This window comes from Tamandua tetradactyla, chromosome 2, assembly GCF_023851605.1.
Source record: "Tamandua tetradactyla isolate mTamTet1 chromosome 2, mTamTet1.pri, whole genome shotgun sequence".
Lineage (NCBI taxonomy): Eukaryota > Metazoa > Chordata > Mammalia > Pilosa > Myrmecophagidae > Tamandua > Tamandua tetradactyla.
In genome coordinates, this window is record NC_135328.1 from 187,306,466 (window position 1) to 187,548,683 (window position 242,218).

General features: G+C 42.5%; 8 protein-coding genes, 4 long non-coding RNA genes and 1 pseudogene across 26 annotated transcripts; 6 read left to right on the top strand and 7 right to left on the bottom strand.

Moving 5' to 3' along the window:
• Positions 1-8,990: 8,990 nt before the first annotated feature.
• Positions 8,991-34,659, bottom strand: UTP11 (UTP11 small subunit processome component). 4 transcript variants are annotated; one of them, XM_077150222.1, is made up of 12 exons: positions 33,975-34,086; positions 32,657-32,806; positions 27,870-27,940; positions 21,381-21,563; positions 20,322-20,458; positions 16,000-16,061; positions 14,698-14,800; positions 14,181-14,294; positions 13,612-13,705; positions 13,377-13,507; positions 10,310-10,420; positions 8,991-9,568 (listed from the first exon to the last, which is right to left on the bottom strand). In XM_077150222.1, the coding sequence occupies exons 5-12, from the start codon at positions 20,382-20,384 to the stop codon at positions 9,485-9,487; spliced, it is 762 nt and encodes a 253-aa protein (XP_077006337.1). In that variant the 5' UTR covers positions 20,385-20,458; positions 21,381-21,563; positions 27,870-27,940; positions 32,657-32,806; positions 33,975-34,086; the 3' UTR covers positions 8,991-9,484. The 4 variants fall into 4 exon arrangements, with proteins under 4 accessions (XP_077006337.1, XP_077006336.1, XP_077006340.1 ...); XM_077150221.1 differs by having other exon boundaries at positions 32,636-32,806; XM_077150225.1 differs by lacking the exons at positions 27,870-27,940; positions 32,657-32,806; positions 33,975-34,086 and adding an exon at positions 34,548-34,659.
• FHL3 (four and a half LIM domains 3) lies at positions 25,465-33,430 on the top strand. Of its 6 annotated transcripts, none has more exons than XM_077150218.1 (6): positions 25,465-25,580; positions 30,668-30,845; positions 30,932-31,106; positions 32,073-32,242; positions 32,366-32,552; positions 32,674-33,430. In XM_077150218.1, the coding sequence occupies exons 2-6, from the start codon at positions 30,690-30,692 to the stop codon at positions 32,826-32,828; spliced, it is 843 nt and encodes a 280-aa protein (XP_077006333.1). In that variant the 5' UTR covers positions 25,465-25,580; positions 30,668-30,689; the 3' UTR covers positions 32,829-33,430. The 6 variants fall into 6 exon arrangements, with proteins under 6 accessions (XP_077006333.1, XP_077006330.1, XP_077006331.1 ...); XM_077150215.1 differs by lacking the exon at positions 25,465-25,580 and adding an exon at positions 26,004-26,161; XM_077150216.1 differs by lacking the exon at positions 25,465-25,580 and adding an exon at positions 26,004-26,090.
• Positions 34,660-36,270: 1,611 nt separating the features above from the next.
• On the bottom strand, positions 36,271-40,140 carry LOC143674473 (uncharacterized). The gene is made up of 4 exons (XR_013171071.1): positions 39,885-40,140; positions 39,492-39,658; positions 38,214-38,347; positions 36,271-36,451 (listed from the first exon to the last, which is right to left on the bottom strand). It is a non-coding gene; the product is annotated as an uncharacterized LOC143674473 (long non-coding RNA).
• Positions 40,077-60,509, top strand: SF3A3 (splicing factor 3a subunit 3). The gene is made up of 17 exons (XM_077150226.1): positions 40,077-40,251; positions 40,532-40,579; positions 41,826-41,878; positions 41,984-42,089; positions 44,419-44,491; positions 45,124-45,215; positions 46,046-46,128; positions 46,768-46,906; positions 47,419-47,487; positions 48,137-48,204; positions 48,365-48,472; positions 49,209-49,278; positions 51,711-51,875; positions 52,000-52,110; positions 53,344-53,434; positions 59,415-59,470; positions 60,102-60,509. The coding sequence occupies exons 1-17, from the start codon at positions 40,156-40,158 to the stop codon at positions 60,177-60,179; spliced, it is 1,506 nt and encodes a 501-aa protein (XP_077006341.1). The 5' UTR covers positions 40,077-40,155; the 3' UTR covers positions 60,180-60,509.
• A 5,622-nt stretch (positions 60,510-66,131) lies between these two features.
• LOC143663617 (uncharacterized) lies at positions 66,132-68,903 on the top strand. 2 transcript variants are annotated; one of them, XR_013166077.1, is made up of 6 exons: positions 66,132-66,207; positions 66,620-66,687; positions 66,773-66,872; positions 67,845-67,930; positions 68,093-68,172; positions 68,560-68,903. It is a non-coding gene; the product is annotated as an uncharacterized LOC143663617 (long non-coding RNA). The 2 variants fall into 2 exon arrangements; XR_013166081.1 differs by lacking the exon at positions 67,845-67,930.
• Positions 68,904-70,616: 1,713 nt separating this feature from the next.
• Positions 70,617-123,706, top strand: INPP5B (inositol polyphosphate-5-phosphatase B). Its single transcript, XM_077150227.1, is given in 27 exon segments — positions 70,617-70,632; positions 70,903-71,094; positions 71,318-71,404; positions 71,784-71,878; positions 72,761-72,858; positions 73,027-73,056; positions 74,350-74,460; positions 78,547-78,719; positions 78,722-78,799; positions 78,801-78,948; positions 100,889-100,985; positions 103,306-103,473; positions 104,384-104,485; positions 105,286-105,400; positions 105,738-105,854; positions 107,034-107,221; positions 108,661-108,772; positions 110,628-110,737; positions 113,036-113,171; positions 115,169-115,279; positions 116,209-116,371; positions 117,239-117,474; positions 119,114-119,227; positions 121,007-121,091; positions 121,451-121,578; positions 122,634-122,745; positions 122,877-123,706. Coding segments are annotated over 25 exon segments (3,000 nt in total). The 5' UTR covers positions 70,617-70,632; positions 70,903-71,094; positions 71,318-71,347; the 3' UTR covers positions 122,993-123,706.
• LOC143674480 (uncharacterized) lies at positions 72,580-78,294 on the bottom strand. Its single transcript, XR_013171073.1, has 3 exons — positions 77,696-78,294; positions 77,498-77,609; positions 72,580-73,104 (listed from the first exon to the last, which is right to left on the bottom strand). It is a non-coding gene; the product is annotated as an uncharacterized LOC143674480 (long non-coding RNA).
• Positions 107,493-124,740, bottom strand: LOC143674479 (uncharacterized). Its single transcript, XR_013171072.1, has 3 exons — positions 124,602-124,740; positions 117,389-117,454; positions 107,493-109,697 (listed from the first exon to the last, which is right to left on the bottom strand). It is a non-coding gene; the product is annotated as an uncharacterized LOC143674479 (long non-coding RNA).
• Positions 124,721-174,412, top strand: MTF1 (metal regulatory transcription factor 1). 3 transcript variants are annotated; one of them, XM_077150230.1, is made up of 10 exons: positions 124,721-124,838; positions 126,419-126,877; positions 142,180-142,418; positions 143,199-143,330; positions 152,783-152,856; positions 153,326-153,462; positions 163,772-163,874; positions 164,543-165,135; positions 167,787-167,847; positions 168,805-174,412. In XM_077150230.1, the coding sequence occupies exons 2-10, from the start codon at positions 126,470-126,472 to the stop codon at positions 169,233-169,235; spliced, it is 2,178 nt and encodes a 725-aa protein (XP_077006345.1). In that variant the 5' UTR covers positions 124,721-124,838; positions 126,419-126,469; the 3' UTR covers positions 169,236-174,412. The 3 variants fall into 3 exon arrangements, with proteins under 3 accessions (XP_077006345.1, XP_077006343.1, XP_077006344.1); XM_077150228.1 differs by having other exon boundaries at positions 167,784-167,847; positions 168,805-174,411; XM_077150229.1 differs by lacking the exon at positions 124,721-124,838 and adding an exon at positions 124,916-125,305 and having other exon boundaries at positions 167,784-167,847.
• Positions 174,413-174,501: 89 nt separating this feature from the next.
• Positions 174,502-176,755, bottom strand: C2H1orf122 (chromosome 2 C1orf122 homolog). 2 transcript variants are annotated; one of them, XM_077150236.1, is made up of 3 exons: positions 176,487-176,755; positions 175,221-175,422; positions 174,502-174,972 (listed from the first exon to the last, which is right to left on the bottom strand). In XM_077150236.1, exons 1-3 carry the CDS (start codon positions 176,549-176,551, stop codon positions 174,877-174,879), a joined length of 363 nt encoding a protein of 120 aa, XP_077006351.1. In that variant the 5' UTR covers positions 176,552-176,755; the 3' UTR covers positions 174,502-174,876. The 2 variants fall into 2 exon arrangements, with proteins under 2 accessions (XP_077006351.1, XP_077006352.1); XM_077150237.1 differs by lacking the exon at positions 176,487-176,755 and adding an exon at positions 175,518-175,635.
• Positions 175,745-179,588, top strand: YRDC (yrdC N6-threonylcarbamoyltransferase domain containing). The gene is made up of 5 exons (XM_077150235.1): positions 175,745-176,169; positions 176,711-176,825; positions 176,948-177,067; positions 178,818-178,960; positions 179,278-179,588. Exons 1-5 carry the CDS (start codon positions 175,778-175,780, stop codon positions 179,348-179,350), a joined length of 843 nt encoding a protein of 280 aa, XP_077006350.1. The 5' UTR covers positions 175,745-175,777; the 3' UTR covers positions 179,351-179,588.
• A 572-nt stretch (positions 179,589-180,160) lies between these two features.
• Positions 180,161-186,951, bottom strand: MANEAL (mannosidase endo-alpha like). Of its 3 annotated transcripts, none has more exons than XM_077150231.1 (4): positions 186,347-186,951; positions 185,084-185,193; positions 184,103-184,179; positions 180,161-183,027 (listed from the first exon to the last, which is right to left on the bottom strand). In XM_077150231.1, exons 1-4 carry the CDS (start codon positions 186,894-186,896, stop codon positions 182,391-182,393), a joined length of 1,374 nt encoding a protein of 457 aa, XP_077006346.1. In that variant the 5' UTR covers positions 186,897-186,951; the 3' UTR covers positions 180,161-182,390. The 3 variants fall into 3 exon arrangements, with proteins under 3 accessions (XP_077006346.1, XP_077006349.1, XP_077006348.1); XM_077150234.1 differs by having other exon boundaries at positions 182,891-183,064; XM_077150233.1 differs by having other exon boundaries at positions 182,891-183,118.
• A 10,345-nt stretch (positions 186,952-197,296) lies between these two features.
• LOC143663627 (queuine tRNA-ribosyltransferase accessory subunit 2 pseudogene) lies at positions 197,297-198,555 on the bottom strand (annotated as a pseudogene).
• Between the last annotated feature and the right edge of the window lie 43,663 nt (positions 198,556-242,218).

Below are 242,218 nucleotides of genomic sequence, written 5' to 3' on the forward strand. Positions count from 1 at the left end.
CCTGACACAAACAACCCTCAGTCGCCTCCCTTCCTGCCCCCCAGAATCTGGGCACAGCTGGGGCCTGCTGTGCCCTTGCCACCCCATGAATCACCCCTCTATGGGCCCCGGGGGAGTGGTCCAGGGAGCATCCTACGCCCCACGTGGGGTGAGGGACAGAATTGTGGCCTCAAGCAGGCAGTGTCCACAGGGACAATGAAGGCCTGTGGCTGACAGCCGGAATGCAGCCATTGTCCCACCCTGGCCCCCAACCCCAAGGCCTCAGGTCCCCAGTCTGGGTAGGCTGGCGTGGGTCGGTGCGTCAGGCACTCGTGTGCCAGGGATGCATGGCCTGCCGCTTCCCCTCTCTGGGAAAGCAAGCGGGTGGGCTGATGGGCCAAGCCCCACCTCCACACCCAGCCTCACAAAGGAACCCATGCACAGGGAGAGGGAAAACAAGACCCAAGACTGGGCCCAAAGCAGCCCCAACCCTCCCGTCCCTGGGGTACTTGGAGCAGCCTCTCAGAGAAGGGGCCTAGCAGCTCTGAGGCCCAAGCCATACATCACAGTGGGGAGGGGGACCACATTAGAATAATGCAGGATTAGAGTGGGGTTGCTATAGCGACGTATTAGGGCAATACATCTAGGAGCCCTGGCCCCTTGGTGATATATGACTCTGCTCAGCTGTGGGGAGCAGGGGGAGGGGACCCGACCCGCCCCTACAAGAGGAGAGCAGACACCAAATATTCTCTTCTTTGGAGGAGAACATCTGCCTTAGACTCCAAAAATAGGCTTCTCAGAATCCTGCCAAGATGGAAGGAGATGCCCGGCCAACCCAACCTCAACAGCCCTGCTTTAGCCCACAGTCACCTCACTTTCAGCATTCGCTCCATAGCGCCAACCTCAGCCCCAGGCCCAGCCTGCTCACCACCGCCAACCCAAGCGCCGGGCCCCATCCCAGCCTCTCCAATCCCGTCCTTTCTGCTTCAGTGCTAAGGACCATTCCTGCCCTATCTCCTCAGTAGCCACCAGGTTAATAGGATTATATTTCAAGGGATTGAGGAGGAAGAGCTAGGATGATCCAGAAACACTCCCCAGGCCAACCACTGAAAGCTGTTAGTCTGAGACCAGCCCAGACAGTAAACGTGAGGGCAGATGTGCCACCCCTTCTCACCCGGAGGCCCTCCCCAGGCCGGTATCTGGGCACCTCAGCCCGACTAATCCCAGGTCCAGAAACCAGCTTCCCTTCACATGCTCCCAGGGCCTCCGGGAGAGTGGACAGGTGGACAGGCCCAAGCAGATGAGGCCCCCAGCAAGGCGGGACCCATTTAAAACTCTTCACACGATTTTCATAATGGCAGGCAGCAGAGTCGGCCCGGGGTCCCTCTCAACCTGCCGGGTCAAGTGCTTTGCACCGGCTACCCCATCCCAGAGGCCCTGGCCCTCAAGTCCCTGGGCACGTTAGGGCAGATCCTCTTGAGATTAAGCCCAATTGCTCCATGCCCCTGAGTATCCGGCTGAGAGAGGAGGAAGAGGGACAGAGAAGGCTAAACCCCTTCAAGAATCCCAGGCATACCTATGAGTATCTCAATATTCTTCTCTGGCTTCACCGTCCCTCTGTGGACCTCATCTGGGTTTAACTCTCAACACTCGTGCGCATGGGAATGCATGCATGTGCATGTCTGGCTTCCTCACTGAATGGTAGTTTTTAGTTAATTCAATTAGCTACAATAGTTACACATACACACACACACACAAATCTTCCTTTTCCTTTTGGAAGTGACTTTCTGACTCCATGCCAGAGAGAGGCATTACCTGTGCACATGCATACATGTCCACACCTGTCCTTGCACACACATGCATAGGCATATTTGCACACATACTGTACACATGCACACATGCCCACGCATGTCCTTCCACACACATGCATAGGTGTAAATGCATTCATACTTTGGCCCCATCCCTGATTTTGTCCTCACAATGGAAGAAACTAGATCCTTATCCCTGATTGGGAAGACACCCTAAAGGTGGTTACTTCTCTCACCGTGTCTCTCCTTCTCACAGGCGCACAGACACGTATACTCACACATGTGCACACTCAATAAACACATGCTCTCACACAAGGAGAAGCAAAGAGAAGGGAAGAAAAAGACTAAAAGAAGAAGGTAGGTGGAAAACAGAGTATGTGTGCCCAGCGGGCAGTTCCTTGGGTGGGGGTGGCAGAGTGCCCAGGGCTTTGAGTGGGCAAGAAAGCTTCATGGCTTCCTCTCTTCCCTAGCCAGCGACCAAAGGTCAGCCCAGGCTGCCCAGCCACGTGCGGTCCACCCACCCCCCAGGCAGGTCATGTGAGACCAGGACCAAAGCCCCATGAACACACCATTGTCTTCCAGAGCCCAGCCTTGTGCTGAACCAAACAAGCACCCTCCAGCCCAGGGCTAGTCCGTGCCCTTCCAGAACCTTTGGTCCCTTCGGGGTCTCTAAAAACAAGCTGGTGTGGGTGATGCTCAGCCGGGTCCTTATCCTCTTTAGGACTTAACATCCACTTCTGAGAAATGGGGAGGAGTTGGCCTTCCGTTTGTACTGAGAGTGCCTGGGTGGGGATTGGAGAGCAGAGGGAGGAAGAGCCTTTTTGCTCATGGTCCCACTGAGGGGGCACATATACCATCCCATGCCACCCCCTCTCTAGCCATTCCCCAAATGCTCTGAAGGGAAGGAGGGGGGACAGAGCAATGCGGAGAGGGCCCAAGAGTTGCCCTGAAGGTCACCTTGCACGTCAGCACTGGGATGGGCACCAGAGCCCCTTGTGCCCTGGCTCCCAGCCTGGAGCACAACACAGACTCCATTGACTCCTGGGCACCCTTTTTCCCAGGATGCACGCAAAGCTGTGGGCTCATGGTTCCGGCCCACGGGCCCCTGAGCCCCACAGGGTTCCAAGAGGGCCTGGTTCCACTGGACTAGCCAGGAAAGGAGCCCAGAGCTGGCTGGCCGGATAGCCAGAGTTGGGTCCTTCTGGGCTGCAGGACCTCATAACTAACCCCTAGGCCCTGTCCTACACTTTCTGGAATGGAGTCTCAGGTTGGGGACCCAGTTAACACAGAGTCTGTATCAGTGCTACCTCTACCACACCAATCCCTACCTACGCCACGCAAAAATGGACACACATACACACAGTCCACACACACCCTGAAACTAAACCAGGGTCAGAGGTACCCTGGGCCACCCTCTGTCTCCTACAAGAAAAGTCAGGTGGGGAAAAGTGGTTGTGTCTGGGGGAGGAGGATTGGAGAAAAGCCGGGCTGGGGAGCTCCAGCCCTTCTGGGGGCTTCAGAAAGGGAGGGCTGCCCCAGCAGGATGACAGAGAGATGATTAAACCCACAGAGAAGATTGATAAGGGAGCTAAACAGCTGCAGCTCTGCAAGGTGGGCTGGGGACAAATCTCATCTTGTCCTGGCGGTGCTCAAAGCACTGGGGGGCTGGGCCAGCCCGGTTGAGCTCATGACCTACAGAAACTCCGAGCAGAGATGGGGGTGGAGCAGAGGACTGCTCCTATCTTCTTCCCTCAAGGCCTATGGGGGGTGGATTTGGAGCCCAGCCCCCATTCCTACCTCCCCGGAACACCCTCCCCACTCGACACCCATCCACACCTGGGCAGCTGTGCCTTCCCACGGGTGCCCCTTCACCCACAGCATCTCTGCTACAGCTCTCACTCTCGTTATTATTAGATGTGATTTACAGCGGAAACGCTGAGTCAGACAAACCAAGGCTCCCCATACAGAAGCAGTGGGAGAGGAGAGAAGAGTCTAGGGGAGATACCCCTCTCTGGGTAGGCTCCTGGGAAGAGAGCAAAGCAATTGGGATGGGGACAAGAGCTTCTGGCTCCATTGACTCCATTGACCCTTTTTCCCAGGATGCACCAAAGCTGTGGGCTCATGCTTCCAGCCCACGGGCCCCTGAGCCCCACAAAGGTTCCAGGAAGACCTGGTCCCACCGGACCCAGCCAGGAAAGGAGCCCAGAACTGGCTGGCTGGCTGGCCAGGAATGAATGCAGTTCCTGAGGGGTTGAATCTGGGCTGAAGGACCTCATGCCCAACCTCTAGGCCCTGTCTACACTTCCTGGAATAGAGTCACAAGATCTCGGGGACCCAGCTAACACAGAGTCTCTCTCAGTGCTACCTCTGCGTAAGAGGTTTGTCTTTCTTGCTTCTCCTGCCTACCCCATGTCCAGGACCCTCACTCAGGACTCCTGAATATTCGGGCCCTTACCTGACTCCTACCCACCCCCTTAGCCTGGGTCTTGTCAACCTCTAACTCTTTCTTGGCAAGTTTGAAGATGGCGCAAGAATCCTGAAGCCTTAAACTGATGTGGCTCTGCTGAGTCTCATGTTTCCTCACCCAAGGACTCATGGTTGTGAAGACAGTCCCTGAGTCTCAGAGAGGCAGAAAATGTGCACTGCCGGGGTCCCAGGCCCCCAACCCGCGAGCAGCAAACACGGGCGCCATGTGTTCCTATGGGTGTCCAAAGGCACAACAGTGCTCGGAGAGTACACATTTTGCTTCCGCCTTGAGCAGAAGAGCACGGTGGGCAGGTCCTTCTCTGCTGCCCAGGTCTCTGACTCCCCGGCAGGGAGGAACTGGGCATTGTTGCCAAAAATAAACATTCCCTCTCCCGCTGCCTGGCTCCCGGCTCCCGCTCATTAGGATGCGTGGCGTTTGGCTGCGGTCCCACACCTTGCAGCTCATTATAAATATGCAGTCGCTGCTGGCGCTACCCCAATCATCTCTGCAATCAGAGCTTTTAATTAGGTTAATTAAATTGTATCAAATCTCGCAGGGACGCAGTTCACTGATGCTGATGAGGCAGCCAAAACAGACCCCAGCTCCTCCACTAATGAAGGCCGCTGCCTGCCTGAGCAGTGAGGGAGCAGGAGCGCATAATAAACGGGCGCTTCCTCTGGGAGGAGCCGCTGCCCAGGCCGTGAGCGCTGACAGGGGTCTGCGTGAAGCCGCCCGGGCTCCAGCCGCAGCGGAGTCTCCCACCCCAGGGGCAATCCCCTCCATTCAAGAACTAACCCCGGCAGCTCCAGGAGCCCGAGCAGGTGGGCGGTGTCGGGGCCCTGAGCACCTGTCACCCTTACACCACAAACTAGACTGGGCCTTCAGGATACACTGATGCTATCTGGGGTCTCCCCTGCTCCAGAAATACCCAACAAGGCTAGGACATCCTTTCCTACAAAACCACCATCCCCCCGACCCCCCTGGCCCCCCCTACACACACACAGTCTCTCTCTCTCTCTCTCTCTCAGCCTTGTCACTACCACTCTGGTTGTCTTATTAGCCAGGGAGGCCAGGCTGAGACAGGAAAGCCCATCCAGCCTTTGCTGGCCTAGACTCCATCTGCCATGAAGGCCATCTGCCCCTGCTGGGGGTGGACGGGGCACTTATAATGCTACCAGCCCATAACGGAAGGGGGTGGCACCCCCCAGTCTCCAGGTACCAGATGGAGCCTGTATCCTACCGCTACTGCACCAAAAGAGCCCTTGCTTAAGGATGAAACTCTGCCCCTAGACCTCGTGGGATTAAATCAGCTACGGGATGCCACATGGGAGAAGGGCAGAGGATGTCCCCTTTCCCTGGTCCCTCCCCATTCTGAGCTGGCAGCCTCAGACCCTGGCTACTAGAAGCCACAGGTTCCAAAGCTAGAGGGACTTTAAGCAGGACGGCAGGTGTTGCCACCTTCAAAGGGGCTGTCCCCAACACTCTCTCAGCCTGGCTCTAATCCCCTCCTCTTAACTCCCACATCATTGGCCTCAGTGTCACAGAGGAGAGAAGATGGGGAAATTTTCAGCACTCTTAAAATTCTTTCTGCTGTCAGAGCTGGGGTTTTTTTTTGTTGTTGTTTGGAAAGGTTTTTTGTTTTTTTTCCACTGGGTACTGTGAAAACATGAAACCTGAAACCACCACCACCACCACCCCAACATTTGTCACCTCTGAGAGAAGTCTTTGGGGTAACTGGGAGAAAGCTGTAAATGAGTCAGGTTGATTCAGGGCAGAAGGGGCTGCCAGCTGCCTTCCGGGGTACCACAGTTTCATTAACACTTGTGATCTGAACATGGTCATCAGGTGACAGGGGAGATGAAAGGGTTTCCTTCCCACCTCTTCTTACCCCCAATCACAGCAGTCCCCAGGATAACTTTCTTTTGCCTAGAAATAACTAAGTTCTTGACTCTGTTCTAGACCAGCCTCCTCCTTCACCCTTGCAGAAGCAGAGGGCTCAAAATCATATGACTGAAATCCATCAAGCAGTTTGCTCCCATTATATGAAAGAGGCCATTGCCGTTACTAGGGCCATCAAGTAAAACGCACAGGGAGAACTAAGTATAAACTTCAGTTATGAGAGACGCAGATTGCACAAGACTTCCCAAGTAGTGTAGCAAGAATAAATCGTGGAATGGGGAACAGGAACATTCCTCATAGGGTGTCTGGAAAAGCCGATGAGATTTTTTTTCCCCTCTGACCAGGGCAGTTCAGGAAAGGAGAAGAAGCAGGAACATGAATTGGTCAGCCTTTTCTAGCATCCTGACTCCAAGGAAGCTCTGCCTATCGTTTCATGGCTTCTCTCTGATGTTTCCCTGCACTTTCTGCTGAGACAGATCTGTAGAACTGGGAGGAAGCACTGCCAGGAGGGAAGGCCTGTGACATGGCAGACTAGAAATGGCACAGCCTCTGACCTCAGTAGGCAACTGTACATGCTTTAGAAACTGCAGGCTCAGCCCCCCCCAGATGGTGTAATTTTCAGGTCTGCCCCCAATTCCTGTCACCTGGAGCTTTGTGCCAGGACTCCCATCCAAGCTTCAGCCCATCCTCCCCCAATACCTTGTGCATGAGGCTCCTAAAAATGGCACACTGGGAGAGTTTGAGGAGGGAGGCCAGCACCACACACCTACTTGCCTCACTGTTTCAAGTCCCAACAGGCCCTAGCTTCAGCAGCCTCCACAGGTAGGCAGAGCAAGTCTGCGTTGCTGGCTGCCTGCCCTGCTGGAGGACTTGCAGCTCTAATTGCTCAGTGTCCCACAGCCAGCAGCATGAGGAGACAGCTAGGTTTAAACATACACTCAAAATTGTGTGGGGAGACCCCTACCCCTTGGGAGGGTAGGGATCTTGGTGGAACCTTTGACGACAGAGCCCTGGGAAAGACTCCAATGCTTCCTACAAGTGACCCTGTGGGGAAAGCCCTTTCTTTCCTGCCTCATCCTCTTCTTGGGGCCAAATTAATTTCAAGCTCAGGAGAAAATCTCTCTTCATGGGAACTCTACCCTATGGCACTAAATCCAATAGACAAATATATACAAACCTCCCACGGAGTACAAGAATGCTTCTGACAGAAGCAAAGTGTGCTAGTGGGTGGACACCAGCACCCTGTGATCTAATCCTAGCAAAGGGGCAGCAGCTCCACCTGCTGGGCCCTTTCCCACCCTGTCACCAGGAATCAGTTTCCTCTAAATATAGAAAAAGGAAGAGTCAGAAAAAAGGTTTTATTAAAGAACAAAACTAGGGCTTGCCCCTCTCCCACTTCGGTCAAAGGGCCCTTAAGCATGGCAAGTGACTGACCCTGAGCCAGGCTCATTGATTCTCTGCTGGACAGACCTAAGGGTGTCCACGGTGTCCACATAGCTGCTTTCTTGGAGACTTGGTTTGCACAGGAGACCTGAACCAGACAGTGCTCTTCACCCTCTACCCAAGGCTGCCCACAATCCCCTTGACACAAGTCAGGATGCCACCAACAGCCCAAGCCACCCCCTGGGCCTGAACAGTGTATCCTCAGGGAGCAATGCTCTCTCCCTTTCCCAAGCAATGAGCCAGGAATCTCTGAGCATCAAAGCATCAAAACCTTGGCCTATTCTCAGAACCCATGAGGCTGAAGCCTCTGTCTTGAGTTACTCCAAGGGGCAGCCAGTCTCTTCCATTAGATTCCTTAGGCCTCAGAAACAGCCTTCAGTGTTATAGCAAAAAGGACCCTTATCTTCTTAAAAGTTCTCTAATTACCTCTGGCGTGGAACTTACGGTACTGCCAGAGGAGACTCCCTTGCTGTGTGGCCTCCACACGTAACTCATCAGGCGTACTTCTGTACAGGTATGTGTGAACCCTACGTGTGTGAAACTTTGGTGGTGTGTCTACCATGTACCAGAGGTTGCATAGCTATGCATGCACCTGTTGGTGAGGGTTGGATTGTGCCTTGTCTATTAATGTGGAAACCTAATGAAATATGTGTACCTTTAGGTGGGCGTATGCTTCACAAGGCATTTAGGTATACTCCCTACCCTCCCTCTTCACCACCCCCTTATTACCCAGCAGGGACAGAAGAGAAAGTCAGAGTAGCCATTTTGTCCCAGGAAGATTGCTGCTTGGTCTGCTCACTGCTCTAGCCCACACCACAAAAGCCCCTTTCCTGGGGTCACAACTGTTTCCCTTCCAGGGCACTGGTGAGGTGCGAGCAAGCCTCCCAGAACCCTGCTCCACACCCCTCCTCAATTCAGTCTAGTATGCTCAGTCCTGTGCCGACAGGCCTTGGTCTACAATCCCTACAGGGGCAGGGCAGGGAAAGATGAGAGTCTGGAAAGAGAAGGAAGCTACCATGCACATCCTGGGGTTTGTAGCCCCAGAGTGAAGGGGTCTACCAAGCCTTTTAACACCCTGGAACCAGAAGTTGACCAGGAGAACAGAGGGCAAGAACAGACAGCCTGGTCTATTGCAATTTGAGCTTCATGAATAAAGAGGGGCTTTTGTGGGGTCCTAGTTCCATGGGTTTCTATCTGCATTTGGAAGCACGAGAAAAAAATTCCTCCTTGGATAACTTGTGATTGTGATAACCTCAATATCCAGTAAAATAGCAATGAATGAAGGTAAAATCAGAGTATCCACTGGATAAAACATTATGCAATCACTAAAAATAATAGTTATTTAATTTTTATGACCATATATTACTTCTTAAAAATTCAGTGATGTAACAAAATGGATAAAAAATAATGATTTAATGTTAAGTAAAAATTTAGGACATAAAATTACTATCTTACAACTACAAAACACAAAAACATAAAAGATTGTACAAACTTTATAAATGGAGGAAATAAACCAGAATGCTCATAGTAGTTCACCTCTGTAACACCCAGCACAGTAGCTATGCAATAAACATTTGTTCCTCTTGAATAAGTATTAGGATTAGGGATGAATTCATCTATTTTCCAAATTTGCTGAGTTATATCACCTTCATAATGAAAACAAATTTAAGTTTATTCAAGTAAGAGTGATTTCACACCCCAAAACAAAAAACACAGGGGAAGGGACTTTAATTTAGTTTACAGAAAGACATCAAAAATCAAATCAACAACAAATTATTGTTACAAACAGAAAAATCATGCCATATGAACTAAAGGAATTTGAAGTAACTAAGAAAAAAAACAGAATTCTTGTACACATGGAATGACAACAAGGCTCCTCCGTAATACTTCAACGTTTTCGACGACTCTGAAATTTGTAAATAGCCGGGGAGTTTACTGTTTCTTTCTTGACCTTCACCTTCCGAGTTTTTTCCTACAAAAAAGTAAAAAGGTTACCAGTAAACAGTAAGAGAGGGTTTTGAAAAAAGGGAGAGTAATAATCACCTATTAAAAAAGTCTCTAAATTATCCCTTCTCAAAGTTTAGGAAAGACAAAAATCCTAATGTTCTAAGGCACCCCACAATATGCAACGAATTAACTTCTTTTTATATATCTATAATGGTACTAGCTGTGTTCAGTTCTTAGAAAAGTTGAGAAAAATAGTACCCAAATGATTTTGGGGGGGAGGGATAGGGCTTAATTCTCACAGAACCCCAGTTGAGAAAGGCTGACTTAAATAATCTACAAAGCTAAAGAATGTGACATTTACAAGAATAATAAGATGATGAAAAGGGCATCTTATATTTTTTAGCTCTGCTATTTAACTACACAATGTTACTTATTTTTAAACACCAATGAGTGACATGCACTGCTTTGTTAACCTGTTTAAATGTTATAGATAGCTACTCATAAGCTATAAAGTTCATATGCTACCTGATCCTACCCTCTGTTGTTCCAAAACACTGACTAATAACCTCCTTATTACTTTCTTAATCAAGGAACATTGCAACACTGTCAGAGTAATAGACACTGGCTCAAACCACTGCCCCTGAGGAGCAGACATTTTCACTGGGGTTGATTTACACACAGCTGAAATCTAGTCGCAGTTAAGACCTTTACAAGAAAAAAAGAGAGAGAGCGATAAAGAAAGAAGGCGGCTTAAGGTTTCTCTCACCAGAAGATCTTTGCGTGTTTGAATTTTCTGTGCAATAACAAACAATTCCTTCTCTCGTTCAATCCGCTGTATCAAGCAGTTATACTGCTTTTGCCTTTCTTTAGCGATCCGCTGCAGAAGATGCACGCATATTTTCAATAAAACAATTAAAAGAATAAACATGTTAAGAAACTCTTAATCCACTTAAGTCCAAATGCATAAACGGTTTCATCAACTCCCTTCTTATTCCAGAATCAACAGTGTTGATTGTTTTAGAGTTAGTTGTCTGCTTTAGAAACATCACATTTTAGATCTGAAAGGAAATTCGGAAACCATCTCATCAAAACCTGCCAAAACTTCTGGAGGACCTTTATTGTTCCTCAGATGTGGTCTTAGTCTCCCTAAGCCCAACTCTGCAAGTGAAATCATTGCCCTCCCCACTATGTGGGATATGACATCCAGGGGTAAAAGTCTGCCTGGCGACATGGGAGATGACTCCCAGGGATGACTCCAGACCTGGCACCGTGGGATCAACAATTCTATCCTGACCAAAAGGGGGAAAAGAAGTGCAATTAATATGGTATCAGTGGCACAGAGAGTTCAAATAGAGTCGAGAGGTTACTCTGGAGGTTGCTCTTATGCAAGCTTCAGGTAGACCTTGCTACCTATCATAACCTGCCAACCCCCAACCAGGACCATTTCAGCCAATCCTAAAGAACACCTAAGGCAATATATAAGATTCCACAAGGGTTCCAGGAACTAGAGTAACTTTCCAGAAACCTACAACCTCCAGATGGGTCCCTGGTCCACATAAGACCTGAAACCTAGCCCAGCCTCTCCAGAACATCAGATAGTTCCATCTCCCTACCCCATATTAGTGACAGACCCTTCCAGTATCAAAGATTTAGAATTGCCATAGCCCAAACAACCCCAAAGAGAGGTATGGAAAGATCAAAGGTGATGGTGGAATTATACACAGAAGGTAGGACTTAACAAATGAATATGAATGCTGAATCATTAAATTGATAACTCTTTTAGTTTCCAGTATTTTAGAGCAGCTAGAAGTAAAAACCTAAAATTGTGAAATTGTAACCCATGTCAAAGTCTGAAATATGTTCTATAACTAATAGTGGTGCTGTGCTTGGAAATTTATGGCTTTTTTGTACATATGTTATTGTTCACAAAAAAAGTCAATTGTGATGATAAAAAAGTATTTAAGCCCTCTAGCCTTCTATATTCTGGAACAGCTAGAAGGAAAAATGTAAGAGGATCATACGGTAGCCCATGACAAACTCTGGATCTATCCTGCAACCACTTGTTGAAGAGTGCTTTGACAACTATTGCTTTTTTATTTCTTTGCATTGCATATATATTATACTGTACAATAAAAAAAAAGTTAAAAAAACAAAAACAAAAAAACTGCCATTTTACAAATGTAGCAATTGAGGTCCAAAGAAAAATAATTTGCCCAAGGATATACAGTTCACCTGGAGAGTCAGGAGTGAGTCTCAGGAATCCCAAGAATCTTTCCACTACTATATTAAACTGCCTCAACCTTTGTGTCTGAGCTCTCTGGTTATCTGAGGTGATGGCAGGGGATGAACCAACCCTGGAAACCCTAAACTATGTGAATGAAGAAGAGAAGAAGGGCCACCAGGCAGAGTGCTGGAAATTGAGAATCCTCAGAACTGAGTCAGCAAAAGGACTTTCTCAAGGGAAGCTGACCTGAGAATTCTCACTGGTAATGATGCCTCAAAGACCAGTGGTCCTTAAATTATGGGGAATCATAAACCTATGAAAAATTGATGAAAGTTTTGGATCCTTTCTTGGGACAAAAGTACATATGTATTAGTAAAGTATGCAAACATATATACCCAATTGCAAAAATTTCAGTATGTGTAGGGGAGGGCAAGGGGGTGTTCATAGACCTCCTGCAGCCCATTCCTGGACTGCCCACCACCTCAAGTTACAACTAAATCCACCCATCACCAGCCCTGTAAAAATAATTTTGCTTGAAACAAAACAATCAAAAGAAACAACACCTCTATACAAAAATGACAAGATCTACACCTTCCCAACTTCTCAAGAGTATTTTGGTGAACTAATCTACACAGGAGTTTGGGATATTAATCTTTTACCAGGACTACCACAATATCTGAGAAGTACCAGTCACACAACTAATTGAAAATACAACTAATTGACAAACAGGATTATCACAAGAACACTAGCCAGCCAGCTCCTCAGCTGGAAGTGTTATCTACATAGAAGGGAATATTACTGGGCGTCAGACTTCAACAATTCACCCATTCTAGCACAGTCTCACAGCAGTGGTTTCAGACAGCTTTTGTTTCCACTTTATTACACACACTGTCAAATTTATGGGATTACTGAATATAGTCAAACTAATTAGGGGTATTTATATTACTAAAGCAAGTTTAGCTGCCTCTGAGCTAGAGAAAACTGCTGTGAAATTAAACATTGGAAGCAAAGCTGATGCGGTGTAAATGATTCAAATCAAAACAGAACAGCTGTCTGCTTGAAACACACTGACAGCATTTTTTTTTTTTAATGAATCAGTCAGAAGTGAGAGTTCAACTCCAGAAGGCTCTAAGAAAAAGCATGACTTCTGCACAAATCCAGTTACTGGAATGGAAAGCACCATAAACGAAAAGTCAAAAACAAAATTTGGTTACAATCATTAGAATGTTATGAAAAGGTTTTTTGATATGTGTATGCACTACTAAAGGTAAAATATCAAGGTATACCAAAACACTAAATCTTCAGTGTTTCCTCCTTTCTCTACATTTTAAAAACTTCTGGCATCTGTTACAAGCATCAAAGCACAAAGCACAGGATTGGAGCTAGGATTCAAGCTCCTGACCACTATGCTACATACCCATCCTGCAACCTCAGAAACCAACGAACCCTCCTCCACTTTCATTCCTATCATCCTATCATCACATTATGTCCTCCCCCCTTTTCTAAGGGAACTTAGTGAGTTTTCCACAAATAACTATATAAATGCAGAGGCGAAAAAGGAACTTAGATTCCTATAAACGCAAATCTGAAGAACTACAGAGAAAATTACCTTCAATTTACTGTGACGGGTAATTCCTTTCACTTTTTCTTTCCGCAAGGTCTCTACTGTGGGTCTATTGAAGACTCTGTCAACTAGTTCCGGGGCTGTTCGCAGGTGAGTTGCAATATCAAACTGCTCAACTGAAAGTTAAGACAATCCTTAAAGCACTACCCAAAGTCTGTCTCTAACACCAAACAACAAAGACTATGCTAGAATGCCCCAAAAACTATTATGCATTTCATACCTTCTTTTTTGGTATCAAAAAAGAACACATGCTTGTTCTGTTGTTTTCCCTGGAAATCCAGCAGATGGAGCTCTGATTTTAGTCTTTCAATTTTCTAGAATACAAAATATGGATGGTCTCACTTTATACTGGTTTCTTTTGGGGTATCAGAAATGAATTCCAAAATTTCAGACCATTCACATCATTATCACCAGTTATCAAAGAATGTGTTTGCACCTAAATTTATCAAGCATTAACTACGTATTAGGAACAGAGCTAGGCATTATACAAAACTGCCTATGAGATAAAAAAAAAAAGGGGGGGGGGAACAGCTTCAGGGAGGCTAGTTTATCCATAATTATGGGGCTAGTAAATTCAATCCAGAATTGAAACCTAAGTCTGTCTCATTCCCAAACTTGAACTCTTTCCTCTCCACTATGCTAATCCTATTTCTAATTTATTATCACAGTTAAGCATACTTTAAGAATTTAAATACCAAAAGAAATAACTTTAAGACTTGAGATGGATGGATTTATGTTTCCTTTCTTAACCAACAAAAATATATCAGGTCAAGGAATTTCAACTGTTACCTTAGCTTCTGCAACCCGTTTCATTTCTATATATTTGACATCCTGAGTTTTCATCAGTTTCAGCTGTTCTGGAGTTACTTCTTCCTTAGTCTCTTTAGTAACATGAACTCCATCCTAAAATCCAAATTTAAAAGACACAGTCACTATTATATTAAAATCATCATTGAATTGTTGATACAGTTCCTGGTTGGAACAAAGGCAACTGTATGCTGATGGCAATTCAATGCATTAGGCACCCAAGGTACACATTCAGCTTAACAGCTCTACTCATCCACCCTTAGAATGGCTCCAGGAGAAAGACGATACAGATTCAGAAACAGAAATGCAGGCAGCCTATGTAGATCAGTTTGCCTTGGATTCTGACTGACCAAGTGCACATGATCAATCAGAGAAGGGTTAAATTAAGACCAAGCATCCTTCCTCTCCATCTCCATCTCTTCCCCCATCTCTGTTTTCCAAAAGTGGAAACACCAACTGACCAGAAAACACCAACTGACCACCAGATTGAAGCACCCACCTGGAGCTGAACCCGAGTCATTTTATAGTAGAATTCATCTGGATTTTTTTCAAGGGCTTTCTTCCGGAGAGCTCTGAGGTATTCTTGCTTTTTTCGATAGTCACTAAAAAGTAGGTTAAACAAGGTTCACAGAAAAAAAGAACACAATGAGCAAACTTTACAGAGATCTAAGGCTTCATACAAAATGAAACTCAAAAATGCCAAAACAATGACTGGTTCTGATCCATGGTCCACTATCACTTATGCCAGCTCTTGTCTCTGGAGGGTTCAAGTCTAACAGTCCTCCCCTACCCAAATCCTATCTGAAAGTAATTGTCCCCACTCCACAGAGAGACACCAAACAAAGCATGAATAAAAACTCCTCAGATATGGTTCTGGCGCAAGCTTAGGCATCAAGGAACCAAATATGATTCAGAACGACACGGTGCAATATAGCATAGTGACTAGAATTGTGGACTCTGGAGCCCAGTTGGGGTAGCGGAAGCAACATTTAGGTTCAAATCTTGACTTGACATTACCACTTCTGACTAACACTGGGTAAATTAATCAACCATTCTGTACCCTAATTTTATCTGTAAAATGGGGATGAAAATAATAGTAACCTAACCCTAGAAGGTTGTTGGGATAAATGAATGAGTATAATATTGTACATCTCTTAGAGCACTACCTGCCCAGTGTTAGTACTCAATTGTTATCATGAGATTTAAACACTCTGGGACCAAAGCAATCCACTTAATCCACTGCCATCTGTATCAGGAGCATAAGAAGGACCTCAACTGATATGCATGGTTAACAAATAACTATGAAGTATTTTGCAAATAAAGCTCTTAAAAAGAAGAATGGGGATAATTGTTTTATAAAATGCTTTCAGAGTTCATTATCACCCACGCTCAGTCTCATGAATCCATCTTTCACATTTCTTCATACCATACCACACACATGGTGATGTAAGAGACCCAACAAAAGGAATTTTAGATTATATCTTGCACTTTAAGAAAAGGGAGAGAAAAAAAGATGCAGCTTTTGGCTCAAACACCAAGGCAGAGGCAAATCAAAGTCACTATAAGAGAATGAACTGGAGCAACATAATTTTAAAAATTCACAATGCAACCACAGTTAAATACATACCACTCTGCCTAAACAAAGAAAGAAGTTTGGGGTCAAAAAAAAAACTATCTGAGAATCTGCCAGAACCTTGGTCATTTTATCAATGGCAGGAAATTATTCCCTGTTGGACACTCAGGCAATTCAGCTGCAGAGGAGCCTTCTTGGCAGCACCTCTACCAGAGAGACTGAACTTACTCTGCCCGAAGTTTGTAATCTTTCTTCTTCTCCAGCAGGCCCAGATGTTTTCGAAAGCCAGGCTAGAAGACAAAAGGAAAAAAAAAACTGCTTACTTTCCTTAGCAAACACATATTCAAATCAACATGACAACTGATAGGAACAAGGGTCTCTAGAGTCCTCAATAAATGCCCATCCTTGAAGCCAAACCCCTGACTCTATTCCCTCCCTCCCCTCCCCCATTTGGGCGCTGCTCAAGGATGAGAGGGACCAGGCAGGCGCCAAAAGGTCACATAGTAGTTTTCTTGGCCTATTAAGGACAGAGAGAGAAAACAATGACTCGGCATTAAGCAAGCAGTTGCCAGTTGTACTAAAATTACTACTAACTTAATCCAAGGATTTATAAACTACTATGAAGGCAAAATATAGTAACAGGGAGGCAACAGTGGTAAGAAAGTTAAATTTAGAATCTGGAGGCTTGGGTTCAAATCCAAGCTTCACTTCTTAACAATCTGTGACCTTGGGCAAATCACTGAACTTCTCTGAGCTGCAGTTTCCTAACTGTAAAATGAGAATAACAGTACCTACTTCACAGGATCATCATGAGGGTTAAAAGAACCTTTGTGAGTGGAAACTGCTGCAACTTAGCAAATAGCAAGTGCCTGACAAATGTTTGCTGTTACTGTTATTGTTATTAGCCTAAGCAACAGAATCAAAGAAAATCAAGCATGTCAAGAAACACTTTCTCTGACCCAAAACCTGGATAGTATGGAAGATATAAAGATTAAATCTTGGTATTATCAAACTACCATTTGTAGAGCACTTGTTACAAGTTAGGATCCGTGCTAGGTGCTTTGACCACAATATCATATTAGACCATATTTATTAAGTACTTATTCTATTACAAGGCAGTGTACTAAACTCGTATACAATCTCATTTAATCTCCACAACAACCAAGGAAAGTAGGGAAAGCAAGCACTAACTATTGCTATCCCAGTTTTCCAGAAATGGAATGAGGTATAGAGAACAATGTGTCCAAAAATAAAGAACTAATTAGTGGCAAAGCTAAAAATAGAACCCTTTCTATCCAGTGCCACAGTGTGTGCTGTCTACCACCCCACTAGACTGGGTCCCCTTCTGCTTTGAAGAATTTCAACTTCTGCAGAAGCACACTTCTCTACTGTTTAAATCTGTATAACAATTCAGCTGGAGGGCGGGCCACAGAGGCTCAGCAGGCAGGGTTCTCGCCTGCCATGCCAGAGACCGGGGTTTGATTCCCGGTGCCTGCCCATGCAGACAAACAAACAAACAAACAAAAAACAATTTGGCTGGAATTTTTAACAATCTCCTTTCTCATCTTTTATCCTTCAAGTGATATAATAAATAACTCAATATTTAAAATAAATATTTTAAACCCAAAACTGCCCCTGACAATTTTTAATTTAATTACCACAGATAACAGGAGCTTGAAAGAGGGTGGAGAAAGAAAACTCAAGGGTCAAAAGAGCAACATGAGGCAGAAACCTTAGAAAATGTCATATGAGTTCCCTTGGATGTACATCTGCATTACAAAAAGCATTGCACCAGAAACATTCTTTACATTTTAACACACACACACACACACACACACACACACAGACGCGCGCGCCCCAAACAAAGCATCTTCGATACTTCTACTGCCTCAGTGAAGGATCTACGGGATAAAGTACAAACTTCATCCAATAGGGAATGTCTTCATCAATGTGTTTACTCGCTTTTTCAGCACGGCCTTCTCATCATCTCTCCCACAAAGACCCTCCATCCCTGAGCAAAGAGGATGACCCACGCTATGGTAAGGTCAACCTGGAAAGCCCCTCTTCCTCCCCTGCTAATCCAAATTAACTGTGACTTTGGACACGCTATTCAATCTCTCTCAGCATCAGATTCCTCATTTGTAAAATGAAGATAAAAGTAACTGCTTCATGGGAATGCTGTAGGATTATATGAGATAATCCTTGAATCCCTGAAAAGCAGTGGGACTGTGTCTAGCACGTACCTGGATGCTCAAAAATAATAACTATTACCACTGCCTTCCAAGTCCAACAAGTCCAGGATGCTTTCTCATACCATCTCTACTCTTACCACTCAAATTCCTCATTTGGCATTATTTTTTAACTTTTTTTATTGTATGGTATAACATATATACAAAGCAAAGAAATAAAAAAGCAATAGTTTTCAAAGCACTCTTCAACAAGTGGTTGCAGGACAGATTCCAGAGTTTGTCATGGGCTACCATAGGATCCTCGCACATTTTCCTTCTAGCTGCTCCAGAATATAGGAGGCTAGAGGGCTTCAATACTTTTTTATCATCACAATTAACTTTTTTTCCTTCTTTGCTTGTGAACAATAACATATATACAAAAAAGCCATAAATTTCCAAGCACAGCACCACTATTAGTTGTAGAACATATTTCAGACTTTGACATGGGTTACAATTTCACAATTTTAGGTTTTTACTTCTAGCTGCTCTAAAATACTGGAAACTAAAAGAGTTATCAATTTAATGATTCAGCATTCATATTCATTTGTTAAGTCCTACCTTCTGTGTATAATTCCACCATCACCTTTGATCTTTCCATACCTCTCTTTGGGGTTGTTTGGGCTATGGCAATTCTAAATCTTTGATACTGGAAGGGTCTGCCACTAATATGGGGTAGGGAGATGGAACTATCTGATGTTCTGGAGAGGCTGGGCTAGGTTTCAGGTCTTATGTGGACCAGGAACCCATCTGGAGGTTGTAGGTTTCTGGAAAGTTACTCTAGTTCCTGGAACCCTTGTGGAATCTTATATGTTGCCTTAGGTGTTCTTTAGGATTGGCTGGAATGGTCCTGGTTGGGGGTTGGCAGGTTATGATAGGTAGTAAAGTCTACCTGAAGCTTGCATAAGAGCAACCTCCAGTGTAGCCTCCTGAATCTATCTGAACTCTCTCTGCCACTGACACTTCATTAATTATACTTCTTTTCCCCCTTTTGGTCAGGATAGAATTGTTGATCCCACAGTGCCAGGTCTGGATTCATCTCCCACGTCACCAGGGAGACTTTCACCCCTGGATGTCATGTCCCACATAGGGGGGAGGGCAATGATTTCACTTGTAGATTTGGGCTTAGAGAGACTGAGGCTCATCTGGCATTTTTTATGTGCCACCTTTCATGTGTAAAGTTGCCTCTTTATACAACTTTTAGTAGGCTCTGGAGTCATAACTCCTGTTTCCTGGCTTTGCCACTTCCCAGCTATAGCTGCACATCTTTGGGCAAATTAACCTATATGAGCCTTAGTTTTTTCTCCTGCAAATATGAGAAAATAATAATACCTACTTTCACACGGTTGTTCAGAGAGTAAAATGAGATAATGAAGGTAAGCATTTAGTACTTTGTCTGGCTCTAGCACACATGAGCACTTACAGCTATTAGTGCTTTTAGATCCATCCACACCTAAGTCTTCCAAAGAAGGTGGCAAATTACCCTATTGCTCCCAGCACACAACTAAACACATGGCAAATGTGCAATAAATGTCTGATAAATGCTATTAAACAGGAAGACTGAAGTGTGATCAAGAGGTCTTAGATTCATCTCTTCCCCTCTCTCCCCCATCTCTGTAAGATGAAGTTAGACCAGTTATCTCCAAGGGCCTTTCTAAATCAGCTAGCATGTGATTCCAGAGAGCAGTGGCACGATAAACTGATTCTGCATCTAGAAAGTGAATATCTAACCTCCCCACAAAGAAACACCCTCCATAGTAATTCTACAACTCTTTATTCTGCCTGAACTTGGGGTTCTGTGACTGGGCAAGTCACCTTCGCTCTCTGGACCTCAGTTTCCTCGCTCGTATAATAGGGATGAAAAATACCAATACTACAGAGCGAAACATATATGGCAGATCCTCATGAACCACAAAGCTCACGAGCGATGATCACTTTTTCAGAACAACAATCCCTTTGTTCACAGCCCCTATATGCAGCAAGCAGAACCGAGCTTTAGATAGATGTACGTTCTGATCTCAGCCGGGCCACTTACTAGCTGTGTCAGCTTTAACGTGAATTTCCTCAGGGAAAGTCAAGCACTTGCAAGGTAGGTTTGATTAACCCCAAGGACTAGGAAGCAGTCAGCATGGGAAGCTTCCAAGGGTGCAACCCCACTCCCTCCCACCGCGAAGCTCCGCCCGGATCCTGCCATATGCTAACGTAGTATCGTTTGCATATATTTACATACAGCATCTCGTTACAGCCCCCGTCAGAATGGCGGGGCTGGGGCGACAGCAGCGCAATGGGCCACCGGCCAGCGCTCGTGGAAGCTGGCGGTCCTACCTGACTTCGCTCCCGGTGTTCCCGCTGCCGGGACTTAGCCGCCTTCCGAAAAGCCGCCGCCATGTCTGCTCACGCCTGAGAAAACTCAACAGACAACGCCAGACTCCGGACTGCCTCCGCCACCGCGTCCACTGACACTACAGGAAACAGGCCAAGCCACTAAAATTAGAACCGCCCACTTCCTCTTCTCAGCCAATCCAGCGCCTGCTTTTCCGGAAATACGTCTTTTAGCAAGAATGCCGCCGCAGATGTCTTCTGGGAAGCGTAGTTCCATAGGTCTAGTCTCGTGTCTCTACAAGTGCTAGTTCTTATTTGCCTGAGCCTGTCCACGTGTACAGAAATATCGCCTCAGCGCTCCGCTCCGCGTTGGCACCTGGGAACACGTGGTTGATACTGCCCGGGGGCTGAGCTGATCTGGGCAACTGCGCGTGCGCGATCACCTACGCCTATGTTCCGGGCGGGGCATTTACGCGCTACATTTAAAGCTAGGAGTGGGGTGGTTTTTACAGTGGGCTGGGAAGAGCACTTTATAGAGACAAGAGACTTTAAAGCTACATCTGGCTCTGCCCCTTACTGGCTATGTGGCTTTTTGGCAAGTCGCTTGACTTTATTTAATGGACATCATTTTTGTCTATGAAACGAGGATAATGGTAACATGCAATTCTTAACTCAATGGCTTGTCAAGGGGTTCACAGTTTGAGGAGTCATAACTGAACAACATAGAAAAGAATCATCTAATAGGAGTGGTAATGAAGCTTTGATTCCCTCACACTCCCCTGTGTGACAGAATTGGCGTCAGAGGCAATATGATGTAATGGTTAGGACCATGGACCATGGAAGTGTATTCCAAACCTAACTCTGCTACCAAACAAGGCAGAGTTCACTTTGGTGAGCCTCAGTCTTCCCATCTGTAAAATGGAAGCAATAATAATACTATAGACCCACGGATTGTTGTGAGGATTAAATGAAATAATGTGTGTAAAGTGCTTAATGCAGTGTTCTCCCCTTAGCAAGTTCATAATGAATTGGAGCTATTATTTTTATAATCACCAAACCTACCTTTAAGGCTGGAGAGAAGTTTGAGGACAGCAGAGCATTCCAGAGGCATTTGGTTTCTTTACCATAACATGAAGCTGACCTTGGGTTGGTTGGTGACAGGAATCACCCTTGCAGCTGAGTTCTGGAGAAATCCTCCCCTTGGTCCCTGGAGATGCCAGTCCAGTAGACCAGTGGGCATGAAAGCTGAAAGTAACTGAGATCAGTCATGTAAAAAGCCTTTTCTTGCCTCTGAGCCTAAGTGTTCCCCCAACTAGGGCCATGTGCATTAACAAAATTCCATCTCACTTGTCATTTACCATTGGAAGATAAGGGCCCTTCCTGATCTGGCCTGTGCCCACCCTTCCAGCTTCATCTCACTCATTTCCCCCAGCTTCACTACCCTTCTTCCGGCTTATGAACAAAAAAACGGTCATTGGTCACCTCCAGTGCTCTGAGATTGTTTTTCTTTTCTGCCTAGAACCTGAGGCTTAAGTGATGGTTTTTTCCTTGTTCCATGTATTTCAATTTAAGTGTCCTCCCTATGGGGAGTTTCCTTGCCACTGAATTTGATGTAACAGCACTTTCTATCACATCATTACATTTTATTTTCTTCAAAACACAGTCTGATATATTTGTCTTTTTATTTTTGACCCCCCTCTTCTATTCCATACACGTTCACCAGAATGTAATCTGCATGAGATCAAGGATCATGTCTGTCTTATTTGCTGCTTGCATCTTCAATCTCTGGAGCAAGTACCTAGTAGACACTCAGTAATATCAGTAAATCAATAAATCACCACCTATTCCCAACCCCCAAAACAACTCAGGCCATATTTGTATTATTATCACCCCTTAGGCAGCACAGAGGTCCAATTGAATTCTCTGCATTGACGGAAATGTTCTATATCTGCGCTTTCCATTATGGTAACCATTAGCCACTTATTGAACATTTGAAATGTGGCCAGGTGCAGATAAGGAGCTGAATTTTTAATTTTATTTCATTTTAATTGTTTTTGTTGGACAGCACACTTTTTGAGGTTATCTAAGGAAATCCACACAGCTAATTTGTGGGAGAGCTGGAACTAGAACCTTTGTACATCCAGGCCCCAGCACACTGTCCAGTACATAGAGGGGTGCTGTGGGTATTTGTCACATGATAGAATGGACCTAGGCCTGCTCTGCCAAGTCCTGAGGGATTTCCATGGCTATCACAGGACTTCTTATGCCCAGCCCTCACTTAAAAGTTGAGGAAGGAAAGGGAGTGTGGACACTGGCTGGACCCTTATATCACCAGCAAATAACCAAGATCCCATAATAAACCAGATTAAGAAAGCCAGTCATAAAGCAGAGTGACCAGGTGGCGGCTCCAATCACTCCCGCCACTTCCCCAGAAGAAAGCATTAAGTGACAGGCACACTGAGGAAAAGGCAGCTCCCTACACATGAGGAGACCCTGGGGTCAGCCCCAGGTTTGAATTTCATGTCCACCATGGAGCTGCATTCTCAAACTTTCAGTGCTTTATTTCCTAATCTGTAAAAATAACCACCTCATATGGTTTCTGTGAGGGAAAAAGAGGCAATGAATTGTCCTTAGCATGGCATCCTGCATGCAGCATGCATGTAGCCACATGTTAGTTCTCCCTCGGCCCTATCCTCCCCCACCCCACCCACCCCCACCCCAGCCAGTGCTCTGTGGAAGTCACCCATTTCACTTTCTCCACCCACAGACTCACTGTCAGGCTTGGGGTCATGAGGAAGGAGCTTCTGAGCAATTTGAAAGATGGTGTCTGCTAAGCTATGAGGCCTGCAAGGACTCCAGACAGCCTACCCTGTAGCAGAGAGCAATGCACCCAAAGAAGGAAGGAAGTTTTCTCACTGGGGGAAGGAGGGCTTGTGATTACAAGCATCAGGGAGTGACTCAGCACTCAGAGGAAACCATGAGATGCTTGTCAGTCTTCACCCAGGGCCTCCTTTTGAAAACACCTTCAAGGTGGGAGAACAGCTCGGGGAACGGCAAGCCCCCTTCCACAATGAGACAAGGAAGGCTGTGTGGGAACCTCCTGAATGAATGAAGGGACAGCCAGATCCCACTCACCCCAGTCATCCAGCACATGGGCTCTGCTTCCAGCCCCAGCTCAATCACACCTGTTGCCTGGAGAGGGGAGGGAGGAGGGATAGGGAACAGGAACAGGGAGTCCATGTGGCTGATCCCCCTGGCCCCCCTGGAGTATGTCCTCAGGCCCAGTGGAAATAGAGTGGGCAGGGAAATGTGAGCCCATTAGGGAGCTGGAAATGGGGAGGGAAAAGGACACAGCCCCCCTTCCCAAAGCCAATCTCCCTTCCCAGGCCAGGCCAAGCTAGAGGTCTCCTAACTTTCTCTGGCCTCTTGACTTGAAGCCTGAGCAGAAGAACCTTAGCACTTGACCAAGAAAGGGTGTGAGAGGGATAAAGGTTGAGAGAGGGGTGTAAGGTGGGAGTAACTACCACATATTGAAGACCTACTGTGTGCTCTCTTTCAATCCTCACAACAGTGCTGTGGGATAGGTACTCAACAACTCTTAACAGATGAGGAGTCTGAGGCTTAAGAGGTCAAGTGATTATAAAGGCTATGGAGCCGAATAGTGAGCTCCTTTTGGCATAAGAGGTATTGGCATTTGATTGTCCAGATTTGAATCCTAGCGTTGCCATTATTAGCTGTATTATTCAGGGCAAATTACTTTATCTCTCTGTGCTTCCATCTCCTCTTCTTTAAAATGGAAATAAAAATACATATTTCATAAAGTCGTTGGACGATCAAGTGAATTAACATTTATAAAGTGCTTAGACAGGGACTTGTGCAAAGTAAGAACTCTGGAAATATTATTATGTTATTTAGCAGAAATTGCAACCAGGCGTAAAGAGTAGAAACTCCAATACACTGCCTCAGATCCAGCATCTTTCTTACTCATAACTCCTCCCTTTCTGAAGCCTCCTTGTCTTTACTCACAGCTGTCACCTCTCACCCTGAACAGACCCCCTCTTGCCATCTCCTCCAACTTGGCAGAGTCATCTCTGTATTACCCAGTGCTAGGAGTCCCCTACTAGTCCCCTACTCCTAGAAGACAAATCCTCAGACTCTGCTGACCTCAGTCCCAGAAAAGGGGCCCACCCACGGGCTGGCTGCTCACCCCTGAATAGCAGGTGCCTGTGGTCCAAACTAGGAGGCAGGGGTCCAGATTGAAGCAGTGTCTTTAATTTGTTCATTCATTAGAAATTTCTTATGAACCAGACACTAGAGCAGGTACTGGAACACAGTGGTAAACAAGATAGGCCCAGCACCCACCCTCATGAAACTTACAGTTTAGGCAGTAACGATAATAATAAACAAGCCATTATTATATATGAAAGGAAATTTGGCCTCGGGGGCAAACTTAGGACTTAGGAATCCAGCGATGTGATTCAGAGTTGGGAGGAGAGGGTCTTTGGGAGCCCCAGTCAGGGAGGGAGTCTCTGCTCTAAGAATCTGCTGGATGTAGCCGGTGTTTGTGTGTGTCCGTCCTCTGTGAGCACCTGAATCTGAATCTCTAATCTAGATACTAGAGGTTATTTCCAGGACTGCTTTGTTGTCTCTTGTTTTGCACAGCACAGCCTCCTCCCTCCCTCCTCCACCCCTCTAGATCTAGGCTATTTATTCCTAGTGACAAGCCTGAGGATCCCAGGGGGGGTGGCCTTAAGGACCCGGAGGGGCCCTGTGTTCCTGGCAGGCATGCAGCCCTCTCTCTTGGGCACAGGGAGGAAGCAAGCCAGAGGATCAAAAACTGGCAGGGGGGTGGGGGTTGGCAGGGTGGTGTTTGTTCTCTCACACAGGCACGCACCACCCCTCCTTCAGGGCCCCATCCACTCACCCCCCCCCCCCCCAAGAAGCTCAAAGACCGTGGGGCCAAGGATTAGGGTCTCCCCTGGGCCTCAAAGGTCAAAACTATTCCTGGGCACTGTGGAAGCAGAGGCAGGGCTTCTCCGTGCCAAACTGCAGCCTGAGGTGGGAAGGTGATTAGCTCTGATTTTGCTACTCAGAGTTGTGGGATGAAGCCCTTTAAAGGTCAGGGCCCCATAGGCGGGCCCTCTCTTCACCCCATGTTTCCAGAGAACACCTCAGTCTTGGAGTCAAAGCAGAGTCAAGACCACCCCTCCTCCAGGACAGACTCAGGCCTCCTTCACACACTTGGGCTGCAACCTCCTGGGGGTAAACTAGGGTGGGGGGGACACAAGGACTGAATGAAGACACTTTCGTCCCCAAATGGACCCTGAACTGCTGGGTCCTGTACCCCTTTTCCTGGGATTGAATACAGCAGGTCCCCGCTTGCAGTTGGGGGAATGGGATGTGGGGGGGGGGGGCGGGTAAGGAGAGAGACTAGCAAGGCTGAAAGCAGGGGGCACGGCCGGGTATTGGCTACGGTAGAAGGACTGGGAGAGTCAGGTTGGGGTGGGGGCGGGCTCAAATCTAAAGGAGCGGTGGGGGCGGGGTCTGGCCCCCGCAGCCGGGATGGGGGGCCAGGGGCGGGGTCCGCACCCCGCCAGCGGGAATGGGGGTGGGGGGAGGGCAGGGGCCGGGGGCGGGGTCCGGGCGGGGCGGGCTCCCGCGCTCACTTCCTCGGGGAGGGGTTGGGGCCGCGCTCCTACTCGCCCACAGTCCGGCTCACAGCCCACAGCCTCGCCGGCAGCTCGCTCGGTCCCTGCTCGACCCCGCGGGCAGGTAGGAGCCGCCGAGGGACGCGGCCCCGGGTTCCCGGCCCCACCCGCGCAAGCGCTGCCCCGGGCTAGGAGGTGAGCTCCGCGCCGAGCCGGCTCGGAATCCTGGCCCCTGCAGAGGGCTAAGGGCAGCTGCGGGTCCCAGCCCCCGCCCCCCGCCCAGGTCTACCGCCGTGGGCGCGTGACGAGGCGTACGCCTGGAGTGGGGGGCGCCGGGGTCTCCCAGCACCGGACCGGACAGCCTCGGACCCTCGGGCGGGGCGGGGGCTGCGGCAGGATTTGGGCGGGGGAGGGGACGAAGTTTGGAATACAAAAGCTAGGCTATAGAGAGAGACAGGGACTCTGGCCTGGGGAGACCGGGGGGGTGGGGTACGAGAAACTGAGGCTGACCGAAACCTCAGTGGAGCGAGACGCTGAGACAGAGACAGGGACACGAGCGACAGACTTAAGCTCCTGGCTGCAGACAGGGGGCTACACAGATATTCGGAATAGGAGCAGAGTCTTGGATACACAGTCAGGGAGACAGATGCGAAGCACAGGGGCAAATCTGGGTTTTGTGGAGCACTTTCACAAAAAGCACCGATATGACTCCATGAATACATTGCTAGGGCTCCTCCCAGGGCCTCGGAGGGGCCTGGGTAAGTGAGGGGTCCTGAAGCTTCAACTTCATTAGCTTATGGAAAATCGGCCTCTGCAAGGCCTACGGAGACATAGAGTAGCGATGCTAAGGGACAGAGATAGTGACTTGGATGCACAGAGACAGAAATCAGAGAAACAAGACGCTCAGCAGGATAGAGACACTGTGAGACTAAGACTTTGGTGTATAGAGATAGAAATTCAGAGCAGTAGCAGCCCCCACTCGGAGATAGCCATTTGGACATACAGTGACACCCCCCCCCCAAAACATAAAGACAATTGCTGGGAACAGAGCTAGAAAGAAAAAGGGTGAGATTTAATGGAGGCAGAAGGACGGGGGCATGCTGACAGCTTCCAAGACAGACCCTGAGATGCCAGGCCTGAAAAGATTGGAGAATCAGGATGTGGGGAAACAGAAACTGTGAGCCTACTGAACCTTCAGGAGACAGAGGACCTGACGTGGTAAGACTGAGACCAAGAAGGAGCCCGATGGACACACGCAGCCATCAAGACAGTGTGAATTATTTTTAAACTCAAATCTTGGACACGCTGCTTTAGCCCTGGGGGACCCGGGGTGAATGCACTGTTCCTCTCCTATCCCCAGGGCAGCTGCTGGATCCTGCTCCCCTCCCCTCCCCCATCCCATCCCCAAACTGCTCTGACTTCTAGGCCCCATAGGGGGAGGGGAGGGACTGGGGTGAGTTTGGGGTTGGTGCCTGGTAGCTGGGGTGGGGGGAGGAAGGGAGTTGGTTTCTCCCCTAAGTCTCCTGTCAGCTCCTGGGGGCTGGGGGAGGGCTGTGTTCTGATCCTGACTCACAGCTGTGGGGCCTGGCCAGGGCCCTCCTGGACAGTGGGGGCGAGAAGGGGGAACAGAAGGGCTGAGCAGTTGGCATGGGTAGTTGGAAAGGCCTCTGGGTGTCTTCCAGTTGCAGAGCTGGCAGCTGGGGGTTCAATGGGGAAAAGAGCCAAACTGCAGTTCTAGTGACATAGCCAGGCATCTCCTGTCCCCCTGCCCTTAAATTCTGACTACCCCGTCCACCGTCACCACAGTCCTCTCCCAAAGGGTTGGAAGGCAGGAGTGCTAGACTCTGACTACCCGAGTGACCTTGGCATGCTCCTGCCCTGGCCGTGGCCTCCTCATGCTTACCTGTAAAATGAGCTGGAGAATCTACCCGCCTGCCCTTGGGGAGATCTGATGAGATGGTGGGTGTGATGCATCTGTGGGAAGCAGAGGAGCATGCAGGTATGTTGACATGTGTCCCTGTATGAGGACTCTCACTGCAGTTAGAATGACTGGGATGGAGCCACCTCTGGCCCCACTGGTCTCTTCAGCAAACCTATGGGCCTGAGGCCTCTTCTGTTCTCCCAGAAGAACTGGGGGTTCTGTCTACATTCTCTCCCCGGGCTTACTCTGAGAATGTCAGATTTAAAAAACGAAGAACAAAAAGACGCTCAGGGAGCTTAAGTGACTTGTCCAAGGTCACCCAGTTTGTAAGTGAGGGAGCCAGGATTCAAACCCAGGTTTATGATTTCACAGCTCAAACATCTCCACACCACAAACCACAGCCCAGTATCCAGCCAGTCTGAGCTCCTGGAGTGTTACTGGGAGGTGCCAGGTGTGTGTGTCTAGGTCAGGATGTGTGTGTGTATCAGTGGGGGCAGGGGCTGACAGCCATCTGCCAGACGGAGCATTTCCCCTCAACCCCCAGCCAGGAAGGAGTACAAGGCTGACTCCCTCCACAGTCCCTGCCAGGGAAAGGGGCCAGGGGTGGGGGTGGGGGCAAGGGAGGAAGGGGGATGGGCAGAGACAGGTGGGCCTTGATAGTGCCCTTCACTCTGTCCTCACCAGAGCCCAGCTGGATTGACTAGGGGATTCTGGGAAGGAACCAAGCCACACCCATACCCTATTTGGGGTGCCCTGTCTCACAGTGGTGACTGCCTACCACAGGGCGGACCCAGGGCTAGCCTGGGCCTGGGAAGATGGCTGCTGCTGCCGGCTAGCAAGAAAGGAAGGAAAGGGCCCAGGGCACTGTCTGACAGACCACTCCATGGGTGACCCCTGCTGCCCAGTGGCAGATAGCCCAGACCAGGCTCAGATGTTGGGCTGCCAAAGGAAAATCTGGCCTAAGTGGGGAGGAGGAGTTGAGAGGGAGGAGCTCCTCCACCTAGCATAGCCCCCACCCCAGGAGTCCCATTCTAAAGACAGCCCCTTGAGTCGTCTCTTGTGCTGGTCTGTAGTGCAAACCAGGTATTCTCCCATTGTATAGAACAGAAGCTGAGATCTCACAGCCACCCCCTTCAGAAGAGCCAGGCCCTCCAGGCGTCTGCTGGCGCCTGGAGTCTGAGCTTCAAGCCAGAGCAACGCTTGCTGGCGAGAATTTCCCGCGGGGGGTGGCTAAAAAAAGGAGGGCTTTTCCTTCAACTTGAGCCAGGGCAGGCTCTGGGGACAGCCAGTCACTGGGGTCTGATGGGGGGGGAGCTGCAGTTGAGGGGTTCCTTTTTATGTCCCTTTGACTTCTAACTTCCCCAGGCTCGTCTGCAGCTGAGGACATCCCGTCTTGGGGCTTCAGCCCCTTCCTGTGGGTCCGAGTAGCTCCTCTCCACCCCTTCCAGGTTCCAGTCCTTGGAGAGCTGGCTTCATGGTGGAGGAGGCCAGGGCTGGGAGCTGTCTTTGGGGCTAGAGACTGAAATCAGGGGCAGCAGAAGGGACTGGGAACCCCACTTCCCTACCTCCCCACTCCCCACGCTCCTGTTGCAGAGGCAGCTGTGTGGATGACCTCATCCCACAAACATGCTTTGTTCCTGAGAAAATGGAAAGTGTCTGAGGTTTGGTGGGGGGCAGGGTGTCTGTAGCAGCAGTTCCAAGGGCTCCCCCTTGCCTCACTCTCCACCAGAAAGGGGGCCTGAATGGGGGAGAAAGTGTCTTCAGTGGTTCTCCTTCCCTCGCCCTTCACTCCCCCTGCTCCAAACCCTTAGAAATCAGAAAACCTAGGGAGAGGCTGTCTCCCAGAGGAAGGGGAAGGGAAACAGTGACCCCGGAATAGAAAGATCCTGGGGTGATGCCTGGCAAGGAGTGATGGGGATACGCTGCACACTCTCTCGGTGTGTCTCCAGTTTCCTTCTCCCTCTCCAAGCAACTCGTCTTTCTTTTATCTCCCAGTTGCTGGCAAAACCTGACATCTGGCCATCTGTGCTGCCACAGCTGCTGCAGATGTTGCAAGCCAAGGCTGTCCAGGCTGGTGTGACCAGAGACACAGCGGGGTGGAAGGGGATGAGGGCAGAGGGTCCAGTTGAGGAAGTCTAGCTGTGTCAAGCTTGCAGGATTTCCTTCCTGCTTAAACCTAAGCAGGTTCCTAGGTACTTGTGCTTGACTGATTCTCCTAGGAGGGGAGGCCTGACTTCCCATACTGGCCTCCTCCACCATTAATCCGTCCAGTATCCATCTAGCCTTCCACCCTTTCCTGGACCAGGAAGGGGACAGAGACAGCACGTTCCCATTCCTAAGCCCCCACTCCAGAGCTCAGGATAGAATTTCCACATTCCTAAGTCCCCTTCCTGGGGTTTGAGAGAGGGTGGGCAGGATGGCTCCTTGCCTCTGCTCCTGCCACCCTGAGGACAGCAGGGACAGTAGAGACTAAACTCAGGCTGGGACAGGAAATGAGTCACTGACCCAGGAAAAGCCCCCTCCCCCCGATCTGCTAGAGCCCAGATAAGAAAACAACTTCTGTTTCCTGATTCTTTCCTAACCCCCTTAGCCTCCCCCTTAAATACAGAAATAGACATACAGGGCTCCTGGGTTCTAAGAAGCACCTATATCCCCACCTGTTCTGAACTGACATTTCCTAGGTCTGGTCCCTTGCTCTTTCTTGAATGCAAAGGGCTCTTGCAAGGGGCCTAAGCCACAGTCCCCTGGGTAAACTTTGCCCCACCTTGTGCTCCTAACAGGCCCTCCACCACGCTGCCCACCATGAGCGAGGCCTTTGACTGTGCAAAATGTGGCGAATCTCTGTATGGCCGTAAGTACATCCAGACGGACGGCGGCCCCCACTGCGTGCCCTGCTATGACAACACTTTTGCCAACACCTGCGCTGAGTGCCAACAGCTAATCGGGCATGACTCGAGGGTGAGGATCTGACCAGACAGGGAAGCGGGTAGGTGGGGGCTGGTGGGAATTGCCTAGGTGCCAGTGCCCTGCTGTGCTCCCCACAGGAACTGTTCTATGAAGACCGCCACTTCCACGAGGGCTGCTTCCGCTGCTGCCGTTGCCAGCGCTCCCTGGCTGATGAACCCTTCACCTGCCAGGACAACGAGCTGCTCTGCAATGACTGCTACTGCAGTGCCTTCTCCTCACAATGCTCTGCCTGTGGGGAGACTGTCATGCCTGGTACATCTCCTGGGGCTCATCGTGTGTGGGGACTGACATGCCTGGCATCTACCTGAGGGCTTAGCATGTGCAGGGACCAGCACACCTGGCATCTGTGTGTAGAGTCTTTGCAGGTGCAAGGAACTGGCACACCTATCTGATGCACTCATAGAGGTTGGGTATGTCTAAACACCAGCACGTGCAGTGTGGCCCTGAAAATTTAGTGCATACAGGATCTGGCATGCCTGTATGCTCTTGGGAGCTTAGTGTGCACAGGCTCTGGCACACTCAGGTACATACATGAAAGCTTAGCATGTGCAGGAATTAACAAAATTCATTCATTCCTGAGGACTTAGTGTATACTGGACTAGCAGGCCTGGTATATACCTAGGGGCTTAACATTTGTGAAGACCAGCATGCGTAGTACATGTAGGAGCTAAACTCATGCTTGGTGCACCAGGACTTAATGTGTGCAAAGACAAATAACTGAGGATTTAACATGTAGAGACCTGCATGCCTAGTAGATAAGGGAAGACTTAGTATATATGGGAGGGACATGGGCTTAGCATGTACTGAATCTGTTGTGCCCAGGGCATTAGAACTTTGTATGGGCTTGCCTGGTACACGTGTGTCTTGGTGTGTACTTAAACCATCGTGTCTGGTGTGTATGGAATTTGTACATACTGAGATACCATGCCTACTTCATGGAGACTTGAGGTGTGCTGAAATGGTCTCCCAGTAGATATGGGGCTTAATGTATGCCCAAAATTTGATGTTTGGTTTATGGGGGCCTAATGTGTGCTGATCCATCATTTCCAGAGTTTAGTGGGGGAGGTAGAAGGGAGGTGAGCATGTATGCCTGGTGGGGGTGTTGATGCATGTGGATGCCATCCTGCCCAGGCTTTGAGAATCTCTTGTCGGGGGAGCAGAGGGTGGTCCTCAGGAGCTTGGAACACAGCCTCTGAGTGGGCTCCCCATTCCTCATAGGGTCCCGGAAGCTGGAGTATGGAGGCCAGACGTGGCATGAGCACTGCTTCCTGTGCAGCGGCTGCGAGCAGCCCCTGGGCTCCTGTTCCTTTGTGCCTGACAAGGGTGCTCACTACTGTGTGCCCTGCTATGAGAACAAGTTTGCGCCCCGCTGCGCCCGCTGCAGCAAGGTGGGGGCTGGGCCAGCGGGTAGACGTGCCAACCTCCACTGCACTTGTGGGTGGGGGTGAGTAAGGCTCTTCAATGGGGTGGGAATCCCCACTCCTCCTTGCTGATGGGTGCTGCCCCCACAGACGCTGACACAGGGTGGTGTGACGTACCGTGACCAGCCCTGGCATCGGGAATGCCTGGTCTGCACCGGGTGCCAGACACCCCTGGCAGGGCAGCAGTTCACCTCCCGGGATGACGACCCCTATTGCGTGACCTGTTTTGGGGAACTCTTTGCACCCAAGTGCAGCAGTTGCAAGCGCCCCATCACAGGTGGGATAAGAGTGGGTAGGGTGGGTAGGGTGCAGGCAAGAGGATGGGATCTGGTATTGGGTGAGGTGGAGGGGCAGGACTACCTCCAGATCTGTAGAGCTAACCTCCGACCTTCCTCCAGGACTTGGTGGGGGCAAGTATGTGTCCTTTGAAGACCGCCACTGGCACCATAGCTGCTTCTCCTGCGCCCGCTGCTCCACCTCCCTGGTGGGCCAAGGCTTCGTGCCGGATGGAGACCAAGTGCTGTGCCAGACCTGCAGCCAGGCAGGGCCCTGAAGCAGGGCATCTGGGCCCAGGCCCTCCTGAACCGGGGCTCCAGGACTTGCAGCTCCCTTTCTAATCCACCTCTGAGACCCAGCTCCTCCACCTGGGCTCCAGGATTCAGTCTTCCCATCCCAACATCCCCAAACTGGTACTCTCTGACTGAGGGTCCCCAAACCTGGGCTAATATGAACCCTCTAGGATTCAAGCCCCTCACACCACCACCAAACCCTGGACTCTAGAACTCAGCTCCCTCATCTATCCAAATCAGGGGTCTAGAACCCAGCCCTCCTTACCTGGACTCTGGAACCCAGGCCCCTTTAAATCTAGACTTCTCTCTAGAGATTTTATGTCTCCTATGGGTGCCTGAGAAGTCCTCAAAACTGGACTGTACTCTGGCCTGGCACCCCCTCCACTCCCACCCCAATCACTGGGGCTGTCCGGGCAGCGGAGCAGTGGGGTTGCTGGTTAGAGGGTCCTAGGATGCAGGGTGCTGCCTAGCTGGTGTCCATCAAGTGTGTTCTCATTTCATTTCAGCTCCATTTTGCCCAGAGGCAGCAGAGGGGTGGACATGGCTCACCCCCCTTCCAGGTTCTGCAATAAAGCAGTATGAGGAAGTCCAGGCCTCTGTGTGTTTGTCTGGAGGGAAAAGGGGCAGGAAGCTTCCTTCTCAAACCCGGAGACAGAGGCTCTTCCCAGACCTCGGTGCAGGGGAGGGGGGAGGGGAGACTGGCGCACACGGGCTGGGAGATCCTTCCTGAGGAAGGGATCCCTGCCCCAGCTACCATCCCTCTCCAGTTTACCCTGCGTCCCTCCTGCTGTGCAGGGTTTTCTCCTTGTGGGGAAGGGAGGGGTTTTGGGGCGATGTTCTGGACGATGACCCTGAGTGGGGGTGGGGTTCCCTCTGTCTGATACAGTAACCTCCTCCCCTAACACCCCTTCCCAAATCTCAGGGCACCCCGTCCCGATCCCCCGTCTAGACGCAAACCCTAACCCCCCTCCCCCCTCTTCCCAGGGATTAGCGGGGGCGGCCCAGGATCCGTTCGCGGCCGCACGTTTTTTTGCCAAAAAAGGCAAGGATGCAGCTGCACGCGCCCCGGGAACATCTGGATCCGATTCCCGGCATGAATGGGTCATGGCCCCGCCCCCGCCCCCCCTCACCGTGATTCATGAGCGGGGGCGGGAATAAACCAAGGGGGGGCTACCCCCCAAAGTGGGGAGATGGGGCGGAGCTCTGCTCCTGTCACCCCGGCGTCCGACGCGCTCTTCCCCCCACCCCCTTTATGACCTACGGTCTGGGACGCCGCCCTCTGACTGCCAGAGGCAATTTCGTGCGCGCGCGGAGTCCGCGTGGGTTAGGGCGCCCAGACAGTCCCGCCGGCAGCCTCTCCGGGGGAGTGGGGGGAGGGGGTTCCCAGCCTCCGCGCAGGCCGACCCTCGGCGCTTTGGGAGCGAACGCAGGGGCCCTCTCCAGGTTTGGCGGAAACCCTGTGATCAGATGTATCTCAAATTAAATCCTCCCAAAAATCCTATGGGACGGGCATTATTACTTACATTTCAGTCAGCGGACCCAAATCGCATAGGTAATCGAGGGGTCCAGGATCTAATCCGCTTTCCACTGCCTCGCGGGCCCAATTTGAACACTGAACTTTTTGGGAAGGTGATTAACATTTTCAACAAACCTAAAGAATGCCCACCATGTGCGCTTACCAAGATTAATAATTATGTGTTCACCTTGCTTTTGTTTGTTTCTCCCACCAGAGACCCTTGAGGATTGAGCTCGTGCCTCTCTCATCACAGCTCCATTCTAGGGACCTTGCACTTACTACATGTTCAATGAATACTTCTTAAGGAAGAGCAGGCCAAGCATAGAAAACAGCTGGTGTAAAGGCTCAGAGACCTGAAAACATATGGTGATTTGGAGGGTGCAGCAAGAAGTTTACTTTGGAGTTGGTGCCAGGATACTAAAAGAGGCAGGCAGAGCCCAGGTCACGGAAAGCCCAAAGCCAAATTAAACAGACCTCACCCTGCGGGTAGTGCAGTCAATGGAGATATTTAAGCAGGAGTGTGAGATGAGTGTTGGAAAGACGCTCTAGCTGCAACATGAATAATGAATTAGAGGAATGAGAAGATCAGGACTGATAGGAGGCTAGTGCAGTGGGCCAGATGACAGTTCATGAGGCAGGAGGCAGCTTGAGTAGAAAAGACAGAACTGTGTGACTGATTGGATGGTGTGGGATGGAGAAGGGTTTAGGGGAAGAGAGGCATCAGGTTTGAGGCCAAGTGACAGGATGAATAGTGGCTCTTAGGTGGTCCATCTACCTAAGAGAAGAGATATGGTGCTCCAATACCATGTTTCATTGATTTCAATCAATGAATGAGAGTTAACATCTCAAAAACCTGGGATGCATCTTATAATCAAAGAGGTATCCCAGTTACATGACAATGTTTTCTTTCTCATTCTGAGTCACAAAATAAGACGTTTTACATTTGATGGCATATCATATTGGCTGAAATACAGTAAATCGCAAACCTTTTCCCCAAAATACAAACACTCTGAGTCTCTCCATTCCACAATTTCCTAGTGGCCCAGGAAAGTCTCAGGTGGGGAGCTGTGTCTGAGGTCTTCTCTCTAAGGTTGGGGGTTTTGTTTACATTTTCAGATACAAATATGATCCTCACAAAACTCCATGAATAGGCAAGACAAGAATCATTATCCCCATTTTATTTTGTACTCTTTTAAGAACCAAAAGATTTTTTTTTCTGATTACAAAAAACAATGCATGCTCATGGTTTAAAAAAAAAATGGAGAATTCCAAAAAGTAAGAGAACAAAAGGCAGATTACTAATAACTCCTTGTGTATTATAGCCTCCTAGTCTCTTTTAAAGCATGCATATGCATATATATACATATTTTTTAATTGAAAAATTGATAAATCTTTATATTAAAACTTTTCATGCTATATTTTGGATATATATGAAAAGAAAAATTTCCTTCTCATTCTAGATCTCTCAGGTTATCTCCTCAAAAACAACCACTGTTTACTGTAACTTGGATATCCTTAATCTCTTTGTGCATCTAGTTTTTTTTGACCATCTTTCCATAAGAGTTCATACAGATTTTTAACAACTCTATTAAGGTACAATTTATATACCAAAAAAGTTACCTATTTTAAGTGTACAATGTAATTACTTTTCGTAAATTGACTTGCAGAACTCTCACCAAAAACCAATTTTAAAATATTTCCATCTCCCCAAAAGAGATTCCTTGAACCCATAGTGGTCACTTCCCATCTCACCTCCATCCCCAGGTAGCCACTCATCTACTTTCTGTCTCCATAGTATTACCTTTCTGGAATTTCATCTAAATAAAACCATACATCATGTTGTTTTTTGTCTACCTTCTTTTCACTTAGCATGATGTTTTCAAGATTCAGCCATATTGTAGCATGTATCAGTACTTCATTATTTTTTATTGCTGAATGATAGTCCGTTGTATGGCTATATCACATTTTGCTTATCCATTCACCGGCTAATAGACTTTTGGGCTTGGTCCATTTTTTGTCCATTATGAATAATGCTGCTATGAATGTTTATGAGGGAAGTCTTAGTATGGACCTATGTTTCCGGTTCACGACCTAAAAGTGAACATATAGATTTACTTCATTTTTTTATGACTGTAGCATCCTACTGCTTGTATATGCCTTATTTTATTTAACCATTCCCCTGTGGATAGACAGTTAGGTTGTTTCCACATGTACATTTCTTTCTTTATTTTTCTTAATATTTTTATTGAGAAATCTTCTCACACATACAAGTCCAGACATAGTATAAAATGCACAATATCATCACATAGTTTTGTATTCATCACCATAATCATTTTCAGAACGTTTGCATCACTCCAGTAAAAGAAATAAGAAGAAAAAAAACTCACACATTCCATATCCTGTACCCCTCGCTTTCACTGATCACTAGTATTTCAATTTACCCAGTTTAACCTCTCATCCCCTTTTATTTATTTATTTTTCCTTATTCTTTTCCTCATCTGTCTATGCCCTGGATAAAGGAGCACCAGTCACTCGGTTTTCACAATCACACAGTCACATTGTAAAAGCTATATAGTTATACAATCATCTTCTAGAATCAAGACTACTGGAACACAGTTCAACAGTTTCAGGTACTCCTCTAGCCACTCCTCTGCATCATAAACCAAAAAAGGGATATCTATATAATGCGTAAAAATAACCTCCAGGATAATCTCTGGATTCTGTTTGAAATCTCTCAGACACTGAAACTTTATCTCATTTCTCCCTTCTCCCTTTTGGTGAAGAAGGCTTTCTCAGTGCCATGATGCTGGGTCCTGACACATGCCAGGAGTTCTATCCCACATTACCAAGGAGATTTATATCCCTAGGAGTCATGTTCCAGCTAGTGGGGAGAGCAGTGAGTTAACTTGCTGAATTGGCTTAGAGAGAAAGGCTACCTCTGAGCAACAAAAGAGGTTCTGGGGGCGGGGGGTGACTCTTAAGCATAATTATAAGTAGGCTTAGCTTCTCCTTTGCAGGAATAAGTTTTAAAGGGGCAAACCCTGAGATTGAGGGCTCAGCCTATTGAATTGGTTGTCCTCACTGCTTGCAGAAATATCAGGAATTCCCCAGAAGGGGAAGTTGAATATTTCCTCCTTTCTCCCTAGTCCCCCAAGGGGATTTTGCAATTACTTTTTTATTCTCTGCCCAAATTACTCTGGGCTCTATTGGAGCAGCACACTAATCTGTACAAACCAACAAGATCTCACGCCCTATTCAAGATTCCATGTACTTATGGTGCTCAACTAAACTGACCATACAAGTTAAATTAGATAATGAACTACTCAAAATATAAATTTTGCACCAAATAAACATCTCTCCCTTTGGTCTCATACAGAAGTTGAAGTTTTAAAATATGAACAATATCACCATTTACCCTGTATTCTGATTTACTTTAGTCCTATCCGGATCAGCTTCGTTCACATCTCTAGTCAAAGTCTGATCACTTTCTCAAATTTTTAAACAGTTGCTACGTAGGGTGCTGCTGACCTTCATAGCTTCAGAGCTCTAACTCTGAGTCTCAGGTGTCATAAATACCTGAAGTTTCAGGGAGCGACCAGGTTATACCCAAATAGCTCAGTATCTCATAATTTAGAAATAACAGTTACAAATTCCTGAATATATGTGACTGCTGTAAGCATTTATAGTCTAGGACCCTTTATAATAGGCCCCTATCTGGTAACTCATGCTGTCAACTTCAGTTCTCTGAGTTTGTATATTATAGTTACCCATGAGTGAGGCAATATAATATTTGTCTTTTTTATTCTGACATTTCATTCAACATACTGTCCATAAGTTTCATTCATCTAGTTACCTGCTTCACAACTTCATTCCTTCTTAGAGCTGCTTAGTAGTCTGTTGTGTGTATATGCCACAGTTTCCTCTTCCATTCCTCAGTCCTTGTACTCTTAGGCCATCTCCATCCATTGCGAATTACAGACACTACCACTGTAAATACCAGAGTGCAAATGCCCATTCATGACCCTACTCTCAGTTCCTCCAGTTACTCTCAGTTGCAGGATCCTATGGCAACCCCAGCCCTAGCTTCCTGTGGAACGCCACACTGCCCTCCAGAGGGGCTGTGCCTCTCAGTTTCCCTGCCGACAGTGAATAGGTACATCTCTTTCTCCACATTTTCTCAAGCACTTGTTTCTCTCTGTTCATTTTTAAAGAGTTGTATTCGCACATCATACAATCCAACCTAAGTAAATAGCTATGTCTTAGCCACCATAATCTTTATGAAGACATTTCCTTTTCTTCTGCAAAAAATCCATACCCCTTCCCTATATCCCCCCCACCCTTGTTGACATTTAGTTTTAGCATAATGCCTTTGTTACATTCAGTGAAAGCATATTACAATGTTACTGTTGACCTTAGACCCTAGTTTGCATCCATTGTATTTTTCCCTGTATGCCATCCCATTTTCAACACCTTGCAACGTTAACATTCATTCGTTCTCCCCCATGCAAAAACATTTTTATATTTGTACATTTAATCACCATAATTGGCCACTCCAGGCATTCCTAAATTATACCGTTTCAGGCTTTATCCTCTATCTTTGGTTCTGGTGTCATATGTGTCCCCACCCCTTCTTCCTCAACCATACTCATATTCATTCAGTGCACTTATATTTTTATTGTGCTTCCTTCAGATAGTACTGTGCTATCCATTTTTGAACTTTCACAATCAGTTGTGTTGCACATTCTATATTCCTTCAGTACCAAATGCCCAATCTCTATGCTTTTTCCATCTTCTAACAGCCTGTGTTCTTGACTTTAACTCTCAAAGTTCACTCATTAATATTAGTTCAAACTGGTGAGCCCATACAGTTTTTGTCCTTTTGTTTCTGGCTAATTTCACTTAGCATAATATCCTCAAGGTTCATCCACAGCTACATGCTTCATGATTTTATTCTGTTTTACAGCTGTGTAATACTCTATAGTATGATTACACCACACCTTGTTTAGCCACTCGACTGTTGACCGACATTTGGGCTGCTTTCATCCGTTGGCAATCGTAAATAATACTGCTATAAACATCAATGTACAAATGTCCATTTGTGTCATTGCCTTCAGTTCCTCTGAATAGATACCTAGCAATGGGATTGCTGGATCATATGGCCATCTCATACTTAGCTTCCTGAGGAACTGCCAAACTGCCTTACAGAGCGGTTGTACCATTTTACACTCCCACCAACAGTGGATAAGTTTGCCTCTTTCTCCACATCCTCTCCAGCACTTGTCATTTTCTGTTTCCTTCCTAAGAAAAAAAAGAAAAAAGCTATCGTCCCCGTTTTGTTGACATGACGCTGAGGTCCAGAGAGGGTAAAACGTTATGAAAGGTCACACTGAAAACTAGAGACCCAGCTTCCGGATTCCCAACCCCCATCCCGTGCCCTTCAACTATTCTTCAGAACAGTCTCCTTCCTTGCAGGTGTCCTAGGCCACGCCAACCCGGGGAAGCCCCAGGAAGTCCACGGTTTAACCTCAGGTTCCTGGATTTCCGAACGCCCCCTAAAGGCGTCTGCAAACCTCCCACTTCGCTCCACCACACTCATGACCAGCAGGGGTCACTGCAGTCATCGCAACAGCACAGCCTGGCTCTACTCCTGGTGCTCACTTCCCCGAGACACTTCCGGCACGTGCGGAACTTTGGTGCAGCCGGATGAGCAGCGTGGGGATGCAAGCGCGCGCGGCGGCAGTAGTTGCTTCCGGCCGCGTCGGTGGACTGAATTGAGATCTATCGCGGAGGGGAAGATGGAGACGATACTGGAGCAGCAGCGGCGATACCATGAGGAGAAGGAACGGCTCATGGACGTCATGGCTAAAGAGATGCTTACTAAGAAGTCCACGGTGAGTGGGGCCAGAGCAGGGGCTACATCTGAGGTTAAGCTCCTAGCCCAGTGTTTAGCCTCCGAGAGCTTTCTTTGACCCCCAGACCCTCTCGCGCCCCTCCCCCTGCCCCGGCGCGGGGCTCCCTCTCCAAGCTCCGGCTTTGGTAACCGCCTGCATGGGCCTAGCGTCTTAGAGGCCTCTGTAGTTCTGCAACTCAGACCTGGGCGGGTAAATTTAGCCCTGGGGCGGCTTTTCCGATTCCAGGACGGAAACTAACGGCGTCTGTGTTTAATTTCAGCTCCGGGACCAGATTAATTCTGACCACCGCACACGAGCCATGCAGGATGTGAGTGCTCCGCTGTCCGGTTTTCTTTGAGTCGGGAGGGCACCGGGAATGGTGGGAAGAGAGGATGCGGGGTGCGGGATCTCACTTTGAGCCCTGGCCAGAGGTAGCCGGATTGACTGGTTGAGGGTTGCTTGGTTGGAGTAGATGTCCACTCAACTCCCTAACCCGAAGATACTGAACTGTCTTTATTTTCTTCTCTGAGAAGGAAACCTAGTCATTTTTTCATTATTAAGAAAGACACTACTTATAGCGTCCTGTGTCTCTTGAATGTGCAAATAGTAGCTATGGGGAGTCAGCGATTCTAGCAAAGAGGATATTATCCAATCCCTCCAAAAGAGAAAGCTCAGTATGTTTTCCTCTCAGACTATTGTGTTCTAAATTTGCTACCAAACTGCATTTGCCCAGTAATTATTGAAGCTGGCTGATGAGTAAATAGAAGTTTATAATGCTGTGCTATTTTGTGTATCTTTGAAATCTGTCTAGAAAGGAATAAAAGGCAATCAGAGCTTCTCATTTGTAGGAGGTGATCAGTGTTTCAGGCCCCCAGGCCTTAATCCAAATTCTCAAATCTAGTTTTGGGTGTATGTGTGTAAATCGTTTAACAGCAAAACCTGACCTAAACAAGATGAGAGACTTGTTATAGCCTTTATTTATCCCACTTAATAAATGTGCAGAAATTTCATCACAGAGCTATTAATGTGCCTATTAATATCTGTTAACATTCCAGGTTGCTTTGGGATGTTACATAATTTGTAGTCTCTTCCTGAACTCTTTAAAAAAATCCGAATTCTGAAACAGATTTGATCCCCCAAATTTTGGAGACGTTATTGTGACTCTATACCATACCTAGTTAATATGTTTTGGATCTAGAAAAAAAGCTGTATTGTTTAGTTAACCTGTGTGCTCATTCAAGCTTGTTGAAATACTGAAAATCTTTGAGGGCCTCAGGTGGAAACTTTTGCTTAGCCAAAGGGGATAAATCTTTTATAGGAAAAGTTAGGCATCTGTAAGATGTAGAGAGGGAGCTGCTACCCCTCAAATCCTATCGTTTAAGTAATCTTCAGATCAGCCTGTTTTAAAAACTAACCAAAACCTGGGCTACTGATAGGTACTAGAAAATACCAGAACGTTTAACATTATACCTCCTGAGGTTTCCCTGGGCTGTAACTAGAGAACCCTTGTTGATTGCTTAACTCTACAGTTGTACAAGTTACTTCGTTTTAATGGGTTTGTATTTGCCTTTCAGAGGTATATGGAGGTCAGCGGGAACCTGAGGGATTTGTATGACGATAAGGATGGGTAAGTGATAGTCATAGCCAATCCAGGAGTTAGTACTTCTGAGGAACTGAGGTTAAAAGACTGACTTTGTGCTCTATGCCCTTTCGATTTTTCCTGAAATTGCAGGTTACGAAAGGAGGAGCTCAATGCCATTTCAGGACCCAATGAATTTGCTGAATTCTACAACAGACTTAAGCAAATAAAGGAATTCCACCGAAAGCACCCAAATGAGGTATAATAGCCAAAATAGGGTATTTTCTCCAGACCTCACCATAAAGCATACTAAAGGAAAGGTTAAAGAAAATGGAGGCGTGATACTCAGATGTCCCTTAAGAAAAAACTTGCCATTTAGCTGCAAGGAACGTAGCTAGTGGACAGCCTGCAACTATAGTGCTTTCAAGATCCTTATCAGCTTTTAAGTCATGCTCTTTCTGGGAGCTCCCAGCCAGCGATTGAATACAGCTGGGAATCTAGGTCCTGGCCATTTCTTCCCAACGTGGGAGTAATCTTTACTCCAGAGTTCCCTACTTGGTTAGTCAAGATTGTGTCTGATCTGTCATGGTATAGACTTACCCTGCCCAATCTTACTTTATACTCCTTTTTATCTTTCATGGGCATTACCCTCAATAAACGCCTATGTTCCTAATTCTGTCTCAAGATCCCCCTCTTAGAGGACCCAGCTAACACAAAGATGATTTATTCCCAATGTCCATTACACCTTTAGGATCCAGCCCAGAGGCCAACTTTCATGAAATACCTTTTCCACTCTATGTCTCCCAAATTAGTGTTCCTTTTCCTTATGATCCTATTGTATTCTGTTTTCTGTCCATAGTGATTACCACTTTCTGGTTTGTAACAATGTCCACCCACTATATTGAAAAATCATAGGGAGCAGGGATTGTGCTGTCATTAGAACCTGCTAAGCACCTTGCACACTCCCCAAAGGAATATCTGGAGTGTGTGTGGGGGGGTGAGGTGTGGCACAGCTACAGAAAAGATAGGGATGAATCAGAAATTATTCTGAGCTTTCATGACTGTATAACTGGGAAGATGGTTGTTTCTTTGGTAGAGATAAGGAAGAAGGGGTAATCTATTTTCAGTAGAAAATGAATTTCTGTATATAGAGATTTGCATGTGATTTTATACCTAAGTAGATGTAATATGAACAGTTGTCCGGGACTCAGACAAAAAGTAGAGGTTAATGATTTAGATTTGGAAATCATACACATGGATGATAGTTAATCAATGAATCATGGTGTTCTGAGGGAAAAAGAGAGAGAGAGAGAAGGGGAATTGTTGGAGACCTTAGTTAGGTGCCTTAGGCACTCTCATTCTAAGGTACTAAGAGGAAAAAGAGCCTGGGAAGACTTCCATAAGAGAGATCAATTGATAAATCTAAATAGTGTCCTCATACTGAAGTTAAGCAAAATAGAGTTCTAAGAGAAAGTCATTGGTATTAGCTGTAATAGATTGGTAATTGCCAGGATTTCTGTTTCAGTTGAAGTGGAATGGGCATCTGGTTGTGGGGGTAGAGATGGTAATGGGGAAGTAGAAATATGGAGTGTGGAACATATACTTGAAAGACTGGCAGAAAAAGGAAGAAGAGAAGCAGGAGAGGAGTAAGCAAGATGAAGAAGATATAAATATCTAAAGGAGCAGACAGAAAACATAAAAGACTAAAAATATCAGCAATGGGAGGCTATTTATTGAAATAGTGCGGAAATAGATGAAGGATCGCACACGCACATATTCCCACCTCCCTTGGAAGGTAGAGTATGAGTTTTGCTAACGAAGAGAGAATATGTGAGTACCATTCTGGTGCATTAACCTTATACCTTATTCTAGCCTTGGTAGAAAGATGATGAGGATTAAATGGCTCAATAAATGATTGGAAGGACACTCAAGATAGACAATGTGAAAAAAAGCAAGTCCATTTATGTAGGAAAAAAAAAATCTTTTGCATGCATGCAAAAGTGTGTTTATACAAAAGATTTAATATATAGGTTGTTGGTTTCCGGATTTTGCTGCGTATTTGAATCACCTGAGGGTGTTCTAAAAGTATGACTCCTTTTGATTTAATTGGAATGAGGTGGGATGAAGGCATCAGAATTTTTAAAAGCTCCTTCAGATGCGAAAAAGTTTTATCACTGGCGAATAAAAAGGTCTGGAAGTATATATCAAGAATGTTAACAGTAGTTACCTTTTAAAGGAAAATTATTAACGTTTCATTTTTCATCTTTTTATGGGTTTTTGTGAGCATGTATTACTTGAGCAGTTTTTAGTCAAACAATGAAAGTGGGGTGCTAGGTAATTAAAGAAGAGTAGTGACCCCCTAGTGAAAAAATAGGATCAAATAGAGCCTCGGAAACCCAACTTTCTATATATCCCATTCATGTGGCATTAAAACTTTTTTTTTTTTTTATATGGGCAGGCACTGGGAATCGAACTCTGGTAGGCAAGTATTGCAGGCAAGCATTCTCACCTGCTGAGCCACCGTGGCAGGCCCAGCGTTGAAACTTTTATAAAGGATCCCCCCTGAGCTTTTCTTTTTTCTGCCTCAGATCTGTGTGCCCATGTCAGTAGAATTTGAAGAGCTCCTGAAGGCTCGAGAGAATCCAAGTGAAGAGGCACAAAGTGAGTAGGATTTAACATTTCTTTCCAGCACTAACAAAAATGCAGGGTAATGACAGAGCTCAGTCTTGCTCTTTGAGTCCTGGAAAACAAGACCCCAGAGAAATTTATATTTGTTACCTCTTTTATTTTAAATTGTGGTTATGTATATATATATATTTATATTTTCCATTTTAATCATTTTTAAGTGCACAGTTCAATGGCTTTAATTACTTTTACAATGTTGGGCTATCACCACATTAGTAAAATTTTTTTCATTGCCCGAAACACAAACTCTTTACCTTTAGCTCTTTACCCATTAAGTAATAACTCCCCTGTCTCCCTCCACTCCTATCCCCTGGTAACCCCTAATCTGATTTCTGTCTCTTTGAATATGTATAGGTAGATTCTTTTGCTAGTTTTTTTTTGGCTGGTTTCTGGGTTAGATTGACATTCAAAATTGACCTTGAACAAATTTGTTCTAGCCTACAGCAGCTCACTGGCCTGAAAGCTGAGGTCAGTTTACTTTGGTAGCGTAGGGAGAGCAGTTTCATTAAGGAAATACCTCACAAAACAAGGAATTAACAGTCATTTGAAGAGGCTAGTCCAAGAGAGTAGTCTTTAGTGTCTGAATCATTGATATCTGATTCTTTCAGACTTGGTCGAGTTCACTGATGAAGAGGGATATGGTCGGTACCTGGATCTCCATGACTGTTATCTCAAGTACATTAACCTGAAGGCGTCTGAGGTAAGGGGTGGAGATGGGAGGTGGTTCTGATTCTAGGAATGAGTGGGCTGGGGCTGCTAGAACATTTTTGGAGGGTCTTCCTTGTGTTCTGTATCTGTTTTATATAAGAGGTGATACGCTTTTGGGAATGAAAGATATTCAGAATTTAAGTCAGGTTTCTACAACGAATGCAACAAGCACATTATTATTTTTGTAAAATCAAAATTTTCCTTAAGATCAGAAATATCTGTGATCCTTATGCACACACTGCGAGGTATGTGGAAGGTACAAAAACATAATCTCTGACAGCAAGGGGCTATTTAAATGCATAACTGACATTAAAAAATAACTTATTGTAAGAGATGAGGTTTAATATTACAATCTTAGAAAGGTACAAGGAAATATAAGTTCTTTAGAGAGTTGTGAGAAAACATCACAAAACTACAGTGGCTGAACTTTAAGTTCCGTGAGGGCAGATCCCTTGTCTGTTTTCTCTGCTCAGTAGGTGGGCATGCAAGTGAATAAATGGCACTCTTTTAGGGCATAATGGATGCCAAAGTCCTTAACCAAGTGCCTGACATAGAATAAGTCTTCATTAAGTTTTTCTTTTAGTTTGCTATTCATTAACTTGACGTTTATTTTGCAGAGTTAATTATGGGTCGGATATTCTTCTACCCAGTTCAGTGGAATTAATACTCCAGTTAATGTAGGGATTAAAGGATGGGGAAAAAAAAAGATTAAAATGATCCAGGCTTTGTTACTTTGAGAGCACTCAATTTTAATCTCATTTATTAGAGATTATATTGTAACTTGGAGTAAACACAAAACTGAATCTTATGTCCTCTTTTCAGAAGCTGGATTATATCACATACCTGTCCATTTTTGACCAGTTGTTTGACATTCCTAAAGAAAGGAAGAATGCAGAGTATAAAAGGTAAACATTAATAGCTTCTGGGCCTCGGCTGGGTTTGATTAGATTATTTAATGCGGGGGTTTGAGGGCAAAATTTTGAAGTCTGTTGCCTGAAAAGCATACATGATTTCCAAGTTTATTGGAGGATGGAGGTTTTGAATGATGGGGTTATGAACATTTGTAATACTTTGGCTCTGGAAGAATCTATTTGTGGGCACAGCTGCAGTCTTAATGGCCATAGTCTTCTTTATTTTGTCTTTGGCTATAGACGAAGGTCTCTCATCCAGGGACCTTGTTGTGTTTGGAGTTTAATGGGAGAAAATCACACTTTCTCAGATTATGATTGAAGTGAGGTACTTGAGTCTGGTGTGTAAGTGGGAAGGTATATTTGTGTTATTGTATCTGTGGTTAGTGATCTGCCCCCCTAGATTCCTTTCTCATTTTCTTTTTACCTGAAACCTTTTGTGTGTGGAAATTGTGTCATGAGGATGCAAGGAGGTAGGGAAAGTTAGAATCAAAATGAGATGTTGGGAGAAAAATAAATTGTAAACTCATTTTTATAACTAGTATTACTAGTAATAAAATATGTATTCTGCAGACCATAACAGTATCAAAAATAGAAACTCTCTTTGCTTTCTTTGCATTGCATGTTCTTCTGTAGATACCTAGAGATGTTGCTTGAGTACCTTCAGGATTACACAGATAGGGTGAAGCCCCTCCAAGATCAGAATGAACTTTTTGGAAAGATACAGACTGAGTTTGAGAAGAAGTGGGATAACGGTACCTTTCCTGGATGGCCGGTGAGCTTCAGTGGAGGTCTGGATAAAGGACATGCCAGGGAATGGAATTAAATTATTTTACTTGAATCTTATACCTCTGCTTCCCCATCTGCAGCGTTAGATGCTAATTCCCTTGTTACCAGTTGTTGCCAAAAGATGTTCCCTGCTGCCTGTGCTGGGTTTTCTCTGTTTACTTTGGAAGAGATTTGTCAGAGCCCTTGCTGTTGACTGGGACCTGTATTTTCACCAACCACCTTATTATCGCTGTGTGGTTTCTCCTGACCAAAAATTGATTAAAATGTGTGCTGGATGTTTCTACTGTATGTTTTGTCTCCTGGAGAAGAACTGGACTTTTTCCTAAATTCTCAGGGAAAGAGTAGGATGTATATCCATATTTTTTTTTTTGCTCTGCTCCTATAGAAATTCATAGATGTGTATAAAAAGGGGGTCAGCCAATACTTGATGATTTAGATGGCTCAATTACCTTCATCCTAAACTACATCTTAATAAAGTCATGCTTTTCTTCCTACCAGAAAGAGACAAGCAGTGCCCTGACCCATGCCGGAGCCCATCTTGACCTCTCTGCCTTTTCTTCCTGGGAGGTATGTTTTCTACAGCTACTGTGTTGGGCTTGCCAATTCACCTTCAGAGTGACCACTTGCTGTCCTGTTTTGTTTTGTTTTGTATGCTGTATAGTACGGTCACATTTCATTATTTTTCCATATGAGTATCCCGTTATTGCAGCACTATTTTGTTGAATTTTTGTTTGTTCGTTTGCTTGTTTTTGGAGGGGAAGTACACAGACCAGGAATCGAGCCTGGGTCTCCTGCATAGCAGGCGAGAATTCTACCACTGAACTACCCTTGCACCCCCCACTGTCCTGTTTTAAATGACATGGTTATTTTATGAATTATAAGACACCAGTTCCTGGGACCCAGCTTTTGCAAAGAATGTGGAAAGCTAAAAAGAAGAAAAAGCTATATAACCATTTTGAAAACCTTAAAAATTATTTTAATACATTAAGCTGTAACGGAGGTAATATGACAGTACTAGTATGATTAAGCATAAACTTGACCACAGGGTCAAGTTTGGAAAAATTTGAACTGTTAGGAGATCAGCTAAGAAATGTGTATTCTTACCATTGCCTTGGAACACCCACACACTAACCTGCAAAGACCTAGGTTGAGCATTTGTTTTTCCCCAAAATCTATTTATCTATATTGGGACTTGTCCCATTTTTTTTTTTTACAGGAGTTGGCCTCCCTGGGTTTGGACAGATTGAAATCTGCACTCTTAGCTTTAGGCCTAAAATGCGGCGGGTAAGAGATTGATTTTTCAATACTGATTTTCTATTTACTGCCTGTCTTCTAGATCATCTAAGTGACTGATTCTATTCTTTCTCTTAACCCACACTGTAAACATAAGCAAGTCTATATGGTAAACTAATCCTGAAATCCTTTGCCCCTTCTGTCTCCCTAGCACCCTGGAAGAGCGAGCCCAGAGATTGTTCAGCACCAAAGGAAAGTCCTTGGAGTCACTTGATACCTCTCTGTTTGCCAAAAATCCCAAGTCAAAGGGTACCAAGCGGTGAGGGCAAATTTTTAGCACAACAGTAGAGGTTTAAAGCTTGTTTGTCATTATTTCATAGAGACCAAGACTATTCTTCATTGCTGTTAATAGTATAGAGGGCTGTCTTTGAAAGAAAACCAAGGACAGTCTGTACTTGTGATTGAGAATGGGTAAAGTCTGTAATGGTGAATGGTGCTCTGTGTACTTTTTGTTATCTCAAGAAGTTACGGAGGTAGAAAGGTTAATTAGGTTCAAAAAATGTTTTTCTAAGTTTAATTTTTGCTAAATATAGTTGAATGTATTCTTGAGCCACATCCTTGTACAGGACATTTCTTTTATTTTTTTTCCCTAATTCTCACAGTAACCTTGAAAAGTAATTGTTATTATCGATTTTTGCAGATAAGCACTAAGAAATATTACACAGTTACTGTGTAGTGGGGCCAGGATTTGAGCCCAGGTCTGTCTGACTCCAGACCTCTTTCTTCTATACCACATTTCCTTTGTAGATTATGATGGAAATTTAAAGGTTCTTGATACTTCTTCCAGAATGGTGTCAAAGAGGAAACTTCCATGTATTCTGAGAAGTAAACTCAGTACTTCTGTCTGAGTCTTGAACGCAACAGAATATTTGCTTTCAAATGTGGTATTTTTCGTGTGCTTGTAATTTTTAATGCAACTGTGGAGAAAATTGGTCCCAGGTATGGGAACAGGTATTGGGTAATGAACTCCGTAGTAATTTGTTTCTTGTCCTCAGAGACACTGAGAGGAACAAAGACATTGCTTTTCTAGAAGCCCAGATCTATGAATATGTGGAGATTCTTGGGGTGAGTAACCTATGTTGCTGAAGGCTATAATGGCTAGAAAGTACGGCAATGAGGTAGATATGCACTATCCTCAGAGAGGATATTTTTTTTCAGAGCTCAAGGAAAGAGGAAGAAGTAGTTGTTAAACTATTCTCTTGGGGGGGGGGGGGGGTCCTTGGACCTTCAGTAAATCCCTGTTCTATTGCCAGTCTATATCCCTAAGACTTCTTCATCCTGGCATTCAGAATAGATTCCTGCCTCAGAGTAGTATCAAAAATAGTACCAGTTCTTGCCTGAAAATCTAGAGCTGTGTTCCAGTAGCCATGTTTCTTAAAGATGATTGTATAATGATATAGCTTTCGTAGTGTGACTGTGTGATTGTGAAAACCTTGTGTCTGATGCTCCTTTTATCTACTTTATTGACAGATGAGTAAAACATATGGATTAAAAATAAATAAATAATAGGGGGAACAAATGTTAAAATAAATTTAGTAAATTGAAATGCTAGTGATCAATGAAAGGGAGGGGTAAGGGATATGGTATGTATGAATTTTTTTCTGTTTTCTTTTTATTTCTTTTTCTGAATTGATGCAAATGTTCTAAGAAATTATCATGATGATGAATATACAACTATGTGATGATATTGTGAGTCATTGATTATATACCAAGGATGGAATGTTCATATGTTAAGAATGTTCGTGTTTGTTTTGTCAATTAAACATTGAAAAAAAAATAGTACCAATTCTTTGCCCAGGGGCTGCAGCTCAAAAAGCAGGTGCTCAAAGGCCAATAAGAGAAAGGCTACTCATAGCAGCTTTTCAGGTCTGACTCATGTTCAGAAGATTGTGAAAACTATTAGGGCTAGAGTGTTAGTGGTACAAAGTTGGCTGTATGATGTTCCATGACTGTTCTTTTAGGAAAGAAATAAGGAGTGGTTTGGGGGTGGGGAAAGGCCTGACCTGACCAAGAACCTGACTCGGGAGATAAAAGAAAAGGAGTAAGAAGAAAGATCTTTTTCAGGGCAGAGAAGGTGGAGGAAAGGGCAGCAGTCATCCATAGAAGATGATCAGTGTCTCTGGGACTCTGGAGAATGCTAATCTTTCTGTTCGTGTCTGCTTTTTAACGGTTTTCAGCTATTCTTTGAACCTGTCCATTTGCAGATGCTCAGATGGTATTTGAGTGGTTGGTTCTGGCTTCTCCTAAGAAATTATACCTCTGTCACTTGCCATAAACTTTCATTATTCTGCCCAGTTTGAGGACCTGCTGAATAATAGCTATAAAATTGGTGTTCCCTGTTATTTCACTGTTACAACTGCTTTCAGTGAAAGTAGGTTAGCCAGACATTGGACATGGGACTCGTATGTTCTTCACAGTGAGCTTGGGCTGTGCCTAAGTGGGTTGTAATCTGAAGTGCCAGTCCTCTGAAGATGGGACTAATTTGTGCCCTTGACATATGTACCTTCTGCTTTCTCCCTCTTTTAGAGCATTTTCCTTTCCTGCCAAGAGGGGGCACCATCTTATTTGAATTTGAACTAGCTCAGCCAAAATGATTTCCAGAAGTTGCCCTTATATATATATGATTTTTACCATTATTTCACCATTTATCCATGTCTGTTGGTTTCCAGGTACTGTGTTAAATCTTTGGATACAACAGTGAATATAACATAGCTTGTTGCTCTCAAAAAAATCCATATTGTAGTTGGGGGATTGGAGGAAATAGATAAATAATCACAGTATAATGTAATACATGCTGTAATACACTGAGGTTGAATTTTATAAGTGAAAAAGAGGGAGGAAAATGTTCAAGGTAGAAGAAACAGCAAGCGTAAAGGTACATTATGCAAGAGTACATGTTAGAAACTAATGAGAAATTGTGTGGCTGGAGTATGTCTTGTGAGGAAGGGAGTAGCAGAGAAAAATTTGAAGAATTATACTGGAAATTTGAACTTCATCCTGTAAGCTTGTAAGCTATAGGAATCCAGCAGAAGCCAATGGAACTTCTTTAAGCAAGAGAATGCCCCAGTAGATTTGTTTTATAAGCAGATAAATCCAGCAGCAGGATGGAAATTGGACAGGACTGGAGAGAGACTCAAGGCAGGTTAGAAGGTAAAGGTAATAATAGTGGAAGGGGGAAGAAAGGACTGGTTCAGACAGTATTTTAGAGACAGACTAGATGAAACCTTTGTTCTCTGAAGTTCTCTGATAGCCTGTGGTGTCAGATGAGCAGTTTAGGCAAGTGATCTAAAACTTTTGACTTTTTTCTTTGGGGTTAAAGAGGTCTTGCTGACAACTCTGATATGAAGGTAAGACTTTCCCTTTATTCTATAAGAATAGAATATACTTAGAACTTGGAACTAAGGGATCAGTAGGGGTTATGAGGAAATAATAGGAAGTTTCCCTTCTTGTTCCATACTTTTCTCTGACTTTCCCTTTCATTTATGGTCCTGCCTCAGGAACAGCGGCATCTCACTCATGAAAATGTACAACGCAAGCAGGCAAGGACAGGAGAAGAGCGAGAGGAGGAGGAGGAAGAGCAGATCAGTGAGAGTGAAAGTGAAGATGAAGAGAATGAAATCATTTACAACCCCAAAAACCTCCCCCTTGGCTGGGATGGCAAAGTAAGTCCCAGCACCAGCATCCACCTTCCTTTCCCCATTTTGGAAGCAAATTTGCAGCTGTTCTGTGAGCCTTTCCTTTTGCAAACATTAAGCTAATACTATTTCTCATCTGATTTCTTTTTAGCCCATTCCCTACTGGCTGTATAAGCTTCATGGCCTAAATATCAACTACAACTGTGAGATTTGTGGAAACTACACCTACCGTGGGCCCAAGGCCTTCCAGCGACACTTTGCTGTAAAGATTTCAGAACCATTTATCCTGGGGAATTGACATATGAGGCATGAGACTTTTAGACTTAAGAAGAGGATAGAAGCAGCCTGAGAGAAATCAGCTTAAGAGAATCAGAGAGGAAGCAGGTCTAAAGTCAAGTATACAGGCATTTATTTGGCTTTTAGTACCAGTGCTAACCTTGAATAATACCTAAGGCAGTTTCTAAAGGCATTTTGCCGCTGTGCTATTTGAAATTGAGTTTGCTCATTTCAGTTTGCTCTTTCTTCTTGCTCTTCTTCTTTTTACGTTTTGTCTTTCTGCCAAGGTCTTTCTCTAATCTCTGCTCCTTGGGCATTTCTCTACTCCATTGCTAGTACTTGGGTTCAAAGAAGAAACTGACCATATCTCCCTTTCTGGGACTTAAATGGGCCTCTGCCTCTGAAGAAAAGAAACCAAAGGGATGACATTTATCAAGTTAGTCTTGCATCAGGGCATTATCTGGATGGTACTTCAGCCAAACGGGCCCACCCTTGTTTCGTTTCAATACTTGGTACTTGGAGGGAAATTTTATAGAGTGGAAAAGTCCTTTAGACCAAGGAGGGCAAATTTGTGTGAACTCCTCTCTCCTTTTTTCATTACAAACAAAACTACTAATTAATCCTGGCTCTTTCCTGCTGAGCCCCGGCAACGTCTCTGAATCTTTCTCAGCACTTCCTCTTCAGTCAGTTGTTGGAGTTGGCATACAAGTTAAAGCCTGTGAACTTTGCCATATTGAGCCAAAATTGTAATTGTGTCATAATCTCTCCCTGCTCTCTTTCACATTCTTTCTTGTACCTGGTAAAGAGTCTTCTCCTTTATTTACAAAGATGACACTGACCTGCTGTCAGTAAATCTTATGTCAGTTCATTTGTGCCGATAGTGGGGATTGCTTGGGCTGGATCAGATTCTCCCACAGCATGGTTAGTGTTGTGGTACTTTCTGTGATCTTGACAAAAGTTTTGTCTGAAAGACAGACTACTAGATCTAGAATCTAGGTTTTATAAACCAGCTCAGTGAGGCAAAAATGCAGTACTTCTTTCAAGTATCTGTCTTTTGTCAAATATTTATCAGCTGTTTATAAACATCAGCCACAAAAAGAATATTGCCTTTAGGCAGAGTCTTACAAAGGGTCAGGCTAACGTTTATGAGCAGAATGAAGTTAGTGCCCATGTTCGGGTAGTCCCATTTCATATTGTCCCTTTGCTTCTTTTCTCCCAGGAATGGCGTCATGCCCATGGCATGAGGTGTTTGGGCATCCCAAATACTGCCCACTTCGCTAATGTGACACAGATTGAAGATGCTGTCTCCTGTAAGTAAACTTTATGTATTGTTCCCTAGTACAGACCACGCAGCCACTCCTGCAACTTACTGTCCCAGTCCTCTGATGAATCACCTCCAAGGGCTGTAGATAAGTAGGTTGTAGATATATGAAGGCTAGAACAATCTTACAATGAACTGTTTTTTTGAGGAAAGTGAGTTAGTAGTATTGTTTTTCTCTTGAGAAGATCCCTATGCTGAAAATAAAATAGTAGTTTTTGGCCTGGCATCTGTGAACTACCATATATGTGAGATTTTGAGTGAATGTTCGCATGTATATTTTTCTGAGTTGATTTTAATGTGTTGAGAACCACTGATATAAAGGAAAAATTAGAAGTGGTCTCAATAAGCTTATTTCTGAGGTGACAACAGATTCCTAGAAACACAACAGCAGAACACCTCTTGGGAAAAATGAGAAGCAGGGTGCATGTGAGGGGGTGTGCTATTAAAGTACTCAGAGGACCTTAGTCAGAGGCTTCTGATTTTCCTGGCAGGGGTAGCTTTTTCTGCCATTAGCATTTTTCTTGCAAGCTTTTTATATCTTTCTAGGTTTATCTTCCGTTTCACCTTAGTTAGACTGGGAATGAAATTTTACCATTCCGTAAGATGTAATTTGTTAAATTATAAGCACTCACTTTCATCAGACTGTTCAGCTACTTGGTCAGCAAACTCACCCTTGGCTTCCAACTCTGGGGTTGCTCAGATGCTCCATTGCAGAGCCAAATAGAAATGACTTCTAAAGAGCTCCTGACCCCTGACTTAGCCCTTAGATTCTGAGGACTTTTTCCATTGGGGATCACTTTGTTCTTTTCTAATAATTATCCAGTCAGGATCATAAGGTTTCTCTGATCAGAATTACAATCTTATCACCAGATTCTCCAGTTAGCTTTCATTTTGCTTTGTTAAAGGAAACTAAAGTAGAATCGAAACTTCCTAAAATTATAACACTGATTTTGAATCCAATTTCATTTCAGATGTATTTTCTAGTTACATAGCAGTAATATACCTGAGGTAATTTATGATTTCTTATACCTTGGGATTAGTTTATTTACATCATTTTAGACTTAAAATCATGTCTGCTGCAATAACAAAGTTGATACTTTTATTTCTTTTATTCCATGTATTTAATATTTCTTATGGATAGTTATCCCAACCATTATCCCAGGTCTTTTAGTTAATAAGAGCAGTTGATACATCATCCTTGACTGGATGCTGTTTTTAAAGGAAATGATACTTATGCATCTATGTTAATTTTAAGATTGGCTGGTGGATTTATTATCATATTTCAAAAAAAGAAAGATTGCTTAGTAAACTAATTTTTAAAATAGATATAAACAAAAAATGTTACTGAACTTTATTAAATTTTTCCACATCTGTTAAGATAATTATAACATTTTTACCAATTTTATCAGGTATTGGATAAAACAGCATTCCTGGATTATCATGTTTAATAATGCATAATAATTCTTTTAATGAAGCTATATATGTTGTTAGAATTCTGTTTAGAATTCGTTTATCTATTCATAAATCACATGGGCCTAAAGTTTAGATTGAGGCACTCTTTGTCATGTGTAGGGACTGAAAACCATATTTATGACATAAAAGGTTGAACTACCTGCTGCATTGTCTTTTGTTGATTATAGCATACAAAGGGATCTAAGATTCTTTAGTTAATGGTAAACAACATACTTTCTTGATTTCTTAGAACAGAGTAGGAAACTAAGTGCTTTATTTCAGTTTTTGTGGGGGGGATTGTTTCCTTTTTCCTATTAATACTTTTTTGTGACCTTGTTTCTTCAGGCAAAGATTTTATTCTCCTTTTTTCTGTATTCTTTCTATGTAGGCATTTAGAACCATGTGTCGTTTTATAAGGATGCTGTTGGAGATACCCTTTTAAAAAATTTTTTTAATTAAAAATTTCCAAAATTTACACTCTATACCTAGCAATCGACAACTTTCCTACCATTCATTCCTACCATCTCTTGGTAATCTCCAATCTACTCTGTCTACAAATTTGCTATTTCTAGGTATTTTATATAAGAAATCATACAATATTTAACCATGTTTGCATTGTTTATTTCGCTCAGGGTTCATTCATATTGCCACATGTCTCAGAATTTCATTCCTTCTTATACCCCAATTATATTCCACTGTGTGTATGTACCAGATTTTCTTTTTTTTTTTTATTAAAAAAGAATTTTTTTTAATACCAAAAAACACATAACAAATGCAAACATTCCTATTTGATCATTCTGTTCTACATGTATAATCAGTAATTCACAATATCATCACATAGTTACATATTCATCATTGTGATCATTTCTTGGAACATTTGCATCAATTCAGAAAAAGAAATAAAAAGACAACAGAAAAAGAAATAAAACAAAAACAGAATAAAAAAAGATTATAATACCATACGCTTTACCCCTCGCTTTCATTGATCACTAGCATTTCAAACTAAATTTATTTTAACATTTGTTCCCCCTATTATTTATTTCTATTCCATATGTTCTACTCGTCTGTTGACAAGGTAGATAAAAGGAGCATCAGGCACAAGGTTTTCACAATCACACAGTTACACTGTGAAAGCTATATCATTATACAGTCATCATCAAGAAACATGGCTACTGGAACACAGCTCTACATTTTCAGGCACTTCCCTCCAGCCTCTCCATTACATCTTGGATAACAAGGTGATATCTACTTAATGCGTAAGAATAACCTCCAGGATAACTTCTTGACTCTGTTTGGAATCTCTCAGCCATTGACACTTTGTCTCATTTCACTCTTCCCCCTTTTGGTCAAGAAGGTTTTCTCAAACCCTTGATGCTGTCTCAGCTCATACTAGGGTTTCTGTCCCACATTGCTGGGAAGGTCCACACCATGGGATTTACATATCCCATGTAAATGGGGAGGGTGGTGAGTTTGCTTGTTGTGTTCGCTGGAGAGAGAGGGCACATCTGAGCAACAAAACAGACTCTCTTGCGGGTGACTCTTGGGCCTAATTTTAAGTAGGCTTGACATATCCTTTGTGGGGTTAAGTTTCATATGAACAAACCCCAAGACTGGGGTCTCAGCCTGTTGCTTTGGTTGTCCACACTGCTTGTGAGAATTTCAGGAATTCAACATCAGGAAGTTGAATTTTCCCCCTTTCTCACCATTCCCCGAAGGGGACTTTGCAAATACTTTTCCACTCACTGATCAAATCACTCTGGGATTCATCGGGGCGTCACTCTGGACAAACCAACAAAATCTCATGTCCTACCCAAGGTTCCATGTATTTATGTTGTTCAACCAACCTATCTACATAAGTTATATTAGGAAATGCACTAGTCAAAATATAAATTTTGTAACAAATAAACATTTTTTGCTTTAGTCTCACACATAGTTAAAATTTAAAAATATTAATTGCCATCTATTTTCAGCACCCTGCAGTAATGACATTCCTTTGTTCTTTCTCATGCAAAAACATTTTTAAATTTTGTGCATTTAGTCACTATCATTATACACTATAGGCATTCCTAGATTATGCCATCTCAATCTTTATTGTCTTTCTTTCTGATTTCATTTATGTCCCCAGCCCTCCTCCCTCTATCATTCTCATATGCAGCTTCATTCAGTGTTTTAACATAATTACATTACAGTTAGGTAGTATTGTGCTGTCCATTTCTGAGTTTTTACATTCAGTCCTGTTGCACAATCTGTATCCCTTCAGTTCCAATTACCCAATATCTTACCCTATTTCTATCTCCTGATGGTCTCTGTTGCCAACGAAATGTTCCAAGTTTGTTCACTAATGGCAGTTCATATCGGTGAGACCATGCAGTATTTGTCCTTTTGTTTCTGGAAAATCTCACTCAGCATAATGTCCTCAAGGTCCATCCATGTGTCCTCAAGGTCCATCCATGCAGATTTTCTTACCCACTAATCTGTTGATGGACACTTGAGTTGTTTCCACTTTTGACTGTTATGAATAGACCGCTGTGAACATTGGTGTACACGAATCTCTTTGAATCCCTGTTTTTACTTTCTTTGGGTATATACCTAGGAGTGGGATTGCTGGGTCATATGGTAATTCTGTATTTAACTTTTTGAGGAATCACCATACTGCTTTCCACTGTGACTGGAGCATTTTACGCTCCTACCCACAAAGCACAAGGGCTCCAATTTTTTTGCATCCTCTCCAGTACTTGTTATTATTATTTTTGAATATAGCCATTCTTGAGGGTGTGTAAGAGGTATCTCGTTGTGGTTTTTATTTACATTTCCCTAATATTGAATGATGTTGAGCTTTTTTTTTTTTTTATGTGCTTATCGGCCAGGGAACATCTTTTTCAACGTGTGTTCTTAGTTTCATTTATTAAGAATATTCATTTCTGTTTCTTAAAAATTAATTCAGAATTTATTTGAAAGAGTACTTTTAATTCTCCTTGCTTGAGCTCCTTTTGACTCGTTTTGTTTTCTTGGTCCATGCAGTAAGACACAGAATTTCTGCTTTGTGTCCAAATACACAGTCAGTGATTTGTTAAAGATTTATGTATACTTGGAAAGAAGTACTAAGATCATTTCCCCAATTATTCAAGTTTTGGCAATAAATGTTGACTCTTTTTGACCCCAGTCATCAATACTTGCCATTGTATAGGAGAACTAAACCTTTTAGGCTCAGTGTGTTAATGGATCTATTTTTATTCATCTCTTTTTCTGGAAAGATTGGCTTAATACATATTATTTAGTTTAATTACTACAGGAAATGATTATATCATGATGATCAGAAGCACTGTAAATTCATACTTTTGATTTAAAAAGTAAAATCCAAAACATAGCCAAAGAAAGAGAGCCCTGTGGAACTGTCACCAGAGACCTCCCATTTAGCAATATTTACTAGGTCTACATCTAACTATTAAACTAATAGCATCAAGTCCAAATATCACCATCTCATTTGTAATAATAACATGAGACTTAAATGTCTTAATGAAATCCAGGTACGTTGCCTATAAGAGTGATTGCTTTGCTTTATACATTGTCTGTAAGAGTGGTTGCTTTGCTTTATACATTACCTATAAGAGTGGTTGCTTTGTTTTATAAAATCATGCTATCCTTTGTGGTTTTTTGTTAGCTCAGGTATCCCATCAAAAACAGGAGATTCAACTAGTTTGCTTGACTTACTTTTAATGAACCCATACTGATACCTACTGGTGATCACATTCTTTTCTAATCTCTCCCAGATTTTTCTGAAGAGTAACATCTTGCTTTCTGCTCTACCCCTCCCTGCATCCATTTTTTTTTTAAGAAAATTGTAACAGTATTTCCAGTCTCCAATATTTTAGTAACTCTCTGGTTCATTCTTTGTATCTATCTTGTCTTGTGTATATATCTGATCACTTCCTCTAAAACTGTGGGGGGTTTTGTAGTTGCTTCTCCATTTTCCTCTTCACTGAGATAAGTTGTTATTATACTGTCAGAATTTTGTTTTTAATGTTTCCAGTATCTGTTGAGCCATCTTAACTTTTTAGGCCTTGATAGTTTGGGAGACCGTGATACTTCACCTTTTTTTTTCCTGGAGTTTTTGAAATGTATGCAGCAGATTTTAAATAGATGTATTTGACAAATCTCGTGGTCCCTTTCTCTTCTCTTATGAATTTTAAGACATAGGCCACTTTTTCTCAAAATTCCTATAGGTTATTCCACACTACCCAAGTTCCTCCTTCAAGAGTATCAGTTCTCTATTCTATGAAGTCTTTGGTTATATTAGATCCAACTTTTCTTTTACAACAAAACGAAAATAATGGTAGATTTTGCAATGGAAGGGATTTTTTCTACAGTTCGTCCAGAGTCAAAATTCCAGTTTGGGGTGGATAAAACTTCTGAGGCCAGAGACATCCCAGGGGACCCTAATGCGGGGTGTGTTACAATACTCTGTACCCAGTGGATACTTAGTATATCCTGATTGTTGCTCATTTCTCATCTTGCAGTGTGGGCCAAGCTGAAGCTGCAGAAGGCATCAGAACGGTGGCAGCCTGACACTGAGGTGGGTGCTAATGGAGGGAATTAGGATCAGGAACAGAGTTGAGGATTGAATCAAATGATAGCTCCCCAGAGTCCCACAGTGGCTGGCGATAGGTACCCTGTCCTGTAGGTCACTGGATTTCAACATTCCTTTTTAGCAACAAAACTTTTCAAATAAACTATAATGTGAAACTTCAGTATATAAAATAGAATAAAGCACCATTTCTCTGGAAGTGGGGAAACTCAGCTTTCTTGACTGAACTTGGTTTCCCTTTCAACCCCACAATGGCCTCTTTGGCAGAAACCTAGGATTCTTGGGAACTGCTGTCTTAGATCAGCCCTTCTCGACCAGGGTTCCTCATCTTAAACACAGAATGTTACTTGAATAAATTATTTTCTCAGCCATCCCAAGGATGGGTCATAATTGGTACCATTGTAGATGCATAGAAGGAGGTTAGTTCATTCTACATAGTGGATGCCTTACAGCAGTAGAACTTAATTCTCTTGTGGAGCCTTGTTTAAGAAAGGCTGTCTTATATGAGTACCAGGATATGCTATGGAATCAGGCCAGGGTGAGCTTTGGTACCCAGAGATTGGTTCCAAACATTTTCCCCGGGAGAGGTAGGTGACAAAGTATACCCCTTCCTTTTTAGGAAGAGTATGAAGATTCCAGTGGGAATGTTGTGAATAAGAAGACTTATGAAGATCTGAAAAGACAAGGACTGCTCTAGTGCTCAGGGATGTTTCTCATCTATTGGGTTTGACCAGGCTTCCTTGAGATCTGCTTTTTCTACTTCTCCCAACCAAATGCCCCTAAAGACTCTTTGCTACATAGTCTTATGGCCTAGCATGTATCTTGTAGAAACAAGGCATGCTGGCAGATTGCAGGGTTGAGATATGTTTTAACTTTGTTTTATATTAAAAAGATTCTGGGGCGGGCAACGATGGCTCAGTGGCAGAGTTCTTCCTGCCATGCCAGAGACCTGGGTTTGTTTCCCGGTACCTCCCATGTGAAAAAAAAAAAAATTCTGTAAGAAAATAAAGCCAACCCTTGTTCTGAATGTGTCTGGTTCTGAAACCCGGGATCTAGGGCCAACTCAGTCCTTTAGTTCTCAATGTCTCCGTACTCTTTTCTTATCAGTTTCAGTGGCAACTAACGTTTAGTGAGCATCCATTAGATTACATATATTATGATAGGGAAATCTGACTTAACTTCTTTCCATTTGTGGTCACTTCCCCAAATGAGCAACACCCTAGCTTAAGCCCTTCCTTAGTTGATTCCCCCATTCATGCACATACTGGGAAAGATTGGGAGAGTCAGAAACACAAAGAAAACTTTGTGTTTCTCCTAAACACAAACTTGTGGCACCCAGGTTTGCCTTTTATTTGCATTAAAAATAAAGAATTTGGGCTGTTTGGAGGTAGGTCTGCAGCCCTTCCCCTCTCCAAGCTTCCTTCCAGCACGCAAACTAGGGTTGGCCGTGATTTCACCTATTTACTAGTTCAGAATAAGAACCTGTACTTTGGTGATCCTGTCTGCCAATTTCTTCTACATGATCCCATGTGACTGTAGAAGTGGCTGATATTCTTGTGTTCTCCAAGCCCAGATACCCAAGACCTTGGGTGGAATTGAGCAGCTGCCCCAAGATCTGAATCTGGTATCCCAAATGGAAAGAACAAGGGGAGCCGAGGAGGTACTGCTCTGCCCACATACAGGATTGTCTGAAGGCCAGGGCCTATTCCAGAACACGATTTCCGCAGAGGTCCCCATTGCCTGTCAGCACTCACATCTTCAGTTTTTTTGGGTTTTCTTGAATACACCTTTTTTTGTAAAACTCCCAACTCCAGAACTACCTTTTCTCACATACTTAGCAGGCGCCTTGGTCATCTCCATGGCAGTAGGGTTTCACCATCTCCAAACCTGTGGCACTGAACTCTGGGTTGGCATTTTCCTTCCTAGTTCAACCCTTTCCTTGGGCATCTTCTATGTGTTTGTGCTTTGGCTACTCCAGTTGTTTAAATCCATAGTGGGACAACCTCTCTAGGTTCTAAGTTTCTGAAACAAAGTGGATAATTAAATCTTTATTATCCCAGCTAGAAAAACTGATTACTGAAAACTGGCCCAAGGTGCAAGGAGACATTGCCATTTGGGAAAAGTTAGACAAAGCCTTGGGAATGGTAAATGTGGGGAGGATACTTCCTTCCAACCTATGTGTTAGAACAGTAGCAACATTGGGGCTACCAAGGAACGAATTCACCTGCTACTTTCTAGCTTAGACAGGCCACTCTTCTGGAGAGGGCACCTGAGACTCAGTGTTAACGTGACATCCTGAGAACCTGTTTTTCTTCCCAGTGCACGGGGAAGGTGGGACTAGTTCTGAGGAGTCCTGCCATCTCCCTGCCCAGGTAATTACAGTCATTCTGTGAACTATGTGTCAGGACAACCTTTGAGGGAACTTGAGGTTTACTTGTCCCAGCAAATGCTTCTTTTGTTACATTCATTCATTCATTCAAATATTTTGTTAGTGCCTTTAATGTACCAGGCACAGCTAGGATGGCAAACCTTAAGAATTAGGTGGAGGCAAGATGGTGGGAGCGGAAGTCAGAGGTAAGGATGATCGATAGCAACCTCCATGAGCAGGAAGAGCCGTATGGCCAACTCTCCATCCCTGAGGGTCACAGAACTATTAGCCAAGAAGTTATTCTGCTCAGAGGTGACTCCCTTGAAGCCTTCACGGGAACTGCTGTAGGAAGAACAAATATTGCAACTCAGTTCCCTGAACAGGCTGGGAAAGAAACAGAGATTTGCTCTCTTCATATAGATCAGTAGTTCTTAATCTTTTTAGTACCAAAATACAAAGATAACCATGGACTTTCTCCCTAGAAACAGGTATGCATAGAAAAAATTTTGCACACAATTGCAGGGGTTCATAGACCTCCCAGAAGCCTATCCTTGATTCCTGGATTAAGAATCTCTCCTTTTGAGATGGAGTCTGCATCTCTGCCCAGGGCTTTTTTTTTTAATTAATTAATTTATTTATTAATTAAAAAAAATTAACAAACGAACTAAAACATTAACGTGATCATTTCGTTCTACATATATAATCAGTAATTCACAATATCATCATGTAGTTGCATATTTATCATTTCTTAGAACATTTGCATCAATTCAGAAAAAAAAAGACAACAGAAAAAGAAAGAAAACGAAAACAGAAAAAAAAAGATTATACATACCATACCCCTTACCCCTCGCTTTCATTGATCACTAGCATTTCAAACTAAATTTATTTTAACATTTGTTTCCCCCTATTATTTATTTTTGTTCCATATGTTCTACTCGTCTGTTGACAAGGTAGATAAAAGGAACATCAGACATAAGGTTTTCACAATCAGTCACATTGTGAAAGCTATATCATTATACAATCATCAAGAAACATGGCTACTGGAACACAGCTCTACATTTTCAGGCACTTCCCTCCAGCCTCTCCATTACATCTTGACTAACAAGGTGATATCTACTTAATGCGTAAGAATAACCTCCAGGATAACCTCTCGACTCTGGAATCTCTCAGCCATTGACACTTTATTTTGTCTCATTTCACTCTTCCCCCTTTTGGTTGAGAAGGTTTTCTCGGTCCCTTGATGCTGAGTCTCAGCTCATTCTAGGATTTCTGTCCCACATTGCCAGGAAGGTCCACACCCCTTGCCCAGGGCTTTTTATGCCAAGAACAAGTGATTCAGTTAGCTGAAAGATTCTCCATTACAGAAGTTGCAGGACCATCTGTCATCCCAGCCCAGGCTTTTGGGGCATTGTTCCTGAGATTGACCCCCAGATTTGTGCTGCTGAACCCAGAGGCTGATCTGGGATGAATATCCCAGGAGCAGGAGTCTCTTAACTCCTCATCTCTGAGGAAAACAAATTTGTGTCCAACTTCAACCAGTTATCACTTTCCTCTCCACTTCCCTCCCTTGGATCAACTTGTGCTGGAAGGCTCTGTGAAGAGAGCACCCTAAAGGAAACCAGTGTGTTGTGGAAGTGAGCGGTAGATGAAGTTCTAAGATTTTTCTCATCCTTCCATATTTTTTTTATCATTAGGGTGATGACTGCCTTTACTCTCACCCTTCAGGTCCTACTGTCAGTTCTTGTGGTGGGAATGGGCCTGTGACCTCTCCCAGCATGCATCCCTCTCCACCATCAGCCAGACAAAGTCTTCCCATTCCAGGGGGGCCCTAGGACGACACTCTGGTCTCCCCTCCTTATGGTCCCTTCTGAGAGCTTCCTCTACTTGCCAGCTTTCTGATTAAAATAAATAAGACACCTCTCAGGGGGATATTGTGGGATAGGCATCCTTCAATCTGCCCAGGCTGCCAGAGGCTTTATTTTCTCCCTCTTCCTGCATACTGGACGTTGGCTGTGCTTCTTTCTTTCGCCTGTGGCCCTCATGGGTGTCCAGTGGCAGCAATATCAGAGGAAACTCCCAGAGCTGACAAATGGTTAGAGGGAAAGAAACACCTGCAGCCTCCCTAACTTGTACATACACTTGCTGCCCTGTGTACCTTCAGGTGTCGAGGTAGGGGTACAGCTGGGATGAGGTGAGGCAGAGGGACTATTGGGAACATTTTCTTTAGCCATGGAAGGGTGCACAAGTGAATGGACAAGGAGCTAGAATTAATACCTATCGGAGGTAACCATCTAGGTTTTGCCCAGCCCTCTGATTTGCTAAGAGCAGTCCCCCACCCCCTCCTGAGCTGTCCCTGCTGCCTCACCTACCCAAAACAGGGAGGAGGAATGGAGGCCTGTGTGGCATAGGTCCTTCTTCCATCTTTTCATGAGGATGCAGGGACCTGGATAGAACCTCTGGGCCATTCTCTTGACCAGCTCACCTTTAGAGACTGAGGTCCCCTTGGAGAGATGAAAATTGTTTCTTCCTTTTTTTTTTTTTTTAATGTTTTTTTTTTCATTGTAAAATATATATATACAAAAAAGAAAGAAAGGAAAAGCAGTATTTTCAAAGTACACTCCAACAGCAGTTACAAAACGGATTTCATAGTTTGGTATGGGTTACCATTCCACAGTTTCAGCTTTGTCTTTCTAGCTTCTCTAAAACACTGGAGGCTAGAAGAAATATCAATATAGTGATACAGCAGTCATAGTCATTTGTTAAATCCTATCTTCTGTGATATAACCCCTCATTTTCTCCTCCCACGCTAAGGATCTTTGGACAACTTTTCATGTTGAAGAGAGGTGTCGATAATACAGGATGGGGGAGAGCTTATCTGGCCTAGGAATGCCCTGGAGGTAATGGGTTTCAGGAAAGTAAACTTAGTGCATGAAACTTTTATAGTCTCAGAGCCCTAAGTATTTTCTTTTTAAATCCAAGCTTTAAATGGCTTTATTTTTTCCACAATCCCCCTTATACCACCCCAGCCCTAGGTGTTTTTAGGGTTAAAAGGCATGATGTTGGTTGTGGTTTGGCAAACCTTGGCAATTAGCAATAGCCAACTGAAGCTTGCATGAAAGTAGCCTCCAGAATAGCCTCTCAACTCTATTTGAACTCTCTTAGCCACTGATATGTTGTTTTGTTACATTTCTTTTCCCCCTTTTGGTCCAGAAAGTATTACTGATCCCATGGTGCCAGGGTCAGTCTCATCCCTGGGAGTCATTTCCCACATTGTCAGGGAGACTCACCCTGAATGTCATGTCCCATGTAGTGCGGAAGGTAATGATTTTCCTTGCAGTTGTGCTTAAAGAGAGAGAAACCACATATAGATCAACTAAAGAGGTTTCCCCAAGGCAACACTTAGGCATAATTATAGGTAGTCTTAACTTCTCCATACAGAAATAAGTTTCATAAAGGCAAGCCTTGAAACCAAGTGGTTGACCTATTTTGGGGGGAATTCCTAATGTTTGAGAGAGCACCAAGGATTTCCCGGATGGGAAAGTTTAATAATGCTGTATTTTTTTCCACTCCTTTAAGGGACTTGACCAATACTTTTTAATTCTCACCCCACTGTAGTCTGAGATGTCTCAGTATATTATATTAAGCTGTACAGAATTACAAGCCCTCCTTTCCATACTGGGCAAGAATTAGTTCTTGAGTGTAGCATTAGAGGGGACAGAGCAATAGAAAAGCTGTAGCTCTAGTCCCACGTATGGGGCAAGAGAAGTGACCCCTTATTGCCAAGGGATCCTGTCTGCTTCTCCTGATTCTGAGCGCCTGAGGGGGCCTAGCCCAGAAAAGTCCTAGCTCCAGGGTCTTCTGTAACCCATCGTCCTGGCAGCCATCACCTGAGAGACAGATCTGAGTGCCAATGGACTACCACAGCCGTGATGACAGGAAAGCCAGTGTGCTGTGAACCCTGGGACCTAAATAACCAGGATCTGAGAACTACCTCCTACCATTGGCTCAGCTCTAATTTAGGGACAGATGATGGCACCTGAATCCTGAAGAACCTCTGGACAAGGTGAGTCCTGACTTCCAGCCCTCTCTGTGACTCATGGTTTCCCTGTGCTGGGTTCTGAGGAAGTGTTATCACCCAGCCCTTAACACTTCCCCACACCAGGTACCTTCTGATGTCAGAGGCAAATAAGGCCAAACTAGAGGCACCGGATATCTGTTTCCTGTCACTGCACTTGATCCAGCTCTGTCTCCCCTCGGACCTGGGATGCTGCTGTTGCCATGCCAACAACAGCCGCTCTCAGAAGGGCTGTTACTAGGCTGCAGGCCCCTTTGTGCCTGCCTCGGTGTCACTTTGACGGTATGAATTGTGGCAAGCAAAGGCCCAGCCCCTAGGATCCCTTATTCCCTGCCCCCCAGCCTCAGTTTATTCTTCTGCACAGTACAACAATGAAAATCTCTGTTGGTGGTCCTCACCCGGGCTGCCCAGTACTTCACTCTCTCCAACTCCTACAACACTGCAACAGAAAATGTCTACAGCCAGTGGTCGCCACAGTGCCACTTTGCACAGAGGGAGCTGCCCTCAGCCCAGCCTTTCCTGAACCCTATAGCCAATCCTGACCCATGACTGTTGCCAGACTTGGAACCGTCCCTGTTTCTCCCTGACCTCATGACCTCTTCCACTTAAACCACTGCATGAACTTTCTTTGACCTGTGGCCTTTGCACTGGTTACACCCTGCAGCGGCTCCCTCTCTCCTTTTCCTCCTACCAGTCCTCTTGCTGTTCTTACCCGTAACCCAGACCTTGGTGAGAAATCAGCTGACCCCTGCCCCTATCTAGGTAAGCAACTTATGAAGGGTGGGAGAGCCTCCCTAATGCCTTCACCCCCTGAGAATATGGTCGCAGTGTCCAAACCCTTCTGTAGATATGCCACAGTTTCTACTGCTTCGGAGAGATGTACTACCAGGAAGCAAAGTTCTCCAGCCAAACGGCAGACTTGCAGACCTGGGGAGTATCACTGTGAGGTGAGGGGTTGGGGCTCCTATGGGAACCCAGATGGGTAGCTACCCTGATAGGAAGGGGATGGAGGGGGTTACTGCAGGGGCAGAGGAGGAGTGTCATTGGAAGGGGTGCTGACATTCAGGTACAGTAAGGTGCTGGGAAGAGAGCTACAGAAGGGGGAGAAAGGAAGGAGGTCAGGCTTTGGTATGCTAGGAGAATTTGATTCGTGAATTCTCCTGCATTCCCTTTGCCCAGTTGATTCAATTCAACATTTCCTACTACATGGCCCAGTGCATCCTCAGGTGAGTGGGTAAAAATGAAACCAGTTCCAGCTCTTGCCTGTCGTCCAATAACTTGACACTGGCCCAAGACCCTGCACGGTGCAATGCTGCAGTGGTGGGCCACTCTGCCTGGTGCGCAAGGCGCCAGCCTTGGGTGAGACAGTACCCCAACCCACAGCTCTGAACCCCTCCTCCACTGCCCCTCAACACTGACTCCCACTCCCAATGAGCTCTGAGCTTACTTCCCACCTCTCTCCCTCAGCTCTGTCCCTTGCCTACTCACTGATCCCCAAATCTGAACCCCGATCTTTGACATGCCCCCAAGTCAGAGCTTAATCCACACCAACCCCTCTTGATTCTAACTTTATCTCTGTCCATACCTTAACTTATAAACCTTCCCTGGCCCTCTACTTCTGAGATCTACCCTGTTCACTGACTCCCCAAGTCTGAGCTGTCTACCTACAGTGCTCCACCTCCCTTCAGGTCCCCCTCAATTTCCCCACCATCTCCAGCCCAACTTATCCTGACCCCTTCCACCTAAGCACCAAGAAAGTGTGGCGCCCAGCTTCTGTGCATGTCCAGGCAGAGCTAGGAGCGTGAGCTGCACCCACACAAGATGCCCTCCCTAAGCGAGGGAGTTGGGACCCTGCAGAGCAATTATTCCCCGGTGGAGCTATCACAGCACTTCTCTAGGCATTTCTACTCTGCTCCAAGACCTAGGCCACGTGACCATTCCAGAGGACAAGCTGCTTCCCACTCCATCTCTGGTGACCACCACTTCACCAGCCCCCAAGGAAAATGTTAGTGTCTTGTTTACAACCACCTGCTTAGGCGGTAGAGGCAAGAATGGACAGCATGTAGCAGGTGGGGCAGGCATGATGGGGCTTCAGCCTGGCCTCTGCTGGCTGAAGTTTGAACAGAGCTCCCCACACCTCAAACCTTCCTCCTGCTCTCTCTTCCAGGGGAAAATATGTGCCACCTTCTGCCAAGGCAATGACTACTTCAAAGGGCAGAAAGCTATGGGGGCTTGAGCTTCGATGAGGTGAGCCCCTAGATGGCTCCAGGGATTGGGGTGCTGTCCTCCCTGGGAACTGCAGGTCTCTCCCTTCATGCTGGAGGGAGCAGGGTAGCAGCTGAATCTGGTTGAAGTTAGACCTGCTAGGAGCCAGGTTGTCCAGGGTCTGGTGTGCTTGACCTGGCTAGAATCTTCCAAGTCTCCATAATGGGCCCCTTGTTTCTGGTTACCCTGTGTTCTCTGGGGACTGGCTGGCTGACCTCGTTGGGAGGGAGTTAAGGATCCAGAGAGGTTCAGCTCAGCTCATGACCCTAGTTCACACTCCCTGACTCAGTGTGTGGAGGAGGGTGCAAGCAGAGGATGAATTAATGATAAGTCCTGGGGCTCAAACTGAGGCAGTCCTACCTCTTGCAGCTGCAACGGCCCAGCTCAGGCTACGCTGCAGGGTGCAGCGAGGCCTGTGTGGTAGGGATCCTCAGGTGTCATGAGCCATGCTACCAGGAGTGCTGACATGCCTCGGCCTCAGGCAGCTGCCTCCAACTGGACGGAAAGCTCCATGTCAACCAGGCAGCTCCAGGGACAACCAGGAGCCCGGCGCACTGGGTCTTGGCTGGGGCTGTGCTGCCGCTCCTCCATGCTGCCTTGCTCCCGTTCCTGCTCCCTAGCTGGACTCAGCAGAATCAGGAGCAGCATGCTGGAAGACCCCGGCCTGCCCCCAGCTCTGATTCCTGTATCTGTGCTTGAATAAAAGAAATGTATCGAGTTCACAGCTCTGGACCGGAAGTTCCTCACTTCTGTCCTCTTGGGGCTGGTGCCTGTAGGTGGTGCCCTCCAGGGCAGGACATGGTCTTAGCCCCAATCCCACAGGGAAGCTGGGGTTTGTCTGGAAGAACAGAACAACCTTGTGTCTGACCCCCATCCCAGTGGGAGGACCTAAAAGTCCTCTAGGGACAATTTCCTCATCTGTAACAACTGCCTGGGCGCATTCATCTTCCCCAGGCCCTCTTCCCCAGCCTTTGACACTAAGAGTGGGGCTGGAGTTGAGGGTCCTTGTTCTCCCGCAGTGACTCTCAACCCCCTGATCTCTAAAAACCTGAAACAACCCCTTTCCCCTCATCCCCCAGATGACTCTGAAACCATAGCCAAATAAGCTTGCACTACATCTGTGCTGTGGATGTTTCCAGAGAAAGCAGACTGGGGAGAGGGTGATGTCCATTTCTGGGAGGGGTTTACCTGTACAAAGTCAAGTCAGACTGGTTATTAGGAAGGCAACTCCCAAATTAGGGAAAGGCATGGGTGAGGAGGAGACCTGGAGAAAAGTAGCAGCAGTCACCCGTTCTCCAGGACTGGCCCATTTTGCTGCTCCCTCAGTTTGGGTCAAAGCTTGAGAAAAGGTGTATTCATTTAATTCATTCATTAATGCAAGAAACTTGTTTTGAGGGCCAACTGTGTTAGAAATTGTGCTGGGGTGATGAGTGGAATGGTCAATGGGTTGAGAGAGCCCAATCCTAAAATTCCTTATCTGAGCTAGCTAGCTAGCCATCTGAAGCAAGCTCCTTACCTTAGATGGGAGAGGGAAGGAGAGGAGAAGAGGACCGAAAAAAGGGGAATGATTTTGGTGGGGTGAATGAGGGTAGGGGCTTGAGCAACAACAATAGCCCATCCTCTGGGTGCCTGGAGAGTTGGGAGGCCCTCTCCCCTGTATTCTCCTCTCCAGCCCCCCTTCTATCTCCTCCTTGCCCCAGAAAAACAGAATCAGCCTGCATGTGGACACATACTTTACAAAATGTGCTCACATCCATTACCTTCATGACAGCCCCATGACACAGATGGGACAGGACTGTCCCCATTTACAGACCGTGAAGGCTAGGAGAGGAAGTAGGGCAGCCTGTGGCAGGATAAATGACACAGGAGTTGGGGTCAAGAGTTTCACGTGAGTCCCACCTATGCTGCTTGCTAGCTGCAGGCTCTTGGTCAAATTGTTTAATCTTTCTGAGCTTCAGTTTACCCATATGGAAAATGGGGATAATGGTTCTTCATAATGTTCTCCTTTAAACCTGAACAGTGTTAGTTTTGTAAGGGGCAGTTCCAGTAGGGCCCAGAAATGGGCTGCCCAGAGTGGAAGGAGAGGAGGATAGAACTGAGGAGGAAATAAAAATGCAGTGTTTTTTCCTTAAGGCAAGCATGACCATCTTCCTTCCGTTTTCTGAGTGGGGAGCATGGAGGGTGGGGGGAGGTGCGGTGGGGGTGGTGGTGGTAGAGGTTAGAGCATCCAATGGAAAAACCTTTCCAGAATAGGGACTCCCAGCGTGCCCCAAGAACTAAGGGGTTAATCGGGCACCCTCCCCTCCCCCCAGGATTGACCTGGGCATGCCGGGACTTGTAGGCTGGCTGCCCATCCTGTGGCGCGGGGCCCTATGGGAAGCATAGTCCCTGGCCCAGCCCCGGGGCCGTGGTATCCTGCGCCCAGCGTTGACAGCTCAGGAGGTAGGCAGCGACGGCAGGGCCAGGGCACTGCTGGGGAGCAGGGAAGCCAGGGCAGTGCTAGGCAGGAGGGAGTGGGCAGGTTGAGGGCTGGAGACCCCTGTACTGTAGCTGTCAGAACTGGCACCCCCTGGCCGGTGGCTGATGCAATGGGGCCTGCGGGGTGAGAGTGAGAGGCAAGGAGCCACGGGATGCCTTTCCGTCCCCAAGGGAGGAGGAACAGGGCCCATCCTTCCTGAGAGTAACAGGATATTTCCCCCCACCCTGATGGAGACCACCCCCGACTCCTCGCAGAGAGGCACCAGCAGGACGAATATTGTTCCCTGCAAAAGGGAAGCAGAATCCCGTCCCAGGAGCAATGTGACAGGGTCCTCCACTCCAGTAACGGGACCAGGCACCCTCACTTCCAACAAACAGGCTGAACTCCACTCAGGAACAAGCAGACACCCTCCCAGGCAAAGGGTGGTATGACAAATTTTACAACTCACCAGGGACAAAGGACGTGGCCCCTCTCCCTAGGAACTTTAAAATGCCCCACTCTAGAAAAGAGGAGAGGAAGAGGACGTCGGCCACCCCTCTCACTTCTCCCTCCACAAAGTTCCCTCCTTCCTGGCTGCCACCCTGATGCAGCTCCATCACCCCACCGCTAACTCACTGGCTGAAGGGGCGCCCATTTCCCCTCCCCCAGGGTGTGTCTGTCCGCTCAGCAGGGGCAAGCATGGACCAGTCTGTGGCGATCCAGGAGACCCTAGCTGAGGGGGAATATTGCGTCATCATATCCTTCCCAGCCCTGAGTTTCCCAGCCTGGGACCTGCTCTGGCCTCGGGAAGTGGAATGGAAGGTGCCTGGGTATCCATCTGCACTCTCCCTTTCTCCTAGTCCTCAGGGCAGAAGGAAAGCAGTACTTACTAGGTACCTACTCAGCACTGGACTCCGTGCTGGGTGCTCTAAAATAGGCAGGCATTTTCCCAACCCCCCTGTGAAGTCGGGGATATCTCCATTTCACAGATGAGGAAGGTTCAGAGACAGGAAGTGCCTTGACCAAGTTCACACAGTGAATCTGTGCAAACAAGGAAAGGGCCGGGGATGGGGTGGGGGCTGGGTTGGGAGAGTCCTGGCCTCTGGTTTCGGTTTCCCTTGACCCTGATCAGCAGGCGGTGCAAGGCGTGCTGTGTGAGGGAGACAGCCGGCAGAGCCGCCTCCTGGGGCTCGTCCGCTACCATCCGGAACACGGTGGCCGGGAACACGCGTAAGTGAGGGGTCAGATCCTTGCCCTCTGGGCCACGGGGTTATTCTTTGCTGTACCCTCCAGCTGAACTTCAGCCCTTTAGGGCAAGGGTCAGAGTTTATTAGCATACCCACAGTTAATATTTTTTGAACACATTATTTTTTGACATTGTCCTAAATCCATCGCATGCATGAACTCATTTCATCCTCACAATTCTATGGGAAAGCACCTGGGGAAGGGGCAGTTTAATATGGTGGTCCAGAGCTTGAGCTCCATTGCCTGACTGCCTAGGCTCAAATCCAGGCTGTGTTACTTCCAAGCTACATGACCTTCAGCGTGATGTTTTACTCCTCCGCACCTCAGTTTGTCAAGGCTAAAGCACGTTAGCACATGCGAAATGTTTAAAACACCATGGAGCACATAGTAAGTGCTTAATAAATGTTGCCTAGTATCACCCATATTTTACACCAAAAACAGAGAAAGAGTAAGTAAGACTTAGTCTAAGTTCTCATAGCTAGCGAGTGAACCTCAGGGTCTCAGAGATGGGTGGGAAGGGACCTGAGACATTTTCTAATTCACCACCCCCATTTCAAAGATGGAGAAATGGAGGTCCAGGGAGGGGAGGGGCAGATCAAGGTCGTACCGCTTTTCTCTCATGCAGTGCTAGCATGTGCAAGGAGAGATCAAGCATGTGTTTGATTAACAAAGAGGGGCACACCAAATAAGAAAAGTTTGGTTTTAATGACCTCATTCATAAAAACAGCCTCTACGATGGACCTCATGGAAAGAGATGGCAAGAGGACTGCACATTGCAGGGCATTACCAGCACATCCCTAAGGACTTCCAGGAGGGCCTGAGGGATGGCCGGAGGGCCCTGTCCTCACCTCTGTTTCCTGCCCTCAGCCTCTTTCTGTATACACACCGAAGGATGGCCATCATCGGGGACGATGTCTGTTTGGACCAAATAGTGCCAATCTCGCGGGATTTTACACTGAAAGAAGGTGCCATAAGGGAGCTGGGTGGTATGAGGTCCTCCCTGTGGGCTCGCCAGGTCACCTCTGCCCATGTTGGGGGGCCAGTGGGCAGCTTGCTCACTTATCTGTGAGAGCAAGATGGTGCTGGGGCTGGGATGCTTAATGATTAAGAGTATTCTCATTTCCTCCCCACAGTATCCCCAGATGGTGGACTCTACATCCTTGGTGAGTGGTCCTTTCTGTCTGGGTCCCGTTGGGGCAGGGTTACAGGACCTGCAGAGAGAGAGGAATGGTGTGAAGTAACAGCACCCCTGATATCCTTACTGTGCCAAGTAAGACCCTATCTGGGCCCTGCTCACTTCTCTGGCCTCATTTCCCATCACGCTCCTCCTTGCTTACTGCCTTCTGAATTGCTTCCATTTCCTTACACCTGACATGTTCTCACCTTGGAGGCTCTGTACATGCTTATCCCTCTTTCTGAAAGCCCTGTCACCTCTTTTTCTTGGCAGACTCCAATTCATCTTTCAGGGCTTCAGTTCACTCTTACTACCCCTGAGAAGTCTTCACTGAACCCCTGAAATTGTATCTCACTCATACATGCTCCTTTTTCTTATCCTTGCCAGCTCTCTGTCACTCACATTGATTAAATTATTTATAAGCTATTTAATGCCTGTCTTTGCTAGCATGTAATAATCAAATTGAAAATTTAATCAATGGCTGTTGTATGCCAGGCATTGTGCTAAAAGCTTTGCCCATATCATCTTGTGCTTTACTCACAACAACTCAGATTATCACTGTTTTCATCCCCATTTTATGGGCAAGGTAACTGAGGCTCAGAGAAATGAAGTAATTTTTAGGAGGCGGAACCTGAATTCAAATCAGACTCCAGACTGTAGAGCCCTCACTTTTGATCACACTGCTACTCATCCATTAGTTCGGCATGTCTTTTCTATTGTTAAGCATTCATTTTTTTAAAAAAAGTTTCTATTGTGGTAACATATAAGACACAAAGCTCAGCACGTTTTTGTGTGCGCACCATGTGCTTGGTACTGGGCATATTCTATGTACAAGGTGACCTTCCACAGTCTGGTTCCATGAACATAGGCCCACGTCTGTTCTATCATGATATTCCCTGTCCCTGGCACAGTTAGGTAAATTGACTGACAAACAACCCCCATTGTCTGCCTTTATGTGCTTTTCATTCCACTGGGAAGGGAGTCGACTGAAAGTCCAGAGAGGCTGTTCAGTTCCATCTAGTACTGCTGTGGCAAGGCTTACTGACTTCTCAGGGCCTTGGTTTACATTATCTGTAAAGTGGGGGCGATGTTAACCGGAAGCTGAGGGTACAGAGGATTCCCTTATTGCCCCAGGGACAATCTTGAGTGAGTTGCTTAAGGACCGAAGGGGCTTTGGCAGCCTGGGTTGCTGGTTTTCTACTTTGGGGACCCTGGCTTGAAGATGCATCCATGCAATTACCTCCTGGTAGCCAAGAGTTCATTTCCTGATGCCTCTGTGCAGGCTCAGACGTGACCATCCAGCTGGACACAGTGGAGCTCAGCCTCGTATTCCAGCTCCCCTTTGGCTCGCACACCAGGATGTTCCTCCAGGAAGTCACCAGGGCCTGTCCAGGTAGGCAAGGTCCCAGGCTCCTTGTGGAGGTTGGCTGGGTGCTGATCACTCCAGTTGACTCTATCTTTAGGACTCACACTCCACAGTTTCTGTGCCCTCTCACAGTTACTGGCAGGAGGCCGCAGTGCCCTCAGGCCACCTGCTAACCACAGTATTTGCTTTTCTGTTTACCCATTTCTGGACCTGAGTTTTTTACTCTAGCAGGGGCTTTGTCCTCTTGGCTATGAATAGAACTGCATAGAGTGGGTTGTGATTCTGATAGAGAAATCTCTTACAAGTTGACAAGATTGGCAGCTGCCAGAGGCCCATCTTCTCTCTTTCTGTCAACCACAGCTAGAACCAAGGTTGTCACATGGACTGTCCCACACTTGAACCCTGCTCTATCCCCCTACTGCAGCTGCAAAGTGGTCAAGGAGTGAGAGGTTAGTGGCCTCTAGGGAAAAAATTGTTTAGATCTGGAGATCAGCCAGGCAGGTAAAGGAGAGCTTGTATGGAGCAGAGGATCAGTCGTAAGGCATGTGAATTTGAGCCACCAGGTGCTATGCCTAAGGTGTTCATCCAACACTATTAGTTGTTTCTTTTTTTATCAAACATCTTGTCTCTGTGGGAATGGAGATGGGGATAGGCTTGAGCCTGACCTTCTGGAGATTCCAACTTATTCACCTGGTGTGCCAGGAGGAGGACTGGCTTTGCATGCAAACTTAGGGTGTGGGGGAGGCAAAATTATAGTCTTACAAAAGGACAGATACTGTGTGATTTCATTAATATGAGCTAGCTGGAATATGTTAGCCCAGAGTCTGAAAACATAGAATAGAGGGTACCTAGAGAGAGACAGAAGCTAGAGAAGGGGGAGCAATTACTTAATACATACAGAATTTTTAAGGACTTTGATGTTTGGGAACGGATAGAGATGAGAGTAGCTCATTATTGGGATTTTAAGTAATAGCACTGTATTCTAGGGGAATTTGGTTGAAAGGGGTTGTTTAGAGTCATGTATGTTACCAATTAACACTGCATATATAAATAAGTTCTTGCATGAACTACTATAAAAGTATGACACTTGTACAAAGAGTTAAAAATAGGGTGGTATATGGGGAAAATATCTATTACAAGATACAGACTATAGTTAACAGTAATACCTTAATATGCTTTCATCAACAGTAACAGGTGTAGCACACCAATGCTAGAAGTCAATAACGGGGGGATAAGGAATATGGGGTGTTTAAAGTTTTCTCTTTTTGTGTCTATCTTATATTTTTCTTTTCAGAGCAATGAAAATGATCTCAAATTGAGTATGATGATGAGTGCACAATTAAGTGATGATACTGTGAGGCACTGATTGTATACTTTGGATGGAATGTATGCTATGTGAATATATCTCAATAAAATCTGCAGATTTAGATTTGGTTAAGGAATTTAAAATATATTCTATAAGCAGGGAGAAATTTATCTCTAAATCTTAAAATCATAATGAGAAGAACTGATTTTATGATTATTATGAGTATTTGGAGGAGGGGTAAAATAGTAACAGCAAAGAACATGGGCTTTGAAGCTACACAGACCCTTAAGTTTGAAACCCATCTCTGCCAGTCCCTAGCTGTGTGACTTTGGGTAGACTACCTCAACTTCTCTGAACCTTAGTTTTTGTAGACTTAGGGAGTATGAGGATAAAAGTATATCACATGTTATTGTGCCTTGCCCATAACACGAGCCCAGAAAGTGTTTCTTCTCTTTGTCCAGAGGGCTCACAGTTTAGCTAACATTCATTGTTGACACTGTACTAAGAGCTTTTCTCCCCACAACCTTACAAAGTAAGGCTGCCTCCATTTTACAGATAAGGAAACAGAGGCTCAGGAAATTTAAGTGCCTTGCTTGAGTGCATAGCTGGTAAAGTGTAGCCAGGATTAGATTATATTAGGAAGTTCTACTTGGGAGCCTGAGTTCTTGAGCATGTTGTTCTAGAACTTTCTTAGTTTATGCTCCCCTGTCCCCTAAAGATGTCTCAAGAAAGGTTTCAGATAGGAGGTCATGTTTAAGCTGATGAATAAGGGCTTTTCCAGGTAAGCAATAAGGAGGAAATGAGCATGGCAGTTGGAGGAAGAGCAGGGGGTTTGTTAGGGCATAAGCTTGCGTTAAGAAGAGGGTGTCGAGAGAGCCGAACCAGGAGAGGCCAGCAGAGGGCAGCTGCAGGGTCTTGAAGAACAACAAAGAGCTCAGAATTTGCCCTATAATTCCTGGGGAGCCATTAAAGAATTCTAAACTGGGGAGTGATCGGGCAAGATTTGCATGTTAGAAAAGTTCATCTGGCAAGTGGAGCAGAAGGGGAGAGCCTAGAGCAGGGAGATGTGTTACAATGGTTCAGGTACAAAAGAATGAGGCTGAGACAGGGACATGGGTGATGGAGATGGGGAAGAGGGGATGGACTTAGAGGAGGTCAAACTGATGAGAGTGAAGGAGCCACAAAGACAGTGAGTTTGGGTTGTATACTCTCCTTTATCCCTAGTGGTTAGAGAAATGCCAGGCACAAGGTAGGCACTTAATAAGTGCTTGCTGAATTGATGAACAGAGTTTGGTACCTTGCTTTGCGAATGAAGGAGAGAAAGAAGTTGAGGATGACATCCCTCTTTTGGGCTTGGGTGACTTGCCTTGCAGTGTCCTTACCTGCTCTTCCCTCTGGGATCCACACCCAGAGTAATGAGCAGGGAAAATCTGCACTGACTCAACTTCTCTCAGTAGATGTCACGAGGGGGACTTCCCCAGCAAAGAGGGGATTCTCAGAGCTAACAGGTCCCCATGCATCCACCAGCCCAACTCTTGCATTTCAAAGATAAAAAAGACAGAGGCCCAGAGAATATAAATGCCTGCTAGAGGAAGGAATTGATTAACATTAATTGAGCACCTACTACGTGCCAGACTTTTTTTCCCCTAGACATCCCAAAACAACCATGTTCTCCTATTGAGTCTTTGAGCAATATTAAGGAATAGGTATCCTGTTTTATAGAAGAACAAACTGACACAGAGAAGTTAAGTAACGTACCCAAGGTTACTCAGTTATCGTAGTAATAGGGCCAGGTTTGGAACCCCAGGTAATCTGACTCCAAAGTCCACACAGTCTAGAGACTTCAGTTCAGATTCCGCTCTGCCACTTCCTAGATGTGAATGTAGACAATATATTTTTTATTTCTTCAGACCTTGGTTTTCTTATCTGTATCATGGAAGTATGGGGTTGCCTTACCCACTCTTCTAAGGATAGTGAGGATCTGATGAGGCTGAGAATGGTTTAGTAGTATATAAATGCTGAAGAAAATTTAAAAGCTGTGTCTGTCAGTGTCATAGTCAGGATTGGAACCCCAGTCTTCTCATTTATGATGTCCTTGCAAATCCAGTTAAGTTCGGTCAGTCGGTCCCGTTCTATAAGCTGAGGAGGTAGGGCAGCATAGTGGTTAATAGCAAGTGTTTTGGAGTCAGACAGACTTGGATTTAAGTCAAAGACAGGGGTGTCTCACGAATTTACGGAGGGGCCTAGGGGTACCGATCTGGTTGGAAGAGGGAACCAGAGGGTTTCTTGAAAGTATATTTCATAGCAAACACAATGTTTTTCCGTAGAAGTGTGTGTGTATTCAGAATGACATGCGAATTGCTGATGGGAGGCATGGGTAGTTAAAGCCCCTCCCTACTCCTTGGTATCGACCTCAAGTTTGAGTCCCCACGCGGCCCCTCACTCTGTGACCTTAGAAAGTTACGTAATCGACTCTAATAGAGCCCAGAGTCCATTAATTGGGATAATAGTTCCTTACTTCATAAAGTTTGCTGTGAGGTTTAAAAGAGGAAATAAGGCAAAACACAGACCCTGGTCCATAGTTACCGTAACGTCGGGTGAACGGTGGGCGCCGCTGCCTCGGAACAGCACTTCAGCGTTCACATTTATCCCTGACTCTGAATGTCAGAGCGTCCATGTGACGAAGGGAAGTAGACTCTCCGGAAAGGCTGAGCGATTTGCGGACGGTCAGATAATCAATCATTCAGAGGTGAAACTGGCTCTTGAGGTTCGTGGCTCAGTATTCCCCCCCCGTGTTCCCGCCACAGGCTTCGATTCTGCCACCCCAGATCCGGAGTTCCTGTGGCTGTCTCGATACAGGTGCGCGAAGCCGGAGCCCGAGCCCGAGGCGGAGCGGGAGGCTCCAGAGCCTCGCGTTAGGAACTCGTTGCCAGGTACCTGGTTGGGCCGGGCTACAATTGGCAGAGACACGTTTCCGTCCCTTTGGGGGTGGGGTGGGGATTGGACGAGGCCCAGCTGCAGTGGGCGGGCTCCGTTCTGTTTAGGGGAGGGGAGATGGTGCAGAAGGGGGCTCCGATTGGTGGAGGTGGCCCTCGGGGGCGGGTCCCCAGAGGGACCGAGCAGGCGAGGCGGACAGCGGGATGAAGCGCAGGAGGAAGTAACCCGGGAAATGTCCGCCGCCGCCGGCCCTCGGGAGCGCGATTCTGCAGGTCGGGTGGGCAGTGGGACCCCGAATTGGAGATCAGGGCCGGGGGCGGAGGCGCGCTTGGCTCTCGGGCGGGCAGGGTCTACGGCTTGGCGGGTGGCCGCCCAGGGCAAAGATCAAGGTCCTGGCCCTACGGAGGCGGGAACCTGGGGCTGAAGTTCTGTGGGGATGTTGAGTTATTCTCAGCCGACCCCGATCGTGGTGAGGGAGGGCCGGTAGGAATGGGGGTACCCAGGAAGCCGGAGGCTGGGGTTCAGTCGAAGCTCCGTCCCTAACTCGCTCTGTGAACTTGCGCCATTCACTGCGCCTGTCAGAGCCTCAGTGTCTCCACCTGAGCTTGGCCTTCGGGCCTGGCTTCCAGAGTGTGGCGTCCGTGGAGGTGCTCTCTCTATGACAGCCTTTCTTTGGGGTGAAGTAAGGTGTGTGTGTGTTGGGGCTGTCAGCCTTCAGCCCCTGCGATAGATTGGACTGTGTGGATAGGTGGAGTCCAGGAGAGCTTTGTCCAGCCTGGGACTGGAGTCCAGGGTGAGTTTACAGGTGAAAGGGACTAGGTTTTTTCCACTCTGTCCCTGGTGGATTATGTTGTGCATCACAGGGGGCCATTGTTAGGCAGAAGTTTGTCTTTTGGAGAGTGAGAGAGGCCCTGGGCTGAAATTTGGGTCAGTCCATTGTTTCTGTAGGGCATACAGACCTGTCTTTTCTGTCCAGCTGCAAGGTTTTCTGCAAGGGCTCCCTGGTGTTTTTCCTCCTGGGTGTGCCCATGCAGCTCCAGTTACATGCAAGTTTTGATATGACCACTTGTACCCATTTGTGTCCCTTTTCTCAGATGTTTACTAGAGATAAAGAGTCTGTTAAGTAGCTGTGTAAAGTGTGAGCCAACACTCCACTTGCTTTTTACAAAGCTTGGAAACTATGAAGTGGGGAGAGCCATATTGCACAAGGCTTTGTAAAATGAGAGAAACCTAGGCAAGTGAAGGACTTCCTCAGTGCTTCAGACACGATTAAAGTGTCTGATGGTGCTGATAGTTTCACATCTTTCTTGGGCTTATCTTAGAGCTCACTTGAAGTGCTGATCTTGAGACAGCTGTTGATTCAGTTTCCATGACATTCTGGGCTATAGCGCCGGCATGGGTGAGAGTTTAAGAACATATTCTTTCCTTCTTTGCAAAGAAACTGCCAGAATCCAGATAATTGGTGGAGGACAGGCCCAATGGCAGCAGAAAGAGGTGGGTTCTATCTTCTCAGCTGATACATTAGAACCAGATCCTTGGAGTGTTTCATTCCCTCAGAAGGGGAGCGTCTTCCAGGAGAGGTCTGACCAGCTTTGAAGCCAGTTACCTGCCCCTGGGTGAGAAACATTCAGGAATCTCAGTATCGTTCGTTTTCTTTAAAAACAACAAACAAACTAGCCACATGTTGCTGAGGAATTATTCTCACAGTTTTGGTTTTACTTTTAGTTTAAAAGAATTTGTCCCCACTGTAATCCCTTATGGTAAATGGAGTTAGGCTGTTAATTGCTAAGTTGCTCCTGTTAAAATTGGTAAGAAATGGTACCAGTTTCCCAGGTCTGTTCAGGTCATCACCATTTCCAGAGTTGTTCTAATCTCAGAGTAGAGAGGCATCTTCTACAACTGGTAGGAGGAACCCTTTGGCCTGCTTCTGAATACTCAGGATGAGCCAGGCCCCAAGAGAAACAGGTAGTGGATTTGGTCCTTCCTATATACAAATGATCAAAGCACTAACTTCCTGATAGCCTGGGGAACCAACCCAAGGTAAAAGTTTGCTTTAAAATACTATTTGCAATGCACAGCAGGAGAAACAAAGCTCCCCCCTGAAGCTGGCCTCCTGATATGGAGGGGTCTGTCAGTCTATAATAGAGGATAAGAGAGTATGGGGTCACCACAGCAGGACAGTGGTCCTTGTGGGTGAGCCAAGGTCAAGAGCACTTTAAAGCCTAGATATTTTGAGGGCAGGGTGAATCAGGGCTTTACAGTGGTGAAGAAAGAAAGATTTCACTTGGATGCTTCTCTCCAAAATATCTGTTCTTTTCTTTGAATTGTTGCTGCTGAATTCAGGGGTGTTATGACTAGCTTGGTAGGAATTATAGTAGAAAAGTGAAATAAAGCTAGTTTCAAATTGGAGTCCACCTTCAGGTTCAGACCCATGTGTTTGAGCTAAATTGTGATGTTCAAGTGAGATGCAGTGTTTCTGGTTGAGTACCAGGCTCTTCCTATGATTCTCTTGGCCTCTTCAGCTTCTAAGATTTTTTTGCATTGGCTTTAGACTAGTTGTTGGCAGAGGCTTTTCTGCTTTTTCACAAATTTGATTATTCTTGACTTCTTAGTGCAGCTTTTTTTTCCTTAAAAAGGATGGGGTCTGAATTGGGAGAAATGCCTCATTATTTCTTTTGAACAACTGAAAGTGCTCTTATCCAGAAAACCCCTTGGGAAGTCCCTCATAAGGCTCGGTACTCATCCAGGTTATTGTGAAATGTGTTCACCTGCATTTCATCCTGGATGCATGCAAAGACCTGGAGCCATGTTTGGAAGGTTCTGAGCTATATACTGGAAAGGAAACAGCTACTCAGAAGTCCCACTGGGGCTGTTCTGACTGGGCTAATTTAACCAAGTGACAATAAGCAAATTTTGGTCTCTTGAAGTGGTTTCTTATTCCATGGTTGATGCAAAGCAGGCCAGCTTTGTAGTGTCTCAAATTTAGATCGAAATGGTGTTGGGTAGTTTTTCCCCTAGACCCAGGAAACAAAGCATTAGAGTCAGTCCATCCTGAGAAAGGAAATGAATTCTATTTATATCTTGGGGTAGCATGAAGGGTAACTTAGATAATTTGGGTAGATAGAAATCAGAGAGAATGTTGTAAAAATAGCCCCAATAGCTCGTTTTCTTTTTTTTTCTCTCTCTGTCTTTCTCTCTTTCCTGTCTTCCTTTCTTCTCCTTTTTTTTTTTTTTTTTTTTTAATTTCTTTAGATTGAGAAGTTCTGGAACCTTGACCTGTCAGTATTTATTAGTAAAACTTGTATGAGTGACATACCTTTTAGCATGGAGAAAACTAATTTGCTTCTGTTTATCCTGGAGGTAGAAATAGAACTACCCCATCAACTCTACCTTTGTGAGAAGCTCTGCAGCCTCCTAAACAAATTAATTTATTTTGGGTCACTTTATTTCGTTGCATAAGAGAACTGTGTTCATTTTTCTTCCTCCTTTGGTTGTTCCCCTCTCCATTTTCCTTCTTTGTCCCATTTAACCTTGTGTTTGTTTTTAGTGCAAGAGAAGCCCCTGAAGACTTTTTTTTCCCTGAAAACGGTTTTTTTTTGGAATTCTCCAGTGAGAGTCTGAAGCTATAGAGGTGACCCACAAATATTCCAACAGAAATAGAGTTTTGCACAAAAAAAATCCTCAGGGAGGATGTTCAGGAAGAGAGAGGCATCAATATTTAATAGAGGAAAGACGGCATTGGACCATAGAAGCTAGCTGACTTGCATGTTTTCCTTTGTTGCTTAAAATATGCTGCATCAATTTTGTAGACTTTACATGTGAAATGAAGCTAGCAAATATGAATTAGAAGAGGCTTTATTTCTTGGAATGCTGATGATGAAGATTTAAACAAAGTATATGTGCAAGTGGATAAGGGGATTTCTTTTTGTTTTCATTATTGCTGCTTGGTACAATATTAGACATGTTTCTTGACTTCCCTCTCTCCCATCTGTAAAATGAGATTGCCCTCTGCTTCCTGAAAGGTCATACAGAATTTAAGGAGCACCAGATTATTTAGGGGCTCTTTTATTTGGGAAACCTAGTTAGATAGTTTAAATGCCTACACCCAGGGAGTTAGAAACTAACCGTTCTCTTCAGGTCATATCTTAGGGTGAGTTTCTTCGAATAAGACCCATACTCATTATCTTCTTTACACTTTTCCTCCCTCCAGTATCTTTTCTCATAATGCAATCACTCAAAATTTCTGTCTTCCTTGTCTCTTTCCTCTCCGCTCATGTCTGATAACCAAACTCTGTCTATTCTTTTCCTGTAGTGCCTCTGCTCTCCGCCCACATTTTAAAACCCCCATAGTTCCTGTTGGTATTAACACCTGAACGATTACAAGAGTTTGCTTAACAACTGTTCCTAACCATAAGGCTCCCTTTCCTGTGGGGATCTCATAACTTTTATCATATCCTACTATTTTGGGTAGGATCTTGGAATGTTGGACCCCTCCGGCTGCCTATAGAATAAAGTTCAGAATCCTTAGTGTAGTATTCAAGCCCTGCCCAGCCCGGCCCAGCCCCCTCTCCAGGCTTATTTAGCTCACCTTCATTTTCTCTTCAGACTTGGCTGCTTATTATTTCTGCATCAGGTTCTGTACTTTTTCATTTCTTTGTTGGCTGCTCATTCAGCTAGATATCTATAAGCTCAAACACGGTTCTTAGCATTTTGCATTCTCTCTCCCTCCCAAATGTTAACCTAATGCACATCAGTAGGTGCTCAAAAAATGTTTGTCTTTGAATTGTTGACAATTCAAAATTGTAGAGCCCCATAAGGTTCATAGCCTAAAGTATTTTCTACCAAAGAACTAATGACCCCTTCCTCTTTGGGTATGCTCTAACTTCCCCTCCCCCACCTTCCCCCTCCCGCCCCCTCTCCCCCATCTTCCTGGTTTGCTCTTGCCCACTTCTCTTTCAGCTTTATCACCAGACCACTGGAGGAAAAAGTCAAGTCATCTCTCCAATAGCCTATCAACACTAATCTGTTACCTTAACATAATTGCACTGTAGTCTTCCTCCTTAAAGGCTAAACTGACCCTTGCTAACCTAAATTGGATTTCACAAGGTAGAAACTTTTTTTAGACCAGAGCTCAAAGGTTGCAGTGTACAGGATTATTTTACGGCTATCTCTGCCCATTTTAGATGTCAAGGAAATCTATGGTACTTTTTTAAAAATTTTTAAAATTAATTTTAAAAATATGTCAACAAAGAGACGCAAACATTCTTAACATATGATCATTCCGTTCTACATATATACTCAGTAATTCACAATATCACATAGTTGCATGTTCATTATCATGATCATTTCTTAGAACATTTGCATCAATTCAGAAAAAGAAATAAAAAGACGACAGAACAAAATTCATACATACCATACCCTTACCCCTCTCTTTCATTGATCACTAGTATTTCAATCTAAGTTTATTTTAACATTTGTTCCCCCATTATTTATTTTTATTCCATTTGTTTTACTCGTCTGTTGATAAGGTAGATAAAAGGAGCATCAGACATAAGGGTTTCACAATCACACAGTCATATTGTGAAAGCTATATCATTATACAATTATCTTCAAGAAACATGGCTACTGGGACACAGCTCCACATTTTCAGGCACTTCCCTCCAGCCTCTGCATCACATCTTGACTAACAAGGTGGTATCTATTTAATGTGTAAGAATAATCTCCAGGATAACCTCTCGACTCTGTTTGGAATCTCTCAGCCATTGACACTTTATTTTGTCTCATTTCACTCTTCCCCCTTTTGGTCAAGAAGATTTCCTCAATCTCTTGATGCTGAGTCTCAGCTCATTCTAGGAGTTTTCTCAAGCCCTTGATACTGAGTCTCAGTTCATTCTAGGATTTCTGTCCCACGTTGCCAGGAAGGTCGACACTCCTGGGAGTCATGTCCCACGTAGACGGGGAGGTCAGTGAGTTTGCTTGTTGTGTTGGCTGGAGAGAGAGGCCACATCTGAGCAACAAAAGAGGTTCTCTTAGGGGTGACTCTTAGGCCTAATTTTAAGTAGACTTGACCTATCCTTTGTGGGGTTAAGTTTCATGTGAACAAACCCCAAGATTGGGGGCTCAGCCTATTGCTTTGGTTGTCCACACTGCTTGTGAGAATTTCAAGAATTCAACTTGGGGAAGCTGAATTTTCCCCCTTTCTCAAGTACTTTTTGTTTTAAAACCATGAGCTAGTGGGAAATGCAGAAAAGAAAAGGAAACAGAGAGAAAGAAAGAAAAGGAAACTAAGCATGGCTATTTGACTTTTAAGAAAGTAAAACTATTTGAGTTGATGGCAAGGCTAAAATGGAAGAAATAGACTTTTTCCATTCTTTTTGATGCTGGGTGCCCTGTTTTATGGGGGATCATTAACTATACTGAGTATAAATTGAGTTCTCTGCCCTGTGTACTGTGTAGTAGGTAAATGCCTAGCTTTCCTTTGCCTACTGAGTAAAATCCAAACTCTACATGGCATTCCACATCCTACAATTCAGCCCTAGATTTATTACTATTATAACTAGTATTATTAGCAGTTACCGTTTAAGTGCTTACTGTTGGTCTGTGGTCCCTACACTCTGCCACAAAAATTCTGTAAGAAGATCTCCGTTTTTCGGTTGGGAAGATTGAGATAAGTAACGTGCTTGTGGTCACCCCAGTGGTCACTGACTGAGTTGAATGTGGACCTCAGGTCGTCTGTTTTATTCGAAGGCTTGAACCCTACCACCATCGCTTTCCTCTTGTGTCTCCTCATGCTTCTCAAACAAGATGACTCATTTTTACTGCTTTTTACCACTTATTTCTGAACATATTATAATTCCATGCATTTCTCTCTACCTTTGCTGAAATTCCTCTACCAGAAATGTTTTCCAAATACTTCAGTTTTCTGATAGGTAATATAATTTACTGGTTAAGAGCACAGACTCTTTTTTTTTTTTTTAAACTTTTTTTTTATTAGTTAAAAAAAATTAACAAACAAAACATTTAGATATCATTCCATTCTACATATACAATCAGTAATTCTTAATATCATCACATAGTTGCATATTCATCATTTCTTAGTACATTTGCATCGATTTAGAAAAAGAAATAAAAGGACAACAGGAAAAGAAATAAAATGATAATAGAGGAAAAAAAAACTATGCGTACCATACCCCTTACCCATCGCTTTCATTTACCACTATTTCAAACTGAATGTATTTTAACATTTGTTCCCCCTATTATTTATTTTTGTTCCATATGTTCTACTCTTCTGTTGATATAGTAGCTAAAACGAGCATCAGACATAAGGTTTTCACATTCACAGAGTCTCATTGTGAAAGCTATATCATTGTTCAATCATCATCAAGAAACATGGCTACTGGAACACAGCTCTACATTTTCAGGCAGTTCCCTCCAGCCACTCCACTACATCTTGAACAACAAGGTGATATCTACTTAATGTGTAAGAATAACCTCCAGGATAACCTCTCGACTCTGTTTGGAATCTCTCAGCCATTGACACTTTGTCTCATTTTACTCTTCCCCCTTTTGGTCAAGAAGGTTCTCTCAATCCCTTGATGTTAATTCTCAGCTCATTCTAGGGTTTTTCTCAGTCCTTTGATGCTGAGTCTCAAGGAGCACAGACTCTTGACCCAGGCTTCCTGGATTTGAATCCTGTGTGTTTTGTACTCTCAGACAAGTTACTTAACCTCTCTGTGTTTATTTCCTGTTCTAAAATGGAGATAATAATAGCACCTACTTCAGTACCTGTGAGGATTAAATGTATGTAAAATGATTAAAACAGTGCATGGCCGCTCACCTGCTATGCGGAAGACCTGGATTCAATACCTGGCCCATGCACCCCCCCAAAACAACTACAAAAAAACAAACAAAAAAAAAAACAGTGTGTGGCATGCAGTAAGTCTCAAGTATTTGCTATTAATATTACTGATGATACTATTACTATTTTTATCATCATTAACACAGACTGACTTGGGTTCCAATTAGTTGGATCTGGATCTGTTTATCTCCCCATGAAGTTAATATATTCCGCTGCTATGTGCTGTCCTGAGAAAGTATGGGACAGGGCTCTCTTATGGTACATGCACAGCTTGGTGTCATCAGCAGCATCACACTAACCCAGTTTTAGCTTTCAGGTATTTTGGAGTACATGGTTTGCAGGTATTTTGCTCACGTGGTTTTACAAGTTCTTCTAGTGTGCTAGAAATGGAATGCGAAGGCCAGTGACTGGGGACGTATGAAATCCTCTTAGATCTGTCTAGTAGATGCTAAGGAAGGACAGGCCACAATCTCCACCCAGTAGTGACAGCCACACACCCACACATCCTGTAGAGATCATGATGCTACTTTGTTTTGTTGTCCAAACAGACTTAGCCCTTCTCTTCATTCTGTACTTACCCCTCAGAGTTTAGTCTCATTGAAGATGTGTTCATGTTTGCAAAAGAGGAGGCTGTGGGGCTTTGGAATCAAGCTGTTGTCAATGGCACCATTTCCTGGCTCTATGCCATTTTACTGCATTATTTTCTATGTCATTTGATATGTCTGCTATCTATTTTGGTCCTCAATATCCTTATTTGTAAAATGAGGCCAATAATTGATCAGAAATAATACATGAAGCACTTAGCACAATACCTAGCTATAAGTAGGTCCTCAATAATGGTGGTCATTATTATCAAAGCAGTTGGGGATTAGGAGTGGAAGAGGAAAATGGTAAAAGTTACTGAGTGTCTGCTGTATAGTAGGTGTCTTAGTTTGCCAGGGCTGCTATGACAAATTCCCCACAATGGGTTGGCTTAAATAAGCATGTATTAGCTCATGGTTTCAGAGGATGGAAGTCCAAAATCAAGACATCAGCAAGGTCATGCTTTTGCTCCCAAGTCTATAGCATTCTGGTGCTGGTTTGTTATAATCCTTGGGGTTCCTTAAGTTGCATCTCTGCCTCTAGAAACATAGCAATCTCTCTCCTTATGTCTGATCTTCTGGTTTCTTCTGACTTCAGGATTTTTTATAAGGCCTCTGGAAACAAGATTCTGTTTGGCTTTACCTAAATAGGATCTTAGTAGATCCTGCTCACAAATGAGTCCACAGTTTAACTGATAATATATCTTCAAAGGGTTGTATTTACAAATGGTTTCACACCAACAGTAACACGGATTAGAACTTGAACATATCTTTATGGGTGACATGATTCAATCCTCAACACTAGGCATGGTGCTAGGCATGACCCATATATATTTCATTCATTTATCCTTTTTACTTCTCTGAAAATTTGCTGATGTTACTCTCATTTTACAACCGAGGAAACAAATTAAGTAATTTGCTTAAAGTTTCATATCTGTTAATGAATGGAGCCAATAAAATAGCCATGACTATTTTACTCCAAAGTCCAGGCTTTTTCCAAAACACTGATAATATCTTTTTAAGTGCCAAACATGTTATTATAGTCAATAAGGCCCTGAGAATTTAGAGAAATGACTAGTAAGGACTAGTGTGTTTGGGGAAGACTTCATGAAGGAGGGCAGGCTTGAGGATAGGCTTTAAAGCAGAGGTGGCCAGAAACTAGGAGGCAGGAATGAGGGTAGCATGAGTGAGAACCTGTCTGTTTAGATTGGACTGCCTTTGGCTGGTGGATTGGTGAGCCAGAGAGGGCCAGTTTGCAAAGTGCCAGTTTAACCAGTTTAGAACTTAACCTGCAGGCGGTGGTGTAATACTGAAAGTTTTAGAGCAGGGAGAGATGAAATAAGAGTTTAATCTTGACAAGTTGAAAGACTAAATTGAGTAAGGAGAAGTGGGAAGATTGCCTAGGAGGCTCCTGAAGTAGTAAGTGAGGCGTTGATGAATGAAGAACCTAATGACTGGCTGGCTTTGGAGGCACAAGAAGAGGGGTGAGTGGATGTTAGGACTTCAAGCCTGGCTGATGGAGAGAATAATGCTGCTGGTGACAGAAGGGAGTGCTAAGGAAAAGGGCCAGAGGTCAAACCACAGTCTTACCTGGGACCTGTCTGCATGCAAAATGTCCTGTGGAATTGCCCAATAGGTACTGGAGGGTCTGAGTTCAGACAGAGCTGGACAGCTCTGTTTCAAATTGATTGTAATGACTGATGTTTTCCTTGTAGCAGAGAGATTTAGATCTGCCCTGGCCAATACAGTAGCCACTGACCATATAAAGTTATTTAAATTCACATTAGCTAAAATAAAAATTTTCAGTTTCTCATTTGCTGTGGCCATACTTTGAATGTTCATGTGTGGCTAGTGGCTACCATGTTGGGCAGTGCAGTTATGGAACATTTCCATCATCACAGAAAGTTCTGTTGGGCAGCACTGGTCTAGATCTTGGGGAGTACCTGCGCGTAACTAGAGGGCCTAAAGGAAGAGGAGACAGGAGGAGAAGTTAATTAAGGAATGATGCTGTGGCCTCTTGGACAGTTCTCAAAAGAAAGGAGCTACCTGCATTTTGATTTGAATGTACTCTTTTCCTTGTTGGAAACCATGTTTTATAAAAAGCTCCGACCCCAAGTCGGAGGTAGACCAGGCTATTAGAAACTGAAATTGAGGACTTACCTTTATATTTGTTTTGTAGATCTGGACCAGCAGGTGCGGTATCGTCTCTAGAGTACCTTTAGGCTGTACAGTGAAGAATATAGCCTCTAGTTAACCGTGGGAAAAGAAGACAGCAGCTATACTGTATATAAGGCCCACACTGTTATCTCTGTTCAGTTGAGGAAGCAGAGGCTTAGAGAAGTTAGATAATTCAATCAAGGTCGCATAGTTAATAAGTGGCAGGGCCAGAAATGGAGCTTAAGTCTTTGACTCCAAAGCCTGTGCACTTAATATATGTACATATTTTAACTGTACAAAAAGCTATTACTAACTTTGAAAGTACATATAAGCAAAAAGAAAAAGAAATCCTACCACTGAGAAATGACTTTGGTCAACATTTTGGTGTGTGCTCTTCCAGACTCTTCTATGTATATATCTATATGTGTGTCTATAGAAAGATAAATATATATTTCTGAACATGTGGTATATATATACCTAGATACGTACTCTAGCTCTTTTATTTTTTTGACATGGGCAGGCATCAGGAATCAAACACAGGTCTCCAGCATGGCAGGTGAGAACTCTGCCTGCTGAGCCACTGTGGCCCGCCCTCTAGTTCTTTTTAATACATATAGATGTTAGGCCATGCTATTAACTACTGACCTCAATTCCTTATGAGCAGTTTTGAAGTCCTAAAAGCTCTGAAGACTGAAAAATTATTTGTCAGTTTGGTTCAAGCTCATTGGCAGTAAAACTTGCTTGAAAAAAGGAGACTGTTTATAGGCATTATTTATCTCAGTGTCATTCATAATTTCTACTGGGACAGTATTAAAGTGTTTGTTGGATGTTGCCTCAGACTCTGCTGGTGGGGTTATATAATATGTAGCATAGGTAATATATTATCTTTGTAAAATCCCCCAAATTCTTTTTTTTTTGTCATGGGCAGGCTCCAGGAATCGAATCTGGGTCTCCGGCATGGCAGGCCAGAATTCTGCCACTGAGCCACCATCGCCCTTCCCTAAATCCCCCAAATTCTGAATTCTAAAATACATTTGGATCCATGGGTTCAGAGAAAGGATTATGGATCAGTGTTAAGCTAACCTGCAGCTTGGGCTAGGGGAGAAGAAGCCTCAAAGGTCAACGTTGTCTGCTTGCTGAGGCTTGTGAGAGGGGTTTGGGTTCTGTAAGATGGGTGATGCACAAAATTCACAAGAAAAATAGAATATTTCTGCGTTTTCACGCGTCCAGCTCATGCTGCAGTTGTTGCTATAGTTGACCTATGAGGCTCTTACTGAGAAATAGTTTTAATTGTAAGTGTGAAAGGTGGTCAACAGGAACTCACCAGAAATCACAATGAGCTTAATCTCTACACTGGGGCTGTTTGTCCAGTACATGTTTACTGAGCTACCTGGCATGTTCCATATACTGTGGTTTGTCTGGGACACAGGGAAAAAACAAAACAAAACACCTCAGTCCCTGCTCCCAAGAAGTCTGTGGTCTAGCTAAAGAGGTAAGACAGATAAGGACACAGTTAAATCCAGTTACATTTCCATTATGATAAATGCCTTGATAGAAGAAGCACTGGGTGTGTGAGACCATATGCAGGGAGCCAGAGAAGTCTTTTTGAAGAAGATGGCTCCTGAGTTGAGGATAAGTTGAAGTTCACCACGTGTAGGTGGGATTGGGGTGTGATTAGGTGTGTTGGAGTGGGTGCTAAGGGAGGAGAGGGTGGAGAGGGGAGGGGATGGAGGATGGGGCCATTATAAAGGGCTTTGTATGTAGCACATGAAAGTTTTTGAGGGATTTAACGCAAAAGAGTGACCTGCTCAAGTTGGTGATATTTTTTTAGATGTTGGCAGAATATATTGGAGAGGGGTGAGAATGAAGGCAGGGAAATCCTTAAATAAACTTTTCACAAGTGTTAAAGGACAGCAGTGGGGATAGAGAAGAGGATCAGGTATAAATGTCCATAGGAGAGAGAACTTACAGGGTTTGATGACTGAACGTGGGAAGAAAAGAAAAAATCTCAGATGTTACCTGTTTTATTGGGTGACGAAGAACTTGAGGTCTGAGGCTGTCTGAAGAGCTAAATGGTAGTAGGAAACAGGAGGGGAGAAAGGACAGGAAGCTGTGGCCAGAGAGGGAACCGTGGCGCTGTGTGATGGTAAGGAAGCTGCTGACAACTAGCTTCGGACCAGAGTTTTGGAGAGAAGAGATTCCAAGAAGACTGGCCTGTGGCTGGAATTCCCCAAAATCATGCCTTAAAGTTTCCATACAGAGAGAGTCATGAAGTTCCAGTCCTTGCCGGACTAAGTCTAGAGAGAGGTACAGTGTGAAAGAGTTGACAAAACGTGAGTTACTCCCCACCCATGGGGGTAAACTGAATCCACAGGGACAAACCAGTTGTCCCTAGGAGGTGTCCTTTCCAGACTGGCTGTTAGGACGAAGTACCCTCAGAAACAAAACCCTGAGGGAGCCCTCAGGAAGCACTGCCATGCAGAAACTAAGCACTTATTCCTAATTCCTTGGTTTGAAAATTGCAAGTACTGTTGCATATTATAAATGCCCTATGGCATATTTATATTAAAGTCTCCATCTTATAGATGAGGAAACCAATGCCCAAAGAGAGGAAGTAACTTCTCAAGTCACACGGGAAGATTCTGGCCGAGCTGGATTTCAATTTAAGTTTCCTGATTCTTTCATACATTCAACACATTGAGGATCTATGGTATACCAGGTGCCAGTCTACATCCAGATATAGCATAAAGAAGACAAAGTCCTTGCCTCATGGAGCTTACATTTTACAGGAAGTGGCATCCAGTAAATGGATGAATAAATGTAAATTTTAATGTCAACTGGTAGTAATGCTAAGAGAAAAATAAAAGAAGTAAGACTGGTTCTCAAACTGTGTACTGAAGCACCCTGGGGCTCTGTCCCTCACACAGATGCTGGGATACTGAAAATTCTCAAGATAAACCCAGAGATACTTGACATCTTTTGACATTGAGCAAACTTGTAATTTGAAGTAATTCAATTTCAACATCAGATGATGCTACCTCCCTTTGATGGCATCATATTTTTGTGAAACTGGGTTTTTGGTGGTTGCCATAATTCAATACAGGTACCATGCAAAAATCACTGTGAAACAGGTAGTGAGTGTGGTTGAATCCAGTCTGATTCCAAGGACTGAGAAATTTGTGCGGTGCCCAACAGGCACACCTATCTTATTAGTAAGTAGTTGTGGTTATTTAAGAAGAAATAAAAATATTTTTTCTATTTATTATTTTTGTCAAATTGTATTAAGTTTCTTATAACGTAACATTTATTAAGTTTTTTGGCCCTAACTACTTAGAACCATTAGGTATTTCTTTTGGCTGATAGACACCTTGGAAAAAAATTATTGAGACAGTCAAGGGACTGTGGCCCAAGAAGGAACCTCTGGAGTAAGGGGATAGAGTGCTGCACGGTGGTGGGGGCCGTCATTATTTTAAGATGAGCTTCTCTGAGGAGGGACATTTGAGCTGTACCTGAATGAAATGAAGGAGTGAGCAGTGTGGACATCTAGAGGAAGGGCATTCCAGGCGGAAGGTCTGGCAAGTTCAGACTCTGAATTGGGAATTAGCTTGACATGCTCCAAAAACAGCAAGAAAGGAAGTAAGTGTGGCAAGATCAGACCGAGAGAAGTGGAGCAAGGTGGATGAAGTCAGAAAGGCATGGGAGGCCAGATTAGGTAGAGCCTTATAAATTCTGTTCAGGGGGTTGGATATTATTCTGAGTATGATAGGAAGCTATCTGCAAATTTTAAGCAGAGTAGTTACTTCATCTAATGAACTTTTTTTTCCCTCTAAAGTTAATTCTGGCCGCTATATGAAAAACTGACTGTTCCAGTTTGCTAGCTGCTGAAATGCAATATACCAGAAACAGAATGGCTTTTAAAAAGGGGAATTTAATAAGTTGCAAGTCAACAGTTTTTAGGCCATGGAAATGTCCCAATTAAAGCAAGTCTATAGAAGTGTCCAATCTAAGGCATCCAGGGAAAGATACCTTGGTTCAAGAAGGCCGATGAAGGCTAGCTTTCTCTCCTGGCTCCCTGTTTCATGAAGCTCCTCAGGAGGCATTTTCTTTCTTCATCTCCAAAGGCCGCTGGCTGGTGGACTCTCTGCTTCTCATAGCTATGTTATTCTGTGCTCTCAGAATCTCTTTCTTTCTCCCAAATTTCCTCTTTTATAGGATTCCAGTAAAGTTATCACGACCCACCTAATTCTGTTTAACAACCACTCTTGATTGAGACACATCTCCGGAGAGATCATCTAATTAAAGTTTCAAACATGCAGTACTGAATAGTCAGGATTAGAAGAAACGGCTGCCTTTACAAAATTGGATCAGGATTAAAACATCTTTTTTTTAAAAAAACATGTCTTTTCTAGGGTACATACATCCTTTTAAACCGGCACACTGACTATAGGAGCCTAAGAATGGAAGTACAGAAATAGGAGGCTGCTGTCGTAGTCTTGGTGACAACTGATGGTCACTTCTCTGAAATGATTAGTGCTGGAGGTGGTAAGAAGCAGTCAGGTTCTGTGTGTGTATGTGTGTATGTGTGTGTGTATACACACATATATTATTATTATTATTATTTTTTTGCGTGGGCAGACTCCAGCAATTGAACCTGGGTCTCTGGCATGGCAGGTGAGAATTCTGCCACTGAGCCACCATTGCACCACCCTCTGTGTATATTTTTGAAGGTAGAACGTGCTGGTATTGCTGGTGAATTAAGTGTGGTGTCTGAGGGGGACAGAGAGAAGTCACTAATGAGTCCTAGGTTTTTATTCTGAGCATTTGATTAAATGCTGCTGCCATCTGCTGAGATAAAGACTAAGGGGAAAAGCAGGATCGACTCTAGAGCTCAGGTGATGATAAGTCCAGGCCAGAAATGTAATTTGGAAGTGATCAGCATTGTAGGTTAAACCCTGAGGCTAAATGAGCTAACCTAGAAGAAAAATAGTACAGCTAGGGAACAGGTCCTATGTAAAGGGGGTGGGAATAAGGGGATGGAGAGCAGGAGTCTTCAAGGACTACTGTGGAGAGAGCTGTCAGGGAAGCCAAGGGAAGAAAGTGTTTACCCAAGGAGGCATCTATCTGGTACTGCCAAAGAGGGCAATTTAACTGAAGACAGAATTGACCATGGGATTTGGCAACTTGAATATTATCAGTAACCTTTGGGAGAACAATTGCTGGGGAGTAGAGATAAAAGCTCAGTGCTGAGGAGTGAGAAGAGAACGGGAACTGAGACAGACTAGATAAGCCTTTCAAGGAGTTTTGATTTCAGTTGCTAGTACACTTAAAAGAAAAATTAAACTTTAAATTTTATAGCAGTTTTAGATGTACAGAAAAATTGTGACAAGCATGCATGAGTTTCCCAATTTTCCAAACCTAGTTGACACTGTTATTAACATATTATAATTAATATGACACATTTGTCACAATTAATGAACCAATCAATATCAATATATTATTAACTAAAGCCCATACTTTATTCACATTTCTTTAGTTTTTTTTTTTTAACTTTTTTATTGTACAGTATAACATATATGCAAGGCAAAGAAATAAAAAAAGCAGTAGTTTTCAAAGCACTCTTCAACAAGTAGTTACAGGACAGATCCCAGAGTTTGTCATGGGCCACCATATGATCCTCTCAGATTTTTCCTTCTAGCTGCTCCAGTATATAGGAGGCTAGAGGGCTTAAATATTTTTTATCATCACAATCGACTTTTTTTCCTTCTTTTTTTTGTGAAAAATAACATATATACAAAAAAGCAATAAATTTCAAAGCATAGCTCCACAATTAGTTGTAGAACATATTTCAGAGTTTGACATGGGTTACAATTCCACAGTTTTAGGTTTTTACTTCTAGCTGCTCTTAGCTTTTATTTAATGTCCTTTTTCCTGTTCCAGGATTCCATTTAGGACATGTATTACATTTAGTCATTATGTCTCCTTAGGCTGTTCTTTGTTGTTACTGTTTCTCAGACTTTCCTTGTTTTAATGACCTTGATACATCTGAGAAGCACTGGTCAGGTATTTTGTATCATGACCCTCAGTTTGGGTTTGTTTGATGTTTTTCTCATGATTAGATTGGAATTATAGGTTTTTGAGGAAGACCACAGGGGTCAAGTGTCATTTTCATCACATCTTATGAGGTAGGTACTATCAGCATGACTCACCACAGTAGGTAGTGACCTTTTTCACTGGCTGAGGTAGTGCTTGTTAGGTTTCTCCACTGAAAAGTTATTCTTTATTCCCCTCTTTTCTGTACTCTTTGGAAAGAAGTCACTATGTATAGCTCACCCTTAAGGATGAGTTATTTTCTACCCAATTGAGGAAAGAATTTCAAATTACATTATTTGGAATTTTTCTGCATGGGAGATTTGTCCCTGCTCCTCCGTTTATTTATTCACTCATTGCTTTATATCAGTATGGACTCATGGATATTTATTTTATACTTTGAGAAATAGTCCAACTCTACTTTTTTTCCCGTTGAACAATTGTTCAAATTGTTCCAGTTTTCATCACTAGGAGTTCTTTCAGTTGGGTCTTTTGTCCCTTTTACATTCCTCCATTATTGTGGGGTTGTTTGTTTTTGTTTTTAGAACTTCCTTACTTTTTGATACTATATAATGTTCCAGGCTCATCTTGTATATTTCCTGCCTCAGTCCTAGAATCAAGTATATCTCCAAGGTACCCTGGTTCCTTTTCCTGGAGAATGGGATATTATAAACCAGCATCTGGGCATGAGGTGTGGTCATTGCTACTGTCCCTCCCAAGTTCCAGATCAAGGAAATATATGTGTGTACTAACTCACGTATAGAAACATATCTATAAATATTTCTTTATGTTATCATCTGTTTTAATCTTAAGATAAACATGAGTTGCTTGTGATGTCTGTAACTCTAATCCTTTGCTACACAGAACATCCCAGCCTCCTCTCCTTGCTGATCTGTAACCTCCTACTCTTTTTTTGCCTTTAAAAAAAAATATTTTTATTGAGAAATCTTTACACACATACAGTGCATCCATAATATACAATCAGTGGCTCATAGTATCATCACGGGTATTCATCACCATGATCATTTTTAGAACATCTGCATCCCTCCAGAAAAAGAAATAAAAAGAAAAAAAGATACCCTCCCCTCCCTCTCATTGTCTACTAGTATTTCAGTCTATCCAATTTTTTTATACTTTGTCCCCCCTATTATTTATTTTTTATCCTTATTTTTTTTACTCATGTTTCCATACCCTGGATAAAAGGAGCATCAGACACAAGGTTTTCACAATCACACAGTCATATAGTAAAAGCTACATAGTTATGCAATCATCTTCAAGAACCAAGGCTACTGGAATACAGTTCAACAGTTTCAGGTACTTCTCTCTAGCCACTCCAGTATACCATAAGCTAAAAAGGGTTATCTGTATAATACACAAGAATAACCTCCAGGATAACTTCTCAACTCTGAAATCTCTCAACCACTGAAACTTCATTTTGTCTCATCTCTCATCTCCTTTTTGGTCAAGAAGGCTTTCTCAATCCCATAATGCCAGGTTCCAGTCATCCCAGAAGTCCTATCCTATGTTGGAGGGAGATTTACACCCCTGGGAGTCATGTCCCACATAGGGAGGCAGTGAGTTCACCTGCTGAATTGGCTTAGAGAGAGGCCACATCTAAGCAACAAAAGAGATTCTCTGGGGGGTGACTCTTAGGCATAATTATATATATACTTAGCTTCTCCTTTGCAGGAATAAGTTTCAAAGGGGCGAACCCCAAGATTGAGGGCTCAGCCTATTGAATTGGTTGTCCTCACTGCTTGCGAAAATATCAGGAATTCCCCAGATGGGGAAGTTGAATATTTCCTCCTTTCTCCTGAGTCCCCTAAGGGGACTTTGCAAATACTTTTTTATTCTCTACCCAAATTACTCTGGGATGTATCTGGGCATCACACTAACCTGTACAAACCAACAAAATCTCACACCCTATTCAAGATTCCATGTACTTATGGTGTTCAACGAAACTGACCATACAAGTTAAATTAGATAATACACTACCCAAAATATAAATTTTGCACCAAATAAACATCTCTCTCTTTGGTCTCAAACAAAGAAGTTGAAGTTTTAAAATATGGGCCATATCGTCGTCCTTTACCCTGAATTCTGATTTACTTTCGTTCTTTCCAGATCAGCTTCATTTATATCTCTAATAAAATCTGATCACTTTTTCAGCTTTTTAAACAGTTGCTGTATGGGGCCATGTTGACTTTCACAGTTTCAGTGCTCTAAATCAGAGTTTCAGGGGTTACATAAATACCTGAAGATTCAGGGAATGACCATAACCTCCCACTCTAATAGTGAGAAAACTGGCTCTTACCATTTACCATCCATGTACTTAATTGTTCAATTCCATGTATCATGGTTTTAGAATTGTTAACCTATACCCCCATGGGAAACAAGTACTTATGTACAGTTCTTTTTGCCTTTAGGAGTAAGTCTCCACTCATTTCCAAAGTTACTTAAGTCAGCACTTACCCTTTACCCCTTCAATAGGTTACTTTATACGTTTATATTATAGTTAGATTCTTTTGTCACATTCTGCATTCCATCCCGGGATCTCCTGATCTCCTAAATGATTTGTTTTTAAATTTGCATATATTAAGGTTCACTCTTGGTGCTATAAAGTTTTATGGGTTTTGATAAATGCATAGTGTCATATTTCCACCTTTACAATTTCATACAGAATAGTTTCATGGCCCTAAAAATCCCCGTGCTTCCCCTATTCAAACCCCAGCCCCTTCCAAACCCCTGGCATCCACTAATCAGTTTACCATCTCTATAGTTTTGCTTTTTCCGGAGCATTATATAATTGGAATCATAACATATGTAGCATTTTCAGACAGGAATGCTTAGCATTATGCACTTAGCACTTAGCAATATGCAATTCAAATTCATGCATATCTTTTTGTGGCTTGATAGTGCATAACTTTTTATCACTAAATATGCCATCGCATGGATGTATGGATGTAGCTTGTTTACCCATTCATCTATGGGGAGACATCTTGGTTGCTTCTAGTTTTTGATGATTATGACTAAAGTTGCTATAAATATTTGTGTACAGGTTTTTGTATGGGAATTAATTTTCAAATAAAAAATACCTAAGAGCTTGATTGCTGAATCTTATAACATAGTATTATGTTTAGCTTTGTAAGAAGTCAAAATGTCACCCAAAGTGGCTGTACCATTTTACATTCTTAGTGATAATGAAGGAAAGTTACTGTTATATTACATTCTTGGCAACAGTTGGTATTGTCAATTTTTAAAATTTCTTTCCAATCCAATGGATGTCCTAGACACCTTTCACTATCTCAAATTCCGTAGTTCTCTAAGCTTTAAGCTCAGTGGGAGTAAAGCAGGGGAAGTGGACTCTAGTTGGGGTTTTGGTTTCTTGAATATAACTAACTAGTCAAGAGGTTGTAGAACTCTATAAACAACCTATTCTAATTGTCCTTGTCTACTGTTGTTGTATGTTGAAGACAATGGAAAGATTACCCAAAACATTCTGAAAGAATGCTATATACTTAAACTAGGATGTTATGTATTTATAATGTACATAAGGGATTTAGGTTCACTTGTTCCTTCATCCAGTATTTTCTATTGAATGATTGAGTGATTGAACCACTTATAATGGGCTGGGTAATATGCTGGATGATGGGGATGCCATGCTGAATAAATCAGATGTAATTCTTTCCTTAATGAGCTTATAGTCTGACTGGGGAGACAAACAGTTACAATATACAGCGATCAAGTCTGTATGATGGGGCAGTACAGGGGGCTGTGGAACATCATGTCAAGAATTTGACCAGTCAAGGCAAGGTCAGAGAGGGCTTCTTGGAAAGAGTGACCTTTACGATATGGTCTGCAGCAGGGGCTGGTTAACTAGTCAGTGGGCCAAATCCAGTCCTTCACCTGTTTTTGTATGGTTTGCAAGCTGAGAATCAAAAGAGAATAATATTTTGGGATCATTCATATGCAAAAAGCATATGAAATTCAAATTTCAGCCACCCTAAATAAAATTGTATTGGAACACAGCCACGCTTATAGCTTCTTTCACAGTAATAGCAGATAGCAGAATCATTACTGCAGACACCATGTGACCTGCAAAGCCTAAAATATTTACTATCTGGCCCTTTACAGAAAATGTTTGCAGGCCTCTGTTCTACTGGATTAGCAGGAGTTACTGTGTAAAGCAGATGAGAAAGAGTGAAGTTGGTTTCTAATAGGATCTTTATATAACTGCAATAACTTTATGCTTAGAGCATGGCGTCCAAGGATGCAAGGGCCAAGAAGACTGTGGTGGCTGGACAGGTGGGCAAGATACTCACTGAGAAGAAGCCTCCACTGATATCTTAAGGGGTTTGGGTTTCTCACAGTGGGGAGCTTTTAAAAGGTTTTAAGCGATGTAATCAGGTTTACTTTTTCAAAGATCCTCTAGCCAGTGTAGAGATTGGATTGTGAGTAGATTGGGGTGAGAAATGGAGACTAGTTGAGGCTTTTGCAGTCGTTCAATGGAGGTGTTGATAACCTGGATGACTACAGTGACCCTGGGATAGGAATATATTGATTTGAGAGGCATTTAGGAAATAAAATTGAGAGGCCTTGGTGATTAGAGGCTGAAATGCAATTTTCGTGTTTTGGATGATTTTATCTTTTCAGTTCCAAAACTGGTTTGTTTTTTTTTTTCTGGTTCGTGTGAATGCATGGTTGAAAAGCCCACGTTTAGTAATATTCTTCAGTGCAAATTTTTTTAGTGGCATTTCATGCCTCCGGTGGTCCTGCCTGTGACTGATGTATTGGAGGACCACTCTGTGGCCTTTTCATGCTATTCCCTGTTGACTAGAGATTGGCTTTTAAGGAGCAGAAAAACTATTGGCAGGTTAATTTTCTTTTTCAAGTTTATCTTGGTTTAAAACCTTACCCCAAATATTTCTTTTTGGGAGCCTTCAGGCATTTTGGTTTTCAAGAGAATTTGTTGGGACAAAAGTTTCTCATTCCCTAGAGCATTTAGACCCTTTCCAATTTTAGTTCTCTGACCCTTGCCTTTTTCCTCTTTTGTCTCATTGGCAGTAGATGGAATATTATCATCTTTTATTTTACAACACATTTTATGGCTTTCAAAGTGCTTACTCACATGCCAGCTCACTTGATTCCTACAGTAAACTTGTGAGGAAGGCAGGACAGATCAAGTTAATTGGATTAAAGGAGGTAAATGAATTGCACAAGGTCAAAAGGTCAATTAATAATAAAGCAGGTGATAGAACTCAGGTTTTCAGATTTCATGGTTTTATTCTTTCTGTAATGCACCCTGTCTCCAAGAAAAGGGAGTTGGACTAGCTCAAGTAGTTGTTTTCAGCAATGAAGTCATCTGATGAAATGTTTTTTTCTCCCTTTGTATGCTCATTTCACCCAGATGCTGGCATTTAGGCCTTTCCTATGTTTTTGAGCAGTAGGTGTTCTGCCAACAATTCCTAGACTATAATGTTAAAGTGTATGTTTGAATGTCCATTTTAATTCCCTTCCCCCTTTTTTTAGGTGGTTCTAGCTTTGACAGTTTGGAGCCAAATGGGAAAGGTCTGCTTGCAAACCAAAGCTCCTGGGGTCAGGGTAAATCAGAAAACCTGTCTACAAGGTAATACAGCTCTCTCTTCATTTTGACTGAGGATATCTTCATTATAGAAGTGAGGTCTGAATACCTCACTTCTATAATGTGCATGCTGTCAGTTGTCGCAGGTGGCTGGCCAAAGAAATGTCTTAATAATGCCTGACATTTATCAAACACTGTGTATGCCAGGCACCATGCTAAGTACTGTTATGTGGATTGTCTTGTTTTAACCTGAGAGGTAGGTACCATTTTTATCTCTGCTTTACACGAAGGAAAATCAGGTGGAGAGAGGTTATGTCACTCACCCAATGTCCCAGAACTAGTAATGACACATCTAGATCTGAAACTGGCAGTCTGATCCCTACCTTAGAAATGTATAAGATTAGAAACATTTTGATTTCTCTCTCCCACTCTTAGTTATTTCCTGTCTCTGAAATAAGTTGTATTTTCCTTTTTAATTTACTCCTTTTTTAAAATTAGAAAAGTTTTAGATTTACATAAAAATCATATGTAAAATGCAAGTTCCCACATACCCCCCAGTTGTTTTTTAAATATTTCCTTTCATATATCTGTATGTACACACGCACAGAGGGAGATATGTGATATGTGCATCTAGGGACTATTGTTCACAATGTTCTTTTTGTTTTATTTTGTTTGGAGGGGGTGATGGGCCCCTCATTTATTAACACTTCACATTAGTGTAGTACCTTTGTTACAATTCATGAAACCACATTTTAATAATTTATAACTTACTATACTGATTGTAGTCCATCTTTTACAATAAGATTTACTGTTTGTATGGGACCGTCCTGTGTTTGTTTTACATTTTTATTCTAGGAACATATATACAACCTAAAATTCTTCCTCTTTTATCTTTTTTTTTTTTTTAACATGGGCAGGCACCGGGAATCGAACCCGGGTCCTCTGGCATCGCAGGGAAGCATTCCTGCCTGCTGAGCCACCGTGGCCTGCCCCTCCCTCTTTTAAACACATTGAAATATGTAATTCAGTACTGTTAATTGTGTTCACAATGTTGTGGTATCATCACCCCCAGACATTACCAGAACTTTTCTGTCAAGCCAAATTGAAACTGTACCATTTTAAGCATTACCCTTCTGGGTGTTTTTTTTTTCTTATGTACTGTTATATTTAGTCTGTACTATTGTGCCCCTACTGATCATAGCCAGAATTACCCGCTCAAGTTAAAACTTGACTTTCTTGTGTCCTTGTTTTTTTTTTTTAAAGCCATGTTTTGTTTTGTTTTTTAACGTGGGCAGGCATCGGGAATCGAACCCGGGTCCTCTGGCATCGCAGGCAAGCATTCCTGCCTGCTGAGCCACTGTGGCCTGCCCTCCTTGTTTTAACTATGCACTTAAATAGCAGTGAACAATCCCTTAACTGTAAATATAGCTAGACCTCTCATAATCAACTCACTTTGAGCCTTCTTGGTATACATAGATGCATTTTTACATAGCCTTGATTAGTATGTACATAATGATAGTAATATCAAACACTCACATGGCATTTTTTCAGTATCAAAAACTATTTGAAGTGATTTATATATTCTGATTCATTAAGTAATTTTCAAAGAAAGTTTCTTGAGATATTATTATATAGGGTTACATTAGATATATATGCCAGATTTTACATAACTTTTTAAAAAAATTTTAGATAATTTCATTGTTCCCAAGAGAAAAGATAACCAATAAACATACCCTCACCAAATTGCTTAACTTTTAATATTGGCATTTGCATACTTTGTACTATGATTATAAATAGCTGTTTGAAAATTACCCTTCCTTTTCTTTTGGATTATTTCTGTGTATTAGATTTGAAGAAGTAGAATTATCAAGTCAAGGAATTTGGATAGTTTTATAGTTTTGTTGTATGAGGTTGCTAGGTTCCAGAAAGAGCACTGTCACACCTTCATTCTAATCCAGACTTTGCCACCAGACATGTGGGTGGATCATTAATAATGCTGGGTCTCATTTCTCTCATTTAAAGAACGAAGGCATTAGATTATATGATCTTCAGCATCCCCTACTGGTGAAATAGTCTATGAACATTTCTATAGATTTTATGGATAAATAAAATAGATTCTATGAATCTTTTTTCAGGAAGCTCCAGAATGACTGAACCATCATACCTCATAATCAACAACATACTAGTTTACTTAATCCTACATAGAAATAATTCATGTCTTGATAAATCAATTTTACTTTGGCCTCCTTTAGTTTTCTATGACTCACATGCTTGTGTTTGGAAACTTTTAGTTTTATATTTATATTCATATATTTTGTCATTCAGGACTCATTAAAATATGATAAATTTATTTTTGTTTTTCTAGACAGAATAAATCCAAGTCTGAAATTACTGACATGGTTCACTCCTCCACTATCATAGTATCAGACAAGGCTCATATTTTATCAGTGCAGAAGTTTGGACTGCGAGATACAATTGTGAAATCACAGCTAGTACAGAAAGAAGAGGATTATACTTATATCCAGAATTTCAGGTAGCTAACTGGGTCTTAAGAGTATTTTTAAATCAAAATGATTGTTCACCTCTTTGAAATTTAAACACTTCCTCCCAAATCATAGATCTGAAAGCAAATCATTCTGTAGAATCTCTCTCATCATTTTCTAAATGAGTGATTCCTTTCATTCTTTGTTAGCAAGCATTGATTCTGTTCCTTTTCTAGCCAAGAAGATGCAGAAGATGTGATACAATGGAAGTGATACAACTTCCAAATAGTTATAGAAATATTTGGAGAGTTATGTGGCTACAGAAAAGGGCTCAATATCTCAATGTCTTTATATCCCTCCAAGGTTTTTTTATTCCCATGATCATTCTGAGCCTTTGAAGAAAGTCATTTAAAATGAAATTAGTAAAATGAAGTTAGTGTTTGGATAATCTTATAAGACAGGTCTACTGATAAGTTAAATGAATAACAGTCCCAGGATTCTGCTAGATCTTTTTAAGTTATTACATTGGGTCTATAAGACAAAGTAACATAATTTCTAGGCATATAAACAGTGAATCCTAGTGCAAAATCACCTTTTGAACACTAGGGTTGCTTTCTGGCAGAAAGTAATTATCAGGATATTTGTGTGTTTCATTTCAGTAGTATATTCAGGGTCAAGAATTATTTGGGGGATTATACCTTTATAATGGCTGTATAAAGGTAAGTAAGAATGTTCAGACTTTTTCTGTACTGTTTGAAGTTGTTATCACAAAACCAACAAATATCATGGTGGACCGCAAGCCCTAGTGCCACAGACTTTGATCTAGGCCAGATATGATGTTCTTAAGTCTTAAAATTCCACTCTAGAAAAAGACCGAAATCAGCAAAATCAGCATAAAATACTTTTTTCTCTCCCTTCCATAGTCCTCCCAAGTCACTGATTGATTCTCTTTGGTGACAGGTTCTTTGTGGGAACATACAATGTGAATGGACAGTCTCCCAAAGAATGCCTCCGGCCGTGGCTAAGCCATGGCGTCCAGGCTCCAGATGTGTACTCCGTAGGGTGAGTGCTTCTCCTCAACAGCGTAGAGCCCTTGTCGCAGGGACGGGGATATGACTATGAATATGTAACTGAGTCTTCACAGCAGGTGAGAAAAATTGAAAAATGAACATGTGCTTGAACAACAGCTGCTTCCCTGTTTGATATTCTCCCTCTTAATAAATTGCTAGCACTATTAAAGTGCTGTTCTTGGCATTTAAATACTAATATTTAATTTTTAGTGCAACTCTCTGTCAGAATCAATTCACCCTGAACTGAATTTCATTCCTTAGATATTCAGCACTTTGTTGGTCACAAAGTAAAAATATCTTTTGTCAGGGAAGGAAGGTTAACTTTAAAACATTAAAAAAGCCCCATCAGTCAGACTTTTTTTTCCCCCCCACACGTAATATTTTCTCACCAGTATACTGGGCACTTTTAGGGGGAGAGGGGAGTGGGAGTTGCAAAAGAAGCATGCATGGTATAGTGGGAAGGGCTTAGAATTTGGAATTTACATAGAGCTAGGTTTGGATCACCATTTACCACTTCATGCTTATGTGAACATCTTTAAGGCTCTGAGGACAGTGGTCTGTGATGTAAACTGGGGATGTTTCCATTTACTTCAGAGGCAAGTGTTGAAGATTAAATAAGCTAATGTTTGTGAAAGTCCTTGGTAAGTCCCTTGGCAATAAGTGTTTATTTTTTCCTTTCCTAAAGGTATTGCAGATTAGCTAGAAAGCTAAGACTTATACTCCTAAACCAATTTGAGAATATGTCATCTTGCATATTACCTTTCTCTACTAACTGGTTTCTCCTCCCAACAGATTTCAGGAGCTTGATCTGAGTAAGGAAGCCTTTTTCTTTCATGATACCCCAAAGGAGGAAGAGTGGTTTAAAGCTGTATCAGAGGGTCTTCATCCAGATGCCAAATATGCGAAGGTAAGAGAGGAATTAGGGCCCTTTTAATTTTAGATTACCCTACAAGGAAATTCCAAGATAATGTGTCACTTTACCATGACCTTTATCATAAAAGCCAGCCCTTTTTACCCTGTGGGTTGGAAAAGATGCAAAGTCTTGGTACCATTGTAGGCTTTCTTAGGTTTTCACATAGCATGCTCAGTGAGTCAAATAGGTGATTATCCTGCATCTTAGCATAGAGAAGGAAATTCATCAATACCCTTGGCCAGCTTCAAGACCACTTTTCCTTCAGGATATTTATTCTTGTTTTTCACTTCTAATTAATGCCATGACTTGAATGTTTGGCTCTATTTTCCAGGTGAAGCTCATCCGACTAGTTGGAATTATGCTCTTGTTATATGTCAAGCAAGAACATGCAGCATACATCTCAGAAGTGGAAGCTGAGACCGTGGGGACAGGCATCATGGGGAGGATGGTGAGTTCTTGGTTGGTATGCTTGGCATTCTGATGGCCTTGATCTCTAAGGGTTTTTTTTGTTGTTGTTTGTTTTTTTTGTTTTTTATTGTATAATATAACATATATACAAAGCAAAGAAAGAAAAAAGTAACAATTTTCAAAGCATACTTCAATAAAATAGTTACCGAGCAGATCCCAGAGTTTGTAATGGGCTACCATTCCATCATCTCAGATTTTTCCGTCTAGCTGCTCTAAAACATGGGAGGCTAGAAGGAATATTAATATAGTGACTCAGCAGCCATACTCATTTGTCAAATTTCATTTTCTCTGTCATACCGCCTCCTTCTCCTTTCAACCTTCTCCTGGTCTGTAAGGATCTTTGGGGAGTGCCTGTTCTGAGTTTTTCTTGTTGAGAAGGGTGTTCACATTGGAAAATCGGGGGATGGAATTAATTGATAATCTTGGAAAGGCTGGTCTCTCTGGGTTTCAGGATTTATCTGACCTAGGAATCCTCTGGGGAGTATATGTTCCAGGAAGCCAAACCTAGTGCATGAAACCTTTATGGAGTCTCAGTTTGAGCTCTAGGTGATCCCTAAAGTTTTGACCCAGCTTCTCACAGTGTAGGGTATGCACGTATCCCAGTTTGGGGGTGCTGGTATTGCGAGATGAATTAGGTCCTAGGGCTAGATTGAGCAGACTATTTATAAATCATGTTTTAGTGAATTGCCAACTGATTTGCCCAGCTAGCACGCATTCTCATGTTCATTTGAGTTTCCAATTTCTTCCCATTTAATTCTTGAAGTAAGTTGGGTCATCAAGGAAAAGAAAGAATGCTAAAAGTAGGTTTGCAATTTCCTCTTCTTAGGCAATTAAAGTCCTGCTTTTAGGTTCTACTGCAAGAGCTTAACTTCAAGTGGAGGAGGGAGGGCATATAATTTGCCTATGATTAGTGAAATGAACCCTAGATTGAGAGAGCTAGATTCTGAACCCAACTTTACCACTGACTGGCTTGTCCTTTTGCCTTCTTTATTATGTTTTCTTATCTGTAAAATATAGATAATAATGCCTTCTTTACTTACCTCACAGGATTATTGTGAAAGCTAATCAAGAGGAAAACATTTTGAAATTTTGTGGGTTTAAATGACTGACACAATGAAGTTTGAAGTTGGATTTCCTTTTTTTTGGATCCTCTTCATAGGGTAACAAAGGTGGAGTGGCAATCAGGTTCCTATTCCACAATACCAGCATCTGCATTGTGAATTCTCACTTGGCAGCCCACACGGAAGAGTATGAAAGGAGGAACCAGGACTACAAAGATATTTGTTCTCGGATGCAGTTTTGTCAGGTTGACCCAAGCCTACCCCCTCTCACCATCAACACGCATGAGTGAGTCTGGGCTTCTCCCCATACAATTCAGCATGTCCGATGTGTAATGTTGTAGGCTCTGCATTTTGTTGGGGATGTGACTGGGGGCAGCTTCCCACTTCTAGAGTGATAATATCTGCCAGCTCTCAGTTACATGTGGATTATATCTCTTGGAACCTAATTCACCATCTGGCATACCTCTAGAATCTTTCTCAAACATTATCCCTGCCCAGAAAATGTTTACATTTTTTTTTAATGTGGGTCTGCCTTGATTTAACATCATGAGGAAAGCAACCAAAGAATGCGCAACTCAAACCCAGTTTTTACATTTTAGGATTTTATATGTCTGCTCTTCCCAAAAGGATGTGTAATTGAGAGATGGCTTCCATTTGTCTGCTTTCACTTACAGTCTTTTTTTCCCTCTTAATTACAAAGCTATAGTTGCAGCTACTTGGAGCTTCTCATGCTAATTTTTGTCTGTTCTCTTTATTTCTAAGATTTCTTTCTAAAACTTCCTATTTGTCTAAATTTCAAGTATATTAGAATTTCAGACTTTACAGTAACATTTAAAGGCTGTGCCCCTTCTTTTATAATGAGGAAGAAGCCATTGAGACCAGGGGATAATCAGAGTCAAGCCTCTCATCCTGCCTGCTGTGGAGGAAATTTCTTGAGTTCTAGAAGCTTACAGGATGGCTTTCATTCTCCAGGGAACCTAATGGGGAGTGTGTCTTATAGCTGCGTTCTTCCTTTCTGGTGAATCTGCAGCATCCTAGTTTGTGAGGTTACTGTTTGTCTACTTTTAGCTTGTGGATGCATTTATTTTGGGGTGTGTACACTGCTGTGCAGATTCTCTAATGATATGGTTGCTGGCTTGGCAGTATTGGCCCTTAGGGGATTGTACAGTGTCATCTGGAAGCATTCAGTTATCTTTGTCTCAAAGCAGTAGATATAATAAAATACCTGTCACATGTTGCAAAGGACAAAAAGAGCCAATAATATGGTGGTGGCTAAATACAGACTCCATTGTAAAGTTTGAGTTATGAACTGGAATGTGCCTAGAGGCAGAGGTGATGGCATGACATCACCAGGTTGGGGTCCTTGCGTGACTGCACGTGACTCCCGATACTTGGTCCTTTTTGCCTCTCCCCAAGAAGAGAGAAATTTTCATGTTGCTTTTAGATCTTATTAGACTATCTTTTCAATCACACAAGGATAAAATAATTGAGGAGAACTCAATGCTGTTTATAATGAACTTGGACCAAGATGCTTGAGTAAGCAACATGTTAAACATGGTATTAAAGGGGATTACAAGAGAAAAAAATTTAACTGAACAGCTGGATCACTTCCCCACCCAGCTCCCCAAGAAACAGAGCCTCCGGGGCCTTCTCTCAGAAGCACCCTGGATAGGACGGGTTCAAGTCCCTCCTAAACTCTGTTACCTTTGTGCTCTGTCCTCACAGTGTGATCCTGTGGCTGGGGGACCTCAACTACAGGATAGAAGAGCTGGATGTGGAAAAGGTGAAAAAGCTCATCGAAGAGAAGGCCTTTCAAACCCTGTATGAATATGACCAGGTACAGATGGCCACCTGTGTACTTGTCCGGCAGTTGCCCCTCTATGTGGTTGCAGAAAAACTTGCCTTCCCAGCTCCCAGGCCTCCTCTTCTCAGTGTGGGAGGTTTCCCTGAGGAGTTGATGCGATTCAGTCATTTCTTTGTTTTAACTGCGTTTTCCTCTTGCATAGTTGCCTCCCTGTTGGCTCTTTGAGGTTCCTTGTCTCCTTTGGAAGCAAGAGTGCTCTCTCTCTCTCTGTCCTTTCTCTCTCACTCATTCCCTCACTCACTCACCCACTTAAGAGGTCTGAAGTTGGGGCTAAAAAGGTACCAAACGTCTCATAAAGACGATAACTTGGTGCGTTTAGTGTAATTTAATAAAATTTTTTAGAATGATTCTCCTACACCTCCCGCCTTTGCCTGGTATGAATGACAGCTCTTCTTCCTGAGTGGCTTTCTTCACTTCCTGCAGGAAACGCCTCTGTAACCTGCTCTTCTTCACTTTTGTTTAACCTCGACTTTCTTTCTCAGCATTAGCCATTTCACAGTACAGGGAAAATCTGTTTTCTTCTGACTTTGTTCAGTCTGCTCCTCTCAATAGATTTCAAAGCTGTTCAGAGTTGTTCAGAAGGTTTTTCGTCCATAAGCCCCTCTTGGTATTGTTAGTTTAAATCTTTCTGTTACCCATTTTTTGCTCATTGTAGATCAATTGAAGAAAAAAATTCCAAATTTGTTATGTCTGTTGCATGGAATAATCTTGTTTTTATTGACTCATTTTTCTGTTAAAACTTTTTTCCTTGGTTTTACAAAAATTACTTGTATTCTCTTTAATCCTCATTTCAGAATTAATCCAGTCTGATCTATAACTACCTATTTGTTGCCTCTGTATTCTGGACTGACGCATTCTAATTTCCCTTGTCTCCTCTTGCCTTCTTTTCTGGTCTTTCCTGAAGTGAAAGTAAAAAAAAAAATTAATAGTAATAGTACTCATTTTATGTGGTCATTTTTGCTCTGTGGATAGTTTAAAGGAAGTTGTAGGTTTCTGGAAAGTTACTCTAGTGTGTGGAACCTTTGTAGAATCTTACAAGAAGCTTACATTAATGCCTAATTTTCAAAATTTCCTATTATTTTTTCATTACTGTCTTTTTAGCAAATCATATTTTGGGGAATTTGGCAAGTGGGGGTCCCCTGAATAGCTGACCCTGTCTCCTGTATTAGAGCTGATAATTTTCTGTCAGTCCACCCCGCACCAAGCTTGGTGCTCCTGAGAAGAGGCAGAGCACCTGTAGTTTTTGTCTCTTGCTAAGAATGTTATCAGGAAGGCGCTCCAGGCATTAGTGTGATAGGAAGAATACTGGCTATTCTTATGTGTTGAGCACTGTTCTAGGTTGATAACTAATCTTCCCAACAATCCTATGAGGTATTATAAATCCAAAATTTACAGATGGGGAAACTGAGGGACAGAGCTCCCTCCCCCACCCCCACAAGTCTCATAACTAATTTGACAACACAGTTTTTCTATCTAACTGCGTATTTGGAGCTACTGTGCTACCCAGATGAAGTGTTCAGTACCTAGAAGGGAAAAACTGTATGTCCGGTGATGCCTAATCTTTCTAGAGACATCTCAGTGAGGTGGTGTTCAGCCCTCCTTGGATGCAGACATGCAGCATAAAAGACCTTTACACCTGTATAGGTGAGGGAATGGCCAGCTTTCTCCTCTTCCTAGAAGTTAGTGAACTCAAGATCTGTATATGCTTTCTCATAGGCCTCTCTCTCTTTCTTAGGGTTTGGATTCTAGATTGATTTCCCTTTCTCTTTTGAGTCAAGGTTTGACCTTTTTATTCTGAGATTTAATTTTCTTCCATCCTTTTGTATAGCTGAAAACTCAGGTGGCTGCAAAGGAGGTCTTTGAAGGTTTCACAGAGGGTGAGCTCACATTCCAGCCTACATATAAGTATGATACCGGCTCTGACGACTGGGATACCAGGTAGGTCAGAGGGTGTTCCAGGGGGTTGAGCAAATGGAAATGCAGATGCTCTGCAAGGCACTTGCCCTTGTAGTTCTATAGAGGAAGATGTTTCCTGTGACTTTTTCCCATGTTTTGAGCTCCCGTCAAACATTTTCTCTCATTATCTGCTCATTAAACAGCCTGCCTTCCTATGTACTATTTTTTTCCTTAGTTTTTTTTTTCTTGCCTCCATTTAATTTGACTGCTTTAGACTTTGTTCCATACTAATTCTTGCTACTGATTTACTTTTCAGCTATGCTTAGGGTGGTGAGATGATTCCAATTAAGTTAACTTGTGCTTGTTCATTACATAGTAGTTAATATTTTTTATTAGCACTTACCGTGTGCCACACACTATTCTATACAATTTAGTTTAATCCTCTCAACAACCCTATGAGGTAAGTATGATTTCTTATCCTTATTTTATAGATCGGGTAAATGAGGCACAGAAAATTTAAAGCCTAAGCCTCCCAAGCAGGCAAGTAGGAGATCCAGGATTTGAATCTAGGCAATAGGAATCCAATCTCCTTTCTTAACCACCATTTTTTAAGGACAGTGCAGTACTTACTCTCAGATTACCTTTTTTTTTTTTTTTAACTTTTTAAATTGTATAATATAACATATATACAAAGCAAAGAAAGAAAAAAAGCAATAGTTTTCATAGTACTCTTCAACAAGTAGTTACCAGACGGACAGATCCCAGACTTTGTTATGGGCTACCATACCATCATCTAAGATTTTTCCTATTAGCTGCCCCAGAACATTGGAGGCTAGAAGGAATAAATATTTTTTTATCATCACAATTGACTTTTTTTTTCTTTTTTTTGAAAAATAACACATATACAAATAAGCAGTAAATTTCAAAGCATAGCATCACAGTTAGTTGTGGAACAGATTTCAGAGTTCCACAATTTAGGTTCTTACTTCTAGCTGCTTTAAGATACTAGAGACTAAAAGAAATATCAATTTAGTGATTCAGCAATCATTCGTTTGTTAAACTCTACCTTCCCTGTATAACTCCACCATCACCTTTGATCTTTCTATCCCACTCTTTAGGGGTATTTGAGCTATGGCCATTCTAACTTTTTCACATTGGAAGGGGCTGTCAATAATATGGGGTAGGGAGATGAAACTAGCTGATGCACTAGAGAGGCTGGGCCCTCTAGGTTTCAGGACTTATCTAATCCAGGGGCCTATCTGGAAGTTGTAGGTTTCTGGAAAGTTACTCTAGTGTGTGGAACCTTTGTAGAATCTTATATATTGCCCTAGGTGTTCTTTAGGATTGGCTGGAATGGTTTTGGTTGGGGTTTGGCAAGTTATCATAGGTAGCAATGTCTAACTGAAGCTTGCATAAGAGGAACCTCCAGAGTCACCTCTTGACTCTATTTGAACTCTCTCAGCCACTGATATTTTATTAGTTATACTTCTTTTCCTCCTTTTGGTCAGGATGGAATTGTTGATCCCATGGTGCCAGGGCCGGACTCATCCCTGAGAGTCATCTGCCACGCCAACAGGGAGCCTTTTACCCCTGGATATCATGTCCCACGTAGAGGGGAGGACAATGATTTCAGTTCACAGTTGAGCTTAGAGAGAGTGAGGCCACATCTGAGCAACAAAAGAGGTCCTCCAGAAGTAACTTTTAGGCATACCGATAGATGGGCTAAGTTTCTCCGCTACATAAGCTTCACAAGAGAAGCCTCAAGATTGAGGGCATGGCCTATTGATTTGGGTGTCCCTAATGTTTGACACAGTATCAGGGCTTTCCTTGATGGTAAAGTTTAATAATTCCGTATTTTTTCTCCCATCCCTCAAGGGACTTTGCCAATACTTTTTGATTATCTGCTTAATGTATTTTAGGATGTATCCAGACATTACATTAAGCTACACACGATTAAAGGCCCTCATTCTTATTCTGGGTTCCCTGTGTTTCAATTGTTCAAATGAGCTATCCAGACAGGCTGAGTTAGATTATGTGCTACAGAAAATTTAGTGTCAGATTTGCCTTTTTGTCTCTCCCCTAATCCCCATAGAAGAATAAAGACCAGAGAATCTATCTGAATGATGTTTGGGCTCTGAACTTTGGGAGTTGTTTTGGCATGATAGCCACAGGATACATGTTACCCCTTGGTTGACCTGAATCATTCCTTCCCTATCACATACCTTAGCTGCATGAACTTGCAGGCTTTTCCCTACAGTTTTCTGACTGAGCCAAGGTGGTAGTCGGGCAGTGGGTGCTGCGGTCTCTGTGAAGTCTCCCAGTGTTGGCTTTGCATTTCAGTGAGAAGTGTCGTGCTCCTGCCTGGTGTGACCGGGTCCTCTGGAAAGGGAAGAACATCACTCAGCTGAGCTACCAGAGCCACATGGCCCTGAAGACCAGTGACCACAAGCCTGTCAGCTCAGAGTTTGACATTGGGGTGGGTAAGCCTGCAGTAATCTATGGGGAATTGATTCTCACAACCGAGACCACTTTTGTCTTTCTGGTCTCCTCCTCCACTCAGAGAACGAGGAAACTTCTTTTAAAAATTGTTTTCACATTGTAAAAGCAGTTCACTACTGGTATAATGCTATGATATATTTCTACATACATATATATATTCCCCTTTGCTTTTTGAACTGAATCTTTCCAAACCTTTTTTATGCATTTACACACGATTGTGTCAGTTTTCTACATACAGCATACAGGATGTTTTTCCTTTTTTGTAAAAGAGATTGCATTATGAATATGTCTTAAGAGATATTTCCATATCAGTAAAGGTAGAGCCACCTCAGTATTTCTAAAGGCTTCAAAGTATTCTGTAGTGTGATAAACCCTAATATATGTATCAATGATTAAATTTTGCTATAGTGAGCACCCTTCACATATATCTTTGTGTACCTTTATCAGAATTTTTATAGAATGAAATGCCCAAAGAAGAAATTAGAGATTCAAAGAAAAATGTATTTTAAACTTATTAGATTCTACTAAATTATCCTCCTAAACAGTCATTACCATTTTACATGTCTAGCAACAGTGTATGAACTTTATTTTTCCACACTCTTGTCGATATTGGATTTTATCAGTCTTTTAAATTTTTGTCAATCTGATGAACAATAAAAATGCTTTTCATTATTTTAGATGACATTTCTCAGATTACTAGTGAGGTGGGGCATTTTGTCACTTGTTTATTATCTATTTGCATTTTATTTCAATGACTTCTGTGTCTATATTGCCAGTTCTGAAAGGTATGTGGTTAGGGTGTATCAGAATCTCTGAGGGTGTGGGTACTTAGAAAACAGCTTAATGAGTATTATAATTAAAGTTTACTTATTGGAAAATGAAAAATATTATGTATTTTTAAATTAATTTTTTTCTCCTTTTCTTAAATACCAAAAAACACCAAAAAAAAAAACGCAAACATTTGTAACCTCTGATCATTCCTCTCCACACACACAATCAGCAATTCACAACACTACCACACAGCTGCACACTCACCATCATGATCACCTCCCAGATACACCCGCATCCATCCTGAAAAAGAAACAAAAAGAAAACAGAAAAAATTCACACACACCACACCCCCCTCCCCTCCCCCCCACCGACCACCAGCACTTCACTCTAAATTTATTTTAACATTTGTTCCCCCCATCATTCATCCCCACTCCATATGTTCCACTAGTCCGCTGACAAGGCAGACAAAAGGAGCATCAGACACAAGGCTTCCACAACCACACAGTCACACTGCGAAAGCTACACCACTACACAATCATCTCCAAGAAACACGGCCACTGGAGTACAACTCCACACCCTCAGGCAGCTCCCCCCAGCCTCCCTACCACATCCTGACCAACAAGGTGATATCTATTTATTGCCTAAGAATGAACTCCAGGACAACCCTTTGACTCTTTGGAATCTCTCAGCCATTGACACTTTATTTTGCCTCATTTCACTCTTCCCTCTTTTGGTCGGGAAAGTTTTCTCAAAATATTATGTTTATAATTGAAAATACTGTAGGGAAAACTTGACAAAATCTTCTTGGTTGATAGAGTATGGATTAAAAAAGCTTGAGAATGCTGCTTTAAATCAAGCCCTAGAGAAGATTCTCACTGCGGGATGGTTAGCTAGGCACTAAGTGTCTTTCTGTTCTGGACCTATGTCCTGGCAGAATTGCCCACCAAGCTTCCACTCTCTTTCCTTTTTTTCTGCTAATCTGGAAGCAGTTGACTTTACCACAAGCTTTGTCTCCAGGGGGCCCTACTAATTATATTGTTAATTGGAGTCTTGGTTAATTAATTAAATCTATTTAGCTCTCACTTTCTGTAGAAAATTATTGTGTTGCTATCAGATTCTATTTCCTAATGCTGGAATGCCTTCTATACTGAGAAAGAGGAAATGGGCAGAAGTCCAAGTACTTGTCTGATGTTTGTCTTCCAGGTGAGGGTAATAAATGAAGAGCTTTACCGGAGGACCCTGGAGGAGATTGTTCGTTCTCTGGATAAGATGGAAAATGCCAACATTCCTTCTGTGTCTCTCTCCAAGACAGAGGTAGGGAGGGCCTGTTAAGAATATTGGCATCAGGCCCTTGTATTCATAGAACTTAAATGTCCCTGAGCTGATAGGGCTCAAAATTCTAGGACGCACCTATCAGACAGTGGACTCCACTCTTTATAGCTGTTTGTAGGTAAAGTGAGGCTGATGATGCCAGCTCAGAAGAGAGAGTTTGTTTGTTTAGGTATGTTCATCTCCTGATCTTCTAAACCAGCAGTCTTTAATTTTGTAGCTCATCTATTCCACCCACACATGGGCCACCCATGAGTTTAAATAATGGCATAGGTGATTCAAAATATGTCTTATTTGATTTTAGAATAACCGGTACATATTTTTGCAATGAATTTGGCTTTCTACTGGTGGTTTACTTTGACTGAGATTAAATAGAGTCTGAATTTCTTGGGTGCGCCCATGAGTTGATAGAAGACAAGGCAATGTAGAAAAGTCATGGGCAATGGGGGAAATCAAGCTAGACCTAAAGGTTTTTCATGTTAGAACCACAGTGTAGATAATTCAGAGTTGGCAAAATCTAGCAGTCAATCAAATGGAAGTTTATGTTGAGGACATTTTTAATGTCAAGCTCCTTGGAAGAATGATTTTGAGCTTCATGTTTGGGGGTAGAATTTGTAAAGGGTGTTTTGGAAATGGTCTTTGGGCACAGAAGATTTAAATTTTAACTTCTTCACGAAATTTACTTATAAAAAGTTTTTTAAGTTTGGAGGTTTCTGAGTTAAACACAGATAACTGGTCTTTAGTGGTAGCTGTGGCCTTACAGAAATATTGAGTGACAGTCTTTCGTTTTCTTTCTTTTTTTTTGAAAGAGACAGTCTTTCATTTTCTTTCTCAGGAGACCCAGTTGAGTTGAGGTGCTAGGCAGGTTGCTGAGGAGAGGGCACTGGTTCTGATTGATCCTGGGTTTGTTCCAGTTCTGTTTTCAGAATGTGAGGTACATGCAGTTGCAAGTAGAATCCTTTACAATTCACAATGGACAAGTACCCTGTCAGTTTGAATTCATCAACAAGCCTGATGAAGAATCCTACTGTAAGCAGTGGCTGAATGCCAACCCCAGCAGAGGGTTCCTCCTGCCAGGTAAGTTCTCTGTTCCCTAGTTCCTGGTTACTGGTTTGGGGTGCGACCTCCTCTACCTTTATTCATTTTTCTAAAATAAGTTTTTTTGCTTTCTCCCATTGAAACTTTAAAAAAAGCCTTGTAGATGCACCCCTTCACAAGTAAAATATGAAATAAGGTGAGTATGATTCATTTCAAAAGGATTCCCAGTGGTGGTTTACATGTTCCTTCATTTCACAGAAAGAGAAACAACATTCCTATAAGGCAGGTGCTGCTATTAAAGGAACCATTTCCCTGTCTCACTATAATCAACTCCCAAGTATTTGCTCCTGTACAGGAAAGATAATGGGATGGTGACCCTGAAGTTATATATGCTCTGGAACATACCATCCGAGTCTTTCCCCTAACATTTCCTTTTCACTCAGCATTCTGCTATGTGGCAGAGGGATTAAGCATGTTTTGTGGATAATTCATAGATTGATAATTACACTATATTTCCTATTAAATAAGGTATCTTGATCTTATCTGGTTCAAGACAGGTTCTTTGATTAATGCCTTCTTATTGTATTATTTCTAGCTTGAGCTATGCTCCTTAGTACTTGAATTGACTTTTATAGCATTTGTCTTTTCAAATGTTATTTTTGTATTCTCAGTTGTATCATAAACTCCTTGTTCTTGTGTCTCCCAAATGCTGAGCACATAGCTACTTGATGATTGATACCTTTTATTTCCTTTCCCTAACCCTTATGCCATACCCTCCTCCCTCCTACCAGGAATCAAACCTGGGTCTCCGACATGGCAGGTGAGAATTCTGCCACTGAGCCACCGTCACATAGCCCTCTCTCTTTACTCTTGACCTCTTCCCCAGCCAACACTTTTTTTTTCCAGATTCTGACATTGAGATTGAATTGGAGCTATTTGTAAATAAGACCACAGCTACAAAGCTCAACTCTGGTGAAGAAAAAATTGAGGATATTCTGGTTTTGCACTTGGACAGGGGAAAGGATTACTTTTTGTCTGTGTCTGGAAACTACTTACCCAGTTGTTTTGGGTCTCCTATTCATACATTGTGCTACATGAGGGAGCCAATTTTGGATCTACCACCTGAAACAATTAGAGAACTGGTGAGTTACATGATAAAAGGAAACATGTAAAACTGTCTAGTTGCCAAGCCACTCAAACAAGCTATTCTTGGGTCGACCTTCCCAGGGACCTGGGACTTCCTCAGCCTCCCTAGAGGCTTAGTCTATCAGCTATGCATTCCTGTGGAACAAACCTCCCCAGATTTTTAGTAGCTTAAAAACAATGGTTTATTGCTTCTCATGAACCTTTGGGCTTCCAGTGTGGTACTCCCGCTGGTCTCACCTAGGTGCATTTGTGCAGGTGCAGTCAGGTGGCAGCTGTGATGGGGGGAGGGTTCAAGATGGCCTTCCTCACATTTCTTATTGGCTGTTTGCTGGGCCTCTCTAGCCACATGGTCTCTCCTCATATGATAGGTTAGTCCAGGCTTCCATACATGGTAACAAGAGCATTCTAAGAGCACCAGGGTAGAAGCCAAAGCCATAATGCTCCTTTAGGGTTTAGGCTCTCAAACTCACACAGTACCACTTCTGCCACATTTTACTGGTCAGGGCAAGTTGCGAAGCTACCCAGATTCCAGAGGTGGGGGAACAAACTCCACCTCTTGATATGAAAAGCTGTAAATCTTGTGGCCATGTTTTTTTAGACTTTTACATACAGTTCTTTTTTTTTTTTTTTACATTTTTTTATTGTGAAATATAACATATGCAAAAAAGCAGTTAATATCAGAGTACATTTTAATAAGTAGTTATAGAACAAATTTCAATATATGGTATGGGTTACAGTTCCACAAATTCAGGTATTTCCTTTTAGCTGCTCTAAGACATTGGAGACTAAAAAGAAATATCAATATGATTCCGTAATCATACTCATTTGTTATATCCTAGCTTCTGTATTATAATTCCTCCTTCTCTTTTGATCCTTCTCCCAGTCTTTAGAGATATTTGGGCAATGGCTATTCTAACTTCTTCATCACACATAATACTTTAGAGAAGCTCAGTGTTGGATACTAAGATAATGAAGAGTCCCTTGCCCATGATATTACTCCTTTTTTTTAATCAATTAATCACTTGGTAGTTATCATCCTAAACTAAATTTGCTAAGATCTAAAAGTTTTCTATGGAGATAATTCAAATACAGGGGGACTAGTATGGAGCAGATTTATGGTAATATGTATTCTTTTTTTTTTCCCATTGCATTTTTTCATTTATGGACTCTTGAACTCTATCCCCCCATTATTTAGATGAAAACAAAGGCCAAACAACGAGAGTGATTTGTCACAGGTCACATGGTGAGTTGACAGACCTGGACCTTCAACTCAGGATTTTGGCCTCCCATGTCTGTACACTTCCCTCACCAGACCATGCCATATCTCTGGTTCTAATAGAGAAATACTGTAGGTGTGATTTTTATGTTTTTTTTCTTTCCAAGAAGATGGTGTATATTTTATATGATTCATTGGAACTGCTTGCCATAACCCTCTCCCAATTCTCAAAAATCACCTTTTGTCCCTTGATTTTGCCACCTGACTTCATTTTTTGCTTATGGAATATTTAATTGGGGGCATTGAAAGGCTTCCCTTTTTCCATGGGTTAGATGTCCCTTTATCATGCATTCTCTTAAACCAGCCTGGCAGAAGTTGCATTGGTGGGCCTTGTTGTCACAATTTTTATTTCTTTTCAGACTCTGATGCCAGTACAGGTGGAAGATGATGGGAGCCAGTTGGAGAACCCCATGGAAATCCCCAAAGAAGTCTGGATGATGGTTGATTACCTGTACCGAAATGCTGTCCAGCAGGTAGGTGGTAGTTAAGCAGTCAGACCCGATGGAGGCCAGGCTGCCTTGAGAAAACCCATCCTCAGCCACAGGAACTTCTGGCTTAAAAAGCTTTTACCCCATGGAACCTTGGAGAACTATTCTTTCTCCAGAGAGTGAATGATGGATACCTAGGTGTATGTGTTACACCCCTGTGAAGCCCTGCTGTTACACACAGTACTTGACAACTCCCAAGGGAAGTAACCTGGCACAGAACAGCCTTCCCAGCATAGCATGTTCTCTTCCCTGTCCTCTGGGCTGCCCCAGCTAGAAAGCCATCTGGAGGCCTCTCAGAATGTCAGCCTGCTATTCTTTGCAGGAACTCTCACCAGCTTCTGAGACCAGAAGGGGCTAACTTGTTGCAAGCCAACCAGAGGTAGGAAACCAGATAGAGAACCCCAGGCCATCAGTTAGGATTTCTTATATGACTTGGGCAAGCTTCATGGGGTCATATTCAAGCTATAATTCCACAGTTAGAGGAACATTCATTCTAACAATATTCAGTTTTTAGCTTTTTAAAAAAAATTTTTGCTTACATTTATTGTTATAATGTATCAAGCACTATTCTCAGTTTTAGGGTATTGCTTCATTTAGTTCCCTCAATAACTTTAGATGCATAGAGAGGTTAAATAACTTGGTCAGTGTTCTAAAGCTGATAAATGGGAGGTTGGATTCAAACCCATGGAGTCTGACTCTAGAATCCATATTCTTTTTTTTTTTAACTTAAAAACTTTTTTATTGTATAATATATATAAAAAGCAAAGAAACGAAAAAGCAGTTGTTTTCAAAGCACTCTTCAAAAGTAGTTACAGGACAGATCCCGGAGTTTGTCATGGGCTATCATACCATCATCTCAAATTTTTCCTTCTAGCTGAACCAGAACATTGGAGACTAGCAGGAATGAATACTTTTTTTTATCATCACAATCAACTTTTTTTGCATGTGAAAAATAACATATATACAGAAAAGCAAAAATTTCAAAGCACAGCACCACAATTAGTTGTAGAACGTATTTTAGAGGTTGACATGGGTTACAATTCCACAATTTTAGGTTTTTACTTCTAGCTGCTCTAAGATACTGGAGACTAAAAGAAATAGCAATATAATGATAGAATCCATATTCTTAAGCACCATGCTATTCTACTTTTCCTGTAGAACTCCTTTCAAGTGTAGCTTTTTTTGTTATTGTTATTTTACTCCTTTATTTCAAGTGTAGCTTTTGAACTATACATGTAACATTGTTATTATTCAAGTGTAGCTTTTGAGCAATATATATAATGTAGTTATTATTAACAGTTATATGACTTTGTCTTTTTATAAACAAATGAATAAAAAGTATCCGAGGACTAATGAAAATACCTTTATTGCCATAATCTAGTCGGCTCAAAGCACTGGGGTGCATTTTGGCTTAAAAATTGTATATTTTCTTTTTTTGGTTAATCCCTCTATAGCATTTCAGGAGGTTGAGCTACTATTAAGTTTTCCGCTACATCAAATTTTCTTATCATGTGTACTATGCCCTACCTATAGTTTTATAATAGATGCCTTGTCCCTCTAAAGACCTTATGGGGGGACATGCCTGAGAAGGCCTGAAAAATGAATTAGCCCCATCAGCCCGGATCAGATTGTCTACCAGGGTGATATAAGGACCTCACACACTGTTCCTTTTTATATTTGACTGGTGATTATATTTCTAGGCCAGAAAATCATGGCCAGTTTTTCTGAGAAAATAATTATTTGTGACTTTCTTCCCTTTTGCAGGAAGATCTGTTTCAGCAGCCCGGTCTGAGATTGGAATTTGAGCATATCAGGGACTGTTTGGATACTGGCATGATTGACACCCTCTGTATCCTTCAGACATTCAGCTGTGTGTGTGTGTGAGAGAGAGAATATGAGTAAGAGAAGTGAGAGAAAGGAAATAAGACTATTGTAAGGCTCAAAAACTGATATATATCCTCAGCTATTATGTTTTTCCTGTTTAAAATTTTGCATAGGGAAGACTTTACAACTTTAAGCAACTTATATAGCAAGAACTTAGAAGGGCCTGGCTGAGTTGACAGTTTGGCCCCTTTGAGATGTTAGGCTGGCATCTAAGTGAGCAGAGAAACTGACTGGGTGGGCAGAACTTCTGACATGTGCTCAGTCCTGGGCCTTTTCCTAATCATGGGCAGCATCATCAATTGTTCTTTAACCATGGACCAAAAGCTGCTAGCAATCATTCTGTAGCTGAGGCCTTGCTACTTTTCCTGGAGAGCCTGCCAGAGCCTGTTATTTGTTACAGTGCCTACCATAGCTGTTTGGAGTGTTCTGGCAACTACATAGCAAGTAAACAGGTGAGGGGATGTATTGAGTGTATACATGCCACTAGCCCTAGGTCTCATGGGACCTGAGGGAACAAAGTGGACACAGTCCTTCAAATACAGTGTCTTAGAAATGTAACTCTGTCTCTTTCCTTCATGAACCTTTTCCTTTTTTTTATGGCATCATACTTAATTCCAATGACTCAATCCTGAAACCTGAGTTCATTTCTGACTCTTCCTCTCCTTCATCTCTGACATGCCAAATCCCACTGGTCTATCACCCACCCTCTCACCTCCACTCTCATTCCACTTACTTGGTTCCAGGGTCTGCATTCAAGCTCTCCCTTTGCTGATCTGCTGCACACCACCTTCAGATTATGTTTCCTAAAGCTCTCTTTCATCATGTTACTATTAGTCAAAAATCATAGATGATTCTCCACCGCCAGTGAATCATTTTCTTAAACAAATATCCAAAACTTAATGGTTCAGACTTGTAATAGGCCAAGTAGAATAACCTAGAAAACTTAATAATATAAGCTCCAGAGCCTCACCCCAAATGCATTGAATCAGAATCTTTAAATGAGGCCCAGGAATCTACAAGCTCCCCAACTGATTCTGATATGCATATAGCTGAGGTACTCATTGAAATAGCCTGATCAACCCTCCAGGCTTAGTGCCTGTTAAAACTGTTTTTGCTTCTGTGAAAATTGACTTTTCACAATGTGTTCTTTCTACTTGTCTCACTGTTTTCTTTCTCTTGCCCTTTTTAATATTTTCCTCTGCCCTATAAGTATCCTAGTTCCTATCCCTGCAAGTTCAATCTTGTTTTATATTCAATACCCAACTAAATTGTCTTCTATTTCCTGTAGTGTTTTGAGAACACGCAATTAGAAGTTCAACCTCTAAATTCATATAGTGCTCAATCTATGACTCTCTTTTGGCACTTGTGCCAAGTGGTAAGTGATCAGAGTTTTCTGTGAACCACCTTACTTGTGCAATTGGATCTGTACTTAGTTATTGGAACATAGTAGGAACTTGACAAATGATTGAATGAATGAGAAGACAATTCCCAATTCTCCTTCTTTCAGGTCATTTCCAGTCTTCCCATATACCACAAAAATGTCTTTAACTATTTGATGGCGTTTTTGCAAGAATTGCTGAAAAATTCAGCAAAAAATCATTTGGATGAGAATATTCTAGGTAAGCAACCACGTGTATGTGGGCAGCATTACCACAAACTAAGAAACACATTATGAGAAATGTGGTCGAGGAGGGTCCCAAGTCCATCAAGTCCTCTGCTGAATCATTTGTTTTCTGTGTTTTTCATGCAGCTAGCATATTTGGCAGCTTGCTGCTTCGAAATCCAGCTGGTCACCAAAAACTTGAAATGGCAGAAAAGAAGAAGGCTCAAGAATTTATTCACCAGTTCCTCTGCAATTCACCCTGAGTCTCCTATCTCCTTCTTTATTTTACCTGAGGCAGACAATTACCAGTCCCACCTATTTCAGCTCAAGAGATGCCTTAAGAGGTGTGAGATCCCCTGGGAAGCAAGAATGGTAACTGCTGTTTCCTGAGCCCAGACTCCCAAGGCTAGCACCCTCAGTGCTATTAAGTTGTGAAAGACATGGGGGGAAACTCACCATGATAAAACTGACATCTGGTGTTGAACTTTAGTTATTAACACAGATCTCTATTCCTTCAATTTTAAAAATTTAAAAATAACTTTACTTCTTGTGCTCTCCCAACATGCCTCCAGGACATAGTGCCTTCCCTGTGTCCTGGGATGAGCAGATCATGATCAGATATCATTTAAACAAACTTGGAGTCTCTAAAAGAGAATGACTTGGACAGCAAGAATGCAGATAGAAGCTGCTGGATAAACAGACCACAGCCACCCCAGATGCTTCCAGTTCTCAGTCTGAGGACATGAATAGATGCATATGCAGACCCTATACCCCACCTACTCAAAAATGGCTCAATAACTCTGAGGCTGGCCATTCAGTCTCTGAGGGCAACAGTGTCTTGAAAATGAAAACACTGAAGAAATCAGTGTTATGGTGAAATAAGTGGGATTTCCTGGGCCAGCAAACGCTCCAAACTGTATATAATGCATCCCTTCATTTGTGTAATATATTTTGATGATAAATGTATTTTAACAATGGTTGTTGTGTGTGTTTTTATCTAAGAGATAGCAGCTCTCTTCAGCTGAACTTTTTGGCTTCAACACTGGGGCAGTTGGTCAGGGATCAAAGAGACGTTACCTGACAGTCTGATGGGTAACAGACTCTTCACATTTTTCAAATAAGAGATGTTACAGCTATGACCTAAACCTCTCAACCCCTGGTTGTCCCACTCTTTGAATATTCTAGAGAGAAAGCTTCTGGAAAATGGGCAGTGGCTGCTGGGAGGATTTAACAGCTGGATCTTCCAGGCAATTGGGTTTGAAAAAGAAGTCTAACGAAAGCACTGGTAAGATGGCTTCTTGGGCAGTGGATGCCACTACTTCCTGACAGAAAAATGTGATTTTAGAACCTGGCCAGTAGGATAGCAATGTGAATGGTTAAAAACAGGGAATGACCTGCATGTGTAGATGGAATTGAGTTCCCCTGAAGCCAACGACCCTCTGCAGCAAAAAAAAAGTTGGGCAGCCTCGGCAGGAGTGTGAGGAAAAAGGGAATTGGGTGCCTATGAAAAAAAATGAGGAGAAAGAGGCGGCGTCACCGGCCTCGCTGGCTGGTTTAGAATACAACCACTTCTGCCTCTTGGATCCAGTCTTCCTTTCTTAATTTCTCCACTTGCCAGCCAGGGCCGTCCTGCCTATATTAACTTTGATGGATGATGAAGGAAGTTGGGGGCCATAGACGGAGAAATCCGGGAATGCCACAGCCATTCAGGCTCTCTCTTTGCGGGTCCGAACTGGGATTCTGACGGCTGGCTGGTTCTTACGTTGCAGTTGTGCCTGCCAGGACCGGGTAGCCAAGCCGAGGCGCCCTCAGAGTAATGGTTAGGGGCTCGTCCCCCTTCGCTCATCTCTAGAGCCGCAGAAACGAACTTACCGCCACGGCCACATCCTCGCTGTACCTCCCCCACTCCTACTGCTCGCCAATTGGAGGCTGGAGCTCAGCGACCAGAACCCCTAAACCAACCAGAAGCGCCAGGGAGAGGCGGAGCCGCGTCCCTTCCTTCCTCCGGAAAGCGGAAGCGGAAATGACGCTAGGGGAAGGTGGGGGCAATCATGGTGCCGCTGGGGAGGGGAGAAGCTGCCGCTGCCGCTGTTGCCGGGAGCCACGGAGGTAAAAGGCTAAACTAGACTCGGCCTGGGCTTGGGGGCATCGCGGGGAGCGGGGGGCTTAGGCTCATTCCTGAAGCATTTGCCAGTAGAGACCCCAGTCCAGTCACCAGAGGGACCCCACCCCTACTCCGTTTCCATGGGAATGGGTATCCAGCCCCCCTCCCCTGTTTCCATGGAGACCTGGACCCTGCCCCTCTTCGCCCGGCTTGGAGCCCCCAGCCTGTCTGGGGTTTTTTTGTGTAGCCCTGAGCTGGAGCTTTCCCAGACTGGTTCCTTTTCCCAGCCTCCTCTCAAGGGTGCTCTGTTCGTACTCCTTTGCCACCCTCGAACCTCCTGGTCTGTTTTGTTCCGGACAGTTGGTCTCCGTGTTGCCGCGGATGGTGTCGGGACAACCCAGTGGGGCCCTCGGTGTTCTTATCTCTCTTCTCAGATGTGGCGAGATGTGCATCTACGGGGTTGCGTAAGCTAGTAAGCTAGAGCAAGGGGTCGGGCGGGTTCCTCCCGTATCTGATCCCTTGGCCTGTCACTGGTAATTACCTCTGTCTAACCTACCCACTACGTAAGGGCTCACTTTCACACCCCGAACAGAAGTACAAAGCTAGACCGAAAACTAAAGTGATGTACTGATTATCTTTATATTTTCCGTTCTGCCTGTCAGACCCGCATTTGTAGAACCTCTGTGTTTGCAGGTGAAGGAAGAATTACTATTCCAGAACCGGAAAGCTTCACATTTGGTATTTTCCCCAAGATCTACAAGTCTTTCATTCATTTCGTGAACTCCTAATAAGCTAGGAGTTGAAGACTCCCTCACCGCAGGGACCCCATTATTCAAGCATAGTTTCTGATTGACACCAGATTATTTTAGGAGAAAATAAGATAAAGTGATCGTCATTAGACATGCGTGATTAGGAAACAGCCCCTCCACCCAGAATCTGGAATATCTGTTCTAGAAAAGAAAGACAAAATTAACAATTGTACCTCTGCTGTTTGTTAGACACAGATCTTTACATACAGTGTTTCTTTTATTCCTCATAATTTTAAGAGAACAGTAAACGAGTATCACCTTATATATAAAAAAATGAGACACAGAAAAGTTACCCAAGTAGTAAAGGGTAATGCTGGGATTTGTAGGTAGGTCAGTTTGGGTTCAAAACCTTGCTCCTTCTATCACTGACTGTGCCGGCTTATAGTCTGATTTCAGTCTGATTGGACTGAAATTTTCTTACTTTAAGATGTACCATAACTCAGCCTTAAAGCAGTCATTGTTCTCTTTACTCTTTTATCTCCTTTAAGAATTTTGACCAATTTTCAAATTTTGGCAACAAGGCACATTCAGAAAGTTTTATAAATTGATTTGCTATTTATTATTTCAATTTTTTAAAGAAGGCATTGCTTTTCCTTAAAAATGCCTTGAAGGTTTCAAAGTTAAACTAAAAAAACAATTATTCCCACAGAAGATGATTTTTTATTTGCTTTAACTTACTATTTAAGTGAGAGGGAACGTGAACTCTGTGGCTGCTGAGGAAGCCCGTGGATCCTGTGGTATCGCTCTAACTTTGGCCTTGTTTTGTTTTTTTGCAGACGGGTCATTACCTTTCCATTTCTCACAATTGGGCTGAGCATTACTGAACCATGGGGGAAAACAGTCCAGACGACAACATCATCTACTTTGAGGCAGAGGAAGATGAGCTGACCCCCGATGACAAGATGCTCAGGTTTGTGGATAAAAATGGACTGGTGCCTTCCTCATCTGGAACTGTTTATGATAGGACAACTGTTCTTATCGAGCAGGACCCGGGCACTTTGGAAGATGAAGATGACGATGGACAGTGTGGAGAACACTTGCCTTTTCTAGTAGGGGGTGAAGAGGGCTTTCACCTAATAGATCATGAAGCAATGTCCCAGGGTTATGTGCAACACATTATCTCACCAGATCAGATTCATTTAACGATAAATCCTGGTTCCACACCCATGCCAAGAAATATTGAAGGTGCAACCCTTACTCTGCAGTCGGAATGTCCAGAAACGAAACGTAAAGAAGTAAGTAAAACAAGATGCGGGCTCTGTTTATCATTGGGAAAAATCCTTGCACAACTCTTATTGGTAGTTTTAGCTGGGATGTAAAGGCATCCCTGGAGTTAGGGCATATATTGATTTTGCTTGTCAATACTGAATATGTATGCCTCACATTTTGTTGTGACTGCCTTCTGCTTTCTACAGCTTTTGGTTTTGCATGGCCCTATTGAAATTTTAGAAAAACGAATTAAAATTTCTCAAAATTTCTTCCCCACATCATAAATAAAATAAAAATTTCATTGAGTGGTAAATCCATGGTTCTGATGCTGACATAACTAGATTTGGCTTATCTGATGATGAATTAGCTAAATTTAGCTTATCTCTGGGTTATATATAAATGGTTTGTTTTGGTGATGATGTCTGCTGGAAGATGCTTTATTATCTTAGTGACTGTTTAATAAACAATGAAGACTACCTTGCTTTTATAAGAAATTCAGGCAAGAGGTGGTAAATGAGAATAGGTTATTTAAAATAAGGTTTCACATTCATCTTTAATGTGAGTAAAGTAATGTGTGTCAGAATTTTTTGAAAACTCTAAAGCACTGTACAGGTTGTACTAGCGGAGGTTATTAGCAGAATAGGAGATACAGTTTAAAGGCAGTGATTTACATTATCCAGGAACTGATCACAGGTTAAGGGCAAAAATAAGTCACTGGTAAAGTTGCAAGGCCAGAGACTAAGTATAAAAAGTAACCAAACATACATAGGGAAAACTGTTCAGGAAAATATAAAAAGTAACCAAACATAAATAGGGAAAACTGTTCAGGAAAATATTTTCTTCTTTTGCTATAATTAAGATCTTGAAATTTGAGAACTTTATTATTTGTGACATTTGACTTTGTCTTTGCTAGCTTTAAAATTTCAGAGTTAAAAGGAACTTGGAGAGACCATGTTATCCTATCTGTCATCCTATGCAGGGATCTCACTACAGCATATTTGATGTAAATTCATCTGATCTTTGATTGAATGCTTCCAGAATGATGGGAGCACAGTATTTAACAGTTCAGGCTGATAACATTTGTTGGCTACCTTTTACTATTAGAAAGCTTTTATTTGTATAAAGCCAAAATCTGCCTTCCTACAGCTGCCTCCCACTGGTTCTAGTTCTACCTTCCTGAATAAGAAGAAAGTTAAGCTTTCCTCCCACAAGACAACCCATTAGATATTTACAGAGAATTATCATGGGTTTCTCCTTATCTTTTCTTGTATAGGCTAAATACCTCCATGTATTGAAATATCCCTATCATAACATTTCCCCCTAGTCTCTCATCAGTCTGGTCACCTTTGATTGTATGAATTCCAGTTTTCCAAAGTCCTTTTAAAATCCAGAATTGGGCAGAATCTCACAAATATAAGTCCACTAGCACTGAACACAATGGGACTCCTATATCTTAATCTGGACATTGTACTGTAATTAATATATAGTCACTGTTTTATTAACAACAGTATCACACTGTTAGCTTGTACTAGGAAACCTGTAGATTAGTTTTTCTCAACTAGAGGCAATTTTTCCCCCCATTAGAAATTTGGCAATATCTGGGGCCATTTTTGGTTGTCACACTGGCAAGGTGCTACTGGAATCTAGTGGCTAGAGGCCAAAGATGCTGCTAAACATTTTACATTGCAAAGGACAGCCCCCCTACAAAAAAGTGGCCTGAAATGTCAATAGTGCTGAGATTCAGAAACCCTGATAACGATTATTTTCATGTGTGCAGCTGTTAAGTCAATTCTCCCTGTTTCATCTTTATGTAATAGAACATCGAGACCTACATGTAAAAGTTAAGAATAATTCCCTACTAAATCATTTTTTCAAATATGATTTTTTTATTACAGTAGTTATAGGTTTGCAGAAAAAATCATAAAGTAAGTATAGCATTCTTGAATGCCCTCTTCTCACATACCATACCAAATTTTATATTCTTGGTTTCCAAGTATTTGAGTTTGTCAGGGTTCCTTTCAACAACAAACATTCACAAAGTAAGGTACTGTTATGCTCTGTGAGGTTGCAAAGATGACTGACTACTCAACAGTGTAGAAGTAGAAATGCATGTACACCAATTACCGTAACATCATACACACTGTGATAAACGTGAAGGAGAGGTACAAACATTGCAGTGGGAGCACAGAGAAGCTTACCTTTAACTTTGAGGATCATGGAACTCTTTGTGGAAAAAGTGGCATTTGAGCTGGTCTTGAAGAATGTGTAAACAGAAAAAAAGCCAGAGGGAAGGTGTATTAGCTAGGGTTCTCTAGAGAAACAGAACCAACGAGAGATATCTGTAAATATGAGATTTATAACAGTGCTTCATACAATCATGGGGATATAAGAGTTCAAGATCTATAGGGCAGGCTGTGAGCTGGCAGTAGTAATAAAGATCCTCAACAAACTCAGGAAAGGCTGGCTGGCTGAAGCAGAAAGAGGGATTGTCTCTTCTGAATCCCCTTAAAAGCCTTCCAGTGATTAGATTAGATTAAGTGTCACTCATTGCAGAAGACACTCCCCTTAGCTGATTGTAGATGTAATCAGCCATGATGCAGCCAACATGCTCAAGGCTTAAATCCATGAAATGTCCTCATAGAAACAGATAGGACAGTGCTTCCTTGACCAGACAACTGGGCACTATCACCTGGCCAAGTTGACACATGAACCTGACCATCACAGAGGGCTTTCTAAGAGACAGGACCAGCATGAACAAAAGAATGGAAGTGGGAGGGGACAGGTCATTTTCAGGGAATGAGTTGTCCTGTTAGATTAGAATAGAAGTCAGCATGCTTTTTCTACAAAGGGTTAAGTAGTAAATAGTCTAGGCTCTCTGCAACATACGGTGTCTGTCGCAGCTAATCAACTCCTTCATTTTAGCACAAAAGCAGCCATAAACAATATATAAATGAATGAGCCTGTATATGTTCCAATAAAACTTCATTTACAAACACAGGTAGTGGATTGAATTTGGCCACTGGCTGTATGTAGTTTGCTGACCCCTGGACTAGAACATATGGACTAGTAGGAGGTAAGGATAGAAAATTAGTGGAGGTCCAAACAAGGAAGGCAGTGAAAGCATGCTAAAGGGTTTGGACTGTATTCTGGAAGTAGTGGGAAACTGTTGAAGGTTTTGAGCTAAGGTGTTATGTGATTTGAGTAGCATTTTAGAAAGATTGTTCTGTTATCAGTGGTAGCTTGGAGGCAGAGAGAAACTGGAGACAGATTGCCCAATTGGGAGATAGTTGTAGAAGAGGTTTGGGTTTTCATTTTAATTTGATGAAGGTAGAGCCCTTATACATTGAAAGAATCCAGAGCTTTGGCAGAGGTGGATATGGTAAGGAGAGAAACTGGTTTGTTATTAAATTTTGAAGAATGAGCCATGCGTTGGGCCTGATTCAAAGGTTTTATATCATGTTGACAGGAAAAATTCACCCATTTTTCCAATGTTCTACTATTCTTACCAAGGGGCTGCATAATTGATTGACAGGGTTCTCTGCCCTTTAGTATCCTCAAGTCTAGGAGGAGAGTTTAATAGAATACATTGTGATAAGTACTTTAATAGAAGCATATTCAAAGTGCTGTGGACTTGCTGAGGAAATGGCTTAACTCTGTTGTCCCTGGGAATGGTGATTCCATTAATAGGAAGAAGTCTTGAAGACAGAAAGAGGAGAATGTTTGGTGGGGAAATTGATGAGTTGGTTTGGAATACATTGAATTTATGGTCATTGGAGAAAGTAAAGCGAAGAAGTTGAGAAGTCCATTGAAAATGTAGATCTGAAATTGAGGAGATGGTTTGGAATTAGGATTGGGGATCCACCAAAAGGGAATAGTTCAAACTATAGGTAGTTGACTCAAGAGAAAAGTAAGAGTTGGTCTGAATTTAAGGCTTGGAAAGAGAAAGAGGAACCAGAGAAGATCACAGTGGTCAAAGAGATGGGTGGATTGCAGAGTTATGGATGCTGAGGAGAGGGAGTTTCAAGAATGAATATCCTTAGCCGACTCTGCAGAGGGGTTGAGGAGTAGAAAAGAAGCCATTAGTTCTGCCAGGTGTGCAGTTGTTCATGTCATGAGAAGACATTCAGTAGAGCACTGGGGCCCGTAGCTAGATTTCTAGTGGCGAAATGAGTGGGTGGTGAGGAACTAGGAGGCAGGAAATGTCAACCTTTTTTTTTAGGTTGGAGGAAGATGAGCTATAGGGCAGTAGTGGCTCAAGGAGATTGAATGATTTGTTTTTTAGTATAGTAAATTTGAATGTGGTTTAGAGCCTAAGCTTTAGACCGTACTGAGTTAATGATTACTATATGAAAAGTGTTTCATGAACAAATATTTGAGAAACAGTAGATTAAACCAAGACAGAAGTTTATTAAAGGATTTCTCAGAGCTTTAATGTGCTAATGACTAAGAAGGAAGGAAATGCAGAATTTTGCAAGTATTTCAGACTTGGGAAACCTTTTTTCAGGTCTCATTTCCATGGCCCAGTATTCAATGAAACACATTTTGGGAAATGCTGATCTAAGGCAGAAGAGTTTGCAGCAGTAGAGAGATAACAATTACAAAATCAGTATTATTAGTCTTCACCTTCCCACTTAGTACTATATGCAGATTGGTTTGTACCATTTGCAAGCCAGGTTTGCCATCCATGCCTTCAGGCCATTCATATTTATATCGAATAGGACAGGGTCAAGGATATGGTGTTCATAGACTTTGTTCAGTCTGCTGTGAGTTTAGCTCACTGTATTCTCCCCCTACCCACATTTTCCCATTTTAGCCATGAGACCTGCATGTATAGTTCTATAAATATTCTCTAAATCAATAGGTGTGGGGTTGATTGGGGATTGAGGGAGAAGTGTGTTAAGTGCTTGAAAATCTTTCTTAATGACCAGGCATTCAGAAGACTTGCCTTCCTGGAGCACCATCTTACCTTAGCTTTTGTTTTAACAGTGATTTCCTTGTCATTTAAATCCATTTTATTGGACAAAAGAGGCTGATGTTTATGACTATTGATAACTTGCTTCGTGATCTCTTATCTCAACCTCCCCTTTTTTTTTAACTTGGTCTTTTTCTCCATCTCTGTATCCAGGTGTTAACTCTTAAGAAATCAAATCATTTGATAACTGGTTAGTCTTCTTGGTTTCCTAAGCAGCTTATTTTCTGAGTCAGATTTTAGCCTGATTTTCCTGTTTACCCCTGACTGTTCCATTGTTTCCTACGGTGTGTAGTTGGCTTACCTGTCACTTCATTGTTTTTCCCCTCCTGCTTGTCTTGTAAAGAAATAAACTAAGCAGAACCTTGCTACAGATACAGTCTTCTCCTATCACAGAGCCACTGGTCATTTTGGCTCTAATTTCACATATTTTATTCTCATAGTTGTTCTTTTACTGCTGGTTCCCTGTTGGTTTGGTAGCTTTGAAAAATTCCCAATCAAAATATTGCCATTCTGTGGTACAGTTATACAGAGGAGGTAAGACTTAACAAATGAGTGTGCCTGTTGAATAATTATATTGATATTTCTTTTAGTCTTCAGTATCTTAGAGCAGCTAGAAGTAAAAACCTAAATCATGAATAACCTACATTTGTGAAATTGTAACCCATACCAAACTCTGCAAGCTGTTCTACCACTAATTGTTGTGATGTGTTTTGAAGGTTTGTATCTGTTATTTTCCACGAAGAGGAAAGTTAATTGTGATGATAAAAACAACAACAATAACAGCAACAAAAATATTGTCATTCTGGATGCATGGTCAGTACACCTGGATTAGATTCCTGGCCCATTCACACACCCCCCCCCCAAAAGTCATTATGCTGAACAGCGGCATTCTTAAAGGTTGTTCCTTCAAGGCCTTTCTGCTCCATGTTTCTAGGCAGCTGTGTTTCCTTTAGTTGGTTTTCTTATGTCTCTTCCCTTCCAGAGAATCTGCCAGTACTATCTGTTTATCCATCCATACACCTCTGCCTAAATCACATTTGGTGAACATAATGTCCCCCTCCCTCCCCCCACCCCATGGCTAACTGACCTTGTTACTTTTCTGCTGAATAGTTGGCCAAAAAGTATGGAAAAACTCAGGAATCATCATATACCAAATACTTTCTTCTTGATGCACCAAAGTATTCCAGTTCATTGATGGAGAAACAATACACTTTTTTTTCTACCAAGGAGCACAGTATAGTGATGCTTTATGAATTAGGCTACTATAGTGCTGTTAGATCTCAGGGATGAATTGTGTGGTCAGTGGCACATCCAAGAGGAGATTTTTTTCAGTTTGTCAAATTTTAAATATAAAAGTAATGGGTAAAACTTGATTCCAGTCTCTCAGAGCCTTTTTACAATGTGTCCTTTCCTTTGGGAGGCCTACGTTTAATCTTATTTCTCATTAGAAATCCCTTAGACAGTGGAATGATCCACTCAGACACACCGGAATGTTGCTGATTCTTGGAGGGAACCACCCACTTTTTTAGTTTTTGCCTACTATGATTATGTTTTTTTTGCAGGTTCCTTCCCAACTCCCATAGACTTGCCATTCAAAACCAGGACATATAGAGACTGCACTTGAATTCTAGTGTTAACAATCTAGTCATTCTATCCACGAGCTTTTACTTATTGAGTACCTATTTTTGTGAGATATTAGGAAATGAAAAGAAATAGTCCCTGCCCTGAGAAGCTTAGAATCTAGTAGGGAGACTGCTAATGACTATACCTGCAAGGTTCTGTAAGAGCCCAGAACAGGGAGCATTTTCCCTTTGCAATCATAAGAAACTGTTTAGTGGTGTGTACACTACAGGCCTTTATGTTGTGTGCCCCCCCCCCCCCCCCGTGCGCCCTTAGTCATCAGCATTTCTATCACTGTAAGCCCACTGGCTTGGGAAGGGGGCAGGGATTGTTTTTTGAATATGATGCTGCATATTGTTTTTTGAACATGATGCTGCAGGAATAATAGGTGCCAAATTTATCTTTTATATAGATGGTAAATGTTAGGTATTGCTCAATTTTTGCTGTTGTGGGGCATTGGAGAAAGAACCTGAGTTTTAATTATTGTTTCCTCTTATTTATGTCAAGCCTGTGTTTAAAATTGTTTCTTCTCTGTGATGGACAAAGGAGTAATTTAGACCTGGGCTCTATCCTGGCACTGGGATAAGCTGGTATCACCTTGTGATGTTTGCTGGTTAACTCCTCTGTTTTCCTCTTTGTAAAATGGAAATAAAAATATCCTTTTGCATTTTGTGAAGATTCAATGAGGTTCTTTATATATAAATCTATAATAGTATATGCATAAGACATTTAGCATAGTTTCTGGGATGCCGCAGTTTTTCAGTAAATGTGAATTTCCTCATAGGCCCACATGGTTCTTGAAGGAGGTATAGAAATAATCTCCAGTTTACAAAGAGGCTGTGATGTTAAAATATTCTTTGTCAGGAACTCTTGAGGGGGCATTTTCTCCTTGAAACAAGATTATAAATTGTGATGGGTTTCAGGATAGCTCATGGAAGTCTCAGTAACCCCTAATTAACTAAACAGTTATACTTACACTGTTATACTAATACTGCTGGAATGTGTACCACCATTTATAACCATGTTTCAAAGTGAGACCATGTTTGTATTCCAACTGCAGGAGTTCTATGAACACCAGCCTTGCTACAGATAATCTTTTGCTCTCATACTCAGCTCCCTTTGATTTCTCTAATACTGGCCCACTGAAAGTTATTTCCAAGGAGGACAATTGGGGTACCCGCCAAAGCTGAGGGCTCTTATAGCTAAAGAATGAGGACTCCTATTTTACCAGGTAGTGGCAGTGGAGAGCGGATGAGATAACGAGGATCTTAGTACCTGCTTGTTCCAGTCACTATATTAAGAGCTTAAATGTAGTTTTGTAATTTTCTTAAAAATTTATAAAATAAGGATTATTAGTCCCCGTTTCACAGATTTAAACCATACAGATAGCAAGTGGTAGAACTGAGGACTTTGTGAATACCAAAGCCTATACTTTTCCATTCTAACACTCACCACCTTCCTGAAGACAGAGGGAGAATCAGACACTGAGACCTGTGGCTACGAAAAGGGCTGGGAAACGAGGAGCAGCAGGATGGTGTTCATTCTCTAGGGGTAAAGGGTTAAGGCATGGGAACAGCTGTGTTAATTCACCTCTGGCAGTGGTTGATAAGAGGTCTGTGGAAGAAACAAGGTCAGTTCAGAACTCTTATATTTCTGCTGTGGGCCCTTTGGTTGCATATGATAGAGTTGAAGAAATGAGATCGATCAGTGCCAGCATGGGGACAGGGCTGGTGTGGGGAGAGGGAGAGGGAGTTCCTAAAGCCATAGTGGCCAAGCCAATCATGTATTTATAGGTACGTATGCCAGGTGTTCGGAATCCTGTCCTTCCTGAGGAGGGGGCTGTACATGTATGTAGAATCTAGCTCTCATTTCTTTTTCTTCCAGTAGCAACCTATTCTTTTCTCTCCTCTGAAATATTTTAAGCCTTTGTCTCCTGGAGTTTCAGTGTTTAATTCCTAACTTTTACCTATCCCATTCACCTTTCCTCCTTCTCTGATTTTGTTAATTTAACAGGGAAGTCATCTTTGTTAAATTACCAACATCAATTCTCTGAAATCTATGCTTCCTTCCTATTAATAGCATTAGACTCCATAAAAAGCACAAATCCTTAGTGAACCTAACCTGTGCTCCTTCTGTGTTCCTTTAAAGAGTAATTGACAACTATTTGAGGCCTCACAGGAAGATGAGAGTGATGTAATTCTTAAGCTCTTTTGGAGAAACAAGTTTTCCTTATTATACAGTGGGATCATCAGTGACATTATGTTTCTATTATAGATAATTTAATTTATTTTGATAGGCAAATTAATTGTGTGTCACCCTCCCTCAAGTTCTTTAAATTCACCTGGGGCATCACCTCTTTTGAGAACCTATTGTTAGTCATGCTCAAGTCTGAGTTGGTTACCTCTCTTATATATTCCCGTGGTATGTAGAACATTCATATCATTATGACTTCTCACATTATATTGTTCTCATTTGTTTTTTGTGTGTATGATTTTCCTCTTGACTTTGAGCTCATAGCTTGGGTTATATCTCTTTTTTCTGTATTCTTCACACTTGGAACTATATAATGCATGGAACATAATTTTTGAACATATGAATGATAAACCTTATTTGAACCTTATTTAAAATGTACCAGATGTTGCAATACCCTCCTTATGTAACTAGGAAAAACTGCATGTTTTTTGCAACTTCCTATTCTGATCCAGTTTGAAGAGGTTTAGTTTTCTCTTTTTGTAAAATTTGGTGCTATTTTTAAAAGATTCTGAAAGACACAGAATAGTGACTTGCACTACTGTCTCCCTCCAGGTAAAGTGAGAGATTACTCATTTATTCAGCACATTATTGGGGCAGCAGGCATTTGCTTTGACAGTCAACTGTCTCTACCACCTATAAATACAAATACCTTCCCCAGTCTTGTATCCTCTCCTAATTTTTTGTCCATTCTCTTCTCAGTCAAATTTCTTGAAAGAGTAATTATTGTCTCCAGTTCCTTGCTCATTTCTTCCTGATTCCACAGCCCATTGCCTTGTGCTTCTGGTCCCACCACTCCAATGAGGCTAGTCTTGCTCAAGGCGATTATAACCTTTGAAACCGTTAAATCTAAGAAATCCTTAATTAGTCATCTTGCAATATTTGACCAGTTGACCAACTTTTTTTTTTTTTGGTGTGCATGGGCTGGGAATCAAACCTGGGTCTCCTGCGTGGCAGGTGAACGTTCTACCAATGAACCACTTGTGCACCCTGACCCACCTTCTTGAAACTATTCCTTTAGTGTCCTTGCCACTACTTTCCTCAGCATCAAGCCCTGCTGGTTTTATTTTGTTCGTTTTTTTCTTTCCTTCATTCACTCAACGAATATCAATCTACTGCCACTTCTCTACAAGCCTAGACCCTGAGGCTGTGGCAGTGAACAAGACAAACGGCCCGTGCCCTCATGGAGCTTACAGTCTAGCCAGGAGTAGTCATTTGCTCATGGTTTCAACAAATATTTATTTTGTGCCTATTGTTTTCCAGCAACTGCTGTGCCTGGCAACTAAATAGATAACCATGTAAATTATTTAACTATGTAATTATTTCTTCTGGATTGTATTTTGTGCTTTAAAGAAATACAGGAAACTGTAGGAACTTATAAGGATTCCTATTTTAGTTTGGGGTGGGGTAAGGAGCAATCAGGGGAGATTTCCTTAAGAAAGAAACATTTAATGGTGGCTCCAATCCTCCAAGTTAAAAAAAAAATAAAGAAAGGGTAGAAGTGGGGCTTGGTAGGATGAGACAGCAAAAGGGTAGTTAATTATTTTTTGCACTGTTACTTATAAAATTATCAACTGTGGTAAAGTCTGAAGACTGAAGCTCTGTTCTTATCATTCACTGTTGTCATGAGCCTTATAATTAACCATGCAGACTGTTGCTTCATTCACAGTCCCAGTATTCCTTACTGCTCTATGATTATTTTGAAATCTCTATCTGGCAGCACCAAAAGAGGTTCTTGGTCTTAGTGGGTAGTCAGGATATATATGCATGAGAGGATAATTAACAATAATATGCTAAATCTCAAATGAGTAGTATGATTAAATATTGTTGGAATTGAGAAGGGGTTGCTGTTACTTAGACATGGAGTGATTATGGAGATCCTTGGACAGAATCAGAAAAGCAAAGGAACAGGCATTCCCCATAGTGAAAAAAGCAAGAAAGTAAGAATATAGTGGTGCAGTGGGGAAAGGGTGTACTGTTGTCACAGACGCCAGCTCTAGACAGAGCTGACCGTTGGGCTGGTTATACAAGTATGATGATAGAAGTATGAAACAGGACCTGTGAAGGACCTTGACTAGCAGGCAAAGTAACTGGGACTTTATCCTTTGAGTGGAAAGATGCCATGTTCAGGACATTGTTTTAGAAATAATCTGGTAGTGATTGAATTCAAAACTAGGCAGTAGCACAGGAAAAGAAGAATGTCTAGACTAGTGAGTCAGTTCAATTCAACGAATATTTGTGGAGCACCTCCTTTATGCCAGTGGCAAGGGTAAGGAATGATCAGGTGAGAGTACTTGTCTAAGGGTTGGGCAGATGAGAGAGGGAGGCAGAGGGGAGGACTCTGGGTTCCTCCCTTCCCCTCACAGGTTTTAGGTGTCCACCAGCTAAGGTACACAGGCCAAATCCATCCACATGACTTTTTGTACAGCCCTCAAGCTAACAGTGTTTTTTATATTTATAATGGTTGGAAAAAATGAAAAAGAAGAAGAATATTTCATAATTCATGACAATTTTATAAAATTCAAATTTAAGTGTCCATAAATAAAGTTTTATTGGAACACAGCCATACTTTTTATTTACTTTTTGTCTGTATTTCCTTTCACATACAATAGCAGAGCTGAATCCCTGTGACAGAGGCTGTATGTCCAGCAAAACCTAACATATTTACTATCTAGCCCTTCACTGAAAAAAATGCGTGGACTCTTTAGTCACACCCATCCTTATCTCAATTCTGCTGTCTCTGAAATAGTATGTCTTTCTTCCTACCTGAGGCTTTTCTCTCCATGCAAGCTTTTAAATATCTCTCTTCTTAATGTTCTTCCCTAAATTTCCAACTTCTCATTTCTCTTTCTTCCAGGATTTCTCTCCATCCAAATATACCTAGGACCTATCCTACTTAAAAAAAAAAAATACATATATATATTCAATTCAGATGTCCACTTCTGCTGCTTCCCATCTCTGCTTTCTGTCTCTGCTTCATTTGTTCACTGAATCTAGACTTACCCTGACCTCCTCAATCTGTTAAAACTTGCTTAGTCATTAGTGAACTCCTATGTGGGATCCAGTAGTTTCCCCATTCCTTATCATCTTTGTTTTCTCTGATATTTTACAGTTTTGATCATTCCCCTTTCTGTGAGACACTTGTTCTTTTGGCTGTTGTGCCATTATTCTCCTTTGTTTCTCTCCCTACCTCCTTAGCCCTTTCCCCTACTCATCCACCAAGGGCTTCTTTTCTTTTACCAGGACCTTCATCTTTGGTGACTTTCAGGGCCTTATCCTTGTCCTCTTATAAGAGCAGTTACTTTATTTAGTGTCTACTCTATGTCACTCATTGTATTAAAATTATTTATATACATTATTACTAATCCTTGCAACAATCATGCAAAGATAGATTTTGTTTCCTCCATGTTATAAATAATGATATTGAGGCTTAGTAAATATAAGTAATTTTTCCCAAGGCTACATAGCTGGTAAGTAATAGAGCTGGAACTTGACTCTGAACCTGCTTTAGTACACAAGTGAAGTCAGCTATTACCTGTGTACTAAAGACTCCTGCTATAGACTTTTTTGGCTTCCAGTTTGTACATCCAGCTGTCTACTAGTCCATTTGAAAGTCCTGGCAGCACCTCATGCCTAACTCACCATCTTTACCTAATCCCCACCCAGCCCAAAATTGGTAGTGTGATCATCTATCCTAATCATCCAGGCCATAAACTTGGGGGTTGATCTCACTTTGTCTAATCCCCCAACACTTTGATCTGTAGCACCCAGTTGTTACTATAGCCAGTCATTTCTTCTCTCCATAATTGCTCTGTAGCTCATCTAATAATTTCCACTGTCACTTCCTTAGTTTGAGCTCTCTCATCTCTCTTCTAGACCTCTTCTCTTAACTTCTATCCTTTCTACTCTCTCTCCCTTCTATTCTCTTTTCCTTCCAGTCTATCTTCCACAGTTTTCTGTTAAATCCTAAATCTGATTGCATTGCTTTCTTGGTTAAAATCTGTAGGTGGTTCACCATTACCCTGTTGTACTCCTTAGCTTAACTGAGAAGGCCTTACCCTATTTTTCTAGACTTCTGCCATTCTTTCATGTGCTGCAGGTGTGTTTGTGGTTCACTGTATACAGCTCATTCATCTCTCCATGCAGTTCCCATGCTGTTCCTTCTTTCTAGAATGCCTTTCTATTCTTGGTTTGTCTGAGGAATACCTTTTCAACTCATCTCTTAAAACGAGACAAACAGATGAGAGTACAATGCTGTAAGTGTAATTAACAATGCTAAGTGTGAGTATGTTTAAAAGGAAAAGTCTAGGGTCGTGTATGTCACTAGAAGGAAAGGTTGAGGATAAAACATGGGACTGTATAACAATGAAACCTATTGTGGATAATGACTGTGGTTAATTGTACAAGTAGAGGAAAGTTCTTACGTGAACTAGAACAAACATATGTCACTATTACAAGGTGTAATAATAATTTGGTATATGGGAAAAATACAATTAATGCAAATTAAGGACTATGATCAAGAGTAATATTGTAGGATTCTTGTGTCAGTTGTAACAAAGGTACTATACCAAAGCTAAGTGTCAATAATAGGGATGGTGTAAGGGGTAAAGGATTTTTTTTTTCCTTAGCAATGAGAATGTTCTCAAATTCATTGTGTTGGTGAATGCATAATTATGTGATTAGACGAAGAGCCACTGATTGTACATTTTGGATAGATTGTATGGTGTGAATAAAACTGTTAAAAAACAAAAAACAAAAAAAAACCTAGGCAAGCAAGCAAAAAAACATCCTGAATTCAGAAAGAATATTTTGCCTTCTAAGTCTTCACTGAGTTCTGTTCTGAGAGGAGTTTTATTCCCTTTTTATGTTCCCAAAGTACCTTATGCATGTATTTGTTATAGGACTCAGCATAGTGTGTAATAATTTGTGTATGTCTGTTTCCTTAAAAGTGGAACTCCTTAAAGTTAGAAATTTTGTCTTGTTCACCCTCTTATCTGTAGTATCTAGTGTGGTGCCTGGGAGATCATAGTTCAGTAAATGTTTGTTGAGTGAATAATAAACAAAAGCGTAGTTGGAGATATGGACTGACTGAAATTTTGGAGAAAGGTTAGGATCAGAGATTTGTGCACATGAAAATGTTGGTTAAGGTTAAAGAGTAGGTAATAGCAGCACCTGCATATGTTGTATAGAGTCAATTTAAAAAATATTTTCACTAATGTATTCTCTCATTTTGTTCCACTCAAATGCACCATGAGACAGACAGAATAGGCATTGATATTCCCATTTTAGAAATAAAGATCCTAAAATGCAGAGAAGTGGCTTACCCGAGAAATTGAATCTAGTCTTCTGCCGCTAAGTCTAATGCTGTTTCCATGCACCAGTGTAGACATGGGGGAATATTTGGGAGATGAGAAAAATTTTGGAGTACACCTATATTTGGAAGTTAGGGGAAAGAAGTGGCTCAGAGAAGGAGAGAAAGAGTGCCCCGAGGAGTAGAAGAACCAAGATGATACTGCTGTTGTGAAGGACAAATTTTTAGAAAGAGGAGACATTATCAGTGAGATATATTGCAAATTGTACAGGAGAATAGGGAAGGATTAAAGAGTTTGATTGAGAGAATAATTTTAGTACAGTGAAGCCAGCTTGCCAAGTGGTTATGGTATACATGGGCATTGAAGGAAATGGAGGCACATGTAGACTGTCCTTTCAAGAAGTTTGGTGTTGAAAGGAAGCAAAAGGATAGTAGCTAGAGAAATGTCACACCACCAAATATTTCAAGAAATTCATAATACATTGTTTTCATTTTGTAGGCTTGAAAATTTGCTTTGGGAACTTTGCTGGGAAAATAATTGCTTGATGATTGAGTATATAAATTTCAGGATGATTTAGACTCATTTAATGGTGGTCAATTCCAGTCAACATGCAGTGCCAGAGGATAGGATGTTTAATCAATCCTTAAAACAGCATCAAGATTTATTTGGATATTGGTAATTGTAACAGTATATGCCCACCTTTCTACCCTTGGAGGACAGATGTATACTAGAATCCAAAAACACCCTTTTTATATTTATAATTTTCACCTACATACAAGCTTATCTTTTCCTTGTTGTACATTATTTGTTGTTCAGTATGATTAAAAAAAATATTTGTATTGACAAATCTTCACACATGTACAGTCCATACATGGTATACAGTGGTTCATAGTATCATCACACACTTGTGTATTCATCACCATGATCACTTTTAGAACATTTGCATCACTCCAAAAAAAGAAATAAAAGAAAAAAGAAAAAACTCATACATCCCATACATGTTACTGCTCCTGTCCAGTATGATTTTATGAATGGGAAATTTCCCCACTTTGTTGTTAGAGGTTGTTTTCTCTGTACCCATTTGTATCATCCACATCTAAGAACTGAGCTCTGCAGAGAGTTAGGCACTGGGTGGCTCTGTTGTCCTACTGATGGGGTATCCTTTTTCTGCCAGGTAAAGCGGTACCAGTGCACCTTTGAAGGCTGTCCCCGCACCTACAGTACAGCAGGCAATCTGCGTACCCACCAGAAAACTCACCGAGGAGAGTACACCTTTGTCTGTAATCAGGAGGGCTGTGGAAAGGCCTTCCTCACCTCCTACAGCCTCAGGATCCATGTACGAGTGCACACGAAGGAGAAGCCATTTGAATGCGATGTTCAGGGCTGTGAGAAGGCGTTCAACACACTGTACAGGTCAGCCTGTTCTCCCACTTGCTCAGCCAGCCTCTGGCCCTAACCTTGTCATGATTGTAGAGCTTTCGCTCTTTGCATAGTAGAGACCTTTGCTTTTAGGGCTTTAAAGAATACAGCTGTGCTTAACAATTTAAAATTCACTACAGGAACTTGTTACTTAAAGATTGACATATATTGAGTTAGTTAAAAATGATTTCTACATCTGTGCTTAGGTTTGTATCTCATGGAGTGTCATTCTGCCTGGGTATTTTAGTATTTGGTATAGAGTTGTATTTCCCCTTGGCTCAGTGGCCACAATAATTTTCTTTCCTACCTCACTTTAAAAGATAACTTTTTATTTCCTACCTTGAAGATACCCTTGGGAAAGGGGGAGTGACTCATTCAATTGCCATTTTTCTTTTCTGCTGTTTATATCAGATGACTTATATTAGTCTTTGATATTGGGTCTAAAATAACAAAAATAACTATAGTTAATAGTTATAAAGCACTTGCTATGTGGTTGACACTGTTCTAAGTGCATTCCTCACAACTGGTAAGGAAACTGAAGCACAGAGAAGTTCTGGAACCAGCTCAAGGTCTCAGTACCAGGCAGTTTAATTCCAGAGTCACATTCATAACCCTTATGCTGTATACTTCTCTGAATTTATCTTCAGGTGAAAAATCTTTGTGCTAATATGTTATGAGTTTTGTATTTTTATATACTTGATCCTGAAGGATATTAACCTTGCATAACTCTGTAGTACATTATGACATAGGGAATTTCTCTGGGATATTTTCCAGGCTGAAAGCACATCAGAGGCTTCACACAGGGAAAACGTTTAACTGTGAATCTGAAGGCTGCAGCAAATACTTCACCACACTCAGTGATCTAAGGAAGCACATTCGAACCCATACAGGAGAAAAGCCATTTCGGTAGGTCTTACTGGTGTCTACAGGCCTGTTTGTTACAGCCCAGGTTTCAGCTGGGTGTTTTGATATATTCTGAAAATTTTCAAAGTAAAAAGAAAACTCCCTTCACTATCCCTTTGGTAGTGATATTCTCCCCAGAATAGCTACTGTAGGTTGGAGGAATGGTGGTAGATTGCAAGAACATCCTACTCTGTGGATGATGGTCTTCCTGCCTCATTTTTTCCTTTATTTTCAAGAAATATTTGTTGAAACTCACTTAGGTGGTAGGCACTTTTATTAGTGCTGGAGAAATATGAAGATGCAGGCTCTCTACCAACAACCTTATAGTCTGATAGAAAAGAACAAGTGAACCAGACAGTATCTGAGACAGAGGGATGCCCAAAGTACTTTGAGCTCCAAGGAATGTTACCTAGCCAAGAATTGAGATAAGGATGAAAGGAGAGATGAGAGGGGAAATAAGGGGTATATTCTTAAATTGTGCTGAAGATATGTTATTATGTTACTTGTTCAGTTGATGCTTTGTAAAATCATGTGTATGTATACATACATATATAGGTCATCCATTTTTATTTATATATGTCAAATATAATTATATATTAAATAGGTATAAATGTACTAAATTTGAAAGAGACAGTATCATTCTATTTTCTTCCATGCTCGTACCACCTAATATGTCTGAGCATTCAGTATATGTTCACAAACAACTCTGGGATGATTATGATGATATTTCCTTTGAGATAAACAGTAACCCCTTAAATGCAATATAGAGATGTATTACTGAAAATTGCCCATAAACAGTGTCTTTTAAGTTTGGCAGGAGATATCACTGTTATATTTGTGGAATTAAATATGCTACCTCTCCCTTTTCAGATCACTTGTCTCCTTATTAGGATACTGAGTCATGTCCCATTTAGAAGTAAGAGTAGTTAGATTTTATGTAGTTACTCCCCAGATACTGTGAAGCTTAGGTTACTCTCCCTGTCCTGCCCTGTACCCACGCCCCCCCACCCCCACCATCCTATAGGCTGCTGAGAGGACTCTGATTTCTGCTCAGCTGCGTGCATTTGTTTTTGTGATGATTTAAACTGCTAGTGGAATTTCTTCTTAACTACTAGTTGGGACTTCAGACCTCATGATTATATATAATTAAAAATTAAAATGCTCAAGGAAGCTTTCTGTTTAAAGAAATAAAGTATTTTCATTTATAAGGCAATACGTTCATTCGATATAAATAATTATTGAATGCCTGCTGTGTGCAAGAACTGCAGCAAATGTGAAGAACTACATGGCCCCTGCCCTCAAAGAGTTTACAATAAGACCAGATAATAAATGTACACACATGAGGATCACATCAGATTGGAAGTGAGAGGTACCATCAAAGAAGAATGTAGATAAATGCTATATTAGTTAGGGTTCTCTAGAGAAACAGAATCAACAGGAAACACTCACAAATATAAAATTTATAAAAGTGTCTCACAGGGCGGGCCGCGGTGGCTCAGCGGGCAAAGTGCTTGCCTGCTATGCCGGAGGACCTCGGTTCGATTCCCGGCCCCAGCCCATGTAACAAAAACGGAGAAACAAAATACAATAAAACAAGAAAATGTTTAAAAGATGTTTCCCTTTCTTCCTCCCTTCCTTCCTTCTATCCTTCCTTCCTTCTCTCTGTCTTTCCTTTAAAAAAAAAAAAAAAAAAAAAAAAAAAAAAAAAGTGTCTCACATAACTGTGGGAACACAGAGTCCAGAATCCGCAGGGCAGCCCGTGAAGCCGACAATTCTGATGGAGGGTCTGGATGAACTCCACAGGAGAGGCTCGCCATCCGAAGTAGGAAGAGAGCCTGTCTCTTCTGAATCCTCCTTAAAAGGCTTCCAGTGATTAGATTAAGCATCACTCATTGCAGAAGACACTCCCTTTGTCTGAATACAAATGGAATCAGCTGTGGATGCAGCTGACGTGATTATGATTTAATTCTATGAAATGTGCTCATTGCAGCAGACAAGCCAGCACTTGCCCAGCCAGACAAAGAGTTACCACCACTTGGCCAAGTTGACACACGAACCTGACCAAGATAGTCCAACCCCTTATCAACTTGGCAGCTATACATATTACCTTAAACCATACCTAATTTCTAAATAAAAAACAATAAAACACACATTTTTTCTTTCATTTAGCAATACTCAACTGTCCTGCATATAACTGGAAACATATTAAATCTCTTCAGAATAGGGTACAAGTCCTTGGGTAACATTCGTTCTTAAACTTAATATCTTACAACTTAAATAGTATAACAGGAACAAAACAGCATTACAGTCCTTGTTTCTATAACTAATCACGTGGTCGTAGTTCATATTTATCACTACCTTCTTCCACTACCCATTCCATGTTCCCTTTACTCTCAGCAAGCAATTTAGCTGGTCATGGTTCTTTGCCTGTGGGGTGACCCAAACCTTCGTTCCTGAAGTTTGAGAGCCATTGGTAGTCCTGCCTGGATTGGGTTTTTGCAGTTTTCTATTGAATTTAATCCTAGGACACGGTAGTACTAAAAGATGCCCTAGGGGATTTCCTATATTCCAAGAAAACTCTTCTTTACCTCCATTGTGTAATTGCAGTCCTATTTCCCCCTGATCGTCAGGGTCAATCACCCCAGCCAATAATGTAATCCCTTCTTGGCTTGTTGATCCAGGGGCATGAGTAGTCCAAAGTGACCAGGTGGCAGTCTTAGATTCCAGTTCAGTGGAATCATTGTTGTTTCTCCTGGTGGAAGCATTCCACCTTTTGGAACTAAAACCTGTAGACTAGCAGAGCTCAGGGTCCAGGGACAGGAACCCAAAATTTTCCTATTGGATCACTGGGGTAATAGTGAGTAGTACCACTCCCATTTCTACTCTTTGGTTCCTGGACCCATGGATCCTGGCTGTGGGAGAAACAGCAGCATATGGCGGACACTGATTCAGAGCATATACAGATTCCTGTATTTTTTTTTTAACCCCAACCCTTCAAGGTGTTGCCACCTAGTTGGCACTGTAATTGAGTTTTCAAAAGGCCATTCCACCGTTCTATCAACCCAGCTACTTCTGGATGATGGGGAACATGGTAAGACCAGAGAATTCCACGAGCATGTGCCAATTCCCACACTTCATTCGCTGTGAAGTGTGTTCCTTGATCAGAAGCAATGCTGAGTGGAATACCATGATGATGGATAAGGCATTCTGTAAGCCCACGGATAGTAGTTTTGGCAGAAGCGTTCTGTGCAGGGAAAACAAATCCATATCCAGAGTATGTGTCTATTCCAGTTAGAACAAATCGCTGCACATAAAGGAAGTGGTCCAATGTAATCAACCTGCCAACATATGGCTGGCTGGTCACCTCAGGGAATGGTGTTATATTGGGGGCTGAGTGTGGGTCTCTGCTGCTGGCAGATTGGGCACTCAGCAGTGACTGTAGCCAAGTCAGCCTTGGTGAGTGGAAGTCCATGTTGCTGAGCCCATGCATAACCTCCATCCCTCCCCATGACCACATTGTTCATGAGCCCATTGGGCAATGACAGGAGTTGCTGGGGAAAGAGGCTGACTGGTATCCACAGAACGGGTCATCTTATCCACTTGATTATTAAAACCTTCCTCTGCTGAAGTCACCCTCTGGTGCGTATTCACATGGGACACAAATATGTTCTTGTTTTTAGCCCACTCAGAAAGGTCTATCCACATACTTCTTCCCCAGAGCTCTTTGTCACCAATTTTCCAATTATGGTCTTTCCAAGTCCCTGACCATCCAGCCAAACCATTAGCAACAGCCCATGAGTCAGTACACAAATGCACCTCTAGCCAGTTCTCCTTCCAAGCAAAATGAACAACCAGGTACGCTGCTCGAAGTTCTGCCCACTGGGAGGATTTCCCCTCACCACTGTCTTTTAAGGACACCCAAGAAAGGGGTTGGTAGTGCTGCAGCTGTCCACTTTCGGGTGGTACCTGCATATCGTGCTGAACCATCTGTAAACCAGGCCTGCGTTTTCTCTTCCTCAGTCAATTCACTGTAAGGAACTCCCTAAAAGGCCATAGTTCTGGTCTGGGAAAGAGAAGGTAATGTGGCAGGAGTGAAGACCATGGGCATTTGGGCCACTTCCTCATGTAACTTACTTGTGCCTTCAGGACCTCCTCTGGCCCTATCTTATATATACCATTTCCATTTTACAATAGAGTGCTGCTGCCAACTTTATGGCTTGGTGGGTCAGACAACACCCAGCTCATGATAGGCAACTCAGGTCTCATGGTAACTTGGTGGCCCATGGTTAAGCATTCAGTTTCTACCAAGGCCCAGTAGCAGGCCAAAAGCTGTTTCTCAAAAGGAGAGTGGTTATCTGCAGCAGATGGTAAGGGTTTGCTCCAAAATCCTAAGGGTCTGCATTGTGATTCTCCTATAGAGACCTGCCAAAGGCTCCAAACAGCATATCTGTTTACTACTGACACTTCCAGCACCATTGGATTTGCTGGATCATACGGCCCAAGTGGCAGAGCAGCTTGTACAGCAGCCTAGACCTGTCACAGAGCCTCCCATTCAGGTCCCCACTCATAATTAGCTTTTCTGGTCACTCGATAAATGGGCTGGAGTAGCACACCCAAATGAGGACTATGATGTCACCAAAATCCAAAGAGACCAACTAGGCATTGTGCCTCTTTTTTGGAGGGGCCAGATGCAGCAACTTATCCTTCACCTTAGAAGGGATATTTCAACATGCCTCACACCACTGCACACCTAGAAATTTCACTGAGGTGGAAGTCCCCTGTATTTTTGTTGGATTTATCTCCCATCCTCTGACACACAAATGCCTTACCAGTAAATCTAGAGTAGTTGCTACTTCTTGCTCACTAGATCCAATCAACATGATATGATCAATATAATGGACCAGTGTGATGTCTCGTGGGAGGGAGAAATGATCAAGGTCCCTGTGGACAAGATTATGACATAGGGCTGGAGAGTTGATATACCCCTGAGGTAGGACAGTGAAAGTATATTGCTGACCTTGCCGGCTGAAAGCAAACTGTTTCTGGTGGTCCTTACTAATAGCTATTGAGAAAAAAGCATTTGCCAGATCAATAACTGCATACCAGGTACCAGGGGATGTATTGATTTGCTCAAGCAATGACACCACATCTGGATCAGCAGCTGCAATTGGAGTTACCACCTGGTTGAGTTTACGATAATCCACTGTCATCCTCCAAGACCCACCTGATTTCTGCACAGGCCAAATGGTAGAGTTGAATGGGGATGTGGTGGGTATCACCACCCCTGCATCCTTCAAGTCCTTAAGGGTGGCAGTAATCTCTGCAATCCCACCAGGAATCCGGTATTGCTTCTGATTTACTATTTTTCTAGTTAGGGGCAGGTCTAGTGGCTTCCACTTGGCCTTTCCCACCATAATAGCCCCCACTGCACGAGTTAGAGAGCCATTGTGGGGATTCTGCCAGTTGCTCAGTATGTCTGTTCCAATTATACATTCTGGAACTGGAGAAATAACTACAGAATGGGTCCAGGGGCCCACTGGACCCACTGTGAGATGGACCTGAGCTAAAACTCCATTGATCACCTGGCCTCCATAAGCCCCTACTCTGACTGGTGGACCAGAATGGTGTTTCTGGCCCTCCCCTTCATTCAAGGGGCTCTGGGTCTGTAAACTGTCTCAAGTCTGAAAATTGATTAAGGGGCTGTGACTCTGTTTTTGTAATTCAGGTTAGACTTCTGTTCACTTGACCTAGAACTCTTTTGTTTATACCGCTTGAACAAGAATTTAGTAGACTGCCAATCTATTGTATTTCTAGGTACCCCATGATTTACTAGCCAATGCCACAAATCTCTGCGAGGCATATTATTTTGACTCTTGCTTTGAGTTTGTTGTCTATTATAATAGCCACATCCACGCTGTCTTTGATGATTAAGTGCTGCCACCTGGCTTCTGCCAACTAGAGATCCTGTCATCCCCATTGTGTTTAAGGATTCCAGCTCAGTGACAGCAGTTCCTACAGTAATATCTGACCTACAGAGAAGTGCAACCACAGAGCTCTTCAGGGATGATGGCATTAGTCTCACAAATTTACCTCCTCATGTGTGATACTTTGTACCTCACCTTTAGGGGCCTGTTGGGACTTTAGTCTAGTTATAGGTCTGGAAGAAATGAGGGGTGGTAGGGGTGGGTCATGAAAAGAATTAGAAATATCTTCCAAGCCATTTGCTTCAGGACATTCATTTGCAGTTTCATTTGGTGAAACAGGATTAATCACTCTAGGGCTAATCTCTTCAGGTGGAAGTTGGGTGGCCAACTCCTCAGGGCAGGCTGGAGGTGGGGCAGCTATGTCCCCAGTGCAGACTATTACAGGATTATCTAGAGAAGACTCAGCACGACCTAGGGTTTCAACCTCACCCTTGACATCATTATCAATCTATATGTCACCATCCCATTTTTCAGGGTACCACTCCTTTCCAATCAATGCCCTCACTTTAATGGCAGATACCATGCAACATTGAGATTTCAGTTTACCTTGTAAAGTTGCTACTCTATCAATAAGATTCTGAGTCTGATTTTCAGAGATCTCAAGTCTACAGCTACAGGAAATAAGATTTTCCTTCAGGATACTCATAGAAACTTCTATATCTGTCCGACGGTACTTAAGCTTCTCATTTGAAGCCTTAAGCCCATCCCTTTCACTCCTTAATGTATCCAGTGTATCTAACAACAACCAGCCAACATCACTATACCTTTTATTTCCACAAAACTCCATAAGGTGTCAAAAACATTATTCCCCAGAGCCTGACTTCATACAAGTGAAGCATTAGGAGAATTGAGTGGTGATATTTTGACTCTCTCTCTTACCAACTCACTCTATGGATTAGGAGTGTCATTCTGATTATGGGAATCAGAGTCCTTTGTGCCTTTGAGTCTAGTCAGAGTAGAAAACCATTCATTAAAACCCATTTTTAAAAAATTAATTAAAATTTTTTTTTAAGTACCAAAAAACACCAAAGAAATGCAAACATTCTTAACTTTTGATCATTCCATTCTGCATATATAATGAGTAATTCACAATATCATCACATAGTTGCATATTCATCATCATCATAATTTCTTGGAACACTTGCATCTATTCAGAAAAAGAAACAAGAAGACAACAGAACAAAACTCATACATCCCATACCCCTTACCTCTCCCTTTCATTGATCACTAGCATTTCAATTTAAATTTATTTTAACATTTGTTCCCCCATTATTTATTTTTATTCCATATGTTTTACTTGTCTGTTGATAAGGTAGATAAAAGGAGCATCAGACACGAGGTTTTCACAATCACACAGTCACATTGTGAAAGCTATATCATTATACAACCATCATCAAGAAACATGGCTACTGTAATACAGCTCTACATTTTCAGGCATTTCCCTCCAGCCTCTCCATTGTATCTTAACTAACAAGGTGATATCTATTTAATGCTTAAGAATAACCTCCAGGATAACCTCTCAACTCTGTTTGGAATCTCTCAGCCATTGACATTTTATTTTGTCTCATTTCAGTCTTCCCCCTTTTGGTTGAGAAGTTTTTCTCAATCCTTGATGCTGAGTCTCAGCTCATTCTAGGGGTTTTCTTAAGCCCTTGATGCTGAGTCTCAGCTCATTCTAGGATTTCTGTCCCACATTGCCAGGAAGGTCCACACCCCTGGGAGTTATGTTCCATGTACACAGGGGGAGGGTGGTGAGTTTGCTTGTTGTGTTGGCTGGAGAGAGAGGCCACATCTGAGCAACAAAAGAGGTTCTCTTGGGAGTGACTCTTAGCCTAATTTTAAATAGGCTTAACCTATCCTTTGTGGGGTAAACTTCTTATGAACAAACCCCAAGACTGGGGGCTCAGCCTATAGTTTTGGTTGTCCATACTGCTTGTGAAAATATCAAGAATTAAACTTGGGGAAGTTGAATTTTCCCCCTTTCTCACCATTCCCCTAAGGAGACTTTGCCAATACTATTTTATTCACTGTTCAAAGCACTCTGGGATTTATCGGGCCCTCATTCTGGACAAACCAACAAAATCTCATGTCCTATTCAAGGTTCCATGTACTTATGGTGTTCAATTAAGCTGTCTACATAAGTTATAATAAGAAATGCACTAGTCAAAATATAAATTTTGTACCAAATAAGCATTTTTTGCTTTAGTCTCACACATAAGTTAAAATTTAAAAATATTAATTGCCATCTATTTTCAGCACCCTGCAGTAATGACATTCCTTTGTTCTTCCTCATGCAAAAACATTTTTTAAATTTGTACATTTAGTCACTATCATTATACATTCTACGTATTCCTAGATTATACCATCTCAGTCTTTATCGTCTATCTTTCTTTCTGATTTCATTTGTGCCTCCAGCCCTCCTCCCTCTATCATTCTCACATTTAGCTTCATTCAGTGTAAAACCGATTTTTAAGATTCTGTTTCTTAAGGACCACTCCTGGTACCAAGTTTTATTTGTTAGGGTTCTCCAGAGAAACAGAATCAACAGGAAACACTCACAAATATAAAATTTATAAAAGTGTCTCACATAACTGTGGGAATGCAGAGTCCAAAATCCGCAGGGCAGGCTGTGAAGCTAACGATTCTGATGGAGGATCTGGATGAACTCCACCGGAGAGACTCACCATCCAAAGCAGGAAGAGAGCCTGTCTCTTCTGAATTCTCCTTAAAAGGCTTCCAGTGATTAGATTAAGCATCACTCATTGCAGAAGACACTCCCCTGTCTGAATACAAATGGAATCAGCTGTGGATGCAGCTGACGAGATTATGATTTAATTCTATGAAATGTCCTCATCGCAACAGACTAGCCAGCACTTGCCCAGCCAGACAAACAGGTACCACCACTTGGCCAAGTTGACACATGAAGCTGACCATGACAAATGCCTTAGGAGTTCTGAGGATGGAAAGATTACTTCTGACTTTGATTATCAAGAAAGTGAAGGGGAAGGAGTTGATCTCAACACTGAAGAATATAGATAAGTCATTACAGTAAAAAAATTCTCAGTGATTTTCTCCTCTAATATTATAGTCAGATGCCCGTGCATGTGTGAGAGCCTCTATATCCATCATCGCTATTGCTAATATTCTACTGGCAGTAGATTTTCCACTCCATTCCTCATTGTTAATAAACTTCTATTAAGTATTTCATGAAAAGGCATGTATTGTCAGGCTCTCAAAATGTGCTTTACTTATAGGACAAGAAATATTTATATTTCAGTACTTTGATGGCCCAAATCCAAAACATATCACAACTTCTAAGGACATACCAATCCCATCTGTAAAACCAGTTTTTGTTCTCCTGATCTTGGTGTTCCTAACATTTAGTTTTAGTTTGTATTTACAAAAAATGTTGAAGATTAAAGGTCTATTAGCTAATGACTCCTGTTTTTCTTTGCTTAAACACCTACTTAGGTGTGATCATGATGGCTGTGGAAAAGCATTTGCAGCAAGCCACCATCTTAAAACTCATGTCCGTACACATACTGGTGAGTTTGGGCTGTTTTTTAAGTACTTTAATCTTCATTGAGACCATACATTTCTGTTTCTGTTGAGTCCTTTAGAGTTGTGTGGAGGGAGCAAGCTGTAATGTTTGAGGTACTTACAGAGGTAATAGGATCAAAAGGTTGGACTCAGGAATCCAATCTTAAGAAATAGCAATACAAAAAAAAAGAAATATCAATACAGAGATAACCTAAAAAAGAACCTGTGAAAAAAGCTAAATTTCTCTTTGGACTTCCCAGGAGCAAGCCCTTTCCATGAGCAAGCCCTTCCCATGCTTTGCTCTGCTTTAAGTTTTAGGCCTGAAATGATTAACATGTAATCTATGCATCTTTTAACAAGTGTTACCTGAACCCTCCTAAGAATATTTACTTCCCTTTCTTAGTGAAAGATCGATTTCTTAGTCCAGTGAAATGACTTTATGGTAAAATTAATACTACTTTGTCATTTTTGCAGGTGAAAGGCCGTTTTTCTGCCCCAGTAATGGCTGTGAGAAAACATTCAGCACTCAATACAGTCTCAAAAGTCACATGAAAGGTCACGATAACAAAGGACATTCATACAGTGCACTTCCACATCACAACGGATCAGAGGTGCGCAGTGGTTTGTTTCTTGCTTTGATCTGGTCACTACAGAACAGCAACAATTGTTTATGTATCAAAATAAAAGGTTAAAACTTATTCTCTATTATATCTCTTAGTGAGAGGGAAGAAATCACAGTCAGGATCTATATCTTTGTGATGGCTGGTAGAAGCTAAAGATTTTACTAAGCTCCCTGTACTTAAGCCCCTGATTCACCTCTGCCTCATTTCCATCGGGTATGGTGGAAAATTGTGTTCTTAAAACCAGTGGTCTCAGAATGGCTTTCAGAGGATTGGCCAGATGCTCTAAGAGACTTTTGTTTTCCTATTTGTGCCTATAAAATGACATCTGTACTTGAGTTTGGGTCATGAATTAATGATTTGCTTTACATGTCCATCATTGGTGAGCCAGGCATGGTCTGCAGGAGGGCCACTTGCCCTTTTGAATTGTCTGCCTTCCAAAAAAGTTTGAGAACACTGGCTTAAGACACTGAACCACACAACAAACCTCTGCAGTTTTCTTTTTCTTTTGTTTGCTGTATGGTGGAGTCACATTTCATTATTTTTCCCTGTAAGTATCACATTATTTCTGCAGAGTTTTAGAGGAAGTTTTGTCTGTTCTTTACCAAGCCCATCTTCTCTATTTCCCTCTTCCCTGCAGCTCCATTCTAAAGAGATTTGGGATAAATTTATTTTTACTACTTCTAATATGGTTTTGAGTACTTACCTTATATCTTTCAAACCTGTGAAGTGAGTACTATTTTAATCTCCTTTTTTTTTTGATGGAAATATGTTTGCTTATTTGTTTTCTAAGATTTTTAAAAAAACAGTTTTATTCACACACCATACAATCCATCCAAAGTGTATAATCAGTAGTTGTCCATATAATCACAGAGTTAGGCATTCATCACCACAGTCAATTTGAGAATATTTTCATTGCTCCAAAAAGAAAAATTCCATTCCCCATATGCCCCCCTATTACCGACACTTAACACTGTTTGGTACTTTTGTTACAATTGATGAAAGAATATTACAATATTACTGTTAACTGTAGTCCATAATTTGCATTAGTTGTATTTTTTCCCATATACCATCCTATCATTAACATCTGGTAATAGTGATGTACATTTGTTCTAGTTCTTGGAAGCACATTCTTATATTTGTGCAATTAACCACAGTCATCATCCTCAACAGGTTTCTCTATGTTAGACAGTCACATGTTTTAACCTCTAGTTTTTATAATCTACATTTATTTTACAGATAAAGAAACTGAAGCACACTGACCCCTTTTGAATAATGAGGTTCCCAGAGTGTGTACTGTGATTTTGTTTGTGGGAGAGACAGCATACTCTAGTTCTGTGGTTTCTCATTTTAAATAAGAACGGGTCTATTTGAAAGGACTCCCCCTCACCCTGTGTTTTGTTAATAATAGCTAATATTTATTGAATATTTACTATGTGCCAGGCACTGTGCTAGGTCTTTTTATACGGATTAATAAAATTCTCACAAAAATTCTGTTAGGTAGTTACTACTATTGTCCCCAATTTACTCAGAGAAACTTGAAGAAAAGAGAAATTAAATAACTTCCCTAAGGTTCCATAGCTTATAATTAGTCTAATTTAAGCAGGCAGTCTGATTCCAGTTCTTAACCCCTATGTTGAGAGAAAAAGTAGCATTAGATATGAGAAGTGCAGCCTCTGGAGCCTGGCTCCCTAGATCTTCATCTGTAAAACCAGACTTTAAAAATGGAGATATGAGAGTCTTTGTTTACTAGTCTGCATTTATTAAATCATGTTCATTTTTTCATTTTATAATAATCGAAGAACAGCTGCCAACAATGTCTAAATATGGGAGTGTCCGCAGTGCTCACACCTTAGATCTCATCTTCTCTGGGTCTCTATTTACTCCCCAATGGAGTAAATCTCATCTATTTTCAAGGCTTTGAATGCCATCTGTATTGCCTTTGAGCCCTAAATTTGTATCTCCAGCACCTAGATCTCTCCCTGAACTCCAGACTTTGTATATTCACCCACCTACTTAGCATCTCCACTCAGATATCTGTTAGGCATCTCAAAGTTGACATGCCCAAACTCATTCTTCCTGCAATCTTCCCCACCTTAATAAATGGTATCTCTGTTTTTCTAGTGGCAGAAGCCAAAAAAATCTTGGAGTCATTCTCGACTCCTCTTCTTTTCTCACACTCCACATCCAGTCCACCAGCAAACCTTGAGAATCTATCTAGAATCTCATCACTTCTGATTACTGTGTTCAAGCCACTGTCCTCTCTTGCCTGAATTATCGCAGTAACCTGCTAAGTGGTTGTTTTAGCATCTTTTCTCCCTTCCTCCACCAACCCCGCTCCATCCTGCCACAGGCTAGTCTAACTTTTATCAGCCAAAGGAATCTTTCTAAACTATATGGCGAATAATTTCTGTCTTCCTAACCATCTATTAGCTTCTTATATCATTTAAAATGAAAGTTAAAATCTTTATAATGGGGCGGGCCGCGGTGGCTCAGCGGGCAAAAGTGCTTGCCTGCTATGCCGGAGGACCTCGGTTCGATTCCCGGCCCCAGCCCATGTACCAAAAACGGAGAAACAGAATACAATAAAACAAGAAAATGTTTAAAAGATGTTTCCCTTTCTTCCTTCCTTCCTTCCTTCTATCCTTCCTTCCTTCTCTCTGTCTTTCCTTTAAAAAAAAAAAAAAAAAAAAAAAAAAAAAAAATCTTTATAATGGGCCACAAGGCCCTATACAATCTGGGCTAATCACTTCTCTTACTTCATTTATTTTGCTTCCTCTCACTTCTGCCCATTTATTCTCCTGTGGTTCACTCCTACCTCCAGGCCTTTAAATTGTTGTCCCTTTTGCTTGGAACAATTTCCCCAGATTTGTGCATAGCTCATTCCCTCTTTTCTTCAGTCTCTGCCCAAAAGCTACCTTATCTGAGAGGTCTTCCCTAACTATCTTATTAAATAATAGCTCCTACTTCAGCATTCCCTAGTTCCTTTATCTCCGTAATACTTATCATCTTACATATTTTTTTGTTGTTGTTATTCCTTTCTTCCCACTAGAACATAAGCTGTTTAGGGGCAGGAACATTGTTTTGTTCATTATTGTGTCCCTGGGCCTGAAACAATGCCTAATACATAGTAGATATTCAATAAAGATTTGTTGAATGCATGCATGAATGGGAACATCTGGTCCATGCGAGGGAAAAAACAGTTACCACATAAAGTGTACACATCATGACTGGCATTCTAGGAACTAGAACTTCCTTTGCCTGGGAAGTCATATTTGAATAATTAATCCTCAGAAGGAAGGTGGATTTTTCAGTCCACGCTCTAGGCTTATCTTCCACTAATTATGTGTCCTTGGGTAGTTCACTGCCATTATGTTAGCAGTATTTTTCTCATATTTAAAATAAGAATATAAAATATTTTAAACATGTTCTACACATGGTAAATTAAGACATGTAAAATCATTTTGTAAATGATAAAAAGCAATTGTACAAACATGAATTTCACATTATTGCAGCTTTTACTACTCTGGAGTCTGAGTCATGGGATAAGTTAAGTACTCTTTTTTTGTTAAACATCTTTAAGAAATGTAAGAGATTCTTCTAAGAATAACAGGATTTCTAAAATGAAATAACTCACATAGCCCTTGTTTTTGGTTTATGCCTTTCTAGGTAATATACATCTAGACATTCAGAACCTTAGGGAGTTCATAATCAAGACTTTAAAAAATGGTCTTGGGGCGATGCAGTTGAGGCTCAGTGGCAGAATTCTCGCTTGTCATGCCAGAGACCTGGGCCTGATTCCTGGAGCCTGCCCATATTAAAAAAAAAAAAAAAAAGGTTCTTAACGTGCTCAAGGAAAATGTAGACAGAGAACTAAAGGAAATCAGGAAAATGATAGATGAACACAAAGTAAATATAATAGAGAGATGGAAATTATGAGAAGGAACAAAACAGCTGAAGACCATAGTAAAAGAAATGAAAAATTCCTAAAAGGATCTCAACAGCAGATTGGAGCTAGCAGAAGAGAGAATCTGAGAACTTAAAGAAAGTTGAAATTGTCCAGTATAAGGAGCAGAATGAAGAAAGAATGAAGAAAAGTGAACAAAACATAAGGAACCTATGGGATGTTATCAAGCATACCAGAATACACATTGTGGGAGTCCCAGAAGAAGAAGGAGATAAAGGGGCAGAGAGAATATTCAAAGAAATAATGGCTGAAGACATCCCGTATTTAATGAAAGACATGAATATACATGTCCAAGATGCTCAACAGAATCAACCAGGATAAACTCAAATAGACTAATGCAGCATATTATAATCAAACTGTTGAATGCCAAAGATAAAGAGAATTCTGAAAGCCACAAGAGAGAAGCAACACATCATCTTTAAGGGAACCACAATAAGATAAAGTGCTCATTTCTCATCAGAAACCATGAAGGCAAGAAGGCAGTGGGATGACATATTTAAAGAGCCCGCAGCAAAAAAATTGCCAGCCAAGAATCCTATATCCAACAAAACGGTCCTTCACAAATGAGGGAAGAATTAAGACATTCCTAGGTAAACAAAAGCTGAGGGAGTTCATCACCACTAAACTGGCCTTGCAAGAAAGACTAAAAAGAATTGTGGGTTGAAAGGAAAGGACAACAGACAATTGACTGAAGCCATGTGAAGAAATAAAGATGGGGGTGAGGGTAACAACATAAGTAAATATAAATGCCAGTACTATTGTATCTTTGGTTGGTAACTCCACTTTTAACTTCTATGGGGTCTAAAGGCAAATGTAACAAGAAATCAGTGGTTTTGGACTCATAGTATATAAATATGTAATGTGTGACAAGATCTATGTAAAGATGGAGGGACTTAGGGGTATAGGAACATATTTTGTATATACTACTGAAGTTAGTTGGTATCAAAGCAAATGAGTATTATGGATTTAGGATATTAAATTCAAGCCCCATGGTAACTACAAAGAAAATATTGGAGAATATGCAAACTCACACAGAAAGAAATTAAAGTACAGGTTGCCAGAGGCAGAGGTCAGGATGAATGGGGAGTTAATGCATAATATGTGTAAAGTTTCTGTTAGGGGAAGTGGGAGATGGGAAGGTTTTAAATGGATGGTGAGGAGGGTACTGTAGTATTGTACATGTGATTAATCCCATTGAATGGCATTCTTGGAAGTGGTTTTTTAATGTTCTAACAATTAAAAAAAGAAAAGAAAGAACAACTAAAGAGATGAAGACAAGTAAATGCAATACATGTTCCTAGATGGGATCTATCAAGATAATGGGAATAATGTCAAAGGACCTTATTGGGACATATGAAAAAATTAGAATATAGACTGTAAACTTTATATCAGTGTTAAGTTTCTTGAACTTGATAAAAGTACACTTAAGTTAGTTATATAAGTGAACATCCTTGTTCGGAGGAAATATACATGACAGTATTAATTGTGCAAGGAGCATGATGTACACAGCCTACACTCAAGTATTCAGAAAGTGGATGGATGGATGGATAGATAGATATGGCAAATGTGGCAAAATGTTAAAATTGGTGGGTGTGGGTATCTTGAGGATAGGGGAGTATGGGTATGCTGAAGTTTTATGTATGAAATTTGTATTATTTTTTAATTGTCCTGTAAGTTTGAAAGTATTTCAAAGCAAAGAGCTTTTCTTTTTCCTTTTTTTTTTTTTTTTTTTTTTTTTTAACGCAGTCAGAAGCTGGAGGTAACCCTTGAAAGAAGGGGTCACTTGGTAGATAGGAAGGACATTGGGTAGGTTTTCAGATTTTATGGCTAATCACCCAGTTGGCAACAAGCGAGGTTACCAAAACTCAGTAAAAGCTTCATCTTAACTGGCTTGAATAACCAAAGGGCAGAGTTCAGGGCAACTGCAATACCTGGAAAATAAGGGAAAATAGCTTGGAAAAGAAAGAACCACAAAAGGGAAGATCCAAATTATATATGAATTCTGCCCAGATCTCTACCCAGCCTGAACTGTGGATATATGGGACAGACTCTAAGCAGTCCACCTAAAACTAAAGAACTGAACAGATATTACAATTGCCACCCACTGCAAGGGAGAGAGTTTGGACTTTGAGCATAGCTAAGTTAGGAGCCTGTTAAACAAACAAAGTCAACACCATTTAGAGAAATATAATAGAAACCAGAGTCTGTGTGCATCTCATTTGCAGGGTGCAGGACAATCCAAAATTAGTAGACATGTGAAGAAACAGGGTAACATGACTCCTTTTCAAGAGAAAAGATAATCTATGGAAACTGATCCTGAGATGTTCCAGCTGCTGAAATTAGTAGACAAGGATTTATAAGCAGTTATATACTCAAGGACATATACATGCTTGTAATGATGGAACAAATAGGAAATCTCAGCAAAGAAACATACTATGAAAAATGTACCAAATGGAAATTTTGAAATGGAAAAATATGATAGAAATTAAAAAAATAAAAAACAATGGGATGGGCTTGACAGCAGATTGGAAATGACCAAATAAAGAATCAGTTAAGTTGAAGATAGATCAATAGAAAGGAACCAACAAGAAGAAAAAGATGAAATAAACACTTCATAAGATTTTAATGCATGTTCACATTTCAGAACTAATGCTCTAAAAGGAATTTCTACATTGGTTGGTCTGGATGTTCTCTCAGCTATTCAACTCTAAGGTTTCTGAATATAATATCATTTTAATCTCTGACACTGTAGTAAATGGCTTAGTAGTAGGCTCCCTAGCCAGTGCTGTGACATATGACTGAAGAATTTTCTGGAGCCCTATGGTCACCAGGTGAGATACCATGGTATAAGGGCATATTAAGTACTTACAAAAAGGGAAGCCTTTTCTACCACAATTTCTATGAGCAAGAGAGAAGACCTCTATCGCTTGAAGTCAAATGACATGTTGTGCCACATGGGGATCCAGTCTTTATTCCAGAATTGGAAGTAGTCTAGTATTTAGTCTTCCAAACTATTCTTGACATGATAGGATTAATTTTGCTTTTAAAGCTATGAGTTGTTAAAATCAAATGATGAATTTTTATAAGATAATTATTAAGGTTTCTGGACTGTGTTTATGTGTCCTTAGAAATGAACTTTGGTTCACTTAAATACTTTGTTAAAGGAGGGCTGATGCTGCTAGGAAATGGCCTACTCAGCCTTCTCTTGGCTCTAGTCTCCACAGTCTCTGCTTGTTCTTACCTCCTGTACTTTTGGGAGCAACTCTCATTCTTTCCCCAGGGTTTTTGCCCTAAAGGGCAGCAGTGGCTGAGATGCAGTCCCCTAGCACCCCTGCTCCCCTTTTTTTTTTTAAGTAAAAAAAAATTTTTATTGACACTGTATAATATACATGCAGAAAAGTACACATATCATAAATGTACTGCTAATACTTAGATTAAGAAAAAGAATATTACCAGCACCTCAGAAGCCCCCTAATCATCCCCCATTCCTTCCAACCACTGCCTCTCTGTAAAGATAACCACTATCCTGACATCTAACAACCTAAGATTAGTTTCACCTTTTTTTTTTTTTGTATGCAATATTGCGGGGGTCACATTTCATTCTTTTTCCATGTGAGAATCCTGTTATTGCAGCAACATTTGTTGAATTTTTTTGTTTGTTTGTTTTGCTTTGTTTATTTTTGGGTGGAAGTGCATGGGCTGGGAATTGAACCAGGGTCTCCCACATGGCAGGCAAGAATTCTACCACTGAACTACCCTTACACCCCCAGTTTCACCTGTTTTTGTGCTTCATATTATTAGAATTATGAATACTCATTTATGTCTAGCTTCTTTCCTGCAACATTAATCCATCTTGTTGCATCTAGTTATAGATCATTCTTCCTCACTAAGTGAATATGCCAGTTGGTCCTTTGCACTGTTGTTGGACATTTGGATAGTTTCTAATTTGGGGTCAGTATGAATAGTGCTGCTGTGAACATTCCTGTTCATATCTCAGGGAGTCACAAGCCCTATTCCTTTTTAAGGGTGTTGTTGCTGATAATTGTTTGTTTTTAAACAGGTAGAACAAAAATAACCATGTGGAAGTTACAAAGCTTATGGTATAGTAGTAGTAACTACCCCAGTGATTTCCAGGCTTTCGGGTTATGCCTCTTTATTGGGTTGTAAATTAGTGATTTGCAATCAGCATTTTAAAAACATCAACAAAATTAAACATATCAGAGGACATTGCACATAGCAATGTTTCATAGACTTTTTTTTTCCAAGTTAAATTCAGCCCAAATTTATTATATTTTTTAGATTTATGGTTCTGTATGATAAGAAATTACATTTTCAGAAGTTTTTTACAATTTACAAAGCACTTAGTTCATTAAATCTTCTGTTTCCTAAACTTTTGTTTGATGTGTGTGTTATAATGTAAATTGTAAAATGTATTTCTTACTTTGTGTCTTGGTGAAAAGTATGAAGGCCACTGTCTGGCTTTTGTTTTAACTCCCTTTGGACTAGAGATTGGCAATTCCGCATAGGTCTGTGTGTTTAGTTTCTACTAGGCCTTGCTGTCAGATTCATTGAACTTCCCTTCTCAGTCTTCTAGCTGATGATATTGTGATAGAATAATTGGCACCTCTTGGCTATAGTGGACAGTTTCATCTCTGGGGGCCTCGATTGGTGGACAGTTACCTTCACTACACATCTGTCCAGCCCCAGAGTGACAACTGAACAGAAGTTATCCCTTCCACATCACAGGGGTTAGGGGTATGGTGCCTCTGTGATTTGGATAATCCGTCTAAATTTTTTTTACTTATTTTAACTTTAAAAAAGAAATTGTGCATATTCATGGTATTAAAAGATAAAATATCTTGATATTATACAATGCTATGCATATATTTTGTGCATTTGAGTTTCTAAACTTTTTCTGTGTCCTCTCCTGGTCTTCACATGTCATCTGTAGCTTCCGCAAAAACTCCCCCAAAAGTCTCATTTAATTTCTTATGCTGAACGGCGATGTATTGAAACTGCAGTGGGGAAAGTCACGATGTGGAAAGAGTAACTGAATTCCCTCCTAGAAGCAGATCCTGTTGCAAATTATCTTTAAAAAAAAAAAGCTGGCACTGGGGCACAATCTGGCCCTAAGACAGGTTTTGTTTGGTCTACACAATGCTTTTAAATCTTTTTCACTTACTTAGTCTTATTTACACATCAGATTTCACATAAAAATCCAAACTGCTGACTTTTTCGAGCTTTGGTAATACCAGGCATGCATAGTCACATTACCAAAAAGAGCTAAAAGGCCTTTAAATGGATGGAGCCTATGCTCTCCAGTGTGCCACAGCCTCTCACCCACCCCCCTTCACTTATATATATATTACTGGCCTGACCTCCTTTAGGCACTTGCCTTTTCACCTTGCTCAACAAAATGAGAAGGTGGAGGTAGACTGGAGATGAACTGGAGATAAAGTAATTGCTTTTATTCCCCCTCCCCTCATATAAAGTGAAGAGTAGAGTTAGTCATTGTCTTTAATGTCTATCAACAGCCAAGACCTCAGGGCATTAGTCATTTTTACTTTTTCACATTTTATCTTTTTTTCCCAAATGTCTCTGACCCTTGATTAAGTGTAATATTATTGTGTTTGTCCTTGTAAGCTTCTTTGTATTCTTTGATTTATTACCATGTGTACTCTTAAAATATAATAGATGAGGTGGTGCAATGGTGGCTGAGCAGGCAGAATTCTCACCTGCCAAACCAGAGGCCTGGATTCGATTCCCGGAGCCTGCCCATGGCACCCCCCCCCCCCAAAAAAAAAATATATATATATATGTAATAACCTTGAAAGATATTCACAAAGCATTATTACATGAGAAAAGAAAGTTGCAGAGTAATGAATACTATAAAGTCCCATTTTCATAAAAACAAAATAATAACCCCTATATCTAGGATTTTCTCTTTTAAAACAGAGATCTGCAAACTTTTTATAAAGGGTCAGCATTAAATATTTTAGGCTTTGTAGATGATCCAGTCTTGCATAACTCTTCAACTCGCTTTGTAGTATGTAAGGAGTCATGGAGAATATGTAAATGTTGAATATGAGTGTGTCCCAGTAGAAATTTATTTACAAAAAGAAAAGTCATAGTTTGCCAACTTCTGTTTTAAAGTATTCGAGGACCCAGAATTTTCAGTGTTTGATATATACGGAAATATGTCACCTTGAAATAGGATAGGTAGGAAACAAAAACCGTATCAAAAGATCATTCTGTTTCTGCTCTGAAAATGTTTTTACAAGGTGGAGAATTGCCTCTGGAGGCTAGTCTCATGTCTTTGCCTCTCTCCATCAGACACAGGGCCAGGACCTCAGTACAATTTCACCAGCAATCATCTTTGAATCAATGTTCCAGAATTCTGATGATACTGTGATTCAGGAAGATCCTCAACAGACAGGTTCGTTAATACAGACTCTTGCTCACATCTCAGCAGTGGGAAGTGGAATTTGCATTTGTTGACACAGTGAATGACAGGCAAAGTGAAATAATATTTTAATTAGCTTAAGTAAAGTGGGATCAAGAAAGTGTGGGCCTTTCAGTTCAATTACATCTTTCCCACGATTTCCCTCAGTTCCTGAAGAGGAGGAGCTCCTTTTTCAGAAGGCCCTGTCTTTAAAGTTCTTGTTGGCTTAAAAAAAAAAAAGCAGATGGGAGGAGCTGTGAGCGCTCTCTTCTTCTGATATGATACCCTTTTCATGGAGCCTAAGCTTCAGATGTATAGATCATATGGTATTTGAATGGAAATCTGTTTGTAAAGATTCTTCACAGTGGTCAGAACGTCTATTCACAGGCCATGCCAAAAGAGGATATCTAGTCTCTTTTCCAGAAAAGCCTTAGTATTTAGACCTAGACCAGGTCTTCAAATTTAAATAGTGAGATTGATCATGCAGCCTGGTACTTTTCACCAGAGGTGTCATTAAATGAAAATCAGAAAGCCAACTTGCTAGTAGAGGAATTGGCCCTAATGGGCTTTAGCTGAATTTATTTAGCCTATAATGTCTGTTTTTGTGGCTCATAAAAGGCTTGGGATATGTATATATATTTCTATTTCTTTTTTTTTGCCAGCTGCCTTGATTGAAAGTTTTAATGGTGATGCAGAGGCAGGCTGCGATGTTCCGCCATCCACAGGAAATTCAGCATCTTTATCTCTTCCGCTTGTACTGCAGCCTGGCATTTCCGAGCCTCCCCAGCCTCTACTTCCAGCCTCAGCGTCGTCTGCTCCTCCACCTGCTCCCTCCCTAGGAACTGGCTCCCAACAAGCTACTTTTGGCAACCCCCCTGCTCTCTTACAACCTCCAGAAGTGCCTGTTCCCCACAGCACACAATTTGCTGCTAATCATCAAGAGTTTCTTCCGCATCCCCAGGCACCACAGCCCATTGTACCAGGACTTTCTGTTGTTGCTGGGGCTTCTACTGCAGCTGCGGCAGCAACAGTCGTGGCAGCACCACCCCCACCACAAAGTACTACTGAACCTCTGCCAGCCATGGTCCAGACTCTGCCCCTGGGTGCCAACTCTGTCCTGACTAGTAATCCTACTATCACCATCACCCCGACTCCCAGCACAGCTATTCTGCAGTCCAGCCTAGTCATGGGAGAACAGAACTTACAATGGATATTAAATGGTGCCACCAGTTCACCACAAAACCAAGAACAAATTGTAAGTATTATGTATAAATGGATCCATTGTGGTGAAGTGTGTTAACATGAATGACATGTTCAGAGGCTTTTACTTCAAAAAGGAAAATGGCTCTCATATCTGCCCTGAAACATGTGATTCTATCTCTTAGTTGGTCATTTTTCCCATAATCTAATGGGTATAAATTTAGGAACTACTGTATGCTGTACCTATAAATAAGAAGGTGGAGAAACAACCTCCAAGCCTACTGAACACATATTCCATTCTCAATTGAATTCCATCTTCTAGTATAGGAAAGCAGTCATCAAACTGCAGAGGCCCAAGAACATTTCAGGAAAGTAGGTTTTCCCTGAGGCAGAGCCAGACTGATGTGAGGGACTGATGTAATCCGGTCAGATGGAACTGGACAGCAGTGGCCAAGTCAGAAGCATAGTCTATGCTCTGGAGCCCACCACAGAACCAGTTTCTAAGAAAGCATTTGGTTTTAAGTGACGTAATTATTCAATTCAATATATTTAGAGAGCCTAGTTTTGCTAGATACCATGCTGGGGGAGGGTTTGGGAGGTGTGCAGAAAAGTGAAAATATGATGTCTTTTTTATAAAAACCTTAATTAAAGAGGCCAGAATACCTAAGAGAAAATTAACATTGCCAAAAGTAAAATGCCAAATAATAATGATAATTAGAGGAATAACAATAGCAGTAGCTATTACTTATATACCTTTACTATGTATCAGGTACTGTGCTAAGTAAGCACTTTTGAAATTGAAGATCTAGCACGTCAGTCATTAAAGCAGATACTTTATATATATATATATATATATAATTTTTAGGTTTTTTGTTTGTTTTTTAATTTTATTGGGGAGATAATACAGAGTGTTCCCATATATCCTCTTCTCCCTGGCTTCCCCCAGTTTTCCCTATTATAAGCATCTTATGTTGATGTGTTACATTTGTTAGTTGTTTAACAAGTATTATTTTGATACACTGTTATTACCTAAAGTCCGTACTTTACATTGGGGTTCACTTTTTGTGTTGTATAGTTCTGTGGGTTTTGTGTATCATGTATCCACCATTACAGTATCATCCAGAATAGTGTTACCATCTGAAAGTCGTCTGTGTTCCACTTGTTCATCCTTCTCTTCTTCCTTGTTCCCCCCAGCAACCATTGATCTTTTTACTGTCTCTATATGTCTCTGTCTCTGTATGTCACACACTGTGCTAACAAAGCAATTTTAATCCTTTAACTCATTTAATTCACAACAATCCTAAGAGGTAGGTATGATTTTACTAATAGTGAGCTCAGAGAGATCAAGTAATTAGCCCAAAGCACACAGTTCATGAGTGGCCAAGCTAGAATTTGAACATAGGCTGTCTGATTCCAGAGCTTATGCTCTTGGCTACTACATTGTGCTATCCGAAGAGGGGTTCAGGCACTAAGAGCTTGTTGGAGGATGGCCACACAGGTTAGGTGTTCCTTGAAGTATGGGTAAGCATTAGATGGAGAATATGTGGGTGAATATAAGATTATATCAAATTGAAAAAGCAGTATAAAGCTAAATAATGAGAGACCTGAAATTCCAGAAATGGGGTGCCAACCACTTCTGGAGGTAACACATTAATTTCTGGATCTACCTTAGGAAGCTACATGGAACAAGTGTCATCCCTTTTCCACATAATTATTATTATTTTTTTTGTATGTTCTCATATCCCATCATTATTTTATAGTGTCATCTCCCATAACTTAGCCAGAAGCTTTTACCTTGCTCCAAGACTCATTTTAAAGTTACTTTTTTTGTTGTTAAAGGTATATAAGCGAAGCCCCTTTAAAACAAGACTTGAAGGAAGCAGAAACCCTTTAGCTAGTTTAACAGGGAGTGTAATAAGTGATATGAGTGATTTTATGGGTATGACTTCATAATCCTACTTAGCTGTAATAATATAAACAGCTATTGTTTATTGAATCCTTGCTATGTGCCAAGTATTCCGTGTGCTTCATCTCATTTAATGCCTTTGGGAGGCTCTTTGGTTATGATCCCCATTTTTATGGATGAGGAAATGATGATCTGAGGTTAAATAACTTGCCTGAAATTATCAGTTAATAAAGGGCAGAGCTTGGACTTGAATCCAGATGTGGCTGATTGCAGAGGTCATACCTTTAACATTTATTCTTTGTAGCTTACAGCACTATGTCCGGGGCCATCAAAGCAAGGAGCTGCACAGTGGCTGCTCTGGCTGTGAGAGGAAGCCTTACCCCTGTCCTTAGCATGCAGCTTAATCTCTGAGGAGAATCAAGAACTTTTCAGTCTTCATAGAGTATTGGAAATGGGAAGGGGAGGGTCAGAGTGGAAATCCTGTAGGGGAAGCCATCCAACCCTTCTCAACCTGAGGAGATAATCAGCTTGAGAAAAGCCCCCTCAGAAGAGCCTTTGGACTTAGAGAACCTATTGGACCAGGCAGCTGGGGAGGCAGCCAAGTAGTAGAGTACAAAGCTGACTACATTATCGGTACTGAATGTCAGAAGTTTAGTGACCTCATGTCAGAATACAAACAAAACATCACTCAGTATAAGAATCCCTAGACACAGGAATTTCTGTCCTATGGGGTGACCATTACAGCTGGGGAGGCTGCCATGTTTGAGTAACCATAAATGTGATTTTTTTTTCTCCAGCAGCAAGCATCTAAAGTTGAGAATGTGTTTTTTACCACTGCAGTACCAGTAGCCAGTAGCACAGGTATGTAACTCTGCATAGCTCTAAAAGAAAGTAAACTCTCTGGGCCTCTAATGGCATGAGTTAATAATTACTTCTCCCCAGTTTTTAAAACTTTAAAATCTTTAACATCAATTAAATTTGTCACATTGTATTATTTATTATAGTATTTCATATTCTCACAACTATTGGAAGTTAGTGCATTTATGACATAAACACCATGTTTAACATTATTTATTAATGGTTCTTTCCCCTTCAGATACAGCTTTTAATGTAGCCAGAAAAAAGTTTGAGTGGCAGTTAATACAGCGCTTGCTATAGACAGAGCTCAGGGTGGATAATGCAGGGGTTACAACGATGTGTAAGATGGCCTGAAACAGCTCAGAGCCCTTTGAGTATCCACAGCTAAACAGGTCCTCTATAGTGTGGAGGAACACAGGAACACCGTGAACTTGTACCAGGAAGCTCATATGTGGGCCTCATGGGGGTAGCCTTCAGTACCACCCAACAGGGAAGCCACACCTATGGGTATCAGGAAAAGCAGGGAGTGAGTTAGTCCTGAAGGATGAGAGTAAGATCTCCAGGTGAGCAGTCGTGTCAGGAGTTTAGGCAGAAGAAAGGGTCCACAGGCTTAAAGGTATGAAGAAAGTAAAGGGGAGGCATTTGCTATATTGCTGGTATGGAGGGTGCAGGGGGAAATGACAGAAAATGAAGCTGGAAACTTGGGTGCATCTAGATTGTGTGTGTGGCTTTCTAAGGAATGGGGACTTTGTCTTGGAGAGGATGAGGAGTGTCAGAAGCTTTTATCCTGAGAAGGAACATGGTCCAGTTTCAAGCAGAACAAAACCTGGAGCATGGCACCCACCCTTCCTGCCGTTCGTGCCTCTGTGGCATTCAGCCCTGTCCTAGTCTGTATACTCTGTCCCTCGTGCCCTTGCCCTACAGCTACTTGAAGAGCAGTCTCTCTCACCTCTTTCGCAGGGAGCTCTGTACAGCAGATTGGCCTCAGTGTTCCTGTGATCATCATCAAACAAGAGGAGGCATGTCAGTGTCAGTGTGCATGCCGGGACTCTGCAAAGGAGCGGGCAGCTGGCAGGAGAAAGGGCTGTTCTTCCCCTCCCCCTCCAGAGCCAAGCCCCCAGCCTCCTGATGGGCCCAGCCTGCAGCTATCACCACAGACTTTTTCCTCACCCCCTGCCCTCCTATCATCATCTTCCACTCTACCCTCTTCCTGTGAGCAAAACAGACAAGCAGAGAGTCCTTCAGACCCCCAAACTGAAACATTAAGTGCCATGGATGTGTCAGAGTTTCTGTCCCTCCAGAGCTTGGACACCCCATCCAATCTGATTCCCATTGAAGCACTACTGCAGGGAGAAGAGGAGATGGGTCTGACCAGCAGCTTCTCCAAGTGAAGGGTCTGTATGTGCTCACCTCCAGGAAAAGAGGGTGAGCAGGAGGCATAAGGTGTGATGTCTACCATCTTGGGGTCAGAAATTTGAAAGATGAAGAAACCTACTGTTTGAAATCCTCACCTTTCAGATGTATTTTCTTTATTCACATCCCCAGGAGCATCCATTTTAAGGAACTGATCTTTGGAGAAAAAAAAAAAAGAAAAAAAAAAGCTAAGTTATAAATGAACTGTTTGGCTGCACTGTATGTCACTTTTGCTTATTGTCATGTGAACATGGAAATTAAGGTTACTCGTATGCATAAAAATTCTAAATGAAAGGGTGTGGTTTCCATCAATCTGATATTGCCATCCCTTGCACTGGGGTCTTTGTGGTTTGGGCATTAGAGTTCAGTGTTTTGGGTGCTGCTCCTCCCTGTGTCTTTTGCATCTGACGCTGAAGCGTGCTCAAATAGCCAGACCCTCACTCTATCAGAGGGAAGTGGCAAAGGCAGGTCAAACAGCTGTGAGTTGGACAGGGATTGTATGAAATGGCTTTGTTGTTTGTGCTTGCTGTCGGCAGAGCTCAGGGTGGATAATGCAGGGGTCATCCTCCAGCTAGTGTCAGCACAAATGGGCCCATTCAAGCCTACCCCACAGCCTGTGGAGATGATCTGGTTCTGCAGGGGTACTAGTGAAGTTGCCGACTGCTGTCTGTCCATGGTGTATGTGCAGAGCAGGCTCTATCAACACCATCGCTGTCTTTGCCTTGCTAATTCTTTTTGTCAATTGATTGCCAGGGCTTGCAGATCACAGTGAGTTTTCCTTAGGGGAACATCCTTGTTTTGTCCCAGAATGGATATGTGGCTTATGGCAACGAACTGGTCAGTGGTCTGCCTTCCCTTTAACTATATTTGCTTCCTCAGAAGAAGGGCTGCATTTTGCTTCTCACAAGAAGGTGCAGATGTAAGGAAGTTTTTATAAGGTGGTATGTAATTGGCAGGCCAAGTGTCCTGGTTCCAGGTTCTCTTCAGGTTTTTGGTTGGCCCTTCCCACTTCTCTCCCTCACCCCTTTGGATTTTGCATACAGCCTAGTACAGTGCAAATAAGGATGACGTGCTCAGTTTAGTCATATGATTTTTAAACAAAACAAAACACAAAATGATCTTCTACTCAGGGTAACACAAAACTAAACAAAAAAATTCTTCCACCAAAAAGCCTGAAATGTTGCAATAATTGATCTCATTTGGAATGTTTCATTAAGTTGTGTTATAGGAAAAAAAATTGGGGATTTGTGTATAGAATTATATCCATCTGTCTGCTTTTGGCCCCAAGTCATTGCCTCTTAAAACAAAATACAGTCCACACTTCCCTTTTTCTGCCTTGAGCAAAAAGCAGGGTTCCCTAAACAGGGCTTCTCTTTCGAGTCGGTGATGTCAGGCAGAAAGCAGCCATGATTTTGCTTTTCTTTTCTACACCCGAAGGTAAAGAAATTTGCATTTGTCACTCTCTTGTTCTCTGAGCCATACTCAGTGCTAGCCAAGGCAGTATCCAGAGCAGACGAGATGCCCTGCCTTTTAGCCAGGATGTTTAGGGATGGACTTGGACAAGAGGGCAGTGTTCGTAAATGCTGTTACTGCTGCGAGGAGAAATGGGCTTACTTATAAGCAACTGATTTATCATCCCAGGAGTCTAGTCGGGAGAATTTTGTTTTTTGACCTTCTGTACTCTTCTCAAAAGGCTGATGGGACCTGGTGATCTCATAGGAGCTGAGAAAGCTGAGTAATCTATTACCACATTGGGTTAATCCTCCTAGAAACCAATTGCTGAACCTGGCTTGTCCTTAGCTGTCTCTGCACCTTATACTCATAGGAAGCTTTGAGGTAGCTGTTCTGTTTAAAACTGCTGTGAGAGAGCAGCAAGATGGGATCCCAAAGTCGGCTCATATTGGAGGGCAGTAATAACTACTCCATATACCAGTGCTATGGTCACCTGGGATTCTGGCTCCCTGGGAGCTGAGGTGGCGAAAAGGAGCCCAGAGAAGGTCATTTGAAGGTGCCCACCCAGATCAGTGGTTTTCTTGTCTCCAAATACTGGCACTGATGGAGAAGCATCTTAAAACAATGTTTACATTGACAGATTTTTGTAGTTGAAGTTGACGTATCTGCCTTCTGAGGATGACTCTAGATTATAAAAGGGACTATCAGATCCAGTCAGCATTTGAAAGATCAGGAGTATACTTAAAATGATAGCAAGTGGTTATGAAGGGCATGTCTATTCCACAGGTAGGCAGGCTTTCCTCCCATCTTCTTCTAGCCCTCTTTCCCTCTCCACCCCCTTTCCATTAGCCTGGCCTCTAATGTGGGTGGATTGCCAAGAACGTGGAAAAGAAAAAGCCTTTGGCTGATTTGGAGCCAGAGAAGGCCTTTGTGGACAGTATGATTTCCAAATCTTGGAATATAACTAGGGTTAGGTTAGAGAGAGTCAGTAGACTTTTGGCAGTGAAAGCAACCTTTTTCTTCCTGTGGTAACCTTTACACACTTCCACCCAATCGATATAAATTTTCAGCTCCCACTAGCATCCCAGTTAGTCTGTCCCTTTAAAGGGTGCTCATCAGCCCCAGGAGTTGGAGTTCATGGGCTTAGAAGTTGGTGAGGAGACTTTGGCTGGTACTGCCAAGCTGCCTTAGTGAATTTGGCCCTTCCCAGGCAGTTGAGTGGGACATTGAGGGAAAAGGGCCTGGCCTTTCCTGCCAGAGTCCGGCTTCATCACAGCCAGTCTCATGGGGGCATCATTAGTTTACTGACAGAAGTTGGGGTCATGTATTGAATCTCATTCCCCTTTAGAAGGAGATCATGGTACAAAGCCCAGGAAGGGCCTTCAGGTACAAAGACCTCTCTGGGTAGAAGGCAAGGGACATCTTCTCTTTACCATCCCTGAGAGAGTCAGAGAGTTTTGTTTTCAGGGTCAAGGCAGTGGGCCGATGGGGATAATGGAGGGTGGGTGGGTTTTCCTGAGAGAATTTGTATAATGCTGAATGTGTCCGTCCAGAGGGACAAGTTTGCAAAACCTCATATTGGTATATTAAAGAAATAATAAAATAAAAAGCACTTTAGGTTATGTTATCTTTAACCCAATTGCTGCAATTACTTTTGTGTGTATGTATGTGTGTGTGTGTGTGTGTGTGTATGTGTGTGTGTATATACATACATACATATATATATATATATATATATATATATATTCTTTCCACGAAGTTTTATTTTTGCTCAGAATAAAAAGTTAAATTGAGGTGTGAAAAGAAAAAGCACTTACCTTGGTGCAATATTTGTAGCTTTGATGGCCATTGTCCCATGTGGCCCTGGCCTGGCTTCATTTTTAATGCTGGGTCAGCCCTGTACTATGAGGCTGTCTTTAGGGAAACACTATTATGCATTCTCAGCAACTGTTCAATCTATGCAAGCCTTCCCTGTGCCCCGAGGGTGCCCCCCTCAGGCTCTCAGAACTGTTGAGGCCCTTTCTCATCACTTCTTGGTCCCTTGCCATCTTTCCCTTCTTCTCCATAACCAAGTGATACCTGAAAGGAAGAAATAGATTGTTCCTAGGTAGAAACCTAGCACCTTCTAGACTTTCATATTTGCAATCACTTCCTTTGTCCTTAATCTCACAGACTTTTCCAGAGTCACTGGAACCACTGATATGTGCAACTACAATTGCTAAAGGAGTTTACAATTTTCCTACACCACCAAGCAGATATATGTTTGGGGAGGTAGTAGTGGCAGTGGAGAATGGAGGAAGGTAAGCCATTTCCATACCGCCCCCCATGTTGCTTGTGTTGGTTCTTTAAGCACAAAGGCCTCCAACCTTCATTAAATCCAGTAAACAAAGCTGTTAGTAATCTGGTTTATCAACTTTCTTCCTTCTCTCCCACTCTCTCCTTTCCCCCATTTGATCTTCAATTCTCAGGCTATTATAGAAGAGTTTTAAAGTACACTTCAGCCAAAGTAGAAAGATGTCCTTAGATCTAATACTATGTAAATGGTCTGTGGTGACATAGATAGAAAATTGTCCATTCCTTAATAATTGGGGAAGAGGGGCAGCAGAACTGAATTATGTGTATTTCTGATTAGTCTGTCAGGTTAGCCTGTTTCCTCTTGAGTATTTGGGAGTGGGGATAGGAGAGAAGGAAAAATTTCTTCTCAGGCCCTTTGGGGAAGCTGATGATCATAGTGTGGACATTTCTCACTTTATCCCGTTCAAGAGAGGGCTTCTCGTTCTGCACTGAAAAATGCAAGTAAACTGGATCTTTATGTCAATGTGTACGTAGTACAAGCTTTTTTACTGGAAGCAAGGTTTAAAACCATGCACTGCCCTTTTGGTAGTGTGCCTGCTGGGCCAAAAATTGGGTGATGATATAGTGTCACTTTCTCAGCTCAACACAGTTTCTACTCTTTTTCTTATGGGGAAATTTTTCATAAACCTTTTTCCACCAAAACCCAGGGGTGTTTTTTGCAATATCCTTGTTATTCTTGTAGTGGTGCCAAGTCAGAGGCTTCTCCTGCCCCTTCTCCTTCTGTGCTCTCAGCCTCCCCATGGCTCTGTTGGATTCAGCAGTCTACATCCTTTGTTGTGTTTGGTAGAATGTAGGGGTGCAATGAGGGTCCAAGGTGGCTGTTCCTGTTCCCTGTCAACTTCTCCCAGTCCCTGTTTGGGGAAAGTGGCTGGAAACAGGTTTTTGCATCTCTGGTTAAGATCTTCTAGCCAGGAAAAGCAAGAGCCCCCAAAAGCCTTCTTTTTGACACACACTAATCAATCATTGGCCGGTGGTTTGGGTAACAATTTTAAAATCCAAAATAGTTTTATTTGGAGTATGTAAAAGTCTATCAAATTTATTTAAGTGTTCAACATGGGAACAATGGACTTTCACTGAGCGATATGAAAACGTTACAGGTTCAGTACTTCCAAAGGAAGAAACCTCCAAACCCAAAAAAGAGTAAATATGAATTTGTATTTTTGAAGAATGTGAAATAATGGTGTTTGCTTAATTGCTCATTTTGTATAAACTTAATATTGTACTTTAAAATATCTACTAAGAAGTGAAAATTTAACTTTTTGGAATTGAAAAAGCAATATTAAATACTAATGAGATCCTAATTAAATGCTTATTTAAATCTGGTAGTATCTGTGGCTTTTCTTACCAACACTGCCCATACTTGTGAGTTTTCAACAGTTTCCCCCTTCCCAGCCATAAGAGTTGGAGAGGGGACAGGAAAGAAAGGCCGGTCACCAGGAGAGTCTGCAGGTTTCCTTTTAATCAAGGTTCTGCTGAAGGTGTTTGTGGGACTAGAAGCCCCCAAAACATGAAATGAACAAGTGGGCTAACACCACCTTGGATCCCCCAAAGCAGGCCAGACCAAATTGTCAAGCACTGCTGGTGTGCCCAAATTCAGGTAATCAGACTCAGCATTCATTGGCTACGTTTCAGAACACAGCACTGCCTTCAGCCTGTATGAAGTGGAAGCGAACCCAGCTGCTAGCAGGGCTGCCACCCCAGGCTGAGTGCCAAGTAACAGCCACTGCCAGTGAAGAATGGCCCCTTTGTTGAAGGGGAGTTCAGAGTTCAGTCACCAGGAGAGAGAAAAGTTAGGGCGCGGGCTCAGGGATGTCAAGGCTCAGCAGCTCCATCACCAGCATCCTTTGGAAAGCCACCTCTTGTGGAGACAGTTTGCTGGGAGGGCCCTCCAGGTTTGGCTGAGACGCTCTGGTTGGAAGAAAAAGGAAGAAAACTGAGGCTGGGAGAAAAGGCCTTGGATTAGGCCCTGCAAGGATATGAGCACTTTACATTTGGATGCCACTTAACTTTTCCAAAGCCTCTCGCTGGGATCAAAGGAAACTAGGGGTAGGGCGACAGGGACAGTCTGACACCCCCCGGGGAAAACTAGGATTTGACAAGTCCTGTCAGAGGGCGGACCCCAACCCCCCCAGGCCCAGCTCAGAGTGGGCACTAACCCCGCCACCGGCTGGCTCCGGGCGCCGGCGGCCCAGCTGCCGCAGCATCTCCTCACAGGCGGCGATGGTGTCCAGGAGCTGCCGCTGCCGCTGCTCCACTGCGTCCAGCAGCTGCTGAGCACGCTCATCTCGGGGCGGTTGCGGGGATGGCCTCCCGCCGAGCCCCAGCCCAGCCTTCCCGCGGTCCACGCCGGCAGCCTCCCTGACCCGGAGAGAGGGAGAGACAGATGTATGGTCAGGGCCGGCGCTTGCGCTGGGTCTGGGCCCTTTCCCCCTCCCCGATGGGCCCCCTCTCACCCCCGCGACCAGTCTGAGCCCGGGCCCCATTCCATCTCCGCCTGTGCGGCCCGACCACCCTCCCCCAGTCGGCCGCCCCCCCTCCCCAGCGCTGCGCCAAGGCTCCGCAAAGCTGCGCCCCGCCCCGTCCCCACCGGTCTCCTTCAAACCTCTTGGGGGTCGCTGTCCCTTTAAGGTGCCCGGCGTGGAGGCGGGGCCTAGCGGCCAGAAACGGAAGCGGACTGCCCCCGTCACTTCCTCCCGGAAGCGGGCCTCGGCGGATGTCTCTGGTGCGTCCGTGTAGGGGGCTGAGGGCCGCGGTGGCTGCTGGCGTAGGGTTGAGTGAGGGGCCGGTGGGCTCCGCCCGGAGCGGCCGTCTCCTTCTCCCGCCGAGCCCCGCTCCGGCGGCGCCAGGGGCCCGGCTGTTGCGGCTCCCGGGAAACGGGGCCTTGCGGGCAGCGAGTCCTGAGCGCGCCGGTTGGACCGAGGCGCTGCGGGCCTCCGTGGCCGAGCTGCGCGCTGGCGCCGTGGTAGCGGTCCCCACCGACACGTTGTATGGCCTGGCCTGCGCGGCGAGCTGTTCGACCGCACTGGACTCTGTCTACCGCCTTAAGGGCCGCAACGGGTCCAAGCCGTTGGCGGTATGCCTGGGCCGCGTGGCCGACGTCTACAGGTGAGGCCGCCCTGACCCGGCCCCGCTGGAGGCGGCACCGCGGGAGGGGTTTCCGGTGACAGGCTTGGGAGACTGAGGCGCAGAGAGCGGGAGGGGCTTGTCCAGGCTCACCATGGAATCCGGAACTGGAAGTATGTATTGAGCACTTAAACGTGTGTCAGGTCTCGAAATGGAAGCTAGGATGCAGCGATGAACGAACCAGGAAGGGTACCTATTGTTTTGGCGCTTTTGTGCTAAGGGGAGAGAGGGCATCCCGTGGTAAAAAATAAAAAATAAAGAAAGAAACAAATAGGGTAATTTGATTTTGTAGGGAGTACCTTGAAGAAGATAAAATACGTGTTAACAGAGGTGCAGCTGTTGTAGCTCCTGAGAGAGGTAGCATGTGGTTGTTTCAAGCCTTGGATGCTCCTAGGAAGGTGAAACTGGAAGATGAGGGATTCCATTGCAGGCCCCAAGGACCTTTTTCTGGATCTGCCTGGGGTCGGGAGGACCGGTGGTGGCCCTTCATTCATGAACTGAATTATGCTCCCTTATTTCCCAGATACTGCCATGTGAGGGTTCCCAAGGAGCTCTTGAAAGACCTGCTGCCAGGACCAGTTACCCTGGTGATGGAACGTTCAGAAGAGCTCAACAAGGACCTGAACCCCTTCACTCGTGTCAGTCAGGTTTTTTCTTACTGTGTACCCCTACTCATCCTGGCCTGTGACTTTCACTAGGATCCAGGCCAGATCTATCCTTCACCCCTTTTCTCATGATCCTTTTTCCCCTTATTTTATAGCTTGTAGGCATTCGGATTCCTGATCATGCCTTCATGCAGGACTTGGCCCAGGTGTTTGGGGAACCTCTTGCTCTTACCAGCGCCAACCTCAGCTCTCAGGCTAGTTCTTTGAATGTCAAGGTAAGAGTTAACTATTCCTGTCCCCTTGATGTTCCCAGATCAAACACTGTTTCCTTTGACCCATTGGAATTGGTGTTGCTCTGTATTCCCTGGTGGGGAAAGTCTCCCTTTTGGTCTAATGGCGGGAAGTCTGACCATTTGGCAGGGGTTAGGTGTTGGGGGACTCCAAATTAAAGAATCTTGGAAAGGTTTTATCACAGAGTTTGAGAGGCCAGGGGGAGAATTAGTGCTTTCTTCCAACTGACTTTACAATAGGAAAGATTATAAATAAAATAATTGTTTCCTCCCTTTTGTTGGGGTAGCAGTTGTTGAAAAATATGGAGTTACAACAGTGCTGTAAAGGGAGATGAAGTAGTTAAACCTCCAGGGCCTGGAGGGCCATTTAGTTGCAGACTCAGATTTTCACCCAGTTAGTTATTCCTGCCCTGTTCTGGGTACCTCTACCACAAGCCAAGTTGAAGAAGGGATCATCCTAATCAATCTTGACTGCATAGTTTAGAATGAATGAGGACACAAAAAAGTTTAACGTATTTTCTTTGTACTAAATTTAAATGTAGAACGTAGTAAGGAGATGGCCTTCCATACCCAGATGTAGAGAGTGGTCTCAGGGCCTTTGGAAAGTGAGGGCTCAGTGTCCCTTTGAAGTCTGCAGACAGCAGGCTTTCTTTGGTCCTGGTGATGTACTCAAGGCAGCAGTGGGGATTTTGGGGCGGGCAGAGGCTTTCTTCATCAAGCAATTGACCTGCCTAATACAGTAATTGGTATTTATGATCCGCAGCCCAAATTCCCAGGCATTAACTGCAATGCAGTGTCTTTATTGGGGTATTTCTATCTCAGCAATTCAGTCCACAGTTCAGGAATATCTATTCCATATCCCCATGGATTGAGTGCCAGTATATGCACTTAGAGTCCACCCTGTTTTCCTCTCTCTGCCCTGAACCATAGCTCCACCACGATCCAGGATCAGGGTGCTAGAGCTGGAAGATCCCTTAGTGATTATCTAGTCCAGCCCCCCTTGTTTCACAGATGGGGATGAAGTAAACTGCCCTAGATTGAACAGAGATTAAATGGTAAAAGTCCAGGGTTAGAACCCTCATCTAACCCAGGACTCCAGTCATTGCACTTAATACCTCCCTAACAAAAGCAGTGTGAGAAAATTTTTCTTGGTACAGCAAGAGGCCGTAGGCCTGAACTGAAGCCTTCCCTTGGGCTCAGGAATGGGAAGGTAAGGCAGGGAAGGTAGTACTGAACTCTGGTTCCTGAGGAGGCAGTGGAGGGCATATGCCCAGCAGGAAGGGCTCTACAGGGCACTCCTGGCATTTCTGCTCTCCTCTAACGGCTCAGAGCATGGACAACCCTCGCGGCGGGGCCTTGCACACAGGAAGGAGAAGCTGGTGCTTTGGGTACAAATACCAGTGTCTTTGTTTACAGTTTCTCACCACCCACACCCAGGTTTGTCCTGCCTGACAGGAGCAGAGGGGTGTGTATGTGCGCGCATGTGTGTTCTAGACAGTTGATATTTGGGGTGCTAATCCCAGGGTTGGGGAGAGGGAGGATACCTCCAAATCTCATAGGAAGCCAGTGTCCTTAACATAGCTTACTTAACTAAATGAGTCTCCTTCCTCTGCTTAGGGGAAGATACATTCTGTTTTAGAGTGGTGCAGCCTTTGTCTTATTTATGAATTCCATGTGCAGTGTGATATCATTGCAGATGCCAGAGATAGTATCCATGCTCTTTCTGTCTTCTCAGGAATTCCAGGACCTCTGGCCTCATTTGTCCCTGGTCATTGATGGGGGGCCACTTGGGGATGGACAGAGCCCTGAGTATCGCCTTGGCTCAACTGTGATCGACTTATCTGTACCTGGAAAGTTTGGCATCATTCGTCCAGGCTGGTGAGTCTCTTTCTTGTTGCATAGTGTAGAATTTGAGGGAGGTTGGGAGGTGCAAAAACAAAAAGAAAGAAAGAAAAAGCCTGACAAAATGAAAATTATCACTCCTATCTTGCCCTGTGGGAGGCAGCTGGTTCCAAGAAGTGGTAGATGGAGAAGGACTAAATTTCCCAGTGTCTTCTTGCTCTCTCAGGATTCTTAAGGCTACCCTAAGGGTTTGATAAAGAGAGCATAGTGCCTAGAGGTCCCTAATGACCAGACCCTGGTGGGTTCAGGGGTTTGAGAAGTCAGTCTGTAACTGTTCTCCCTTTCCTTCTCAGTGCCCTGGAAAGTACTACAGCTATCCTCCAACAGAAGTATGGGCTACTCCCCTCAGATGGATCCTGTTCGTGAAACTCAGGAGGAAGGGGGTGTCCTAGGACTGGTACTGGACACCATGTGTTCTGTCTGCTGGTGTTTGGCATGGCTTCATTTGCAGAGGCTGTTGGGTCTACATCACCCTAAAACCTGACCCCTTTGGGTAACATGTCTTTCTGAACACTGTAGATCAGGCCCCCTCCACACCTGTGTGTGTATCTGTTATTTCATATTTCAGTCAAAAGCTGAATGGAAAGGTTAACATTCCTAAGAAGACCATGGTCTGATGAATTTCTTCTTTTTTACAACTGAAAAGTGATTTAAATACCAGATTGGAGTCTAAAGAGAGCCTCCTTCCTGGTGGGTGGTGGTATTTAAGGTCCAAATGAAGTAGAGGAACCACTGTTGTTTCCAAGCCTAAAGTGACCAAAGGCATGGGTTTGGACTACTGAAACTGGAACCAGGTTAAGATAAAGATTGTAGAGCCACAGGCCAAACAGTTTCTTCTGAACCTAGTGCAGCTGGGGGTGCATTATCATTGCTTGGTCCTCATTTTGTCTGATGGTAGGAAGTCTGTTCAATTGGCAGGGGTAGAGGTGGGGGGAGATACAAATCAAAGAATACTGGAAAATAAATCTCTACCATCCTTTTCAGCCAGTAGCTTTTTTTAAATTTATTCATTAAGTTATAGTTAATTATATGTTCTAACTTCTTTATTTAAATCCGGTATTTACTCAGCAGCCTTTTATCGTTACTCAAATGTATCCCAAATGTTAAACATAATTATTTAAAAATAATTGGCATTTGAACTGTTTTTATTTAATATAAAGCAATGCTGCTATTAAATGTCTTTGTAAATGGTTTATTTTTTAAAATTATTTCCTTCAGTCAAAGTGTATGAATATTTTTGTGGTTCTTGATACAGATAAGCCTCCAAAAGAACTGAGCCAAGTTAAATTGCCATCAGCAAAGAGTGAGAACTGCTGATTTAATTATATGAAGACTCCGTGTTATTATCTTTTGTAAATTACTGTAAGTGAATATTCCAGCCCTTTTCATCTGTCCCTGTCTGCTTTGGTTTCCCCCAGCTAATCCATAAGTAAGGCAGCCAGGCCTGCCCTTCCATCTAGTGGACTTTGGTGTTAGTTACCTAACTGAAGTTGGGTGTCCTTGTGGTGACTACCAGGTCTACTTTCTCTCTTCTCCCTTGCCCCCCAATTCCCAGAATTGGAATTCAGTCTTGAGTCCATAAGCTTCTCACTATAATGGTTACCAGTACATGTTTTCAAGTAGATCCTAAGAATCTTCCCAAGAAGTTGTCCCAAGGACCTTTAAATGAGGGTCCCTCAGCCAAAGCAATAGGCTGAATCCCTAATCTTGGGGTTTGTTCATATGAAACTTAACTGCACGTAGGTCAAGCCTACTTAAATTAGGCCTAAGAGTCACCCCCAAGAGAACCTCTTCTGTTGCTCAGCTGTGGCCTCTCTCTCCAGCCCACACAACAAGCAAAGTCACTGCCCTTCCTGTATACGTGCGACATGACTCCCAGGGGTGTAAACCTTCCTGGCAACACGGGACAGAAATCCTAGAATGAGCCAAGACTCAGCATCAAGGGATTGAGAAAATCTCGACCAAAAGGGGGAAGAGAGAAATGAGACAAAACAAAGTGTCAGTGGCTGAGAGATTCCGAACAGAGTTGAGAGGTTATCCTGGAGGTTATTCTTACGCATTAAATAGATACAACCTTGTTAGTTAAGATGTAATGGAGAGGCTGCAGGGAACTGCCTGAAAATGTAGAGCTGTGTTCCAGTAGCCATGCTTCTTGAAGATGATTGTATAATGATACAGCTTTCACAATGTGACTGTGTGATTGTGAACACCTTGTATCTGATGTTCCTTTTATCTACCTTATCAACAGACAAGTAAAACATATGGAATAAAAATAAATAATAGGGGGAACAAATGTTAAAAATGAGGGTCCCTGCCATTAGAATTTTAGTTTATAGATAAGCACTGGTTTGTTTAATAGTCTCTCTAGAGATCTCATTTAAACTAGTGATTTCTTAAACAAATCTACTCCTCACTGTGCTAATACTGTAGCCAGCCGAGTCCACTTGTCAATTTGTCATGGAATCTGGATGAGGAGTCAGAATCAGTAAGTTCTTGGAGAAGAAAGAATGCTTACTAGAAAACATCACTTCATATTGAAATAATACAAAACACTGTAAAACTGGACATGACTAAAGTGAGTGGGCCTCATTCAGTTTAGGTAGCTAAAGGGAGGGGGATGTCCTTGTCTTCTCCCTAGGAAAATGTATCCTCTGTAGCACAGTATTTTCTTAGAGGAAAAAGAACTGATCTCCCCAGCACTGCAAGAAAAAAAAACTCATAACTGCCCAGGCACTGGCTGCAGGCCATACCAAATAGGGAAAGCTGGATCTTGTAAGCCTCAGGATAGGAACCATCCCTTGGTTGAGTTTCTCACTCAGCATCTAGCACATAGTAAGGTGCTACATTAGTGTGTACTGAATGAATATGCAAATGTCAGGGTTCAGCAATCTATTGGGAGGAGCTTAAACCTAGAATTCCCCTTTTAGAAAAATCTTAAATGGTTCCTTAGAGAAGGCATACTAGATGTGGAAAGGAGGCCTGAAGAGAAGACAAAGGCTGGCAGAAGGGAGCAGGATGCATGCTAGCCCAGGATTCTCATGCCCTTCCAGGACCAGCAATGTGCATGACCCCTACATGCCACCAACCTGCAACAGAGTTCACAGCTGGAAAAGATTATTTTGAAGTGTTCTAACTGATGGGGAGCTGGGCCCTGGGCTTAGTCCAGTCACCTGCTAGCCTTTGTGGTTGCTACTAGATTTTCGTCACCACAAACCACCCCAGCAACATCTGCCTGATGAATAGGCTTTGTTCCACAGGGGCCCAAGCTTGATGGCCCACCCAGAAGCACCCAGCTGCTGATTTGGGAGACAAGTGAGTCCCTGCACCCTCTCAGCTGGGCCCCATGTTGTGATATCTTCCACTGAGGCTGGGATATCAGCACCCCATGCTCCTGTTTGCAAGCCCCTCACATCAGCCACTGTTCCTTCTCTTTGATGAAGTGCTCTGCCCAACGGCGGGTCAGTTCCAGGTACAGGCTGGGCTGATGAGGCAGATAGTCCAAATAGAGGCGACTTGGTGTCTTCTTGGGAATGGCTTTCTCGATTTGGGTGCCTTCATGCCACTCGTTGAAAGAGGTGATGGAGACAATTTCAGGCCTTACTGTCAAGGCTGCTTGCAAGGCTGTCTCATAGTACTTGCCATTGACCCTGTTCCGCGTATTGTGGTTGTTCCAGGGCCGGATGCTGGTGTCAATATAGCCAGGCCCCACGCTGGGAATGAACATGAGGTTGTTGGCATCACAAAAGTTCTTCACAGCTTTCCAGTTCTGATGGGAGGAGCCGAAGGAGAAACCATTGGAAGCAAAGTAGGTATACATGCCATCGAAGCCGCCAGCCAGAATGTCGTGGGTGTGACCCTCCTCAACCAACAGCGCTATGAAGACCCCATCGTAGGGGGTGTTGCGGATTGAGTGGGGCCCATTTGGTGTCAGGAGGTGGGCCCAGGCCTCAGGAGATGTCAGGTATGAGTCATAGATATAAAAGAGTGGGAGGTTCTTACCCATGCTGTTCTTATAGCGGTAAAATGCACCATGGGAGCCATACCTGAGGAGCAGGAGGAAGAAGAACCTGAGTTGGTAGCCTGTGATGGGGGAAACCAGCACAGCTGTTGGACAGGCCATGGATGAGATCTTTCCTGATAACCCAGAGCACAGATTAGGATTTAGCCACTCTCCACAGTTGGACTCATGCCTCTAAGCAAGAACCTGGTCCCCCTTCCTCCTCTCCCTAGCCCTGTTATTCATTTATTCAAGTCTCACTTCCATACACTAGGCCAAGCCACCATCATCTTTCATTTGGGACTGCTGCAATAGCTTTCTACCTAGTCTGCAGGCTTCCACTCCTGCCTCCCTATAATCTATTCTCTTTTTAAAATGTCAAACAGATCTGATTGTTCCTTACTGTGCTCTACAAGGTCCCCCCTACTTGTTCTGGCCCTGCTTACATTACTCCTACTATTCCTGTCACCCCAGCTTTCCATTCTGCTGTCATGCCAAACTTGTCCCACCTTATGGCCTTTTTGTATTTGCTTGTCCTTTGCCTGGAATTTTTTGCCAGCCCCCAGATCTTTGCAGAGCTGACCCTTCATTCAGGTGTGAGTTCAAATGTCATCTCGGAGAGGCTCACTTGACCACTCACCCTAAAGTAGTTTCTCAGGAACACTTTAACACAACACTCTGCTTTCTTTTTCATTATTGTTTCATAAGATGGATCACTAATTTTTCCTCTTCAATTACTTTCTGATTCACTGCACCCCCAACACACACTAGAATGTAAACTCTTGTCCCATTACATGAAAACATGTAGGCACTCAATAAACATTTTTTGAATGAATGATGTGCCAGGCAATGTGCATGCTACTTTCACATACATTATTTTTAGTTCATGCAACTCTCAGAAGGTTTAAAGGCCATAAGACTAATGATCACAGACTGGAAGCTGCAGAACTAAAATTCAAGCCCAGGTTGCCTGACTCCATACCTCAGATTCTCTTACTATAAAACAGCTACTGGGAACTCAGGCGTTCTGCCCTTGTTTCTCTCAGTCTGCCCCTCTAAACATTCTGTCTCCTCCCCTATTTCGATTCCCACCAAAATTCCAGCCCCCAGAGCAGTCTTACGTGTCAATGATGTACTTGATGTTGTCATGTAGAGTGATGTCATCCCGGCCCTTGTAGGGCTGGATGTGGAAGGCCACCTGCCACAAACAGAGGAGTTACTGGTCAGGTGGGTATCTGTCCAGGGGCCACATTCCTGACCCAACTGCAGGCACCAGCATATAAGGCTTATGTTCCAACCATGGCTTGATGAGAGGCTGAGTTCAGAAGGGGGTCTGTCAATCATGGACACACAAAAAATAAAGGCAGCCATTGTTCTCTAGGACCAAAAACTACCAAGCCTTAGCCTTTAGGACGAGAAGTTTGCCCACCTCCCATGGTAGGGCATCTGGGAATCTTCCTAATGTGCTGTTGTAGGATGGCTAATAAGTGTCAACCTATATGCCACTCCAAGTGATGGGTGGTAGCTGTCTGAGACAATGGGAAGGATGCTGAAGCTGTGTCAATGAGTTATAATCTGTTAAACATGTCAGTAATGGACTCAGGAATAGGAAGTAGGGCTTCATTTTCCTTCCTTTGCCACAAGAGGGAAATTACTTGATTGGTACATTTGGGGGAAAGAATTGGACATGCTTAGCTCAGCTCTACCCCTTCCTCATTAAAGTAAGTCCATCTGCCAAGAGCACATGTGCTCTACCCCTTGAGGTCCAGCACTGCCTCCCACCAGGGAGATGAGTCTGACTTCAAGTCTGGAGTTCAATTTGTAGACCCATTTGGCTCTTGCACTAATCTCCTCTTATCTGCCTGCTATCATAAACTAATAAAAGTGATAGCCTTCCATTTATCCTATATTTATGTTTATTTTCAATTTCTTTTTCAAAACTCAAGAAAATATGAGTGATATAGTACTATTTATTAGGCTTCTTCCCCAATACCACAAACACTACATATTTGCCATTCCTGGGCTACTGCCAAAAAACTTCTGAGGGCAGAGGAGAGAACATCTTCAGGATGGGAGCATTTGACCTTTTCTTGGAGACTTACCTGGATGTTGTATTGATAGGCAATGTCCAAAATGGTGGGCACCAGATCATCTGAGGGTTCCCCATTATCATCGGCCATGCCAGGTGGATACCATGACAAAACAAGGACACCTGAGATACAACACAGAGGCTGCTTCAGAAACATACAGTACCCTCCACAAACAGTTTTTTCCCCCCATTCACAAACCATCTACACAAACGAAGGTTTCCGAAAACCCTGAACGAGGCTCCAACCAGGTTCATTTCCCCCAGATCAGATTCCTGAGCAGCTTGTCGTGGAGCTGTCCAAGCCGCGGTGCTGAAAAGCAATTGCTGCAGACAACCTAACCGGGCTGGGCACGATAGGACTTTAGCAAGCAATAAAACAAAGAGGAACGGGTAAACGATGCCACACCCACCTGGAAACCACAGAGAAGAGGGGCACCTAAGAGATCCCACAGGGAGAAGAGCCCTGAGGCTGTCATCTTAGTGCTTGCTGTGGGAAATAACGTGCCTGTCTAAGGCGTAAGATCCTGAGGCATGGCCCAGGTCTGCCTTATCTTTGTATACCTCCCACCTTTGCCTCTGGCATTCAATGTTTTGTTTTTTACTTTTTCCCCTTACAAACGATCACCAGATAAACTGAAATACACTGTAAAATCCAGCAGTATTCAGTGGCATTCTGAATAATTGTGCCAGAAGCCTTCCCCCAAGCCAGGAAAGGAGGCTCCCAAGGACTAAGCCAGGTGCTTGATAAAAAAAACCCAAAACTGCCCCACCCCACCCCCCACAGCAAACAGCACAGTCCGTCATACAATGTGGGCAAACGTTCCTCTCTACAGCCAGAAAAAGCAGGAATGACTGCCTTGTACCTGGTGTGAAGGCGGAGGCCAGACCAAGAACTGCTACTCTGAACCTCAGAGTTCCGAGAAGTCAAGACACCCAGGTCTCACTTCCTTTCACCAAACCTACAAGCCCAGCAGATAAGACTGTGCTTCCCTCTCCTAGCTGACTGTAACTGGGACAGCTCTGGTGCAAACTCCTTCCATTGACCAGCAGCTCCGTCCTATGGAAGGGCCCTAGAGTTTGTGTGTGTGTGTATTTGGGGGTGGGGGGGGTGAGGGGCGGGGATCTGAATGCAAGAAGGTGGGAGCAGTGCCGGGTGGTGATACAGAATGAGAAGTCAAGTTTAGGGGTGTGTCTGGGCGACAGGACCAGCGGGAGTTGGGTTTGTGGGGAAGAAAAGCGAGGGTGGGAAACAGACGGTCCCGGATAGGGAACTCACCGATGGCGGCTTCCTTGAGCTGGGTCATGTGCTCCCGCAGCACGTCGGGGTCCCGGGAGCTGTAGGGCCCAAGCTCCGGATAGAAGCTGGAGCCCAAGTCGTCGGGGGGACTGTGGCGGCCGCGGGGGTAACTGGCCGATATCTTGGGGTCCCAGTGCGGGACCATGACGTGGTCCCAGTGAATGTAGTGGCCCTCGCGCCGGGGGCTCCCGTACCACGAGTAGTAGAAGGCGTGCAGGTCGGAGTAGACGCGCAGGCTCTGGCCACGGGGAGGCTCGGCCTCCGCGGGGGCCGGCCCCGGGGGGCTTCCCGGATCCGCGGTATGAGGTGGGAGCGGCGGAGGCGGAGGCGCGGCGGGGGCGGCCGGAGCCCGGGCGGCGGGCGCAGGGGCCCCCTCCGGGCGTCGCTCGAAAGGCGCAAACTCCAGGCCCAGGCCCAGCGCCGGGAGTCCGTCCGGGGCCTTGAGCGTGCGCAGGCCCATGAGGGTGCCAAAAGCGAAGAGCAGCACAAGAAACAGCGCGATGCAGGCGCGGCGCCGCCGCCGGGCCATGACGACCCCTGCGCTCTTCTCCCAGGGCCCAGCTACCTCCCGGAGCGCCGCGCCATGGCCGCCCGCCCGGCTCCCGCGCGCCGAGCAATCCGAGCGCTTCCCAGGGAGACGCCGAACCCCGAGCGCGGCGTGGGCGGCTCCCGGCCTCTCCCCGCAGTGCGGGCGGGCCCAGCTCACAGAGAATGCAGGCGGCGCAGACCAAGTGGTCGCCAGCTGAGGGGGGAATGGGCGGAGGGCCACCAAGCGTGGCCGAACCGCGGATTTTGATACCGGAGTATCGGAGCCCTAAGTCAAGCCGCGTAGCTCGCCCGGAGATTGTTGCAGCGAGGTGGGGGGCCTGGTGGGGGGAAGGAGACTGGCCTTTACCCGGAGCGTTTGAGAAGGTCGGGAGAAAGGCAGCGTGGGGAAGAAAAGGAATGGTTTAAGGTCGTCTCTAACAGTGACCTCCCCTACCGACCCCTCTTTGCGGACTTCACTGACCCTCTCCCTACTGGTCTCAGCGACCATCCTTATTTACCCCAGGCCCCCCATCCCTCGGCTCCCCTCTGACACACCCTAAGAAACCGCTAAAGTCTAGGGGAAAGGAGTGGGGGGAACCCCGAGGAATCAGACGCTGTAAACATTGGCTAGAGCCTCGCAGGTTCACACGGATCAGGCCTAACCCAGGAGTCTGGGATGGCTCTCCAGAGCTCTTTTCACCTCCCAGGCTGCCTGGTTTCAGGCCTGTTGTCACGCGGCTGTCCCTCCCTGGGCAACCTCCTAGAGTTTTTAGGATTAAGTGAGATGGTTCCCATTTTTGCCCAGGGCCTGACAAAAATAAACACCCAATACATGTTGACCATTATCCCTGGACTCTTGAGTTCCAGGGAGCAGGCCCCAGACCTTACTTAGCTTTTTAGACTCAAGGAGTCTGGCATTCAGGGTCTGGCATTCAGGTCCCAGGGCTGTTTGTTGAGTGCAAATCAGACTCTGGTGTGCTAGTCCATAAACAATGACAGGTTTTTCAATCAATATTTCTTGAATTCTCATTATGAGTTATTCATTATTTCATTCATCCAGGAATAATTTTTTTTTTAACTTTTTTATTGTATAGTTTAACTTATATACAAAGCAAAGAAAGAAAAAAGCAATAGTTTTCAAAGCACTCTTCAACAGATCCCAGAGTTTGTCATGGGCTACGGTATGATCCTCTCACAATTTTCCTTCTAGCTGCTCCAGAATATAGAAGGCTAGAAGGCTTAAATTTTTTTATCATCACAATTGACTTTTTTCTTTTTTTTTTTTTTGTGAAAAATGACATATATACAAAAAAGCAATAAATTTCAAAGCACAACACCACAATTAGTTGTAGAACTTATTTCAGAGTTTGACATGAGTTACAATTCCACAATTTGTAGAATTGTACAAATTCTACAAATATAGGAAATAGTTCTATTGTCTTCCTCCTTCATGGTCCATGATGACAGCAGCTTTGTTTCATGGACTACTTTATTTGCAGTATCTAAAACAGAGCTTGATGTAAAAGTAAGCACCCAATTATTATTATTTTTTTAAATAAGTGAATTGTAGGGAATCCAGGAAGAGGAAGAGCAAGGTTGGGAAATGATGGGTATGTCTGGAGCCCAGGCATGTGCGTTTGAGAGAATTCATGGTGATGACTGAATTCATGGAATGCTTTCAGCTCCAATTAGCAGACAAACTATCTTCAAACTGTATCTCACAAAGCAGGAAGTCCAATGGTCAGGTAGAGTGGGTAGATTTCCTTGTTGAACAATGTGATCTGGAATCTGAGACGTTTCCATCTCCCTGCTCTGCTCTTGCCACCATGATTTCAACCTTAATTTGGCTATTCTTACATCAGACGGTATCTTGGCTGCAGAGGCAATAGGAGATGCATGCTTCCTTTTCCCATCCAACAGGCAGCAGTGAGACTGATTTCTCTTTCCCAGAAGTCCTAATCAAGCATCTCCTTGAATCTCATTGATCTAATCTGGTTTAGATCTGATCATCCCATATCAATTGCTGCCAAGAGGGTAGAATTGCCATGACTGGATTAGATTAAATTTCTGGAGTGAAATAAATGTTGGGGAGAATACCATAACGTCTACCATGGAATGAGATGATTCTGGGAATGAGTAAGAGTGAGAAGAGAAAAACAGTAAGGATGAAACTCTCAGAAACACCAGCATTATGGTTGTGCAGAGAAAGTAGAACCTGGGAAGGAAACTGAGTCATTCAAGAGGAAATAAGAGTGGAAGTGGTGATAACAGTTTTTAATAATTGGGAGTGAGCAATGATGATTTTGGAAAACTAATGGGATGTTTCCCCCAGCTCTCAATAATTCCGCTATTTCCAGAAATGCCCTGAAACACAATGGCACATCCATTAACCATGCCCAAAGTTAATGGCAGGGTCGACCCTGCCACCTGGCCATCTCTGACCCAAAATGGGCCAATCCTACTGTCATCTACCACTGTACCAGTTATAGACACTGCCCCAAAAGTACTCAATTACAATCCTTGTCTGGGATCTTTCTTTCTGATTCTGGGAAAAGATTCGCCCCTCTCTAAAGGTGAAGTCATTAGAGGAGAACGGAAAGGCATGGGGAGAAATTTGGTGGCCCTGATTTCAGTTTTCCTTGAGGCCTAGTTTCTGGTGGGATACACTGAAATGACCTTCCAATAAATTGCCTCCTATTCAAGATGAGTGGATAGAGTAGATATTTCTAGTTGCCTATCCCAAACAGAGTTTGGAAAACAAGGAAACTTGGATACAGAAAGGTCATTTGAGAAGAATTTCCAGTCGGCAAGACTGAGGAATCAGGGAGAATGAGACAAGGAAGAGAGAAATGCCAAACTAATGGTATATTATTGAAGTTGTTTCTATAGATATGGGGCTTGAATTCCATCAGGACTTGTAGGAAGCGTACAAAGCCTCCTAGAATGATCCATTGGCTCCTCTCTTCCATTGCTTGAGTGCTGTTCCTAGGGATGTTAACTTCCTCGTACTTCTGGTCTACTTTTTACCAAGCCACTCCCATGACATCAGAGGAGATAAAGACAGAAGGACAGAAAGACAGAAAGGCATAAAGATAGAAAGACACATTGTGTGTTAGAAGTGGAATGCTGCCAGTAAGAGGTAAACTTAAGCTTGCACAGACCGTCTAACTCAGGTGTATTCATTTTCTATTGCTTTTGTAACAAGTCATTTCAAACCCAGTAGCTTAAAACAATACAAAATTGATTACCTCACAATTTCTATAAATCAGAAGCCCAGGCACAGCATGATTCAGCTGGTTCTCAGGATCTCACGAGGCCAAAAATAAGGAGTTGGCAGGGCTATGCTCCTTTCATGAGCTCTCTGGCAGAATTCAGTTCCATGCAACTGTTGGGCTGATGTCCCCATCCCTTGCTGGCTGTCAGTCAGGGCTTGTTCTCAGATTCCAGAGATCACTTGCATTCCTTGACTTGTGCCCCCCTTCTTGCATCTTCAAAGTCAACAACGTCAGATTGTGTCCTTCCAGCACTTTGAATCTCTGACCTCCTCGTCTGCCTTCCTCTTCTGCTTTTAAGGGCTCATTTGATACATTGGGCCCATCCAGAACAAGTTCTCCATCTAAGGTCAGCTGATGAGTCACCTCTTCAAAGTTGGTTCACAGCTATACCTAGAATAGTTGCTTGACTGAGTAGCCAAAGGGTGGGAATCTTGAGTGTGTTTGTGTGTGTGTGTGTGTGTGCATGTGCATCTTTAGAATTCTGCCTACCACAATAACTGTTCCAGAAATCAAGGTGGGTAGAGGATCTGTGACACATGGTATCAATCTGTGACATACGGCATCAAAGGTGTCTGCTGCACCCACTCTATCAGTTAGAATGAGCTCAACTGCAAATAAGACAAGAAACAGCTAAGTATGACTCAGAGTAGTGTTTCTTAAACTTTAATGAGGTTTGAGATTCCCTGGGGATCTTGCTAAAATGAAGATTATGATTCAGTAAGTCTGGGGTGGGGCTTGAGCTTCTGCATTTCTAACAAATTCCCAGGGGATGCTGTTCTTCCTGGTCTTCAGACCACTTCTTTTAAACTTTTTTTTTTTTCAAATAATTTCAAACTTACAAGACAGTTGAAAAAATAATACAATCTCCATAAAGAGAAGTCCAATATACCATACCACCACCCCCAGTTTCCCAGATCCACCAATTATAACATTTTCCACCTTTGCCATTTCTTTCTTTGTTTTTTCCTATCTATCTATCTTCCTTTCTTCCTTCCTTCCTTCCTTCCTTTCTTTCTTTCTTGTTTTTTCTATCGATCGATTTTATGGGCCTTCCTTTAATAGTTGAGAAAAAAATGAAAGCAGTTACACATTCTCACATGAAAATATTCAGATACAATAGAGAGAATGGCCCAGTCTTATAACCCTTTTAAAGAGTAGGATAATCTCTTCCACAAGCACCCATCACTTCTTATTAGCCAGAATTGTGTCAGAGGCTCATGCTTAAGCCAATCCCTTGCCAACACCGTCTGGAAAAGGTTGAACCAGATCATAAAAAATGGAGGGTATGTGTGTTATGTAAACAACCAAAGGTATCTGCAACATCTGCTCAGAGTCTATTTCCCCTTCCTTCTAACAGAACTATGGCATGAGATGACAGGCTTATTCAGAGAAAGAATTGAACAGGAGTCTTAGAGGTAAACATGAGATGCCATATTGAAAGCCAAGGGAATAAGTAAAAATCTCCATAACATATGGCAAGAAGTTCAGCCATTTACATCACAGCCCTAAGAAAGCCATCAGTCATAAGACTCTGCTCCAGAAGTCCAAGAGAGTCTTCTCTGCAAAAAGTGAAAGACCCCTGAGAAAAGTCCTACATGTACTGAAAAGCCAGCTTACTACCTGATCGACTCAGAATGAAACACATCAGTCAGCAAACCTGCCCTCCACATTCAGACCTTCCTTTCAATCAATTTTCTAATGCCTCACTCTAAATATGGATAAACAGCCAAAATTCTCAGACATTAGTGGAAGTCTCATGTATGAAAGACATAAATTTTTTAAAAAGAAAGAAAGGAAGAAATGGAAGAAGAAAGAATGAGCAGGAGAGGGAAAGAGAGAAACAAACCAGATCAGAGAAAACAGTAATAATACAGCTAGCCAAATAAGACAAACAAAATACTATCATGTATTACCCTGGAGATTATGCATTTATGAAACAAGAACAGGATGCTATATAAAAGGGGGTAGTGTTGATCAGAGAGTAAGAAAGAGCTCTTGGAAATTGAAAACAATGGAGCCTAAATTTAAATCTCTAATAGAAAGTTTGAAAAACAAAACCAAGGAAACTCTAAACAAATAAGAAAAAAGATCAGAAGATGGAATTTGAAAGAAAAATGAGAAAACTAGAATACCAAGCCTCAAGTCTAAAATCTGACTAATATTAATACAGTAAAGATAGAACAAATAACATTGAAAGGAGAAATTGTGGAGGAAATCATTCAAGAAAATTACCCAGGACATGACTTTCTGGATTACAGTTGCCCTCTCAGTAGGCAATGAATGAAAGTAAGAAAATACTATCATCATAATATTTCAGGACATTGAAATAAAGAAAATATCCTAAAAGCTTTCAGAGAAAAAGATGTCATATAACACAGACTTGGAATCAGAAAGGCACTGGAAACCAGAATACAGTGGTGAATTACCTCCAAATTTTTGAAGGATAGTAACTGTGGATTCTGGAATTCTATAAACAGTTTCTTTAAGATGTGAGAATAGAATAAGGATATTTTTATTTATGCAAGGGCTCAGTTTTTTCCTCCTATGCCCTCTTTCTCAGAAAAACCACCAAAGGATATAATAAGGAGATAAATTAAAAAGGAAAGGGGAGACTTGGGATCCAGAAAAGGGGAAATCTAACACAGAAGTAAAGCTCAGGGGAGTGCCAAAATGATAGCTGTGCAGCTATTCTGAAGAAAAATCCAGCCCTGTATGAGCAGAAAGACAGAGTGCCCCAGAAAGAGTATCTCCCAGAACAAATGAAATTGCTAGATATCATGATATATAATCCACTCCCCTCACCCAATTCTCCTCTTCCATTCCCCTTGTGTGGTATCATTGTTCTCGGCTAAACCACTCATGGCCTGTATTACACTCTATAATATTTTTCACTATTGAGACAAGTGGTGAACTGATTACACTTCCTTTCTTATAGATTTTTTGTTTCCCCCAGAGTTAATAATTCCCCTTATTTCACTTGATCTGTCTTCTTGTCTTTATGAATTGTTCTTCCTAAACTCTCCATCACATCTATAACTTCGAATAATATTTTCTGCACGGTCCCCATGTCAAAATGACTATCAATAAGTAAAATGAACAAAATGAACAGAGTGCAAATGATAGACACTAGAGAGAAAAATCAAAGCCTGCGCGGGAGAGAGGGAGTGCCAGAGTGGGGAAATTTTGTTAATTTTGGTAGTTAGGGAAGACCTCCCCGAGAGGATGACTTGAAGCGAGTGGAAGGAAGCCTCAGACATTTAGAGGAAGAGAATTACAGGCAGAGAAATCAGCTAATGCAAAGGCTGAAGGCAGGACCTTGCCTGGTGTGTTCTTCACACACCTACTAGAATTTTCACTCACAAGTCTCGCCATCCTTACCAATACCCACCTCTCTACCCAGTGTCTCCCAGTCTCTCAGGCATCTGAAATCAAACCTCAGTCACTAATTTTTTTTTTATTAAATACATCCATTGGTGAATTGCCTTTAATAAATTTAAAACATTAAAGGAAAGAAACATTTTTTTCAAATGTGCTAAAAAGAAAAAGGCCCAGGAAACTGAACTATGTTGGTCAGAATTTTAGTGTTTGGGGCATAACTGAAACTTATAAATTTTATATAAAATCTAGGATATTTATTGATACTCCACCAAACTCATGGGTTTTAAAATTATTATGTGGTTACTGTGTTTTTATGTATTGGGAGTCTATCTATATGGTTTTCTTTTATTTGTGGTAGTTTGTGAAGTTTTTAATTCATGGAAATTCCTATAACCTCTCCTCCAAGAACGGCGAGGTATTATATATGGAAGAGAGAGTTTCTGTTCTCAAGGATCTGATTGTTTTGAAATGTAATTGAATTGAGCCTATTCACATGTTCATATTTCTGCTCAGTGCCAGACCCATGGGTTTAGAGGAGTAGCAAAGTCCCATATTTCATATAAAATTTATGACACCCAGTGTTCTAGTTTGCTAGCTGCTGGAATGCAACACACCAGAAACGGATTGGCTTTTAATAAAAGGGGATTTATTTTGTTAGTTCTTCAGAGGAAAGGCAGCTAACTTTCCACTGAGGTTCTTTCTTACGTGGGAAGACACAGGATGGTCTCTGCTGGCCTTCTCTCCAGGCCTCTAGGTTCCAACAACTTTCCCCAGGGTGATTCCTTTCTGCATCTCCAAAGGCCTGGGCGGAGCTGCGAGTGCTGAGATGAGGCATGCCGAGCTGCTTGGGCGGTGCTATGCTGCGCTCTCTCATTTAAGCACCAGCCAATGAAGTCAAATGTCACTCATTGCAGCAGACACGCTTCCTAGCCGACTGCAGATGTAATCAGCAACAGATGAGGTTCACGTACCATTGGCTCATGTATCAAAAAAAGTATCTCTTTTTTTGTTTTTGTTGTTGTTATTACAAAAACTGTGTGTATATGTGCGTGTTTTCAAGAAAACTTGAAAAAGATAGAAAATCACACACACAAAATAAAAATCCTATCACATATCATCAACACAAATACCACTCCCAGAACAAGAGCAGAAAAACTTGTGCGTTGAGATGGCCTGGCAAGGTCCTCACAGCCTCAGGATCTGCTGATGCCAATTCCCCGACCAGTTCAAAACATACAGGCCAAACCTCTGATTCTCTGAATAGCTCTGCTGTTGCTTCACTCTTGGCCCCGCTGCATTTTCTACTTAGGTCTACAATGATCAGTAAACAGGGAGGGCAAGTGAAGTTATGACTCTAATATATAACTTTTTGCTTCTTAAGATTTAGAGGTAGGCAGAATCTTAGAACTTCATTTAGCCCTATTCACTATTCCTAGCCCCACTTAATCAGGAAGAAGTAGAAATGAAGAGATTAAGCGATTTGCCTGGGCTTCACAGCTGAGAAGGACTGATACCCCATTCTCTAACTGCCAGGCCAGAGCTCAGTGTAATGAACACACTGGGAATAAATCTCCACAAGTGATGGGGCTACGTTATTAGGTGGTGTGCTGGTCTGAATCTGTGGTAGACCCCAGAAAAGCCACGCCCTTTGATCCTCATTCAATATTGCTGGGTGGGAGCATTTTGATTGTTTCTATGAAGATGTGACCCACCCAATTGTGGATAGTAACTTTTGATTAGATGATATCCATGGAGGTGTGTCTCCACCCACTGAAGGTGGAGTTGCTTGCTGGAATCCTTTAAAAGAGGAAACATTTTGGAGAGAGTCCCTTTTTGGTAGAGCCACGAGAAAACCAGCGCTGCTGCCATGTTTGCCATGTGCCCTTCCAGCTGCGAGAGAAACGTTGAACGTCGTCGGCCTTCTTGAACCAAGCTTTCTTTCCCTGGATGCCTTAAATTGGACATTACTATAGACTTGTTTTAAGTGGGACATTTTCTCAGCCTTACAACTGTAAACTAGCAACTTACTAAATTCTCCTTTTAAAAAGCCATTTTGTTTTTGGTATATTGCATTCCAGCAGACAGCAAACTAGAACAGGTGGTTAGACTCTTTATGAGGCCAAAGGACAGACCAAACTTTCAACTCCTAACAAGCAACCGCATCAGCTCTAGGAAGAGAAGTCACAAGTAAATCAGGTGGTCCAATGAAGGAGTATTTCCTGGGCCAGTCAATCCAAGAGCAATGAGTGGGTCCCACATTCCAGTGAGATGCGACCCGTCAAGTCATGAAACAATTTCTGTTTGATTGCCCTGCCAGAGAAGCTTGGGAAACAGAAATGTCCAAAAGAGTCTCCTGACAGTCTGAGGATCAAAATAAAGAAAATTCTTGACTCAGCCGGATTTCTTCTCGGTCTTCAGGCATGTGTCCACAGAGTTTGTGCTACTTATGACCAGTCCTCTCCTTTCAACCCCCAATCCAACTCAGTAGACCCTCAGATCTCATCACCTGCTCTCTGAGGCTGTCCCCTTACATCTAAAGCTTTGCCTTTAATAGCCTAGTGAATCCTACTGACCAAAAGAGTTGGCCTAGAAATATTAAAAGGTCATAGTTCATGTTGAATTGTATCCCAATAACACTGATTGTTGAGGACAATTGTATAGCTCTATAGCTTTTACAATGATCGTGTGATTGTGAAAACTTTGTGGCTGACGTTCCCTTTATGCGGGGTATGGACAGATGAGTTAAAAAATAAGTATAAAAAGTAAATAATAGGGAAGTAAGGGATAAAAAAGTTGGGTAGATTAAAATTCTCTGGGTCAGTGAGAGGAGGGGTAAGGGGTATGGGATGTATGTTTTTTCTGGAGTGATATAAATATAAAAATATTCATCATGATGATGAATACACAACTATGTGTTAAAATAGTGAGTCATTGGTTGTATACTTTGGGTGGATCGTATGGTGCATGAAGATATCTCAATACATTTTTTTTTTTTTAAAGAGTCATGCATTACTGTCTCCCTTGCATGGGACATGACATCCAGGGGTAAAAGTCTTCCTGGCAATGCGGGATATGAGTCCCGGGGGTGAACCTGCAATGTACTTTGAAATTTATTGCATTTTTGTATGGATGTTATTTTTAACAAAAAAGTAAAAAAAAAAAAGAGAAGAAAATGTTTAATAGAGAAGATAGGATTTAACAAATGAATATGACTGCTGAATCAACATATTGATATTTCTTTTGGTCTCCAGTGTCTTGGAGCAGCTAGAAGAAAAAAATGAAAAATCGTGGAACTGCAACCTCTACCCAACTTTAAAATCTGTTTATAACTACTTATTAAAATGTACTTGGAAATGTGTTGTTTTCTTGTCTGTATGTTATTTTTCACAAAAAAGAAAAATTCATTGTGGTGATGAATGCACAGCTATATGATGATACTGTGAACCACTGATTGTACTAACCTTGGATAATTACACGGTATGTGAATATATAATATGTATCAATAAAGTTGCATTTTTAAAAAAGGGGGTCATGGTTCAGTTCTCTCTGATCAATCCAGGTCATTTAAGTCCCTAGAAGAAACCTCTTCAGCCTCACAAAGGCAGAGTTGGGTACAGGCATTCCTTATTTGGGCAGATCTGATTCCCTAGCACAGATGATAAAAGCTAACACCATTTCATCTCTGTTTCCTACACTGTGACCGTGTTACAGGCTCCATGTGAAGAGTCAGACTTGTGTTTGCCAGGTCTCAAGATGCTTGCCTGCGGATGAGCTCTTTCAACTGTACCGGTTTGGCACTTTGTAGCGCTTCCCGGATGGAGGAGAAAAATCCCAAGTAGTGTTCAAAGACGTGCGCCATAAGCAGGACCCCAGCCAGCAGCTCTGGTCACCAGGAGGTGGTGACGCACGCGCAGATAGGAGTCGTGCAGCAGTAACAGGACCGGCCTCTCACTGGCACACCCAGACCCTCCTGGTACTTTTTCTCCTTCGAATTAATTTCAATTCTTTGGTGCGGCTAGTTGTTTTAACTTTCTTTGTCTGGCCCAGATATCTTATTTCTTCTTAGCGTCTCATTTTGTTGTAATAATGTCTCTTCAGGATTTGGCTGATAAAGCTGAAAGTCAGGGCACATCCCTAATCTGTCCCTTGATAAGGGAAGAAACTCTCGACTAGGTCCGTTCCTCTTTCAATATGCTTGCGTACCTCATCTGGCCGGCTAATACCGCAGATAAGCCTCGGCTTGTCCTCTGGTCACTCCGCAGTGGCGGATGAAAGCAAGTGCCTTCCAGTCTCCAGGGTGGTGGGAGTCCCTCAAAGGAATCCACCAGAAAGAAACCGCCTTTAGGGCGCTTGACTGCCTCTCGTGCTGACCGCAGCCTCTCCTCTGTCATGTCTCCACATTCAATCAGTCCAAAGAGCACATTTTTCTGAAGGACATCTGACCTTCTTGTAGTCACAGACAATTATTCAGGGGCAGAAGAGATCCGTCAACAGACTTTCTGGCTTTTTTTTTTTTTATAGACGTTGCTTCCATGCAAGACGCCTCTCCATCTGAGCACTGGAACCAGTCTGGCTGAAGGGCCTGCTGAATTGCCATGAACTTGGAGGCGGTCATTTCCACTTGGCCTCTGCCACCCCACACTGACACAGACTTGTTTTTCACCTAACCAGCTGGGCAGGGGTTGGCTGGGCAGGGAGCAATACAAGAGTGATTCTGGCACGCCTATAAAGTTTCCAACTCTTTCCTTATATCTGCCAAGTCTTCATGACATTCCACCAGTGATGACAGTGTGAGCTGAGCCACATAGGAAATCTGTGTGTATACACGATGTTATACAGCGTGTGATCAGCCGGGTATGGGGCAGAGCCAGCCTTGTGGTACAGAAGGCAACCTGGAATGCTCATGGTGCAGTCCCCACTTTTACCTCGGTTTGTCATTTTCCTTAGGTGACAGACATTAACTACCTTGATTAGACTCAGCTTCATCCTAAATGATTCCTCTAAGTCCTGCCAGCCTCCCAAGTTTTTCGAACTTCAGATCCCTAAACCCCCTTGCAGTTCCTTTCATCACTACTGATGCATTATTTTTGTATTCCCGTTATCCAAATGCTGACCAAGTCATATTGAAACTACTTGCAAAATGCTTTCTTTTTTTCTCTTTTTGTATTTCCTGCTGTAATTATATCAATGCTATAATAATAAAAATTACAGAACACCAGCACCATAAGAATCTCTAGAGACCATCTGGTATAACTCCATCTTACTGAAGCCCAAATTAACTTACTTCTCTGAGAACTTTTAGGTCTCTGGAGTACCAGGAGAAGCTTAATTACATCACACCTGGGTCTGCCTCATTCCCAAATCCCATCCACCCTGCAAAGCACCCACAAATGGTTGCTCCTCACCCATTTCCCCTTTACTCCCCTGCCCAGTATTTCTCTACGGCCTGCCTTGGCAGAGCTTGCCTTACCTTCTGATCCAAAGACAATTTTCCACGTCTAAAATGAATCTGACATTCAAACTGCATCAGTTTTTTTACTGTTCCTCAAGCACATCATGCTTATTTCTGCCTTTGTCTGCACCTCAATGATTCTCTTTTCCATAATAGCCTTTCTCTTTTCCTTCCTTTGCAAATCTCACCCACTCTTCAAGTCCTCTTCTGGCTTCTGGGAAGCTGTCTGATGCAATGGAGAGGAGCAAAAACAATGTTTTGGGACTGCTTGATTTGCCCACATCCGTGTCCTCCTCCTCGTAGTAATCTGGGGTCATGGATGTTGTCATTTCTGTTTTACAGGTGAAGAAACAAAGACTCAGAGAGATGGGAAGAGGCAGGGCTAGGATTTGAGCTTTTGTGTAACGCAGTTTCTTTTTTTTTTTTGCACGTATATATATTTTATTGAGATATCTTCACACACATACTTTCCATCCAAAGTATGCAGTCAGTGGCTTACAATATCATCACATAGTTGTGCATTCATCACCACGATCATTTTTAGAATATTTGCATCACTCCGGAAGAAGAAATGAAAAAAAAAAGAAGAAAACTCATATATGCCATACACCTTACCTCTCCCTCTCATTGACTACTATTATTTCAAACTAGTCAATTTTTTTTTTACTCCTTATTATTTATTTATTTTTTGTCCTTATTTTTTTACTCATCTGTCCATACCCTGGAAAAAAGAAGCATCAGACACAATCATGCAGGAGCATTATAAAAGCTATACAGTTATACAGTTGTCATCAAGAATCAAGGCTACTGGAACACAGCTCAACAGTTTCAGGTACTTCCCTCCAGCCACTACAATACACCATAAACCAAAAAGTAGTATCTGTATAATGCATAGGAATAACCTCCAGGATAACCTCTCGACTCTGTTTGAAATCTCTCAGCTACTGAAACATTATTTTGTGTCCTTTCTCTCTTCCCCCTTTTGGTGAAGAAAACTTTCTTAATGTCATGATGCCAGCTCATCCTGGGAGTTCTCTCCCATGTTGCCAGGCAGATTTATACCCCTGGGAGTCATGAGAGAGAGATCATATCTGAACAACAAAAGAGGTTCTCTGAGGGTGACTCTCAGGCATAATTATAAACAGCCTTAGCTTTTCCTTTGCAGGAATAAGTTTTATAGGGGCGAACCCCAAGATCGAGGGCTTAGCCTATTGATTTGGTTGTCCCCCACAGCTTGCAAGAACATCAGGAATTCTCCAGATGGGGAAGTTTAATATTTCCTCCTTTTGCCGCATTCCCTCAAGGGGACTTTGCAAATACTTTTTTATTCTCTGCCCAAATTACTCTGGGATGTATCAGGGCATCACATCAACCTGTACAAACCAACAAAATCTCACGCTCTACTCAAGATTCCATGTGATTATGGTATTCACACAAACTGACCATCCAAGTTAAATCAGTTAATGCGCTATCTAAAATAATAAATTTTGCACCACGTAAACATCTCTTACTTTGGTCTCAAATAGATGTAACGCAGTTTCTTGATCTTGACATGCAGCAGGTGGCAGTACATGTTTATTGGCTTGTTCATCAACTGTTTCATACATGTTGAGACCTGATCATCCCAAATGACCACGGCTGGAGGCTTGTGGGCAGAGTGGAAGCAGGAAAGAACTCCAAGTACAGAGGGCCCACTTTGTGTCAGGTTCAGTACTTTATTTCATAAGTGGGAAGAAATAGAACCAAAAGTATTGAAAGTGGTTGACTCTGGGGTCTGAAACACAGTGATGTGGGTGGGGCGGGGAGGCAGGGGGTTTCTATTTTCGCTATAAGTCTTACGGTATTATATAACTTGTAGTACAATGTGCAATATTACTTGATTAAAAAATGAAATTGAATTTAAATAAATTAAGTGGAGAAGTAAGTGCAAACTACCCTTTTAGAATCTTGAATGTGAGGGAAGAGGGAAATTAGGGCAATAGCTGTCATATGGGTTTGTAGTAAGGATTGCTACAGGATTAATCATTGTAGTAAGGATTAAACAAAATGAGGCATTTAACACAAGCTGGCATAGAACCAGCAGCAAGAATTATAATGGGAAGCAGGACACAGGATCAAGGCTCATTAAACCTGGGAGATGTCAGTATAAGGACAGGCTACAACGATAAGAGATCACTTTGGTCTCCTCCAAGACAGAAAGATGCCACATGCTCCCTGGCCTTACTGATCCTTTTTTTTCTTTTACCCCTTCCTCCAGATCATTCTTTCATCTCAATCCACCCAATAGAGTAATTACCCTAACTCCCACTGCCACATGAACACACGTATCCCTTCCTTTCATGCTGCCACTGCAGCTCCACACCTGGCCCTGAGAAAAGCAAGCAGTGAAACCTACAAGCAGATGCAGTTCAGAGGGAAGGGGAATTGACTATTACCCTGGGGCATTTTAGTTTCTAGGAAGCAAGTTTGGAAGGAAATGTTGACTCTTGCTATTAAGGTCCATTCATTTGCTCTATAAATATTTATTGAGTGCATATTAATTGACAGACATAGTTCTAGGCACTGGAGATACAGTGATGAACAAACAAATAAACTTCTTGTCTTCCTGGAGCTTATATATAATGCTGTAAAGAGCAGAGCAGCTACTAGGGCTCTGGCAAGAATAGTTAACTCCATTTGTTGTTGCCTGGCCTGAGCCAGTGGGATGGAATGACAGACATGACTTGGTGGGCTTGCTCAGCCCAGCCCCTCCTTAAACAGCCATCCTTGTACCATGTGCCCCTGTGCCCCTGAACACAGCTCTTTGGACAATAATGGACTTCGGATCCAAGCTGGACAATCATATTCCTCCTCCAAGAATCTGCCAAATTTAGATGTGGGGAAGTGGATTGAAAGGTAACATACAGTCAGGGTACAGTAGGAGCCAGAGTTAAGTCAGCATTACAGACAGACTAGAGTTGCGAGGGGCAGATGCTATGAGTAGGCTGAGACAGGCAGTCTGTCTACAAAGAGGAAATTGCAGCAACTATGCTATAAGGAGAAGAAACAAGAGATCATTTGACTATCCAAGGGAAGAAGAGGAGGAAGAGGAAGGTGGAGGAGGAGGAGAAGGACAAAGGGAGAAAGAGAGAGCAAATGACTATTTCAGAAGCAGCTGCCTTAGTATCCGACAGGTTTCCAGACCCAACTCCACTTCCCACTAAGCTGCCCAGTTCACTGTGGAGAGACGTCTGCCTCCGCACCGCAGCCGCTCGCCCCTCAGTTGAGTTGGTTTGCATCTTTCAGCTGTGGCAGACAGACCCCGGAGTGGTCCCCAGGATTCTCATGTCCTGGTGTTCACAGCCTCCCCTCCTCTGCGAGCAGGACCAGTGACTTGCTTCTAACCAATACATTATGGCAAAGGTGCGTGGTCCTGACCATGTAACCAAGATCCCTCATCAGTTGATTCTAAGTTAATTAAAAGGGAGTTTTTTTTTTTTAAGCTAATCAGACGAACGTCCTGAGAAGGTAGAAAACAGGCTTTTTTTTAAACACAATTTCTAAGTAATCTCAGATAACAGGAAAGAACATATTTTTTCCTGTGACAATTTGGGGAATACCACAGGGCCCAATATTCCATGTGCTCTCTGTGTCCCACTCTCCTTGCCATCAGGATGGGTCCACGTGACAGGTTCTAGCCACTGATCTGTGAGCAGAAGTAACTTGTGTTGTTTCTGGACGGAGGTAGTTAAGAGATAATGTGTTGGGCGGGCCATGGTGGCTCAGCAGGCAAGAATGCTTGCCTGCCATGCCTAAGAGGACCCGGGTTCGATTCCCGGTACCTGCCCATGTAAAAAAAGAGTTAATGCGTTGTCAAAAAAGAAAAAAAAAGAGAGAGAAGGAAGAGCATAACAGAGACGATCTGTTGACTACAGAATCAATATATTGATATTCCTTTTGGTCTCCAGTGTCTTGGAGAAGCTAGAAGAAAAAATGAAAAATCATGGAACTATAACCCATACCAAACTTTAAAACCTGTTGTATAACTCCTTATTAAAATGTACTTGGAAATGCATTGCTTTTTTGTATATTTGTTATTTTTCACAATAAGAAAAAAGTTTAAAAAAAAAAAAAAAGAGTTGGTGTGATGTGTCCATCCTTCTCTTTCCTGTCACATGTTCCTGATGGTGAAGCTACAAGATGGACAGAGCCTCTGTCAGCCTCTTCCCCTGAGGACCATGAATGGAGCAGAGTCCCTAACAATCTACGCCATGGGAGCTAGAAATAAACGTGTTGAATTAAGCCACTGAAAGTTTGTGGTGTGTCTTTTGCAGCAGCTTGCAGTTAATCACATCTATATTCTGATGTTGCTCTTTTTTTTTTTTTTTTTTTTAGTTCATGCAAGAGCTTCTTTTTATTTGCAGGATTAATCAGTGGGACCCATGGGCTACTGCAGTTCATTTTTCCCTGAACGTTCTCTGCATTCTATGTTCATTCCTTCACAAATTCCTTTTTTCTGGATGCTTTTTCTACTGCAGTGATGGAGGTGTGATATACATGATGAGGGTTCATATATTTTGAGGCTATGTTATTAAGTGTATGCAAATTTAGATTTGCTATATCTTCCTGGTTTTTTGACCCTTTATTCATTATGCAGTATATAGTAAAGCTTTTGGCCATAAAGTCTAATTTGTATACAAGCATAGCTACATTGTTTTCTTTTCATCAGTGTTTTTATAGTATTTCTTTTTTCAACCTCTAACATATCTGTATCTATATATTTGAGGTATATTTATTAAAAGCAGTATGTAGTTGATTTTTTAAAGTCAATCTGTGGTACATGTTACATGGATGAAACCTGAAGGCATCATGTTGAGTGAAATAAACCAGACGAAAGACAACTGTATGCTCTCACTTATATGAAATAACTGGAATATGCAAACTCATAGACACAGGTTATGAGGGGTCAGGGTAGGGAGAGGGGGAATCAGGATGTTATTCCTTAATGGATACAGAGTTTCTGGTTGGGGTGATGGAAAAGTTATGGTAATGGATGGTGGTGATTGGAGCCTAGCATCATGAATGCAATTATGCCACTGAATTGCATGTTTCAAAACAAACAAATGAATAATTACTGAATATCTGAATATTTGCTATGTTTGAGGAAGTGCAATGGGGTGCCATAAGAATAAATGATGCTTATAACCTAAAAAATTTTGATGAAAGAAGAAAAGAAAGATCTGCATTTTGCTTAGAAATTGATCAGGTTAGTTCTCTTTGAAGCATCCCAGCTTCAAATAACTTCAATATTTCTTTGAAAATGAAAGTTCCATTTCCTGGACAATGCAAGAATTTTAAAACCTGCTTTAATTCCATTCACTTCCTCCCACTGTGTATGTTATTTTTGTTATGTGCTTTAAAACTCCACAGGACATTATTGCTTTATACAGTCATTGTTCATTTATTTTTACCCGTGTATTTACCCTTTCCTGCATGCTCACGCTTTTTCTTTGGGAGGAGGGTTGTAGGGGTGATAGTGGCATCTTTTTATTCTTCTTAAAGATTTTCCTTTAGTATTATTTTAGTGCAGGCCTCAGGTTTTGAGTCTGAAAATGTATTGATTTTTTAATTTTTATTTTCAACTTTGATGTTTTATTAAATGTAAATTATTTTAACCATCAAATTTATAATGGAAGGAAAACTGTGCTTCTCTAATTGTTAAATTCTAAGCTTTCTCAGCAAATTGACACGAGAACTGAAATTATCCTAAAATTGTTAACACAGAGGTATTGATTTTACATATATGTTATATATACTTAATGTTTTTTTATTTGAAATATGACCTATATACAAAAATGCAATAAATTTCCAAGTATATTTTAACAAGTAGTTATAGAACAGATTTTAAAAATTATTTTTATTGATAAAACTTAATATACAAACATTCCATACATGCTGTACAATCAATGGCTCACAATATCATCACAGAGTTATGTATTCATCACCATGATCATTTTTTAGAACATTTGTTATCAATCCAGAAAAAAGAAAAAGCTCATACATATGCTATCCCTTACCCCTCCCTCTCATTGACCACTAGTATTTCCATCTACCCAATTTATTTTACCTTTTGTCCCCTCATTATTTATTTTTTATCCATATTTTTAAACTCATCTATCCATACCCTAGATAAAAGGAGCATTAGACACTGGTTTTCACAATCACAGTCACACTGTAAAAGTTATTTCATTATACAACCATCTTCAAGAATCAAAGCCACTGAAACACAGCTCAACGGTGTCGGGTACTTTCCCCCAGCCACTCCAATACACTATAAACTAAAAAGGGATATCTATATAATGCATAAGAATAACTTCCAGGATAACCTCTCAACTGTTTGAAATCTCTCAGCCACTGAGACTTTATTTTTTTCTAATTTCTCTCTTCTTCCTTTTGGTCAAGAAGGTTTTCTCAATCCCTTGATGCTGAGTTCTGGCTCATCTCAGGACTTCTGTCTCATTTTGCCAGGGAGATTTACACCCCTGGGAGTTAGGTCCCATGTAGGGAGAGGAGGGCAGTAAGTTCACTTGCCACATCGTCTTAGAGAGAGAGAGGCCACATCTGAGCAACAAAAGAGGTTCTCTGGGGTGACTCAAAGGCCTAATTTTAAGTTGGCTTAGCCTATCCTTTGCAGAAATAAGTTCCATGAGGGCGAATCCCACAATCCAGGGCTCGGCCTGTTGATTTGGTTGTCCCCACTGCTTGCGAGAATATCAAATTCTCCAAATGGGGAAGTTGAATATTTCCCCCTTTCCCCCTTTCTCCCCATTCCCCTAAGGGGACTTTGCAAATACTTCTTTATTCACTGCCCAAATCACTCTGGGATTTGTCAGGGCATCAAACTAACTTGGACAAACCAACAAAATCTCACACCTTATTCAATATTCCATGTACTTATGGTGTTAACTAAACTGACCATACAAGTTAAATTAGGAAATGCAGTACCCAAAATAATAAACTTTGCACCAAATAAACATCTCTCCCTTTAGTCTCACACAGAAGTTGAAGTTTTAAAATATGGATATCATCGTTTACCCAGTCTCCTAATATACCTTAGTCCTATCCAGATCAGCTTCATTCATATCTCTACTCAATGTCTGATCATTTTTTCAACTTTTTAAACAGTTCCTGTATAGTGTACTGCTGACTTCCATAGCCACTGAGCTCTAACTCTTGAGTCTCAGGTGTCACATAGATACCCAAAGTTTCTGGGAAAGATCATGTTATATAAAAACAGCTCATTATCTCAGAATTTAGAATTAATAGTTACACCTCCTGAATATATGTGACTGCTGTAAAAGCTTACAATCTAGGACCCTTTACAATAAACCCCAATCTGATAACCCATGCTCTCGACTTTAGTTCAAATTTTTATATTATAGTTAGTCCATATGATTGAGGCATGATAATATTTGTCTTTGTTCCTGACATTTCATTCAACATACAGCTCTTAGGGGTCATTCCTTTAGCTGCATGCCTCACAACTTCATTCCTTATTGTGGCCTCTCAGTAGTCCATTGTATGTATACACCATAGTTCCCTCTTGCATTCCTCAGTTGTTGTCTCTTTAGGCCACCTCCATTCATTGTGGATCACGAACACTGCTGCCAGAAACACCAAGTGTACAAATGTCCATTCATGTCCGCACACTCAGTTCCTCCAGGTATATACTGAACAACGGAGTTTCAGGACCACATGGCAAACCACCCCCAGCCTCCTGTGGAACCACCACACTGCCCTCCAAGGGGCTGCACCTCTCATCTCCCTGCCAACAGTGAATAGGTAGATCTCTTTCTCTGCATTTTCTCTAGCACTTGTTTCTCTCTTTTCATTTTTAAACAGTTTTATTCACACATCATACAACCCAGCCTCAGTGTATAGACATGCCTTTGCCACTATACTCTATCTGAAGACATTTCTTTTTTTTTCACAATGAATCCATACCTCTCTCCCAATCCCCCTGCCTGTTGACATTTAGTTTTGGCATAATGCCTTTGTTACATTCAGTGGAAGCATATTACAATGTTACTGTTGACTATAGAACCTAGCTTACATTGAAAATAGACGACATATGGGTACTTTTACCCATATGCCATCTATTTTCATCACTCTGCAGTACTGACATTCCTTTGTTCTTCCTCATGCAAACGCATTTTTTAATTTGTACATTTAATTGCCATCATTGTATACTCTAGGCATTCCTAAATTATACTGTCTCAGTCTTTATCCTCTATATTTCCTTCTGGTTTCATACGTTCCCCCAGCCCTTCTCCCTCTATCATACTCACAATCAACTTCATCAGTGTACTTATAGTAGTGTGCTACAATCAGGTAGTATTGTGCTCTCCATTTCTGAATTTTTACAGTCAGTCCTGTTGCATAATCTGTATTCCTTCAGCACCAATTGCCCCATCGCTACCCTGTTTCCATCTCCTGATAACCTATATTCTTTTTTTTTTTTTTAATTTTTTTATTAATCAAAAAAAAGAAAAGAAATTAACACAACATTTAGAAATCATTCCATTCTACAAATGCACTCAGTAATTCTTAGTATCATCACATAGATGTATGATCATCATTTCTTAGTACATTTGCATCGATTTAGGAAAAGAACTAGCAAAACAGCAGAAAAAAATATAGAATGTTAATATAGAGAAGAGAATTAAAATATAATACTAATAATATATATATATATATAAAAAGGAAAAAGAAAAAAACAAAAATAAAAGATACAAACACACAAACAAACAAACAAAAAACCATATTTCAGGTGCAGCTTCATTCAGTGTTCCAACATAGTTACATTACACTTAGGTATTATTGTGCTGTCCATTTTTGAGTTTTTGTATCTAGTCCTGTTACACAGTCTGTATCCCTTCAGCTCCAATTACCCATTATCTTACCCTGTTTCTAACTCCTGCTGGTCTCTGTTACCAATGATATATTCCAAGCTGATTCTCAAATGTCGGTTCACATCAGTGGGACCTTACAGTATTTGTCCTTTAGTTTTGGGCTAGACTCACTCAGCATAATGTTCTCTAGGTCCATCCATGTTATTACATGCTTCATAAGTTTAGTCTGTCTTAAAGCTGCATAATATTCCATCGTAGGTATACGCCAGTTTGTTTAGCCACTCGTCTGTTGATGAACATTTTGGCTGTTTCCATCTCTTTGCAATTGTAGATAATGCTGCTATAAACACTGGTGTGCAAATGTCCGTCTGTGTCTTTGCCCTTAAGTCCCTTGAGTAGATACCTAGCAGTGGTATTGCTGGGTCGTAATCCATTCTGCCATTCTATGTCTTTTGATTGGGAAATTCAGTCCATTAACTTTTAGTATTATTACTGTTTGGATAATATTTTCCTCTACCATTTTGGCTTTTGTATTATATATATCATATCTGATTTTCCTTCTTTCTACACTTTACTCCATACCTCTCTCTTCTGTCTTTTCGTATCTGACTCTAGTGCTCCCTTTAGTATTTCTTGCAGAGCTGGTCTCTTGGTCACAAATTCTCTCAGTGACTTTTTGTCTATAAATGTTTTAATTTCTCCTTCATTTCTGAAGGACAATTTTGCTGGATATAGGAGTCTTGGTTGGCAGTTTTTCTCTTTTAGTAATTTAAATATATCATCCCACTGTCTTCTAGCTTCAATGGTTTCTGCTGAGAAATCTACACATAGTCTTATTGGGTTTCCCTTGTATGTGACAGATTGTTTTTCTCTTGCTGCTTTCAAGATCCTCTCTTTCTCTTTGACCTCTGACATTCTAACTAGTAAGTGTCTTGGAGAATGCCTATTTGGGTCTATTCTCTTTGGGGTGCGCTGCACTTCTTGGATCTGTAAATTTAGGTCTTTCATAAGAGTTGGGAAATTTTCAGTGATAATTTCTTCCATTAGTTTTTCTCCTCCTTTTCCCTTCTCTTCTCCTTCTGGGACACCCACAACACGTATATTTGTGCGCTTCATATTGTCATTCAGTTCCCTGATCCCCTGCTCAAGTTTTTCCATTCTTTTCCCTATAGTTTCTGTTTCTTTTTGGAATTCAGATGTTCCATGCTCCAGTTCACTAATTGTAGCTTCTGCCTCTTTAGATCTACCATTGTAGGTATCCATTGTTTTTTCCATTTTTTCTTCTTTGTCCTTCACTCCCATAAGTTCTGTGATTTGTTTTTTCAGATTTTCTATTTCTTCTTTTTGTTCAGCCCATGTCTTCTTCATGTCCTCCCTCAATTTATTGATTTGGTTTTTGAAGAATTTTTCCATTTCTGTTCGTATATTCAGCATTAGTTGTCTCAGCTCCTGTATCTCATTTGAACTATTGGTTTGTTCCTTTGACTGGGCCATATCTTCAATTTTCCGAGCGTCATCCATTATTTTCTGCTGGTGTCTGGGCATTTGATCAGATTTCCCTGGGTGTGTTACCCAGCTGGTTGAAAGCTTTTTCTGTGAAATCTCTGGGCTCTGTTTTTCTTTTCCTGCCCAGTAGGTGGCGCTCGTGGCGCTCGTCTGTCTGCACCGCAGTCGGCCCGGGAAACCGCGCGTGGAGGTGGGGGTCGCTGGCCGCTGCCGCTTGGGAGAGTGCCGGTCCTAATTGCCCAGCTGGCCCGAAACGCCAAGCGTGACGGGAGGGCCCCGCTATCCAACGTTCCCAGTCAGGCCGGGGAGCTACGTGCGTGGAGGGGACCCCAGTCGCCAGCCGCCCCGGCCGGGAAAACGCGCGCCCCTCGGGTAGCTCACCGCAGCAGATTCTCCCTGCCCGTTCAGCTGTTCCAGAATGGGGTACGCTGTCTTTTTGGTCTCTGTCGTGACTCCGGGAGCTGTTTCGTATTGTTTCTGTTTCTTTAGTTGCTTTTCTGGAGGAGGAACTAAGACCCGCGCGTCTTACTAAGCCGCCATCTTCTCCGGAAGTCTCGATAACCTATATTCTTAACTTAAAGTCTACGAATTCACTCATTAATGTTAGTTCATATCAGTGAATTTGTCCTTTTGTTTCTGGCTAATCTCAGTCAGCATAATGTCCTCAAGGTCCCCATGTTGTTACATGCCGTTCTAGTTTGCTAGCTGCTGGAATGCAACACACCAGAGATGGATTGGCTTTTAATAAAAGGGGATTTATTTTGTTGGTTCTTCAGAGGAAAGGCAGCTAACTTTCCACTGAGGTTCTTTCTTACATGAAGGCACAGGATGGTCTCTGTTGGTCTTCTCTCCAGGCTCCTGGATTCCAACAACTTTCCCCGGGGTGACTTCTTTCTGCATCTCCAAAGGCCTGGGCTGAGCTGCAAGTGCTGAGATGAGGAATGCCGAGCTGCTTAGCTATGCTACATTGCGATCTCTCATTTAAGCACCAACCAATTAAGTCAAACGTCACTCATTGCGGCAGACACGCCTCCTAGCTGACTGCAGATGTAATTAGCAACAGATGAGGTTCACGTACCATTGGCTTATGGCCGCAGCAACAGAACTAGGTATGCTCACCTGGCCAAGTTGACAGCTGAATCTAACTAACACACATGCTTCATGACCTTATTGTGTCTTATAGCTGCGTAATATTCCATTTTATGTATATACCACAGCTAGTTTAGCCACTCGACTGTTGATGGACATTTGGGCTGTTTCCATTTCTTGGCAATTATAAATAATGCTGCTATAAACATTGGTGTGCAAATGTCCATTTGTGTATAGAACAGATTTTAAAGTTTGGTATGGGTTACAGTTCCATGATTTTTCATTTTTTTCTTCTAGTGGCTCCAAGACACTGAAGACCAAAAGAAATATCATTATAATGATTCAGCAGTCATACTTATTTGTTAAATTCTATCTTCTCTGTTATACTCCTCCTTCTCTTTTTTCTTCTTTTTTTGGTGAAAAATAACATATATACAAAAAAAACCAATAAATTTCAAAGTACATCACCACAATTAGTTGAAGAACAGATTTCAGAGTTTGGTATGGATTACAATTCTGTAATTTTAGGTTTTTATTTCTAGCTGCAATAAGGTACTGGAGACTAAAAGAATTATCAATGTAATAAGTCAGCACTCATAATCATTTGTTAAATCCAACCTTCTCTGTATAACTCCACCATTGACTTTGATCTTTCTCCCACTCTTTAGGGGTACTTGGGCTATGCCCATTCTGACTTTTTCATGTTGGAAGGGGCTGCCGATAATATGGGATAGGAGGATGGAACTAACTGATGTTCTGAAGAGGCTGGCCCCTCTGCATTTCAGGACTTATCTGGTCCAGGAACCCATCTGGAGGTTGTAGGTTTCTGGAAAGTTACCCTAGTGCATGGAACTTTTGTAGAATCTTATATAATGCCCTAGGTGTTCTTTAGGATTGGTTGGAATGGTTTTGGCTGGATTTTGGCATATTATGACAGGTAGTAATGTCTAACAGAAGCTTATGTAAGAGTGACCACCAGAGTAGCTTCTCAACTCTATTTGAACTACGTGTCATGTCCCATGTAGTGGGGAGGGTAACAGTTTCACTTGCAGAATTGGGCTTAGAGAGGGAGAGTCCACATCTGAGCAACAAAAGAGGTTCCCTGGAGGTGACTTTGAGGCATACCTATAGGTAGGCTAAACTTCCCCACTACACACATATGCTTCACAAGAGCAAGCCTCAGGATTAAGGGCTTGGCCTACTGATTTGGGTGAACCTAATGTTTGATACTGTATCTGGGTTTTCCTTGGTGGTAAAGTTTAATAGTTCTGTATTTTTTATCCCATCTCAAGGGACTTTGCCAACACTTTTTTTAAACTTTTTTGTTGTATAGTATAACATATATGCAAAGCAAAGAAATAAAGCAATAGTTTTCAAAGCACTCTTCACAGAGTGGTTACAGGATAGATCCCAGAGTGTGTCATAGGCTACCATACAATCCTTTCATATTTTTCCTTCTAGCTGCTCCAGAATATAGGAGGTTAGAGGGCTTAATACTTTTTTTTATCACCACAATCAGCTTTTTTCCTTCTTTTTTTGTGAACAAAAACATATATACAAAAAAGCTATAAATTTCTAAGCACAGCACCACAATTAGTTGTAGACCATATTTCAGACTTTGACATGGTTACAATTTCACAATTTTAGGTTTTTACTTCTAGCTGCTCTAAAATACTGGAGACTAAAAGAGATATCAATTTAATGATTCAGCATTCATATTCATTTGTTAAGTCCTATCTTTTATGTATAATTCCACCATCATCTTTGATCTTTCCATACCTCTCTTTGGGGTTGTTCAGGCTATGGCAATTCTAAATTTTTGATATTGGAAGTGTCTGTCACTAATATGGGGTAGGGAGATGGAACTATCTGATGTTCTGGAGAGGCTGGGCTAGGTTTCAGGACTTATCTGGACCAGGGACCCATCTGGAGGTTGTAGGCTTCTGGAAAGTTACTCTAGTACCTGGAACCCTTGTGGAATCTTACGCAATGTCCTAGGTGTTATTTAGGATTGCCTGGAAAGGTCTTGGTTGGGAGTTGGCAAGTTATGATAGGTAGCAAGGTCTACCTGAAGCTTGTGTAAGAGCAACCTCCAGAGTAGCCTCTTGACTCTATTTGAACTCTCTTTGTCACTGAGACTTTATTAATTATACTTTTTCTTCCCCTTTTGGTCAGGGTGTAATTGTTGATCCCATGGTGCCAGGCCTGGATTCATCCCTGGGAGTCATCTCCCATGTCGCCAGGGAGATTTTCACCCCTGGATATCATGTCCCATGTAGGGGGAAAGGCAATGATTTTTATTGCAGAGTTGGGCTTTGAGAGACTGAGGCCACATCTGAGCAACAATAGAGGTCTTCCAGAAGTAACTCTTAGGCATGCCTATAGGAAGTCTAAGCTTCTCTGCTACCTACATAAACTTCACAAGAGTAAGCCTCATGATCAAGGGCATGGCTTATTGATATGGGTGTCCTTAAAGTTTGGCACAGTATCAGGGGATTCCCTGATGGTAAAGTTTAATATTTCCATACTCTTTCTCCCCTCTCTTAGGGGACTTTGCCAATATTTTTTGATTATCTTCTTAATATACTCTAGGATGTTTCCAGGCATTACAATAATCTATACAGGATTAAAGGACTTCTTTCTTACTCTGTACTTCCTGTGTTTCAGTTTTTCAAATGAGCTGTACAGATAGGTTGAATTAGTTATGCACCACAGAAAATTTCAGTTCCAGATCAAATAAACTGTCCGGCGCCGTCTCGCTCAGCTTCTGGTCCCCGGCCGGCGGAGGGAACAGGAGGGAGAGAGAGACAGACGCAGACAAACCGACTCAAGTGACAGACACGGGTTCGAGACACGCTGCAGTTGTGAGCACAGATCTTTACTGGAGCTAAGCTTGCAAGCTCTGTTACAAATTCCGCGCGGGACAGAATACCCCGCGGGGGAACAACCTCTATGCGGCCGTCAGGTACGGCTCCCTATGGGTCGTCTCCCCCCACCCTGTCCGGGTAACCTCTTATATACTGTGCCCAAACCCAATAGGTTAGTGCCACGTATACAGAGGTGATTGGAAGATAGGGTTGGTGGGCGCGTACGTCATACGCGGAAACAGGATGCGGGCGCCATCTTGACTCACTCGATGGGCGGGGGGAACTCTAGAGCAGGCCGCAGCGTGTCCACTAGGCCAGACCCGGGAGGCGGCTCTCCACATCTCCCCTTTTTTTATTTATTTTGACCCAGTGTCTCCATTGATGAGTGTGCTCCCGTGGGCCTGAGTGGCCCACTACATGTTTTGGTGCTTTGGGGAGTCTGGACTAGGCTTGCTAGGCACCAACCAGAATGCCACCTCATATAGAGACCGGAGAGCCCGTGAACTGGAAACCACGTGACTTTCCCTGCAGTGCTTCGCCTCGCAACTGGGTTAGGAGGGGGGCAGGAGAGCGGCAACCAGGGTCGAAAGTGTCACTAGGCATCTCTGTGCAATGGCTGGAGCCTAGTCTGGCCAGGACCGTTACTCCGCCGTAGAGATTATCCTGAGACTAAAATTATGACTCCTGGCGCCGCCTTTTATACCCGGGACACAGCCATGGGCCTTGCAGCGGGTCTTGCTTTCGAGCGTCCCGCCCTGAGTGGCCGGGATGGGTCATACGGTGAAATGGGGGACTGGGCAGCAGGGCGGTCGTTGTCAGGAGCACCAGGGGCGAGTGACATAGCCAACATGGTAGTAACACGCAATTGCTGCTGTGTCTGGAACAAGCGTTCTAACAAGCATTTAACAGTGACTAATCCCACTAATAGTCCCACCGCTACGAGAATCCAAGTAGTCAAATTGGGCCAAGAGAACCAAGAGGTGACTCGGTTCCACAGACTTTGTACAGTCTCGCCCAGTTTGGAAAGGTCGAAGGCAACGGGGGTTAACTTGATCTTCCCAAGCACTTTAAGGTCTGATTCCACCTGTTGGGAGAGTGGGGGGTATTAAAACTGGTCCCCCTTCTAAACAATCGAAGGGTGACCGGCGTTTTCGTTGCCATCTCGTCAGTCGCCGCCGTCATCAGCAGAGTTGGAGGCCTGATCTGATGGTTCAGGTTGAAGGCTTGTTGGTTTTTTGGGCAACAGCTCCTTGGCCTCCTCGGGCGATGTCACGGTTCTCACCAGTCTTTCCGGAACCCACACTGGTTGACGTCCTGGCTCCTGGGGAAAAACACAAACAGAGCCTCTGGCCCAGCTGAGCACTGGGTCAGGGCCTTGCCATTGTCCTGACAGGACATCCTTCCAACGGACTAGACCTCTATGTGGAGGACTCGGAGTAGTGTGCTGAAGAGCAGGTGTCATTCCTAGTGAATTTTCATTTAAAAAATTGTACGTAAACAAGGCTATAGACAGTTGAGCCTTTGGGGACAGGCCGTGACCTATTCCCCCTTTCTGTTTCTTTAGTAAGTCTTTGAGAGACCTATGAGCTCTCTCAATGACTCCTTGTCCTTGAGGGTTGTAAGGGATGCCATGTTTTAATTGTACTTCCATATTATCACAAAATTTTTGGAAGGTTCTACTGGTGTAAGCAGGTCCATTATCTGTCTTTAATATTTTTGGCTTACCCCACGCTGCCCAAGCGGCAAGGCAGTGTGCAATGACTTGGTGGACTTTTTCTCCTGTCTCAGCAGAGACAAATAATATCTGAGACCATGTGTCTACTGACACATGCAGGTATTTAATTTTACCATACTCTGAATAATGAGTGACATCCATTTGCCAAATGTCTCCTTCCACTTGTTGATGATATGGGGTCTTGAGGGCCTGAGTATTCAGGTGGGGGATACAGCTGTAGGTGCCCCTCCCCCGACCCGCCTGCAAGGGGTTCCGGGTTCCGCAAAGGCGGACCAGCGTAATTACCGGATTCGGACACTAGGGGGAGCTCTCGGTGAGGTTTTTTGGCGAGATCACCAAAACCATTCACCGGAAGCCGCCGCGCCCCTGCAGCAGGCGCTGGCGGGGCGGAAGGCTGCGTGGGTGAGACAGGGGGCCTCTCCCAATCGATTAACGGAGGCGCATCCGCACCTTCGGTCTCACCGCTATCTGACTCAGAATCAGAGGTGTCTGAACTGTTGTTTGGCTTGGACGGTTTATGAATTGACGGCTCACTTTTACAGGAGCCGTCTGCAGACGAGACCGACTGAGCTTCCTGAAGCGCGCGCCGTGCCTGCTGCAGGGCAGGGGATGGACTAAGGCCCGTAGCTTCTGTCTCAAGACAGGCACGGATGGTCTCCCAGATGGGGACTAGGATCGGGTCCATGCATAGGCCCGTCCGGCGCGCCCGATTTATGTCATTACCAAGTTTTAACCAAGAAGGCAGACTAAGGCTCCCGGAGTGGGCGAACCAAGGTGCAAAAGCAGCAACATCGTCTAAGAACCGCAGGAGGGAACTCTTCCTAACCGAGATGCCCCGCTGCTTCAAAAGGGTTTTTAAAGGGGGTAATAAAGGTGAACTTCCTGACTGCCCCATGCTTGCAGTCGGCACTGTACTTTAATCATTCGGAGAGCTCTTCCGAGTCCCCGGGGCTACCTGAAAGCCCGCGGGCCTTAACTCTCACGTAATAAGAAGTACTCACCTTCTCGCGGTGATCAGGCGCGGGAAGTCCGCTGCGAGCTCAGGATGCACGTCCTTCTCAGTTCAAGAAGAGACAGTACGGCTCTCCTTGCAGAAGAGGTGTCGAGAGAGGAGGTTCCCCGTACGGGCCACCACTTGTCCGGCGCCGTCTCGCTCAGCTTCTGGTCCCCGGCCGGCGGAGGGAACAGGAGGGAGAGAGAGACAGACGCAGACAAACCGACTCAAGTGACAGACACGGGTTCGAGACACGCTGCAGTTGTGAGCACAGACCTTTACTGGAGCTAAGCTTGCAAGCTCTGTTACAAATTCCGCGCGGGACAGAATACCCCGCGGGGGAACAACCTCTATGCGGCCGTCAGGTACGGCTCCCTATGGGTCGTCTCCCCCCACCCTGTCCGGGTAACCTCTTATATACTGTGCCCAAACCCAATAGGTTAGTGCCACGTATACAGAGGTGATTGGAAGATAGGGTTGGTGGGCGCGTACGTCATACGCGGAAACAGGATGCGGGCGCCATCTTGACTCACTCGATGGGCGGGGGGAACTCTAGAGCAGGCCGCAGCGTGTCCACTAGGCCAGACCCGGGAGGCGGCTCTCCACAATAAACCTTTCTTCCATTGGTCTCAAAGAGTATGTGTGGTTCTAAAATATAGACACTGTCTTCCTTACCCCTATGTTCTGAATTACCTTAATCCCAACCTGTTCAGCTTCGTTCTCATCTCTAAATATCAGATTATATATATAAAATAGCCTCTCAAAATCCGGAAATAATAGTCACTGCTCTGGACTTATCGTGTCTGCTCTAAAAGTTTACAATCTAGGCTCCTGTTTTCTTCTGAACATTTTCTAAAGGTGACCATACCATTGTTGTTTTTTTGTTTCTGGCTTATTTTGTGTTCTAGCTTGCTAGCTGCCGGAATGCAATATACCAGAAACGGAATGGTCTTTTAAAGGGGAATTTAATAAGTTGCTAGTTTACAGTTTTAAGGCCAAGAAAATGTTCCAAATAAAATAAGTTTGTAGAAATGTCCAATCTAAGGCATCCAGGGAAAGATACCTTGGTTCAAGAAGGTCGATGAAGTTCAGGTTTTCTCTCTCAAGTGAGAAGGCACATGGCGAACACAGGATTTCTCTCTTGGCTGGAAGGGCACATGGAGAGCAAGGCATCATCTGCTCGCTTTCTCTCCTGGCTTCCTGTTTCATGAAGCTCCCTGGGAGGCGTTTTCCTTCTTCATCTCCAAAGCGCTGGCTCGTGGACTCTCTGCTTCTCATGCCTATGTCGTTCTTCTCTGGCTCTTTCTGAATCTCTTCATTCTCCAAAATGTTTCCTCTTTTATAGGACTCCAGAAACTTCTCAAGACCCACTCACATGGGTGGAGACAAGTCGTCATCTAATCCAGTTTAACAAACACTCTTGATTAAATCACATCTCCAGGGAGATGATCTGATTACAGTTTCAAACATACAGTATTGAATAGGGATTATTCTGCCTTTATGAAATGGGATTTTGGTTAAAACATGGCTTCTCTAGGGGACATACATCCTTTCAAACCAGTACATTTTGTCTCACTGAATGTCCCACATGTTCATTCACATCGTTGCCTGCCTTGTGACATTATTCCTTTTTGTAGCAGCCTTATTTGTCTTATGATGTCTTTACATTTAAAGTCTATTTTGTCTGATATTAGCATAGCTACTCCAGCTTTCTTTTGGTTACAATTAACATGGAAAATCTTTCTCCATCCTTTCACTTTCAATCTATTTGTATCCTTGTGTCTAAGATGAGTCTCTTGTAAGCAGCATATAGCCGGATTATTTTTCTTAATCCGTTCTGCCAATCTGTACCTTTTAATTGGTAAATTTCATCTGTTAACAAAGTTATTACTGAAAATGTGTTTCTTGATTCCACCATCTTATCTTTATTTTATTTGTCAGATCTGTATATTCTTTTCCCTCTTTCTCTTTGTATTCTTTAAATTACCCTTAGTGGTACTCTTCAATTTTGTGCCCTCCTCCAGACCTCCCTCTCCTGTCTTTTTTTTCCAGCCAACAGAACTCCTTTTAGTATTTCTTGTAGGACCAGTCTCTTGTTGACAAATTCTTTCAGGACTTCTTTGTCTGTGAAAACTTTAATCTCTCCCTCAATTTTGAAGGACAATTTGGCTGGGTGCAGAATTCTTGACTGGAAGTTTTGCTCTTTCAGGATCTTGAATATATCATACCACTGCCTTCTCGCCTCCAGGGTGCTAGTTGAGTAGTCTGAACACAGTCTTACTTGGTTTCCCTTGTATGTAGTAAATTGTTTTTCTCTTGCTGCTTTCTGGATTTTCTGCTTCTCTTCAACATTTGACAGACTGGTTAGTATATGTCTTGGGGAAGGCCTATTCAGATTTATTCTGTTTGGAATTCTTTGGGCTTCTTTGACTTGCATATTTGTATCCTTTGTTAGGATTGGGAAGCTTTCCCCCATTATATCCTCAACTACTCTTCCTAGCCGTTTACTCCTTCCTCTCTTCTCCTTCTAGGACACCAATGATTCTTACATTTGTGCACTTTGTTTTGTCTATCATTTCCCTGAGATCCAATTCAATTTTTTTCCATCTTTTTTTGCCATTTGCTGTTTTGAGTCTTTGAAGTCAATTATCCTGTTCTCTATATCACTTATTCTTTCTTCTATCTCTTCAAATCTGGTGTTGTGTGCCTCTAGTATGTTTTTTATTTGGTCATCAGAGTCTTTAATCTCTGATGACCATAAAATAAGATTTCCATTATTTTTCTATTTTTTTTCTTTCTTTCTTTCTTTTTTTAACATGGGCAGGCACCGGGAATCGAACCCGGGTCCTCTGGCACAGCAGGCAAGCATTCTTGACTGCTGAGCCACCGTGGCCCATTTTTCTATTTATTCTTTCAGATTCCTCTTTGTGCTTTTCTACTGTCTTCTTGATCTCCTTTATGTTCATTAAGTAGAGTTGTATGAACATCTTTGATTAGTTGTTCCAATGTCTGTGTCTCCTCTGGTGTTTTAATTTGGTCATTAGGCAGGACTCTATCTGTCTGCATTGTGATATTGTTTAGTGATCTTCTGTTGTCTTCATGGCATGTAAATATCTTGACTGATTTACTTTGGGAGTTGATTTCTTCAGTAGTCTAAGGCCTTGCATTTGTGGGATGGTTGTATAGCAGGGAGCAGGGCACAGAGTGGAGCACTCAGCATGGTGATTTGTTTCAGGGCAGGTTGGGGATGTTACACTGATGCTTGTGAACATGGGTGTCCAGCAGCCAGGGAGGATGTAGCTGTGTGGGTGCACTATTCTCGGGGGTGTAACCCTGGTGTGCTGGTTTGAAAGAATGTATGGACCCTAGAAAAGCCATGTTTTAATCCTAATCCCATTTTGTAAAGGCAGCAAGTCATTTCTTCTAATCCCTCTTCAATACTGTATGTTTGAAACTGTAATTAGATCATCTCCCTGGAGATGTGACTCAGTCAAGAGTGGTTGTTAAACTGGATTAGGTGGAGACATGTCTCCACCCATTTGGTTGGGTCTTGATTAGTTTACTGGAATCCTATAAAAGCGGAAACATTTTGGAGAATGTGAGAGATTTCTGAGAGAGCAGAGAATGACATAGCCATAAGAAGCAGAGAGTCCACCAGCCAGTGACCTTTGGAGATGAAGAAGGAAAACACCTCCCGGGGAGTTTCATGAAACAGGAAGCCAGGAGAGAAAGCTAGCAGATGACACCATGTTTACCATGTGCCTTTCCAGCTGAGAGAGAAGCCCTAACTGTGTTTGCCATGTGATTTCTCACTTGAGAGAGAAACCCTGAACTTCATCAGCCTTCTTGAACCAAGGTATCTTTCTCTGGATGCCTTTGGTTGGACATTTCTATAGACTTGCTTTAATTGGGACATTATCTTAGCCTTACAACTGTAAACTAGCAACTTATTAAGTTCCCCTTTTTAAAAGCCATTCTGTTTCTGGTATATTGCATTCCAGCAGCTAGCAAACTTGGTGTGAGCTGGTCTATGGCACAAGACCCTTTTTGCGCATGTGTAGAGCTGTGGTAGCAGGTCGGCATTACACGTGGATTGGGGCAGATGTGACCCAGGTGCGCAGGTTGGTGCTTTCTCAGAGCTGGGAAGTGAGGCTGAGGGCTGTGCACATGTGTGGTTCTAGGACTGCTGTTAATGTGCAGTTCCCAGAGCTGAATGACGTGATTGGGGGCCTGTGCGCATGCGTGGGCCTGGGAGTGCAGTATACATATGCACTGAGCTCAGGGAAGGTGGGGTGAGGCTGTGCCACATTATGGGCAGGGGTAACCTAGGTATGGAGGTTAGTGCCTGCAACCTTTATGCACTGACAACAGCCTGCAGGGAACAGGAAGGGGGAGGTAGAGCTCGGGAGGGGTCAAGAGAGGTGGGTTGGACTGCCCTTGGGGGGATGGGCTGCAGCAGGTATGTATGCTGGGGGCTGGTGGGGTAGGGGTGCCTGGAGCGCAGGGAATGGGAGCGGGTGACAGGGTTCAGATGTGTGGGGTGTGGGGTGAGTCGCTGGTCATGGGACTGCGCCAGTGAGGGTAGTGCACCGGAGGATCGTGGCCTGGCTTACTTCTTAGTCCCGGGCTCCCGTCCATGCACTCCTGCGGGCTCCGCAGCTCCACACCTCCACAACAGGCTCCAGCTTTCTACCTCTCAGTTCCTCAGCCTCTGCAACCAGGGCTGCCATATGTGGTGCAGGAGGCTCTCCCAGGTCAGCCGCACTCCTAAATTGTCGCCCCAGTTGCCCTCCTGTCCCTTCTCTAGCTTTCCCGTGGAGCAGGGCTAATCTCAAGCTACACTGGTTGGCCATCTTCCCTGAAGTAGTGCCAATACTTTTTGATAATCTGCTTAATGTGCTCTGGGATGTATCCAGGCATTACATTAACCCATACAGGATTAAAGGTTCTCATTCTTACTCTGGACTCCCTGTGTTTGGATTGTTTCAATGATTTATCCAGACAGGTTGAGTTAGATTATGTGCTACAGAAAATTTAGGTTCAGAACAAAACAAACCTTTCTTCCTTTGGTCTCAAGGAGTAGGTGAAGTTCTAAAGTACAGGCAATGTCTTCCTTACCCCTGTATTCTGAATTACCTCAATTCCAACCTGATTGGCTTTTTTTTTTAATTTCAGGAATTTATTTTATCTAATATTACTGTAACTGCCTATAGCTTTTTAAAAACCAATTTCAGTTTAAAATATAACATATATATGTATATATACAAAGAAAAGAAAGAAAAAAAGCCAATACTTTTCAAAGCACACTTCAACAAGCAGCTACAGAATAGTTCCCAGAAGTTTGTCATGGGCTACCATGCCCTCAACTCAGATTTTTCCTTCTATCTGCTCCAAAACACTGGCAGCTTTATCAGAGTCATAATAACAACATCATAAAGTATCTGTCCTTTTGTGTCTGACGTATTTCACTCAGCATTATGTCCTCAAGATTCTTTCATGTTGTTGTATGTTTTGGGACATCATTTTGTCTAAATGTTGCATAATATTCCATCACATATATATATATATATATATATATATATATATATATATACCACATTTTATTTATCCACTCGTCTGTTGATGGGCACCTGAATTGTTTCCATCTCTTGGCAATTGTGAATAGTGCTGCTATGAACATTCGTGTGCAAATGTCTGTTCATGTCACTGCCCTCAACTCTTCTGGGTATATACTGAGTATTGGTATTGCTGGGTCATAGGACAACTCAATATTTAGTTCTCTGAGGAACTGCCAAACTGATTTCCACAGTGGCTGAATCATTTTACATTCCCTCCAACAGTGAATAAGAGTTCCAATTTCTCTGCATCCTTTCCAATATTTATACTTTCTTGTTTGTTTAATATTAGCCATTCTTATAGGTGTGAGGTGATATCTCATTGTTGTCTTAATTTGCATTTCCCTTATAGCCAAGGAAGATGAGCAGTTCTTCAGGTGCTTTTTAGCCATCTGTATTTCCCTTCAGAAAAGTGACTATTCATTTCCTCTGCCCATTTTATAATTGGTTTGCTTGTTCTTTTGTTGGTGAGCTGTACAATTTCTTTATGTACGCAGAATACCAAGCCTTTATTCCATATGTGGTTTCCAAATATTTTCTCCCATTGAGTTGGCTGCTTTTTCACCTTTTTAACAAAGTCCTTTGAGGTGCAGAAGCTCTTGATCTCAAGGAGTTCCCATTTGTCTATTTTTTCTTTCGTAGCTTGTGCTTTAAGTGTAAAGTCTAAGAAGCTACCTCCTATTACTAGATCTAGTTTTCTTACACTTTGTTTCAAGAAGTTTTATGGTATTGGCTGTTACATCTAGGTCTTTTATTCATTTTGAATTATTTTTTGTATAGGGTGTAAGGTAGGGATCCTCTTTCATTCTTTTGGCTATTGAAATCCAATTCTCCCATCCCCATATACTGAAAAGACTATTCTGTCCCAATTCAGTCAATTTGGGGGGTGTTATCAAAGATCAAATGCCCGTAAATTTGGTGGTTAGTCTCTGCACTCTTGATTCTATTCCACTGGTCAATCCTTCTGTCTCTGTACCACTACCATGCTGTTTTGACCACCGTGGCTTTATAGTAAGTTTTAAAGTCAGGAAGTGATTGACCTCCCAATTTGCTCTTCTTTTTTTAGAATATCTTTAGCTATTCAGAGTCTCTTTCCCTTCTGTATAAATTTGATAACCCATTTTTCCAAGTCTTCAAAGTAAGTTGTTGGGATTCTTATTGGTATTGCATTGAATTTGTAGATCAGTTTGGGTAGAATAGACATCTTGACAATATTCAACCTCCCTATCCATGAGTGTGAACAATTTTTCCATCTTTTTAGGTAATTTTTTATTTCTTTAAGCAATTTTTTTCATAATTTTCTGTGTATAAGTCCTTGACATCCCTGGTTAGGCTTATTCCTAGATACCTAATTCTTCTGACTGCTATTCTGAATGGAATTTTTCCTTAGTTGTCACCTCAGATGGGTCATTGTTTGTATATAGAAATATTACTGATTTTTTGTACATTAATCTTGTATCCTGCCACCTTGCTGAATTTGTTTATTAGCTCAAGTAGTTTTACTGTAGATTTCTCAGGGTTTTCTAAGTATAGGATCATGTCATCTGCAAATAATGGAAGTTTTACTTCTTCCTTTCCTATTTGGATATCTTTTATTTCTGTCTCCTATCTAATTACTCCAGCTAGTACTTCTAATACAATGTTGAATAACAGTGGTGACAGTGGGCACCCTTGTTTCATCCCCAATCTCAAGGGGAATGCTTTAAATTTCTCACCATTAAGTATGATGCTGGCTATGGATTTTTCATATATGCCCTTTATGATACTGAGAAAGTTTCTTTTGATGCCTAACTTTTGAAGTGTTTTTATCTGGAAAGGATGTCGTATTTTGTCAAATGCTTTTTCAGCATCAATTGATATAATCATGTGATTTTCCATTTCAATTTGTTAACGTGTTGTATTATGTTGATTGATTTCCTTATGTTGAACCACCCTTGCATTCCTGGTATGAATCCCACTTGATCATGATGTATAATCCTTTTATTGTGATGCTGGATACAGTTTGCTAGTATTTTGTTAAGAACTTTCACATCTATATTCATTAAGGAGATTGGTCTGTAGTTTTCTTTCCTTGTATCATCTTTATCCGATTTTGGTATTAGAATGTGTTAGCGTCATAAAATAAGTTAGGTAACATTCCTTTTTCTTCACATTTTTGGAAGAATTTGAGCAGGATTGGTGTCAGTTCTTTTTGAAAAGTTTGATAAAATTCTCCTATGAAACCATCAGGTCCTGGGCTTTTATTTTGTGGGAGAATTTTAATGACTGATTGGATCTCTTTACTTGTAATTGGTTTGTTGAGATCTCTTTTCTTCTCGAGGTAGTATGGGTAATTAGTGTGTCTCTAGGAATTTTTCCATTTCATCTAAGTTATCAAGCTTGTTGGCATATGGTTGTTCATAATATTTTCTTATGATTTTTAAATTTTCTTCATGATCTATAGTAACAACCCCTCTCATTTCTGATTTTATTTATTTGTGTCCTCTCTCTTTTCTTCTCTGTTAGTCTAGCTAGGGGACCAACAATTTTATTAATTTTCTCAGAGAACCAACTTTTTGTTTTGTTGATTCTTTCTATTGTTTTATTGTTCTCCAGTTTGTTTAGTTGTGCTTTAGTTTTTATTATTTCTCTTCTTTTATTTGCTTTGGGATTAGTTCGCTGGTCTTTCTCTAAATTCTCCAGGTTAGCAGTTAAATCCTCAAGTTTTACTCATTCTTGTTTTTTAATATAGGCATTTAGGACAATAAATTTCCCTCTCAGCACTGACCTTGCCACATCCCATAAGTTTTGATATGTTGTATTCTCATTATCACTCATCTCCAGATATTTACTGATTTCTCTAGCAATTTCTTCCTTGACCCACTGATTATTTAAGAGTGTGTTGTTTAATCTCCAGATATTTTTGCAAGCTCTGGTTCTTTGGTGATTATTAATTGCCAACTTTGTTCCATTGTGATCAGAAAAAGTGCTTTGTATAATTTCAATTTTATTACACTTATAGAGACTCAGTTTATGTTCCAGTATATGATCTATCCTGGAGAAAGTTCCATGTGCACTACAGAAGAATGTGTGTCCTGGTGTTTTGGGATATAATAATCTATATATGTCTGATCTAATTCATTTATCTTATTGTTTAGGTTCTCTATTTCCTTGTTGATCTTCTGTGTGGTTGTTCTATCTATAGCAGAGAGTGGTGATTGAAGTCTCCCACTATTATTGTTGATATGTCTATAGCTCCCTTCAGTTTTTCCAATATGTGCCTCATGTACTTTAGGAGCATACACATTTATGATTGTTATTTCTTCCTGGTGAATTATCCCTTTTACTAATATGTTGTGCTCGTTTAAATCTATGGTGGACCCCACTTCAGGTTGCTTTTGGAGAGAGCCAAGCCTCTGTGTAGGCCCTTGGAAAGGGTGGGACTGCCGCTTTCTAAAGCCCTGAGGACAAATGACTCTCAGACTTTGAAATCTGAGGCTAAGGTCTGAAGTCAAGAAGCCTCGGGCCAGGAGAGCAGACCGACCCAAGCCCTGGGAGGGTGGAGAGGGTGACTTTGCCCCAAAGGCAGAGGATGAGCCTTCCACTTGGTTGCAGTGGAAGATTCATGCCATCTCAGGCCTTGGAGAGGGTGAAGTACATCCCTTAGGATTTGGGGAGAGCCTGGCTGCCACCACATGATGGGGTTGAGCGTGTGCCCTGGAGATGGCAGAGAGACCAGGTGCATGCAGCCCCAATGCCTGGAGAGGATGGAGCCGAGGAAAAGGTGGTCTCCCCAATGTCCCCCAAGGTTGCATTCGGAGAGAGGCAGGCCTCTGCATAGGCATTTGGAAAGGGTGGGACTGCTGCTTTCTAAAACCCTGAAGATAAATGATTCTCAGACTTTGAAATCTAATGGACTTTGCCCTGTGGGTTTTCGAAACTGTATGGGTCTGGTGACCCCTGCGTTCCTTCCTCCCTATGGAAATGGGTATATGTATCCTATGAATGTTCCTCTTTTATATGTTGGCAGTAAATAACATGTTCTGAGTTTTACAGGTCCAGAGCCAGAGGAGAATTTTGCCTTAGGAAGACCATACCTGTAACTGACTTGATGAGATTTTGTACTATTTCTAATTTTGTACTTCATTTGTATTGCTACTGAAAGGTTTAAGGTTTTCTGATATTATTATGGAATGAATGCATTTTGCATTTGAAAAGAGCATGTTTTGGGGGGTCCAAAGGGTGGAATGTGCTGGTTTGAATCTGTGGTGGACCCCAAAAGTCATGTCCTTTAATCCTCATTCAATATTGCTGGGTGGGAGCATTTTGATTGTTCCCATGGAGATGTGACCCACCCAATTGTGGGTGATACCTTTTGGTTAGATGATTTCCATGGAGGTGTGTCTCCACCCATTGAAGGTGGAATTGCTTGCTGGAATCCTTTAAAAGAGGAAACATTGTGGAGAGAGTTCCTTTTTGGTAGAGCCACGAGAAAACCAGCAGGCGCTGCCATGCTCATCTTATGCCCTTCCAGCTGAGAGAGAAACATTGAACGTCATTGGCCTTCTTGAACCAAGCTATCTTTCCCTGGATGACTTAAATTGGACGTTTCTATAGATTTGTTTTAATTGGGACATTTTCTCAGTCTTAGCACTGTAAACTAGTAACTTATTAAATTCCCCCTTTTAAAAGCCATTCTGTTTCTGGTATATTGCATTCTGGCAGCTAGCAAACTAGAACAGATGTAGTATCCTTCTTTGTCTCTTATGACATCTTTACATTTAAAGTCTATTGTCTGATATTAGTATAGCTACTCCTACTTTCTTTTGGTTACAGCTTACATAGAAGATTTTTTTCCGTCCTTTCAATTTCAATCTGACTGTGTCCTTGAGTCTAAGATGTGTCTCTTGTAAACAGCATGTAGATGGATTACGTTCTTTGATTCATTCTGTCAGTCTGTATTTTTGTTTTTTTGTTTTTTGACATGGGCAGGCACTAGGAAACGAACCCAGGTCTCCAGCATGGCAGGTGAGCACTCTGTCTGCTGAGCCACTGTGGCCCACCCACTCTGTATATTTTAATTGGTGAGTTTAGCTCATTGACATTCAAAGTAATTACTGTAAGAGCAGTTCTTGGTTCTACCATCTTGTCCTGTAGTTTTTGTCAGACTTGTATATTAGTTTCCTTCTCTCTCTCTCTTTTCCTTCATATTCTTCAATTCTGTGCCCTCCTCTAGGCCTCCCTTTTCTGTCTTTTTTAAAAATCAGCTGACAGGGCCCTCTTTAGTATTTCTTATAGGGTTGGTCTCTTGTTGACTAGTTCTCTCAATCTTTCTTTATGTTTGAAGATTTTAATCTCTCCCTCAAGGATAACTTGGCTAGATAAAGCATTTTTAGTTGAAAGCCTTTCTCATTCAGGATCTTAAAAATATCATGCCACTACCTTCTTGCTTCCATGGTGCCTGTTAAGTAGTCTGAATTCAGTCTTATGTGTTTTTCCTTGTATGTAGTACATTGTTTTTCTCGTGCTTCTTTCAGGACTTTCTGTTTCTTTTCAACACCTGACAGTCTGATTAGTATGTGTCTTGGAGTGGGCTTGTTTGAATTTACTCTATTTGGAATTCGCTGGGCCTCTTTCATGTGCATATTTGTGTCTTTCCTAAGGGTTGTGAAGTATTCTCCAATTAAATCTTCAACTGACTTTCACAACTCTTTGCTCTTCTCTACTTCTGGGACACCAATAATTCTTATATTTTTGTGTCTCTTGTTGTCCATCATTTCCCTAAAATGCAGTTGCATTTTTTCCATCTTTCTTGCCATTTATTCTTTTATGTGCTCTAGTTCTATTGTTTTATCTTCTAGCTCACTTATTCTTTCTTCTGCTTCTTCAAATTTGCTATCATGTGTCTCCAGTATATTTTTTCTCTGGTCTACTGTGTCTTTCATTTCTGTGAGATCTGCCATTTTTCCGTTTAACCTCCAGAATTCTTCTTTATGCTCTTCTAGTGAATTCCTGTTATCCTTTATTTCTTTATAAATATCCTTGAGTAGTTGTCCTGTATTCTATGTACCCTCTGGAATTTTGATTTGGTCGTTCGGCTGGGCCATTTCTGCTGGGATCTTCATGTGTCTTGTGATCTTCTGTTATGTTCTGGGCATTTTAAACATCTCGATATGGTTATTATGCAAGTTGATTTCCTTCACTCTTCTAAAGTTTTGTATTTACTTAGTTTTTGGTAAATGTTTCCTTTTACACTTTGTCGGTTATTCTCTGTCAAATCAAGGTCTAGATCTCATGTAAGGGATACAATTCAACCTAAGGGTCTATTATAAGGTGGGCTAAGGTGCATGGGTACTGCAGTGGCAGAATGGCTGACTACCACACAAGAGACCCAACCTGAATTCCTAGCACCCCAGGATCTGCAGTCCTGGACATTTTCTCCCGGTATTCTACCTTGTTTCCTGGAGTAGGAGTGAACTCACTCCACTCTGGTCTGCCATCTTCCCGGAAGCCTGATTGTCTTTGTTCTTATCTCTAAATACCAGGGTATACATTCATAAAATAGCCCCTCAAAATCCTGAAATAACAATTGCCACTCCAGACTAAATGTGAGTGCTGTAAGAGCTTACAATCCAGGCCCGTTTTCTTACAACTGTTTTAAAAATGAGATCTTACAATATTTGCTCTTTTGTTCTTGATTTATTTTGCATCTACAAATGTCCCACAGATTCATTCACATCATTGCATGCCTCACAACTTCATTCCTTTTTGTATCAGCACAATGTTCGCTCATATGTGTACACCATCATTTACGAATCTACTTCTCAGTCAGTGCATCTTTCAGCCACCTCTATCTACTGGGCCTCATTTATGATGTCCAAAGTCAACAGTCCATCGACACTCTCAATTTTAGATAATTTCATCTCTCCCAAGAGAAAAATCGCCAATAAACACACCTTCACCAAATAGAAAATCCAAACCTTTCCCTAAGTCTTGTCCCTCCCTCCATTATGTACCCACAGAAAACTTATTGATTTTGCCTTTATTTTCAAAAGATATAGTAACTGAAAATCAAATTAACTGGTTTTCTTTTTCAGCACTTTAAAGATATTCCATTATGTTTTAGATTTTATCATTTATGTTAAGAGTCAGTTGTCATCTTAAAATGCTACTCTTTTGAAGGTAATATGCTTTTCATATTTTTCTCTGTGTTTGGTTTTTAGAATAGATGGGACCCTATGTTGTATTTTTTTTTTTTTTTGCATTTACCCTGCTTGGAATTGATAGCTCTTCTCCTCCTCCTCCTCCTTCTACATCTTCTTTTGTAGGGTAAAAAACCAGACATGATACTCAAATAACCTTTTTTTTTTAATGTAGAAAAGCAATTATTCCATTATAAGCACTTACATAGTTAGTCATGAGGAGTAATAGGCCTGCTGGTGAAACAGGTCACTAAAAGGGAAATAGTATGAAACTAGTGGTCAAGAACTAACTCCTTAAAAAAAAAAGCACAAACACTTATCCAGGATTAATTTTAATTAATATTAAAAACAAATATCATGGGCAGGCCACAGTGGCACAACAGGCAAGAATGCTTGCCTGCCATGACAGAGGACCCGGGTTTGATTCCCAGTGTCTGCCCATGTAAAAAAAAAACAAAAACAAAAAACAAAAAACAAATATCAGCTATTGAATCAGTCTTCTCAACTTAACTGAACAGTCTACCTGTCAGGTAAAAATGGACAGCTTTACAACTTGGTGGTTCCAAGTTTAAAAAAGTAACCATTTCACAGAAGGGAATGAAATAATATGAAACAATTCAAGAAAGAGACGAATGAGAAAAAATATATGGGGAAAGAGGAACATGCAAAATAAAATTTTGTCTTGACTGAAGAAACTGAGAGGAGACTGGTCTACATAGGAAAATGTGCATCCTGGAAAGCCACTATGACCACTTTAGAGGGGGAATCTATATGACTTGAATCTCTCCCCTATTTCCTGAATAAAAACATCTTGCAGTATTATACTTCATGGCTCAGATGATCACCCTAGGTGGGTCTATTCCTTATCCACTCAAAACTTAAGTAAGTCTGAAAAAGTTGGGAATATAGCATAAGAAGAAAACGAAACACCCTTCTAAGCCAGACCCTTCTGGAGAGTGCAACCCAGACTTGCATCTTTGTGGACATTAGAAGGAAGGCTGTGGACTTTCTCGGAACCCAGATCTCCACGGGCACTTACTTAGTGCTTCAGATGACCATATCATCTGCTTATGGGTCCTGTTCCAAAGGAAGGAGAAGTGGTCCATGCGAAGATCATCTTTACAGGACACACAGCTGTATTAGAAGATGTTTCCTGGCATCTGCTTCATGAGCTTCTGTTTGGGTCAGTTGCTGATGACCATAACATGAGAAAATTATGATCTGGGACACTCATTCAAACAATACTTCCAAACCAAACCATTCGGTTGATGCTCACACTGCTGGAGTGAACTGCCTCTCTTTCAGTCCTTAGAATGAGTCTATTCTTGCCATGGGATCAGCTGACAAGACAGTTGCCTTGTGGGATCTGAGAAATCTGAAACTCAAGTTGCATTCCTTTGAATCATATAAGGATGAAATACTCCAGGTTCAGTGGTTACCTCACAATGAAGCTATTTTGGCTGTCAGTGATACTAATGGTCAACTGAATGTCTGGAATTTGAGTAAATTTGGAGAGGAGCAATTTCCAAAAAATGCAGACGATGGGCCACCAGAGTTGTTATTTATTCATGGTGGTCACACTGCCAAGATATCTGATTTCTCCTGGAACATTACTGCGTGGAATCTCTGTTGTAATGATGCAAGAGTTCTGGGGCATATAACGGACCCTGACCAATTCTCCATGGTTGATCTTGATTTCTGTTTCAACTTCTCCACTAACTGAGCCAAAACCTCCAAATTCTCCTGTTTCACTGTCATAGTGTGAGCAGCAAACTGGCTATTACAAGATGGTTCTGTTCATCCAACATGTGTGCCCCCAGGACAAGTTGGATGCTGAAATCTTTGCCTTCTGGTCTGGTTACATATGGAAGCCACCGTGCAGTGAGGCTGGACCACTCCAGAGCATGGATCATGGCCAAATCATAAAGAAAAGGAGTGTTCTTTTTCCATATTTTGTACTTGTTGGTCACACCTTCTTCCACTGTCTCATGAAAGGCTGCTTCTCGTCAGCTGTGATGGAATGGTGAGCAGGGGGTTCGCTCAAATAACCTTCACTAAAGCATTTAAAACAAATCACTTTACAGAAACATTAAGACTTTTAAAAACAACTTTGGAAACACTACACAAGTTTTGGAAAAATACCACCACCAGACTAGGGTGAGATTCTATGAAATTGACTTCCGAAACTTCAGAACAATTTATTATGATTCTATGTATTCATAAAACATGCTTAGTTGTATTTTCACAGATTTGAATGTTACACTGAGAGCAGCTACTCAAAAACCAGTTCCTTCTGAGGGGGGGCCAAGATGGCAGCTTAGTAAGGTGCGTGCGTCTTAGTTCCTCCTCCAGAACAACTACTAAATAACCAGAAACAGTACGGAACAGCTCCCAGAGCCACAACAGAGACCGGACACACAGCGTACCCCAGTCTGGACTGGCTGGACCGACTGCGAGACTCTGCTGCGGTGAGATCCCTGAGCGGCGTGCGCTTCCCCGGGCCGTGGCGGCTGGCGACCGGCGCCCCTCCCTCCCTCCTTCCCGGGCCGGCTGAGAGTCTCGGAGAGGCAAGTTCCCCAAGCCGCGGTGGCCGGCACCCCTCCCTCGCAGGCGGCTTCCCGGACCAGCTACGAGTCTCGGATCATCAAGATCCCCAAGCCACGGCGGCCGGCGACTGGCGCCGCTCCCCCGCAGGCAGCTACCTGGAGGGAAAGGGAAGAGTCTCCAACAGTAGCAGGGACTGAGTCCAACCAAACACCAATAGTGGCATTAATAAACAAATTCTGACTACTAAAAATAGGCCCCCAGCTCAGGTGAAACTGATCAAGGCGGAAGTCACCTATTGGGCTAACTGAAAAAGAGGAAAGGGGGTGAAACAGAGCCTTCTGTGGCTGTTTCTATGGAGGCTTGGTGCCTCTGGGCTCAGCGCCGGGATTACACAGGTTTCAACTGCCCCAAACGAAGAAACAGGCTGCTTTCAGGGCTCTCTACCACCTGAACCTTCCCCACAGGAGGGGTGAAGCACATCTGAGGTGGAATCCCTCTCTCAAGGAATTCAGATCCCAGGACTTCACAATTTGAAGCCATTAAAACCAGCCTACAACCTTTCCTCTGTCTCCACCACGCACACAGCAGGGAGAGCCTTCCAAAGTTAAAGGAGCCACAACATCTTTTGCTGGTGGGACCCGCAGACAGACAAGCACCACATACTGGGCAGGATAAGAAAAACAGAGCCCAGAGACTTCACAGGAAAGTCTTTCAACCTGCTGGGTCTCACACTCGGGAAATCTGATTAAATGTCCAGATGCCAGCAAAAAATAACAAATCACACCAGGAAAATTGAAGATATGTCCCAGTCAAAGGAACAAACCAATAGTTCAAATGAGATACAGGAGCTGAGACAACTAATTCTTAATATACAAATAGAAATGGAAAACCTCTTCAAAAACCAAATCAATAAATTGAGGGAGGACATGAAGAAGGCAAGGGATGAACAAAAAGAAGAAGTGGAAAGTCTGAAAAAACAAATCACAGAACTTATGGGAATGAAAGATACAGTAGAAGAGATGAAAAAAACAATGGAAACCTACAATGGTAGATTTCAAGAGACAGAGGTTAGAATTAGTGAACTGGAGGATGGAACATCTGAAATCCAAAAAGAAACAGAAACTATAGGGAAAAGAATGGAAAAATTTGAGCAGGGGCTCAGGGAATTGAATGATAATATGAAGCGCACAAATATACATGTTGTGGATGTCCCAGAAGGAGAAGAGAAGGGAAAAGGAGGAGAAAAACTAATGGAAGAAATTATCACTGAAAATTTCCCAACTCTTATGAAAGACCTAAAATTACAGATCCAAGAAGTGCAGCACACCCCAAAGAGAATAGATCCAAATAGGCGTTCTCCAAGACACTTACTAGTTAGAATGTCAGAGGTCAAAGAGAATGAGAGGATCTTGAAAGCAGCAAGAGAAAAACAATCCATCACATACACGGGAAACCCAATAAGACTATGTGTAGATTTCTCAGCAGAAACCATGGAGGCAAGAAGACAGTGGGATGATATATTTAAATTACTAAAAGAGAAAAACTGCCAACCAAGACTTCTATATCCAGCAAAATTGTCCTTCAAAATTGAGGGAGAAATTAAAAAATATTTTCAGACAAAAAGTCACTGAGAGAATTTATGACCAAGAGACCAGCTCTGCAAGAAATACTAAAGGGAGCACTAGAGTCAGATACAAAAAGACAGAAGAGAGAGGTGTGGAGAAGAGTGTAGAAAGAAGAAAAATTAGATATGATATATATAATACAAAAGGCAAAATGGTAGAGGAAAGTATTACCCAAACAGTAATAACACTAAGTGTTAATGGACTGAATTCCCCAATCAAAAGACATAAACTGGCAGAATGGATTAAAAAACAGGATCCTTCTATATGCTGTCTACAGGAAACACATCTTAGACCCAAAGATAAACATAGGTTGAAAGTGAAAGGTTGGGAAAAGATATTTCATGCAAATAACAAGCAGAAAAGAGCAGGAGTATCTATACTAATATCCAACAAATTAGACTTCAAATGTAAAACAGTTAAAAGAGACAAAGAAGGATACTATCTACTAATAAAAGGAACAATTAAACAAGAAGACATAACAATCATAAATATTTATGCACCGAATCAGAATGCCCAAAAATATGTGAGGAATACACTGCAAATACTGAAAAGGGAAATAGACACATCTACCATAATAGTTGGAGACTTCAATTCCCTACTCTCATCAATGGACAGAACATCTAGACAGAGGATCAATAAAGAAATAGAGAATTTGAATATTACAATAAATGAGCTAGACTTAACAGACATTTATAGGACATTACATCCCACAACAGCAGGATACACCTTTTTCTCAAGTGCTCATGGATCATTCTCAAAGATAGACCATATGCTGGGTCACAAAGCAAGTCTCAACAAATTTAAAAAGATTGAAATCATACACAACACTTTCTCGGATCATAAAGGAATGAAATTGGAAATCAATAATAGGCGGAGTGCCAGAAAATTCACAAATACGTGGAGGCTCAACAACACACTCTTAAACAACCAGTGGGTCAAGGAAGAAATTGCAAGAGAAATTAGTAAATACCTAGAGGCGAATGAAAATGAAAACACAACATATCAAAACCTATGGGACCCAGCAAAGGCAGTGCTAAGAGGGAAATTTATTGCCCTAAATGCCTATATCAAAAAAGAAGAAAGGGCAAAAATTCGGGAATTAACTGTCCACTTGGAAGAACTGGAGAAAGAACAGCAAACTAACCCCAAATCAAGCAAAAGGAAAGAAATAACAAAGATTAGAGCAGAAATAAATGAAATAGAGAACATGAAAGCAATAGAGAAAATCAATAAGACCAGAAGTTGGTTCTATGAGAAAATCAACAAGATTGATGGGCCCTTAGCAAGATTGACAAAAAGAAGAAGAGAGAGGACTCAAATAAATAAGATCAGAAATGGAAGAGGAGACATAACCACTGACCTCACAGAAATAAAGGAGGTAATAACAGGATACTATGAACAACTTTACGCTAATAAATGCAACAATGTAGATGAAATGGACAAGTTCCTAGAAAGGCATGAACAACCAACTTTGACTCAAGAAGAAATAGATGACCTCAACAAACCAATCACAAGTAAAGAAATTGAATCAGTCATTCAAAAGCTTCCTAAAAAGAAAAGTCCAGGACCAGACGGCTTCACATGTGAATTCTACCAAACATTCCAGAAAGAATTAGTACCAACCCTGCTCAAACTCTTAAAAAAAATTGAAGTGGAGGGAAAGCTACCTAATTCATTCTATGAAGCCAACATCACCCTCATACCAAAACCAGGCAAAGATATTACAAAAAAAGAAAACTACAGACCAATCTCTCTAATGAATATAGATGCAAAAATACTCAACAAAATTCTAGCAAATAGAATCCAGCAACACATTAAAAGAATTATACATCATGACCAAGTAAGATTCATCCCAGGTATGCAAGGATGGTTCAACATAAGAAAATCAATTAATGTAATACACCATATCAACAAATCAAAGCAGAAAAATCACATGATCATCTCAATTGATGCAGAGAAGGCATTTGACAAGATTCAACATCCTTTCCTGTTGAAAACACTTCAAAGGATAGGAATACAAGGGAACCTCCTTAAAATGATAGAGGGAATATATGAAAAACCCACAGCTAATATCATCCTCAATGGGGAAAAATTGAAAACTTTCCCCCTAAGATCAGGGACAAGACAAGGATGTCCATTATCACCACTATTATTCAACATTGTGTTGGAGGTTCTAGCCAGAGCAATTAGACAAGAAAAAGAAATACAAGGCATCAAAATTGGAAAGGAATAAGTAAAACTATCACAGTTTGCAAATGATATGATACTATACGTCGAAAACCCTGAAAAATCCACAGCAAAACTACTAGAGCTAATAAATGAGTACAGCAAAGTAGCAGGTTACAAGATCAACATTCAAAAATCTGTAGTGTTTCTATACACTAGCAATGAACAAGCTGAGGGGGAAATCAAGAAATGAATTCCATTTACAATTGCAACTAAAAGAATAAAATACTTAGGAATAAATTTAACTAAAGAGACAAAAGACCTATACAAATAAAACTACAAAAAACTGTTAAAAGAAATCACAGAAGACCTAAATAGATGGAAGGGCATACTGTGTTCATGGATTGGAAGACTAAATATAGTTAAGATGTCAATTCTAAATTGATTTACAGATTCAATGCAATACCAATCAAAATCCCAACAACTTATTTTTCAGAAATAGGAAAACCAATAAGCAAATTTATCTGGAAGGGCAGGGTGCCCCGAATTGCTAAAAGTATCTTGAGGAAAAAAAACGAAGCTGGAGGTCTCACGCTGCCAGACTTTAAGGCATATTATGAAGCCACAGTGGTCAAAACAGCATGGTACTGGCATAAAGATAGATATATCGACCAATGAAATCAAATAGAGTGCTCAGATATAGACCCTCTCATCTATGGACATTTGATCTTTGATAAGGCAGTCAAGCCAACTCACCTGGGACAGAACAGTTTCTTCAATAAATGGTGCCTAGAGAACTGGATATCCATACGCAAAAGAATGAAAGAGGACCTGTATCTCACACCCTATACAAAAGCTAACTCAAAATGGATCAAAGAGCTTTTCTCCGCCGGCCCGCCGCGCAGCGCCCACGCCCCGCAGCAGCCGACCCACCCGCCCTCCTTCTCCCCTCTTCCCCCTCCTGCTCCGGTGGCTCTCCAACCACCACGGTGTCCTCTTCCCCTGCCTTCACTGGCTCCTCCGCCACCAGTCTCGACAGCCTTGCCGCCCTCACCTTTCCTCCTCCAGAACAGCTACTGGGGGAGTGGAGACAATACAGAGCAGCTCCCGGAGCCACGACGGAGATCAAAGGGACAGCGTACCCCATCCTGGAACGGAGAATCAGCTCCGGTGAGAACACCGAGGGACGCGGGCTTTCCTGGGCGGGACAGCAAGCGGCCGGAGTCCCTCCCTTCCTCCTTCCCAGGCCAGCTGGCAGAGTTGGGCAGGCGGTCCCCTCAGGCCGCGGCAGCTGGCGTCCCCACCACGCGAGGCCCCCCGGACCAACTGAAAGAGTTGGGTCAGAAATCCCCAGACTGCGGAGAACGGTGACCAGGGGGTCCCTTCCAAACACGTGACTCCCCGGTCCGCCTGGGAACAGTGCACTCTCCTGGGCTGCGACAGCTGGCACCCTTCCGCCACGCTTGGCGCCCCGGGCCGACTAGGAAATTTGGTTGGGCGCTCTCACGTGCTGCGGCGGCCGGCGACCCTCCCCGCGTACGGACCCCCGGGCCGGCTGGCACTCTTCCAAGATGCTTCGGCTGCCAAACCTCCCCTACGGCGAGAGTTTTCCAGAGTTAAAGGACCCACAGCAACTTTTACTGGTGGATCCCGTAGACAAACGTGTGCCACGAGCGCCATCTACTGGGCAGGATAAGAAAAACAGAACCCAGAGATTTCACAGAAAAATCTTACAAACTGTGGGGTCCAACACTCAGGGAAATCTGACTAAATGCCCAGACGCCAGCAGAAGATAACGGATCACGCTCAGAAAATTGAAAATATGGCCCAATCAAAGGAACAAACCAATAGTTCAAATGAGATACAGGAGCTGAAACAACTAATGCTGAATATACGAACAGAAATGGAAAACCTCTTGAAAAACGAAATCGATAAATTGAGGGAGGACATGAAGAAGACATGGGCTGAACATAAAGAAGAAATAGAAAAACTGAAAAAACAAATCACAGAGCTTATGGAAGTGAAGGATAAAGTAGAAAAGATGGAAAAAACAATGGATACCTACAATGATAGATTTAAAGAGAAAGAAGATAGAAGTAGTGATTTGGAGGATACAACATCTGAATTCCAAAAAGAAACAGAAACTATCCGGAAAAGAATGGAAAAATTCGAACAGGGTATCAGGGAACTCAAGGACAATATGAACCGCACAAATATACGTGTTGTGGGTGTCCCAGAAGGAGAAGAGAAGGGAAAAGGAGGAGAAAAACTAATGGAAGAAATTACCACTGAAAATTTCCCAACTCTTATGAAAGACCTAAAATTACAGATCCAGGAAGTGCAGCACACCCCAAAGAGATTAGACCCAAATAGGCGTTCCCCAAGACACTTATTAGTTAGAATGTCAGAGGTCAAAGAGAAAGAGAGGATCTTGAAAGCAGCGAGAGAGAAGCAATCCATCACATACAAGGGAAACCCAATAAGACTATGTGTAGATTTCTCAGCAGAAACCATGGAAGCTAGAAGACAGTGGGATGATATATTTAAGTTACTAAAAGAGAAAAACTTTCAACCAAGACTCCTATATCCAGCAAAATTGTCCTTCAAAAATGAGGGAGAAATTAAAACATTCTCAGACAAAAAGTCACTGAGAGAATTTGTGACCAAGAGACCAGCTCTGCAAGAAATACTAAAGGGAGCACTAGAGTCAGATACAAAAAGACAGAAGAGGGAGATATGGAGAAGAGTGTAGAAAGAAGGAAAGTCAGATATGATATATACAATACAAAAGACAAAATGGTAGAGGAAAATATTATCCAAACAGTAATAACTCTAAATGTTAATGGACTGAATTCCCCAATCAAAAGACATAGACTGGCAGAATGGATTAAAAAACAGGATCCTTCTATATGCTGTCTACAGGAAACGCATCTTAGACCCAAAGATAAATATAGGTTGAAAGTGAGAGGTTGGGAAAAGATATTTCATGCAAATAACAAGCAGAAAAGAGCAGGAGTATCTATACTAATATCCAACAAATTAGACTTCAAATGTAAAACAGTTAAAAGAGACAAAGAAGGACACTATATACTAATAAAAGGAACAATTAAACAAGAAGACATAACAATCATAAATATTTATGCACCAAACCAGAATGCCCCAAAATACGTGAGGAATACACTGCAAACACTGAAAAGGGAAATAGACAAATATACCATAATAGTTGGAGACTTCAATTCCCCACTCTCATCAATGGACAGAACATCTAGACAGAGGATCAATAAAGAAATAGAGAATCTGAATATTACTATAAATGAGCTGGACTTAACAGACATTTATAGGACATTACATCCCACAACAGCAGGATACACCTTTTTTTCAAGTGCTCATGGATCATTCTCAAAGATAGACCATATGCTGGGTCACAAAGCAAGTCTTAACAAATTTAAAAAGATTGAAATCATACACAACACTTTCTCAGATCATAAAGGAATGAAGTTGGAAATCAATAATAGGCGGAGTGCCAGAAAATTCACAAGTACATGGTGGCTCAACAACACACTCTTAAACAACAAGTGGGTCAAAGAAGAAATTGCAAGAGAAATTAGTAAATACCTAGAGGGGAATGAAAATGAAAACACAACATATCAAAACTTATGGGATGCAGCAAAGGCAGTGCTAAGAGGTAAATTTATTGCCCTAAATGCCTTTATCAGAAAAGAAGAAAACGCAAAAATGCAGGAATTAACTGTCCACTTGGAAGAACTGGAGAAAGAACAGCAAACTAATCCCAAAGCAAGCAAAAGGAAAGAAATAACAAAGATTAGAGCAGAAATAAATGAAACTGAAAACATGAAAACAATAGAGAAAATCAATAAGACCAGAAGTTGGTTCTATGAGAAAATCAATAAGATTGGTGAGCCCTTAGCAAGATTGACAAAAAGAAGAAGAGAGAGGATGCTAATAAATAAGATCAGAAATGGAAGAGGAGACATAACTACTGACCTCACAGAAATAAAGGAGGTAATAACAGGATACTATGAACAACTTTACGCTAATAAATACAACAATTTAGATGAAATGGACGGGTTCCTGGAAAGACATGAACAACCAACTTTGACTCAAGAAGAAATAGATGACCTCAACAAACCAATCACAAGTAAAGAGATTGAATCAGTCATTCAAAAGCTTCCTAAAAAGAAAAGTCCAGGACCAGACGGCTTCACATGTGAATTCTATCAAACATTCCAGAAGGAATTAGTACAACTCTCCTCAAACTCTTCAAAATAATCTACAAAAGTTAACTCAAAATGGATCAAATATCTAAACATTAGGTCTAAGACCATAAAACAGTTAGAGGAAAATGTAGGGAGATATCTTATGAATCTTACAACTGGAGGTGGTTTCATGGACCTTAAACCTAAAGCAAGAGCACTGAAGAAAGAAAGAAATAAATGGGAGCTCCTCAAAATTAAACACTTTTGTGCATCAAAGAACTTCATCAAGAAAGTAGAAAGACAGTCTACAGATTGGGAGATAATATTTGGAAATGACATATCAGATAAAGGTCTAGTATCCAGAATATATAAAGAGATTGTTCAACTCAACAACAAAAAGACAGCCAACCCAATTACAAAATGGGAAAAAGACTTGAACAGGCACCTACCAGAAGAGGAAATACAGATGGCCAAGAGGCACATGAAGAAATGCTCAATGTCCCTGGCCATTAGAGAAATGCAAATCAAAACCACAATGAGATATCATCTCACACCTACCAGAATGGCCATTATCAACAAAACAGAAAATGACAAGTGCTGGAGAGGATGTGGAGAAAGAGGCACACTTATCCACTGTTGGTGGGAATGTCAAATGGTGCAACCACTGTGGAAGGCAGTTTGGCGGTTCCTCAAAAAGCTGAATATAGAATTGCCATATGACCCAGCAATACCATTGCTAGGTATCTACTCAAAGGACTTAAGGGCAAAGACACAAACGGACATTTGTACACCAATGTTTATAGCAGCGTTATTTACAATTGCAAAGAGATGGAAACAGCCAAAATGTCCATCAACAGAAGAATGGCTAAATAAACTGTGGTATATACGTACGATGGAATATTATGCAGCTTTAAGACAAGATAAACTTATGAGGCATGTAATAACATGGATGGACCTAGAGAATATTATGCTGAGTGAGTCCAGCCAAAAACTAAAGGACAAATACTGTATGGTCCCACTGATGTGAACGGACATTCGAGAATAAACTTGAAATATGTCATTGGTAACAGAGTCCAGCAGGAGTTAGAAACAGGGTAAGATAATGGGTAATTGGAGCGGAAGGGATACAGACTGTGCAACAGGACTAGATACAAAAACTCAAAAATGGACAGCACAATAATATCTAATTGTAAAGTAATCATGTTAAAACACTGAATGAAGCTGCATCTGAGCTATAGGGTTTTTTTTTTGTTGTTTTTTACTATCATTACTACTTTTATTTCTTTTCTCTATATTAACATTTTATATCTTTTTCTGTTGTGTTGCTAGTTCCTCTAAACCGATGCAAATGTACTAAGAAACGATGATCATGCATCTATGTGATGATGTTAAGAATTACTGAGTGCATATGTAGAACGGTATGATTTCTAAATGCTGTGTTAATTTCTTTTTTTTATTTTTATTTATTTTTTCTTTTTTTCTTTCTTTCCGTTAATAAAAAAAAAAAAATGGATCAAAGACCTAAACATTAGGTCTAAGACCATAAAACAGTTAGAGGAAAATGTAGGGAGATATCTTATGAATCTTACAATTGGAGGCGGTTTTATGGACCTTAAACCTAAAGCAAGAGCACTGAAGAAGGAAATAAATAAATGGGAGCTCCTCAAAATCAAACACTTTTGTGCATCAAAGAACTTCATCAAGGAAGTAGAAAGACAGCCTACACAATGGGACACAATATTTGGAAATGACATATCAGATAAAGGTCTAGTATCCAGAATTTATAAAGAGATTGTTCAACTCAACAACAAAAAGACAGCCAACCCAATTACAAAATGGGAAAAAGACTTGAACAGACACCTCTCAGAAGAGGAAATACAAATGGCCAAAAGGCACATGAAGAGATGCTCAAAGTCCCTGGCCATTAGAGAAATGCAAATCAAAACCACAATGAGATATCATCTCACATGCACCAGAATGGTCATTATCAACAAAACAGAAAATGACAAGTGCTGGAGAGGATGTGGAGAAAGAGGCACACTTATCCACTGTTGGTGGGAATGTCAAATGGTGCAACCACTGTGGAAGGCAGTTTGGCAGTTCCTCAAAAAGCTGAATATAGAATTGCCCTACGACCCAGCAATACCATTGCTAGGTATCTACTCAAAGGACTTAAGCGCAAAGACACAAACGGACATTTGCACACCAATGTTTATAGCAGCATTATTTACAATTGCAAAGAGATGGAAACAGCCAAAATGTCCATCAACAAAGTGGCTAAACAAACTGTGATATATACATACGATGGAATATTATGCAGCTTTAAGACAGAATAAACTTATGAAGCATGTAATAACATGGATGGACCTAGAAAACATTATGCTGAGTGAGTCTAGCCAAAAACTAAAGGACAAATACTGTATGGTCCCACTGATGTGAACAGACATTCGAGAATAATCTTGGAATATGTCATTGGTAACAGAGACCATCAGGAGATAGAAATAGGGTAAGATAATGGGTAATTGGAGCTGAAGGGATACAGACTGTGCAACAGGACTGGATACAAAAACTCAGAAATGGATAGCACAATAATACCTAATTGTAATGTAATTATGTTAAAACACTGAATGAAGCTGCATCTGAGGTATAGTTTTTTATTTTATTTTATTTTATTTTTTTATTTTTATTTTTTTCTCTCTATTATCGTTTTATTTCTTTTTCTGTTGTCTTTCTATTTCTTTTTCTGAATCGATGCAAATGTACTAAGAAATGATGAATATGCATC

What these genes read in the sequence shown, in the direction of transcription:
- UTP11 (XM_077150225.1), bottom strand. Translation starts at nt 20,384, where the DNA reads ATGGCGGCGGCTTTTCGGAAGGCGGCTAAGTCCCGGCAGCGGGAACAC. An exon ending in AACGGGTTGCAGAAGCTAAG is followed by an intron (nt 13,706 to 14,180) that starts GTAACAGTTGAA and finishes TTTGTATTCTAG; the next exon opens with AAAATTGAAAGACTAAAATC. An exon ending in AAACACGCAAAGATCTTCTG is followed by an intron (nt 9,569 to 10,309) that starts GTGAGAGAAACC and finishes ACTTTTTTGTAG; the next exon opens with GAAAAAACTCGGAAGGTGAA.
- FHL3 (XM_077150218.1), top strand. Translation starts at nt 30,690, where the DNA reads ATGAGCGAGGCCTTTGACTGTGCAAAATGTGGCGAATCTCTGTATGGC. An exon ending in TAATCGGGCATGACTCGAGG is followed by an intron (nt 30,846 to 30,931) that starts GTGAGGATCTGA and finishes TGCTCCCCACAG; the next exon opens with GAACTGTTCTATGAAGACCG. An exon ending in TGGGGAGACTGTCATGCCTG is followed by an intron (nt 31,107 to 32,072) that starts GTACATCTCCTG and finishes CATTCCTCATAG; the next exon opens with GGTCCCGGAAGCTGGAGTAT.
- SF3A3 (XM_077150226.1), top strand. Translation starts at nt 40,156, where the DNA reads ATGGAGACGATACTGGAGCAGCAGCGGCGATACCATGAGGAGAAGGAA. An exon ending in GATTGAAGATGCTGTCTCCT is followed by an intron (nt 53,435 to 59,414) that starts GTAAGTAAACTT and finishes CTCATCTTGCAG; the next exon opens with TGTGGGCCAAGCTGAAGCTG. An exon ending in GGTGGCAGCCTGACACTGAG is followed by an intron (nt 59,471 to 60,101) that starts GTGGGTGCTAAT and finishes CTTCCTTTTTAG; the next exon opens with GAAGAGTATGAAGATTCCAG.
- MTF1 (XM_077150228.1), top strand. Translation starts at nt 126,470, where the DNA reads ATGGGGGAAAACAGTCCAGACGACAACATCATCTACTTTGAGGCAGAG. An exon ending in CACATCACAACGGATCAGAG is followed by an intron (nt 153,463 to 163,771) that starts GTGCGCAGTGGT and finishes TCTCTCCATCAG; the next exon opens with ACACAGGGCCAGGACCTCAG. An exon ending in CACAAAACCAAGAACAAATT is followed by an intron (nt 165,136 to 167,783) that starts GTAAGTATTATG and finishes TTTTTTCTCCAG; the next exon opens with CAGCAAGCATCTAAAGTTGA.
- YRDC (XM_077150235.1), top strand. Translation starts at nt 175,778, where the DNA reads ATGTCTCTGGTGCGTCCGTGTAGGGGGCTGAGGGCCGCGGTGGCTGCT. An exon ending in ACCTGAACCCCTTCACTCGT is followed by an intron (nt 176,826 to 176,947) that starts GTCAGTCAGGTT and finishes CTTATTTTATAG; the next exon opens with CTTGTAGGCATTCGGATTCC. An exon ending in CTAGTTCTTTGAATGTCAAG is followed by an intron (nt 177,068 to 178,817) that starts GTAAGAGTTAAC and finishes CTGTCTTCTCAG; the next exon opens with GAATTCCAGGACCTCTGGCC.
- C2H1orf122 (XM_077150236.1), bottom strand. Translation starts at nt 176,551, where the DNA reads ATGCTACCTCTCTCAGGAGCTACAACAGCTGCACCTCTGTTAACACGT. An exon ending in CGTATTTTATCTTCTTCAAG is followed by an intron (nt 175,423 to 176,486) that starts GTACTCCCTACA and finishes TCTCCGGGTCAG; the next exon opens with GGAGGCTGCCGGCGTGGACC. An exon ending in CGGAGCCAGCCGGTGGCGGG is followed by an intron (nt 174,973 to 175,220) that starts GTTAGTGCCCAC and finishes TCTTCCAACCAG; the next exon opens with AGCGTCTCAGCCAAACCTGG.
- MANEAL (XM_077150231.1), bottom strand. Translation starts at nt 186,896, where the DNA reads ATGGCCCGGCGGCGGCGCCGCGCCTGCATCGCGCTGTTTCTTGTGCTG. An exon ending in CCTATCAATACAACATCCAG is followed by an intron (nt 184,180 to 185,083) that starts GTAAGTCTCCAA and finishes TGTTTGTGGCAG; the next exon opens with GTGGCCTTCCACATCCAGCC. An exon ending in ATCAAGTACATCATTGACAC is followed by an intron (nt 183,028 to 184,102) that starts GTAAGACTGCTC and finishes CCTGCTCCTCAG; the next exon opens with GTATGGCTCCCATGGTGCAT.